This window comes from Chionomys nivalis, chromosome X, assembly GCF_950005125.1.
Source record: "Chionomys nivalis chromosome X, mChiNiv1.1, whole genome shotgun sequence".
Classification (NCBI taxonomy): domain Eukaryota; kingdom Metazoa; phylum Chordata; class Mammalia; order Rodentia; family Cricetidae; genus Chionomys; species Chionomys nivalis.
The window spans coordinates 115,312,841-115,601,198 of record NC_080112.1 but is presented as its reverse complement, the minus strand read 5'-3'; the positions used below and the strand labels follow the sequence as shown (position 1 = coordinate 115,601,198).

General features: G+C 36.7%; 1 pseudogene; it reads right to left on the bottom strand.

The window, feature by feature from the left end:
* Nucleotides 1-79,368: 79,368 nt before the first annotated feature.
* LOC130868575 (peroxisomal biogenesis factor 19-like) lies at nucleotides 79,369-229,497 on the bottom strand (annotated as a pseudogene).
* Between the last annotated feature and the right edge of the window lie 58,861 nt (nucleotides 229,498-288,358).

Here is a 288,358-nt window from a genome sequence, read left to right as displayed (position 1 = left end):
TCCAACACTGTTTTACAGTTTAAAATGTAATCTATATTAATTCCAGGCTATGGTGTATGTAGTTTAAATTCAAATTCAGATTCTAAAATCTATTGTACATATATGGGGACTTTGGTTTCTTCTTTCTTTTTTCTTTCTTTCTTTCTTTCTTCTTCTTCTTCTTCTTCTTCTTCTTCTTCTTCTTCTTCTTCTTCTTCTTCTTCTTCTTCTTCTTCTTCTTCTTCTTCTTCTTCTTCTTCTTCTTCCTCTTCCTCCTCCTCCTCCTCCTCCTCCTCCTCCTCCTCCTTCTTCTTTCTTCTTCTCCTTCTTCTCCTCCTCCTCCTGTTCCTTCTCCTTCCTCTTCTTCTTCCTTCTCTTAATCTTCCTCTTTCTCCTGCTCCTCTTCTTCCTGTTGCTCTTTTATGCTTTTTTCGAGACCATGGTTTCTTTGTGTAACAGCCCTAGCTATCCTGAAACTATCTCTGCAGACCAGGCTAGCCTCGAACTCACAGAGATCCTCCTGTCTCTGCCTCTGGAGTTCAGGGATTAAAGGCGAGAACCACCACCACCTGGCGGGACTTTGGTTTCTTATGGGAATTCTTTCCCTATCCCAAGACCCAGATGATCAAAATTTCAAGTGTTCTCTTCAAAGATGATTGGGGAAGTTGTGGTCAAAAGAGAGTAATATTGCAAGTTTCTCCTTTTAGAACAACCTATTTCCCTAACAGACAGAACTATAAACATCAGGCATTCCCATGGATTGCCAAAACTTCTGATTATGAGTTATTTGGGGTTTTTTTTTTTTTGTTGTTGTTAACTTCTACTTGTTATTCTATGTTTGTGAAGATTTATTTCATGTGCATTGCTATTTTGCCTGCATGTATGTCAGTGTGAGGATGTCATGCCACCTGGAACTGGAGTTACAGACAGTTTTGGGTGCTAAGAATTGAGCCAAGGTACTTTAGAGGAACACCCAGTGATCTTGACCATCGAACCAACTCTCCAGTCCTGACCTTTTATTATTCTTTATAAAAAAAGAATTGAGATTTTTCTTGCTTCCTTTTAATTCTTATATTAGCTCCTTTTTTGTTTCTGTTTCTGCAACTCCGTATTATATTTTCTTCTTATTCAAATATATCTATTCATTCATTCGCTTATATATTTTTCAATTAATACTTCAGGGGTCAACTCTAACAGTTTGAAGACAAATTTTTCTGTATATGAATGACTGTCTGCCATGAATATGTAATTTGTGGGTCTGCTTCTGGTTTAGTTTCTCTACTAAATCTATAGCTCATTATTTATATTCCTATATTTAAATTGATTTAGAACTTTTACTTATGTGCTCAACATCACCAGTATAGTGTACACAAATAGTGTTAGTGCATTTTCTTAGGTTTAAGTGGGTTTAATAGAGAAGATTTCACATGCACATTTTTTTTGATTTTTCTTTTCCATAGTTCTTTGATTTATGAATGAGAAGATACATATGTGTGATTCTAAAATAAAATCCAGTAAAATTCACATGGGTAACACAAATCCCTCTTAAGAAAGAGCTGAATTTTTAATTTTCAAGGGTCTTGAATTCATCCTGCTTTAAGTTACTTGAAATGTCTTTTTGGAGTTGATGGAGTTGCAAATAAAGCTTCCTTTGAAATCGAAATGACCTCATTTCATTGAGACAGTTTTTATGTTAATGTGCATTATTTATAAAAGATTCACTTTGAGAAATTCAATTTACAGCATGAATAGTTCAATTTCCAGGTATGGTATGATTTGGAATATAGTTTAATTACAGTTAAGAAGGTGTCATCGAACCAATGAAGCATTCGGATAGCAAAATCCAAGAAATAAAAACATGTAGAGTCCTCCCGTTAAAGAAGCTGTAAAAATATATTTAATAAATAGCAAGTAAATGTGATATTTCCATACTTCTACATTCTATATTTTAAGTTGAATTGATGCATACTTTCCTGTTGGCTTATTGACTTTGTAGGCACTTCATTATCTTAGCAGGAAAAAGTTATCTAGAAGTTTAATTTTTTATAATAACACACTTAGTTGTACTGTAAGAATAATTTTAAATGTATTTCTTTCTTATAAACCATACATTAAAGAGAATTCTACTAACTGTGGATTCTGTGCTTTGAATCATACAATGTATTAGTCTTTGTTTAGGCTTAGGGTTGCATTTATGATTCCAGATGGTATGGTTATAAGAGGCAATTTGCCAAAAGTGTGCCTAATTAATATTCATTTAATGTGCACAAGTGTCAAATGACTTCAGCTTTCTACTTCCCTTTAATGTTGCCTTTTAGATGCTCCCCATGCATACTTTTTTTGTGCTAATTCATTCTTTTCCTGGCATGCATGCTTTTCTGTTAATTTTTTCCTATTCAGACATCTACGTACACCAATTCCTGGCTCTTAGTATAGGCTGGAAGTGTGTCAATCAGGGTTAAATCACCAAATTGTTCCCTATCCACAAGAGCTGGTGGCTGATTGCAGTTACCTCAGCCTTAGAGGACTTGAGACATTATATGTGGCATTAAATTTGCTTGGCCACACACAGTATTGATTATTAAAGTCTATTATTTGTCCCATTGCATAGGAGGAAAATTTGGATATTTTTTGTGAGGCATATGTTCCAGATTTACAAGATGGCTATTGACAAGTTTTGTCCACTCAAACTATTTTTATAAATAAAGCAATTTAACATATTTGAGTTTATTATTTGTGTGTTTAAAGGTGTTGCTTAGCTTAGTAACATATGAAAAATGTTGCCAAGATAGTAAACTATCATATCATCTTGGTACTATATCAATAACAAAGTAAGTTGTTTATCATACTTTGACAGCATCACTGAACATATTAGAATCTCTGGGTGTGTTATTATGGAACCCATTCTATCGGTGTAGTCGTGTTACTTGAGCCAGGATGAAAATAACAAAAGCATTTCCACAGAGTAGTAATAATATTTTTAGATGACCAAATCATGTAGAATTAAGCTTCCCTATGGGTTTTTTTTTTATAAAGAAGTAACTCATTAAGATGTCTCTTTTTGCTAACAAGGATAGAATTCTCGTATGTTCCTGTTGTAATATGCTCTGGATGGTAGTAGTTATGTACTCTGCAGTGGAGATACCTCACTATGGAAAAAGCAAGTGTACCACTGATTTCTGCAGCCTGTTGGACAACTTCCCTGTGGAATAGTTATTTTAAAGCTTCATCACCTCTCTACTGTAAATTGATTCAGGTTTGGCAACTATGAATATTTCTTACTTTTTTGTCCCAATAAAGCAGATTACTGATTTTAAAGCTCTTTAGATGTTTAAATTTCATTTGCAGAAATATCTTTAAAATTACTGTTTTGTGAAACAATAAACTTTATTAAGAGCCATGGTATTCTCTATGAGTCAGTCAAGATCTCAACAGGCAATAAATGGAACATTTTATAGTACAATAGTTTTATTGGTGTTTATTTACAAAATAATCATTCATAACGATTTTGGGTGTATCCATGGGGACCACAGGATTTAGCATAAGTTCCATCAGATGTTGACATTATTTCCTTTACTATTAAATAGATTAAAAGAAGGAATGAGTTCATGGAATCCACAGTAAGGTATGAGAAGCCAGCTGTTATCCGAGCAGTCCCTTTCTCTTAAGGGAAGCCGAAGCAGTAAATAACTTTACTGTGTTTTCTTTTTTTTTTTTTTTTGACTTTGAGATCCCTTTGTTTTTATTTTTATTCTTTTTTAATTAAAATTTCCACCTGCTCCCCGTTTCCCACTTCCCTCCCCTCCTCCCAAATATTGCCCCCTCCCCCCAGTCCCTTCCCCCTATCCCCACTCCTCTTCTCCTCCCCCCACACCATTCCCCCTCCCTCTTGATACTGGAGAGCAGTCCAAATTCTCTGCCCTGTGGGAAGACGAAGGTCTTCTATCTATGTCCAGGAAGGTGAGCGTCTAAACAGGCTAAGCACCCACAAAGCCAGTTCATGTATTAGGAACGAAACCTAGTGCCATTGTCCTTGGCTTCTCATCAGCCTTCATTGTCCGCCATGCTCAGAGAGTCCAGTTTCAACCCATGCTTATTCAGTCCCAGACCAGCTGGCCTTGGTGGGCTCACAATAAATCAGTTCCACTGTCACAGTGGGTGGGTGCATCCCTCGTGGTCCTGATTTCCTTGCTCATGTTCTCCCTCCTTCTGCTCCTCATTTGGACATTAAGAGCTCAGACCGTTGCTCCAAATTGAGTCTCTGTATCTACCTCGATCCATCGCCAGATGAAGGTTCTAAGGTGATATGTAAGATATTTATCAGTATAGGATAGGGTCATTTCAGGTTCCCTCTCCTCAGTCGCCAAGGTACCAGCTGGGGACATCTCCCTGGACACCTGTGAACCCCTCTAGAGTCAAGTTTCTTGCCAACCCTAAGATGGCTCCCTTGGTTAGGATATATACTTCGCTGCTCCCGTATCCTCCCTTCCTATATCCCAACCATCCCAATCCCCCGAGCTCCTCCCATCCTCCCCTTCTCATGTTTCTCATCCCATTTCCCCTTTGCCCCTTGCCACCTCACCCGCAAGTTCCCAGTTATTGCCCTGCAATCTTGTCTACTTCCCCTCTCCAGGCAGAAGACTATATGATTTTCTTTGGGTTCACTTTCTTATTTAGCTTCTCTAGGATCACAAATTATAAGCTCAATGTCCTTTATTTATTGCTAGAAACCGATTATGAGTGAGTACATCCCATGTTCCTCTTTTTGGGTCTGGGATACCTCACTCAGGATAGTGTTTTCTATTTCCATCCATTTGCACGCAAAATTCGAGAAGTCATTGTTTTTTACCTCTGAGTAGTACTCAGCGGTATATATATATATATATATATATATATATGTTCCACACTTTCTTCATCCATTCCTCCATTGAAGGGCATCTAGGTTGCCTCCAGGTTTTGGCTATTACAAACAATGCTGCTATGAACATAGTTGAACAGATACTTTTGTCATTTGATGGGGCATCTCTTGGGTATATTCCCAATAGTGGTATTACTGGATCTTGGGGTAGGTTGATCCCAAATTTCCTGAGAAATCGCCACACTGATTTCCAAAGTGGTTGCACAAGTTTGCATTCCCACCAGCAATGAATGAGTGTGCCCCTTTATCCACAACCTGTCCAGCAAAGGCTATCATTGGTGTTTCTGATTCTAGCCATTCTGACAGGTGTAAGATGGTATTTCAAAGTTGTTTTAATTTGCATTTCCCTTATCGCTAAGGAGGTTGAGCATGACCTTAAGTGTCTTTTGGCCATTTGAATTTCTTCTGTTGAGAATTCTCTGTTCAGTTCAGTGCCTCATTTTTTATTGGGTTCATTAGCATTTTGAAGTCTAGTTTCTTGAGTTCTTTATATATTTTGGAGATCAGACCTTTGTCTGTTGCAGGGTTGAGGAAGATCTTCTCCCAGTCAGTGGGTTGCCTTTTTGTCTTAGTGACAGTGTCCTTTGCTTTACAGAAGCTACTCAGTTTCAGGAGGTCCCATTTATTCAATGTTGTCCTTAATGTCTGTGCTGCTGGGGATAAACGTAGGAAGTGATCTCCTGTACCCATATGTTGTAGAGTACTTCCCACTTTTTATTCTATCAGGTTCAGTGTGTTCAGACTAATATTGAGATCTTTAATCCATTTAGACTTGAGTTTTGTGCATGGTGATAGATATGGATCTATTTTCATTCTTCTACACGTTGACAACCAGTTCTGCCAGCACCATTTGTTGAAGATGCTCTCTTTTTTCCATTGAATACTTTTAGCTCCTTTATCAAAAATTAGGTGTTCATATGTTTGTGGGTTAAAATCAGGGTCTTCTACTCGGTTCCATTGATCGACTTCTCTGTTTTTATGCCAATACCAAGCTGTTTTCAATACTGAGGCTCTGTAATAGAGTTTGAGGTCAGGGATGGTAATGCCTCCAGACGATCCTTTATTATATAAGATTTTTTTGGCTATCCTGGGTTTTTTGTTTCTCCATATGAAGTTGATTATTGTCCTCTCAAGATCTGTGAAGAATTTTGATGGGATTTTAATGGGGATTGCATTGAATCTATAAATTGCCCTTGGTAGAATTGCCATTTTTACTATGTTGATCCTCCCCATCCAAGAGCAAGGGAGATCCTTCCATTTTCTGGTATCCTCCTCAATTTCTTTCTTCATAGACTTAAAGTTCTTGTCAAATAGATCCTTTACTTCCTTGGTTAGAGTTACCCCAAGATATTTTATGCTATTTGTGGCTATCGTGAAGGGTGATGCTTCTCTGATTTCCATCTCTGCTTCCTTATCCTTTGTGTATAGGAGGGCAACTGATTTTTTGGAATTGATCTTGTATCCTGCAACGCTACTAAAGGTGTCTATCAGCTGAAGGAGTTCTTTGCTGGAGTTTTTGGGGTCGCTTATGTACACTATCGTATCGTCTGCAAATAATGAAAGTTTAACTTCTTCCTTTCCAATTTGAATCCCTTTGATCCCCTTATGTTGTCTTATTGCTATTGCTAGAATTTCAAGCACTATATTAAAGAGGTATGGAAAGAGTGGACAACCTTGTCGTGTTCCTGATTTTAGTAGAATAGCTTTGAGTTTCTCTCCATTTAATTTGATGTTAGCTGATGGCTTGCTATAAATAGCTTTTATTATACTTAGGAATGACCCTTGTATTCCTAATCTCTCTAAGACCTTTATCATAAAGGGATGTTGAATTTTGTCAAATGCTTTTTCCGCATCTAATGAAATGATCATATGGTTTTTTTCTTTCAGATTATTTATATGATGGATTACATTGATAGATTTTCGTATGTTGAACCAGCCCTGCATCTCTGGTATGAAGCCTACTTGATCATAATGGATAATTTTTCTAATGTGTTCTTGGATTCGGTTTGCCAGTATTTTATTGAGTATTTTTTGCGTCGATGTTCATGAGTGAGATTGGCCTGTAGTTCTCTTTCTTGGTTGTGTCTTTGTGTGGTTTTGGTATCAGAGTAACTTCAGCATCATAAAAAGAATTTGGCAATGACTTCTCTGTTTCAATATTGTGAAATACATTAAGGAGTATAGGTATTAGGTCTTCTTGGAAGTTCTGGTAGAATTCTACATTGAAGCCGTCTGGACCTGGGCTTTTTTTGGTGGGGAGGTTTTTTATAACAACTTCTAATTCTTCGTGACTAACAGGTCTATTTAGATTGTTCACCTGGTCCTGGTTTAACTTTGGTATATGGTACTTATCTAAAAAAGTGTCCATTTCTTTTACATTTTCCAATTTTGTGGCATACAGGTTTTTGTAGTAAGATCTAATGATTCTCTGAATTTCCTCTGTGTCTGTGGTTATGTCTCCCTTTTCGTTTCTGATTTTGTTAATTTGCGTATTCTCTCTCCGCCGTTTGGATAGGGGTTTATCAATCTTATTGATTTTCTCCAAGAACCAGCTTTTTGTTTCATTGATTCTTTGGATTGTTTTCTGTGTTTCTATTTTGTTGATTTCAGCCCTCAATTTGATTATTTCCAGTCTTCTACTTCTCCTAGGTGAGTCTGCTTCTTTTTTTTCTAAAGCTTCCAGGTGGGCTATTAAGTCTCCAATGTGTGCTTTCTCCGTTTTCTTTAAGTGGGCACTTAATGCTATGAACTTTCCTCTTAGCACTGCTTTCATAGTGTCCCATAGGTTTGAGTATGTTGAGTCTTCGTTTTCATTGAATTCAAGAAAGACTTTAATTTCTTTCTTTATTTCTTCCTTGATCCAGGTGTGGTTCAGTAGTTGACTGTCCAGTTTCCATGAGTTCGTAGGCTTTCTGGGGATAGCATTGTTGTTGAATTCTAACTTTAATCCCTGGTGATCTGATAAGACACAGATGGTTACCGATATTTTTTTGTAACTGTGTAAGTTTGCTTTGTTACCGAGTATGTGGTCTATTTTCGAGAAGGTTCCATGAGCTGCAGAGAAGAAGGTATATTCTTTCTTATTTGAGTGGAATGTTCTATAGATGTCTGTTAAGTCCATTTGATTCATTACCTCCCTTAATCCTCTTATTTCTCTGTTAGGTTTCTGTCTGATTGACCTGTCCATTGGTGAGAGAGGAGTGTTGAAATCTCCTACTATTAGTGTGTGTGGTTTGATGACTGCCTTGAGTTTTAGTAACGTTTCTTTTACATAAGTGGGTGCTTTTATATTAGGGGCATATATATTCAGGATTGAGACTTCATCCTGGTGAATTGTTCCTGTTATGAGTAAAAAATGTCCCTCTCCATCTCTTTTGATTGATTTTAGTTTGAAGTCAACTTTCTTAGAAATTAGTATGGCCACACCTGCTTGTTTCTTAGGTCCGTTTGCTTGATAAACCTTTTCCCAGCCCTTTACTCTGAGTAGATGTCTGTCTTTGTGGTTGAGGTGTGTTTCTTGTAAGCAGCAGAATGTTGGATCCTGTTTTCGAATCCAATCTCTTAGCCTGTGCCTCTTTATAGGTGAGTTGAGTCCATTGATATTAAGTGATATTAATGACCAGTGGTTGTTAACTCCGGTCATTTTTCCTTTCTCTCTTTCTTTCTTTTGGTAGTAGAGTTTGTGTGTTTCCCTTCTTCAAGTTGTGCTGGTGAAGGGTCATTAGATGTCTGAGTTATTGTGGGCATTGTTGGACTCCTTGGTTTGTGATTTTCCTTCTATTACTTTCTGTAGGGCTGGATTTGTGGCTACGTATTGTTTAAATTTGTTTTTATCCTGGAAAATTTTGTTTTGTCCATTTATAGTGAATGAAAGCGTGGCTGGGTACAGTAGTCTGGGCTTGCATCCATGGTCTCTTAGTTTCTGCAGCACATCTATCCAGGACCTTCTGGCTTTCATGGTTTCCATAGAGAAATCAGGTGTAAGTCTGATAGGTTTACCTTTATAGGTAACTTGACCTTTTTCCTTTGCAGCTCTTAATATTCTTTCTTTATTCTGTATGTTTTGTGTTTTGATTATTATATGACGAGGAGATGTTTTTTTTTTTTTGATCCAGTCGATTCGGTGTTCTGTATGCTTCTTGGACCTTCAAAGGAATATCTTTCTTAAGGTTGGGAAAGTTTTCTTCTATAATTTTATTAAATATATTTTCTGGACCATTGAGCTGTACTTCTCCTTCTTCTATCCCTATTATTCTTAGGTTTGGTCTTTTTATTGTGTCCCAGATTTCCTGAATGTTTTGTGATGAGAATTTGTTGGTTATGCTGTTTTCTTTGATCAGAGAGTTTATTTTCTCTATGGTATCTTCAGTGTCTGAGATTCTTTCTTCTATCTCTTGTAATCTGTTGGTGGTACTTGTCTCTGTAGTTCCTGTTCGTTTATCCAAATTTTCCATCTCCATCCTTCCCTCTGTTTGTGTTTTCTTTATTACTTCCACTTCATTCTTCAAGTCTTGAACTGTTTCCCTTACCTGTTTGATTACTTTTTCTTGTTTCTCTTGGTTTTCTTGGGTATCTTTGAGATATTTATTCATTTCCTCTACCTTTTTGTTTGTAATCTCTAATTGATTATGGCAGTTTTTCACCTCCTGTTTAAGGTCCTCTATTATTTTCATATAATTCACTTTTGAGTCGAATTCTTCTAATTCTTCTGGATTAGCGTGTACACTTCTCATTTCGGGATTCCTGGATTCTGGTGATGTCACGTTGCTTTTCAAGTTGTTGGGGGAATTCTTGCATTGGCGCCTGCCCATCTTTTCCTTCAAATGGAGCCAGGGGAGGCCTGGTGTCTTGGATCAGTCTTTGCTGCGACTAACTCTCTGGGTGTATCTCCTCAGTGTAGGGGCAGGAACCGTTCACTTGCAGATGAACTCCTCAACACCAAAACAGGGATGCCTGGTATTCCAATGACCCGCGGAAAGAAGGCCGAATGCAAGGGGTCGGGCGGGGTCGAGTAGAACACAGGCGACACTGCAGTACAAGCTGGAGGTGCCTGTGCTCCCTTTCGGGGGTTACTGAGGCCTGCCCGCTAGGCAGGCACTCATTGCTCTGGTTGGGTAGCCTTAGTGTAGGGGGTTTGTGCTCTCTACCGGGACAGTCCGCCCCAGGATAGTACACACTCACCAGTCCAGATGGAACTTCTCAGCACCTGCACAGGGACTCCTGGTAGCTCCAATGAGCCAGGGACCAAGGGAAGTAGGGGGCAGGCAGAGCAGGTCCAGAAGAGCACAGCAGACACTGCAGCCCCAGCAGCAGGGGCCCGCGTTCCCTGGTGGGTACCTTGAGGCCTGCCCTCAAGTCAGGCACTCACTGCTCTGGGTTGGTAGCCTTAGTGAAAGGGCAGGAAACTGTCCACAGCAAAGGACCTTGCAGACAAGGCAGGCTTGGGTGTAGGGGTGGGGGCGCGTGTGTAGGAAAGAAAGCCCTGCAGCAGGTGCTGGGGGAAGGGCGTTTGTGCTCTCTAGTGGGACAGTCCACCCCAGGATAGCACACACTCACCCTTCCAGATGGGACTTCTCAGCACCTACAGAGGGACTTCTGGTAGCCCCGATGAGCCAGGGGCCAAGGGAAATGGGTGGCAGGCAGAGCCGGTCCAGGAGAGCACAGCAGACACTGCTGCCCCAGCGGCAGGGGCCCGCGTTCCCTGGCGGGGACTACTGTGTTTTCCATTTTCATCTTCTGAAGATGCTGTCAATCAGCTGAACCCAGAGCCCAGAGAAGTGCAGTGATGAAGTCTATACAGGCCAGTCTACTGAAGAAAAATGTCAGATAGAATAGAGGATTGAGGCAATTCAGTGCTACATACCTTCAGATCACACTTTTTATGTTGTTGCAACCTTGTTCCATAAGTTATTTCTTTGAATTCCTATAAGACCACAGCAGAATATTTTATTTGACAATTTAACCGATGAAAAGTTGCAGATATTATAATGTATTTAATTTGATCATAATCACACAAGTAATCAATCCACCCTAGCATATTTATAAAATGACTTCATATTTATAAAATATTATTATTAGCTAACATTGTTTGAAAGATTTTTAAGTTTAGCCCAATCTTAAGAGGTAGTTGCTGCTATCATTCCCTTTGGACAAGTAAGGAAATGGACAGTGAAGTGAAATCTATGATTACAGAAGTTCAGAATATGTAATTGTGGAGGTAATTTACAGAAGGGGGTTTGGGATGACAGAAGAGGTTTGGGTGCTTCTAGAGCTCCTGCTGTCTGACCTCACACTTGTTTCCTAAATTACTTCATTAGATATTTACTGTTTATTCTTTCTTCTACAGTATCAAGATTTAGCCAGCAGAATGTGTAGACTCTTTCTCTCCCATCTTATCTATACTTTAAATGAAAGAATAAAGGACCTATAAAAACATTGCTCTTGCTCTTCAGACCTTTCTCAAAGATAAAAATAAGTTCTCAAAGAAAAAAGGGAATCTTCAAAGAAAGACACTTTCAAAGAAAAAAGAATTCTTTGGTTCATGTTTGTCATTAGAGCCTTCAGCTCTTGCATCAACCAGAATTTTTTTGGAATCTCTGTAGTTTAGTTGATAAGACTGTCAAATACATGGGGTAATTGAAAAGAAAATACTTAAAACATTCTCTCAGAAATAAACCTCAAATTACCACAGGATAATGTTGAAGTGTGTCCTTCAAATTTGGTTTCATATATTTATACAAGTCTTGGGGTAAGTGACTTCATATTTCAAAATTTGTATTTTGGTTACCCAAATAACATATACTGATTTTAAAAAGTCATAAGTGAATGACAATAAAAACATAAAACAATCCATAATATTACAAGTAGGAACACACTGACTCCAGACTGACAGTTGGGGAACCTGCATATCACTTAACTAATCCCTCTGAATGTGGGTGACAGTTGTATGGCTGGGGCAGGTTTCAGGACCACTGGCAGTGGGACCAGGATTTATCCCTACTGCTTTTTACTGGCTTTTGGGGAACCCATTCTCTTTGGAGGGATACCTTGCTCAGCCTAGATATAGTAGGGAGGGCCTTGGACCTTCCCCCAAAGCAATATGCCTTACTCTCTAGGAGGAGTAGATGGAGGGTGGGGTGATGTGGGTAAGTGGAGGAAAGAGGAAGTGGGGAGGGAGTGGGAACATGGATTGGTATGTAAAACAAAAAAAATAAGTTAAATAAAAATAAAAAAGAAGTAGCATTACAATGTGTGTGTTGTTTTGTGAATTTTATATATACATATATATGTATATATAAGAACATAGTCATTACTCTCCCTCTGCTAGCTGATTTCCCCATTCTAATTTTCCAACAATATCCGAACTTAATTTAACTACACCGAACTTTAAATATATTGATTATTTATTATGTTTTGGATTTTATTCCTACAATGAATCATCACTAGTTTGTAGACTATCAAACAACAGAATCGTATCACTTTTGACAAATAATTAAAAGACAAAATGTGATTGGAAATGTATGTCTTAAAATGATACATACTTTCAGCTAATATTAATTCTTGTGGGTGAATTTAGAATGAGACAAGCTTTATAATTTTCCTAATTTTCTTTCATGTCTAAAATTTAAGCACAGAGTAACTTGTTATCGTGTGCAACTAGATGAAAATGAAGTGAATTTTACTTTATCAATGTTTCTTAACTTTGTGGATATATTTTGAGTTATATGCCAAATCACATGCTGATTTATCACGCTAAACCATTTTGAATGATTTGTTGGCTGGCAGTTCAGTTAGGTTCTTCCTGAAGTTTGTTAAGAGCAACGACTTAAAAACCACTTAAGTTTCAGAAAGACATTATGGAGCTATCACTCACACATTTTTATGTGCTTCATTAATGTAGTTTCAAATTATCTTTTTCTTTGGTACCTCACAGATTTTCCCATCCTAGGACAAGAATTTTACTATAATAAAATTGTTGATGGGTAAGAGATATGCTTTTGTTTGGTGAAGTTACAGAAAGAAATTATGATTGGGGGCTGAGCAAAGAATCTGTGGATTTCAGGTGTGACCTCAGGTATTCATTCGTTAGAAAAGAATGCTTATCAAAGTGGGGAAGTTTAATATATTTGAAGAATTACCTCTACAATAGTTCATTGTCTTCACTGGGAACTATGCATTACTATTCCCTTCTTTCCTCTCAGAAATTTATAAAATCCTTAATAATACAGATTGTGTGCTTAAATTCTCTAACTGACATGATTCTAAGTATATAATAGGAGCACAATAAATATTGCATTAATATTGTGGAATATTTTTAAAGATGTTTTGCATTTGTTTATGCTGTGGAACCTTTGTTTTAGTGATACAAAGATGTGCGGCATTCTTTTATGTTGCATTTGTTTACTCTGTGAAGCTGTGTTACTTTGACTGCCTAAAACACCTGATTGATCTAAAAAAGCGCTGAAGTGCAATAAGAAGTCAGGAGAAAGGATAGGCAGGATTGACAGGCAGATAGAATAAATAGGAAGAGAAATCTGGGAAGGCAGAGAATCGAGGAACAAGAAAAGGAAGGCGTGAGAGTAAGAGAAGGAAAAAGACCAGAAGCAAAAGGTAGACAGGGTAATGTAAGAAAAGCTGGCAAGAAATAAGCCAAGCTAAAGCCGGGCATTCATAAGCAATAATAAGCCTATGTGTATGATTTATTTAGAAGCTCCCCAAGGAGTAAAGATCCAATGAATAAAAAAACCCTTCAAATTAATGTTCTTATTATTTACTTTTTATTTTTTTATTCTTTTTTAATTAATATTTCCACCTGCTCCCCGTTTCCCATTTCCCTCCCTCCTCCCAAATATTGCCCCCTCCCCCTACTCCCCTCCCCCTATCCCCACTCCTCTTCTCCACCCCCCACCCCATTCCTCCTCCCTCTGGATACTGAAGAACAGTCCAAATTCTCTGCCCTGCGGGAAGACGAAGGTCTTCTATCTACGTCCAGGAAGGTGAGCGTCTAAACAGGCTAAGCTCCCACAAAGCCAGTTCATGTATTAGGATCGAAACCTAGTGCCATTGTCCTTGGCTTCTCATCATCCTTCATTGTCTGCCATGCTCAGAGAGTCCAGTTTCAACCCATGCTTATTCAGTCCCAGACCAGCTGGCCTTGCTGGGTTCCCAATAAATCAGATCCACTGTCACAGTGGGTGGGTGCATCCCTCGTGGTCCTGATTTCCTTGCTCATGTTCTCCCTCCTTCTGCTCCTCATTTGGACCTTAAGAGCTCAGACCGTTGCTCCAAATTGAGTCTCTATCTCTACCTCGATCCATCGCCAGATGAAGGTTCTAAGGTGATATGTAAGATATTCATCAGTATAGGATGTTCATAGCAGCATTGTTTGTAATAGCCAAAACCTGGAAACAACCTAGATGCCCTTCAATGGAGGAATGGATGAAGAAAGTGTGGAATATATACATATTAGAGTACTACTCAGCGGTAAAAAACAATGACTTCTCGAATTTTGCATGCAAATGGATGGAAATAGAAAACACTATCCTGAGTGAGGTATCCCAGACCCAAAAAGAGGAACATGGGATGTACTCACTCATAATCGGTTTCTAGCCATAAATAAAGGACATTGAGCATATAATTTGTGATCCTAGAGAAGTTAAATAAGAAAGTGAACCCAAAGAAAATCGTATAGTCATCCGCCTGGAGAGGGGAAGTAGACAAGATTGCAGGGCAAAAACTGGGAACTTGCGGGTGAGGTGGCAAGGGGCAAAGGGGAAATAGGATGAGAAACATGAGAAGGGGAGGATGGGAGGAGCTCGGGGGATTGGGATGGTTGGGATATAGGAAGGGTGGATACGGGAACAGCGAAGTATATATCCTAATTAAGGGAGCCATCTTAAGGTTGGCAAGAGACTTGACTCTAGAGGGGTTCGCAGGTGTCCAGGGAGATGTCCCCAGCTGGTACCTTGGGCAACTGAGGAGAAGGAACCTGAAATGACCCTATCCTATACTTTTTATTTTTTGATAATTTCATACATTATGTAACATTCTTCTATTTTATCTCTCCAATTTCTCTCTTCTGTTTCCTAATTCTCAGATTAATGTCCTGTTGAGATCATTTAGTGTTGCTCTTATTTTTTATGGCTGACTTCTTAATACTGGATAACTTGTAAGGGGCTAACATACTAATGGTCTCATCTTTGAAAAAGATCATTTCTTTATTTCTCATTAACCATAAATTCTCTATAGCTCTTCTTCTTAGGTTTAAGACAATAAATTATTCCTTAATTTACATTGACATACCTGCTGGTATTGTCACTATTTTAGGTCTTCTTTAGATAGCCATATTGTTGTGATTTCCTGGGTGTAGTTCTTTTATCATGTATAGAATGCAGCAGATGTCCCATTCTGGTCCTCTGACACTTACAACCTTTCTAATCCCTCTTCTGTGATATTCCCTGTACACTTATGTGTGGGGCTATATTGTATATTTATCACCTGTGGCTAGGTACCTCATGATCATTTGTTCTTGATTTGACCAGGTGTAGTTATTGAGTTAATCTTAATAATTGCTTGGGGCTCTTCTCTTATTTCTATAAAATAACCAAACTACACAAGGTCATTTATCATCTACTGATGAGGATGCCTTGTGAGGAATGTGTGGTTAATAATTGGCCATTATATTAATAAACCGTCCCAGGGTGTAGATGTCGTGCTTTATACCTTATACCTTAGGCATGTGACTTTCCTAGGCTGAAACCCTGTAGAGCATGTTGCTTCACTGAATAGTATACACAGTTGTGACATGATGGCAGATATTAGCTATCAGAAACAAGGCAAGGTACAACCCAAACACTATATGATAGGAATCTTCAGCTCCACAATAATCTTACAAGACCAGCCTTATCTCTACACTCTGTGATTGACCAAAATATTATCATAGTATAAGCCAGGTGTGGTGGATCACATCTTTAATCTCAGTATTTAGGATACAGACAGACAGATATCTGTGAGTTCAAGTTAAGCCTGGCCTACAAAGGGAGTTCTAGGCTAGACATGGAACACAGCGAGACCCTGTCTCAAAAACTAATGTATCAGTGCAAATGACTGCATAAAATGACTGGAAGAAAAACTTAAAAGAGACCAAGGGCTTTTAGAAAATAAATGTAATGTTGTGGTTGAATGTGAAATATCTGCCATAGGCTAAGGGGTTTGAACACTTGGTCACCAGTTGGTAGCAATGCCTGGAAAGGTTACGCAGTCTTTAGGAAGGGTAGCCTTTTGGAAGGGGTGTGTCACTGATGGCAGGTTTTGAGACTTTATAGCCTAGCTCCACTTCCTCTATATTCCCTGCTTCCTGAGTATGGGTGCAGTGTGGAAGGCTGGCTTCATGCTCTTACCACTGTGCCTTCTGCAACATGATGTCTTGTTTCCCCTGTGAAACTATAAACCCAAATGTACCCTGTCTCTTTATGTTGCTTTTTTTTTTATCAGAAACAGAACTAATGCCAAAAGAAGAGATATAATCAACCAAGAATACATTCTGAATCCAAATTACAGTAAAAATTTCCAATTATTTCAGGGTACTAGGGTTAGAGCCCCCACTCTCAAACATATACTAGCTATACATGAACACTAACACTGGGCTGCAGATCAGTAAACTTATTCCTAGCACCCATGGGTATGGAAGTGTTTATTAGTAACCATAGAGAGGCAGAGACGGGAAAATCCCTATAGCTTCTTAGTCAGCCAGTCAAGTTGAATTGGTAAATTCCAGGTGCACTGCGAGACATTGTCTCAAAACTTAGGTGTAATACATCATTACACACTCATTATTGACCTCTGACCTCTGCATGCAAATGCACATGAAAAGAGGCACACTTGTATGCTTTCCTTGCACACACACACACACACACACACACTGAGCCACATATCCATTTCCCATTTCTTTTTCTTTCTGGCAGTAAAATGAATTCTAACTTGAGGCACTTTAATTTTATTTTGTAAATTACATTTGAATTTGGAGTCTTGAGTCAACCTTCTGTCTCTCACTTAGAGTTTAGCCATTTTTCCTTAAAACTTTCCTAAGTACCTCCAACTTTTTTGATCTCTACTTTTAAAATAGAGTGTTTATAACCTACATAATATAGTATAACATAATACAATATAATATAATGCACATTATTATATACTATTTGAACTTTTGTTGCCAGGTTATTATATACTATATGAACTTTTGTTGCCAGGTTTTCTTTTTCAATTCTTGATTCAAATTGAGGGTGGACATTAGGCTTTATTGAATGTAATAAGTACTGTGTTAATTTTTTTCATTCAATTTAAAGTTCCTCTAATGCTTATTATAGCTTTGAAGGTCAGAAATATGAAGTGTTTAGAAAGGTTAAATCCTAAACTACAAATAACTTGATTGAAAATCTGGCTGATTAGTTCCTCCTCCTCTTTTTTATTTTAGATTGACTTTAATCTTCTGTAAAAATTGTCTAATTTATTACCCATTAGAAGAAAATGTTCTATTGCTTACAAGAAAAGAGATCAACAATGGCCTTGATTGCATAGTCATTTAGCAACTATAAAATTACCAAACACAGATTTGTGTCTGCCACAGATTTTGGTCATTGCAACTAAAGCTCCATTAGATTGCTGTTACTATTAAATTTTTGGCATCCTGAAGACTTCCATCCTAATGTAAAGGCTAATAACATTGAGACAATTTCTTCTCTATTATTTCTACTAAATATAGTAGTTTATTAGTTGGGAAACATTTCTTACCTTATAGCTTCTTCCATAAGGCACAATATCCTCCAGAATTGAAAGTCAAGAAAATGATCTAACTTTTAGGGCATTAAGAATTTCCAGATGTTTATGCTTTGCTATACTTCATTTTATCACTTTTATTAAACAATCAATTATCAAGATATTAGGTTTGAATATTAGAAGTTGCCTTACTTTTAAACTGTTTTGATTGGAAATTTGTATGTATTTGAGACTGACTAAAGGTAAAATATATACTACATAATGACAGGGATCTTAAACTGAATCACAAGAGGAATTATTTTGCTTCTGAACACACCCTTAACAATCATTTCTTGAATTTATATACTTCTTAAGAAAATTTCTGTCCTGTTGGTTTAGCATTGTCTGGAACATATGATGAACATGTCATAACATCTTATAACATATAATAACATATGATAAATGGTTGTTAAATGGTTAGATCAAAAGTGTAATGACTTTGTATTATTAAAGCTCATTATAGGTTTTACATATATATAATGTATATATTATCAGATTTGTTTATGATACTTAGAGCTACCTTTGAAATGATAAAATTGTAATGACATAGTATTTTACATATCATAGTAAGACAAATGGTATTATTAGTAAAATGTATATGTATATTTCTACATGTATATGTTCACATATGTGTGTATTTATGTATCTTTGGTGTTTATATGGTTCAGAATATCAAGGCTATAGCTTAAGATATATTAAATTATTTTATGACTAAATCTAAGATAAGTACCATAATTGAATTTGGATTCTTTGGATATGTTTAGCAGCCATTGTGTTAGTAGTACTTGTAGCGAACTTGTACTTTGATAGGCAGATGGAATTCCATTCTCTGAGAAGAAAAATATCCTTTTCAAAATTTCAAGGTTGTATTTTCTAACTAGGCTGCTTCTTTTTCTAATTTCCTCTCTCCACTAAACCTTCCATCTTGTTCAAATCTTACCATCTAAGGAAGTCCTTGGTCCTCAATGCTTGGCAAGATGTTAATTCAATTTTTTTTTAATTGGGTGTTCCCATAACTTGTTAGCTCTCTCTATCCTATTTCTCCTTTTCCTCTCTTCACCATTTCTCCCCTCTCTCTTTTACCTTCTTCCCCGTTCTCTGTCTCCCCATATCCCCCTCTCCTCTCTTATCTTCTCCTCTCTCTTCTCTCTCTTTTCCCTCTACTCCTTTTTCTCTTTGTCCTCCCCTCCTCTTACCCTCTTTCTATCTCCCCTTTCTGTTTGTTTGTTTGTTTTTCAAGACAGGGTTTCCCTGTGTAACATCCCTGGCTGTCCAGGAACTCTCTCTCTGTAGATCACGCTGGCCTCAAACTCACAGAGATCCACCTGCTTCTGCTTCCCCAGTGTGCCACCACTGCCAAGCCCCCTTTCTTGTATAAGAATATGAGTTATTGAGCATACTTCAGGCTCCCTGGCCTACTCAAGCAGACTGGAAGGAGCCAGACCAGGAAAATCAATCTTGAATTAGTCCTCATGGTAATTTGTGTTGTCTTCTAGACACTAACAGCATTATTCACCTACATTCATATACACTGTTCTTTGTATGTATCATTGAGATTAAACTAAATTTATTTCAATGAATAGAAAGTTTATATTATATCTATTTTAATACATTTTTATATTATTCCTAAGAGTCTGTGATATATACCAATAATGCTATTTCATGTCATGTATTATTTCTTTCCTCTTTAAAACTGTTTTTTTGCTGTATTATTCTCTATAGTTCTTAATTTTATTTTTTTAAAATCTGTCTTTTCCCATTTTACAAACCAATCCCAGTTCCCTCTCCCTTCCCTTCTCCTGCTCCCTTCACCTCCCCCCTACCCCCATTCACTCCTCAGAGAGGGTAAGGTTTCCCATTGGAAGTCACCAAAATTTAGCATATTTCTTTGGGGAGGGTCCGAAGCCCTCCCTACTATATCTAGGCTGAGCAAGGTATCCATTCAAAGCACATGAGTTCCAAAAAGCCTGTACATGCAGTAGGGCCAGTAGCCCCACAGTCTGCCCCAGTCACGCAGCAATCAGTCATCACATTCAGAGGGACTAGTTTGGTCCTATGCTGGTTCCCCCAGCTGTCAGGCCGGTTCTAGGATGCATACAAGATAAGGGGTATATGACAGTTAATACATGTGTATCATTGTACTTTGCTCATATCTACCCCTCAATGATTTTTATCAGGTTCCCTTGTTTTAGGATAACATGTGCTTCTCCTTTGAAAAATAAAACTAACCACATTTCTTTTATTACACCATGCTATGTAGAGAATACATAATTCTGTTCTAACTGAAACCAGTAACATCTTATCTATTCAGACTCATTAATGTGTTGCCTAAACAAGGGCAATCTACTTCCAATAGATGCTTGAAGCTGCCAGATGCTGTTAAATTCCTTCCTTGTTCTTTTTTAATTATCAGTTTCCAAAACTTGAGGATGGCCTAGGACTTTAAAGAAGATGGTGATTAGAAAAAAAGAGAATTTGGTACAATATGTTTTAATTTTAAGGAACATTTCAATGTGATATATATATAAATGGTTTATTTAATTTATTTCCTGTTAACGTTTCTGAATTTCCTCCTTAAGGATAGCTTTAATTTTGTAATATCTTGCCCTCACTCCTACATTATACTTATAGTTGCTGTTGCTTGTGATACAATTTAACAAGAGAAAAGGCAAAAGATGATAAAATATACTTGTTTGTTTAACCTTTGCCTCAGGAACATATGGTTGGATTTACATTTTTTATTTTAAAACTACACTTTTTGGTAAAATAGAACTAGTTAAAAAGGTGACATTTTAAAATCATTTATTGATGAAAGTTAGTTTGTACATAACATAATGAAATCGACCCCACTTCCTTTCGTATTAAGTCAAGGTACCTCCTGTAAGGTGATTTTCAGTTTCTCTCAGTGGGACCCCTGCACACTTAAGGTTTCTAATAGCCAAGGAGCATCTTGACAGAACTGGAATTGGGATCTCTCATTGTTATAATACTAAAAGTATATAATATCCCCCTCCTGTCATAGATATAAAGGGTATCCAGAATAAAATTAATAGTGTGAGGTATATGAATTATTTGATGACTGTATGTCTCTGTCCCTGTCTCTCTCTGTCTCTCTGTCTCTGTCTCTCTCTCTCACACACACACATTTCTTCTCTCATAGATCTGCACCAGTTTCTCTTCTCTCCCCTCCTTGCAACTCACTTCCCACTTCCCCTCTTCCCCAGACTCACTCCTTCTTTCCTCTTCAGAAAATAGCCCTCCAAGAGACAACAGCCAAACATGTCAAAACAAGATATAATAAAACAAACCAAAAACTCTCCTATCAAAGCTGGCAAAGGCAACATCATAGGAAGAAAAGAGTCCCAAGAGCAGGAAATGGGGGGGGCATTAATGCACTTGCTCCCAGTGTTAGGAGTCTCATGAAAACACCAAGCTAACAGATGACTATATTTTAATAGTTAAGCAACCTTGAACTGTTGTCTCCCTGAAACACCGTTACCTCTTTGAACTTTCATTTGTTTGCTTTTTCTTTTATTCTCTACTTATTCCTTTTCTTTCTTATTCTTCTTTTATAAAAAGGTTTAGTTTTTTTGAGAGATTTGAGTTTCGTATAATGTTTTGATTATATTCACCTCATCCCAAACCTATCACCTTTTCTGGTTTCCCAATTTTTTGTGTCTTTTTTTTTTTTTAAATAAAAGGAAAAACCTTCTTTCGTGTTCTAGAATTTTGGGAGTAGCTGCATGAATGACTCTAAATTGATTTCCTCTACAAATTAGTCATTGTCATTACTTTATGTATCTCTTATGAATAGCTCCCAAAATCATGTTCTTGAAATGGAACATTTCTATAGTCAGCAGTTGTAAATCTTATATGATTGCTAATTTTTCTATATATTTTCTCCTTTTTAATACTACTGCACATGAAAAATCTATTTTAATTTTAAGATTTATTTCTAATGCGTCAAAACAAAGCTATTATAGTTTGTTTTGCTTTTGTTCAACTCATTTATTGTTGATTCTAATATTTATAGATTCCCCTGTATAGGATTATGGTGTCTACAAATATTCATTTTACTTCATTGCTAATTTGGGTACTTGAAATTTCTTTACTTATGTTTCTTGCCTAATTACACTGGCAATTAGGATCTCTAGTACAATGATGAATAAACAAGGCAAAACAGACATAGGTTTTTTTGCCCTACTAGGGGAAATTTAACTCTCACACCATTAAGTACAGTCTACTTCTCCATTCAACCAGAACTTTGATATCTTTTTTGGGGGTCTAATTGGATGAGTGCTTTTGATACCCCCTGAAAAAAACCTTCCCAGCCCTCAGATCTATCCCAGGCAGCATATCCAGTGCCTGAACCTAGTTTGAGTACCCTTCCCTACTCCACAACAAACTTCTAGGTTTCTTCCAGGACCCATATTCTCTGCCTCTCACCCACAGACCACTCTCATGCTGCATTTTATCTCTCTACAAAGCCAGATCCTACCCATTCTTGTCCAGTGAATAGCTGGGTGAATATGCCTAAATATTCTCTCCATACACACTCCACAAGTCCCAGGTCTACCCATACAGTAATGCCTTTGACCAGGACTCACATACTACATACCAGCTCAGTCTCCTGTGTCTGTCTGACTTTATTCCACCTAATCCATATCTGACCTCTAGGACCAACATGTTCAGCAAACATTCACTCAAACTGCTCTGTCCACATCAAATTCAAAAACAATGAAAAATTCACATGCCCTGACTTCATCACAAAAATCCAAATAACAAGAAAGGTTGAGTAGTATCTTCCACCCCCAAACTACCATTCTTACAGAAATGTTTGCCAATGAGATTTACCTAAACAAACCCCAGGACACGGAATTTAAAAGAATTATAAACCTTATCAAAGAATTCAGGGAGTCTAAAGAAACGGCTCAAGGAATGAAAGAAAACATGCTGAAGGAGAATAAATGTCTGAGTGATGCTCAAGAAACACAAGCATAAGACTGTTGAAAATGACAAAGACAATCCAGGATTTAAAAGGTAATTTAATAAAGAGATAGAAACATCAAAAAGGACTCAAACTGAAATGAATGTGTAATTGAAAAACCCAAAAGCATAGCTAGAAAACTCAAAGGAAAGCCTTACAAGTAGACTGGATCAAGAAGAAGATAGATTTATCTGCCCTGGAAGTAAAATAGAAACCTTAGATTAAATAAGCAAAGAATGTGAGACATTAAAAATAGAAAATACAAGAAATTTGAGACACCATTAAAAGAAAAACTTCCAAATTATAGCCAGAGATGAGGAATTCCAAGTCAATGGCATATACTGCTAACTATACTCTGAGATCATAGAAGGTAACTTTAACAAACCCAGGAAAGACATACCATAAAAATATAAGAAGCACACAGAATAGCAAAATAAACAACAGGAAAAAAGAAAATACCAATGACATAGCATAGTTAAAATGCTAAGTATACAGAAGAAATAAAGTTTACTGAAAGCTGCAACAATAAGAGGAACCTGAAAAACCCCACCTCCCCCCCAAAAAAAACAAGTCACATATAAAGAAAACCCCATTACAATAATAGCTGCTTTCTCAGTGGAAAATTTAAAAGTCAGAAGATCCTAGAGCAATGCATTCCACATTCTAGAATACTACATTTCCCACCTAGACACATATACAAAGCAAAACTATCTGCCAGGGAAGATAGAGAAAAAAGAATTTGCCTATTTTTTTTATATCCAACAAATCTAAGCTAAATAAAGCATAGAAAGCAATATTTGAGGTTTAAGAGAGTAATGAGCATAGCCAAGAGATGGTAGGAAAAAAATATTAAGCCTTAATTACTTTTTGTAGTTCATAGATTTCACAGCTAGTTAAGTTAGCTGGGTAAGTCAATTTCCTCCTCTGGTAGTGTTCACAGCACCTAGCAGCACTATGGAAACAGACTGCCTTTTTGTTTCCTAGCTACTGAGACCCAAATAATCACACAGAAACTATATTAATTACAATATTGTTTGGCTAATAGTTCAGCCATATTCCTAGATAGCTCTTATATCTTAAATTAATCTATTTCTATTAATCTGTGTATCGCCACAGGCTGTGGCTTACTGGTGAGTTTCTGACCTCTTTCTCCTTTGGCAGCTATACAGCATCTACCTGACTCTGTCTTCTTTCTCCCTGCATTCAGTTTAGTTTTCTCGCCCACCCATATATTGTCCTGTCATAGGCCAAAGCAGCTTCTTTATTAACCAATGGTAATAAAACATATTCACAATATACAGAGGGGAATCTCACATCAAACTATGAAACGTAGTCAGTAATGGTAAAATTTCCAGGTCAGTACCTGACCTCTACTTTTTTTATAACGTTTACTTTGTTCATTATTTTAAAACAATCATATATTTAATTTTACATACCCATTCTCTCCCTCCCTTCCTTCCTCTCTCTCTTTTTTATTATTAATTAAAAAAAAACAATTCGAATTTCCACCTTCTGCCCTCCTCCCATTCCCTCCACACACCCTCCCACCCCACCCAACCCTAACCTAAGAGAGGGTAAGGCACTTTGCCTTGTGGAAAGTCCAAGGCTCTCCCCACTATATCTAGGCTGAGCAAGGAATACATCCAAAGAGAATAGGATCCCAAAAAGCCAGTACATACAGTAGAGACACATCCCAGTGCTACTATCAGTGGCCTGTCAGTCTGTCCCGTCAACCACATTCAGAGGTACTAGTTTAATCCTATGCTTGTTCATTTCCAGTCTAGTTGGAGTTGGTGAGCTCCCATTAGCTCAGGCAAACTGTCTCAGTGGGTGAACCCCTCATGGTCTTGACCTCTTTGCTCATATTCTCACTCCTTCCACTCTTCAACTGGAACTTGGGAGCTCAGTCCAGTGCTCCAATGTGGGTCTCTGCCTCTGTTTCCATCTGTTGTTGGACGAAGGTTCTATGGTGATATTTAAGACAAGGCCAGTTCAGGTACCCTCTCTTCTATTGCTTAGAGTCTTAGTTGGCATCATCCTTGTGGATTCCTGAGAATTTTTTCAAAGTCAGGTTTCTTGCTATTCCCATAATGGCTTCTTCAATCAAGATATCTCTTTCCTTGCTCTCATATCTGTCATTCGTCCATCTTGACTCTTTCATTCCCTCAAGTTCTCATCAACCCTCCTTTTATCCCTTCCTCTTCCCTTTCTCCTCTTTCTTCTACCACCCGCCCCCATGCTTCCAATTTTGTCAAGCTATCTTGCCTATTTTCAATTTCCAGGTGGGTTTTTCTTTGGGTTCACCTTATTACTTAGCTTCTAGGATCATGAATTATAGGCTCGATATCTTTTGTTTATAGCTAGTATACAATTATGAGTGAGTACATACCATATTCGTCTTTTTAGGTCTGGGTTACCTCACTCAGGATAGTGTTTTCTAATACCATCCATTTGCATGCAAATTTCAAGATATTGTTTTTTACTTCTGAGTAGTACTCTAATGTGTAAATGTGCCACAATTTCTTATTCAGCTGAGAGGCATCTAGGTTGTTTCTAGGTTCTGGCTATCCTACAACTGTACCCTTGGCAGGGTACAAGATCAACTCAAAAAAAATCAGTAGCCCTCCTATACACAAAGAATAAAGAAGCCGAGGGGGAAATCAGAGATACATCACCTTTCACATTAGCCACAAATAACTTAAAATATCTTGGTGTAACACTAATCAAGGAAGTGAAAGACCTATTTGACAAGACCTTTAAATCTTTGAAGAATGAAATTGAAGAAGATACCAGAAAATGGCAAGATCTCCCATGCTCTTGGATAGGAACAATCAACAGAGTAAAAATGGCAATCCTACCAAAATAATCTATAGATTAATGCAATCGCCATTAAAATCCCAACAAGATTCTTCACAGAACTTGAAAGGACAATAATCAATTTCATATGGAAAAACAAAAAACCCAGGATGGCCAAAACAATCCTGTACAATAAAGGAACTTCTGGAGGCATTACCCTCCCTGACATCAAGCTCTATTACAGAGCTATAGTAATAAATACAGCTTGGTATTGGCATACAAACAGATGTTGACCAGTGGAATAGAACTGAAGACCCGGATATTAATTCACACACCTATGAACACCTGGTTTTTGACAAAGAAGCTATAATTATACAATGGGAAAAGAAAGCATCTTCAACAAATGGTGCTGGCATAACTGGATGTCAACATGTAGAAAAATGAAAATAGATCCATATCTATTGCCATGCACAAAACTCATGTCCAAATGGATTAAAGAACTCAATATAAATCCAATCACACTGAACCTGATAGAAGAGAAAGTGGGAAGTAGCCTTCAATGCATGGGCATAGGAGACCACTTCCTAAAGATAACCTCTGTAGCACAGACCCTGAGAGCAACCGTCCTCTACCTCTTAAAATATTTCTTCTCCCACTTCTGCAATGGTCCTTGAGAACTGGGTAGAACATCAGATGTCCACTTTGGTACTGATATTTCACAGAAGCTTATTTTCTATCCTTTGGTTATCGTAAGTTTCTACATTAACAGTTAATGACTGAACAAAGAAACTTCCCCAGTAAGGTCTAAGAACATTGCTAATCTAAAGGAGGCCCAATATAGACTTAGAATGCTGTTTGATATTATGTTGATGGAGGAAGGTCATTGGTTAATTAATAAAGAAACTGCTTGGCCCTCATAGGTTAAAACATAGGTGGGTGAAGTAAACAGAACAGAATGCTGGGAGGAAGAGGAAGTGAGGCAGACATCATAGCTCTCCTCTCTGAGGCAGATGTGATGAAGCTCTGACCCAAGATGGTTGTAGGCTAGAATCTCCCTGGTAAGTCACTACCTTATGGTGCTACACACATTAATAGAAATGGGCCAAGCAGTGTTTATATGAATACAGTTTGTGTTTTGTTATTTTGGGGCATAAGCTAGCCAGGCAGCCGGGAGCTGGGTGGCAGGAACGCAGCCCGCAGCTCTCACTACATTATGTCAATTTAGCAAAATAATAGTAATAACTTTTATTCAATTTAAAATAGTTTTTATTTTTATTTTTTGAGATTATAATATAATTTTATCGTTTCTTCCCTTCCTCTTGCTCCTTTCAAATCCTCCCCTGTACTCCCTGGCTCTCTTTCACATTGATGGTCTCTTTCTTGTTCCTATGCATATATTTCTAATAGATAAATACAGCCTATTCAGTTTGTATAATCTTACTTGTGTGTATAAGTTCTTAGAATCAGAGTTAGTAGTTTCATGTTTTGGTAGGCATTCATTTGTTTCATACCGGTTCTCTGACTGATTTACATATGATTTCCCATAATACTCCATTGCTCCTTTAAGTGCATAGGATATGCAGTAGTACCCCAGGTTTATTCATTATCTTTGTAATTTGTGCCTTCTACCTTTTGGAGATTAAGTCTAGTTAAACATGGATGACATTGCTTATATTTTGTCTAGCCAAACTTAGCAACTAATTTTTAAAACACACACACACACACTTTCTTTCTCTTTATATAATACCCCTTTCTAATTTTATTTCACCCCTTTAGTGACCTTTGGGTTTAGTATGATATTGGATTTGTAGTTGTATAAAGTGGATTCGTAGTTATCTAAGGTTTTTAATGTTAGTGACATGGGAATTTTTTATTTTATCTGTTTTGAGGAAGATATTGTTATTTAATTTGGGATGTTCTCAGACTCAATTCTTGTTTTCAGTCTTCCTTAGTAAGAACATTTTATTTTTATAATTAAAAATTGTATTGGTAGTGGGGAGGAGGCAGAAATCTTTAATAAATAAATAAATTTAAAAAAAATTGTATTGGTAAAAATTTATCTTCAACTCTTTTGTTACAATTTATAACATTTTATTTTGTTATCATAATATAATTCCAACATTTCTTTTTTTCCTTTCCTCCATGCAAACCTTCCATATACCCCTCCCTGCTCCCCATTAAATTCATGGCTCCTTTTCATTAATTATTGTTACGGACATGCTTGCATACATATTTAATATATGTATTTAATATATTATATTATATATATTATAATTATATATATTCCTAAATATAACCTGTTCATTTCATATAATGCTATTCGTATCTTTGAAGGGTTGACCATTTGGTTTTGGTCAGCCAGGTCTTCACATGTGAAGATCACCTCTCTTGTTTCCAATGTCCTCAGTTGCCTACAGTTCCCTGTATGCTGAGGCCTTGTGAATCTTGCAGTAAACTCCTTAATTCTTTAGTTCTTTTCATACCTTTTTCTTCAATGTTCCCTCTGCCTTAGGTTCTGGGACTGTTTTGTAGATGCATCCACTGTGCCTGGGCTCTGCAACTCTGCATTTGTATTGATTATGGCTTTCTGCAGTGGTCTCTATTATAAACTAGGATATAATTGATATATAAAATTTGAATATATTGATCATACACAGTATAATATTTTGATTTATGTATATATTATAAAGTGATTTACTGTGATCAAGATAATAGCATATCTGAAACCTCATAGAGTTATTATTTTTCCCATAGTGAGAATATTTAAGATATTCAATAGAAAATATCAAGTATATACAACATAATCTACTCTGGTTACATGAAAGAAATATCCAGAAATTATTTGAATTTTTTAATGAAGATGATCATATTATTGTCCAACATAAATAGATCTTAAGGACAGACTTTTCCTGAAACAAGCAAGAATATGCACCATTGTGTTGCAAATGATTATCCAACGGATATGTGTTATGTATAGTTGACATACAAATTTCTCTGGTTTAAGGACCTATTTTTTTTTGTTGTTGACACAAAATAGTTCAAATTGGCTGATTAAATTGACTATCACATCGTTTTCTTTTTTCTGGTTTTGAGTTATTTCCTTAGTAGTATCTTTGAGGATTATAATTAGCAACTAGATTTATCACAACCAAGTTCAGATTAATAATGATACCATTTCATTTTTATATAAATAACTTAATTCTGTGGCTAGGGATGTACTTTGGTAGAGTACTTGCCTAGCACAGCCAAATCCATGGATTCATTCTACAGCATCAAAATTTCTCTACAATTTGGAAGTGGAGGCAGGAGAATAAAAATAAGTTCAAGCTACTTCTCAGCTACATAGAAAATTCAAGGTCAGTCTGAACTAAGTAAGATTCTGTTACTAAATATGATACAAAACAAAACTGTAACATGACAAACATGAAACAAAACAAAAAACAATTTTGTATAGCTCCATTTTCTTCTCTTTTCATTTATTTTCTTTGTGATTTCATACAAGTGGTCTTTTGTACATTTCATGCATATTCACAGAGCAAAGTATTGTTTTATGCATTATTTATAGTCTTATATAGTTTAATTTTAATTAAAAATTGATTTTTTTTTCATAATGTATTCTGATAGTGGTTCTCCTCCCCCAAATTTTCTTAGATCCTCTCACCTCCTTAAGGATCCAAATTTATATTATTTCTTTCTCTCATTAAAAAACAAACCAGCAGCACATACATGCACATACGCATGCATACACATACACACACACAACCAAAATTAAACAAAAAACCCACAAAAGACTGTTAAAGGAAAAGCACAAGAAACACATACAGATGCAGAGACACACACTCAAAGACACAGAAATCATCAAAATACAAGACTGAAAGCCATACTATATAAGCAAAATACCTATAAAATTTAAATGAAACAATAGCAACACACACACAAAAAACCCATAGTCCAGACAATGTAAGACAAAAAAAATCCTTCATTTGGTGTTAGACATCTTCTTCTGGACATAGCACCTGCCCTTAAGTGTGATTTGATTACCCAGTGAGACTCCACTAATTAATTTTTTCCTTTCCAAGTGGTTACAAATTGAAGATAACTTTGGGGCTTGGGATTAGGACTTGTTTCTACTTTTCCTCTCAGCACTGGTACCCTGACTTATATATGTGCTCTGTACATGCTCACACAGTCTTTGTGAGTTCATGTAGGTGTCAGTCCTGTTGTGTCTAGAAGGCCTTAGTTCCTTGGTGTCTTCCATTCCCACTGTCTCTTACAATCTTTCCACAAACTACTCTAAGCCCTGGGGGGAGGGATTTAATGGAGACATCCAAGTTAGGGCTGTGTGCTCTAAGGTCTCACTCTTTGTACACTGTCTACTTTTGAGTCTTTGTATTTGTTCCCATCATCTGCATGAGGAAGTGTCTGATGATGGCTGAGTGAGACACTGTTCTATAATTACAGTAGAATGTTTTCAGGAGACATTTTATTGCTACACTCCTTCAGAAAAACAATTGTGTTTGCTTTTCCCCTAGGCCTGTGGTCTATATAGTCTCTGGTTGTTGGCCACATGAGCATTGTCAAGCATGGGCTCTATCTCAGGAAGTGCGCCTTAATCCAGCCACTATCCCAAAACATTTTTGCCACTATCGCACTAACCTATTACATAGGCAGGTCATCATTGTAGATCATATATTGCAGCAGCCTATTGTGTAGGCAGGTCATCATTATAGATTGAAAGGTTTATAGCTGGCTTGGTGTTTATCTTTCTTTTCTGGTAGTGTACAAAATACCTTCCAGTACCGTGAACACTAGTCAGGAGAGGTGAAGGCTCTAGGTAGTCACCAGCTTGACTTCTCCATGTTCATTGAGTTGTGTAGGTGCAGGCTTTTAAGTGTCTACAGTCCTTGTGGAACAATAGATTTAGCTATGAAGCATGTCCTAGTATATTTTCTATATATCAAAATTCTACAGATAAATGAAAAAGTCATCTTCCAGACCACTCACAGATATATATGCCCTTAAGATTGAGATGTAACTATGAGATTACATTACACATCACATGAGATTACACACTGCAGTGCAGGTACTAGGGAGACACCAAGCTGCTTTAGGAAAAGTGGGCAACAGTTTTCAGAGTTGATGATCCTGTAGGCTTTACCGGGACAGGATTAACATCCATCAGAGAATCATGCTTTAGGTGGGTTGACATATGAACACTAGTTGTCACCTGCTGTAACTCTCACATCCTCTGACAATTAATTAGATAATTAATTTTGTTGTGTGTATCTTGTTTTAAATTTATTCCAAGGAATAGTTTTGTATAGGACATACAATGCAGTTGTTCACTTTGAGGGCGGATGTTTTTATGAGGTAGAACTAAAATTTGGGGAAGGATACTAACAAGGAGAAAGCATTTATCTGGGCAGAATTAATTTGAATGGTTAGAATTATTTCAATGGAAAGATAAATTACTTTGTCAAATAAGAACATTCCTAGATAATTTGCATGGGATACCACATAATATATCTTTCATGATGAATTGTAAGGCAAGTGGATTGTAGTCTATTGCAATTCTAGATTTTCCTAATACTATATTACTTTAGTGTATTCTAAACACCCACAAAATTCCACTTCTAGTATGTTTTCAGGAATATATTTATAAACATTTGCATTAGTGTATAAGCAAGGAATTTATTTTCAAGGTATTTTGAAGAGGGTATATTTGACAGTTGTGCAAATGAGTGTGCTTTTTCTGTAAAACACATCTTGTTGTCCTTATAGACATAAGGAGTGGAATAGTGGCTACCAGGGACTTGAAAGTGAATGATTCAAAATTGATAGGAAAAAGGTGATAAAAGAGCATAAAGTGACAAAGAAATAGAAGTGATACATTCTGGTACTATATTTTACTATAGGGTTACTATAGTTGACAATGTATTATATAAATTAAAATAATGAGAAGGGATGTTTTGAATCATTTCACCATAAAGAAATGTGGATATAAGAGGTAATCATTATATATTGTATATGTTAGCCAAAATGTATTATATCCCATAAGCAAGTATAACTATCACATATGATTGAAAAGTTATGAAAAGAGATATGCTCTTCAAATAAACCCAATGAATTTAGATTGTTTGTTATTATTTTCTTACTTGTAACATTTGTGTTAAGAATAGGCTAATTCGCATTAGTATGATCAACTTTAATCTTGAGGTTACATATTACCTTAAAGGAGTAGAAATTAAATAGTATCAAAATTAAGGACAATTTGGAAAGTTGAAGCCAATTAGTGTTTTTGAAATAGAAACAAGTAAGAAATAATTGTCTCTCTTTCAGTGAACTAATTATACCTTTCCCCAAGCTGATGTTTTTATTTACAAGGTTATGCTACTTAAGTTCATATTATTTAAAATAATCCATGCATTTCCAATATGTCATTTAAACGTGGAATGTTACCTCAAATATGAAATGAGTTTATTTCATGGTATTGAAATCCAGAAGATGAAGCAGGCTTTCTCTGGGTCATGAAATAAAGACAGAAACTTAGTATTAATTATGAATGCTCAGCGTTAGTTTAGGATTATTTCTGGCTAGCTTTTTAGACTTAAATTAACCTGTTCCTCTTTATCTATGTTTTGCCTCTGGGATTTTTACCTGTATGTCCTACTTTTCTGCCTCCTCCATGTATAACTGGCTGGAGGCTGCTTGGCAGGCTGGTCTCAGGCATCTCCCTGCTTTTCTCCCTCGGTCTCTTCTCCTTTCTGATACTAGATTCCTCCTCATACTTATTCTGTCTGTCAGCCAGCCCTGCCTGTCCCTCTACTGTCTAGCTATTGGTCATTCAGCTTTTTATTACACTAATCGGGTGCCTTTTGCAGGCAAGTTAAACAACAACACATTTTGATATAATTAAACAAATGCAGCATAAACAACATAACACTTTGTTTACATAGTTAAATTATTATTCCAAAACAAGAAGACACAAATATTAATATAATAAAGGTTTGGTCGAATTATGAGCTAATTGAAAGTTTACCCAACTCCCAAGTTATAACTAATGTATTTCAAAGAAAAGAATGAGAAATGGGCAACATATTTACTCAGTTCTGTGACAAAAGATTGAGACTCTAAAACTTTTAGTACACTTTATACCTGTTCCTATCTACCTTGCTAGCCATAAAACAAAAAACAAACAAAAATAGTCCTTGGTCTTTCAAAGACAAATATACAATAAAAATATAATTAGGGCAATTCCTAAAATACTGAAGTCCTTCTGTTCATTTGAGATAACAATTAAACTCAGACTTGAGTGACCTACACAATATAGGTATCTTGGATAAAGGAATGATTCTTGTCTCAGATGGGCCACCAAAGTGGTAAAGTATAAGATTTCATTACACTATTAAGAATGGCATACTATGTAAAACATTGCTTATTTCTTAAATTTTTAATGTAATACTTTGGGGACACAGTTCAACAAAATCAATAACATGGGGCTTAAATTATGACTAACAAGTGGATACTGTATTATGTACAGTAGTGTAGTAAAGAATACTTTTCCTCTGAAACAAGTGTCCTGATTTATAATTCACACACTTAGAACTACCTTTTAAAACTGTTTGTTATATTACTACAGTGTCATTTAAATGGTTATCCTCTGAAATAATATTACCTAGATGCAGTGAATGTATAGCAATCTTAAAAACATCCTTTGTAGGTGTTATTTTCAGAGTTATAATATTTAGCCTTCAGCAGTGAACATAGTCAGTGAAATTACACTGTGATGTTGTAATAAATTACAAAATAAAAACATGTGCCACAGCGTTATGAACATTTTTTAAAAATGAGGTTAAAAGATTTTTTTGGTATTTTTGTTAAGAGAAAGAACATGAAGTTGGTCAGGTATGGAGGTGGGGGAGGACCTGAGAAGAGTTTGGGGAGGGGAAAAATAAGATCAAATGTATCATAGTACATTCTCATAACGTAACAACGTTTAAAATAGGTTTTAAAATAAGATTCAGAAGGGGTGAAAACTGGATCAGTGGAAAAAGTTCCTGCCTTACAAGGACAAAGACTGAAATTTACATCACTGGAATACACAGAAAAACCTAGGCATGCGTGGTGACTGCCTGTAATCCTACCACTTTGTTAATAGAGACATGGATTCCTGGGGCAACCTGGCTAGCTAGACTCGCCAGGATTGTCTTGCTCTGAGTTCAGCGAGAGACTCTGGTCAAAATTAAGTGGAGAGTGATTTGGAAAGGTGCTAGCATCTTTGCACTTTGCCTAGGCATCTTGACAACTTTGTGCCATCACTCACATATGCACACACATGCATGGGCATTCACATACACACATATGCATCTGCATGTGAAAACTATTTAAGAATTACCTTCTTAAAATTCAAAACTTGCACTACAGTGTTGGTAAATGTAAGCACAATCTCATAGAACAAAACTTGAGAACTTGTATACCACATGAAGCTGGTGAAGGACAACTTACCATTTTGACAGTCCCTGGAAACCACCATTCTGCTTTCTGCTTCAGCAAGTTTGGGAATTTAAGTATGTTATGTAAGTGGAATCATGAAATATTTGTTTCTCTGTAACTGGGATAGTTTACTTAGCATAATGACCTCCAGGTTTATTATGTTGTAGCATTTGTCAGGATTTCCTTTTTATGACTGAATAATAACACACTTTGTATGTAACATGTGTTCATTATCTATCCTAGCATTGATGGGTCTTTAGCTTGTCTCCACCTTTTAGCTATTATGAATAGTGCTGCATGAATATGATAATTCAAATATGTTTTTAAAAAGAGAAACTGATTTCAGTTCTTTTGGACGAATGCCTAGGAGTAGAATTGCCAGATCATATAGTAGCTCAACATGGAAATTTTCAAGATGAGCCCCCAATATTTTCCACAGTTTTATCACTGTTTTATAATCATGCCAGGGATACAGAGGCTCTGATTTCTCCACATCCTCATCAACACTTAACTGGTTTATTTTCTGTTTGATAATGGCCTTATTAATATATGTGAGGGCAAGGTCATGGTGCTTTAAAACCTGATGTAGTCCTTATCTAGAGCTGCTTTTGCTCTCTATTCTTTTTGTGTTATTTCCAAGAAATCATTGCCTAATTTAATGTATTAAAATTTCTATTAAAGAAGGGGGCAATAAGAGATGGCTCAGTTGTTAAGAGCATGCAGTGATCTTTCCAAGGACCCACGTTTGCTCCCCAGAATTTTTATCGGGAGGCTGACACCCACATATACCTATGGCTCTATGAGATAAAACACTTTCTGATTTCTGCAAACACTCTCACTTATGTGCACATGCCACCCCCCACATAATTTAAAATAAAAATTATTTCAAGATAAAAAATAAGCTTCTTAGGTTTGCTTTAGAGGTTGCAGAGATATGGGTTCTATGTTTAAGCCTTTAACATTTTGTGATTTGGTTTTGTGGCCATGTAACACACTGACCCAGTTTGATTCTGTTGCATTAGCATATTGATGTTTGCACAGCACCATTTACTGAAGGTATTTTGCTTTCTCTATTTTGTAGTCTACATACTCTTTTCAAAGATTACTACAGTGGGTAGTTGTGGAATATACCTGTGATTGCAGCACACAGATGAAGGCAGTCTGTATAGAGCAGAAGTTTTAGACTTACCTACAGAAAGCCTGTAATAAACAAGAAAACAAGCATAGCTTAGTTGACAGTAATAGTTGACATTATATACACAGTTTTCTTTTTGACCTCTTTGCTATGTATATGTTTTGATGTTAATTTCATATTCCTTTGAATACAGTTGTTTTGTAATAAGTTTTGAAATGAGAAAGTGTGAGATACCAAGCTCTGCCCTTATTACACAAGATTAGTTTTTGGTTTATAGTCTTTTCTCTTCTATGCAAATTTTAGTATTATTTGTATATCTGTAAAGAAAAATGCCATTGAGATGTTGACAGAGTTTGTGTTGCATCTCTAGATCACTTTGTGGAGTACAAGACAATTTTTAAAGAAAACTGAGGATGTGATTTGTGTTTTCTAATTTCAGTAAAAGTTTCCATCATATGTTTTATTTACTTTTCTTTGTTGCTGGGACTTGATAAAAAGCAATTTCTATAAGGAAAGGTTTATTTTGGATCATAGTACTAGTATATAGTTCATCACTGTGGGAAAGTCATAGAGGCAGGAGTGAGAGGAGGCATCTGTTTACATTGCATCTAATCAGGAAGTAGAATGAAATAAATGTGAGTACTTTGATCATATTCTCTCTCTTTAAAAAATTAAGTCGAGAATCTCACCCCATGGAATGAGTGGGAATTCCCTCCAAAATTAACCTAATCTAGATAACGATAACCCCTAAAAGACACATACAATGGTTTGTTTTCATGGTGAGTCTAAATCTCATCAAATGGACAAGTCATCACAAGACCGCTATGTCAGCTTGGTACCCAAGCATATGACTTTGAAGCTGTAACCTTTAATTAATCCCTTGTCCCCACAACCTCCTGGTAATATTACATACAGAATGTATTCAATCCATCTTCAAAAGTCCCTGTAGTCTAACAGTTCCTACACGGTTCAAATGTGTAAATACAAAGTCTGTTCTTAGACTTGGGTAATCTCATCAATGTAAAACCCTTTTAGGACCAAATATATAGGTCCAACAAACAATTGCACAGATTCAACATTTGCATTTCAAAAGGGAATATAAGGACATATCAAAGGATGATCAGACCAAAGTAAGACTGAAGCCAAGCAGGACAACAATCAAATCCTGCCACTCTATGCCTGACATATGGGACTTATGATTGAATTGTACCAACTCTCTAAATCCTCCTTCTGCAGAAAACATATCCTTTTTCTTTGACCACCTCCATTTCATGATTGCAACTTTTTTAGTGGTTCCCAACATCTTGGGATCTCCATTTTAGCTTGTTCTTCACTTCCATAGCTTCATGTGTTGGAATTTCAGAGCCTCTTTGCAGGGGCTTCAATGATGTCATGCATTGCATGGCCTTAGTGATTCTCTGCAGCCAGGATCACTACAAAGTTCTATGATTATGTCATCTTGTATATCTCTTATTCCTGCAAAACTAGCACCATGTGGATGATACTGCCAAGATCTGCTGTTAGCTGGTGATGGAGTCTGAAGTGGTACCACCCCTGTTCTGGTGATCCTAGGACGTCCAGAGGTCCTAGAATATATAAGAAAGCTAGCTGAGTACAAGACAGGAGCGGTGAGTCAGTTATCAGTGTTCCCCCATTGACTTCTGTATTAGTTGTTGCCCTGATTTCCTCAGTGATAAATTTTGACCTGGAAGTGTAAGGCAAACCCTTTCCTCCCCCAGGTTGCTTTTGTTCCAAGTGGTTTATCACAGCAACAGAGATGTGAACTAGAGCAGAGCTCTGTCTGCTGTGGTCTCAGTGTAGGGTCTTTCTCTTCAAATAACCACACTTTCCCATGATATGCAAGCAGCCGGAAGAGAGTGAGAAAGACTGGGCCTTGCTTGAACTTCTGAAACCCCAAAGCCCAAACCTACCCCAACAAGGCCACATTCTTGGAAATAATGCCACTCCCTATGAGCCTATCAGGGCCATTTTCTTTCAAAATACCACAAGAGCCAAAGAAATTTTCTTTCATTTTGTTACCTACTTTAATAAATTACCAACCACTGTTTGCTTAGTACCAATCTTTTCCGAAACTTTAAACTCATTTGAAGGCACAAGTCATAAACAATCCCACACCAGTTTGGAATTGTGATTAATAGGGTGGTATTTATTTAAAGGGGAATAAACTTACAGATCACCGTCCCAGACAACAGCCCTCTGCTCAATTAGGAAGAAGTCTAGTCGCCGAACCGGAGCAGGAAGTAAAGAGAGCGAGGAGGGAAGTAGCCGCTTTTTTAAAGGGAAAGAGACCACGCCCCAATGGGCTGGTATCTTAGCGGCTATTGGCTGGAGGAGCGGAAGGACCTCCCGCAACACTCATTCTTTTCCTGCCCCAGAGCACATTTTTCCTGTCTTTCTCTGACATTTGTTCTTCTCTCACACTGTAGATTCACATAAAAGCAGTGAACACACACAACTTGTTTGGTAGACTTGAACTGGCTTCATTCCATACCTGTCTCTGTCCTTAGTGGTCATTCCCACAGTACTGGTATTTCTAGGGTTTCCACTAAACAGAGACTGCACCTTCACCCATTACCTCTCTTCAGGGACTCCAACCCTGCCACAATGTGTCAACCCTCAGCTTCTTTTCATTAGCCCTTCATGCCTTCAAAACAAGTTTTTTTTTTCTTTTTGAGGGGCGATTCTTAAACATTTTCAACTTTGGCTACAACCTTGAGATGCACCCTTGGTTCTTGGACCAGAGTTTCTGGGGGATCATTCCTAGGAAACACTTTCCAGATTTTGCTTTAATGATAGTGATTATGTTGCTGATTTTTCAGAGCTAGCTAACCAGAAATCACATATTCTTAATCCCAAATAGCACACAAATAGCTCTGATCAAGTCTTAGATGGACTTTCAAACTTCCCTCTGAAACCTCACAAGCCAGGCCTCCATCTTGTGTATTTCTACCAACATTCTTATCTTTTAAGCTCAACAATCTTGGTATTCATCATATTTTCCTGTCTAAAGATCCAGATCCTTCATAATCCTCCCCTAAGCAAACTGGTCAGGTATGTCATAGCAATACTACTTTCCTTGAACAGACTTCTGTGTACTTTGATTTGTGTTGGTGTGAAAACACCAAGACCAAAGCAACTTGGTGAGAGTAGAGCTTATTTGAGCCTACAGGTCACACAATCCATCAGCAAGGGAAATAACAGCAAGAGCATGAGGCAGTAAATGAAGCAGAGATCATGGAGGAACACTGTTTTTTTTTAGCTTACTCAATTTCCTTTCCAATACAGCCCAAGTCTACCTGCTCAGAGACACTAATAATATTACTTGACAGTCAAAATATCCTGCAGACATGCCCATACAATAATCTTTTAGAAGCAGTTCTCAATTGCATATCCCTCTTCCCAGGTATGTCTTGTTTGTGAGAAGTTGATAAAAATTAACCAGTACGTTGTGATCAAGTTCAGACTTGTGAAGCAGTGGACTTTACCTACTGAGCCATTGTGCCAGCCCATAAATAATGACCTCTACTGACTCTTTGTTAATTTGTTTTATTTTAACCTTCTCTGATTTTTATTTAAACTAGTTAGTAAGGTTTTAGTAATTTCAAAATTGTTAAAATTTGTTTGATGATTTTATGTGGTCTTTCCTGAATATAAATCCATATGCTTTGAGAAATGTATATACTGATGCTTTCAGTATCGTTTGATATTTATTATGTTCATTTGGTCTATAGTATATTGAGGCCCTATATGTCATTATTGATCATTGTCTCTGAGGTGGAGCCTTGTTTTATTGTCCAGGATGGTCTTGGATTCTGGGCTTAGGTGATTCTCTTACTTTAGTCTCCTGAGTATCTGAAGCTATAGTTATATATGATTTGACTAATCCTCCTTATTGATCTTCTGTCTTGAAGCTCCACCTATTATTGAAAGTCAGGTATTAAAAATGTCCTATTACTTACCATTGTTTCCCTTTCAGTCATCAACCCTTTCTTCATGTTTATTAATATTATTAGAATACTATGATTAACTCATTCCTTTGTGTTTGTGGGAGTGTTTTTGTATGACTATATGACAGCTGTATTTCTGGTGATCCTATTTTCTCATAATTATATGTCTTTCTCAGTCTCTTGAAATAATTTTTGTTTAAAGACTATTTTGCATATTCTGAGTATGACTACCTCTCTCTTTCTTTGCTTATTTTTGTATTTTTGTTTTCTTTATTCTTCATTTTATGGAAATTTATCTAGTTAGCATATAATATTACTATGTGCATGAATTATATTTTCTTGCTTTTACCTCTAGTCTATGGACATCTTTACAACTAAAATGAATCTTAGATATAAGCCTATATTTTATATATATATATACATTTCAATTTGTTTATCTGTTAAAATGTTTTAGAATTTTAGGACATTTATCTATTTATATTTAAAGTACTTGTTTGACTTGAGGATTTGCTATGTTTATGTATAACCTATCTATCTCTGTCGGTCTATCTATCTATCTATCTATCTATCTATCTATCTATCTATCTATTTATCTATCTATCTATCTCTGTTTATCTATCTGTCTGTCTATCTATATCATCTTTCATTTTTTTCTCCAAGTCTCTGTGTATCCACATCCATAATTTAATTCTTTGATTTCAGTGTTAGCCTAGCCCACTTTCTGTTTCTGTAAAAAAAAAAATACCTGAAACTGAGTACTGTGTAGGTAAAATATGTATTTTAAAAGCATGGTTCATATTTTCAGAGGCTGGAAGTCTAAGGCAATTTGATAGAAAAGATCTCTTTGTCTATAAATGACAGAGTATACAAATAGAAAAGGTCTGGCCATGTAGAAGGGGGCAAGCATGGAGAGTAGTCTCATTTTATAACAACTGTTCTTGCAAGAGCTGATAGAGGTTCAGCAACAAGTACATTAATCTCTTCCAAAGATAATGCCTCTAATGACCAAAGACATTCCAAGAGGCCTAATATCAGAAAAGTTCAGGAACCTCTTATTAATTCCCACACTGGGGAGCAAGCTTCTATCACTTGAACTCTTGAGTGACACACATTAAAGCCTCAACCATTTCTTTATTGCTTTCTTATTCTTTTGAGATTTGGTCTCATTATGTATCTCTGGTTAGCCTTGAATTTGCTATGTAGACTAGGCTGACTGCCAGCTCAAAGATGGCACCTGCTGCTGGGATTAAATAAAAGTGTCTACCACCATGCCTGGTCCTTTCTCATTTTCGTTTGTATGTATTTTCTTTTTATTAGCCACAGGATTTGCATAAAAAATTTACAACAACATAATTTAAGCTAACAGCAACTGAGCCATGATTGTATATAGAAAGACTGTACTTTGAATTCTTCTTACTCATTTCTATTATCAATACTAAAACTCACATAATTTTTTTATTTTATTTATTTTTTATTAATTTTTTTATTTAAAAATTTCCGCCTCCTCCCGGCCTCCCTTTTCCCTCCCCCCCACTCCCCACGTCCCACTCCTCTCCCCCCTCCCTCTCCAGTCCAAAGTGCAGTCAGGGTTTCCTGTCCTGTGGGCAGTCCAAGGTCCTCCCCCCTCCATCCAGATCTAGGAAGGTGAGCATCCAAACCGGCTAGGCTCCCACAAAGCCAGTACATGCAGTAGGGTCAAAACTCAGTGCAATTGTTCTTGGCCTCTCAGCAGCCCTCATTGTCCACCATATTCAGTGAGTCCGGTTTTATCCAATGCATTTTCAGTTCCAGTCCAGCTGGCCTTGGTGATCTCCTAATAGATCAGCCCCACCGTCTCAGTGGGTGGGTGCCCCCCTTGCGGTCTTGACTTCGTTGCTCATGTTCTCCCTCCTTCTGTTCCTCATTTGGACCTTGGGAGCTCAGTCCATTGCTCCAATGTGGGTCTCTGTCTCTATCTCCATCCATCGCCAGATGAAGGTTCTGGAAGTAGTCAAGGTTGCTGGGCAAAAATTTGGGAACTGGGGAATGGGGTGGGATTGGGGAAAGGGGAGATGGGGAGAGAAAAGTGAGAAGGGGAGGATAGGGAGAACTTAGGGGAATGGGATGGTTGGGATAATGGAAGGTTGGATATGGGAGCAGGGAAGTATATATCTTAATTAAGGGAGCCATTTTAGGGTTGGCGAGAGCCTTGACTCTAGAGGGGTTCCCAGGGGTTCAGAGAGATGTACCCAACTAGGTCCTTGGGCAGCTGAGGAGAGAGAGCCTGAAATGGCCCGATCCTATAGCCATACTGATGAATATCTTGCATAAAACTCACAAAATTTTAAGTTGAGTATCTATTAACATATTCTTATAGACATTTTAAACCTTCTTTTTCATGTATTTTGTTACAGGACTGAAATTGCTATATATTCCATCATTATAGTATTCTCTGTTTATATATCTATACCTACACATATATGGTCAGTTATATCTATTACCCATATAAAGCTTTTCCAATTAACTGTCTATTTAATGTTTTCAATTGTGTTTTCCTTTTTTTGTACCACTTGAAAGCCTTCCTCGAGAATTTCTTGTAAGATGGTAGTGATGATAGACTAAGCTTTTAAGTACAAAGTACTGTTCTTTCAAGTTCTGAGGACAGATTTTATAAATACTGTAGTTTTCGTTGTAAGTTTCATTCTCTTGCTACTTTTAATATATCAGTGTCTTCCTTTCCATCTTGCAAAATATCTACTGAGAAGTACACTTAAGAGAGTTATTGGAATTTTCTTGTGCATAGTTTTCAAAATATTCGAAGCTGTGACTTTACTTTTTAAAAAATTTATGTCTTTGTGTGGTCATGTGTGTGCAACAGTTCATGTATAAATAATAAGTTCTTGCCTATCTTGTGGGTCCCAGATATGGATGTAACATGATCACTTTGGCAACAAACACCTTTATTCATTGTACCATCTCACCAGCATTCATTTGTGAATGGATGATGTTTGATAATTTTATTGTGTGCCTGTTTTTTTGTAATCTACTGAGACATCAATCTACTTTTCCAGATTTTTGAAGTCTAATAGCTATTTTAAAAGGAAAATAAATATGTATTTTTGTCTATTTTGCCCCTTCTTCTATGCTGAACAAACTATGGATATTGATAAACTATTTCGTTTCCTATAAAGGCCTTAGACTTTTTTCTCTTTTTCTCATTCTTTTTGTTGTTGTTTTCTGACTAAGTAATTTACAATGACCTACATTGAATTCACTGCTCCTTCTTATTTTGATGTATTCTGTTGTTGCTCCATACTCATGATTAGTTTTTAACTTCATTTAGAAATCATTCCAGCTTAATCTTTGTTTTTCAACATAAATTCCTTTCATTGAAATTCTTTTTCTTTTTACACCTTGGTCATTCGGGGTCATTTTGAGCATCTTCCTTTGGGTATTTTGAGTTCTTTGTGAGGTATTTCATAATTTGCTTTTCCAATATCCATTAATAGAGAGTTTGTTTAGTTGGACCTTGTTTATATATTTCTTTGTAGATCTTGTGAAATGTGCCATTTCCCAACAATCCTATAGTCTAGATTCCATCAATTTTGGGATTCAGGAGCTGTTGAAATCAGTTGTTTGCACAGCTTCTTGAACAGCTAGAAATCTGGATACACAGACAGTTCTTCTCTTTTCCTATGTCCGGAGACAATGCTCAGCTGCACTGGCCTCTGTCTTCTTTAACCATGGATTCGTTGAAGCAATAGTATTGTACACAGAGTATCAGGAGATTTCTACTTGTGCTCTGAGACAGGTGAGAGAGAAAGTCATCATAGAAAAGAGTCAGGATATTAGACATGGGGTCCAGTTTCTTATTTTCATTTCCTTGAAAATTTGGGAACTGGTAGCTTCATTCTAATTGCATGGCACTGTGATGAAGGGTGCATCCACAGTATGAGGAAAACAGGGATTTTCCTTCTAGAATCAATGTGACTAGTTTCATGCTTCTATGCGTAATAGAAGTATAAGTTCTCTATCACAAAGGGAATTTTTATATATTATTGATGAATCAAATGATTATATTGTAAAAAGGAAAGTCTGATTGCAGTCTAATGTTATCAACCAGCTCGTGTTTTACAACTACATGAGTTTTATTTGCTACCTCTTTTTCCTTCCAACTGTTAAAGTGAACCAATTTATTAGTCATGTGATCTATAGGTCTAAAACTAGGGTATTTTCTTTGATGCTTTTGGAGAATATTCTTATCATTTAATATCTAAGACAATTTGAAAATTCAAACCACTTACTAGAGGAAAAAGGAATTTAACAGGGTACCAAATCTAATAACCCCATATTTCCAATTTAGATATTTCCCACTTTATTGTATTGTACCTTTTAATTGTACAAAATTGTCTTATTACAGCATTAAATGTGTATATAACATACTTTGATCATATTCATCCTACAATTAACTCTCTTGTCCTAATTTTTACTCCTGACTTTTCCCTTTATTTTCTAAAATAGTCCCCCATGCCTTTATGACTTTTAATGTTTAGATTTCATATATGAGAGAAAATATGCTATATATATCTTTCTAAATCTGAGTGATTTAATTATCCTGGTGATCTGTTGTTCTAACATATGGAAATGGCATGATTATGTGCTGTTTTATGGCTGACTAAAATGCTATTGTACAAGCAACATATTTGAATGCATTTGTCTGTACAAGAGAACCTAGACTGAGTCCATCTGTTTCTATTATGAATGTGACACAAGGAACACGGTGATGTAAGGAATTATCACGATGTATGATGACTTTGCTTCCCTCAGGCATATATTTTTCAAGAACAAGAAAACTGGACAGAATTTCAAGGAATCTCTGTTCTGATTTCCATGGAGGCTTCAGTAATTTACCCTCATATGACTATATGTAAGACCTCCATTTCTTGCATCCTTCTGAAAGTTGTTTTTTGTTTTGTTTTTGAGGTTTATTTTGTTTTCTTGCTGGTCATCATTCTGACAGGGATGAGGCAGAATCACAAAGCAGTTTCTTTGTTCCTTTTTCCCTGAGATTTAAGCATGCTGTACACCTTTGCAAAATGCCTATCAGACATTTGTAATTCTTATTTCGAGATCTATTTGTTGCATTCATTCCTCTATTTGTTGATAGGACTATTCTTTTGGTATTTAAATTTAGTTATTTGTATATGTTGGCTATTAATAATATTTCAGATGAATAGGTGGGAAAAGAGTTTTCCCCTCTGTGTGCCATCTGCTCTCTCTGGTAATTGCTTCCTTTGCTGTGTAGCTTTCTAATTTCATGCAATCAAATTTGCTAGTGCCTGCTATTATTTCCTGAGCTACTGGAGTTCTGTTCAGAAAGTCCTTGCTTTTGCCTTGATCAGTACTTTCTCCACCTATATTTTCCCTGTAGTAGTTTCAGACTTTCAAGTTTTACATTAAAATTTTTTTTTATCTGGGCCTGGATTCTACCCTTAAGTGCAGTTCATATACCCTGAGAGCCTCCAATAGAGAAAACTAAATTTTACTTTGAAAGTGGATGCCATTTGGAGATCATTTTTTGGTTATGGACGGGATCTCATGCCCACTTTCCTCTCATAGCTCGAAACTGTGCAGGCCTTGTGCTTGCTGCTGCATATGTCAGTATATATGTGAATCAGTCATGATGTGCCTGGAAGACGCTGTTTCCTTTGTGTCATCCCACTCATCTGGCTTTTACAATCTTTCCACCTCTCTGATCCCTGGTAGTGAAGACACCCCATCTAGAACTGAATGTTCCAAAGCCTCTCACTCTTTACACATTGTCCACTTATGGGTCTCTGTTTTAGTTACCATATACTGCAAGAGGATACTTATTGATGATTGCTGAATAAGATGCTGACCTATGACTATAGTGGAGGTAATAGAAGTCATTGCATTCCTGTGTTCCTATCTCAGAACAACAATGTTTGGTTTGCCCCTGGGTACATGGCCTATCTGGCCTCAATTTATTGGCTACTTGCCTAGTTTCAGGCCGAAGTCTCATTGGATATATTTTTTAGAAAATGTTGCTCTCCTCAGTCATTTAGCTAGAAGGTTTTAAGCACTATTGAAGGAAACACTCACTGTGCCTACATTATGGCTTGGTTATATTTTTTATAAGAAACATGAGGATCTTGCAAGTTTTTCTTAAACTATTTGTTCTCTATAAGAACAATGTTGAAAATGCTTTCTTTTTTTCCATTGTATAATTTTTAGCTTCATTGTAAAAAACCAGGTGTTCATAGGTGTGTGGGTTAATATCTGGGTCATTGATTTGATTCGATTTGTCAACCTCCCTGTTTTTATGCTAGTACTAAGTTGTTCACATTTCTGGGGGTTTGTGATAGAACTTGATGTCAGGGATGGTAAGCCCTCCAGAAATTCTAGGATTGTTTTTGCTGTCATGAGATTTTTTGTCCATATGAAGCTGATTTTTGTTCTTTCAAGGTCTGTGAAAAATTGTGTTGGAATGTTGATGGGGATGGCATAAAATCTATAGATTGCTTTTGGTAGGATTGCCATTTCTACTATGTTGATCCTACCTATCCAGGAGCATGAGAGATCTTTCCATTTTCTAGTATCTTCTTCAATATATTTCTTTAAAGACTTAAAGTTCAAATGGTTCTTGCATAATTAGATGTCAACATGTAGAATAATGAAAATAGAACCATATCTATCCTCATGCACAAAACTCAATTCTAAACAGATTAAAGACCTCAATATAAATCTGACCACACTGAACATGATAGAAGAGAAAGTGAGAAGTAGTCTTCAATGCATGGGCACAGGAGACCACTTCCTAAATATAACCCTAGTAGCACAGACACTGAGAGCAACAATAAATAAATGGGACCTCCTGAATTGAGAATTTACAGAAATGTAAAGCAAAGCACACAGTCACTAAGACAAAAAGGCAGCCCACTGAATGGGAAAAGACCTTTACCAAGCCCGCATCAGATAAATTACTGATCTCCAAATTATATAAGGAACACAAGAAATTAGACATCAAAGTTCTAAATAACAAATTAAAAAATTGGTAGAGAACTAAACAGAATTCTTAACAGAAGCATCTCAAATGGCCAAAAGATACTTAAAGGAATGTTCAACATTCTTAGCAATCAGGGAAATACAAATTTAAACAACTCTGAGATACCATCTTACACCAGTCAGGCTAAGATCAGAAACACCAATGATAGTTTATGCTGGAGAGGATGTTGAGTAAGGGGAACACTCATCCATTGCTGGTGGGAATGCAAACTTATACAACCATTTTGGACATTGTATGTCAGTTTCTCAGAAAATTGGGAATCAACCTACCTCAGGATACAGCAATACCACTTTTGGGCATATGTCCAAAAGATGCTCAATCATTCTACAAAGGCATTTGTTCAACTATGTTCATAGAAGCAGTATTTGTAATAGTCAGAAACTGGAAACAACCTAGATGCCCCTCAACCAAAGAATAGATAAAGAAAATGTGGCACATTTACACATTAGAGTACTACTCAGCAGTACAAAAAAGAATGATATCTTGAATTTTGCATGTAAATGGATAGTATTAGAAAACACTATCCTGAGTGAGGTAACTCAGACCCAAAAAGATGAATATAGTATGTACTCACTCACAAGTGGATACTAGCTGTAAACAAAGGATATTGAGCCTATAGTTCATGATCCTAGAGAAGCTAAGTAATAAGGTAAACCCTAAGAAAAACATATATAGATCCAGTTGTAAAGCTGAAATAGACAAGATCACCTGACAACATTGGGAGCATGGGGGTGGGGGAAGATGAGAGGCTAGAAAGGAAAGAGGAGGGGAGAAAGGGGGAGGTGAGGAGAACTTGAGGGAATGGAATAGTTGAGATGGAGGAAGGACAGAGATGAGAGCAAGGAAAGAGATACCTTGATTGAGGGAGACATTATAGGATTAGCAGAAACCTGGCTCTAAAGAAATTCCCAGGAATTCACAAGGTCGACCCCAGATAAGACCCTAAGCAATAGAGGATGGGGGGCCTGATTGATTTGCCCTGATTTTACATATCACCATAGAACCTTCATGTATCAACATACAGAAAGAGAGGCAGAGACCTGCATTGGAGCACTGGACTTGAGCTCCCAAAGTCCAATTGAAGAGTGGGAAGAATGAGAATATGAGCAAAGAGGTGAAGACCATGATGAGTACACCCAATGAAGCAGTATACCTGGTGCAGCAGAATTGTCTGTATTCTGTTAATCATGTTTAAAATAAGCACTGATTGGGCAGGCAGGAAGTATAGGCAGGTCAATCAGGCAGCTAATGGGAGCTCACAAATTCTTGCCAGGCTGGGAAAGAACAAGCATAGGACTAAACTAGTCCCTCTGATTGTGTTGCTCAGCCTAGATATGGTAGAGACGGCCATGGACCTTTTCCAAAGCAATGTGCCTTACCCTCTCTGAGGAGTGAATGGGGGGTCTAGGGTGGGAGTGTATGTAGAGGAATAGGAAGGGGAAGGGAGTAGGAACTGGGTTTCATATGTATAATGAAAAAAAGATAGTTTGTTCTCTTTTTTAAAAAAAATAATTATTTTATTTTATTTTATTTTATTTTATTTATTTATTTATTTATTTTTGGTTTTTCGAGACAGGGTTTCTCTGTGGTTTTGGAGCCTGTCCTGGAACTAGCTCTTGTAGACCAGGCTGGTCTTGAACTCACAGAGATCTGCCTGTCTCTGCCTCCCAAGTGCTGGGATTAAAGGCATGCACCACCACAGCCCGGTTTTTTTTTTTTTTTTTTTTTTTTTTTTAGAATGTTGTTGTTTATCTCCAAGATGCTTCCTCGTAACAGGCACGATGGCATATTCTTATCATCGGGCTTTCCGAGAACAAAGACAGGACAATTGTGAATCAAGACAATCTTGGGATATACAATGAAAATAAGACAATGCCAGGTATGAAAGAAAAAGGGAACATCTGTTTATATGTGTGATACTTAGTGTTGTCAACTTGACAGAATCTATAATTACTTGGAATCAGGGCCTCTGGGGATACCTTCAAGGTATTAACTATATTTTGTCAATTAATGTGAAACTACTCACCTTATTTGGAAGCAAGAAGGGTTCAACCTGAAGGTCAGAAAAGCAAAGAGCCAGCCACTGGTTTTTACCTTGACCTCAGTCTGAAATGGTGATCCTGCTTCCAAGAATCTCAGAATGAGAATGAGAATGAGAGCTGTCTCCTCCCATTTTATAATCCTCTCTAGTTTTGGGATTAAAGGTGTGTACCACTGGGATTAGAGGCATGTACTGCCTGATTTCTATGGCAACTAGTGTGGCTACTGGGATTAAAGTTGTATGTTTTACCACTGCCTGGTCTGTAAGGCTGATTAGTGAGACTGTTTTACTCTCTGATGTTCAGGCAAGCTTTATTTATTAAAATACAAACAAAATGCCACTAAATTCTATATCAGTTATTGCCTCCAGGTTCTTGTTCTGACTTCCTTAAATGATGAACTTATAAACTGTATGGTGAAATAAAGAACACTCCCTCCCCCAAACAGCTTTAGTTACGTGCCTAAGAGAAACCCTTATTAAGACACATAGCAACAGAAAAATAAACTGAGACAGTATGTAACATTTATATCTATTACTTTTTCAAATAATAGAATGCAATACTTTAAAAGGAGAATGTTTTGAGAGTAATATGATATTTGTATTATAAAAAGAAAAATTAAACAAGAAGGAAGAAGGCAAATCTATGGTTAAGAACAGGAAAAAAATAAAAGTGAAAAGAAAAAAAATAGAGAAAAATCAAGTAAACAAGAAACTGGTTCTGGAAAAGACCAATATTATTAAAACTCTTTTTAGCCTAACCAATAAAAAAGGGGCCAACTTGCAAATTGTTTATATCACATATAGCAAGAAAATAATAGGAACGATGGTATGCTCAAAATATTGACAGGTTATATGACATAGTTTGATTCCTTGGAAGATGTAGATCACTAAAAACTCATCTTTTCTGAAGGGAAACAGAGGATCAGGGGATGTGGGGGGAGGGAAAGAAGGCTGTGGTTGGGATATATTATATGAGATAATAATAAAGAAAAAGAAAAGGAAAAACTCATTTATGAAGAAGTAGATAATCACAAGTACTTCTAAATATCTTAATGAAACTAAAATCAATTTTCAGGAAAGATTGCAACAAAGAAAGTTCTATGCCAGAGTAAATAAACTAGTTAATTATGTATAAACAGTGAACCAAAAGAAAATGACACCATTTCTCTACAAACTCATGAAGCTGTAGAAAAGAGAACACATTACAACCTCTTTTATTCAAGTTTATCCTGATGACAAGAAATATGAAAATAAAACACAAGTAAAAATTATAGACTATTATACCTCATGGGCATCAATGTGAATATCTTTAAAGGATATTAACATATCAAATCTAACAATTTCTATGAAGAAAATTATATCTTGATCATATGGGGTTTATCTTAGGAAAACAAAGCTCATTCAGAATTATAAAATCAACCAAATCCATATAATCATAGTCATATATTGCATGAACATAATATTAGCTGCATAAAAAGATTTGACAAGTTTAATTATCCATTAATGTTTAAATTGTCAGCATAGAAGGAATAGCTCTTCAACTTAATAACTGAAAGACTACTAAAACTTCTATTTTACATCACATAATGCCACTAAAATTTTATATTTAGCTGTAAAATACTGAGTACTTTTCCCCCTATCTTCAACAAGGGAGAAATGTCTAATTTAACCACTTTCTAATATTAACCAGTGCAAGGAAGCAAGAAAAAGAAATTAAAGGCGTAGAGACTGGAAAGGATAAAAGAAAAACTCCCCTTTATGCATTTAAGATGTTATTTACAGAGAAAAAATCATGAAATCTACTATAATGCTGACTTAATATTGTAATTAATGACAATAGAATCCAACATTGTTAAAAACAAACAGGAGCTTATCATGTACCTAAGTGATTGAGACTCAAAAAGATGAATATGGTATGCAATCACTCATAAGTGGATACTATCTATAAACAGAGGACATTGAACCTATAGTTTATGATCATAGAGAAGCTAAGTAACAAGGTGAACCCTGAGAAAAATATATATAGATGCACCTGGAAATCCCAGTCAAAGGGAATAAAGTTTCAGTTATGATAGATAACTAAGTTGTATGTAGTGTGACGAATAAATATATAAATGAATCTAATGTTGTAAGCTGATACTGTTTTATGTATTTGAAAAGTGATGCTGGGTGGTGGTGGCACATGCGATTAATCCCAGCACTTGCAAGGCAGAGGTAGGCAGATCTCTGTGAGTTTGAGGCTAGCCTGGTTAACAGAGAAAGTTCCAGGAGTTTCCAAAGCTAAACAGAGAAGCCCTGTCTCAAACAAAACCAAAAAAAAAAAAAAAAAAAAAAAAAGAAAGAAAGAAAGAAAGAAAAAGAAAACAAAAAGGAAGAAAAAATTGCTAATATGACAGATTTTAAGTTTTCTCTTTTATTCTTCTATGCACAAATATAAAGGAAAAACCATTGCATCATGATCCATATATTAATCAGCTTTAGTGCTGTTTCCTTGTTTCCTTTCACAATGTTTGTGTCAGAACGTTATTGTTTTGTGTTTTTTGAGACAGGGTTTCTTTGTGTATTCCTCACTGTTCTGGACCTTGCTTTGCAGACCAGGCCAGTCTCAAACTCACAGATATCAGCCTGCCTCTCAGTGTCCTAAGTAGTGGGATTAAAGGTGTCCACTGCCATGCCCAGCTATGTCAGAACATTTTCAGGACAGTTTTGTATATCTTACATTGACATACTTTAAAAATTATTTTTATTTATTTGTGGTGTATGTGTGCCAGTGTACAACATGAGAGTAAGTGTCTGCAGAGACCCTTCCACCCAAAATGGTGTTAAGTCCTGATACTGGGATTACAGGGGGATTGAAAGTTATACAATATTTGACATGGGTTTTGAGAACCACATTCAAGCCCTCTAGAAAGCTCTTTGCTCAGTAAACACTCCAGAAACTATTTTACCTCTGCCCTAAAAGCTGAAAATTAATTTGTCAATATTAGTTAATTAGTTAAGCAAATAATATAATATCAAAATAAATAAAAAAATCATACAAATAAAAGTAGTATTTAGGTCAAAGGAGGATATTAATACTGCTTTATTCTTTTGGTCACCTTGAAAAATTACCTGAATAAATTAACTAAAAGACAGATAGACTTTGGCTCATAGTTTTAGAAGTATTCATCCATGATTGACTGGCTCCAGTGTGCTTAGGCATGTGATGAAAAAGAACTATAACATCTTGTCATAAGACTGTAGTGATACACACTGTTTAGCTTCTGGCAACCAGGAAGTATAACGTTGGGGAAAGAAAAATGAAACATGAGCTATCCTTAGAAGATTCAGGCGGATCAACCTAATTTTTATCTATTTATTTTAATAAAAAAGAAAACAAACTATCTTTTTAAATTATATGTACCAATCCAAGTTCCTACTCCCTTGCATCCTCCAATTCCTTCCACACACCACGCCACCCCACCCCCACCCAATCCTCAGAAAGAGTAGATCACGTTGCTTTGGGGAAGGTCCAAGGCCCTCTCTACAATATCTAGGCTGAGCAAGGTATCTATCCAAAGATAATAGGTTCCTAAAAAGCTAGTCCAAGTAGTAGGGATAAATCCTGGTGCCACTGCCAGTGGTCCCTCAGTCTGCCCCAGGCATACAACTGTCAACCACAATCAGAGGGACTAATTTGGTCATATGCTTGTTCCTTTCCAGCTTGGCTAGAGTTTGTGAGCTCCCATTATCTCAGGTAAACAGTTTCAGTGGGTGTACGCACAATGGTCTTGACCTCTTTGATCATATTTTCATTCTTCCCACTCTTCAATTGGACTTTGAGAGCTCAGGTCCAGCGCTCCAATGCAGGTCTCTGCCTCTCTTTCTGTATGTTGATACATGAAGGTTCTATAGTGATATGTAAAATATTCATCAGTCTGACTACAGGGCATATCAAGATCAGGCCCCCCATCCTCTACTGCTTAAGGTCTTATCTGGGGTCGTCCTTGTGAATTCCTGGGAATTTCTTTAGAGCCAGGTTTCTGCTAATCCTATAATGTCTCCCTCAATCAAGGTATCTCTTTCCTTGCTCTCATCTCTGTCCTTCCTCCATCTCAAATATCACATTCCTTCAAGTTCTCCTCACCTCTCCCCTTCTCCCCTCCTCTTTCCTTTCTAGCCTCTCGTCTTCCCCCACCCCCATGCTCCCAATGTTGTCAGGTGATCTTGTCTATTTCAGCTTTACAACTGGATCTATATATGTTTTTCTTTTTTTTTCTTGCTGATTTTTTTTATTAATTAATTAATTTAATTATTAAAGATTTCTGCCTCTTCCCCGCCACCACCTCCCATTCCCTCCCCCTCCCCCAATCAAGTCTTCCTTCCTCCTCAGCCCAAAGAGCAAGCAGGTTTCTCTGCCCTGTGGGAGGTCCAAGGACCACCCACCTCCATCCAGGTCTATTAAGGTGAGCATCCAAACTACCTGGGCTCCCACAAAGCCATTACATGCAATAGGATCAAGAACCCATTGCCATTGTTCTTCAGTTCTCAGTAGTCCTCATTGTCCATTATGTTCAGCGAGACCGGTTTTGTCCCATGCTTTTTCAGTCCCCGGCCAGCTGGCCTTGGTGAGTTCCCGATAGATCATCCCCATTGCCTCAGTGTGTGGGTGCACCCCTCGCCGTCCTGAGTTCCTTGCTCGTGCTCACTCTCCTTCTGCTCCTCCTTTGGATCGTGAGACTTCAGTCCAGTGCTCCAATGTTGGTCTCTGTCTCTGTCTTCTTTCATCGCCTGATGAAGGTTAATATTCAGGGGGATGCTTATATGTTTTTCTTTGGGTTCACCTTCTTATTTAGCTTCTCTAGAGTCACGAATTATAGTCTCAATGTCCTTTATTTATGGCTAGAAACCAAATCAACTTCCTTAGCAATCAGGGAAATGCAAATCAAGACAACATTAAGATACCATCTTACACCGGTCAGAATGGCTAAAATCAAAAACACCAATGATAGCCTCTGCTGGAGAGGGTGTGGAGAAAGGGGCACTCTCATCCATTGCTGGTGGGAATGCAAACTTGTGCAACCACTTTGGAAAGCAGTGTGGCGGTTTCTCAGGAAAGTCGGGTTCAACCTACCTCTTGACCCAGCAATACCACTATTGGGAATATACCCAAGAGATGCCCAAACATACAACAAAAGTATATGCTCAACTATGTTCATAGCAGCATTGTTTGTAATTGCCAGAACCTGGAAACAACCTAGATGTCCTTCAATGGAAGAATGGATGAAGAAAGTATGGAATATATACATATTAGAGTACTACTCAGCAGTAAAAAACAATGACTTCTTGAATTTTGCATACAAATGGACGGAAATTGAAAACACTATCCTGAGTGAGGTAAGCCAGACCCAAAAAGAGGAACATGGGATGTACTCACTCATATATATGTTTTTCTTAGGGTTTACCTTATTACTTAGCTTCTCTAGGATCATGAACTATATCCTTTGTTTATAACTAGTATCCACTTATGAGTGAGTACATACTATATTCATCTTTTTGGGTCTGAGTTACCTCACTCAGGATAGTGTTTTCTAATACCATCCATTTACATGCAAAATTCAAGATATCATTGTTTTTTACTGCTGAATAGTACTCTAATGTGTAAATGTGCCACATTTTCTTTATCCATTCTTTGGTTGAGGGGCATCTAGGTTGTTTCTGCTTCTATGAACATAGTTGAATAATTGCCTTTGTAGAATGATTGGGCATCTTTTGGGTATATGCCCAAAAAGTGGTATTGCTGTATCCTGAGGTAGGTTGATTCCCAATTTTCTGAGAAACTGACATACGATTTCCAAAATGGTTGTATAAGTTTGTATTCCCACCAGCAATGGATGAGTGTTCCCCTTACTCAACATCCTCTCCAGCATAAACTATCATTGGTGTTTCTGATCTTAGCCTGACTGGTGTAAGATGGTATCTCAGAGTTGTTTAAATTTGTATTTCCCTGATTGCTAAGAATGTTGAACATTCCTTTAAGTATCTTTTGGCCATTTGAGATGCTCTGTTGAGAATTCTCTATTTAGTTCTGTACCCATTTTTTAATTTGTTATTTAGAACTTTGATGTCTAATTTCTTATGTTCTTTGTATAATTTGGAGATCAGTAATTTGTCTGATGCGGGCTTGGTAAAGGTCTTTTCCCATTCAGTGGGCTGCCTTTTTGTCTTAGTGACTGTGTCCTTTGCTTTACAGAAACTTCTCAGTTCAGGAGGTCCCATTTATTTATTGTTTCTATCAGTGTCTGTGCCACTAGGGTTATATTTAGGAAGTGGTCTCCTGTGCCCATGCATTGAAGACTACTTCTCACTTTCTCTTCTATCATGTTCAGTGTGGTCAGATTTATATTGAGGTCTTTAATCCGTTTAGAATTGAGTTTTGTGCATGGAGATAGATATGGATCAGTTTTCATATTTCTAAATGTTTACATCCAGTTATGTCAACACCAATTGTTGAAGATCCTCTGTTTTTTCCATTGTATAATTTTAGCTTATTCATCCAAAATCATGTGTTCATAGGTGTATGGATTAGTATCTGGGTATTTGATTCGATTCCATTCTTCACCCTCCCTATTTTTATGCCAGTACCAAGACGCTTTCTTCACTGTATCTCTGTTATAGAACTTGATGTTAGGGATGGTGATCCCTACGGAAGTTCCTGTATTGCACAGGATTGTTTGGGCTATCCTGGGTGTTTTGTTTTTCCATATGAAGTTGGTTATTTTTCTTTGATGGTCTGCAAAGAATTGCGTTGGGATTTTTATGTGGATTGCATTGAATCTATAGATTTTTTTTAGTAGGATTGTCATTCTTTGCTATGTTGATCCGACTTATCCAAGAGCATAGGAGATCTTTCCATCTTTTGGTATCTTCTTTAATTTCTTTCTACAAAGCCTTGTATTTATTTCTGAATATGGCTTTCACTTCTTTGGTTAGTGTTACCCCAAGATATTTTAAGTTATTTGTGGATATTGTGAAAGGTGATGTTTCTCTGACTTCTCTTTCTGGTTCTTTATCATTTGTATATAGGATGGCTACTAATTTTTTTGAGTTGATCCTGAACCCTGCCACATCACTGAAGGCATTTATCAGCTGTTGGAGTTCTCTGGTATTGTTTTAGGGTTGCTTATATATACTATCCTATCATCTGCAAATACCAAAAGTTTTACTTCTTACTTTCCAACTTGAATGCCTCGATATCCTTTTGTTGTTTTATTGCTATAGCCAGAAATTCAAGAATTATGTTGAAGAGATATGGAGAGAGTGGACAGCCTTGTCTGGTTCCTGATTTTAGTGGACTCACTTTGAGTTTCTCTCCATTTAAGTTGATGTTGGCTGTAAGCTTGTGTATTGCTTTTATTATACTTAGGTATGTTCCTTGAATTCCTCATCTCTCCAAGACCTTTATCATGAAGGGGGGTTGGATTTTGATGAATTATTTTTCAGCATCTAATGAAATGATCATATGTTTAATTTTACCCCATCAGACTCCATCTTCCACAGTTCCATTATCTTCCATCACTTATTCAGAATTTAAATGTGTCAATATATTAGGTCATTGGTGAAGTCAAAGTCCTCATACTGAATTCACTTTCCTCCACAATCCCCATTTATGGACACTACTTGCATCATGGACCAAGCATTCAATAACTGAGACTTTTGGGGGAAGGCTTTGCTTTGTATCTGAGGCATAACAAATACAATAGAGATGATTAGCATGGCCAAAATTCATCTCTAAAAAGATAAATAAAATAGTTTCACTGATTCACTGGAAATTAGATAATTAAAGGAAAGTAATCAGTATGACTATAAATAAAAATAATATTTTAAAAAGACATATTAGAAACAAGCTTTATTTAATGAAATTGAAGGATTTGAAAGATATCTCAGTGTTTCAGAATACATGCTTTCCTTCCAAGTCATCTTAGTTTAGTTTCATGCACGCACATTGGGCACCTCAAAATGAACTGTCACTCCAGTTCTGGGGGATCCAGTGCCTCTGGCCTCTATGTGCACATGATTTATGAGAAGCAAATTCCAGGAGCAGGGGAAGGAGTAACAGAAACTTGACTGGTTTTATTATGATGTGGCCTTTGTCTCAATGGAGTTGATTATGCCCAAGCCTAATTTGGGTAGGAAGTGGCCTCCACTCTTGCATTGCTCTCTGAGGGATGCCCAGGGTAAGGGCAATTATCTACCATCCCTCATCTGGCTTGGGAACCTGCGATAGATAGATAGATAGATAGATAGATAGATAGATAGATAGATAGATAGATAGAGTGAAGTTGTCTGGACTATTTTAGAAAGATTGTGATGACTCATCCTGTAAAGAAAGCAGTAAAATTGGAATTCTTAAGAATCTTTTTCTATACTCTTCAAATTTTTCCACAAAATAGAAACAGAAAGAACATTGCCAAATTCATTTTGTGAGGTCACAGTCACCCTGATACCTAAAACACAAAGACTCAAAAAAGGAAATTACAGACCAATTTTCCTCATGAACATAGATGCAAAAATACTCAAAATTAATGCAAGAACACATCAAAAATCATCCACCATGATCAAGTAGGCTTCATCCCAGGGATGTAGGGATAATTCAACATACGAAAATCTGTCAATGTCATCCATAATATAAAAAAAAAACAAAAGGAAAATGCCACATGATCATCTCATTAGATGGTGAAAAAGCCTTTGACAAAATCCAGCAGCCCTTCATGATAAAAGTCTTGGAGAGATCAGGGATACAAGGGATATACCTAAGCACAATAAAGGCAATGCATATCAAGTCCATAGCCAGCATCATATTAAATGGAGAGAAACTTAAAGCAATTCCATTAAAATCAAGGACAAGACAAGGCTATTCAATACAATATTTGAAGTTTTAACTAGATCAACAAGACAACTTAAGGAGATCAAAGGGATACAAATTGGAAGGGAAGACATAAAATATTGTTATTTGCAAATGATGTGATAGTATACAGAAATGACCCCAAAAATTCTACCAGGGAATGCCTACAACTGATAAATATCTTTAGCGAATTGATTAGATACAAAAGTAACTAAAAAAATCAGTAGCCCTCCTATATGCAAACAATAAACTGACTAAGAAAGAAATTAGGGAATCACCCTTCACAATAGCCAAAAATAATATAAAATATCTTGGGGGTAACTCTAACCAAGCAAGTGGAACACCTGTATGACAGGAACTTCAAGTTTTTGAAGAAAGAAATTAGAGAAGATATAAGAAGATGCAAAGAGCAATCTGTAGAGTCAATGGAATCCCTATTAAAATCCCATCACAATTTTTTTATTCTTTTTTAATTAAAATTTCCAACTGCTCCCCGTTTCCCATTTCCCTCCCACTACTCCCACACATTGCCCCCTCCCCCCACTCCCCTCCCCCATCCCCACTCCTCTTCTCCTCCCCCCAGTCCATTCCCCCTCCCTCTCGATACTGAAGAGCAGTCCAAATTCCCTGCCCTACAGGAAGACCAAGGTCCTCCCACTTCCATCCAGGCCCAGGAAGGTGAGCATCCAAACAGGCTAAGCTCCCACAAAGCCAGTTCATGTATTAGGATCGAAACCTAGTGCCATTGTCCTTGGCTTCTCATCAGCTTTCATTGTCCGCCATGTTCAGAGAGTCCAGTTTCAACCCATGCTTATTCAGTCCCAGTCCAGCTGGCCTTGGAGAGCTCCCAATAGATCAGTTCCACTGTCACAGTGGGTGGGTGCATGCCTCATGGTCCTGATTTCCTTGCTCATGTTCTCCCTCCTTCTGCTCCTCATTTGGACCTTAAGAGCTCAGACCGTTGCTCCAAATTGGGTCTCTGTCTCTCTCTCGATCTATCGCCAGATGAAAGTTCCTGTGCCATTCTCCTTGGCCTCTCGTCAGCTCTCATTGTCCGCCGCATTCAGAGAGTCCGGTTTTATCCCATGTTTTTTCAGTAGCAGTCCAGCTGGCCTTGGTGAGCTCCCAATAGATCGGCCCCACTGTCTCAGTGGTTGGGTGCACCCCTCATGGTCCTGACTTCCTTGTTCATGTTCTCTCTCCTTCTGCTCCTCATTATAACCTTGGGAGCTCAGTCCGGTGCTCCAGTGTGGGTCTCTGGCTCTATCTCCATCCATCGCTAGATGAAGGTTCTATGGCGATATGCAAGATATTCATCAGTATGATTATAGGATAGGTTCATTTCAGGTTCCCTATCCTCAGGTGCCCCAATGAACTAACTGGGGACATTGCCCTGGGCATCTGGTAGCCATTCCAAGTTCAAGTCTCTTGCCAACCCTTAGGTGGCTCCCTTACCTAAGGTATGAGTTTCCCTGCTCCCCTATCCAACCTTCCTTTATCCCCAATCACCCCGATTCCCCCAGTTCCCCTCATCTTCTCCTTCACACTTTTCTCTCCCCATCACCCCTCATCCCCATCCCACCCCACCCCCAAGATTCCAATTTTTTACCCATCAGTCATGTCTATTTCCCATAGCTGGGAGGTGCTAGTATAACTGGATGTCAGCATGTGGAAGAATGCAAATTGATGCAGATCTATCACCCTGCACAAAATCCAAGTTCAAGGGGAACAAAGATCTCTACATAAAACCAGATGCTCTAAAATTTGTAGCACGAATAATATAAACCAAGAGTCACATATTGGGATTCAAACTGACCATCAGAAAAGCAAAACAGCCAACCACTAGAAAGACCTTTTACAACTCTATCAAATCTTCAAACCAAAATGGTGAGATCTTGTCTCCACAAACTCTCAAACTCCACCCTCCACTGAGTTCCTGTCTCTTCTCATTTTTATTCCTTTCTCCACCCAGTCATATCACTCCTGTCCCCATCTCCCTACTGCTGGGTTTAAAGGTATGAGCCACCATCACCTGGATCTGTTTCTTGATTGATATTGTGTAGCCCAGGGTAGCTTTGGACTCACAGAGATTGGTCTGCTTCCGTCTCCCAGTCCTGGGATTGAAGGTGTGTATCACCACTCCCTGTACTCTAGTGGCTTAGATTTGCATTCTGATTTTCAGGCAAGCTTTATTTATTAAAATACAAGTAAAATATCACTACAGAACCTGATAGAAAAAGAAACTGGGGAATAGCACACTGGCACAGGAGACAACTTCCTTAATAGAACACCAATTGCATAGGCACTAAGATTGACAGTTAACAAGTGGAAGTTCATGAAACTGAAAAGCTTCTGTAAGGCATAGGGTGCTGTCAAAAGGATAAAAAGGCAGCCCACATAATGGTTGATATAAAAATATATAAATAATTTTAAAAAACTAGACAATAGAAAACCAAATAGGTCAGTTAAAAAATGGGGCACAGATCTAAACAGACATTTTTCAATAAAGGAATCTCAAATGCCTGTGAATTAATAAAAGAAATGATCAGAATCCTTATCCATCAGGGAAATGATATTTTAAAAGATTCTGATTCTGAGATTCTATCTTATAGCTATCAGAATGACTAAGAATCAAACCACCAGTGAGAGCTCGCCATGCTGGAGAGGATGGGGAGCCAAGGGATCACTCCTCCATTGCGGGTGGGAATGTACAGTCACTTTGGAAATCGATATGGTGGGTTCTCAAAAAGGAAATCAATCTACCTCAAGACCCACCTATACCACTCCTGGGCATATACCCAAAAGACACTCTACCATACCACAAAGATACTTGCTCAACTATGTTCATAGTAGCTTTATTCATAATAGCCGGTACCTGGATATCCCCCAACTGAAGAATGGATAAAAACAATGTGGTACATTTACACAATAGTGTATTACTCAGCTGTTAATGGCATCAGGAAATTTTCAGGCAAATGGATGGAACAATAAAAATTATCCTGAGTGAGGTAACCTAGAACCAGAAAGACAAACATGGTATGTACTCACTTATAAGTGGACATTAGCTGTAAAGAAAAGGAGAATCATGCTGTAATCCACAGACCTAGAGAAGCTAAGTAAAATGTAGTGTTCGAGGATGGTATGCATGAACCTCACTGTGAAAGGGAAAAGGAATGGACACTGCCAGTGGATGGGGGAGGGACACAGAAGGGGAGACAGGCATGGAAACAGGAAGGATCAGGTGCGGGGAAGATGGAGGGAGAATGTATTGGGAAAAATAACTGGAATATCTGGGATAAACTGGAAACGGAACAATGAAAACTTACAGATAACTATGAGAGAGACCCTGGATAAGACTCCTAGAAATAGGAGATAGGGATGGAGCCTGAACTGACCATCTTCTGTAATCAGTAGAGGGACTAGGATAGCAACCCAGCCACAAACCATTCAACCTACATTCAACCTACAATTTGTCTTGCGTACAAATGTGCTGGGGAAAGGATAGCACAGAAGTTGAGGGAGTGACCAACTAATGACTGACCCAGCTTGAGACCTATACCCTAAGAGGTAGCTCAACTCTGAGGGCCAAGATCCAGAAGTTGGATACCCCAGAGACCTGGGATAGAACCAAACACCACTGGCAAAAGATGTCAGTGAAATGATTCTTAGTGATATCTTGTTACAGTTGTTAATAGTTCTGTAGCTTGGTCTCTCTGTGAGACTCCTAACACTGAGAACAGGGGCTGCCTTTGCCTATGATCCCTGCCCTTGTACCCTTTCTTCCTACCAGATTGTCTTATCCAGCCTTAATAGAAGAGGAGGTACCTAGTCTCATTGCAACTTGATATACCATGGCTAGCTAATATCCGTGGGTGGTTAGCCTGTATATGAAGAGAAACAGTGAAGGATAAGTGGAGGGGAAGGAACTAGGAAGATGGGAAGCAGGGGAAACTTTGATTGGGACTTAAAAAAAATACACACACACACACACACACATGTGCGTGCAAAGAATCTTTTCCTGGGAAGGTCGTTAGTCTTCAGACACCTATAACATACTACTTTAGGCATTTAGTTTAAGCAATAGAAATGCTGTACACACCTCACAGATCAGTAAGCTGAATGAGCCAACTTAAAGGCACCAGAAGATTCTTGGTGACTCCTGCATGTCCTCACAGTGTGAAATGACAAACACAATATCCTCAGTTGTGTTCTTTAAAGGTACTAATTTTAGAAATCCCCAGGACCACTACCATCACCATGAAAGTTGTATTTCAAAATACAAATTTTGGAAAGACACTACCACACAATAGCAGGTAATTAGCAGCAACATTCAGACTATTGCAGTCCACTAATCCCAGGTTTCTTCAACATGAATAGCCAATTACAGATAAAGGTAGTTGTTAGTGCTAATATTCAATTTACACCATCTTTATTTTAAAATCCCCAGTTTTTTGACCTATAGTTTGATGTTAACAAGTTAATTTTGAAGTAAAAATTGCTCAGAATAAACATGATACTGTAAGGCAAGTGGACTAAAAGAGTCTTTGCTGCCAATTATTTTAGTCTATGAGTCAAGTTTGTTTTTAATCCACTGATTTAAAGGAGAATGTTCTAACAAAGGCAAGTGTTTGGCACTTATTTTTGCTTACCATATAACAAGTTCTGGGAACATTAGAGACGTAAAGAGTGATTTTTAAATGTACACTCCAATTCTGTTTCTACCTACACAGAATCTTGAAGAACAGCTCTGTACTTTCATCTGTTGTATAATTTGAGCTTCATCTAAAGCTGTAGTTTAAAGTAAAGTTTATGAAAATAAAAAATAAGCACTTTAAACCAACTACATCATCCCATTTTACTGTTTGCAATTGCCCTATAAAAACTTTGCCTATTTTAGACATGAATAAATTTACTTTGAGCATGAACATCAAATGATGGAATTTGAACTCAAGTCTTCAGATACAACACATGCATTTGTACTACCAAATCATTTTGCCAATCTGAAAGAATGTAGTTCAGAAAACCTTGTAACAGTTGCCTTGGTTGTAAAAGATAGGATGGTGGTGATACTCTCTAGGTTATAAAAGATAGTCTTTGCTTTGAAAGATTATCACATTTTCAAATCTGTCTTTGAGGGAAAGACAAATGCAGGGATTATAATTTATCATTTTTGTTTGTTACCATCCATTTGTTTCTTCATGTGAAGCAATGAGTTCTTAGGTCCCACTTACTAGAGAAGTCAACTACTATACAGAATTCTGGAGATTAGCTTTACAAAGACTAATTCAACCTTGTCACAACATTTCTAAAAATTCATAATGTATGTTTTAAGGTTTTTCCAGATAACTATCAGTTGAATTGTCTGTTAAAAGGAATTTTCTTATCAAAGAGACCCACATTTTAATTATCATCCTTTTTTGTCTTGTGCTTTTCTTTTTGTGCTTTGCGCAACCCACTCTCAGATCATCACACTTAATCCAGTAGTGTGTTTTGACCCATGTTTATTTATTCTTCATAGATGTTTTAGCAATACCAGTTACAAGGGTAATAGACTAGTGATTGAATCTGAAAATTTAGTATTACTAAATTTTTTTTTCTTTTTTTTTTATTCTTTTTTAATTAAAATTTCCAACTGCTTCCCGTTTCCCATTTCCCTCCCCTCCTCCCACACATTGCCCCCTCCCCCCACTCCCCTCCCCCATCCCCACTCCTATTCTCCTCCCCCCAGTCCATTCCCCCTCCCTCTTGATACTGAAGAGCAGTCCAAATTCCCTGCCCTACAGGAAGACCAAGGTCCTCCCACTTCCATCCAGGCCCAGGAAGGTGAGCATCCAAACAGGCTAAGCTCCCACAAAGCCAGTTCATGTATTAGGATCGAAACCTAGTGCCATTGATCATAGAGTGAATTTGTCAGATGGAATGGGGATGAAATTTAGAGATTGAGAGACACAGATGACCCTAGGCTAGTGTTGGCTGGGGTAGTCAATTCATTCCCAGCTGCCCAGACCTGAAATAACCACACAGAAACCATATTATTTGCAAAACTGTTTTGCCAATAGCTAAAGCATATTTCCAGCTAGCTTTTATAATCTAAACTAATCCATCATCATTAATCTGTGCATCACCATGAGGTCGTGGCTTACCAGCGAAGTTCCAGCAGGCTCTTGCCGGGGTGTCTGTGTGTCTGTCTCCTGTGGTGGCTACATGGCTTCTCCCTGACTCTGCCTTTTTTCCTTCTCTATTTGCTTGAAATTCCTGCCTTGCTCTATTCTGCTAAGCCACTGGATGAAAGAGATTTGTTCATTAATCAATAAAAGCAACACATATACAGAAGGACTTCTCACACCAGGCTAGTTGCTTTAGCCATTTAAGCCTCACAGTTCAAATATGTGAAATATAAATATTATGAGCTTGTGATGGTTAATCTTGGCTATCAACTTGGTTGAATCTAGAAACAACTAAGAGACATTCCCCTGGTTCGGACAATAAGGGCATTTCCAGGAGTGATCAACTCCTTGCTGCTGAGTGTAACCTTGTTTTCACTCTTTGCTAACATTAGAACCCAGTTTTTTTCAGCATACCAATGCAGACTGAAGAGCAAAAGCTGCCAGGAATCCCCCAGGCCTTCAGTGCTAGACTGGAAGGGAGCTCTACTCACCACTATATTACCAAAAGGACATTTCTGCCTTGTGGACTGTGAGAAGGTACCAGGTTCTTAGCCTCTCCAGTGTGCACAAATGCCCTGTCCTGTAATCCAACTGAGTAAATCTCTTTTTTACACATCTAACTCCTGGTAGTAAGGAAACAAGTAGTTGTGTTGTTTCATACTGAAAGAAGTATATTTAGTAGAAACAGGTCCCAGTGCCATTATCAATGGCTTCTCAGTCCGCCCCCATTGGCAGCCACATTCAGAGAGTCTGGTTTGATCACATGCTCTTTCAGTCCCAGTCCAGCTGGATTTGGTGAGCTCCCATTAGATCAGTCACATCGTCTCCGTGGGTGGACCAACCCCTCGCGGTCCTGACTTCCTTGCTCATCTTCTCCCTTTTTCTGCTCTTCAACTGGACTTTGGGAGCTCAGTCCATTGCTCTGGTGAGGGTCTCTGTCACGTCACTATCTCCATCTGTCGCCCAAGATTCTATGGTGATATTCGAGATAATTATCAGTGTGATAGTGTGGCAAGGCCAGTTCAAGCACCCTCTCCTCTGCTGTTTCTACTGCCTGTACTGGCTTTTTTGGGACCCTAGTCTATTTGGATGCACACCTTCCTAGGCCTGGATGGAGGAGGGAGGGCCTTAGACTTCCCACAGGCAGAGTACCCTGCCCTCTTTTAAGGAGGGAAGGGGAGGGAGGAAGGTGAGTGGGGGAGCATGAAGGGAATGGGAGAAGGGGAGGAAGTATAAATTTTGAATGGAAAAATAAAAAAAGAAGTATATTTCGTCATTAAGTAGGAGTATTACACAATTTGATGATATGTAGAAGCATCCAAATATCTGACCAGTATAAAGTTTCTTCCTGACTTACTTTCTTTCTAATATTTTCTTAGTTTGTCTTCCTTTGGTGATACCTCTTAGGCCTGGCAAGCCTGGAAATGACTACATATCATTTCAATAAAACAAAAAATATTTTTCATGTTGCTTGATTATTCTAAACGAGTTGAATTTGTAAAATTTTCCTTTGTTGTGGAAACAATTTTTCATTTGTCAGTGATAGTGTAAAAGAAAATCTTACTGTTTCGAATATGATTTAGGAAGACATTTTGCTTTAACCACATGTTCCCCAAAAAATATGAAAGAAAGAAAATCCCTGGATGAATGGAAACACCTGTCTTATTGTACTTCATAAAAAGTCACTTGACATGTTATACCCCTAGTATTAGGATATATAATGTTTGAGTTTCTTTTTTTTGCACCCTTTGTGTATTTGGAATACTAAATTTGCATGTTTATGGAAAAAAAGCAAAATTGTATTTCAAGGATCATGAGAGGAAATTACTGACTGGCTCTTTAATTGAGCAAACACCATCTGAACCACTTACTTCATTTATTTACAGCTTTGACACTAAGTCAGACCTTTGCTTTCATGAAAATGGTGAAATTCTGATTTAGTGTAAATATTACATCATGATACATAAAGGAAGAGGAGGATGTTTTAACACCTGACCCATGGTTGTCTCTCATTTTTTGGTTGATCTCTTTAAGAAGACCCATTAAAGGAGATAAATTTTACTTTAGCATCCCTAATTCTTCAGAATGCTAAGTGCCCTCCTAGACTGTTGGTCACTTATAAGTTGATTCCTAACTACTGGCTCTGTTCTAATTCAATGACTTATCTTTACTCTCATTTCCTATTTCCATGGACAGTATTCTTGTTTTATGTCATCTTCTCTTAGAGTCCAATCGGAAATAGTTGCATTTTCCAGAAAGCCAATATAGAGTAATGAATCAGTAATTGAAAGCCAATATAGAGTAATGAAAACACATGCCTGATTTATAAGGCAAAAAGGGTAATTATCCCATAAGAATGATGACTCTATATTGGTATCCACTCTTCTGTGAAAACCCGGACACATGAATTTTATAAACTACAAAACTCCTGGTTTTTAAATACCTACAATCAATGAGAAAACTTGTTTTAGACCACACTGCATGAGTTAAATAAAGTTAATTGATACAACTTGAAATGTGACCAGTTTACAGCATCTGCTTAGGGATGTTGCAATTTGCTTTAGATTAAAATGACTTTATAATGAAAAGAAATTTCTATCATTAAAATTTGTAATTTATAGCTTCATTGCTTTATTGTTTCTCTGTTCAATTATACATTCATGAAATATTTACTCTACAATGTAGTTGGCTGTAGTCTTATACTAGGTACTGAAAATTCAGTATAATAAAACATTCTCTTTCCCAAAGCATCTGAGAGTCAGAAAATAAATTCTCAAATGTGGAATTATGTGCATCATGAGAGGAAGGGGCATAGTGACAGTACAACAAAAAGTCAGGGCAGTCTCTTAAATGAGTGATAAGATTATATTCTCACCCCCAGCTAGCTGACCTCTGAGAGGAGATGGTAATGACAGGATGCTAAACTTGATATGCAGCTGGGGGAGAGATCTGTGGGCAGACCATGACTTTCAATTCCCCCTAAATAGAATGACTTTGTCATTTGGCAATTGAAAATGATGATGCTTTCATTTTACCCTTTGACATCTATTGAGCGTTGTTTCTAAAGCAAAATGCTCAGAAGAGTCAATAGACTGTTCCTTTTTATATTACTTTGACTAGGTGTCAGCAATTCCAATCATATCAGATCATTTATTACTCTGAGAAATTCCCTTGACAAACCCAGAGATTAATTTGTTGTTGGTAGGCTACTCAGGAGATATTTCTCCTACTTTCTATAATACAGAGAGGTGTTCATAGTTCAGGCCACGTTGGGTATTATTGCTTTGTATGAAATATAAGCATCTCAAAGGAAAGAATCAAAGTAAAATCTTGAGCTGCTTTCAAATCAAAACTAAATCTCCATGTACTGTCAAGATCTTCAGCTTGCTTTATTGAAAGGGCTGTTCATGCAGAGAAAAGATAAGAATGGTCAGCAAACAAGTAGCTTTTAGATAGGGGATAAAACTGCAAAAGGAAAGTACTCCAGTGATGAATGAGCTGGAGTTAGTATTACATTTTATGGGATGCAAGTTAATGCCTGCCCTATAGAGTCTCTCAAGGGAGAACAAACACATTTCCTAAAATTGGCCATTTGGTACAGAGTTTATAGAACTTTAAAGAGGATTAGCATCAGATGCTGAGTCATTTCCAAAGACAAACTCCAGAAATTTCTGAAAGCAGTATTGATTGGTGGTTAGAAACAAGTAGGAGTTAGAAAATGTGCTTTTACATGAACAAAATCATCTGCACCAGCAAATTCCTTAGCAGAGTGTCCTATGTAAAATTCATTTCTAAGGTCCAGAGCACTTCAAAGGGAAATTAACCCTTTTTTCTTTTCGTGTTGGCAATAAAACCCAGCCCTCACAAATGCTAGGCAAGGGCTCTACCACTACTGTGTCTCATGCCCAGCCTGGAAAATTTCTTTAGAACACTAGATATGTACATTTCTGTTTCCCACTCATACCGATGTCAAAACTATTGGAGAATCTACTGTCCCTTCATTTGGACAGAAAGGAAGCAATAACCAGTACATAATACGGAAGTCTCCATATTATCAGCATAGGGTCCAGAACATAATATCTGAATTTGAATTCTATCCCTATCATTTATTAGCCAATTGACCATGGGCTATTTGATAAGCTCCCTTGCACCGCAGTTTACTTGTTCAAAAGACAGAACTATTAAATCTTACACTTCATTGAACATGGAAAATTATTAAGCACATTTCTCTTTTCACTGTCATTTTCTTTGGAGTAATCTAGTGCTCCAGGTCTAGAGAAGCCAGAGAGGGAGATAGGTTTAAGAGAAAAGGTCTAACCAATGATGTTAAAATTAGGCAACATGAATAGTTATCTATTGTGCATGGCTGACTGACAGTCCTCATTTTCTGACCTTTGGCTTTTCTGGAAGTTTGACAACTAACATCTACCCAATGGATGACCTGCAGGAGTGTTTGAAGGGGCTGATCCTGTGGAATCAAAGCTCATGCAGAGAAAGCCAGAGGATCTCCATGATTCAGGACCACAGAAGGATGTCAGAGAGGAATGTCAGTGAGGAGTGAGCATCCAGTATTGATGGTGTACCAAAGCCAGAGACCTTGAACCTGACCAACAACTCACTACACAATGAACATTTGGAAGTAAAGCTTTTTAGACAAAAAAGATCTACTGCATGATACACAGCAGCTCCCAGTGTCACAAAGATGACTGACTAGGCAATGGAGAGGTAGGAAAGATGGAGTATTGAATTGTTTTTTTCTTTTTTATTTATTATTGCTTATTTTTATGTTATTTTCATTCTTCTGTAGCTTTCCATTGGGGGGCACCATAAGAGTAAGGGATGGATATGGAGATACTAGGAGATGTGCTGGATAGGGATTCTTCATATGAAATTCCTAATGAGTAAAAAAAAAAAAGAGCAGGTCAAAGTTCAAATATAAGTTCCAGTTGGACCAAGTTCCACAAGAACATGGGGACTTTTTTTAACCAGTAACTCTTCATTTCTAATTTTAGTTGTGTACTTGTGCTTGAGGATTTTCTTTCAGGAGAGAAGATATTTTGTCCTCAGTCCAAAATCTACTGAGGAAGGAATGCTCATGGAGAGAAAGCTGGAACTTCACTAAAAATGTTTTGAAATAAGGAAAAAATAAGGTTTCTAACCTCTTCATTTTTAATTATTTTATTTCAAGGCTATATGTAATTAAGTCATTTCCCCCTTCAATTTCCTCTATCCAACCCTCCATCCTTGCCCTCTTTCAAATTTATGACCCTTATTTTCATTAAATGTTATTTACATTTATATTTATAAATGTATGTGCTATTATAAATATATCATATATATTATTATATAAATATATATTCCTAGATATAACCTGTGAATTCTGTATAATGTTATTTGTATGTATGTTTTCAGGGTTGACCATATGGCATTGGAGATCAAACTGTTGTTCTCTTCCCTGAAGGCTATTCTGCCACTCTTAGCATTCTTTTGTTTTCTATAGTTCTTTGCATAGGTTTGAAGCCTCTCTGCTTTCCTTCTTCCACATTAGCAATGTCTATTGTTGTTGTCCTTATTTAGCTCATGGGGGCAGTCATGTTGTTGAGACTTTTTTACGTGTAGGTTCTGGAATTACTAGGAGATAAAATATCATAGGACAATTTCTGATCTTATGGCTCTTATAATTTTTCTGCCCTGTCTTCCACAAGTTCCCAAAGCCTCAGGTGCAAAATTTTTTTGTAGATGTATTCATTGAGACCTGAATCTACAACTCTGCATTTTGATTGATTGGGATTTTCTGTAATGCTTTCTGTTGTAAAGAGACGTCCCCTTCATGAAAGGTGAGGACTACACTTATATGTAGGTATAAGGATAAATATTTAGAGTGTAGTTAGGGAATATGATGGTTTAGTAAAATGGTAGTTGTAAGTTTTTCTTTGAGATTCATAAAATCATAAGCTCTGGGTAGTTGGATAGATTTCCAGTACCACACATTGTTTCCCTCTTGTTGAGTGGGCCTTAAGTCCAATTAGAAAGCAATTGGTTACTGCCAGGGTGTGTCAGATACTACAAGACTTTTAGGGTTTATGCTATGCTAGTGTTTTTGTGTTTGATAAGCATCGTAGCTAGGGAGAACTGTTGGATTATTTCTTCCTTTGGAAGCTTACATGGTGCTTTCTAGTACCATGAAAGCTAGTCCTCAGTGGAAAAGACTTTCAGGTCAGTTCTGTCTCAGCAACTCTGGGCCCTGATTCTGAAATACATAATGTCTTCCACAATAGGAATTTATCATCTACCTCTGGGGATCAAACAAAGGCAGTAATAATAGTTTGTAATATTTGAGATTCTCTTAGACAACACTAAAAAGCAATCCAAAAGAGTTCAGTGTTGGAATTTTTGTTAGGTGGCTCTTGGGTCTTATAGAGAGCATTGTCAGCACAGATGAGAAAACTGCATATGTAAAAGACTTGCATGTTATGCTTTCTTAGGTAGTTAAAATGTTATGATTTCTTATGAATTTTTCAGACATTGTCATTGTCGTTTCACCCTTCTCTCCCTTGCGTATCTATTTAGCTCCATTTGTCTAATAAGCATTGCCCTTGTCCTGTTTACCTGGTCAGATCATTTATACCCTCCTATTACTCTCTACTGTTCGCACACACCTACCCATGCAATGGTCCCTTTTTACTTTCCTGATTTCTCTGTTACTCTAGTATATGTTCACACATGTGAAGATTTGAAGCTAGAAGCCTCTGATAAGATAATATAGTCTTTTCAGAACCTGGTTACCTCACTTAATATAACCTTTTAGAATTCCAAACATTTCCTTTAAAGCTCATGATTGCATTTATTTTTTACCACATTTCCTTATTCATTTGTCAGCTTAAATACATTTAGATTGTCTCCATTTCCTAGCTATTGCAAATAGAACAGCAATGATCATGGCTAGTCTAGTATCTACAGAGGAGGATGTTGAGTCTTTTGTTATTTACAAGCTGTCTAGTGTCTCCTGGATTTCTTACATTTCCAGTGCATCTTTTGATCAGCTTTTCAGCAGCCCAAAGGGAAAGATATTTTGATAGATATAATATTAAATCTGAACATAATTAGGAGACTTGTCAGTGTGGTAACAATGCTAATTGTTTTAGTTGATAATCTTGTGGGTTATCATATTTGTTCAAGTTATATTTATTTGCTCTCAGTGATGTCTTTAAGTCTTATACTTCTTTGCATGATGTACACATGGACCTATGCAAAGAAAGGTTTTTTGTTGTAGTACTGACTTTATAGTCTATAAATTTAGTTATCGAACCTGTAACCAAAACAAAGATCGATTTTCTACTTTCCTGTCTTAGTGCCCCTTTTCTTTCCCTAGCTACCATGATAAGATTTCCAGTGCAGCATTGAATAGAAATTATGCATTGAATAGAAGTGATGAACGACAATATCCTTGCATTGTTCCTGAACCTAGGGAGTAAGCCCTGTTCTATAGTATTCATTATGATGTCAGTTATATGCTTTCAAAGATACCCTTTTGTAGCATTAAGAAATTTCTCTTCAGCCGGGCGGTGGTGGCGCACGCCTTTAATCCCAGCACTTGGGAGGCAGAGGCAGGTGGATCTCTGTGAGTTCGAGACCAGCCTGGTCTACAAGAGCTAGTTCCAGGACAGGCTCCAAAACCACAGAGAAACCCTGTCTCGAAAAACCAAAAAAAAAAAAAAAAATTTCTCTTCTATTCCACACTTTTATTTTTAAAAAATTGTGTAAGTATACATTTTTGAGATGCTTTCTTGGTATCTACAGAGATCATGTATGGGGTTCTGTTCTGTATTCTTTTATCCTAGTGTATTGTATTGCTTTTTTTATGCTGTAACAACTTTGCTGGGATAATCTCATTCAGTTTGTGTAATACTTTTTATATATGACAGGAATTGGTTTGTTAATATTTGTTGAGTACTTTGCTGTCAGTATTAATAAGGATTATTAGTATATATCTTGATATCCTTGTTAAGAATCAATAGATTGTTTTTAGACTATAAAATTAATTCCATTGATCCATGTATCTATCATAGGCTGTAAGAGACAGGATGTGCTTCACAGAATGGATTGGGTAGTGTCTCCTTTTCTCCTGTTCTTCCTCATTTTTGGAGGACTTTGATAAGAATTTGTATTAATTTTGTTTTAGTTATTGGGTAGAATGCCTCAGCAAATTATCCAGTTTCAGAATTTTCTTTAGTGAAAGCTTCTGGATTATAGATTCTGCAGCTAATTTTAATAGGTCTATCCATATTGTCTTTATCTTTTTAAAGATCATTTCAGTAGTTAGTTTTTATTATAAGAACTTGTATATTTCCCAAGTTATCTAAATATTGCCAAATAGTTCCTCACAGTATTACCTTATAATCTTTTTAATTTCTGGAAGCTAGATCTTCTCTGTTTTATTCATGGTAATTCTAACTAAAGTTTTGTCAGTTTTTATCTTTTTCAATATCAGCTACTGTTTTAATTGATTCTTTCATTGCTTTTTAATTATATACTGATTTCAATTATATATTTCAGCTTATCTTTAGCTTCTCATTTTTTTCTGTTCACTTTAGATTTAACTTGCTTTTACTTTTGAGTTTCCTGTGGTAGGAGAATTTATTGTTTTTAACTATAGACTTTTATAACTACGAATTTCAAAAAATTATTATTTTATTGTGGTGTGTTTTAGTGTGTGATTATCTCAGGGCACTTTTAATTTTATCTTTAAGTTTAATAGCCCATGAGTACTAAGGAAAGTAGTATTTAAGTTTTACATATGTGTTAATTTAAAATTTTTTGGTTATTAGTTTCTTCTTGCTTTTCATTGTAAGAATATATTTTGCAGTATTTAAATCCTTTGAAACTTACTAATGTTTGTGTTTTGGTCTGCAGAGGCTCATGGTTTATATGGGAGAAAGCCCTTTGGATGCTTGAGAGTGAATATTATGCTGCTATTAGGCATAACATTTTGTAGATTTACACTAGGTCTGGTTGAATTAGATTGCTGGTCAATTCTTTTATTTCTTTGTAGATATTCTTCCCCTTTGATCTATTCATCACAAATCTCTGTTGTATATACTATGACACTTGTATTAAGTACTGTAAGTTATAGCATCATGTGTATTTGAGCACTCTTGTTAGGTATATTTTTAAATATAATTATTATATCTTGTTTATGGATTTGCCGGTTTAACTACAAAATGTAACTTTTGATCTATAATATTTTTAATATAAACTGTTATCATCTATGATTATTAATTAAAGCTATTTATACTTGTTTGTTTCTATGGATATAGAAATTGAAGAACTTTTATTATGCAATCCAGGGCTATGTCTGCCGGTAAAAGTCTTGTTGTATAAACATAAGGACCCAAGTTCAATCTCTAGAATACAAGAATAAAGCCAAGTAAATTGATATATGCTTGTAATCCTGGTCCAGGGTAGGTAGAGACTGGCCAATTATGGGAAAACAATGAGCAGTCAGCTTAGCACAATCAAGGAGCTGCAGACCAATGTTAAACCCTTCTTCAGAGAAATGTCTGTGATTGGCCTCTGGCCTCCACACACATGTGTAGACATGTACATGTGCACCTTCACACATGCACATGTGCACACACATACACATTACTGAGAACACACATGCAGACAACTATATACATGGAATATTTCATCTGCACTATAGACGCTGCTTAATTTAGCTATACATGATTCATAATTGTCTTTCGGAGTATCATGGTGACAATGTAAAAGCCATGATCTTGTTTTGTACTAATTATAGCTGGTAGTGTGCCGTAACGCGTTAAAGTTGTTTTAAATTAATACTCTGAGCACACCTTCTTCAGGTGGTGTAGTTTCGTAACTTGAAATGTTTCACCGTTGGAGTATTTACACCATACAAGTAAACAAAGGCCACAGAAGAAAGACTTTTTCCTTTATAACTATTTTATAAGTACACTCCCAATTCTTAATGATTTGTTTACATTTGTCTTATTATAAGTCTAGTTTCGTTAGTTGACTCAAGGTTTACTCTCCTTTGAGAGTATTATTTTTGCACATGTATTTACATTTTCAAATTCCTAAGTGGTTTTTGTCAAAAGGAGTCACACTTTTTTTTTCTGTTAGATATACAGAATTATTAAATTCTTCAAGTTACAAGCAATCTGTACCTTCACGTCGAGGTCAGAATATCTGCTGGACTAACATCTGATCAACAGTCTCATTTTCCTTTTTTCATTATCTGTGGTGATGAAATTTTAAAATGACAGGACAGAAATTAATGTTCAGACCATCTTAACACATAAGGGTTTTAGCTGAACTAAATGGATGTATAATTATTTGTCTGCTGGCTGTTTGCTTACATTCGTATAGTTACAAATATACAGGAACCATTATATGGAAAGCATAAAGTAAATATTTAAGTTCGATGTCTGGTTCCAAATTACAATCAAGTGAAAAAGTGGCCTGTATTCATACTCCTCAATTCTATTTAAGTTGACTGAAAAAGCAATATTTATTTGAAGGTTGCTCTTGTGTTCTAACCTTTATCGATAACCCTCAGCCCAACATAGACTGATGATGACTGAGTTACAAAATGTCCCTTCAGCATTCAAAATGGAAATGCTGACTGTGTGTGTCTTTAGGACAGCTAGATTAGCAGGTGTGGCCCAGCTGTAGTTCATAAGACAGTGAAGCAAGCTTTTGGATCTGAAAAAAATTGTGAATTTCTTCACATAGATATTTATGTATGGAACATTTCCTCTATACTTGGAACTTAGGAACTTGTTCCAGGAAAGAGGATAGCATCTCTAAGATAATAATGAAAAATAAATTAGAAGAACAATTTAAATATATATATTTCTTACTTTGAGAAAGAAAACATGTGATTTATATTGCATGTCCATATCTATATTATATTGGTATTTGTCTAGCTCCATAAAGCTGTATCTCCCTTTCTTTCATAAATGGTTAAAATAAGTAGTTTCTTCTAAGTGATCAGTAGTATCTATTTTTGTGAAAAGTATCTATGACCATATTGCAATAATTTTTATAATTATAATTCCTTAAAAGTAGGATATTATTGTAGCCTCGTCTCATTTGGAACTCATTCTGTAGCTTATACTTGTCTTTAACTCATGGTAATGTTTGGGCCTCAGGGTCCTAAGTCCTAGGATTCTAGGCCTAGGCTACTACACCTGACTATTTTTCACTTTAATATTAAAGTCAAATTGCTACACTGAAGTTTGTTTTCCTGTGTTCCTTCTTTTCCTTCTGAGAGTCTTGGAAGTCTTTCCCATGCTCATCACCTTTAACCTTTTACATCTTGAAAGTATGTGTCATTATAATCCCCCTCTCAAAGAAGAGAGTTTTAGTTACTTGACTAAAGCTATAATAAATAAGATATAATAAAGCTATAATATATGGTGGAATTGGGATTTTGAACTAATACTTTTTCTTGAGGATATATATCTTAAACATTTTTTTTTTGGAATTTGCTTCCCATGGACCAGAATTATTTGACTTCTTTGTAAACACCATTCGTTTGTCCTACCCTAAACCTACTGAGTCATAATATCCATTTAACAGAATCTCCCGTTCTCAGTACTCATGTGTGCTTTAAAACTTAAGAAGTCATGGACATAAACATGAGAATCCAGTTACACAACACATGTATTTCTCATTTTTAAATTAACAGTATACTATACCACCAGATAAACATGTACTTAAGAAAATTAAGAAAACAAAAGCTTCATATATCTAAACAGCTGTGAACTTGGAGAGCTGGAGAGATGGCTTAGCAGTTAAGAGCACTACTGCCCTTCCACAGAACCTGGGTTCAGTCCCCAGAATCCACATTGCAGTACACAACTGTCCTTAACTCACACATGTTGTGGTACACACACACACACACACACTATATGCAGGTAAAACAGTACAATATATTAAAAATTAATTTATAATAACTGAACTAATGGTGAGGACATCACTATGCTGACAGAAAGCTCTGTGATCTAGCTGGTAAATTCCTTTATAGATATTGAAATGTATTTCCTAGTATAAATAATAGGAAAATTATAGACTGTGTGCACTGTGCTTGGGGAAATAGAAGAAAAAAACATGGTAAAATAAACCAACCTCCTTGTTTTTGTGTCTTATCAGGGACAGGAATTGAAAGAAGAAAGAATATAAAACTGAGATATTATAAAGTCATCCAAATATAAAGAGTTTGGGGATCTTCGTTCTTATAATGTAAGATGTTCTCAGGAAATTACAAATGAGATAATACACAGGTTTTAAACATTTTGTTTATTTCAAAGTAATTCCAAGTAAACTCAAATTAATAGAGGAAGCATTCTTTGCCCATTTGAGATTAGATTATTTTCCATAAAAATAATCCTCTGTGTGCCTGTGAGGAACGGTACAGAGAAATCTGCTTTTTCTCATTCTAGTGGGGAAGCTGAACTTGAAAAAGTACAGTCACCTCTATTGTCTGAAAGAATTAGGGTCTTAATATGCCCCTTCTAGTGATGTCTGTAGATGTGATTCTCTTTTAACACTTAGTGGAAATTGGAACCACTCAAGTTTGATGAAAGGCAGGAAGTAATTAAAGAAGAATTTCCTCCTCTATTGAAGTTGAGTGGTATTTCTCTAGGGAAGGTCATCAAGGGACTGGACTTGAGAACTTGAAAGACAAGGCTTTGTAGAAATGATTGGTTAGTGAGGGAAGAGAAAGCAAAGGGAGTTTGATGGAAGAATGTTCGCAGGCAATTTTTTCCATGTTTAGAAGAGTCTATCTTCCATGATACAGTGATATAATCAAGTATAGTAAGTTCGGTATTTCTGTTTGCCCCACATTGTGTTAGTGTATTTAGTTATATACCCTCTACATAAAGAATATTTTTTTTAAAATAAAGCTTAAGAAGAAGCAAAAAACACAATCAACTAACCTGGGCTCATAGGGGCTCACAGAGACTGAACCAACAAGCAGGGAGCCTGTATGAGACTGATCTAGGCACTCTGCATATATGTTATAGTTGGGTGACTTGGTTCTCTTCTGGGATTCCAAACAGAGGATACAGGGGCTGTCTCCAACTCTTTTACTGGCTTTTGGGAGCCTATTTCTCATACTGGGTCACCTTGTCCAGCCTTAATACATGGGGAGGTGCTCAATCTTACTGCAACTTGATGTGCTGTGTTTTACTGATAACTAATAGGAGATCTGCCCCTTTCCTGGATGAAGATGGATGAGAAGGGGATTGGGAGGTAGGAGGGGGAATAGAAGAAAAGGATTGGGAGGTAAAGATGGGTGTGAGGTTATGGCTGAGATGTAAAATAAATAGATAAATAAAAATATCATTGAATTTTAATATGACTTTGATCTGAAGAAAACTGGAGAAGCAATAGAAACTTTCTCCCAGTTATTTTTCATATACTTGACTGAAATTAGAGATTTAAATGAATCAGGAATTCTAGTCAGTTAGTAACTAGGTTGGGTTGCTATGTATTGAAACCAGTGATAATGTCTACTTCCCAGGAACAAATAAAGTGAGTAGTTTCTATAACTGATTTGCCACATAAATGTTATCAAGAATTTAAGACAGGTGTTATAGTTATTTTTGCTCATATCCAAAAAGTTATTCTATATCACTATAAAACTTCCAGTCACTTAGAAAATATATGTATTAACTCACTGAGAATTTTATACATTCACATAATTATTTTGATTGTATTTATACCCCACTCTTCCCCATACTTTCTCTCATATTAATCCCCATCTCCACACCATCACCCAAATTTATATCTTCTTTATTTTTTAATAACCTACTCATGGGGGTGGAGTCATACCCTGGATCTTGGTGATCAGTCAAGTACCACCGCTTACCAAAAAATGGACTCCCCCTTCTCCAAGAGATACCAACTGTCAATAATTCCTCAGTTTGGGTGGGCACATTTGAGACCCTTCCCACTTCATACTGTGATATTGGCTGCCATGACCTTGTGAAGATCTTGTACTGGTAAGCCCATGTCATAACACTGCTACCCATCTTCCAGCTCTTCCTGTCTGCTACATCTTCCATGATGGTTCCTAAACCTTAATGGGAGTGGGAGTAGTGGTGTAGCGTACATGATATAGATGATATTAGCACTTCACAGACTTTTATTCTCTACACTCTGTGCACTTGTGAGTTTGTGTGTTACCACTTTTCACTATATAAGGAGGCTCCTAATCCTTTATTTTGATTTTGGGTTTTGGAAACATACTTATTCCAAAGTAATATGCATATAGAAAAGTACTCAGTACTGATTGTAAATCATTATCATTTTGTCTGAATTAAACTATTTCATCTAATTATCATTCAGAAAAGAATACATAAACAGTACTCTAGTAATCTTTTAAGGTAGATCGTCCACTCTTGTCATTACTTTTGCTATAATCCATGTCTTAAATTTTAACATCAGTATCATGTGATAAAATGATTGGTTTCCAGCTTCCTTCTGTCGGAAAGATTTCATTATTACTGACATATTAATGTCCATCTTATGGGACACCTCATAAAGAACATGGACAAGCAAGCAGTTAAAGAGTCTAAAATATTAAATGGATATTATATTACACTTGCTTTGTTTATATTATTATTTGTACAGATTTGTCAAGTCTATTGTCTTGCTTTCTGAGCTGGGTTTTATTTGATTTATTCAGTTTTCTTTGCTGAATTTCTTTCAATGCTGCTGACTGTTTTTACTAGTATCACCAATTTTCATACTCAGTTTGCTGATGTGGACTTTCCTCTCTGAGTCTTGGGTTGAATTCATCTACTTTCTTATATCTTCTTTGAGATTTTGATCACTTTAACTGATAAACATCTGAAAACTTTACTAGGCATTTTCTATATTTTGGTATTTTTTAAATTTCAATTATGATATTGGGGTTGTCTTTTTACCTTTCTGTTTCTTGTATTTTTTTTCTTGGTTTTTATTTTTTCTTTGAGAATTTTATGCAACATGTTTTGATCATATTCTTTCCCTTTGTCTTGTTTCTTGTATTTCTGTGTTGTGATTTTTATAGCTTTTTTTTTGTCTTTGTCTTCAATTTTATTTGAGAATCTTCTATTGATATGCCTACTCTTGTAGACTCAATTTGCAGTAGCACTGAAAGAAGAGAAAACAATATGATATAATAACAACAAACTGTTTGATGCAGAAATACATCTGAATTCTGTTTTTTCCCCTTGCTTCTTAATATTTATTAGGTACTGCCTTCTGGGGCTTGCAGAAAAAAATACTCAGGATACACATCTTTCTTGAGAACTTAGAATAGCCAATCATTTACCAGCTCTGACATTACAATTATATTTGCCAGGGATGAAGTAGTGGGTAGGCTGAGAATAGTATAGGACTAGATGAAAGGAAACCATATTGATCTATATCTACCACAGCATGGGCTTAGAAACTGGACTGAATAATAAAAGGGAGGAGATAAGAGGACATTTGGGGGCAAAGGAAGGTCAAGGGCTGGGTTCACTCAAATTCCACAGAATTGTAGAAAGAACCAAGGTAGGAACTTGAGTCTTAAGAGGAAAGTGGAAGTAAGGGTAAAGCACCCATGAATGGGAAATGTCCAAGGCTTCTCTTCCAGCCCAATGGAGGAGGACAAGTGCAAAGTTTCTTCCCCTTTAGAGATTTCAAAATGTTCTCTCTGAGAGCAAGGGAGAATTATTACAAACCTATAGTCCCAGACCAGATTATATTTCTTTTCATTCCTAGATGCTCTGCCCAATAGAAGCAGAGTCCTAGGACTCAGCACCTGCTCTGTAGACCCAAATGAGAGAGTAGAAGCACGAGTACAACTGTATATAACACTGTTTGGAGGAGTGAGAAGCTAAATGTCCCCAAAGGGATGCCTTCCTTCACCTGGCAAATAACTGGGCTGTTTCTAACAGCAGAAACCATGACGGAGTAGTGCTTATAAAACAGCCTTGAATGGGATGTAGAGGGTTTGGGGCAGATATCTCCCAGAGATGATATTCCTGCCTCAGTTCCCAGTGGTACTGCTGAGTCCAGATGTTTCCGATAGCAGAGACTAGGGGAGAAAAACGTGTTGACTTTCACATGATCAGACACTGCTTGCCATTGGCCACCTGGTAGGCGCTGTAGAATGAAGGCATCCAGGTCAAAGTTGAAGCCAAGTCATGTCAATCTAGCTAGCTCTTTGGGAGGATGGCCCAAACCCTGTATCTGTTACATAAGATTTAACACCATCTCAAAAGGAGCCATGTGAGTAGCCTCACTGTCTCTGAACATCTATGCCTCAAACTGCTGACATATTTTTCTCATGACACTGTGCTGTTGCTGCTGCTGCTGCAAACTTTCAAACTGCTATAAAGGAATGCATTCCTGGTGACTCTTCAATGATTCTGAATACTTTTCAGTGATCTCCTTCAGGGATGGGTATAGGGCATTCTTAGTAGTTTCTGCATGATACTCTGCATGATGGGGAGAAGTTTCCTCCTCATCTTCATGCATGTCCAGCCTTGGTCAGTTCCTCTTTTGACATGCCCAAGTTCTGAAGGTCGGTGGCATTTTTGGTTTGCCCACTTAATGTTTCTTTAGGGCAAGCAGAATATCTGCTTGAAGGTTTGCATCATTTCCCACTCTCCCAGCTGCCTCTGAAAGCTTTTGGTACTGTTCCAACAGGCAGGGCCCTTCTTTAAGCAGCTCACTCACTGCCTTCAAAACTCCTCAGTGGCTTATTAAGTCAGCTAGCTGTCAGACAGTTGTTCCTGCAATTTTTTTCTCTTGGGAGATGAAGAGGGAATCTCAGCAGTGTTTCCTGGTGATTTCTTCTGGGGCCCTAAAGCATCAGGAGTTAGGGACTGGGGCAGGAGGAGTTGGCTTTATTGGAATCATGAAGAACACCTGACAGAAGCTCCTCCCATTCCTGGTCTGCTTTGATCCCAACCTTCCACAGTGCCCACCATAACAGACCAATGTAATTATTGCAACTAAATCCAACTTGGTGAACCAGTGAGATTCTGTTGGGGTTACAAACAGGATTATGGGTGAGGAGAGACTTGCAGGAGCAAAGATGACACCAGAGAGCAGCTAAAACCCCCAAATTTGACCTGGACTGAGAAGCAAACTTGAGGTCTATGCAAACTCGAGGCAACTCAGGAGCAGTGGAAGAACCTCTTCTCTGCAGTTGAGCTATTCAGAGCCCCCTTCTTGCAATTGTTTGTTCCTTCTATAACACTGCAGCCACCTTGGGGATTCTTGCCAGTTTCCATTTTCCCAGACAGATGACATGTAGTTTGCCTCCACAGCCTTATGACCTACCCCCCACCATGATGTAGGAAGGTCATCTGTCTATATGTTAATTTCATGGGTTAATAAAGAAACTGCCTTGGTCTTTTGATAGGCCAGCCCTTAGGTGGGTGGAGTAGACAGAACAGAATTCTGGGAGGAAGAAGACAGTGAGGCAGATGCTATAGCTCTCCTCTTCAAGATGGACTCAGGTTAAGATCCTTTCCGGTAAGCCACCACCTCGTGGTGCTACACAGATTATTAGAAATAGGTTAATCAAGATGTAAGAATTAGCCAGTAAGAAGCTAGAGCTAATGAGCCAAGCAGTGTTTAAAAGAATACAATTTGTGTGTTGTTATTTCTGGGGCTAAGCTAGCCGTGTGGGAGCTGGGCTGCAGCCCACCACTCCTGTCACTACACCCCCGGCCCCCTTGCAGGGAATGTTTTCATTTAGAGGAAACTGCTCTACAACTCACCCTTATTCTTTTCTATAGAAAAGAATAACCACTTAGTGCTGCTCCTATGAGCATGGTTAGAGGGCCATTTACTGAAATAGGGGCAACCTATTGAGAATCTCAGTTTAACTAAACTGCCTCTCATTCCCCTAACAGCTGTCAGTTATCACTAACTTCTCAGCTAGGTGTTGGACTTAGTGAGTCCCTCATCCATGCATTAATTTTGACTGCCTCAATATTTGCAAATCCTGCACATGCAGTTACAACACAGTTATATGTGCAATGGCCCTGGACACAGTAAAGAGAATAAAAAATTATAGAATTCTCATAAATTGGGCATTAATATCACATCTCCTGTCCTCAAGTCTTAGAGAGCATCACTTTTAGGAAAAGGGGAAGAAAGATTCTAAGAGCCAAATGTAGTGGTGAACTGCTGTGGAAGTGTTTTCTCACAGGACAGCAATACTATGAAGAAACTATCTGGAAAGTGAGGCAGCTTTCAGTACTGTTTTATTGTGCTAATTAACGCTGTGGTAGAATGAAAGGAAATTTCATTTGAAGCCTAAATCTTTTATTTTATTTTATTCTTAATGATTTCACAAACTAAACCTCTACAAGTTTACTTTTTCTTATCCAATTCTTTGATTCTCTTCTTCATAAACATTTTTTTTATTTTGCCCACATTAGACGACACCTATCACATCCTTCTCATTTTCATTGTGTTTTCTTTATTCAATGTACATTTTACAGTGTTGCCTGGGTCTGTGAAGATATATTTCATATTCATTTCTACTATAGTATGACAGTTCTTGGATGATGGTTTCACATTCCCATGGGAGGAAGGAGTTCTCTGGACTGTTGAGTGATTTACAAAGGTTCATTTGAACTTTGGTAGATGAACAGTTCAGCTAGAGAAAAATCCTTACAAAATTAGAAACATTTGAATCTTACAGCCCAAGTTACAGGCTCATGTAAATATGGAGATATAATCATAGAATTGCAGAACTCTTTTCTAGGCTGTGCTTTACAACCATATCAACAAAGCACTAAAGTTGTTAAAGTATATTCTAGTTGGAAGAGCTATAAAAACAGATATATCTGGTTACACTTCTAGGGAAGAGCAAAAATCAAGGCAAAAATATAAAAAGATATTATACTAATTTGTGAGTACTATAGAAAGTGTGAACATAAAACACAATGCATTTCCTGAACTGTAAAAATTCAGCCCCACTTACCACAATTATTTCTACTAAACTATTTCTAGAGCTTAATAAAAATTTACAGGGAATGTTAGTAACATGAAAAAATCAGTGAACTTACTAAAAAGTGTCAGTTGATTAAACTCTGACACAAATTTTATGGTTCTCAGACATCAAATTTAAAGTGAATATAAATATTTTTAGTTTTAAGAGAAACAGAAGTTATATGCTTTTAAGACAAGAAGGGGGAAGAGGAGTTTCCTCGAGAAGCAGTGCAGTCTACACTTATCTGTGGTTATAAGGACAAATGGTTAAAATTGTTGTTTGGGATTATGCTGTTTTGCTAAATTCTCCATAGTAGATTCTTCTTCAATAGCTATGACTTTATTAATACTGAGTCGTTGGCTAGGTTTCCAGTACCAGGCGTGGGTTCAGTGGGGTTTAAGTCCAATTAGAGGGCTGTTGTTACAACCATGGAATCTGAGCCACTACCACACCTTTAGCATTATCATGGAATGTTGGTCCTTACTGTTGCTCATAAGTGTCAAAACTCTGTAGGACTTTTCATTGTTTTCCTTCTTCAAAGCTTGCATGACACTAGTCCTCAGAGAAGGACATTTGGATCAGGGGTTGTAGCTTAGGTTCTTTCTGAAGTTCATCATTAGGCACTTCCTTTCTACCTCTTGTGAGTAACAAAGGGTCACAACTATAAGCTGTATATTTTAGGGAGTCTTTTAGCCATGACCAATAACTCAAGGGTTTCTCATGTTGTCTGGTACTGATGTTTTTGTTAGCTGAGTTTTGGTTTTTGGAAGGAGCATTGTCAGCTTAGAGGAGAAAATTTCACTTAAACTATATATGTATATTTATACATGGAATTGCATGTATTATAGTTTTTTGTTTGCTTGGATAAATAGTAAATAATATGATTCCTTGTCACATATTCTCTCTCATTGGAAACCTTTATCTACAAATCTTCTAATGTGAGTATATAGTAACTACAGAAACCAAGAAAGTAAAATGGAACCACTGGCAGGACAGGGGGATTGGGGAACAACAGAGGGGGGGATAGTGGGGTAAAAGTGATCTGATCATGGAAATGGGAAACCAGGGAAGGGAAGGGAGGTAGATAAAGGGCTTGGAGGAGAGTAAAGGAGAATAGCAGGGTATGATTTACCTCTCAACTGAAGAATTGATAAAGCAAATGTGGCACATTTACGCAATGGATCTACATAAGAAGGAGAAAAAGACAAGATCTCCTGAGTAAATTGGGAGCACGGGGATCATAGGATAAAGAAGAAGTGAAAGAGGAGGAAGGGAGGAGAGTGGAGAAAAATGTATAGATTAATACAAACAATAAAAAAGAAATTATGAGAAGAATTTCACTTTAATTCTTTCCAATAACACATACAAACAACAAAAGAAAGCTCAGTAGGTTGCATATGCATATATATATGCATATGTATATATAAACATACATACTTATATAACAATAATAAAATAAAGGAGACAATCAACTTTGAGTGGAAAAACATGAAAAGAATTTGAGGAGGTAGATGGGAGAGGTGGATGGATGAAAGGGATTGATGTAATTTGATTTCAATTAAAAATTAACAAAATAAAATCCAACAGAAGTTTAGAGAAATGACTCAGTATTTTTTATAAAATTGAATCATTAACAGCACTTTATTAACTTTTTCGAGCAGAAAAGGACAAATCATTATTAAGCATATATAAAAACACAGACAATATTAAGTTAGTCACAATCCTAGCTTTGACAACACCATACTTTAACCTAACCGAGGTAACTACCTACTCAATAATCACTTCATATGTGGATTTTTATAAATATAACAACTTAAGACAGATATTTCCAGGGTAGAAAAAAAAGATTGTACAAACTTGATAGTTTGCTTGAAATGGGTCAATTGCTTAAAAGAAAAATCAAAATCGTTCATATAAGGCTGCCAACTTTCATAATTTTGAAGTATGTCTTGTGAGGGAGTCCAGTGGAAGTTGGGATGAATATAAACAAAATACAATGTATACTTGTATGTATGAATTTATCAAAGAATGAACAAAGTATTATATAACCCTGAAAATCTCTACACATATAAAAGTAATTAGATTTATTTATTTACAATTTCTAGTCAAGAAAGCACAAAGACCATATGTTTGACTGATTGGCTGCACCAAAGATTTAAAGAAGAAATGGATAACACAAATAACTGCAATACATTCTATGGATAGAAGAAGAATGAGTATTTACTAATTTACTCTTGGAGGTCAGAAATAAGTCATAATGAACCAAGATGTGTTATTTTATAATAGGAATAAAACAGACCATTTTCTCATATATATCACTGTAGAAATCCTCAATAAAACATTAGCAGATAGGTTCTAAAGTTTGTAAAGATTGGTATGGAGTGATTGGGATTTGTTTCCAGTTTATATGGTTGGTTCTACATGCAAAACACAAGTTGTCCACTATATCGTTAGGTTAAAGAGATTAGTTAATATACCAAAGTCATTTTACAAAGCTTAATATCCAATCATGTTGAAATTCTTAGCAAACTAGGAAGAAACAAACATACATTACTTGGAAAAAAATTCATTAAAAATACTAGCCATTAACACTATATTCTATGGTAAGAATAAATATCCTTTTATCCTTAGGATTGGCACAAGGTAACCATATCCTTCACCAATTTTTTTCTGACAATTTTCTTATAAAATTATTTGTAATATATATATATATATGAATAAATGAAAAGAACTTAATTTACATATGTCATTATCATCTACTGTCAAAAGTTACAACATTTAAATATTTAATTAAAAAAACCACCTCTTCAAAATTCCCAGGAATCCACAAGGATGATCCCAGCTAAGACCCTAAGCAATAAAGGACAGGGGGCCCGATCCTGACTTGCTCTGTAGTCAGACTGATGAATATCTCAAATATTACCATAGAACCGTCATCCAGCAACTGATGGAAACAAAGGCAGAGACCCGCATTGGAGCACTGGGTTGAGCTCCCAAAGTCCAGTAGAAGAGTGGGAGGAATGAGAATATGAGCAAAGAGGTCAAGACCTCGATGGGAACACCACTAAACAGTTTACCTGAGCTAATGGGAGCTCACCAAATTCAGCCAGTCAGGGAAGGAACCAGCATAGGACCAAACTAGTCCCTCTGAATGTGGGTGACAGTTGCATGGCTGGGGTAGACTGAGCCACTTTCATATATTCAGTGCAATCTTAAAGAAAATCTCTGAGCCGGGCGTGGTGGCGCACGCCTTTAATCCCAGCACTCGGGAGGCAGAGGCAGGCGGATCTCTGTGAGTTCGAGACCAGCCTGGTCTACAAGAGCTAGTTCCAGGACAGGAACCAAAACCACAGAGAAACCTTGTCTGGAAAAACCAAAAAAAAAAAAAAAAAAAAAAAAAGAAAAGAAAAGAAAATCTCTGCAAAAAAAGAAAATCCCTGCAAGCTACTTTACACATATTGAAAAACAAATATTATAATTTTCGCAGAAAGATAAAAGACTTGGAAACACCAGTACAAGGGTAAATAAAATTTAAAGGAATAAAAGTACTTGATTTTATATAACATTTACTGATTTTTATAATTGTGTTAATTGACAGTTTCATACATGCATATAATGTGTCCTGATTCTTCTTTTATCCACAAAACTTTCTTATCTCTGTGTTCATCTTTGCAGTACATTTTCTAGGATTTGTGAATTTTGGCTTTGTTTTTGATATATCAGTTTAATCAGGGCCATCTGTGTCACCACTGAATTTGACCTATTCATTAGAGTATGTGGGAGGTCACCAGTGGGTTAAAAATTGATGGTAATACTTCACATTTTTCCTAAATGTATTAGGACAAAATAGCTTAGCTATGAATGGCTGAGCCTCCTGAGTCTCTCTACCATCTATGTCTGACTGTTGACAGGCCCATTCTTGTTTAAAGATAAAATTCACATGACCTATTTTGGTTATATTCACACTTCTACTCCAACTCTTTCCATAGCTCTTCCACACACCCATCAAGCTTAATATTCTTTCCTTCTCTTAAAAATATGAAAACAAAAACCAAATTAACACACACAAAAATAAACTAATCAAAACAACGGAGACCATTTTGTGTTGACTAAATATTCCTAAGTGTGCAGCCTGACCTAGAGTGTACTTAATATACTCAGTGTCACTCCATTAAATAAGAGTAAATTTCCTCTTCCAGAAGTTTGCAGTACAAATAGCTTATTGCTTAGGGGTGAGACTTTGTACCCACTTCTTCTTTTCCAAGCTGGGATTTTCTATGGTTTAAACTTACACAGATCTTGTTTATGCCATCATAGATATGTAAGTTTTTGTGTGCCCTATTGTCTCTGGAAAACATTGTTTTCTTTGAGTTGTGTAGTGCCTCTGGCTCTTAAATTTTTCCTGCCTCCTACAGAGATATTTTGTACAGAGATACCTTTTTAAGACTTGAGAGGAGGAATGTGATACAAACATCCCATTTAGGCTTAAGTACTTCAAAGTTCCTTACTTTCTTCATATTTCCCAGTTGTGAATCTTTGCTAATAACCATCTGCTTCAAAAAGAAGCTTCTATAAAGGGTTGAGTGATGCTCTGAGTTTTTTCATTTTTATGTTCATTTAGCAAAATATAGTAGTTTTCCCCCTAAGACTCATGAACAATTTAGTTCTTGATTAAGAAACAAATGTCTTTTTTCATTTTGCATAGCAATCCCAGTTCCCACTCCCCCCCTTCTGTTCCCTCCACCTCCCCCACCTCACAGAGGGTAAGGCTTCCCATGGGGAGTCAACAAAGTCAGTTTCAGGTTCTTGACCTCAATAACAGTATCAGGTGTGAGTTTATCTCATGGAGTAGGCCTTAAATCCACTCACAAGATGATTAGTTACTTCCATAGCATTTGTGCCACTATTGCCTCAACAAAAATACTTTCTGACAGGGTAGGGGTGTGCAAATTTAGAAATATAAGTAAAGAATTAAAGAATATGAGGACACATAAAAATAATAAGACAGAAACCATAGAACAGTTTCAGGAGGGCACCCCAACGATTCTCCTCCTATAGTGTGTACAGTACCTTCTAGAACTATGAATGTCAGTTCATAGGAGTGAAGCTTCTGGTTATTGTTGCACCAGTTCAGCTTTTCCATGTTTGATGATGGAAATATGTGGTGCCTTCAGGTATAGAGTCTATCAAGTTGTTGAAGGTAAATAATAGCATTGGCAGTAGGCTTCAGTATTTGGGAAACTGTCTATTCAGTCTTGGGAAAAATGATCAAAAAGGAGGCAAAACATAAATAGTTAGATATTAGCTGTAAATTGGGTCTCAAATCCAATCAGATTATGGCTGGTTATCTCTATAACAGTTGTGACATTATTGCACAAATGGGCACAAAGACTGACAGGTTAGGTTTAAATGGTACTTTAAAGTAATGAGCAAAGTGTGACATGATACAGGAATAGGCATGTCTGAATTGACCAAAATAGAAAGCCATGAAATAGACTCAAAGAAGTGCAGCCAACTGAGCTTTAACATTTAACATAAATACAAAGGTAATATACATAAGAAATGAAAACTTTTTAAAAAATTTTACTAGAACTGTTGTTCATCAATATAAAAATTAAAATGAAACACAAAGCTCATATGTTCCATAATATTTCAAATTATAAACCTCCTAGAAGATAAGAAAAAATAAAACTGTGTGACTTTGATGATAAAATTTTGATCATTACGTCTATGAAGGGAAAAATTACTGGTTGAACATTCATGAAATTAGAAGTGTCTGGTCTGCAAAGATGCTAGTAAAATGATAAAAGGACAAGACACAAACTGGGAGACAAAATTGGGGAGTTCATAACTAATAGAAGACTTACATCCTACCACTATAAAAATTCAAGTTCATAATAAAAAAACAGTTTAAATTATGAATGAAATGAGCAGAGATCTTATCAAAGAATATCTGCTGACAGCAAATGAGCATATGGAAAGTCAACCATGATATTTCACTAAAAATAAATGTAAATAATACAATTCTAGTACATACCTAATAGTATAATTCAAATCTTAATAACTTAGTTCAGCAAATCTTGACAAAATATTCAACAACAGAAAATCTTATTCATTGCTCATGAGGTTGAAAAATTCTATAGAGAATTTGAAAAACAGTTTGTGAATTTCTTGTTAAGCTCAACATAGTCTTCCCATATAATCTAGTAGTCATACTCCTAGGTATTTATACAATCATTTTGATACCTTAGGGGTTTGCAAAACTTGCATATGAACAGGTATAACAGTTTCATTAATAAATCTGAAATACTACAGCCAGATGAATAAATAAATGGTGTTATACATAAATGATGTGAGATTACACAGTAGTCTATGGGAATTAGCTGTCAAGTTATGAGGAGATCCAGATATATCTAAAATGAATATTGATAGGTGAAAGAAGCCAACTGGAAATTGGTACATACTATATGGTTCTGTTTGTAGTGTTGTAAAATAAAAACTGAGAGATAATAAACATATTAATAGTTATCATAGATTCAAAACGGGATTTGAATGGGAGAAACATGGGAATTTTTCAGAGCAATAGAATGCTTATTTATACTAATCAGTAACTATATGACAGTGTGTGTTCATTAAAACCCATAAAATTGCAACAGAATCAATCTTTAATGTATACAAATTTAAAAAATTATTTAGAGTCAGGGAAATTAAAGATAGAATGAAGAGTACAACAAAATTACATAATTGTATTAAAATAAATTATATTACCTCTTTGATGTACATGTACACACACACAAATATTCTGTGGAGTATTCACTAAAGAAAACTGCTCAGACATGGGTTTAAGCCAATAGAAAATTTTTATTAGACAGGCAGTGACTACACTGGGTGCAAGGTCGGTGTATTTTGAGACTTTCCCAGAACTGTATGGACTTTGATTGCTTAGACCTTTGTTTTAGTTTTTTTAAGATTTCATTTTACATTCCATCCACAGTGATCCCCCCACTCTTCTTCCCACCCACCCCCTGCCACCTCCCCACCAGCCCACTCCCCATCCACTAATCCCAGTGAATAAGGAATCCCATGGGAAATCAACAAAACCTGGCACCTTAAGTTGGGGCAGGACCAAGCTTCTCCTCACTGCATTAAGTCTGAGCATGGCATTCCACCTTAGGGAATGGGCTCCAATAAGTTATCTCATGATCCAGGTTTTAGTTTTGGGCAGGTGGTATTATCTATGTGCTGAGTTTTAAGCCTCAATGGCATTTCTATTATGGAGTCAATTGTACTAAGATCTCAGAGTCTACTAAGAACTGGAACCCTGTTACATATATGTATATACACACATTAATGTATATATGATACATATATATATATTATATACTATATATATGCAATAGATCATGACATTAGAAAGGGGAACATTGAGAGGAACAATTATAACACTATGGTATGATATTTAATCTTGTTTATTAACTTGAAGAGATTTAAAATCAACATGGAAACAAATTCCTAGGCAAGTCTATTTGTGTTACATTAGGTGAGGTGGGCTTACCCACCCTAAACATTGGCGGCACCATTCTATTACCTGTGGTTCTAGAATGGATAAAAAGAAGAAAATATTTTAGTCAATGTTCTCTAGTGAAACAGATCTGATAGAATGAATCTCTCTCTCTCTCTCTCTCTCTCTCTCTCTCTCTCTCTCTCTCTCTCTCTCACACACACACACACACACACACACACATACACAATATCTATTAAAATTTGTTATGTTATGACTATTCCAGCAGTAGATGCCTATGAATGGAAGGTCTAAGAATCAGTAGTTGTTCAGTCCATGAGACTGGATGTCTCAGCTGCTATTCTGTATATGCCAAGATTCTGAAGTAGCCTCTAATACCAGTGAAGGAATGAAATTACCAGTGAGAGTGAAGACTAGCTGGCAAAGGGCAAGCCTTCTCCCATGTTAAGGTAAATATTCCCACCTCAAAAAAATGAATATTTAGCTTATGTCTTCAAAATTCAATGATTCAATGAAGAAAAATCCCTCATAGCTGTATCCAGCCACTTGGGCTTTAGTTAATTCCAGATATAGTCAAGTTGTCAATCAAGAATAGCCATCACAAGTCTACCCTTTATCAAATTGACACATGATCATATCTCCTTATATCATGCTTAATATTCAAATGAAAACAATTATTTCACAATTACACCTAACATGATATATTTGTTCTTAAATTGAACAATTAAGAAATGTGAAGACAGACAATAGGATGTCATCTATGTGATCATAATGGTAAGAGAGAAAAATTGTGAATTTTGCATCTATTGTGATTAGATCTAAGTATTGTTCTCAATTTTCATTTTAAGCTTCTTTTCTTATAGATATCCACGTTTTAGCCACTGTTATAACCCTAATACCTAACCTTAACGTTCTTCAATCAAAAACTGATTGCTAAATATTTTTCTTTTCTGTAATAGAAAGTAAATTCTCATCTCCTAGGAAGCACTTAGAAAGCACAAACAGGACAATTCTGCAAATGTAGTTGTAGTTATTTCCTCAGTACTCTGTAGTAGAATGGCTATACCAAATGAAATAGATTACAGGAAAACTTTAATGGAAGCCCAAGCACTTAGGACATGGAATTCCTTTTAAATAAGGGAGGATGAAAGGGTGCAGCACTAAGGAAATGTTTAGGGATATGGAACTACCCAGTACTATAGTGTCATAGTAGAGCCTTGCAGCTGTCAAAACGTAGAAAATTATATACTGCAAAGATGAACAGTAATGAAAATGTTACATACATGCCTAGTTTAAGACCTAAAATGTAGTACCTGTTTACTAAGTGTGGCAAGTATATAAAATATTACAATACAGAAAAAAAGTGTCTAGTAGGAGATATGAACTCTTCATTACAGGTTTATCTTATACTAAAGATTTTTTTTATTTGACAAGTTTTTTTTTAAAAGAAGATAATTTCTCCTATTGAGGAAAAAAAATACAACCTTTAAATATTTAAAATATGGTAGCCAACCTAGCTGTTTTTAGGCTCTAAAATATATGATATCTTGATCATGTGCTTTGGAATAAAAATACCCTTGCCAAAATATTTGTTTCTATCTACGTTGATATCTGAAATTATGACACAATATTCTTGTCATAACAATCATATGAAAAAAGCAGGTCTTTTTTCCATGATATGGAGAATAATTACATATATGTAAATACAACTTTCTTTGTCTAACTAAATAATGTTACTTTCATGTATATGATCTCACGGATGGCTATTTGGTATTGGGTAACAAATTTATGTGCTCTTCCCTGGGGAAGAATATTTTTCTGCTCTCAGCATTCTTTAGTTGCTTGTTGTCCTTTGTGGAGTGTTGAGACATCCCATGTGGGCTCTCCACTGCCAATCCCTGTCTATGCCCATGTTAGCATGTCTATTGTTTTGTCCATGTTCAGCCAATACTTGGGTAGTCACATTGGTCAGACTTTCTGAGTGTAACTTTTGACATTCCTAGGAGGCACAATTTTACAGCAAACTCCCTGGTTCTTTGCCTCTCACAACCTATCTGGCTTCCTCTTCTACTATTTTTCCTGCTTTAGGTGCAAGAGTTGTTTTGTAGATGTAACCCCTGGAATGGTGCTTTACAACTCTGCATTTTTATTAGTTGGGGTGTTCTCTAATGGTCACCATATGCATTTTGATTAATTTGGGGGTTTTCCTGATGGTCTCCCCATATGTGGCAAAGAGGTGTGAGAACTACAGTTATCTGTGAGCATAAGGAAAAAATTCGGAATGTGTTATAATGGTTTAATAAAAAGATAGTTGTAGATTTTTCTCCAAGTTCCATGACTAAATTAGCCCTTGGTGGTTCACTATGTTTCTAGTAGCAGGAATGATTTCCATTATTGGGTCTTCAGTCTAGTCAGAGAGCTGTTGGTTACCACTGCTATACATGCTGCTACTGTCCCCTTATGGTTATCATGATATGCTGGTCATTATTGTGGTTAATAAGCATCATAGCTGAGTAGGAGTGTTGGTTGCTTCCTTCCTTTAGAAGTTTGCATGGCACCATTGACATCAATAAAACTAGTGTAAATTCTTCTTTTGAAGTTGTTTTTTGGTTATAGGAGAAACTAAGTAACAGGAGAAAGCCCATAGGAGAGCTTTTTATTAGGAAAATTAAAATAATTATAGTGTACTTTCATTTCCACTTTAGAACATTATAGCATCCTCTTAACATATAAAATAAAAGAAATAAGTTTTATAGATAATATAATTTCCCCAATAGCTTGAAATTTCCTCAATAGATTGAAATTTCCTGGATTTAATTTTTTTAACTTTGACACCATTACTTTAATGGCTTTACCAAATTCTAAGTAGGTATTGGCATGAATTTTATTTGCCTCTCTTAATTTCAATTTGAAGGAAAAATACATATGAAAAATCTAAGAGACATAAATTACAGGATCTGGTACCATTTCATGTTCATGTGTAAGTTGATGCAGAGTTGGACTGCTCAATTCTTTTGATAGTGCATATATTTCTATGTGCTGGTATTATATGAGCTGGACAAGTACATTTCAAGGGGTCTTTTATTGCCTCTGCTCAGCCTTTTAAGATAAATTTATTAGTGAACATAATAACAATGTCAAGGATGTTTTATAGTGTCTCCTACTTTCATATTCTAATTCTGCAAGTAGTTTTCATACTGGGTAGCAAGACTGAGTTGAAAAAAGTATATTTATCAAATAATGAAATACAGGTACCTTTAACATACATCTTGCTTGGCCTTGAGTATAATCATATGGAGATGATTTTCTACAGCTCTGTAATTTCACTGTCTTGTCTTTTAGTTCACCCTGATAAGCAGGAAATTCTAAACACTATCAAATTCTGTTGATGTTATGCTGCAAACTGTCCATCTCCTGGGACAGTCATAGGATCAATTTGAGCTTTTTTCTTCAGTTTATGCAAACAAACCATTAATGGTTCATGAGCTAATGTTATTAGGTTTCTTTCAAACACTGGTTGTCATACAAGGGAAAAAAATCTGTTTCCGGTACAACTGCAATTTTTATTTCTAGCACCAGTATTCTTTCAGAGCTAGGAGATGCTAATTGACAAGTAAGTAGACAAGAAAGCCTGGCTTTGAATGAATTGAAACATCTATAGACATGAGACTGATCTGAGAAAAAAGTTGAGATTACATCCCTTTGCTAGTCAATAAGAAACACCAGAATTCTGAAACTGGAATTACCCATTTGAAAGGCCAAAAATAATATGAGTTAAGTGCCTTTGGCACAGATTTTACTGAGATGATCATTCTCAGACTTACACCTTCTTTTTATTTATTTATTTTATTTATTTATTTTTGTTGAAAAAATTTCCACCTCCTCCCCGCCTCCTATTTCCCTCCCCCTCCTCCCACTCCTCTCCCCCTCTCCCTCTCTCCCCACTCCTCTCCCCCTCTCCCCACTCCTCTCCCCCTCCCCATACTCCATTCCCCCTCCCTCTCTAGTCTGAAGAGCAGTCCGGATTCCCTGCCCTGTGGGAAGTAAAAGGTCCTCCCCAGTCCATCCAGGTCCAGGAGGGTGATCATCCAAACAGGCTAGGCTCCCACAAAGCCAGTTCATGCAGTAGGATGGAAACCTAGTGCCACTGTCCTTGGCTTCTCATCAGCCTTCATTGTCCGCCATGTTCAGAGAGTCCGTTTTTATCCCATGCTTATTCAGTCCCAGTCCAGCTGGCCTTGGTGAGCTCCCAATAGATCAGCCCCACTGTCACAGTGAGTGGGTGCACCCCTCGCGGTCCTGACTTCCTTGCTCATGTTCTCCCTCCTTCTGCTCCTCATTTGGACCTTGGGAGCTCAGTCAGGTGCTCCAATGTGGGTCTTTGTCTCTATCTCCACCCATCGCCAGATGAAGGTTCTAAGGTGATTTGTAAGATATTCATCAGTATGGCTATAGGATAGGGTCATTTCAGGTTCCCTCTCTTCAGTTGCCCAAGGTACTAACTGGGGACATCTCCCTGGACACCTGCGAGCTCCTCTAGAGTCAAGTCTCTTGCCAACCCTAAGATGGCTCCCTTAATTAGGATATATACCTCCCTGCTCTCATATCTATCCTTCCTTTATCCCAACCATCCCATTCCCTCAAGCTCCCCCCATCCTCCCCTTCTCACTTTTCTCACCCAATTTCCCCTTACCCCCATCCCCCCCCCCCAAGTTCCCAGTTTTTGCCCGGCAATCTTGTCTCCTTCCCATATCCAGGCAGATGACCATATGTTTTTTTTTTTGGGGGGGGGTTCACCTTCTTATTTAGCTTATCTAGGATCACAAATTATAGCCTCAATGTCCTTTATTTACGGCTAGAAACCAATTATGAGTGAGTACATCTTATACAATAAAGGAACTTCTGGAGACATTATCATCACTGACTTCAAACTCTATTACAGAGCTACAGTATTGAAAACAGCTTGGTATTGGCATAAAAACAGAGAAGTCGACCAATGGAATCGAATAGAAGACCCGGATTTTAATCCTCAATCCTATGAACACCTGATTTTCAATAAAGGAGCTAAAAGTTTATAATGGAAGAAAGAAACCATCTTCAACAAATGGTACTGGCATAACTGGATGTCAACCTGTAGAAAAATGAAAATAGATCCATATCACCATGCACAAAACTCAAGTCCAAATGGATCAAAGACCTCAATATCAATCTGAACACACTGAACCTGATAGAAGAGAAAGTGGGAAGTACTCTACAACTTATGGGCACAGAGATCACTTCCTACATATAACCCCAGCAGCATAGACATTAAGGGCAACATTGAATAAATAGGACCTCCTGAAACTGAGAAGCTTCTGTAAAGCAAAGAACACTGTCACTAAGACAAAAAGGCAACCCACGGACTGGGAGAAGAACTTCACCAACCCTGCAACAGACAAAGTCTGATCTCCAAAATATATAAAGAACTCAAGAAACTAGACTTTTTGTTTGTTTGTTTTATTTATTTATTAAAGATTTCTGCCTCCTCCCCGCCACTGCCTCCCATTTACCTCCCCCTCCCACAATCAAGTCCCCCCTCCCTCATCAGCCCGAAGAGCAGTCAGGGTTCCCTGCCCTTTGGGAAGTCCAAGGACCTCCCACCTCCTTCCAGGTCTAGTAAGGTGAGCATCCAAACTGCCTAGGCTCCCAAAAAGCCAGTACGTGCAGTAGGATCAAAACCCAGTGCCATTGTTCTTGACTTCTCAGCAGTCCTCATTGTCTGCTATGTTCAGCGAGAAGGTGAACCCAAAGAAAAACATATAGTCATTCTCCTGGATATTAACCTTCATCAGGCGATGAAAGGAGACAGAGACAGAGACCCACATTGGAGCACAGGACTGAAATCCCAAGGTCCAAATCAGGAACAGAAGGAGAGAGAACACGAGCAAGGAACTCAGGACCATGAGGGGTGCAACCACATACTGAGACAACGGGGATGATCTTTCGGGAACTCACCAAGGCCAGCTGGACTGGGTCTAAAAAAGCATGGGATAAAACCGGACTCGCTGAACATAGCGGACAAGAAACTAGACTTTAAAATGCTAATTAACCCAATTAAAAAATGGGGCACTGAACTGAACAGAGAATTCTCAACAGAAGAAATTCAAATGGCCAAAAGACACTTAAGGTCCTGCTCAACCTCCTTAGCGATCAGGGAAATGCAAATTAACACAACTTTGAGATACCATCTTACACCTGTCAGAACGGCTAAAATCAAAAAGACCAATGATAACCTTTGCTGGAGAGGTTGTGGAGTAAGGGGTACACTCATCCATTGCTGGTGGGAATGCAAACTTGTGCAACCACTTTGGAAATCAGTGTGGCAGTTTCTCAGGAAATTTGGGATCAACCTACCCCAAGACCCAGTAATACCACTCTTGGGAATATACCCAAGAGATGCCCTATCATATTACAAAAGCATTTGTTCAGCTATGTTCATAGCAGCATTATTTGTAATAGCCAGAACCTGGAAATGACCTAGATGTCCTTCAATGGAAGAATGGATGAAGAAAGTGCGGAATATATACAAATTAGAGTACTACTCAGCGGTAAAAAAAAAATGACATCGTGAATTTTGCATGCAAGTGGATGGAAATAGAAAACACTATCCTGAGTGGGGTAAGCCAGACCCAAAAAGATGAACATGTGATGTACTCACTCATAACTGGTTTCTAGCCTTACACCTTCTTAAATTAATTTTTCCTTAACATCTTATTTCTTAGGTACCTGATAAACTATTGTGTCCAAATCCTGGAGCTCTTCAGTTGCTATGCATAAACACTTAGTATTGATAATATATTATAAATTTGCATAAAGGTCAACTTAAAATTCTAGGTTATATGAAACACAAAAAAAAATCTGTTTAAATACTATCTTAATTTATGGTTCTATAAAAACTTAAACATTGAGAATTAAATAATAAACTAAAGAATCACAATAAGATTAGACATACATATTTTCTAAAACTACTGGAATTATTTTATTGAAATTGTTGTGTTATACCAATTCTCATGCATCAATGTAGATAACTCTGCCTAGTATCAGTAAAATTAAAAACCTATTTAGTAGCCCAGTATCTGGAATTCAGAGCTGAGGGCTACCCTAAAGTTGAAAAGGAATACTCACTGAAACACACACACACACATACACAGTGAGAGAGAGAGAGAGAGAGAGAGAGAGAGAGAGAGAGAGAGAGAGAGAGAAAAGAAGAAGGAGGAGGAGGAAGAGGAGAGAAAAGGAGGATGAGAGGAGAGGGGAGAAGGGAGAGCAGCATTACAAATATTGCATGCATCTACTTTAACTAGATAAGTTTATACTCATTTAGTCTTGTTTTAGTGCTGTATTCCTCATTTGAAAAATGATTATCAGTAACATAAATGTACTTGTGAACTGAGAAGACAAATAAAGCAACTTTAATGTCTGGTTGATATCTTAAGTTTACTGTCATGTCCTCTTTAAAAGTTCTTGTCCAAACAGATGTTTTTCAGGCTGATTTTCACTACTTTCCTTTTATTAGTAAGGGGAGAATTGGCCCTCTAGAAAGGGAAAGATATGTCAACTGCAGGACCAAGGAGAGGTCACTTTTTATTTTGAGCAGCACTCTATTATAGACTGAACTAAGATAGCACAAACACTTATGATAGTTTTCTTTGAAATAAACATGATTCATTAATTTTGATTGGTATTAAACTACATAGAGAATACATTTCCTAACTTTCACTGTCAGGGTAAGAGTTGTCATTATTGATTGGTGCTGCATATTCCCATTATATATCATATACTTTTCCATAAAGACTTCAACGTAAAATTTTGAGTTTGATGATTCCATTGATTTTACACCACTGGCTGGTTTATGGCTCCAATTTTGGTTACCTTTGTGACTTTGTAGAAGTTACAACCTTCTATACACTCTGATTAGAGTGTAATATGTGTTTGCAATGATGGCAAATCACAGCAGTGTATGCTATTGATTTTAGTTAATGAAAAACTTGTTACTCTCTTCTTTTAATGGGCTATTGCCAGGATCTTATAACTGTAGGTCTCTTCTTTATGAAGATTCCTGGTACTCTGAAGGATTCTCAAAGCTTCTAAGTTATAGTGAAAACACTGAAAAAATGTCAATATTATCTGAGGGACTGATTACAAACTAAGCTGGTTGGGCGGCAATAACATTGGGAAAATAGACTCCATTTTTATTAATAAACAGTTTGTTTGCAGCTTGTGTTCTACTCTTTATTTGCTTTTTCAATTTCTAGGTATATGGTAAATGAGTATTGTAAGTAATTTAATTGCAATGTAGTGCTAATCTTGTTTACTGCAATTAAACTGAGGTAGAGGGACAAACTGAAGTGATTCTCCCCTTCATCCATAGCATTGAATTCTGGAGCTCTAGGTTCTCACATTCAACTCTTTCATAGAAATAGTAAGTGAAATTTCCAGAAATAAATAATTTATATATTAAATATATGATCATGCAACATATTGAACGGTATAATTAAATCTCATGTCACCTCATTCTGTCCTCTTTAGGACATTAATTATCACTTTGTCTATCATATCCACACTATATACCTTACCCACCCATTAGTCATTTAGAAACTATTTTAGGTGTCAAATTGACTGTTAATGCCTTTATAGGACTTATGCTGATTAACCGTTATATAACACCCCATAGCTGCATTATAATCACTACATCATTCATCTCTATTATTACATTTGTATTGTCTCATAATAAGAAGCATGTTGCAGTATAATAAGATATATTTATAGAGATCATGTTTAAACTATTTTTATTATAGTGGATATATTAGTAACTTTTCTCATTCTGACCAAATGCCTAAGAAGAACTAATTAAGGAAGGTTGTATTTATTTTGTCTCACAGTTAAAGAGTAGAGTCCTTTATAGTAGAGAAACCAAGAACACAGAAATTTAATTCAACTGATAACTTGGCACCTGCAGATTGGAAGGGAGAAAAGAAGAAATGAATGCAGCTGTTTCATGCACTTTCTCTTTTTATGAAGTCTGGAAGTACTGGTAATGGAATGCTGCGCAGGTTTAGGGTGGGTCATCCCGTCTCATATAACTTAATACAGAGAGAACTATCTAGGGACTTGTTTCTATGTTGATTCCATTGATCATCACACAATGGTGTTATAACTTTCTCTCAATGTTCCCCTTAATACTGTCATGATATACTATATATTATGTGTATGCTTAATATATATATAGCAATATGTATTTAATTATATGAATAAAGGTATATTTTCATGTGTGTGTGTGAAAATTAATGTCTAGAATCCCTATCTGAGAGAAAATATGTTATTTTCTTTCTTAGTCTGGTTTATTTTACTTTAAATTATTTTTTATTGTTTTAATGAGCGATATATTTTTCTCTGCTTCCCTTCCTTTGTCTCCCCTCCCCTTTTACCCTCTCTAATGATCCCCACACTCCCAATTTACTCAGGAGATCTTGTTTTTTCTACTTCCCAAGTAGATTAGATCTATGTATGTCTTTCTTAGGGTTCTTTGTTGTCTAGGTTCTCTGGAGTTGGGAATTGTAGGCTGGGTTTTCTTTGCTTTTCATCCATTTTCCTGCAAATTTTATGATTTATTTCTTTGTCCATTCACCTACTGCTGAACATCTAAGCAGGATATACTATTTAATTTATTATTAATAGTGTAACAAGAAACACAGATATGCAAGTATTTCTGTGACAAGATTTAGAGTCCTCTGGTTATATAGCCAGAAGTGATATAGCTAGAAAGTGTAATAGTTCTATTTCTAGTTTTGTTTGATACATTTACATACAGATACATAATGATACCGTATGTAAATATGACAAATTTGCATAGTTATTTTGATAAGTTTACATTTTGCATATACCAGATTGCACTCCCATCAGTAGTGAATAAGTGTTCCCATTTTCCTATATCATTACAAACATTTGTTTTTAATTTGTTCTTGATTTTAGCCATTGTGAAAGGGATAACATGGACTGTTAAAGTAGTTTAATTTGCCTTCCAATGATTGCTGAATATGTTGATCATTTTTTAAAATATTTATACATTATTGTTTTTCTTCCTTGAGAAGTGGCATATGGAAATCATAAAGTATAATACAGCATGCATATAAATGAAAGTTGGGTAGCACATGCCCATTTCAAAAGATATAGAAAAAACATTTGACAAAGTACAGTACTTCTTCACTGTAAAAGTTATGAGTTAGTAACAGGAAGGAAAAATTTGTTAAATAGTAAAGACTATATACAGGAAGCCTATAGCCAGCATATAAAATTTGGGAAAATCAGTTTTCCAAATAAAATAAAGAATTAGACTTGGGTGATTATTCTTCATACTCTTTTTTAAATATAGTACTCAAAGTCTTAGCTAGAGTAACAAGGAAAGAAAAATAAATAAAAGAGATATAAATAGTAAATGTTTCTATAATTAAAAGACACTGTAAACTCTATAAGAATATTCTTAGATCTCATAAATGTTTTTAGCAAAGTTATAAAAAACTTATTAGCCCTTCTATATATCAATGTCAAGAAAGAAACTATAGAAAAATATCCCTTATCAAGCTCAAAAACCATCTAGGACTTAGTTACTGCAAAAATCAGCCAAATAATAACAACAAAAAAGCTGAAACATCCATGGTAGAGTTAAAACTAGGAAAATGAGCTTTAAAGCCTTTTTAGTTACTCTTGTGTCCTTACCCATATCCCATCTTTCCTCATTACCTAATATTACAGGTACATAAAAGTGTAATTGATAGTGAAAGTGTAAAACTCAAGTAAAGTTCCACAGCTTCAGACTGTCTGTTCTAACAATATAGACATTCGCTGAGGTGGATACTCTTTGGATCTGGGCAAGTGCTAATTTGAGTGTTTATATTAATCTAACTGTGTGATGCTTTTATTTGTCTGTTCTTTGCAATAAAGTGGTTATATTTTTTTCTAAAATCCTCCTAAGAATGAACCTAACCAACAAGTTTTCTTTTTTTTTCTTTCTTTTTTTTATTAAAAATTTCCACCTCTTCCCCTCTTCCCATTTCCCTCCCCTTCCCCACCCCCCTTCCCCTCCCTCTCCAGTCCAAAGAATAGTCAGGGTTCCCTGCCCTGTGGGAAGTCCAAGGTCCTCTCCTCTCCATCCAGGTATAGGAAGGTGAGCATCCAAACAGACTAGGTTCCCACAAAGCCAGTACATGCTGAAGGATCAAAACCCAGTGCCATTGTCCTTGGCTTCTCAGTCAGCCCTCATCGACCACCACATTCAGAGAGTCCGGTTTTATCCCATGCATTTTCAGTCCCAGTCCAGCTGGCCTTGGTGAGCTCCCATTAGATCAGCCCCCACCGTCTCAGTGGGTGGGCGCACCCCTCACAGTCCTGACTTCCCCGTTTATGTTCTCTCTCCTTCTGCTCCTCATTTGGACCTTGGGAGCTCAGTCCAGTGCTCCAATGTGGGTCTCTGTCTCTATCTCCATCCATCACCAGATGAAGGTTCTATGGTGATATTCAAGATATTGGGAGCTCGGGGGTGGGGTAGAGGTAAAGGGAGAGAAAAGTGAGAAGGGGAGGATGGGGAGAGCTTGGGGGAATGGGATGGTTGGGATGGAAGAAGGGTGGATATGGGAGCAAGGAAGTATATATCTTAAATAAGGGAGCCATTTTAGGGTTGGCAAGAGACTTGACTCTAGAGGGGTTCCCAGGTGTCCAAGGAGATGTCCCCAGCTAGTTCCTTGGACAGCTGAGGAGAGGGAGCCAGAAGAACTCAAGAAACTAGACCCTAAAATCCTAATTAACCCAATTAAAAAATGGGGCACTGAACTGAATAGAGAATTCTCAACAGAAAAATTTCAAATGGCCAAAAAACACTTAAGGTCCTGCTCAACCTCCTTAGCAATCAGGGAAATGCAAATTAAAACAACTTTGAGACACCATCTTACATCTGTTAGAATGGCTAAAATCAAAAACACCAATGATAGCCTTTGCTGGAGGGGTTGTGGAGTAAGGGGTACACTCATCCATTGCTGGTGGGAATGCAAACTTGTGCAACCACTTTGGAAATCAGTGTGGCAGTTTCTCAGGAAATTTGGGATCAACCTACCCCAAGACCCAGTAATACCACTCTTGGGAATATACCCAAGAGATGCCCTATCATATTACAAAAGCATTTGTTCAACTATGTTCATAGCAGCATTATTTGTAATAGCCAGAACCTGGAAACAACCTAGATGCCCCTCAATGGAAGAGTGGACAAAGAAAGTGTGGAATATATACACACTAGAGTACTACTCAGCGGTAAAAAACAATGACATCTTGAAGCAAATGGATAGAAATAGAAAACACTATCCTGAGTGGGGTAACCCAGACCCAAAATGATGAATATGGTATGTACCCACTCATAACTGGATTCTAGCCATAAATAAAAGACATTGAGTCCATAATCCGTGATCCTAGAGAAGCTAAATAAGAAGGTGAACCCAAAGAAAAACATATAGTTATCCTCCTGGATAATGGAAGTAGACATGATTGCCAGCCAACAAGTTTTCTTTAATGAAAATTTTTACAATACTGAAAAGAAACAGAAGACACTTGGTGATATAAAATCATTCTCTGTTCATAGATTTGTAGAATTTATGTTTAGAAAAGGGTTTAATGATCAAAAACATTCTACAATCAACAGTTTTCTACAAAATTCAAATGCTATTCTTCCAAGGATTATAAAAGAAATGTTAAGATTTATTTAGAAACAGAAATGACTGAATACCAAAGCAATCCTAAGGAGAAAATACAATGCGGCATGTATCATGGTACCCAATCTCAATTTAAATGACAGAGCTACTGACAAAATAGCCCAGTAGACATGTCAATGAATAGAATACAGTGGAATACCAAGAAATATGCCCATCCAGCTGCAGCTGTATTGCTGTACAGAAACATCATAACCAAGGCTTATAAAAGCATTTAATTGGGTTCTTTCTTACAGTTTCAAACTTTCAGAAAGTAAGACCATTATCATCATGGCAGGAAGCATGTCAGCAGACAGGCAAGCATGGTGCTGGCAACATAGCTGAAAGCTACATCCTGATCTACAGGCAGAGAGAATCTGGGCCTATCATGAACTTTTCAAACTTCAAAGCCCCATGACACACTTCCTCCAACAAGGCCACACTTTTTAATTTTACTAATTCTGTTAAACAGTTCCATTTCCTGGTGACTAAGAGTTCAAATATATGATCCTATGGTGGGCATTCTTATTCCAACTACCACAGTCACCTATATTTTCACAAAGATGTGAAAAGCATTTTATGTTGAAAAGATATTCATATGCAGAAGAATGAAACTAGATTCAAACCTCCCATCCTTTGCAAAATCAGTTTGAAATGCATCAAAGACCTTAATATAAATAAGGATTTCTAAAACTGCTAGAGAAAAATCACAAGAAAACAATCTTGAAACATAGACACTTGCATGAATTTTCTGAAAAGATAACAATAAAACAAAAAATATAGGAAGAATTCAGAAATGATATTGCATGGAATTAAATATCTTTTGTATAGCCAAAGAAACAATTATCAGAGTCAAGAGACAGGCTAGAAAATAGGAGACAATATGTGCCAACTGTATTTCAGACACATAGTTAATATCTAGAAAACACAAAGAACTGCAAAATTAGATACCAAAAAACCTTCCAATCAATGAAACCACTAATGAGCTAAATAGTTCTTAAATTCTTTCATGTCAATTCACATTTGTGTGTGTGTGTGTGTGTGTGTGTGTGTGTGTGTGTGAATTAGCCTTCAATAGAGCTGTTTTTAATAGGTGCTTGATACCTAGATAGGGAAATAAGTAATCAGGCTGAAAAGATGGATGCTATATCACAGATTCTTGTTGCATCTTTAGGATCAGAAATTTCTGGCTTTGAATATTAGGCCTACATTCATTAACTGCAGTATCTTGGTTGGATTACTTAAATTCATTGAATACCGATTCCCTTACTAGTAAATGATGAGGCTAATGTTTCTCATTGCTATTTAAGGATTACATTGATCTAGTGCCATTATTTATTGATGCATCCTTACTTTTATCTTATAAATGTTTTATTACCTTTATTTATTTTATTACCACCATTGTTCTTGGTGGTGGTAATGGTGTGTTTTTGTGTGTGACACCATGAGTGTAGAGGTAAAAGAACAATTTGTGTGAAGCAGTTCTCTCCCCTTCCTTCTTTCTTTCTTTCTTTCTTTCTTTCTTTCTTTCTTTCTTTCTTTCTTTCTTTCTTTCTTTTTTCTTTCCTTCTTTCTTTCTTTCTTTTTTAATTAATTTTTTTAATTAAAAATTTCTGCCTCCTCCCCGCCTCCCTTTTCCCTCCCCTCCCCCAACTCCCCACTCCCCTTCCCCTCCCTTTCCAGTCCAAAGAACTGTCTGGGTTCCCTGCTCTGTGGGCAGTCCAAGGTCCTCCCCCCTCCATCCAGGTCTAGGAAGGTGAGCATCCAAACAGGCTAGGCTCCCACAAAGCCAGTACATGCAATAAGGTCAAAACTCAGTGGCATTGTCCTTGGCTTCTCAGTCAGCCCTCATCGACCACCACATTCAGAGAGTCCGGTTTTATCCCATGCATTTTCAGTCCCAGTCCAGCTGGCCTTGGTGATCTCCTAATAGATCAGCCCCACCGTCTCACTGGGTGGGTGCCCCCCTCGCGGTCTTGACTTCCTTGCTCATGTTCTCCCTCCTTCTGTTCCTCATTTGGACCTTGGGAGCTCAGTCCATTGCTCCAATGTGGGTATTTTTATTTTTTTTATTTGTTTTTACTTAAAAACCTATCCCAGTATCCAGCAATACTACTCTTGGGAATATACCCAAGAGATGCCCTATCATACTACAAAAGCATTTGTTCAAGTATGTTCATAGCAGCATTGTTTGTAATAACCAGAACCTGGAAACAACCTAGATGCCCCTCAATGGAAGAATGGACAAAGAAAGTGTGGAATATGTGTGCATTAGAGTTTTACTCAGCGGTAAAAAGCAACGACATCTTGAATTTTGCAAGTCGTCTGTGTCTGTGGGTTCCTCCATCATGATCTTGACATCCTTGCTTCCTACAATACCTCCTCCCTTTCTTCTGGAGGACTCCTGGAGCTAGGCCCAGTACATGGCTGTGAATCTCTGTATCTGCTGCTATCAGTTACTGGATGAAAACTCTGGCGACAATTAGGGTAGTCACCACTCTGATTACAGAAGACAGCCAGTTAAGATACCCTCTGTACTATTGCCTGGGATTCTTAGCTGGGGTCATAATTGTTGATTTCTGGGAGTTTCCCTGGCACCAGGCTTCTCCCTCACCCAAAAATGCCCAGCCCTATCAAGATCCCTTTTGTTTCTCTCCTTCCTCAGTTCTGGTCTCAACCTGCCTCCTGTGCCCAGCCCACTCAATCTCTCCCCCAAGTTCCCATACCCCTTCTCAACCCCACCCCAATTTACCTAGGAGATCTCTTCCATTTCCCTTTCCCAGGGAAATCAATGCATCCCTGTTTGGGCAACTTTGTTATCTAGCCTCTCTGGGGCTGAGAATTATAAGTTGATTATCCTGTATGTTACTCCTAATATCCACTTATGAATGAGTTCATATGTTGGAGAAGATGTGAAGTAAGAGGAACACTCCTCCAATGCTGGCAGGAGTACAAATGGAGACAACTACCTCTTTAAATCAATACAGTGGTTTCTCAGAAAATTGGGAATCAATCTACCTTGAGACCCAGCTGTACCAATCTTGGGCATATACCCAAAGGAAGTTCAATGATACCACAAAGACTTTTGCTCAACTGTGTTCATAACATCATTATTTGTAATAACCTGATCCTGGAAGCAAACCTAGATGCCCCTCAGTTCAAGAATGGATAAGGAAAATGTAGTACATTTAAACAATGGGTAAAAAACATTGACCTCATGAAATTTGCAGGCAAATGGATGGAACTAGAAAGAAAGTCATTCTGAGTAAGGTAATCCAAATTAACTCATATTTCTTATCTACACCCTATCATGTGGCAGTACCCTTTTTACAGGTGGCATGTTCATCTCCTGCTTCTTCCACGTCTGGCTGGTGACTGCCCTCCTGCTTCCTAGCGTTCTCTCTGATTCTACCACCTAACCTCTTCATTCTGCCTGGCTATTGGCCAGTCAGCTCTTTATTAATAATGGGAGCAACGTATCTTCACAGTGTACAAAAGGATCATTCATTCCACAGCAGGTGCTCGGGGAAAAATTCAAGTGAATTCAGGATATGTTAATCACAAACTTCTATTTTTAGTTGATTTTAATCTATGAAATTATAATAATTGATTAGTGTAGGTGGTATAATGCTTAGTAGAAACTAAAATTTTCAAAAAAAACCCATCTTATTCTGTGCTTTGACTATAGGTAGTACCCAATAAAGGCTGATTTCATTTTTTATTTGTTTTTGAAGAATGATAGGTTATGTTTAATGCAAAATACTGACTTACAGAAAGCTACCAGGTAGAAAAGTAACAAAGCTACTTTCTAAAAACTATTGTTTATTAGAAACTTTGATTTTTATTTTTGCAAATATATTTAGTTTCTATTAAGTGTCAGAACCTGTTAAAAGCTGAAAATAATAATGATAAATAAATACGGGATGTAGTCACCTTTATACAATGCTTCTATTTAATATCTTGGGAATGATTCCTATAAAAGTTGAAATTATTACTACAAAGAAATTACAGTATGGCCAAGAAGTCTAGTAGTGAGTTTTTTAACACAGAAAGAAATGCCTTGAAAAGCTTTTAGAGAGAATATATGGATACCAACAAGAACTCGTATTCCAGTTAGAGGGAAAGGGTATTTGATCTACTGATCCTTTTCTTTGGTCACATGCCAGTGCCTTCTCAGCATTTGAATGCAATCATTTTCCCTGTCCAAAATTTATCCGACATCTACTGCTGGCTTGTGCTTAAAGAATCAGTCATTACGGACTAAACTTTCCTTGGGACTGCTTTGATAGAGACAGAGCCATAAATTGTTTGGAAAATAATATGGATGAAATTGCCTTTGCAGTTTAGGATGCAGTAAAATGAATACTCTTATTTGGGCACTTAGACTGTGCACAATCAGTGTAACTCTCCCAGGAGCCTAATCAATATCTTCTTGTTTTTCATATTGAGTGCTGCAGAAATAAACCTGAAAGGGGAATAAATACATTCTAAAATTACTTTTACTCAATCCAGCTAGAAGAGACAGCCCAGGGGGATGCAGATATTTCTATCTGTGACATATTTCTCTCATATATATCTTGGGAGAGGTGTGGACAGGCAGATAGCCATACCTGTCAGTTTAAATTATTCGAAAATAATCTACAATGAAGTCTATATCAACCTGACAAAATGAATGTGATGAAAATATAGTCAGAGCTATGGAACATGACCCTGCTAAAAGAATGAAAGGATATGGACTGTGGATGTCTTTCTGCTACTTCCTGATTATCTTAAGATTTGTTATAACTATTCCATTATGCAATGCAGGTAAATATGCTTTATTTATTATCAATAGACAAAGTAATATTTGTTGGAGACTATGCTTCAATGACTAGTATATATTTGGACAAAACATCTTTCTAAAACAAAATTACTTATTTGTTTAGTGTTTATGTGTCTGTTTGTATGGAACATGAATGCTGGTGATGATGAAGACCTGAAGAAGGATTCAGGATCTCTCCAGAAGTTAGGATTATAGGCAGTTATGAGCCACTCAGTTTGCATGCTAGGAAACAAACACTTTGCTCTTAAGAGCGCAGTAAATTCTCTTGAGCCCTGAGGCATCTCCCCAGACCCAGATAAAACACCCTTTTAAATATTTATCTCCATTGTGGCTTATTTGTCACAGTTCTTGATTTTTATAATTTCAGTTAAATTAATTCCCCTGTCTCTTCACGTCTTTTACTCTTCCCTTTTCGTGTTCCTTCTTTCCCATCCATCCCCTCATCTTCCCTGTCTGTTTGTTCATTGATATCTCAAATAGAACTGGGCCACAAGGAACTCAGTTGGTGAAACTTCATTAGGTGGTCACGTTGGTATATTTAGTTTTACTTTTTCTGAAAGCTGAACTTTTCAAATACCAGATTGGTATTCAGGTGCTCAATGCATCACACAGCTCTTACTTCAAAAAGAATAGAATAGAGTTTAGTCCTAAGCTAAATATGAGGGACTATGTACTGGGAAAACTGATCCTGGTTTCCCAGAATGGGAAAATTGTTTCAAGGTTTTATGTTTAAAACATAAAAGAACAACAGATAGCAATACATCAAGAAACCTTACAGATATATTCATGAACATACCGGGAAGATCAGTTGCAGCAAAATGGAGAAGTCTGTGATACATTTCAGTTTCAGGTGCTAATTTAAGGGTTCTGTGATGGTTACTTTTATCAATTTGACAAGATTTAGAATCATCATGGAAATAATTCTCTGGCCTTATTAGGTATTGTTTAGATTAAGATAATTGAAGTGGAAAGATCTATCTTAAATGTAGGCAGAACCATTGCACCAGCTGCTCCTGCTGCATTAAAAAGGAGAAAACTAGTTGAACACTGGAATTCCTTGCTCTCTACTTCCTGGACTAGGTGTCTCAAACTCCTGCCATCCCAAGTTCCCTACAAAATCTGTGTATTTTTCTAACTACTAGGAATATTAAAATTGAGCATATTTGTCTTTAAAGTAAGAACAGTAATTGATATAGAAAAGAAAAATATTCAAGTTATAGGAATATTTCACCTTTGTAGTTGAAATAACTTATGTTGCTTTTGATTACACTTTTTATTATTATCACATAGTCAGACTATAAAAATAGTTATTTAAAAATATTACTGTTGACTATAAAGTCTTATTTCCAACTTAAGGTCATATACAATAGATATTCGCTACACTTACAGTGAGCTAAACATTAAATATTTAGCAAGGAAGTAATGAATGACTTTAAAATGTATTAAATAGTAACTTAGGTATGAAAACCACTTTGATGTTGGCAAAAAATTCTTAGAGATTAAGTAATCCTGCATTAAATATGAAATTTGTTTCTTCATCAAGCTATGACTTGTCCATTGATTTTGAAATTCTTTGTGTGGCACATTTTAAATTTCTCTGATGAATTAGGGTATGTTTTACTATCTTGCCTTCTTTCCAGAACACGATTTGCATCTTCTTTTCTTCATTACCTTGTTCCCTACTCTGAACATTGTACTTTTGTTCCCATGATAACTACAATGCAGTTAAGGCTACTAAGTTGTTGATATTACATGGAGATCAGCTTTTAGAATGTTAATTATCCAAAATAGCTGAAATTTATTTTTGAAAAGTAAATGTTACAATATGTTGATAGAAAGTTACTAATTTTGCATAGATTTTAAATGGTTGATTTTTGCAATTTAAAATAGCCTGTGAGTTTAAATTTGTATATTGCTAAAGTAAAACCACTTTCCTTAGATGAAATGCTGCACACTCAATTGTGTCAGAATTTCTCATCTATGACTCTTGAATTCAAACTTTAACATTTGTGCATTTATTGAGTGGGACTGAATGTGCAACAGAAATGTTTTCAGTTTGGAGTAATAAAGGCAGAAGAGGAGAGCTATACACCAACAAAAACATTATAAATGTCTTCAATTTTCCAGAAAATATTGGTGTTAGAATTCAGAGTGTATTGTGATAAACTGACTGTTTTGATTTTAATCAGTGATTTTTGTTTCTTTCTATTCTTGTTTCTTTAACTGGAGCTACAAGTTTGAGTGTGAGTTGGGGAATAAAACATAAATTTGTTGTTATTTATGGTAAACTTAGAGAGAGTGTGGCTTATTTCAAGAGGCTTCAGCAAGGAGAAACATAGTAGTACTGCAGCGTTTTAACCTTAAGAACAAAGGAGGGGCTGTAATCATAATCTGCGATGTCAACAAAAGGCACAACCACAGAACTCTAAGGATACCAGGTTCAAATGGTGCTAATCTCCAGTATTTCTCAAGGACTGTGAGGGCAGATGGCTTTTTATGCCCTACTCAGAGTCATGTACATAGAAGAATCTGGAACTGAAAAAGCTGGTTAGATTATAACTTAGAAAGCAAATTTTCTGTGTCATTTATCATTCCAGAGAGATTCAAATGGTCCAAAGCATTGATATTGTGTTGTAGAATATTATTTTAAGGTCTGTTAGGGCCTAACAATAGATGCTGTCAGAGATCCTGATTGTGCATAGCCAATGAGGGGCAACCATGTGATGTCAATGGATTGGAATGCCTGGGTGCTGGGAGGGTATATAATTTTTCCCCATCATTAAATAAATGAGCCTCCCCTAACCCTTCCACCTGACTCCCAGTGTCTGTGTTTGTTGACTTCTCGCCTTATCAAACCGCTCTCCCGAGGAGGACATTAGGGCCCAGCAACAATATTGAACTTCTTGCAAAGATAAAAATAACAATATCAGAGTCATTTTGATTTGCATTTCCCTGATGGCTAGGGATGTTGAACATTTCTTTAGTTGTTTCTCTGCCATTTGAGATTCTTCAGTCGAGAATTTTCTGTCTAGATCTGTACCCTACTTTTAATTAGATTTTTAAAAGATGTCTAGTTTCTTACATTATTTACATATATTGGAGATCAGCTCTCTCTGTCAGATGTGGGTTTGGTGAAGATCTTTTCCCATTCTATAGGATGCCATTTTGTACTATCGACAGCATCCTTTGCCCTATAAAAGCTTTTCAGTTTCATACGGTACCATTTATTTATTATCGATCTTAGTGTTTATGCTACTGGTGTTCTATTCAGAAAGCTATATCCCGTCCCAATGCATTCCAGGCTATTTCTCAATTTCTTTTTCCACTTGATATTGAGTTTGTCATCAGAAAATCTTCACCCAGTAACTGATGGAAACAGATGCCAAACATTTGGCCAAGCTTGGTGAATCTTGAAGAGAGGGAGGATTAGATGAGCCAGAGGGATCAAAGACATTGCAAAAAACCCACAGAAACAAACTAACATGGGTTCATAAGAGCTCACAGAGTCTGAATCAAGAACCAGGAAGCCTTCATGGAACTGACCTAGACTTTCTACATATATGTGAGTTGTGCAGCTTGGTCTACTTATGGAATTTCTAACAGTGTGAGGCAAGGAGTTGTCCTCAACACTTTGACTGGCTTTGCCAACCTATTCCTCATACTAGATTGCCTTTTCCAGCCTTAATAGAAGGGGAGGAACTCAGACCTATCACAGCTTGATACATTATGCCAATGATAACCATAAGAGACCTGTCTCTTTCTGGACAGAAACACAGGAAGAGTGGATTGGGTGCTGGGGAGGGATGGGTGGAGGTAAAGGAAGGAAAGAAGGGAGGAGGGAGAGGAAATTGCAGCCAGAATATATAATAAATAAATTTAACTAAAAAATAAACAAAAATCTAAGATAGAAATGTCTCTTTTATGAATTTTAAACTATCACTGACAATACTGATAATGTATTTGTATTTTAGAAAATCACTATTTGTGATGGGTGAAGACTTGTTCTTCCAAGGTAAAAAAAACAAAAAAAAAATAAAAAAAAACCTGAGATGCTGCCTGTGGCATTGGATGGCGGGTAGAATAAAAGTATTTGCATTATACTATGAATATAAGAATCTTAAAGGTAGTTGTCACTAATCTCTTAAGTCCCCTCAGTATTGGAGCAAGCTGTGTTTCTTATTTGTATTTTCTTTATTGCCACATTTCAGTTTTCAAGTATTGAGCTGTTTGCTTCATTTGTTTGATTGTTTTTCTATGGTGTTTGTTTGCTTTCTTTGAGATTTATTGGGGCAGACTGCCTCTCTGTTCCTATCCCACCCACCTAGCATCCAGAACCCTTCTTCCTTCTGCCCCCTTCCTTCTTTGGGCACATAATACCACCTAGCTCAGCCTGTCTGGGTGCTGGGGGCAAATCCTCAGGGCAAACAGGCGGGTGGGAGTTCCTTTGTTTCACTGGCCTGCCTGCACCAAGCAAGGTAGGCGCTTTGTTTAGGAACTACCCAACCAGCACGGAGATCTGAGCTCGGTACCAGGAGAGACATCATTGGGGTGAGTTTGTGACGCGGCAGCAGCCCTGGACAGGGAACTCAGAAGTTCCTCACCCACCCCCATCCCTCCTGGGCTCCCTGCAGAGACTCTACTCCCTGCAGACTGCCTCTCTGTTCCTATCCCACCCAGCTTGCATCCAGAACCCTTCTTCCTTCTGCCCCCTTCCTTCTTTGGGCACATAACAACACCTAGCTCAGCCTGTCCGGGTGCTGGGGGCGAATCCTCAGGGCAAACAGGCAGACGGGAGTTCCTTTGTTTCACTGGCCTGCCTGCACCAAGCAAGGTAGGCGCTTTGTTTACGAACTACCCAACCAGCAAGGAGAGCGGATCTTGGCACCAGGAGAGCCATCATTGGGCACGGAGTTCTGATATTGTCACCAGGAGAGACATCACTGGAGCACCAGGAGAACCATCACTGGGGAGTACCATCACTGGGAAGGTACAACAGTAGGCAAGGAGACCTGATCCTGTAAAAGAAGATCCATAGGAGAGCATTCAGAGGAAGAGATGGGCAGGCGCCAATGCAAGAATTCACCCAACAATCTGAAAAATAATATGAAACCACCAGAACCCAGCGACCTCACAACAGGAGGACATGAACACCTTAATCATGAGGAAGTAGAAAAAATTGACTTTATGAAAGTGATTGACGCCCTTAAACAGCATGTAAAAAATGCCCTTATAAAAATGGATGAGAAGTATAACAGAAAGTTTGAAGAATTGAGTAAATCAGTGAATGATACCCTAGGAAACCAAGGAAAAACAATCAAACAGATAATGGAAACAGTTCAAGTCTTGAAAACTGAATTGGAGGCAAAGAAGAAAACACAAACAGAAGGCTGGCTGGACATGGAAAATCTAGGTAAACGAATAGAGTCTACAGAAACAAGCATAACCAACAGAATACAAGAGATAGAAGAAAGAATCTCAGATTCTGAAGATACCATAGAGAAAATAAACACGCTGATCAAAGAAAACAGCAAGGCCAACAAACTCCCATCACAAAACATTCAGGAAATATGGGACACAATAAAAAGACCAAACCTAAAAATAATAGGAGTAGAAGAAGGGGAAGAAGCACAGCTCAACGGTCCAGAAAATATATTTAATAAAATTATAGAATAAAACTTTCCCAACCAAAAGAAAGATATACCTACGAAGGTTCAAGAAGCATACAGAACACCGAATAGGCTGGATCAAAAAAAAACATCCCCTCGCCATATAATAATCAAAACACAAAGCATACAGAACAAAGAAATAATATTAAGAGCTGCAAAGGAAAAAGGCCAAGTTACTTATAAAGGTAAACCTATCAGACTTACACCTGACTTCTCTATGGAAACAATGAAAGCCAGAAGGTCCTGGATAGATGTACTGCAGAAACTAAGAGACTGTGGATGCAAGCCCAGACTACTATACCCAGCCAAACTTTTGTTCACTATAAATGGAGAAAACAAAATTTTCCTGGATAAAAACAAATTTAAACAATACGTAGCCACAAATCCAGCCTTACAGAAAGTAATAGAAGGAAAATCACTAACCAAGGAGTCCAACAATGACCACAATATCTCAGACAACTAGAGACCCTTCACCAGCACAACACAAAGAAGGGAAACACACAAAATTTACTATTAAAAAAAATGACCGGAGTTAACAACCACTGGTCATTAATATCACTTAATGTCAATGGACTCAACTCACCTATAAAAAGGCACAGACTAAGAGATTGGATACGAAAACAGGATCCAACATTCTGCTGTTTACAAGAAACACACCTCAACTACAAAGACAGACACCTACTCAGAGTAAAGGGTTGGGATAAGGCGTATCAAGTTAATGGACCTAGGAAACAAGCAGGTGTGGCCATACTAATTTCTAACAAAGTTGACTTCAAACTTAAATCAATCAGAAGAGATGGAGAGGGACATTTTCTACTCATAACAGGAACAATTCATCAGGATGAAGTCTCAGTCCTGAATATCTATGCCCCTAATACAAAAGCACCCATGTACGTAAAAGAAACATTGCTAAAACTCAAGGCAGCCATCAAACCACACACATTAATAGTAGGAGACTTTAACACTCCTCTCTCACCAATGGACAGGTCAATTAAACAGAAACCTAACAGAGAAATAAGAGAATTATTGGAGGTAATGAATCAAATGGACTTAACAGACATCTATAGAATATTCCACCCAAATAGGAAAGAATATACCTTCTTCTCTGCAGCTCATGGAACCTTCTCGAAAATTGACCACATACTCTGTAACAAAGCAAACATCCACAGTTACAAAAAAATATCTGTAACCACCTGTATCTTATCAGATCACCATGGATTAAAGCTAGAATTCAACAACAATGCTACCTCCAGAAAGCCTACAAACTCATGGAAACTGAACAGTCAACTACTGAACCATACCTGGATTAAGGAAGAAATAAAGAAAGAAATTAAAGTCTTCCTTGAATTCAATAAAAACAAAGAAACAACATACTCAAACCTATGGGACACTATGAAAGCAGTCCTGAGAGGAAAGTTCATAGCACTAAATGCCCACTTAAAGAAAACAGAGAAAGCACACATTGGAGACTTAACAGCCAACCTGAAAGCTCTAGAAAAAAAAGAAGCAGACTCACCTAGAAGGAGTAGAAGACTGGAAATAATCAAACTAAGGGCTGAAATCAACAAAATAGAAACACAGAAAACAATTGAAAGAATCAATGAAACAAAAGGCTGGTTCCTGGAGAAAATCAACAAGATTGATAAACCCCTATCCAAACTAATCAAATGGGAGAGAGAGAATTTGCAAATTAATAAAATCAGAAATGAAAAGGGGGACATAACCACAGACACAGAGGAAATTCAGACAATCATTAGATCTTACTACAAAAGACTGTATGCCACAAAACTGGAAAATGTAAAAGAAATGGACACTTTTTTAGATGAATACCATATACCAAAGTTAAACCAGGACCAGGTAAACAACCTAAATAGACCTGTGAGTAGTGAAGAATTAGAAGCTGTTATCAAAAACCTCCCTTCCAAAAAAAGTCCAGGACCAGATGGTTTCAATGCGGACTTCTACCAGAACTTCCAAGAAGACCTAATACCTATACTCCTAAATGTATTTCACAATATAGAAACAGAAGAGTTATTGCCAAATTCCTTCTATGAAGCTACAGTAACTCTGATACCAAAACCACACAAAGACTCAACCAAGAAAGAGAATTACAGGCCAATCACACTCATGAACATCGACGCAAAAATCCTCAACAAAATACTGGCAAACTGAATCCAAGAACACATTAGAAAAATTATCCATTATGATCAAGTAGGCTTCATCCCAGAGATGCAGGGCTGGTTTAACATACGCAAATCTATCAATGTAATCCATCATATAAATAATCTGAAAGAAAAAAACCATATGATCATTTCATTAGATGTGGAAAAAGCATTTGACAAAATTCAACATCCCTTTATGATAAAGGTCTTAGAGAGATTAGGAATACAAGGGTCATTCCTAAGTATAATAAAAGCTATTTATAGCAAGCCATCAGCTAACATCAAATTAAATGGAGAGAAACTCAAAGCTATTCTACTAAAATCAGGAACACGACAAGGTTGTCCACTCTCTCCATACCTCTTTAATATAGTGCTTGAAATTCTAGCAATAGCAATAAGACAACATAAGGGGATCAAAGGGATTCAAATTGGAAAGGAAGAAGTTAAACTTTCATTATTTGCAGACGATACGATAGTGTACATAAGCGACCCCAAAAACTCCAGCAAAGAACTCCTTCAGCTGATAGACACCTTTAGTAGCGTTGCAGGATACAAGATCAATTCCAAAAAATCAGTTTTTTTCCAACTGCTCCCCGTTTCCCATTTCCCTCCCCCTCCTCCCACACATTGCCCCCTCCCCCCACTCCCCTCCCCCATCCCCACTCCTCTTCTCCTCCCCCCAGTCCATTCCCCCTCCCTCTCGATACTGAAGAGCAGTCCAAATTCCCTGCCCTACAGGAAGACCAAGGTCCTCCCACTTCCATCCAGGCCCAGGAAGGTGAGCATCCAAACAGGCTAAGCTCCCACAAAGCCAGTTCATGTATTAGGATCGAAACCTAGTGCCATTGCCCTTGGCTTCTCATCAGCCTTCATTGTCCGCCATGTTCAGAGAGTCCAGTTTCAACCCATGCTTATTCAGTCCCAGTCCAGCTGGCCTTGGAGAGCTCCCAATAGATCAGTTCCACTGTCACAGTGGGTGGATGCACGCCTCGTGGTCCTGATTTCCTTGCTCATGTTCTCCCTCCTTCTGCTCCTCATTTGGACCTTAAGAGCTCAGACCGTTGCTCCAATTTGGGACTCTGTCTCTCTCTCGATCTATCGCCAGATGAAAGTTCCTGTGCCATTCTCCTTGGCCTCTCGTCAGCTCTCATTGTCTGCCACATTCTGAGAGTCCGGTTTTATCCCATGTTTTTTCAATAGCAGTCCAGCTGGCCTTGGTGAGTTCCCAATAGAACGGCCCCACTGTCTCAGTGGTTGGGTGCACCCCTCATGGTCCTGACTTCCTTGTTCATGTTCTCTCTCCTTCTGCTCCTCATTATAACCTTGGGAGCTCAGTCCGGTGCTCCAGTGTGGGTCTCTGGCTCTATCTCCATCCATCGCTAGATGAAGGTTCTATGGCGATATGAAAGATATTCATCAGTATGATTATAGCATAGGTTCATTTCAGGTTCCCTATCCTCAAGTGCCCCAATGAACTAACTGGGGACATTGCCCTGGGCATCTGGTAGCCATTCCAAGTTCAAGTCTCTTGCCAACCCTTAGGTGGCTCCCTTACCTAAGGTATGAGTTTCCCTGCTCCCCTATCCAACCTTCCTTTATCCCCAATCACCCCGATTCCCCCAGTTCCCCTCATCCTCTCCTTCACACTTTTCTCTCCCCATCACCCCTCATCCCCATCCCACCCTGTAATCCATCATATAAATAAACTGAAAGAAAAAAACCATATGATAGTTTCATTAGATGCTGAAAAAGCATTTGACAAAATTCAACATCCCTTTATGATAAAAGTCTTGGAGAGATTAGGGATACAAGGGCCATACCTAAATATAATTAAAGCTATTTACAGCAAGCCGACAGCTAACATCAAATTAAATGGAGAGAAACTTAAAGCCATCCCACTAAAATCAGGAACACGCCAAGGCTGTCCACTCTCCCCATACCTCTTCAATATAGTTCTTGAAGTTTTAGCAATAGCAATAAGACAACATAAGGGGATCAAGGGGATTCAAATTGGAAAGGAAGAAGTTAAACTTGCGTTATTTGCAGATGATATGATAGTGTACTTAAGCGACCCCAAAAACTCCACCAAAGAACTTCTACAGCTGATAAATACCTTTAGTAATGTGGCAGGATACAAGATCAACTCCAAAAAATCAGTCGCCCTCTTATACACAAAGGATATGGAAGCAGAGAGGGAAATAAGAGAATCATCACCTTTCACGATAGCCACAAACAGCATAAAATATCTTGGGGTAACTCTAACCAAGGAAGTGAAAGATCTATTTGACAAGAACTTTAAGTCTTTGAAGAAAGAAATTGAAGAGGATACCAGAAAATGGAAGGATCTCCCTTGCTCTTGGATTGGGAGGATCAACATAGTAAAAATGGCAATTCTACCAAAGGCAATCTATAGATTCAATGCAACCCCTATCAAGGTCCCATCAAAATTCTTCACAGATCTTGAGAGGACAATAATCAACTTTATATGGAAAAACAAAAAACCCAGGATAGCGAAAACAATCTTATACAATAAAGGAACTTCTGGAGGCATTACCATCCCTGACTTCAAACTCTATTACAGAGCTACAGTAATGAAAACAGCGTGGTACTGGCATGAAAACAGAGAAGTCAACCAATGGAATCGTATAGAAGACCCGGATTTTAACCCACAAACCTATGAACACCACATTTTCGATAAAGGAGCTAAAAGTGTACAATGGAAGAAAGAAACCATCTTCAACAAATGGTGCTGGCACAACTGGATGTCAACCTGTAGAAGAATTAAAATAGACCCATATCTATCACCATGCACAAAACTCAAGTCCAAATGGATCAAAGACCTCAATATCAATCTGAACACACTGAACCTGATAGAAGAGAAAATGGGAAGTACCCTACAAGATATGGGCACAGGAGATCGCTTCCTATGTATAACCCCAGCAGCAAAGACATTAAGGACAACATTGAATAAATGGGACCTCCTGAAACTTAGAAGCTTCTGTAAAGCAAAGGACACTGTCTCTAAGACAAAAAGGCACCCTACTGACTGGGAAAAGATCTTCACCAACCCTGCAACAGACAAAGGTCTGATCTCCAAAATATATAAAGAACTCAAGAAACTAGACGTTAAAATGATAATTAACCCAATTAAAAAATGGGACACTGAACTGAACAGAGAATTCTCAACAGAAGAAGTTCAAATGGCCAAAAGATACTTAAGGTCATGCTCAACCTCCTTAGTGATCAGAGAAATGCAAATCAAAACAACTTTGAGATATCGTCTTACACCTGTCAGAATGGCTAAAATCAAAACCACCAAAGATAGCCTTTGCTGGAGAGGTTGTGGAGAAAGGGGTACTCTCATCCATTGCTGGTGGGACTGCAAACTTGTGCAACCACTTTGGAAATCAGTGTGGCAGTTTCTCAGAAAAATTGGGATCAACCTTCCCCTGGACCCAGCAATACCACTCCTGGGAATATACCCAAGAGATTCCTTATCATATGACAAAAGCATTTGTTCAACTATGTTCATAGCAGCATTATTTGTAATAGCCAGAACCTGGAAGCATCCTAGGTGTCCTTCAATGGAAGAATGGATGAAGAAAGTGTGGAATATATACACATTAGAGTACTACTATGCAGTAAAAAACAATGACTTCTCGAATTTTGCATGCAAATGGATGGAAATAGAAAACACTATCCTGAGTGAGGTAACCCAGACCCAAAAAGAAGATCATGGGATGTACTCACTCATAATTGGTTTCTAGCTATGGATAGGGGGCCTCTGAGTCTATAATATGTGGTCCTAAAGAAGCTAAACAAGAGGGCAAACCCAAGGAAAAACATATAGTTATCCTCCTGGCTATGGGAAGTAGACAAGAGTGCCGGGCAAAAAAATGGAATCTTGGGGGTAGGGTGGGATGGGGGTAAGGGGAGATGGAGAAAGAAAAGTGTGAAGGAGAGGATGAGCGGAACTTGGGGAAACGGGATGATTGGGGATATAGGAAGGTTGGATAGGGGAGCAGGGAAACTCATATCTTAGTTAAGGGAACCACCTAAGGGTTGGCAAGAGACTTGAACTTGGGGTGGCTACCAGATGCCCAGGGCAATGTCCCCAGTTAGTTCCTTGGGCACCTGAGGATAGGGAACCTGAAATGAACCTATCCTATAGCCATACTGATGAATATCTTGCATATCACCATAGAACCTTCATCTAGCGATGGATGGAGATAGAGACAGAGACCCACACTGGAACACCAGACTGAGCTCCCAAGGTCCTAATGAGGAGCAGAAGGAGGGAGAACATGTACAACGAAGTCAGGACCACGAGGGGTGCACCCACCCACTGAGACAGTCGGACCGATCTATTGGGAGCTCACCAAGGCCAGCTGGACTGTGCCTGAAAAAGCATGGGATAAAACCGGACTCTCTCAACATGGCGGACAGTGAGAGCTGACAAGAGGCCAAGGACAATGGCACGGAGTGTTGATCCTACTTCAGGTTCTGGCTTTGTTGGAGTCTAGAGAGTTTGGATGTTCAACTTCCTAGATCTGGATGGAGGGGGGAGGACCTTGGACTTTCCAAAGGGCAGGGAACCCTGACCGCTCCTGGGACTGGAGAGGGAGGAGAAGAGGAGTGGGGGGAGGGGGAGAGGGGCGGGAGGAGGGGGAGGGAAATGGGAGGCGGGGAGGAGGCAGAAAATTTTTTTTTCAATAAAAAAAAAGAATCTTAAAATGAGAGTATTCTTGGTGAGAGTTGGGACTTGAACCCAGTGACAAGGATAAAGAAAATAACAGAAACACAAGAAAAAATAATGGAAAGAACACTTGGAAATTTGTCTCTATGTCTCTAACATATTCCTAATACTATAAGCAACTTCATAGAGCTACATAAGCAGTACAACTTGGGTATGTTCTGTCTTAGTTACTTTCCTATTGCTATGAGAAAATACCCTGACAGAAGCAACTTAAGAGAAAAAGGGTTTATTTTAACCCACAGTACAAGGTATTGTGTACTCATGGCAGCAACTTAAGACAGCTGATGACATACCTTCCAGAGTCAAGAAGATAAACACTTGTGCTCATTTTGTTTTCTTCATTCGATGCAGGGCAGGATCCAATGCCCAGTAAATAGCCACACACAATTAAGATAGGTCTTCCTACATCAATGACTAGAGTTATGCTATTATTCCCCACAAGCATGCCCAGAGCTCCATCTCAGTTGGCTTTATATTTTGTCAAGTAGCCAATACTAACCATCATATATACCCTCCAGACATCCATTAAAAGTATGGAGCTACATGGAAATTCACCTCTAAATATAGTTTATTTGGTTTTCATGATTATCAATTACCATGTAACTAACAATTTCTTCTTTCTTTCTTTCTTTCTTTCTTTCTTTCATTTTAATTTATTTTTAAATTTCATTTCATATTCCATCCACTGTTATCCCCCCTCCTCCCACTCACCCCTGTCCTTCCCCCCTCCCAAGCCCATCCCCTATCCACTCCTCCCAACAGGTAAGGACTGTCATGGAAAGTCAACAAATTCTGTCACATTAAACTGGGGCAGGACGAAGCCGCTCATCCCTGTATTAAGGCTGAGTATAGCATCCTGCCACAGGGAATAGGCTCCAAAAGTCAGGAAGAGATCCTAGTTGCACTGCCAGGGAAGCTTCAGCACAGCTTCAGCACTGTCTCCCACATATGGAAGGCCTAGTTTGGTCTCCTTGAGGCTCTATAGCTGTCAGTCTAGAGTTCATGGGTGGGCTGGAGAGAGGCTTCAGCCATTAAAGGCTAGGCTCAAAACCAAAAATACAACTAACAACTTCTAAGTTTAATCACAAAGCTGCTATTCTAAAATTCCATAGGTGAATTGGTGATCAGAATGGTACTCACTTGAGCTTTTCACATGTGCTTTCAGCAGTCAATTGGAAATCCAGTACAGCTTTGTTGAATTATATGTCTCACAGCTCATGCTAACTGTCCAATTGAGAATTTTGAGAATTTTCTTGGGATGGGTGTGGAGACAGGGTTTCTCTGTGTGATAGAACTAGAAGTCCTGGGATTAGCTTTGTAGACCAGGTTGGCCTTGAACTCACAGAGATCCACCTACCTCTGCTTTCTGAGTGCTGGTATTAAAGGTGTATGTTACCACAGCCTGGATTTTTTTTTCCTTTGTAATGTATAGCCTAGGATGGTTTCAAATTTGTGATCCTCCTGCCTCTACCTCTTTCAGCAAATCCTACTGGACTATACCACCACAACTGGCTCAGTTGAGAATTTTAAACCATGCATATTTTGAGTGGTTTCAATTTCACTGTGGCAGGTTTGACATGGACAATCAGTAAAGTACAGTAAGAAATATAAGTAGAAGCTGTAAGCTTTCTTATCTGTCTTGAGAATCATACAATATAGCTTTGTTATATTCTTAAATGCTTATTTTTATGTTTTTAGAATTTCACATGTGAGCACCGTATTTATTGACTTTTTTATATTCTACTGGTCAAAACCACCACATGCATTTCCAGATTCAAGAACTATGGATCACCCAGGATGCCAATAAAGGGAAACATAATTCTTGGTAAGGAGAAACTTTGAAGATGACCATATATCAACATAAAAATCTGGAAATATTTATCCCATCATTTGCTTTTGTAAAGGCTTGGAAGTCAAAGTCAAATGGGCTTATGGGCTTGCTTAGAATCCCCAATGTACTCAAGGGTGGCTTTGCTTTGAATTATTTTTACTTCTCAATTTCTAGTATTGCATATAATATATAAGATGTGGTCTACCATATATATGTGTGTGTGTGTGTGTGTGTGTGTATGTATATATATGTGTGTGTGTATACACAGGATGAGGATAATAAAAAAGAAAAGGGGGCTAGAATAAGGGGGGACTTACATTCTTACACAGTTGTCAAAAATGTGTCATTGCTCAACTGAAATTGCCTTATTCTCATTTACAGCTAAAATATAATAAAAATTGACTTGGCATTTATCTAATTTAATACATACATTTTGTTCAAAATGGTAGCAAATTGGTGATTACTTGCCCTTTGAGAGATTCAGTGAAAGTAAGAGTTCTGTAGTAGCAGTAGTATTCCCCTTTGGATAGATACAAAGAATAGTGATATAATCAATTCTCAGAGAAGATTTTTCAAAGGTAATTTAGTTGTTTTAACTTTTCTGAATGCACTTATGAAAATAGTTCTTCTTTGAACATATACTGATGTGGAATTTTGTCATTTTTCTTACAACATCCTCAGCAGTGCTATTTTAGAAATATTTCTATTAATATCAAGAATAATAAAATGTATCTCTATTGCACTGTTAGAGCAAAATAAATCCTAGACAAAGTAAATTTAAATAAAATTAAAAACTGTCCTTAGGTATCTATTAAAATCATTTTGTGGCAAGAAGAAAGATTCTAATCATCATTCTCTAGCCAGAAACTGTAAAGAAAAAAAAAACCAGAATTATCTACAATTCAAAAAGACCAAAATGCATCATAAGAATTATAACAGCTGAATCAAAGACCTGGATATTAATTCACACAGCTTTGAACACCTCATTTTTGAAAGAAGCAAAAAATATCAAATGGAAAAAAGAAAGCATATTTAACAAATGGTACTGGCATAACTGGATCAACATGTAGAAGAAATAGATCCATATCTATCACCATGCACAAAACTTAAGTCCAAATGGATGAAAGACCTCAACATAAAGCCAGTCACACTGAACCCTATAGAAGAGAAAGTGCGAAGTACACTTGAACTCATTGGCACAGAAGACCACTTCCTAAATATAACCCCAATAGCACAGACACTGAAAGAAACAATTAATAAATGGGACCCTGAAATTGAAAAGCTTCTACAAAGCAAAGGAAATGGTCAACAAGACAAAACAACAGCCTACAGAATGGGAAAAGATCTTCACTAACCCCACATCAGACAGAGGTCTGGTATTCAAAATATACAAAGAACTGGTCTTCAAAAGAACACATAAGCCAATGGAAGAAAAAATGGAGTACACACCCAAATGGAGATATCAACAGAGGTGTCTAAAATAGTTGAAAGATACTTAAGGAAATGTTCAACATCCTTAGTCATCAGAGAAATGCAAATCAAAACAACTCTGAGATTCCATCTTACACCTGTAAGAATGCCAAGATCAAAAACACGGATGACAACTTATGCTGGAGAGGTTGTAGGGTAAAGGGAACACTCCTGCATTGCTGGTGGGAGTACAAGCTGGTACAAACCCTTTGGATGTCAGTGTGGCAATTTCTCAGAAAATTAAGAAAACAACCTTCCTCAAGACCCAGCAATACCGCTTTTGGGTATATATCCAAAGGATACTCAATCGTACCACAAGGACATGTGTTCAACTATGTTCATAGCAGCATTGTTTGTCACAGTCAGAACTTGAAAACAACCTAAATGCCCCTTGATCAAAGAATGGATAAGGAAAATGTGTTTCATTTACACAATGGAGTACTACACAGCAGAAAAAAAATGACATCTTAAATTTTGCAGGCAAATGGATGGAGCTAGAAGACGTCATTTTGAGTGAGGTAACCCAGACCTAGAAAGACAATTATCACATGTACTCACTCATAAGTGGTTTTCAAACATAAAGCTGATGGAGGAAGGTCATTGGTTAATAAAGAAACTGCCTTGGCCCATTTGATAGGCTATCCCTTAGGTGGGTGGAGTAAACAGAACAGAATACTGGGAGGAAGAGGAAGTGATGTAAGATGCCTCAGATGGACGCCATTTCCTCTCCTCTCTGGGGCAGACGCCATGAAGCAAGCCGCCAGGTCAGACATGCTGAATCTTTCCCGGTAAGATTGGTGCTACACAGATTACTAAATATTGGTTAGGCAAGATAAGTCACCATCTCGTGGTGCTACACACATTAATAGAAATGGGCCAAGCAGTGTTTATATGAATACAGTTTGTGTGTTGTTATTTCAGGGCATAAGCTAGCCGGTGGCTGGGAGCTGGGTGCTGAAGGAATGCAGCCCGCAGCTCCTTCAACATAAAGCAAAGAAAACCAGCCCACAAATCACAATCTCAGACCACCTAGACAACAATGAGGACCCTAAGAGAGACATACATGGATCTAATCTACATGGGAAGTAGAAAAAGATAAGATCTTCTGAGTAAATTGGAAGCATGGGGAACCTGGGAGAGCGTTGAAGGGGAGGGGAGAGCCATGAAAGGGAACAGAGAAAAATGTAGAGCTCAATAAAAATCAATAAAAATTATTTAAAAAATAATTTAAAAAATGTTTAAAAGTTTTATTTATTATATCAATGCATCTTAAATACAAATTAACTATTCTGAAAACCAAAGCTTAAAGTAGTATAATTAGCAAAACATTTTTTATAGACATTAAATTAATTTTCTGGAAAGAAAAAAATTGTGCATATACTTTTTTATTTTCCAAAAGATCATTTCTACCATTTCTTATGCTTTTGTTTTAATAATTTACTCAAAAATATTTTGGTATATATTTCAAATCTACTTTATTTCTGCTCTTATTCTTTCAAACCACTTTGTATGAAAAGTCTGAAAACAAGAAGTTCTTAAATGTATTTCAACTTCACTTTAGAATAATTGCTAAACTTTTACCCGCACTTCCAACCTGAACTTGGCTCACTTCTTTTTTCTCTACTGACTAGCCAAACTGTACTGCATGGTGTTCCTTGAAAACTTATGCAATCACCTCCTGTGTAGCAAGACTCAAATCCAATCAGAAAGCAGTTAGTTATCCCGTAACAGTCATGCCAGTATTGCACCAGTGGGAACATCTTGCTTGGGAGTCTGTTATAATGTAGTCATTTATAAAGCTCATCCAGATGTTGTAAGATTTTCCCAATAGCCTCAAGAGGTAAAAACAGAGCAAAGAAAATGTAATAAAAGTGATTGAATCAGTAATATAATAAAAATTAATTTCACTAAAAAGATACATCTTCATATTAAAGAGATTTGTTACAAGAAGAAATTGAACATAAATATATATATTAAACATTTTACCTGTAATAATGAAAAGAATCTAAATGTTCAAAAATTATGTTATACAAGAAAAACATTCTCACAGTACAGTACAAGTATTTAAAGACAGAGAAATATAAATATTTCAAACATGTCAGGATCAGAAACTTTTCACTCACATTATCTCTTCTGTAAAAAAATAATTTAAAAAGAATAGCAACCAAATGGAAACAAATACATTAAAATGGAATAAATTACAGGAGATATAAATGACCAGTAACACTAGTGTGGATTTATTGCTATGTCTCAGTAGTTAGAGCACGATACTCTTTCCATTCTCTCTGAGGGCTTGGGTTTGGTTTCTGGCACACATGCCAAGCAACTCACAAAAGATGATAACTCTAACTGCCTGAAATGAAGTGCTTTCTTCTAGTCTCTACTGGTACCAACATGCCTAAACCCATACAAACACATACAGATAAAAGTAATAATAGTATTAGTGATGTGTCACTTAATATAATTGTGAGTTAATTCATAAACTAAAATCCCAGACTTTTAGGATCTTATTCCTAATAGCCAGAATATTTTGTGGCACACTGTTTATGTTCCTATCTATTTGGTAAGTGAATTGAAAGTAAGGCAGAAGAAAATGATGGCCAGATTGTTTTTCTCAATTTACTAGAAATGTGAGCAGTTATTTGCTCCAGGCCAATGTCCACCAATCATATTATTTAGAGCAAGCAGATTGTAAATATTTGGAATTGTAGAGGGAATTGTTCAAATTTAGATATTCTGTAATTATTTACATAAAATGGCTGTATAGTAACATTTTAATTTTTTTGCAAATATAGCATAATGGTAGCAAAAATATAGTAGATTTCAAAAGAATGAGTCACAGTTTGTTTCCTACAAAATAGTAGCATCTACAAATTTGAAAATATTAAGGAAATGGTAATACAAAAAAATGGAAGAATGAACTATTGACACAAGAAAAGACAGATATTCAATCTATTATTTCATTCATATATGCTGGGTTTAATAGACCTATAAAACTGTGTGTTTGAGTTTCTGTTTGATATAGACAGAGGGGGAATGGAGAAAGGAAAGAGACTAGCAATAAGGAGGATATGGGGTAAACAAAGGGTATAGCATGGGAGATGTGGTCATAATATTTGATATACTTGAAATAAATTTTCTTCATGGAAGCAACACAATTCTCGGTGAATATAAAATAAAAGAAAGAAAGGAAGAATGAAAAATAAAGAGGAAGGAGGAAGGAAGAAAGGAAAAAAGGAAGAGGAAGAGGAGAGGGGGAGTAAGAAAGAAGGAAGGAGGGAGGGAAGGGAAATGTTGATGTGTGAGTGGGTAATATATCCTTGCATTCCCTATATTTGGAATGTTGATACAAGGACTAGCAGTTCAAGATCAGCTCCAATGACATAGGAAGTTCCAGGGAACTTTGGATTACATCAGACTATGACTCAAAAATATAATGCCACGCATTAAAGAATATTTATAAAGAAAATGTTGATCTTGATGTTGCTTTTGTTGGGTTTGTTTTGTTTTATAAAGAGAAAGTCAGGTAAATCTGGGATGAGTTGTAGTGGGGTAAATATATCAAATATGTTGCACAAAATTCACAAAGAACTAACAGTTTCTTTTCTTTTTCTCTTTCTTTCTTTCTTTCTTTCTTTCTTTCTTTCTTTTTTTTTTTTTTTGGTTTTTCGAGACAGTGTTTCTCTGTGGCTTTGGAGCTTTGGAGCCTGTCCTGGAACTAGTTCTGTAGACCAGGCTGGTCTCGAACTCACAGAGATCCGCTTGCCTCTGCCTCCCGAGTGCTGGGATTAAAGGTGTGCGCCACCATTGCCTGGCTCAAACTAACAGTTTCAAAAAGAAAATTTTGTTATTAATAAACATCAGCACCACTAATATTAGTGTAAGAAACTATATTAAGTAGATATGATGCTACAATAAAGAAATGAATGGTATAAGTATAAATCTTGTATTTATCTTTATTGTAGCTACTTTTCTATCACTCTAATGAGACACCACGACAAAGGTGTACTTGGGGGCTTCCTTATAGTTCAGAGGATTAGTATATAACCATCACAGTGGGGACCATAGTATCAGGCAGGATGTCACGGTGCTGAAACAGTAGCTGAGAGATTACATTGTATCTGCAAATTGGAGGTGTGGTGGAGGTGAGAAGAGAGACAGAGCAACAGACATGCAGGCTGCCATAGGCTTTTGAAACCTCAAAACCAGTGATATACCTCTCCTCAAATAATCATACTTCCCAATTCTTCCCAGAACATTTCCAACAACCAGGGACCAAGTGTTCAAATATGTGATCCTATAGGGGCCATTTTCACTCAAACAACTGCAATCATAAAGAATATGATAGAGTTAAACTGCTTCATATAATTACTCATCCTGCTTCTTGTGGGAGGAAAAGCCAGTTTAACAAGGGAAAAGTCTAATTGGAAATGACACTGAAAGTTTAAATAAAAGACTATAATAAGTTATACCTGACAATTGAAATCAAGTATAAAAATGTTAATTTGAAATAAATTTCAGTGGGGAAATGCACTGACTGCAACAACGAGATGTTTTAAATTGCTAAAAGGCGTAATCAGCCAAAGAACATATGGCAGCAGCTATGAACTTTAGAGACTAACAAGATACAATTGAAATCTATAGAGGAAAAAAAGTAGAAACAAAGAAAGAAAACAATTCCATAGTCAAACTGTGAAAAATGTATCAATTAAAGACCTTAGTGGACAGAAATAGACTTAGGTTTGGATAATTCAACAAGATCGTGTTTCTTTAATTCAAAGTATTAGGTAGTATACGGAATCACTGGGAGAGGTAAAGAGACAGGTTTGAATCTAAAGATCTTACAATATTTACAGAATCAAGTTGCAAAACTCACCTGATAAGACACTAAATGGAGATGCACCAGAAGTGTTTTTCATACAGTGTTAATTTACAAATTTCTACTTGGTAAAATTTAGCTTATACTCCTGCATTCTAGCTGCAAATTAGACTAAGGAAAAATGTTCCCAGTATATTATCTTGGGAAGTTTAGACTTCCACAAGGGTCAATGTTTGTATAAGCAGAATGTTAGGCAGCCAAGCATCTTACCACTTACTATATGCTCCATCTTCCTCAGCTGTTTGCGAAAACAGGATACACCATTACACACACACCTCAAGCACCAAAATACAGTCACATTTAATTGCACACAAACATTCCACAAATAAGCTAACATACATTCAACCTCTCTATAAAGATGGAGACTGAATAGCTTATTTGAAGTAGCAGATCTCTGGATGCTGGCAATTTTTAGTCAATTCACTCATATTTAAGTAAGTTCTGAAACATGAAAAGTAAATAACAAACTTATAAAGATTATAAAGATTGTTATTAAGCTATTATTCTCTTTTTATTATATTTATTATTCAGAAGTTGGTTTCCTTTTCCACATGGTCCCAGAGGTAGAACTCAGGTAGCCAGAATTGGCAGAAAATACTTTTATTTCCTGAGTGTTCTCATCAGTCATAATGCTTACGTTTTTACTTGGTCAGAGGCCATTTCTAAACTAAAAATAGTTTTTCCCATATAATTATCCTGATTAGAGTTTTATCTTCCTCTTGTCCCTCTAGATTTTCCCCACCTCCCCTTCCATACAAATACACTCCCTTTCTTTCTCTCATCATAAAACAAACTTCTAAGGGATAATATATTAAGGGATAATATATAAAATATGATATATAATATGATAAAACAAAAACTAGTACATTGGAATTAGATAAAACACATTCAAGAATCTCCTAAAAGCACTAAACTGTAAGCCATAATATGCATGCAGAGGACCTGGTACAGGCCTGTGCAGTCCCTGTGCATGTTGCTTCAGTTTCTCTGAGTTCATATGAGCTTGGTTCACGTTGAATTAGGGATACTTGTCCTCTTGGTGTCCTCTCTGGTTTCTACACCCTTTCTTCCTCCTCTTCTGCAGGATTCTCTGAGCATTGAAGAGAGGGACTTAATGGAGAGATCCCATTTTTGGCTAAGGTCTCTCCTCTGCATGTCTGGCTGTAAGGCTTTGTATTTGTTCCTATCTGCTACATCGGGAAGCTTCTCTGATGATAGCTGAGCAAGGCACTGATCTATGAGTATAACAGAATGTCATTAAGACTCATTTTATCACCCCTTTTTTTTCTGGGTAGTATGATTTGTTTCTACCCTAGGTTCCTGAGCTACCTAGTCTTGGGTTCTTAGTCATTCAGACTGTGTCAGGTATGGGTTCCATCTCATGAATAGTGTCTAAGTCAAATCAGATATTGATTAGTGACTTCCTCCCACAGTCTCTGTGCCACCATTCTCATATCATATCTTGCATGTAGGACACCATTGTAAATTAAAGGGATTATGGCTAGGTTGATGTCTTCATTTCTCTCTCAGTGGTATATAGAGTACTTTCCTGTACCAAAGACACTAGAATGTAAAAGTGAAGGTTCTATGTAGACACCAAGTCTACTGTAGTAATATGGTGCTGCAGGCTGCGGCCCGGCTCCCAGCTAACTTTACCCAAAATAATTACACGGAAACTGTATTCTTTTAAACACCACCTGGCCCATTAGCTCTAGTCTCTTACTGGCTAATTCTCACATCTTGCTTAACCCATTTCTAATAATCTGTGTAGCACAACAAGGTGGTGGCTTACTGGGAAGGAGTCTAGCCTACGTCTATCTCAGGTCGGAGAATCATGGCGACTGCCTCATTGCTTTCTTCCCAGCATTCTGTTCTGTCTACTTCACCCACCTAATTTTCTGCCCTATCAAAAGGCCAAGGCAGTCTCTTTATTAACCAATGAAAATAACACATAGACAGAAGGCCTACCTACATCAGTCTACTTCTATCTACACATTCAAAGAATTGTGTAGGTGTTGTCCTCAGCAGTGAGACCTTGCTGTCTATTTGTGAAGAGGAACCTTAAGCTGACAACAGCTTGGGTTGTTTGGGGATTTCCATAGGAACCCTCTGGCCAGAAACTTGATTAGATGTAGCCCAATCCAGGTACTGCAAACTTCATTTGATGACAAGAGATGTTCAGTTGGGGGCTCAGTCTCCCCCAGCAATTGGTAGTTTCTTTTAGATTGTCTTCATACATGTACACATTTTCGAGAGCTTCTACACTAGTAGGTTTCCATATTACCCCTCAAATTGTCCTTAATTTTCACTGTATTACCTCTGTTTTATAAGTGATGTTATTTTTTAAAAAAAATTCCATGCTTTCTTTACATGGGAAGACCAAATTTTGTGTCTAAGGTATCTATTATTAGTATGCCTATCTATATGGATTTTATGATTTGCTTGAAACATCTTTCTGTCTTCCAGCACTTTATGACAGAAATCATACATTTCTATGCTAAGTCAGATGATAAATATTTATGGGATGTTTTATACATGCCAGGTACTGTGGTTGGCACTAGGAATGTATCAGTGAACAAGACAGAAAATATTATAGTATGATGTCTCATAGAATAAAACGAATAATCATTTGCATAGTAAGGTGATAAAATACTGCGAAGAAAGGTAGAAGAAAGATGAGGTATGGGAATATAAGGGTACTGAATGTGAATAGGAGAGCTGTCAATATTCAGTAAAATTTTAAAGAAAGACTGCTATGAAGATAGTATTTTTAGATGTTTGCAGATTTCTCAAAAATATAAATCTAGATCATTTGCAATGAATGTTTGGTTACTAGGTGAAATAACTGTTCTCCTATGCATGGGTACACATCCTTATTTAAGGTCTTTGTTTTATGAGTCATGGAATTAGTCAATGCACAAATTTAAAGGACTGACCATGGTAACATGCCACTGAGGTCAAAGCAAATGTGACTATGAGACAAATGCCCATCGTTCATCTCACTTTCTCCACTCTTGTATAGTTCAGGATTCCTTGCTCTGGGATGGAGTCGCTGGTTTTCTGGGTGGATCTTCCCACTAATTATGACAACCCACTCACAGAGGCCCACAGACCTACTGAATCTAGATAATCCTTCCTTGAGATTCCCTTCCTAGGCCATTTGAGGTCATTTCAGATTGACAGCTAAAACTAACAACTGTAGTCACAGAAATGTTTCTGGAGAGGCTGTCTTCTGGAACCAAATGTTCATGCTAGGAGGAAGCCAAGGAATTTGTGAAAATGCTCCCACAGAAAGAAATTGAACTGTCTACTATTCATCTGCTCCTGAGTTCCTGAGAAATGGTCAGCAGCAATGGCAAGTCAGAAAAGTAAGTCACACTAGAGAGGTGACTCTTCCTACCCAGTTTGAACTGTGCTGTCTGATACTGCTTGAAACAGGTGACTTCGCTACTCAAACCCATTCTGTATTGCAGATTTGTAGGCTAACATTTGGTTACCATAAACCACTGGGTTTTGCTGTTAAGTGTTATTTAATAATGATAACTCTAGTTGTCACTGAGTAGGAATAGTATCTAGTGGCAGGGTAAGTACCCTGTTGATGAAACGGTGCTGACTCATCATTGTTGCTATCATGATAACCATATGCATGGGATTATTGAGGAGGACTGTAGAATCTGGAGGTGTATCCTCTAATCCACTGTATCACTTGTGCCTTCTGTCTAAATAATGGTGTCTAAGTGATTATTCAGAAAAGAACAAAGCTATTTTCATATTCTTAGCTAATTATAACACACCAATTCACATACATCTTTTCTAAAATTATTGTCACTGATCCTTCAAGATCTAAAAATATGTATAAGATATAATGTGGCCAATATATTGCTTGCTAGCCAAGAAATCGCATATATGCAGATTATATTTTTTTCCAATTAGTGGAAATACATCCTATTCTTATAGTTCTGCTTTTTTCCATAGGTAAGCACTTTGTCACTATTATTTGTGGTCAGTATTAATGGTCAATATTAATGTTAATGGAATATTGAGAATGTGTACTCTAGTAGTAAGACAGAATATTGAGTCAATTTACTTTCATATGCTACTTTTCTTCTAGTCTCAATTAATTACCCATAGAGTCTATGTATAAGGAAAGTGAGTAGTAGGGAATGATGGCAGCATGACAGATGTAAGCACACTGTCATTATAAACCATTGTCCGTGAGTCATGTAACTTGCATGTGTCTTCAAGACAATCCTCAATATTATTTTTATTTGGAATGTTTTAACCCTTTGGCATACATAATTTGAGTTGACCATAAAGTTTAAGGAACATTGTCTTTCTTTTATATTTATTTTTTAAATTTTTTTAAATTTGTAAAATAATTTTTATTTTACATACCATACCCAGTTCCCTCTTCCTACTCCCTTCACCTATGCCCCACCCTACCTCCATTCATTTCTCAGAGAGGGTGAGGCCTCCCATGGGGAGTCAACAAAGTCTGTCACATCACTTGAGGCAGGACCAAAGACCTACCCTCTATATCTAAGATGAGCAAGGTATCTATTCATAGGGAATGGGTTCAAAAAAGCCAGTTCATGCACTAAGAATAAATACTGGTTCCACTGGTTGAATGGTTAGTCTACTGTATTTCTCCTGAGATATCACTCCATAAGTCATGGAGTCAAAGATGGGAATGAGGTCATTAGTGAGCATGTCTGCTGATAATGTTTAGCAGTAACTTGTTTAATAATTTCAGGGCGGTTTGGGGATCGACTGAACACCAAAACTGTATTAACTAAGTTTACCAATATGCTTGGAAGGAAAACTTCTGAAGCATTCTGAATTTTCAAGTATTGAATTTATAATATTTCAAGTATTGGTTTTATGTTAGAGATAGCATCCAGTAATCTTTGAAAAGTCTAATTTGCTTTCCATGGGGTAAAGGCTTCTTAATATTATCATAATTCCTAGGGATTTTGTAATAGGTTACTTCCCTGTTCAATCAAAGGTGCTGGATTTGATAATTGTATTTAGTTTGTGATCTTAATGAATGACAGAGACTTGTGATTTTTGTGGTTGCAGTTAAAAAAATCTCTAAAATGGAATTGCAATTATTTTGAAACTTAGAAGTCAAGATATTAGTGTGAAGCTTATGTGTTTCATTGCTAGGTACTCAATAATTAGTTTTTCTGTCAAGAATTTGCTAGTTTCAGATCTTGGAGTAGTCCTTTCTTGGGTCTACTCCAAAAGAGATTGATGCCTGCCTGATAACATAAATGATACAAATAACACAAATAAACCAAAAATATATAATATATTTACATATGCTGTGTTTTTTATCCTAAATATACATATAAGTATGGATATGTGGGAATACATATCAGGAATTATAATTACAAGGTCTTTTATCATTCTTAGGCCAATACCACACATTATTTTAATTACTGTTGATTTGTAGTGACTTTTTAAGCCAGGAAGTACAGCTCCTCATACTTTGTTCTTTGTCAAGATAGTTTGGATCCTTGCAGTCACATGTACATCTTAGGACCAGCTTGCTAATTTTTGCAAAAAAAAAAAAAAAAAAGCAATCTGTGATTCTGGTTACAGATTGAGCCAATCAAGATTTCAATCTCAATTCAAAGTTTATCTCTATCATTTATGAATATAAATATACTGTGTCTTTCTATTTTTTAGATTTTCTTTTTAATGTTTCACAGCTTTTAGTGTACAACTTTTATAACCAAATCAGCTTATTTTTAATTATTTTCCCTTGATGCATTTATAAATGAAATTACTTCATTAATTTTATTTTCAGATTTTTCAGTTCTGGTATATGGGTATGTAAGTGAGATTTGTATATATAATTATTAGGCCTAAGAAGATTTTTGTGGATTACTTAGTCTTCTCTGTATGATGATATTATGCTGTCTGAAAATATTGCTCTTTCCAATATGGATGCTTTTTTTTCTCTAGCTTCTTTACCAAAAACTTTCAAAGCAGGGTTAAATAAGTGAAAATAATGATTTTTGTCTTTTATTAACTTCAAGGGGAAAGCATGCAGTATTTTTTTAAGCATGCAGTCTTTGTATGATATTGACTGGAGAGTTTCAGTAGACTCTATTTTTCAGATTAAGGACATTTTTAACTTTTCTATTTGGTTGAATGTTTTATCATAAGATAATTATTTTTTTTGCCTATTAGGAGATAACAATGGACTGTCCTCCCACAGGGGATACTAAATAGTCTCACACTGTGCCAAAACTTTGTAAGTCAGCCATTGAAAATAATTCGTAAGAAATTTCCCAAGTCGATAATTTATCATTACCTGGATGACATTTTGTTATCTGATCCAAATAAAGATACTTTAGAAAGGATGTTTGAAGAAGTAAAGAAAGTCTTGCTGTAAATAGCTTTTATTATATTTAGGTATGACCCTTGTATCCCTAATCTCTTCAAGACTTTTATCATAAAGGGATGTTTAATTTTGTCAAATGCTTTTTCAGCATCTAATGAAACGATCATATGGTTTTTTTCATTCAGTTTATTATATGATGGATTACATTGATAGATTTGCGTATGTTGAACCAGCCCTGCATCTCTGGGATGAAGCCTACTTGATCATAATGGATAATTTTTCTAATGTGTTCTTGGATTCGGTTTGCCAGTATTTTATTGAGGATTTTTGCGTCGATGTTCATGAGTGAGATTGGCCTGTAATTCTCTTTCTTGGTTGAGTCTCTGTGTGGTTTTGGTATCAGAGTAACTGTAGCTTCATAAAAGGAATTTGGCAATGACTCTTCTGTTTCTATATTGTGAATTACATTAAGGAGTATAGGTATTAGGTCTTCTTGGAAGTTCAGGTAGAATTCAGCATTGAAACCATCTGGTCCTGGGCTTTATTTGGTAGGGAGGTTTTTGATAAGAGCTTCTAATTCTTCGCGACTAACAGGTCTATTTAGATTGTTCACCTGGTTCTGGTTTAACTTTGTTATATGGTATTTATCTAAAACAGTGTCCATTTCTTTTACATTTTCCAGTTTTGTGGCAGGTAGGCCTTTGTAGTAAGATCTTATGATTCTCTGAATTTTCTCTGTGTCTGTGGTTATGTCCCCCTTTTCATTTCTGATCTTATTAATTTGCATATTCTCTCTCTGCCGTTTTATTAGTTTGGCTAGGGGTTTATCAATCTTGTTGATTTTCTCCAGGAACCAGATTTTTGTTTCATTGATTCTTTGGATTGTTTTCTGTGTTTCTATCCTCCTGGATATGGGAAGTAGACAAGATTGCCAGGCAAAAAATTGGGATCTTGGGGGTGGGGTGGGATGGGCGTAAGGAGAGATGGGGAGAGAAAAGTGAGAAGGGGAGGATGGGGGGAACTTGGGGAATTGGGATGGTTCGGATAAAGAAAGGATGGTTATGGGAGCAGGGAAGCATACATCTTAATTAAGGGAGCCATCTTAGGGTTGGCAAGAGACTGGAACCTAGAGGGGCTTCCAGGTGCCCAGGGGGATGTCCCCAGTTAGTTCCTTAGGCACCTGAGTATAGGGAACCTGAAATGGTCCTATCTTATAGCCATACAGATGAATATCTTGCATATCACCATAGAATCTTCATCTGGCGATGGATGGAGATAGAGACAGAGTCCCACATTGGAGCACCCGAACGAGCTCCCAAGGTCCCAATAAGGAACAGAAGGAAGGAGAACATGAGCAAGGAAGTCAGGACTGTGAGGGGCACACCCACCCACTGAGACAGTGGAGCTGATCTATTGGGAGCTCACCAAGACCAGCTGGCTTGTGACTGAAAAAGCATGAGATAAAACCAGACTCTCTGAACATGGCGGACAATGAGGGCTGATGAGAAGCCAAGGACAATGGCACTGGGTTTTGATCCTACTTCATGTTCTGGCTTTGTGGGAGCTTAGCCAATTTGGATGCTCACCTTCCTAGACCAGGATGGAGGGGGGAGGACCTTGGACTTTCCACAGGGCAGGGAACCCTGACTGCACTTTGGACTGGAGAAGGAGGGGGAGAAGAGGGGGGGAGGGAGAGAGAAGGGGGACGAGGGGAAGGGAAATGGGAGGCTGGGAGGCAGTGGAAATTTTTTTTTCAATACAAAAAAAGAGAAAAAAAGATAATACCAATCTAAAACTAATAAATAAATAAATAAATAAATAAATAAAAGTCCTGCCTAAATGAGGATTACAAATTGCTCCTGAAAAGATTCAAAGAGATTCTGTTAATTACCTAGGTTACAGAATAGGTTTACAGAAAATTAGGACACAAAAGGCACAAATTAGGAGAGACTGGTTATGGACTCTTAATGACTCTCAAAGATTGTTGGGGAACATCTCCAGTCTACGACCAGCTGTTGGGATAACAAAATCTTAGATGGTGATAAAGATTTGAATAGTTTTAGGAAATTCAAGAGCTGTAGAAAATGCCCTTTAATCTAACTTAGAATTCCGTGCTAATGAGACACAATCACTCCTGGCAACATTGCTCTACTCCGGAGAGAACGTTGAGCACCAAAGACACTCTACTGGGAGTTTGTCTTCTTCTTGACAGAACTAGCCTCTGGGCAAAGAAAAGTCCATACCTCGACTACTGACAAAGATACAGAGTATCTGTAAATGGATAAAAAACAGGATTGGCCTATCTTGCCAAGACAGGGTAAGATAATTCTAAAAAGTTCCTTGCCTTTGAAAGTGGTATATCAGTTATGTTAGGCCTCAACATTGCAAATGAGACTTTGTGTGATTGTCCAGGTAGTCAGTTGTCTCTGTCATTTGTTGCAAATTTTGGAAGTTTCTCCTTTGTACTTCCTGGTTGCTCAAGTAATATTACTTCCCTTCTCAGATCTTTGATGGAGTTGAAGATTAATTGTAGTTACTCTACATTATTTAGACTCCTTGAAATAGAATGCTTAACAAAACTTTTGTTATATGTTTCTTGCTTAATATTGTTTGCTTGTAATTTCATATTTGGTATCTGTTCCTACTGTATATAGTATTATTGAGTTTAGTTCGATCTTGTTTAGAAAAAGGGGGAGATGATGGGGGATTTTAGCCAATCACCTTCTGTTTATGGTGTGTCCCCCTGGGGCCACAGAAAAACAGATAAAATACCCATGTGCACTTGTTTCTTCCTCTTTGTGTTCCTCTCTCCTGAATCACTGGAACCCTGGTTTTGTAAGTTTCCTTTCTTCTGTTTATTAAAGCTGAATATTATTTTAAGTTGGTTTGGTTAATTACAACTTCCAATCGCCTCACCCATCAATTTTTCTTTCACAGGATCTCCCAGAAAGAACATAGCCCTCTTGACAACTGGAAGTAATTCTAGAGGGCGATGTCCCCTCTCCCAGTAAGTTTGTCCTTGGGTTTAGGGACATCCTTTAGGGGTTGATTATAATTAGTATACAGTTGAGGGTTGGGGGAGGAATTTTATAAGCTCAGGGATTTTTTTTTAAAAAAGAGTTATAATTGGATAATTAGATGATGGGATAATAGATTGGTACTTGTGAGTTATTGTTTTTAGACAATTATATTGGTATCGATTCTTGTATATTGGTACAAAGTTAAATTATATTGACTATTGTATGCATGCATGCTTCTACCTCTGTTTAAAATATTTTTTATGTATTTATATATATTGTATTGATATATGTATATTTATCATATTGCAGTGTACATTTCTACCTCTGATTAAGATACTTATATATTGTTTATGTATTGATATATTTACCATATTGCAATGTATACTTGTACATTGTTTACATTTGGAGGTCATTGTCCTCATTTATTGCACAGTTGTTTATTGTCTTAATCTTTAAGTTAGAGAGGTTTTGAAAATTATATAGATCAATAGTCATCTATGTTCATCATTTATAATTAGGCTAATCAGGTTCTTTAGATACATAGAGATTATATTCAGTATAGATAGATAATCTTCAACCTCTTCAAAGAGCTGTAGAAAATGGCCTTTAATCTAACTGAGAATTCTGTGGTAGTGAGAAACAACCACTCCTGGCAACACTGATCTATTCCTGAGAGAATGTTGAGCACCAAAGACACCCCACCTGGAGCCTTTTTTCTTGGCAGAACTGGTCTTTGGGCAAAGAAATGCCCATACCTCAACCACTGACAGAGATACAGAGTATCCTTAAATGGATAAAACAGGACTCTCATACCCTGCCAAGACAGGGTAATATAGTTTTGAAAAGTTTCTTGCCTTTGAAAATGGTATGTCATTACATTAGGCCTTAGCCAAAGTTGATTGCTTCAACGCTGTGACTTTGGGTGAATGCCCAGGTAGCCAGTTGTCTCTGTGATTTGTTGCATGTTTTGGAAGTTGTTTGATTGCACTTCCTAATTTCTCAGGTAACATTATTTCCCTTCTCGGATCTTCCGTAGGGTTGAAGACTGTATAAACGTAGTTACTTTCCTCTCATGATTTGGCCAAGTTATTTATTATACAAGATTTAAGCTAGTTAGAATAGGATATTTGTACTTATTGTATATAATTTCATAGTAGGTTTAGAACTCTCTTACTTAAACAAAAGGGGGAGGTGTTGCGGGAGCTCCTTCTGCTCCTTCAGCCAATAGCCGCTGAGAAACCAGCCCATTGGGGCATGGTCTCTCTCGCTTTACATCAGTTCTCTCCTTCCATTATGGGTTCCAGGGATTTAACTAGAGTTGTTTCCTTGTAGAAAAACTGCTTTTATCCACATAGCCACCTCATGGACCTTTATAAATTTTACATCTATCTTTTCATTACATCATCTCTTCTGAGAAGAATATTAGCACCTTGATTACAGATACTAGTTTTTTTTTTCCCTGAACCATCAAGAACTTAGCCTACTGGCTAGCATGAAGTAAGCCATTAGTAAAAAAATGTCCTGATGTATGAATGAAAATAGGAAAAGATAGAAAGATGAATGATTAAAGAAAAAGTTTTAATTGAAAATAAGTTCAGTAGAAAACATTAATCTTATATGAATGACAAGCCAATAATTAGATGGCTGATATGGAATTACTCCTAATGATCTTGAAGGGCTTGAATTAGGACCAACAAATAAGATAAAAAGACCCACAAATGAGATGAAAAGAAATACTAACTCAAAAATGCAAATGGTCAGCAAACTTGGGAAAAAATCAGTTCAGCCTCATTAGCAGTTCGTGAAGTATACATCAAAACTGTTGAGATTCCACTTAACCTAATCAGAATGGAATCTTTAAATAAACAAACAGAATCAAATACTAGTGAGTATATGGACAAAGGAAACACTTATTCATTACTGCTGTGAAAATAAACTATTCTAGCAAGATATAAATAAGTCTGAAAGTTTCTCACAAAAAGAAAAACCTACAAATAAATCTTCCAGATGATTCAGTTTCAGCTCTTAGTCCTGGGTATTTACCAAAAAGACAGAAGTCTACATGTCACAGAGACAATTCCATATCAATGTTTATTTTAATAAACAATTAATAATAAATATTCTTTATATCGAAGTTATGGAACTAACATGGATGTCCAATGACAGTATAATGAATAAGGAAAATGTGATATATGGGTTAGAGAGATTCCTCAGTGGTTAAGATCACAGAATTCTCTTCCAGATGATCTGAATTTATCTCCCACACCCATGTGGTAGCTCACTACAGTCTGTAACACCAGTTCTAGAGGAAAACCTTTTCTTTCCTCTGCAGACACATGGCACACGCACGGTAAACATGCATACATGACAGCCAAGCACTAAGCATCAAATAATAAAAGGAGTATGTGATGTGTATATATTTCATTTGTGGTTCCTAGATTTAAATAGATATATAAAAGTGAAAGTGTCTAGAAAACCAAGGGTGAAATGGCAAGAAAATGGAGAATACATACATCTATCATAAGATCCGGCAGTCCCACTTAAGTGGGACTTATATCCAGAGGAAATAAAATAAAGTCACCCTGTATAAAAGGTATCCACATTCTTGTATTCAGTACAGCACTATTTACAAAAGGCGAGACATAGAAGCCACCTAAGTGTCAATAGAAGAATAGAATAGGCAAAATATGTTCAACGTGTAATATGTACTCCTATGAAACCTTACAAATAAAAATTAATAATTAAGATTTTATGTACAAGGCAAGGATGCACACTATTATAATGTGTAACTAACCAAATATTGTAAGCCATAAGCAGAGCAACTAGGTCAAAAAAATAAATAATACTTTAAATTTGGAAAAAAGGTAGCATGTGTCTGCACATGACATATTTGTGTATAAAGAAAAATTCCTGAATACCTACACAAATTCCTGTATTTTTATAGAAAAAGCAACACTAAAATCTTATGAAATCTCGAAAAGATCCAGTAACCAAAGTAATCTTGAGAAAGAATGCAATTGGAAGAAGTGATTTTAAGTTTCATTGCAAGCCATAATAATGAAAATATTAATATCCTTTCAGAAAAAAAAAACACAAGGGCCATTATACTACGATAGAAAGTCCACAAATAAGCACAATATGTTTAGTTCAATTATCCAGAAAATAACATTCTCTTTCATAAATGTGTTGTGAAATCTGGATATCTACAATAAACAATTAATATCAGCTATTGCATTATAATAGCTACAAAATACAACTCAGAATCAATTAAAGACTTAAATATATAACCTGAAGTCAAAAAAATTCTTGGAGAAAGGCTATTGAACACAGTTCTTGGCATTGATTCTTCGAAGTCCGCCATCAACAAGGCTAAAATAAACAAATTAAACTATAAAGATTTTGTACAGCAAAGGCAATAATGTACAAGATTAAAAGACAACTACAGAATGGTAGAAAACAAGTGGGAATCATACAATCAATAAGAGATTAATGCCCAAAATGTGTAAGAATTTCTTACAACTTATAGCACCTCAACCAAATAATGCAATTTAAAAATGAACAAATGCTGTGTGTTTGAACACACACACAGACATCAGGTACATGAAAATGTGTCCAATTGCTACCATCAGGGAGATTACAAAATTGCAAATTGAAACCACAATGAGATATTTCTTTACCTGTGTTAAGATACTTTTTATGAATATGTCAAAAGGTAACAAGTATTGTGAATGTATAGAAAATGTGTCCCTTAAATACCATACTTGGAAAAGTAAGTTGGTAGAAGAATTATGGAAAAAAGGATTAAAGCTACTAGAAAAACAAATCACATACAGTTCTCATAAAATCCAGCAATCCCACTATGTGTTTATTTCTAGAGGAAACAAAACCACTATTTACAAGAGAGATCCTCAATATTTATTATTCACAAAAGTCAGTACATAAATGTCACCTAAGTCAAAATAAAGGAAATATTAATAAAATGTATGTGGACTCACACACACACACACACACTTGGATGTTTGACAATAAGGATTATTGTGTAAAGTGTTAGGCTAAATGAAACAAGCAAAAATCCCAATGCTGAATCAACTCATTTTTGTGTGAAAATCAAAGAGGAAGATGAGGAAAATGGGGAGATGCTAGACAGGAAAACAAAAAGTCACATTTATTGATGAGCATATAGTGGAAAAGAAACTCTAATGCACCATTAGTTAAAATATGAATGATCTTAGTCACCCTGGAAATCAGTATGAAGATTCATCCAAACACTAGAAAGGGAGGTAACATATGTTTCGTCTATGTGACTCTAACTTATTAATATAGCCCTAATGGGCCTATTCTTATCAAGTCTCCAAAGTAGCTAAGCTATGGAGCAGCCTAAGTGCCCATCAACAGAGGAGTGAACACAAAAATGTGAACTGCATGCACAATGGAGTTCTTTTTTTAACTACAAAAGAAAAAGGAAATTATTTCATTTGCAGAAAAAATATATGAAACTAGAGAATTATGTTAATCCAAGTAAGCAAAACAGAGAAATGCAAATGTCACAGTATCTTCCATGCACAGAGTCTAGGTTAAAAAAAAAAAAGGCAAGAACGTGGTAGAAGGCTTTCATAATATGTTATCAAAAGCCCAATAAACAACAACAAAAATTTAAAGACATGAAAGTAGAAGAGAGAATATTTGTAAAGAAGAACCAGATATTTGTAAAGAGAACAAAACGGGTATTGAGGGTGAATATTATCAGTGTATTAAAGACATATGTAAAATGACATAACACAACTTATTATTTTGTATAATCAACATGATAAGCAAAGCAAAAACTTTTGATTGCAAGAATACTATGTTCTAGAGCCCTACTATATTTTATGGTCAATGCCTTTGATAACATACTATATACTTAAAATGTTTGGAAGGGTACTTTTTAAAATATTTATTTATTTATTTTTAAAACAATATTTTCTCATTTTACATTCCGATTCCAGTTCCTTCTCCCTCCCCTGAAAAGTACTTCTTAAATAGTTTCATTATAAATAAAATAATTACTGTGAGATGATGGGTATTTTAATCAGCTTGACTATAATAATATTCCAAAACACTGCACATTTTATATGCACATAATTTTGTTCGTGCATTGTATCTCAATAGTGCTTGAAAACTGAAATATAAAGTGAATGTTTTCAGTACTCCTCGAGGAAGTCTGAAATTTTAGTGAGCATTAAATTCTTCAAAATATTTTTTTTTTAAAAACTGGACATGAAATTGTAGCAAATAAGAATTACGAGTGGATAGATACGTTGTTTGGGCAGCATTTAAATGAAAAGTGAGAAACCTTAGTTGTGACTTGCTAAACATACAAGCAAATTTGTTTTTGATACTATATTTTTGAAAACATAGATCACTCCATTCAGTATTCATAGTATTTTATGAAATACATGCTCTTGTTTTTCCCATTTGGTAGAACTATGGTGAGGTTTAAATAGGTTGTATAAATTGCCCAAGGTGACAATGTAGTAAGGAACAAAGCTCGAATGTAACCTCTGGTTTCTCTAACTGTCAAGATTATCTCTTACCATTTCCTATATGACCACACTTCCTACAAACTAGGCATTGTTCTAAGTACCATTTCTGCTCTCTTATTTAATGATCATGAATACCCTATGAGGCTAATGCTATTCTTAGTCAAATTTTCCAGTTGAGAAAATGCAGCTCCAAAAATTTATTTTGCCATTTCATGTGATCCGGAAATTAGTCAAGAGTCAAAATTCTCACACAATTGTATCTGATTATGAAGCACATGTTCCTTTTATTCAGCAATTTATTCACGTTTAATGCTTGGGCTATCAATGTTAATCAAGTGAGCATTTACTTTTATGATACAATTTGAAAGGATTTGAAGAATCATCTCCTTTGCTAGTTTGTCACAAGATCAAGAATACCCCAAATTAGCAGTACTGCATAAAATCTATCTCAAGGATTTTTGTGGTATTTAACTTTTGTTTGTTGGTAGTGATATTTAGTTTAAAACATGTTTTAATTAAATATCTCATTCAACTAGGAGTATAGCCTTGTCCATACACTCCCCAAACTTGGGAGATGGATGTAGAAGGACTGAACATTGCAGGCTATTCTGGGCTATGTAACTAATTATAAGCCAATTTCAGTGGTATTGTGACACCATATCTAGTCAAGCAAAATTAAAAATTAAATTTTGTGATTCCTTTTTAGTGTAATAGAGCTACACTATTTTACCAGTCTTCCCCTCTGGGATGAAGGGGTAATTATTTTTTAGTTAATAGGAAGAAAGAAATATGCTTTACTCAAGGGGACTCTTATATTAATCATATTGATAGACAAAGCATATAAATCCTATTGTCACACATTGAGATATTGGGGTATTATATTATTTTCCTTTACACTTCTTTATCTCTGAGGACACGTGGTGTGAAACCTGATTTGCAAATGAAAGCACAAACTTGGACTTCCGAAGACAGAAAGGTCATAGGAGATGGGAAGGAAGTTCCTAGGAAAGTTCAAATGCTGGACACAAAGTACAAGTTAATTATGCACCATAAAATTGATGATGTCATGGTTTATAACTTTTTGAGATTCAGCCAAAATAGGGTTATTTATGTAAGACACAGAAGCAAGATTTTTTTTTACATATATATTTGGTGTATAATGCTGTTGTTATGTGGCTTCCTCTGGGCCAACATAAAAATATATTTATTTTGTCCATGTAGGGCAGCATTATACAAAAGAAATAATTCTACCCAAGTCTGTCTTAGTGAATCTGTGAGTGAAGGATTGTTTATAGAATCATGAATGATTCAAAGGCAATTGCTTGATTACCAAAAGGCCCACCCTAACATAGGTGAGAACTCATGAGAGCTGCCTCCCTAGACCTCCCTGAATGATTTCAGGAACCTCACCTGGCCAGACAATCTTCTTTCTCTAGCAGGTTTCACTCCTATAACCATGGTGAGGATCCTTATAAGTCTTGTGAGTTTTAGGAGCTTTTTTCGAATTCTGTTTGTTTACTTCATGAAACTTGTAAACTTCATTTGCCTCCCAAATTGCAACAAGTCAGTCAATAAGAGGGAATGTTTCCCTTTGGAGGAAAGAGGTCAAGAACAAATGGGATGATGCAATACATGTGCACGTTATGTACCTACTAATCTCTCAGTGTAATTGCTCTATCACAGTCTTTATCATTTCTATATGTTAGGGATTTACAAGTTCTTCTAGTTCTTCATAATATTCTCCTCTTTCTCTTTCCCTCATATATATATAAATATATATATATATATGAGTGTATATGTACACTAATACGTGTTTGTAATGAGTTATTGTGAATTGCAATTATGTCCTTTGTACCTTTATTTTCCCTATTGACTTTCCCTATTTGTCCTTTAGCTATGTACCACAGTTTCTTTATCATCAAGACATGGAGCCTATTTCAATTTTAAATGTATATAAAGTAGCAAGGAGGAAATAATCCAACTGATCCTTGAGAGCTGCTGCAACTGAAGGCATGGTGGTATAGTACAAGCAAACAACCAGCTGTTCTGCAGAACATGGCACTATCCCTTCCCCCAAATTTTGCCTTTCCTCTTTAGGCTTGAGATGCATGTTCATTTAAGAAAAGGTCAGGAAATAAAGCGTCAAAATTCTGGTCAGCCAACTCCAATTAACTTGCGAGAAGCAGATGTCCCATTCCGCATTACGCTGAGCAGTCATTGGACTTGTCTGAGGTGAGGGCACGCGCACGTACTTGACAGGATTCTCTGCGGCAATTTGGGCTTGCAATTGAAAGATAAGGGCAGCAGAAACAAGTTGAATTAATTTTAGCCATGGGGAATGAAGGGATATACATAAACCCAAAGAATGAACCCCATTATTCAAAGAGGCTGTTATGATATGATGGTCTAAGCTATTGACGTTTTATTTAGAATACATTTATGCATTATAAGACATGAACCAATTCATGGGCAATAAAGAAAACAGAGCTCCAGAGAAAGAGAGAGAGAGAGAGAGAGAGAGAGAGAGAGAGAGGGAGAGAGAGAGAGAGAGAGAACAGTATTTACAAAGAGAAATAGACAGAAAGCAGGTTTCTTTTTATTGTTTGAGAATTTCATAAATGAATATAGGGTATTTTCATCAATCCATCCCACATTTCCTCCCTTCAAATCCTTCCATTGATTCCCACCTCTTCTCTCTCTAAAACTCATCTATCCTTTTGAAAAGAAAATCTGAGTTCACATAGTGCTGCCAGTATGTGCATGGGTTTAGCATCATCTACTGTAACCTGGGCAGCCTCTTATGAGCTGCATCCCTGAAGATTACAGCCATTCCCTCTCCGGAAGCCATCAGTTGCCAATAGCTCCTCAGCTAGGATGGGACATCCTGACCACATCTCCCATGAATATTGGTATTTTGGTTGCCTTGGTACTATGCAGCACATGTACATATAGTCATAGCTATCATAGTCTGTATGTGCATTCTGATTCCACTTATCTCTCTGTCCCCTCAAATCTTCCCTTTGCCCTTGCAAAGCCCCCCCCACCAAACAAAATCAAATTTTTTTAAAAAATCAAGAAAACAAACAAAACAGAGAAACAGAAAGAAGAGAGAGAGAGAGAGAGAGAGAGAGAGAGAGAGAGAGAGAGAGAGAGAGAGAGAAGCTGTTCTGCAAGTCATAGTGTGGCCTCAGGAGACACACAGTTCACCCTTTAGTCCATTCATCTTTACTTGCAAGTGTTCATTGCCATGAGACCTTGATCTGGCTCAAGGACTCTGGCTTCTGCTTCACCACTGATAATGGTCTCTCATTGGGACTTCTTTTGGATATCCTATTGTTGTCCTGTGCCATGGGAATCCTGCTGATTTGGATCTGTAGGTTCATGCTGAACCATGATTAATAAAAACTCAGAGACTGATATTGGAGTTCAGCCTGAAGGTCAGAAACACTAACTCAGTCTGAAATGGCAATCCTGCTTCCAAGAATCTCAGAATGAGACTGTGTCTGAGACCTGTCTTCTCCCATTTTATGATCCTCTCTAGTTCTGGGTAAAAAAAGCATGCATCACTACAGCCTGGTTTCTATGGTAAACTAGTGTGTCTTACTGGGATTAAAGGTGTGTGTTATTGCTGCCTGGTTTATAATGATGGCCTGTGTGGCTGTTTTACTTTTCTGATTCTCAGGCAAGTTTTATTTATTAAAACACATAATTGGTTTCTAGCCATGAATAAAGGACATTGAGCCTTTAATTCGTGATCCTAGAGAAGTTAAATAAGAAGGTTAACCCAAAGAAAGACATATAGTCATCCTCCTGGATATTAACCTTCATCAGGCAATGAAAGGAGACAGAGACAGAGACCCACATTGGAGCACTGGACTGAAATCCCAAGGTCCAAATCAGGAGCAGAAGGAGAGAGAACAAGAGCAAGGAACTCAGGACCACGAGGGGTGCACCCACATACTGAGACAATGGGGATGTTCTATCGGAAACTCACCAAGGCCAACTGGACTGGGTCTAAAAAAGCATGGGATAAAACCGGACTCGCTGAACATAGCGGACAATGAGGACTGCTGAGAAGTCAAGAACAATGGCACTGGGTTTTGATCCTACTGCACGTACTGGCTTTGTGGGAGCCTAGGCAGTATGGATGCTCACCTTACTAGACCTGGAAGGAGGTGGGAGGTCCTTGGACTTCCCACAGGGCAGGGAACCCTGACTGCTTTTTGGACTGGAGAGGGAGGGGGACTTGATTGGGGGAGGGAGAGGGAAATGGGAGGCGGTGGCGGGGAGGAGGCAGAAATCTTTAATAAATAAAAAAAAAAAACACAACTGAAATGCCACTACATCATCCCCTTCACGAGCTCCAATAGTTCACAGATGAGGTGGATGTTGAGGTGGACCAACTCATAGTCCTGGTTCTAGGCCTGGCCTATAGTGTGTTCAGTGACAGCAGAAAGATAATTGCTTCCATAAGACTTCAGTGAAAGTCATGAACTCAGGTTTCCTTGATTAAACTTGCTCATTCCCAGATATCTCACTCACTGAGAATAAGAAATTGCTTTCATTAGCCCTGCTTGTGTCAAATGTTCATCTGAAAGAAACGTGTAAATCTCTATTATATTAAACCATTTAGTTTGAGACTGATGAGATGAGATCTTTCTGAGAGATGTTGGGGAGAGAATATTCTTCTTCATCAAAATCTAAAGATGGAGAGAAAAGTAAAGAGCCAGAGATGGCAGCTATTTTGCAGCCAGTTTTAGTGTCTGCCTTGATGTGTTTCAATCTTGCTTTTTTACTCACTTTTCCTGGCATGGCTGTATTTCTCCTTTTTTTTTAGAATGGAGATGTTTAATTTGTATAATTGTGTATTGAAAGTAGACAATTTTCTTACTGATTTTATATGGGCTCAAAGTTAAGAGATTGCTATGAAACTCAGCAGAGACCCTGGACTTCAAACTTTTGGACAGTGCTATACCTGTTACCATATATGGAGATGTATTTTTGGTAGACTGGCTTCCCTTTTCACTGAGAGATTGATGGAGGTGGGTCATCTTTCTATCTGTTGTTTTATTGGTTAATTAATAAAGAAACTGCCTAGGCCCATTTGATAGACCAACCCTTAGGTGGGTGGAGTAAACAGAACAGAATTTGGGAGAAAGAAGCTGAGTCAGGGAGTCACCATGATTTTCCCACTCCAGACAGACGCAGGTTAAGATCTTTCCTGGTAAGCCAGCTTGTGGTGCTACACAGAATATTAAAAATGGGTTAGATCAATGTGTAAGAGCTAGCCAATAAGAGGTTATAACTAATTGGTCAGGCAGTCTTTAAAAGAATACAGTTTCTGTGTAATTATTTCGGGTATAAAGCTAGCCGTGCGGGCGGCCAGGTGTCAGAAACATAGCCCCGCCGCTCATATTACAACAAGAGATGAAAACAAAACTCTCGGGGTCCAACAGTGGCACGTTTTGAATTGATGTGTTTGGGTGCCAAGAATTGAGCTTGTGGTTAATAATCTTCAGTGTCACTATGACTGAATTGAGGTGTCGCACACCCTTAATCTCAGCACTTGGGAGGCAGAGGCAGGCGGGTCTCTGGGAGTTCGAGGCCAGCCTGGTCTACAAGAGCTAGTTCCAAAAGCTACAGAGAAACCCTATCTCGAAAAACCAAAATAAATAAATAAATAAATAAATGAATGAATGAATGAATGAATGAAAGAAAGAAAGAAAGAATCACTTCTGGTTGTTTGTGAGATTGTTTTCAGAAGACGTTAACTGAAGGGGTGAGAGACACCCTGAATGTGGGTGACCCTAACTCATGTGACGCTGGGGTTCAGAACTGTATAAGAAGGGAGTTAATGAGCTGAATGCTTACATTGTCTGAATCTGCTTTCCAGCTGTGTGTGCCACGTGACTAGTGACCTACCACTCCTTTCTTGTTTCCTCCACAACCATGATGGGCTGCATTTTAAAAATGTGAGAACAAATAAATGCTAACTTTCCTAAGTTCATTTCTGTCAGGGGTTTTGTCGGTAATGAAACAGTAACTAACACAGGACACACTTTAGCACCACCACACTGACAGCAAGCATTTCCTTCCTTATGGGGTGGGATGAGGGCCAAAAGGGGTTCATCGTGATATCCGAAGCACTTTTGGTTTTCAAACGATAACCTACTCAAACATAAGAATGCTGTTAAATACAACAAGAATAAGGTCAGGTAATGATGAAGCCCATCATTTTATTTCCATATTTTCCCTATGTTTTGAATTCTCTATTGTTATTTAAAGGGATCCGTGTATTCCTAGTCACATTTGAATGTCAGTCATATTAATTCATCCTTTTCTGCATCTGATTCCTAGTAAAATATCCAATGGGTCTGACTCTGTTCTCCAGTCACTTCAGAATGTCATTTCACTCTCAATCTTCTCATTTCCAATCTGCTCTGTATTTTATTATCAAATCAATTACTATACCACTTTGATGCCTAATAACCAATTCCACATCTCAGTTCACTGTAAGTTCCATACTTCTGGGTCTTGCACTTTGGTCTCACCTCAGTGAGATTTCAACTTACAATTTCAGCTATGGAAGTATTCACCTTTAGGAATGTGTGTCAAGGCAATTGCAAGCAATCCTTTGGTGTCCACTTTCATTCTACTGCTTTCCCTCACGTAAATACATATATCAATGAAAAAATAAACTATTTCCCTTTGCAAATTCTGTTTCAGCAAAGCAAAACTATTCACATCTTCATCAATTTTTCTAGACTCTTCTTTACCTTTGGAAAGTCCTTATTTCCTACCATGATATTCTGTCCATTCATAAATTACCTGGTAAATTGTCACCATTTCTCCATGGAAACATTCTTAATTTTCTCAACTTGAAGTAATATTCTCTTTTTCAAATTGCAATTACATACCCCTATTTTATATATTATCTGCTTTTCCATAGTTAGTATGTATGTCTATCTATCTATCTATCTATCTATCTATCTATCTATCTATCTATCTATCATCTATCTATCTATCTATCTATCTATCTATCTATCTATCTATCTATCTATCTATCTATCTATCTGTGTGTGTATGGTTTTATTTATTCTCATCATTTCCTTAAAATTAACTTTCCTTTGTTATTAATGCTCTCTTCTGGTTTAAATTCTTCTCTCAAAGTCCATGTGTTGGAACCTTTAGAATGGTAATTATGCCATGAGTTTTCTGTTCTCATGACTGATTGATGCTGATTCCAAAAGGTCTTGAGGCTGTGAGGTTAGTATCTGGCTTTCTTTCATGTATGGCTTCTCTTTGCCCTTCTGCCATGCAACATACACAAAGAAAACCTCCACCAAAAATAACACCCTGATCTTGGACTTTAGAAACATAAGCTATATCCACTTCTATTGTTTATCTCTCACTGTGGTATACTGTTAGAACACCATGATATAGACTGAGACAGTCTTCATTGCTGAACTCATAGTTGCAATTCATGTTATGTATATGAATAAGTAAAATGTAAGTGTAACAAAGCTCAGCAACAAAATCTAATTTCTTCTGGTACAATATTAAGTAATCATAAATTCATGAATGTTTCTTACTATTTATTAAACACTGATAGTCTTCAATAATCTTGACTAAACTACTAGGCAAATAGCTAAGGACCTAATACCTTTGTTGTCAATTAATGACAAATTCACATGCCTTATATAACGTATATGTGATAATAAAATTGCCATGTGTTTATGGAAAAGAAAAAGTCTTATTTATATTCAAGCTTAAAGGACCATTCTGCCCTTTATGGAGGGAAGCTAAAAGGGACCTCCAGGCAAGCCAAAATATTTGAATCAAAAAGGCTTTGAATTCACATAAGCTGTTTAACAAATAATAGACAAAATCATCTATGCACTGCACTATGGATCATGGAAGTAATGCCATGGAATTGATATGTGGGTTTCTTTTTACAAATTATGTCTCTTAAGCCACAGAAAAATATCAAATGTGATTTGTACATAATATCTGATGAACTAAAACTGCCTCTGGATATAGTTAGCAAGTATGACTTTTGATGTGAACACAGAATTCATATATCCAGGCAGTTTTTTATCACTAGAACAGATAGTTTAAGGAATAGAGGATTAGCTCAGTGGTGGGTCCCTTGTTAGCAGTGCTTAAACCTGATGGTTTACTAAATTAGTTGTATTTAAAATTTTTCATAGTTTATTAAGTTAGTACTATTAATCAGATTCTGATTTAGTGATATTGATCAGTTGAAAAATGAATGATCACTGGTTCCTCTATCAGATCTACTAAAAAGAAAAGTGGATATATATGTGTATATATATATATATATATATATATATGAATAACAGGATCCTTTTGATAATATTTTTATTAAGCATAGATCCTTTTGAATATGATATAATCTGAATATAGCTCTCCCTTCCTCTACTCCTCTCAGTTCCTCCCTACCTCCTCACCTATCCGGATCTACTCCCTTTCAGTCTCTCATTAGAAAATAACAGACTTCTAAGAGATAACAACAAAATATAGCAAAAAAGTAAGGTAAAACAAACATCATCACAGCAAAATTGGATAAGGCAAACAAATAGAAAAAAAGAGCCCCAAGAGAAGGAAACAAGAATCCACTCATTCACACATGCAGATAAAATTACTAAAGTGAAAGATGCAGTATACATCCAGAGAACTTGGTACAGACCTCTGTGTTCCCTGTGGTTGCTGATTCCTTCTCTGTAAGTTCATATGACCTTTGCTCAGAATTTGCAACAATTACAGTTACAATATTTGTATCTACTTTATCTTTTATCATAACTTAGGAAAACTATCAGTTTTGTCATAACTAAGGAAAACTATAGTTGTAACTTTCGTCAACTCCTATTTATATTTATTTATATCTACTTTATCTTTTATCATAAGTAAGGAAAACTATAATTATAACTATCAATTCATCAAAGACTCCAGAAGGATATAATATTTCCTAAGTTAACAGGAAGCGCATTGTAACCAACTTCCAAAACTCTAGAATTGACAGAGATATCTCACTGCCCAGATGGTCACCCAAAGTTCTGTAACATTGGGGTACCCATCTTCAGCCTATAAGCCCATCGAATTCATCAGACTTTTCCATGAACTAGGAAATTTTAAAGACCGTTTCACCTATATTGGCAGTTTGTCAGTCACTTTCTTCTGTGTCCTGTAGAATGTTTAGCAGATTTTTTTGTTCTCTTATGAAGCAGGAACCCTGAAGGACCATCTCACCTTCTTTTGGCAAGTTTAGCAGTCATTTTTCTGCAGGTCCTGCATGTCCAGTTCATACAGCATAACATCAAGCAGTTCAGGCAAGAGCAGTTTCTTGAGCAAATGGGAAAAAAAAAAAAAAACTCCACAAGGAGCTTCTTCGATGCCCATTGTCCTCTTGAAGTAGATTGGTGGTGCCAGGAGCAGGTGTGTCTCATTGTCATGAAAAGTCCTAAATTTTTAAAACATTTTAAATGCCATTTTCTGAACGTCTCTGAAAGATTTAAAGAATACTTATCTAACTGGAATATATCTCTATGTATACATATGCACATATACAGAAGAGCTTTCCACGTCACTGGGTTATTTTGGGTTTCATATGAAGTTGAGAATTCTCCTTTCAAGGTCTGTGAAAAATAGTGTTAAAATTTTGTTGGGGGATTTTACTGAGTCTGTAGATAGCTTTTGGTAAAGATAGACAATTTTACTGTTAATCCTCTCTATCCATGAGCATGGGGGAAGGTCTTTCCATCTTCTGGTGTCTTCTTTAATTTCTTTTCTGAAAGACTTGAAGTTTTTATCATACAAGTCTTTCATTTGCAAGGTTAGAGTTAGCCCAAGATATTTTATATTACTTGAGGCTATTATAAAAGGTATTTCCCTGATTTCTTTAGAAGTCTGTTATTTGTATATAGGAAGTCTAAAGATTTCTGTGAGTTAATTATGTATCCCACTACTGTCCTGAAAGTGTTTACATGTTGTAGGACTTTCCTGGTGGAAACTTTATATATATATATATATATATATATATATATATATATATATATATATATGTATATGTATATGTGTGTGTGTGTATAATCAGCATATAGCGATACTTCGACTTCTTCTTTTCCAATTGTATCTTCTTGATCTTTAGTTGTCTTACTGCTCTAGCTAAAACCTCAAGTACTGCAATGAATAGATATACAGAAAGTAGACAACCTTGTCTTTTCCTTAATGTTGGTGGATTTTGCTTTGAAATTTACTCCATTTAAATTGATGTTGGCTATACACTTGCTGTAAATTGCCTTTAATATGTTTAGACATGTTCTTTGTATTCCTAATCTCCCCAGTACTTTTTTAAAAGATCATGAATGGATATTGGATTCTGTCACAGGCCTTTTCTAGACTATCTGAGATGATCAGGTGAATTTTTTTCTTCCAGTTTGTTTTCATAGTGAATTAAATTTAATTTTCATTTATTTATTTTGTTGTTGTTGGTGGTGGTTTTGGATAGGATTTCTCTGTGTAGCTCTGGCTGTCCTGGAAATCCTTCTGCACACCAGGATGACACTGAACTCTGAGAACAGCCTGTCTCTGCCTTCCACATTCTGGGATTAAAGTGTCTACCTTTCACATTCTAGGATTAAGGGCATGTGCCACCACCGCCTGGTTTACATTTATCGATTTTCATATATTGAACCATTCTTGCATCTCTGGGATGAATTCAACCTTATTATGGTAACTAAACTTTTTGATAGGTTTTTGAATTTAGTTTGTAAGTATTCTATTAATTATTTTTGCATCTCATCAGGGATTTTGTTCTACAGTTTTCTTTCTTTATTGAGTCTTTGTATGGTTTAAGTATCAGAGTAACTGTGGCTTCATTGAATGAGTTGGGCAGTGTTCTTTCTGTTTCTATTTTGTGGAAAAATTTGAGGAGTGTTGGCTCTAACTCTACTTCTAAAATCTGTTGGAACGGTGAGCTAAAACCGTCTGTCTCTTCTCTTGCTATGTGCCTGAGTATGCGGTCAAATGTGAAGAAAGTTCTATGAAAGGCAGAGAAGTAGATATATTCTTTTGTTTTGGGCTGACGAACTGTTCTGTAAATATCTGTTGCATCCATTAGAATAATCATACTGACTGCTTTCCTACTATTTTTATAGCTTTAAATGAACATGCATGTAAGCGTTTAGAAGTAAATAGCATATAGTAAACACTCAATGAATATTACTGATGATGGATAGAAGATACAAATAATATCCTCAAATCCAAAAAATAAAACACTACAAAATTATTCTATTTTACAGATGAAGAACTTCATTCTGAAAGATTAAATATATTCCTTTTGTATTACAGGAGGCATGTTTTAGTTCTCAGTCTCAATATTTTTTATTGTTTATCTTTACGTTTTTTAATCTTTTAAACTTTTTCATAGTTTATCTTATAGCATAATATGGTTGTACTCTCACTTAAAACCAATAAAAAATATCAGACATAATGAAAACAGTCATTTACATGATGAAAATTCCATTCAACAACAATTATAAGTATCATCACCAAACTCTGATAAAAAGTTATTATGCTGGGACTGAAGAGACTACTTAGTGATTAAGAGCACTTGTTGCTCTTGCAGAGGACCTGGGTTCTGTTCCCAGCACCTACATGGTGTTTTACAACTGTCTGTAAGTTCATTTTCAGGGAATCTGATACCCCAATTCCCTCTACTGACCTCCATGCGAATCAGGCAATTCACAAGCTAAGGCCGGGCATTCATAAGTAAGAATAATATATATATATATATATATATATATATATTGTATACATAAATATATTGTAAAATAAATACTATGATAATGGACTATGAAATACCAGGCACACATATATTTATGACTACAAAACAATCATGCACATAAAATAAAAAAATTGAATAATAAATACCATGATAGTGAACTATGAAATATATAAGGTGCAGACATGTAGTAAATAAGAGGCATGCTAAGCTTAAATCCAGTTCTACAGATTCTTCAACTGTCTAGTTTTTGCCAAATAACTTATTCTCCATTTTCACATACTTACTCATCTTTAAAATATATGACCTACAGTATTGTGAGGATTTAAAAGAATCATTTCATATAAAACACTTAGAATGTTATCTGAAATAATTTAAGGGCTCAGAACAGATTAAAATCATAAGTGTTATAAATTTTATAAATGAATCTAATAAAAACATACATCTCAGTTTATGAGTTCAGAATTAGAATAAACAGTGATATATCCCAAATTACACAATAAATTTTATATGTTACAAATTAGATAAGTTTTACAAACCCATAGGTCTTTTAAATTTAAACACCTATAGCTAGCCAAATGGGTTCATATATGTATTTATTTTGGGAATCTATGATTACACTTTGTTCTACAATGTAAGAGATTATAGATACAATTAATTCATAAATGTTAAAATAGACAGATTATCCTGGACTATTGAGATTGTTTCATTCTCATTAACTTTAAAAATCAAAGAGTTATGTTACTGGCCTTAGTGAGAGATGTTACAGATGAGTCAGAAATTGGCAGAACTTAGAATTAAACTATAAGGAGAACTTTACAGATCCAAGACTGGTTAGGTGAGAGAGAAACTCATGTGGCAAGGCTAACAGTCAATAGAGTAACAGAGACCTGAACTCAATCTAACAATCACAAAGACTTAAGTGCTATAAAAAACCCTAAATGAACATGAAAGCATATCTCTCATAAAGGACTAATAGCTTGATTTGGAGACTATAACCTTTGATGTAAAATTGAGATATGTTGAGATTTTACCCTATGAGAATTATGAAATAATAAATTGATGTTTTAGTCGAACCAGTATTTATAACAATTTTATACTGCATTGAAAACTAATACAGTAAAGTGTTATTTCATCACATTTAAATAGATCATGAGGTAAATCTCAATGAGTTCCTCAGAGTATAAACATTATAAATCAGTTTCTAAACCGCAGAGCAACAAAACTGGCAATAAATATAAATGCAGATATAAAAATATCACTTGATTAAATGTTACTATTAAAGTTAATTTTTTAAATAAAGACAGTCAAATATAAAAGCAAACCTTCATTTACAGAATATTGGAGGCAGAGGTCTTAAGGGGAATAAAAATATTACAGTGTAAATTACTTGGAAGTGACAAAAGTAGTAGTAGAAGACTAAAATCCCCAAATTTCTCCAGGAGAGAAGAAAATTCAGTGTTATAAAAATATAAAGGGGGGGAAGACCAAGGTCCTTCTATCTACGTCCAGAAAGGTGAGCGTCCAAACAGGCTAAGCTCCCACAAAGCCAGTTCATGTATTAGGATCGAAACCTAGTGCCATTGTCCTTGGCTTCTCATCAGTCTTCATTGACCGCCATGCTCAGAGAGTCCGGAATCAACCCATGCTTATTCAGTCCCAGACCAGCTGGCCTTGGTGGGCTCCAGGGAATTTGGACTGCTCTTCAGTATCGAGAGGGAGGGGGAATGGAGTGGGGGGAGGAGAAGAGGAGTGGGGATAGGGGGAGGGAAGTGGGGGAGGGCAATATTTGGGAGGAGGGGAGGGAAATGGGAAATGGGGAGCAGGTGGAAATTTTAATTAAAAAAGAATAAAAATAAATAAATAAGTAAAAAAAAAATATAAAGGGGGAACTAGAATAGGAAGATTAAATAAGCATGTCATGGAAGGGGTAGGTGAATTAGAGAATGTGAGAGAAAGATAGAAGGATATATACTGCTCTAGAAGCTTCCTGAAATATAAAAATTATGAATGTTATTGAAATGGTGTTACCATAAAATGTAAAAGACAGTGCCATAGCTAGACAGCATGCACTATCAAGTAAAAACATCAGTATGAGGAATGACTGCATCTTGTTGAGTCATTGGCCAAAATAGTTTCATAGACCCTCCCCAAAACTTTGTAGGTTATTTCCAATGCTATTGGATTGAAAATAAGACCTATTTGCTTAAGACAGCCCTTACTGTCATTGTCATCAAACATGGAGAAATTGAGCTGGTGCTCAACAAGAAAGTTCATTCCTACTAGCTAGCTTTCACGCTGCTGGGATGTCATTTATTGGCCTCTGAAGGAGAAAAGTAATGACCAATTTCACCTGGCTGCAAATTTTGTAACCCATAAGGGACAGACCTGCCTGCATTATATACTGGTTTAATGACAACACAGATATTATGGTAACCACCAAGAACTTTTTTATTGTAGTTAAGGCCCACTCCATGAGATGGAAACAATAAATGACAATGCTAAAGTGTCCAAGAAACTAAGACTAAATAGGTTATGAAACTAGGAAAAAACTAATAGTATTATTATGCTAAAGCAACGCAGTGGGAAATAACTACTAATGATATAACACTATGTCCATAGATCAGTGCATGGCTCAGTCCTCATCAGAGAAGTTTCTTCTTGCAATAGATGGCAATTAATGCAAAGCCCAACAACTGGACAACATGTAGACAATAAGATACCTTGTAACTCTCAGCCTAAATTGGATGTATTTATCAAAACCCTCCTCTCAAGGTGCAGCCATCTATATGGATGACTTCAAGGAACAGTGTCTTCCTGACACAAGACTGCTGCACATACAAACTCACAGAGACTATGGCAGCAAGTGCAAGACTTTCACAAATTCAAGCAAGGGAAAATCCCAGCATGGGGAAGGGGAAGTGGGTACCAATTCTCACCCCTAACCCAGAAGCTACTTCAAGTGGCATTGGCTGGGAGATGAAAAGTCGTTTTCTCCAAAGAGGAGACAGAGAATAAATAATGTAAATTCTCATGCTCAGGAGTAACTGGCCAAACAAAAAAAGGGGGGAGGGGGCACTCCATAGTTCTTTGTGTTTTTCATTTTCTTTTCTCTTTTTGGGGAACTTTTGTTTTGTTTCTAGAGAAAAACATAGGAATATGGAGTTGAATGGGTAAGGCGGCAAGGAACATCTGAGAGGACATTGAGGAGGGAAAATAATTAATATGATCAAAATATATTCTTTGAGAATTTAAACAATAAGGAATAAAATGGAAAAATGTAAACAGTAAGTATAAGCTAAAGTTCATGAGGTCTCAGCCCACACAAAGAATTTCGGGCAAATGAATAAAGCTGGGAGCAGAAGAGGTGGTGGCCCTCTCAGAGAATAGCAGACCAATTAGCATTCCATTTCCAAATGATCATCTCTGAAAACATACCTACAAGGGGCATTATATGTACTGAGTAGGTTATGTATAGGAATGCATATATGGATGTATATATGTATATAAATATGTGTGTATAAATTTATATGTGTATAGATATATAAATAAATATAAATGCTCGCAGTATCAATTAATAAAAAGAGGCCATTTTTATTTGGAAGGTTTGGAGGAAGAAAAGAGAATGGAGATTGTTATGATTATAATCACAAAAAGAGTATCAAAATATGTTGATAAATGAAGGCAAAGTCTCAACAGTAAGTGTGGATAAGTTGATTTAAAGAACTAAATTATTTATTTTATTTTGTGTGTATGAGTTTTTGTGCACTGCATGCATGCTTGGTGCCTCAGGATGTCAGAACAGGGTGTCAGATGCCCTGGAATTGGAGTTTTGTGTGAATGTGAGCTTCCATGTGGTGTCAGATACTGAACGTAGGTCTCTGCAAGAGTAAAATGTGGTCTTAAATGTCTAGCTATCTTTCTAGTCCAAGTTCTTTAATATTTTAATAAATAAAAAGAAAGATGAAACATAAGTTCTGATCATGAATAAGTTAGGAAGGCTAAAGAATCCAAATATACATTCAGAATGAAAAACTACACAAATAAGTTAGAGAATTCACTGAACATTATTTCACTAATGACTATGAAAAGATAGGTGAAAACTGTTTTCTAGTCAGATGATGATTTGTTGAGATAATTTAACAAGGGATAAATCTAAGGAAAACACTAGTCACAAGGATAATGGATTAAAATGCTGAATCTATTACATATTTATTTATTCATTCACTTATTTTAATTATATAATTATTTATTTATATAGTCTTTTCTCATATAATACATCCCAATCACAATTGCCCTTCCCTCCACTCCTCCAAGTTCCTCACCTTCTTCTTCTCTCCCCTAAGTTCCTCATCCTCCTCCCCTCTCCCCCAGATCCACTCCTCCTTCAGAAAAGAACAGATTTCCCAGTTATATCAGCCAAACAGTATAACAGGAAGCAATATTGGAAAAATTCTTTTATACCTCCAATTAGAAAATAGTTCTGATGTTATTTATATAGTATCTCATCTCATAGTAGACTACTAACAAATCTGTAAGTTATTTGAAAAATAAAATCAGTGATTTTTTACATTAGATACATTTGTGAATATCAGAAATTTATTATTAACAAATATATAGCAGTAAAAGAAATAAAAATTGAATGCAAACAAACTGTTTAGTTCTAGGATTCCAAGAGAGTCTAGTAGTAATAAATCTAATGACATTTGCAATAATAAAAGCAAATCCAAAAATACCCAAAACTAAAATATAAAGCATGCTTTCATAGTGACAGATGCTAATAAATGATAAATGTTTGTATTTTTACTGATCGAAGTATGAAAATTCTAAATTGTTTCATTAGATTATTTATCAAAATTATATTATTATTCAAACACTCTAAGTATCTCTATTCTGAGTAGAAAGAAGACAATGAGACCAGAAATCAGAGATATTACATGAATCATTATTATTTAACATCTTGCTGGAATTTCTACTTGCATCAACAACAAAGATAATAAAATTATATATATGTATATATATATACATATGCATATATATAAACATAGTAATAATAAAATTTTATTTGTTGGTGGTGTGTAACTAGAGAATTTAATAAGAGTTGTTTCAGAGCATAAATAAAAAGCAGTAAGGGACTCAAAAATATCTGTAATTTAGCAGGGTACTGTTATTCACTGAGTTGTGTTACCACAAAATTTGAATGTTGAAGCTTTACTAACTAGTATTTTGATTCCATTTAGAGAGAGGACCTTTGAAAAGGAAATTAAGGCTAAATGAATTATCTAAAAGTTCCAAGATAGAAATTGTGTGATTAAAAGAAGACACACCTAAGACCTCACTCCTGTCTGTGCACACGTAAAGATTAGACAGTTGCAAAATATTAAAAGTAGACTCAGAATGAAATCTACTTTGTCAGCTCCCTAATCTTAAATTTTCCAGGTCTTAGTCCTGTGATATGTGATTTTCTGGCAAGTCATGAAGGCTATAGTGTTTGTTTCTGCAGCGTGATCAAGCTAATCCAAATTATAGTAAACAAAACTGGTATTCCTTTGACTATACCTACTCTCTCCTCCTCTATCTACTTGGAAGTCCTACCTTGCCCTATTCTGCAATAAGCCCAAAACAGCTTCTTTGTTAAACAATGGCATTCACAGCATATAAATGAGAATTTCACATCACCTGCCTTTTTCGATCTAAATAAAAAGGAAAGTTTTAACTTCAACATAGCAAGATTACATTCAACAAAACAGTTATCAAGTAAAAAAAAAAACTCTTATGTAATATGTACAAGTTTGTTGTATTTTCCTTTACTATGTATGTGTATATATACCTTTATGTGAAATGTTTTATTATAATGTTTCCCCTCTCCTTATTATATATTTTTGTTTGTTTTTATTTTTTGCTTTTTGTTTTTTGTAGTCCTGGCTGTTTAGAACTCACTATGTAGGGCAGGTCAGTCTTGAGTTCACAGTGATCAGCCTCCTAGGTGCTGGTATTAAAGAACTGAACTACCCTGTTTAGCAACACATTTTTATATATATTTTATTTTATTTTTTCAAAAAGAAAATCTTTTTTCATTTTACATACTAACCCCAGTTCTACTCCGTCCCCTATTCCCATTTTTTCCACTTACCTCCCCACCCCACCCCCACCACTCCTCAGAGATGGGAAGGCACATTGCTTTGGGGAAGGTCCAATGGCCCTGCAATCTGTCCTGGCCAACTGTCACCCATATACAGAGGGTCTATCTTGGTTTTATGTTGGTTCTTTGTCTGTTTGGAATTGGTGAACTCCCATTAGCCCAGGTAAACTGTTTCAGTGGGTGTCCCCATGATGGTCTTGACCTCTTTTCTCATATTCTCACTCCTCCCATTCTTCAAGTGAACTTTGGGAGCTCAGTCCAGTGCTCCAATGTGGGTATCTGCCTCTGTTCTCATCAGTTGCTAGATGAAGGTTCTATGGTGACATGTAAGATATTCATCAATCTGACAAAAGGGCAAGGCCAGTCCTGGTACTCTCTCCTCTATTGCTTAGGGTCTTATCTGGGGTCATCCTTGTGGATTCCTGGGAAATTCTCTAGTGTCAGGTTTCTTGCTAACCCCATAATGGCTCCCTCAATCAAAATATCTCTTTCCTTGCTCTTATCTCTGTCCTTCCTCCATCTCCTCTATCCCATTCCCTCAAGTTTTCCTCCTCCCTTCCCTTCTCCCCTCCTCTTCCTCTTCTGCCCTCCCTTCTCCCCCAACTCCCATGCTCCCAATTTTGTCAGGCAGTCTTATCTATTTCTCCTTTCCAGGTGTATCTATGTATGTTTTTCTTAGGGTTCACCTTGTTACTTAGCTTCTTTAGGGTCATGGACTATAGGCTCATTATCCTTTGCTTTACAACTAGTATCCACTTATGAGTGAGTACATACCATGTTCATATTTCTGGATCTGGGTTACCTCACTCAGGGTGGATTTTTCTAATTCCATTCATTTGCCTGCAAATTTCAATATGTCATTGTTTTTTATTTATTGTTGTTTTTGTTTTTGTTTTTCTGCTGAGTAGTTATCCATTGTATAAATGTACCACATTTTCTTTATCCATTCTTGGGTTGAAGGGCATCTAGGTTGTTTCCAGGTTCTGGATATTACAATAATGCTGCTGTGAGCATAGTTAAACAAATGTCCTTGAAGCATGATTGAGCATCCTTTTGAGTATATGCCCAAGAGTGGTATTGTTGGGTCCTGAGGTAGGTTGATTCCCAATCTTCTGAGAAATTTCCATACTGATTGCCAGAGTGGTTGTACAAGTTTGCATTCCCACCAGCAATGGATGAATGTTCCCCTTAGTCCATATCCTGTCCAGCGTAAGCTATCATTGACGTCTTTAATCATTCTGACTGGTGTAAGATGCTCAGAATATCATAATTTGCATTTTCCTGATTGCTACAGATGTTGAACATTTCCTTAAGTGTCTTTCAGCCATTTGAGACTCTTTTGTTGAGAATTCTCTGTTTTCTTCTATACCCCATTTTTTAATTGGATTATTTGATATTTTGATGTCTAATTTCTTGAGTTCTTTATATATTTTGAAGATTAGTCCTCTGTCTGATGTGGGGTTGGTGAAGATCTTTTCTTATTCAGTTGGCTGCCTTTTTGTCTTATTGGCTGTGTCCTTTGCTTTACAGAAGCTTTCCAATTACAGGAGGTCCCATTTATTTATTGTCTAACAATACAATGGTTGTGGATGTTGGGCAAATGCTTAAGAAACATTTAGATATAACTCGAGAAAGGAGCTTATTGTCTTATTATCTTAAAAAAATAAAGTTTTTTTACACCCACAGAAATTAAAAAGCAAAGTTTATCAAAAATTATATCCAAATTATTGCTTTACAGACTGTTACTAACAGTTTACAAATTGTTGTGTTTTATAAAATATTTTCATTGAAAATGATTAAAATGAAGTGATAGTGCTATCTCCAAAAAAATGTGACATTTACATAAAATCATGTTATAGAATGCATCCAACTTGAAAACAAAACAAAATTAAATGGATTATATGCATGTCCACACAAGTCATATCCCATTCATAATAGAAACAAAAACATTTAGAAACAAAAGTGAAAACAAATAAGTTTAATATGTAAGAAATAACCTATTAAAATTAGCTGGGTTGGAAATGTAAAAGATTTAAATACATGCAAATATTTATTCTTTTACTTTGTACATTATTACAATTGTTTTAAATCAAGTAATACCTAAATATAATTTCAATCAGCATTCTAGTGCAGTGCTTATTGACTTGAGAAATGATTTAATGATGATGTGAAATCTGACAAAAATCTTCAACAAAGCAGAGGGAAGAACAGAATTGATCCAATTTTGAAACTCATGATAGTGTTAAACAGAAGTTAAAACTGCATTGTTGGCCAAGAAATTAAAAGAATAGAAACTGCATATATGATATGATGTGTATGGAGAAAATTCCAGATCCAGTGAGGTTTATTATCACAACACACATAATTAAGCATGGAAGTTAGAGTCAGAAACTGTGAGTTAAAACTATTATCTATGATCTACTAGCTATTTGAGATTCATCAAGTTTACCAACTTCTCTGAGTAAAGTTTTCATCTTCTGTAGAAAGATTAATAATATTTCTCTTACAATGGCATCGCATATGCTTATGGCATGTAGCAAATTCTTTTAAAAATGATAGTTTAGATGCCTACTTTATTTCCTATTGCTAAATAAATTGCATTTGCATACAAATATTATATAAGTAAAATAGAAATAAAATATAAATGAATATAAATACTTTGGAAGAAGAAACATAAGAAGTTTATGAATTTAGTGAAGAAAGTGTAGAGCAAAGATGATCGATTTGTTATTTAAAATTAAGTTCTATTCAGGAAAATTTAAATGACTGCAATTAAAGTTGAATGATAACAATACCATGGAAAGGATATGCAACATTGTGTGCTAATATAATGACTGCATAATACACAGTATTCAAAAACATAAAATTAGGGTACAACCCAAGCTTCTAAGCAAACAGATGTTCATGATTGAAGACTGGCAAAGAGAATTTTAGTTGATGATGGTATAGGAGTTGAGGAACCAAAAGTTCTGGTTAAGGCTAATTTAGAATATGATATGCCTATTAAATGTGCAAAGAAGTTGTTGGGCAGGCCTTAATTAGCCTGAGTTTCTGTCTGTGATTCTTTCCCCTTTCTCATTCCTTTCAACACCAGAGTTTATTTGAAATGCCTCTCTTTCAGGGAACCTCTCCCTGGCATTGCTACTCTAAGTCAAGTTCACTATCTCTGCATGATTTCTTCCTTCAAATTATTCTTCCCAACATCATTAAATGTTTGTCCATGCAAGTCAGGTAAGAAATATTGAGACGATTTCAACCTTTGCATCTGGGCTTGATTCCAAATGTCTTACTCTAGGCCTTGGAAGATGGTTAAGGGGAAGGATGCCTTATTCTCTGTCATAGTGAAATTAGAGTACTCAGAAGATTCAGCAATGTATAAATAATGTTGTGGTAATTTAAAAAAAAGCAGTGCGTGAGAAAAATACAACATGCAACAGAATGTACATGGAGGAGAGAAGGTTTTCATTAGGTAAAAGGGAATGTAAAAAGGGAGAAGATCAACAACGGGAAGACTGGCCTGTGGGGACAGAAGCAGCATAAGAGAAGATAAAGGCAGAGTGAGGGTGAGAGAGAGAGAGAGACAGACAGACAGACAGACAGACAGACAGAGAAAGAAAGTAAAAGAAAGGAAAGAGAGGTGGGCAGGGTCCTTTTAATAAAGGGAACATAGTGAATATGTACAGGAGGTGTTCTTAGTGGCTGCAGCTGAGGACTTCCCTTGTCAGAACTCCAAGGGCAGGCCAGTGCAGAAGCCTGAATACTAACAAATACTGTTGCAGAATGCTATACTTTGAGCAGAAGACCCATTTCCATCTTCATCAGAAGCAGCTGTGAGCACTTGCATGAACACTGAAGATGATGCTTGTTAACATTCTCTAGTAGATAAAAGCGGTGGAGATAGAAGACCCTTGCCCAAGGGTCCTGCCACTTCTTCCTATACCTCCCTGCCAGCTCTATGTAATTTTGTCCTATCAGTGTGTAGATGATGCATTATATAGGATGTGAAAATTAAATGTAAGGGAGACTATCTTTCTAGATAGAGGGAAGTTGTCATTCTTGCTGAAGGAAGATATTTAGGTGGTGTATTTACTTTGGAGTTATCCATACTTGTGTAAGTAAACCCTCACCTGTACTCTGTAAATAAGTCCAATAAACTGGCTTGTCAAGTTGAACTTTGGTAGAATCACACTTTCATCTGTTGTAGTTTTCCTACCACAGATAGATGCATATTTACTTATATATTTTCAGAGAGGGTACAGACATCACTGGGAGCCTGAACACTACAAAAACAAAGATGAATTTGGGAGGAAAATATTGTATGACCCTTACTCTGGGTAGTAAAGCATGCTACTATGAACAGTTTGAGGATGGAGCATCTTCATAGGGAAATCTCAACATGCTGCTCCTTCCCCATGTGGGATGTGATGGTATCACTTCATACTATGTTGCTGTTTGTAAGAACCTTGTTGTTGATGGTAAGATGTGCAATTAAAGCCAAGCCATCCGGAGGTGCAGTGTCCATTTGGAGACTCTCAGGATGGTCGTCTTCTTCTGTGTGGTACAGAGTATCCTGCTAGTTTGTTTAGTGGAGTCTGATGTGAGTATGGAGGTGCCCTAAAATGGTTGAAGGAATAGGAAAAAAAATGGAATAGCACAAATAGGTTCAGTATGTCTGCCTGCTGCTATGTAACTGAGGCCAAGAAGGCGCCTGGGGGAAACTTGCCTATGTAAAGGAGGAATTGCAGTAGGAAAGGGATGTGTGGCTTCTTACATATAGGATAAATTGGACTAAAAAGATGATGTGCTACAGACATTGGTTTGCTGTTTTTTAGGGCTGGGGCAGAAAGAAGAAGAATACACATTGTAACTGTGTTAAATAGGCCCTGATGGGATCAAAAACCATGGAATCTGTGGGTAGAATCAGACTGTGAGGAGGAAGAGAGCAAATTAAATGTGATGGAAGATATTGCTCAGATCTGGCCTTCAATGCTGAAGAAGGCAAAATGAATGATTTAGCATGCAGACAGGGGCTTAAGAATGGCCCAGTGTAAGAAGTTATGTCAATAGGAACTACTCACCATTTGAATTGCTTGAGTTAGGAAAAATTGTAAACAAGGAATGAATGCCTATTTATAGCCTGGTTTAACAGCTTTTAGGGCACGGAGAAAAATGGTTTCAGTCTGAACACTGTGGAATATGAATAATATAACTACTTATCCTCCCTTATGATAAAAGCTTCATAATGTTCCTGGGACAGAAATCAATCGCTGATGGCCATTAAGAAAAATACCAATTATCACTGGCTAACACCCTAACAAATATCAAGGACTGGCAGAAAATAGAAGAGGGACAAGCAAAACTGAGGAGCTGACATGTGAGTGGTGCAACATGGGAAGTTTACATCACTGAAGGAAAAGTTCATGAAACAATTGACAATTAAAATTCTTATCCATGGAGAAAAAGAGATAATCATCTATGCTACATGATTTTGGTAGGGTCTGAGCATGTCTAACAAGGACAACTTGATGCCAAAAGCTCTGGCTAAAATATGTCTCTATAATTAACTAGGAATTCGGTTTTTTTCAGAGCCAAGAGAAGACAAGTGCTATGTTGCCATGAGAATAGAGAATTTGACCATCCCTAAATTATGAGAATTAGCAGATACAGTTGAAGAAAACTTGTGATGCTAAACAAAAGTTAACTACTTTTTGTAGCAGTCATTTGGGTGGATTTTGACATCTGATTATGAGTTCTCTGTTCCCCAAGTATGCAGTCTTGACTTTTGGGCACATTTTCTGTAAATATATGTTGTTAGTCATTGACCCTGTGTTCATGGAAGCATTGAGATAGAGCTAAAACATCTGAAACATGAAACGTAATAATGCTGTTATACGGCATTATTCCTTGATTTAAAGAGTAGGTGTTATGTCTGTGTCTGGCTAATGTCTTCATTAAAGACTTTTAAAAAAATTAAATGACATGTTAATTATGTTTGAAGTAATGATAAAGGAGAAAGCATTGTGAACATTGTCGAGATTCCAAACAGTAACCTCTCTGGAGAGGTTAAGGATATAAGCATACATGAACACCAGATTTAACCTATCAAGTAGAAGCAATCATGCAGGGAAAATTATCAAAAATAAGATATTTTAGTCTAAGAAGAGTACCGACTGGAAATCAGCCATGCTGCGAGCATTTGGCAGTCACTAGAATAGAATTAGTCTAAATAAAATTCTGAAGCAAGGAATGAAAAGATTCACACTGAATTTCTAACTTCTGTCTAAAAAAGAATAACATTTTTACTTTGACATGTTGTTCTAAGTGTCGGTAGCCTGCAGACAAAGTGACTAGAGACTTTAGTGATAGACTGTGTTCACAAAGACTTCAATTTCAGTTATCAAAGAGATGGGAAATCTCTACAGCAAGGAGGAAATTAGGTACACAAAAATTTTAAGGAGCATAACTTCATCTTACAGAATACTTTGGAAAACAGTATGATAAATAAAAATAAATAATGTGAAAAATAATCTGAATGTTCAGACAATGTCTCTGTCGAGGTCCACTTGCTTCAGCACAATCTGCATGCTCTTCAGAATGTGAATTTCTGGACTGTAGTCTATACCTTCAAAAGAGACTCATTGGGTACATGTACTTTTGATGGATGTGGGTCTTGTATCTATCTGTTGCTTTCATTGGTTAACTAATAAAAAAACTGCCTAGGCCCATTTGATAGGCCAACCCTTAGGTGGGTGGAGTAAACAAAACAAAATGCTGGAAAAAAGAAGCCAAGTCACTGAGTCGCCATGATTCGCCCACCAGACACAGACGCAGGTTAAGATCTCCCTGGTAAGCTACACAGATTATTAAAAATGGGTTAATCTAGATATGAGAGCTAGCCAGTAAGAGGCTAGAGCTAATGGGCCAAGCAGTGTTTAAAAAAATACAGTTTCCTTGTAATTATTTCTGGTAAAGCCATGTGGGCGGCCTGGTGCCGGGACGCAGCCCCGCCGCTATTATTACAACATACTTTGACTCTGCATTCTTTTCTTTAAATATATATGTATTTTGTTATTGTCTCTGTGTGTACGTGTGAATTTGCTGCTGCACAGGCACAACGCATGTGTGGACATCAGAGGACAATGTGGAACAATCAGTCTTCTCCTTCCACCATGTGGGTACCATGGCTTGAACTCAGAATTCTTCAGCTTGACTGAAAGCACTGTCACGTGTTGAACTAGGTCACTTCCCTAGAATCTTCATTCTTGACTTGTACTGTTTTGGTTTTTTACTTTTTCTGCAATAATTTTTCGAAATTATTGATTCATGTTATCAAGACATCACTAGCAATGTGATTGTTCAAAAATGTATAAAGCTAAAACAGTATCATACTATGGAAATTTTGTTGTAAGGACATTCACATCAAACATGAACTAAAACTAGAACTGTATCATAGTATGGAAGTCTTGTTGTAATGACTTTGCGAGCTAAAACACGTCTTGTAAGTGGATAGCTAATCCTATACATAGTGGTACAGTGTCTTCTGGGTTACTGTGTACAGTCCAACACACTGGGCTGTTACAACTCCACAGTATTTCATTTACATATTATTCTGTGAAGAATACTCTAGAGTAATGCAGCACAAGTCCTTAATAAGTGTTCCCAGTTTCATTATTATATTGTGGAGAAAGGTAGTTCCTTCGTTTCTATCATACTCCAAATAAAAAGCTGTGTGTTTTTATTTGTCTAAACTCACCAAACCTTTTGTTTTTAATATCCAACATGCCTTGATGCTGAGAAGAAATCAACACAAGCACATACTGCTCAAATACAGTTAGAACTTCATTTAGAATCCAGTTCCCTGTTATTTGGACTTCTATGAACTGTAGTTTTGTAACATACAGAATTGTTGACCATAGTCTGAACAAAGAAAGATTCCACTAAAGTATATTGGTCTAACAGAATCATTCTGCAATTGTCAGCCAGCTTTGGCTATGTGGTGATTGCAGATGTCTTATGGTCATAATACATATTTTCTGTTGTAAAGAAAAGCCAATATTTAAATAAGCAAAAAAGTCAACTATAACTTGATGAGCCATAGATTCCATTTAGAATATTTTCCCTCATATTCATTTTTTTGCACCTGCAACCAGATTGTAACCTTGACAAGAATCTCACTCACAAAATTAGAGGCCACAGTGGAAATTTTCCTTCTGAGAGTAGGTCATCAAAAAGAGCATGCTGAGTCCAGATGCAGAAGAAATTAGAACCTTTGTTTGTTCTCTCTTTGAGGACAATTGTGCCCTCTGTGAAAATTACATACTTTCTTCTTGTACTGCTGGGGTGGAATGGGGAGAAGCCCATTAAGAGAATAAAGAAGGAAGATATGGGAACTCAAAATAAGGAAGAGGAGTTGGAAAAATAATTGAGCTTGAAAAACCGCTGAGTCATTAGGACCATTGTATAAGTGGAGAAAGAAGGAGGAGAGGAAAATATGTGTTACCTGAGCTCAGAGAACAGCTTGGACATGCTGAAGTAGTGACTAGCACTCGCAGGTCATGGTTTCTCCCATAGGTTCCTTTCTCCTTCATATCATCTTGACCCTGATGCCCGTTCTATACTTCTGCTCATTTTCTTTCCTTTTTCTAGTTATACATATTTTTGTGGGGTAACTCTTACTTTCTCCACCTAGCATCTTCTATACCTTTTAACTCTTCGCAAAAATAGATTTCTTCTAAATTTCTTTCCACCATTTTAAATTCTTACTCTTAAAATTCATCAGTGCCATATAAAAACTTGACTTGCAAGTCCAAATATTATTCTCAATCTGTTTCTGCACTTATAAATACCTGGTAACATTTGTTCCTAAACATAATAATATTGTAATGGCCTGGTTGTTCAGCTGCTATATATCAGGTAAAGGATTACTAGGCTAGAAATACATTCACCCTTTACACCAAAATAAGACAAATAGTTTATTACGTACATGGCAGTAAGTAGAAGATAGTCTGCAGTGTAGGACAATGTGCTTGCCATGGGAGGATATTCTCCATTTGGGGGAAATCCTTTAACTGGTAGGATGAATTTCTTTTTGTACAACTTCATGGCATGCAAATCATGCCATGCACAGAAAGACAGTTCTAATTAGCAAGGGCCAATTCTGGGAGGGCAGTGTGATCCATTGTACACAGAGTATCTAGTTAGGTAGTGTCTCCTGATGCAACTAGGGATGAAATGACAGTCCTGGCCTCAGGGGTAGGTTAAAAGGTACTAAAGTTACAGTTCTATAGTATCAGGTTATAAAATTTTGATATTTGGGAATTCTGGATCATGCTTGTGAAAATTCTTAATGGGGGAAAGGCTGTTGATGATTTCCTGCTGAAAGACTAAATCCTCCAACTTTCCTTGCAGACCATGGAAGTCTTTTCTGCCCCCATAAGGGGCCACATCCCACCTTCTTGTGTAGTCATTTTGGCCATTAGTACACTTGGGTGACAAAGATGGCCCCTCACCACGAATGAACTTGGTTCCACCTAAGATCAGGTCAAGCTTCTCTTTGTGATTTCTGTCTCTTTCTGCTTTCTGCTAGCTGCCTTAAAAAAAAAATCTAAGAGCTGCTGTTTCACTACAAATTCAACACATCTTTCCCACCTAGTGGGTTGCCTTGTCCAGACTCTACAGGAGGCCTTTTGCTTTGTCTTGTATATTGTTTTGTCTTGTTTGGCTGTCTTCTCTTGAAGGCTTGCTCTTTTCTGAAGAGGAAACTGATGGGGGAGAGGAGAGGTGGGGGCTAGCAGGGAGGCGGAGAAAATGTGGTTGGGATGTATTGTATGAGAGAAGAATCTATTTTCAATTGAAATATAAAAATCAAAAAATTAAAAATAAAATAAAATTTCCTATTTGTAAGCCTAATCTAGGCTCTTTACTTTCTTTATTTCTTAATGACTTCCTTCTCCTCATTTGCCAATATTACCATCTTTAAGCATAAATAATCAAAACTAGGGGGTTTTTAATGTTCTGATTTACATATTCATGGTAGTAGATATAAAAACCCACACAGCTTTTAATGTAGAATGCACTGACTTTCTTTTAGCATGTGCAGAGGTTTGTTGACAAAATGATAATTCTTTACATTGAAAACTGATTTTTTCATACATTCCATTTTGATTATGTATTTCCCTCTCCCAACTCCTGCCAGATCTCCCACACTTCTCCACCCCCCCAACCACACTCTCTCTTTCTCTCTGTCATTAGAATACAAACAGACATCTAAAAATAATAAAATAAGATTAAAAACAAATAAACTGAAAGAGGAGAGAACAACAAACAGAAAAACAAACTCCTCCTCCCAAAGAAACCCAAGAAACACCTGCAGACACCAAGAAATATAGATGAACACACAGAAAAACCCCATAACAAAAAACTGGAAACCATAGTATATAAGAAAAATATCTGTAAGGTTAAAAAACAAAAGCCTAGATGCATGCCTTTAATCCCAGAACTCAAGAGACAGAGGCAGGTGGATTTCTATGAGTTTGAGGCCAGCCTGAGCAACAGAGCAAGTACCAGGACAGCCCCCAAAGCTACACTGAGAAACACACTCTTGAAAAACAAAAACAAAAGCAAATAAACAAAGAAAGCCTAGATAAAGCATTGTGAGACAAAATTACTATTGATTTCATTTTGGTCACCTATCCTTAAATGTGGTTTGTATACCCAGTGAGATTCTGTTAAAGAAAACAATTGTAAGAGACAGTAGGGATGAAAGATACCGTGGAAACAAAGCTTTCTAGGCACAACAGAATTGATTCACATATGAATTCATAGAGACAGTAGCAGCATGGACAAGACCTGTGCACTGTGACAACTCTCTCTGGATTGTCACTAATTGTGTGTTGAGAAACGTCTTTCTCTTACTGCTTTTTGTAATAATTTTGTTCATCTATGTCAGGGAAATGGGTTTAATTTTGTAAACACATGTTTATAATATAACATACACCATGCAGTCTAGTCTGCCTTTTTGAACTACCTGTTAGTGTCTGATGCTTAAATACAACTGACAATGATTTTTAATGCAATCTTTTTATTCTCTTTGAACATCATGACTTTACAAAAGGACAAATTTATCAGAATGACAAAATTGAAAAATTCAAGGGTACCTAAAATAGTTGGTTTATAGTGTTCTGTTTTGCACCTTGTTTATCTGAAAGTCTATGTGGAAATATGAAGCCTTGGTAGCTCATAATATTCTTCTCATAATGTTAATTTAAATTTTTCTAAGAGCTACTTCATATTTACACAATGAAGCAAGTATATCAAATATGGACTAATTCTGTCTTTCACACACATACAGTATATTGGGAATGGTTTTTGAAAGTGTCTAAAAATGGATTTTTGGAAAGAAGCTTGTTTTCTATAATTATACTTAAGAAACTTCTTGGCTGAAAGGGATAAATCATGGGAAACATTTTACATTCTCTTGATACTAAATACTTTATTTAGTCTTTGTCTATATGATAAACTTGAAATTTATTTTCAGATAAGAGGGATCCTGACAGTAGTTTTCATGAGAAAATACATTATCTATGCATTGAATACTGTGATTTTGCAATTAGCTAGGGAAAAATCTAGATATTTTCTAAAAGTAAAACATTTATTATTCATTAAGTTGCAATAAATGAAATTTACAATGTATAGAGACTAAGCAGCAAGAACAATTCAGTATGTTTGTTGAGTAGTGATTCTGTGATTTTCTCAAAGCTAAGAGGTTCACAGCAGTGGGTCATGGATTTCACTACAGCACCTTCTTTGTTTCATTACCATTGTAATGAGCTACAAAATGGTGTCTTAGTCTCAACTGGTTAGAAAACTCCTGTTCTTAGTTTTGAAAAATGTGAATGTGAGGCAGGGAAAGCGTAGGAACAGTGTCATTGATGGCAAGAACAACACAAGTGCTATTCTTTTCTTGCCTCATGTAAACTGCTTTATTGACATATCGTTTTTGATTGTCTTGTGTTTTTGCCAAGTGTTACTGATCAATACTGCCTAACAGCACAGATTCATAGCAATCACTCTGCTTCGAGGCATATAATTGGAATGTGTAATTCTCTGGGCTGCTTAATATAAACGACAACCAATACCATCATATCTTTGTTTAAAGTTTATTAAGTGGGATGTAAATCACAAGTATCTAAGATCTTCGCGGCTTCAATGACTAGGCTGAGTACTTATTTTTTTTCTCCTCACCCTACTTCCATAATTCCCCAAAGGCAGCTTTATTGTATTATCAAATTCTGGCTAGCTTGCTTCATTGGAGTTTATGATTTTGAAGCAATAGCAATTTTAGGTAAATTTGATGGTTTTGAAAACTGTAGCAAGAACTCTTCTTTTTATTTCTTTGTAACAAAGCCAAGAAACTTTATTCAATGCAAACCTTTGTTGTTTTAGTTTATAGAATTACCAAAAGGAGAATGTTTAATGACAGAAGCTATATTTCTGCATGTTTTATAAGTTGGCACTCACAGAATAGCAACAGTATAGTAAACTCTAATGATATTCAGAAACTTTCCTTGCAAGCAAACCTGCCTGAGGCACTGGCATAGTTGAGGAGTCTAGATTCAAATCTAGAAATGTTTAAGTCAGAGATTTCAAGATTTAAAATATCCCTAAGAACTGAGCTAATAACTTAAGTCTGCAGAGTGATTAGAAATGGGATGTTAATTGTGATGAGACTGTTCTATTTTGAACAAATGCCTATGAACATGTAACACTGTTTTTACCCTATACCTATACTCATGTGGTTCCCAACCTGTGAGTCTTGACCCCTTTGAGGGTCAAATGACCTTTTCACAGGGTTTGCCTTGGACCATTGGGGAAAAAACAGCTATTTACATATGATTCATAACAGTAGCAAAATTGCAGTTATGAAGTAGCAATGAACATAACTTTATGATTGGGGGTTATCGCAACATGAGGAGCTATATTAAAGGGTCACAGCATTGAAAAGGTTGAGAATCACTGTCATATGGCATCTTGTTAGACTATGGTGAAAATACTAAGCTTGTGAAATATTAAAGCACACTAAATTCCCCAAGAAATTCTATGACAAACAAAGCTGTTTAGCCATGATTTACTAATGTGGTATAGGAACTCTAGTCTCTGTCATTCTTCTACCCCTTTCACAAATGTGCACCCAAACATGTGTTTGGTTTTTTTTCTTCAAGCAGGAACACAGCATTAATTACCTTCTTATGGATCTTTAGTTATCTGTGGGAAGCCATTTAGCAAGTGCTATTTTTAGGGAAATCTCCTTAAAACACTCATACAAAGCCAGGGAGCTAATCACCTAATAGAGTGCACCTCTTAGAGTCTATGTAATAGACTCTCAATCTCTGAATATACATATCCCCAAATACTAAATATTTGGGTGTCAATCCTTATATATCTCAAAGCCTACTCAAAATAACAGGTTTCAAATTTAATTAGTCCCCAGACAAGATGACACTTTTTGAATTTGAAATATTTCTCATCAGCTGAAGTGATATACTCCACTGATTAGGAAATGGGCTACACGGTTATAAAAAAATGTGTTTATCTAAATACAAGAGAAGTAATTTTATGTTCCAGAGACCATTCCAAACCAGTCTAGGGGAGACATTTTTGTTCTTAAGGGGAACTGAAGGGCTACTCACTGAACCAGTCCCATTGTATTGTACAGAATCTAGTAAGGTGGGCATGTCAAAGGGCAAGGAATTTATAGAATATGGCTTTTAGTTGAGTAGCATCATTCCAACTAAAACTGAAAAGAAGTGAAGCAGTGGCTATTAGAGGTCATTTAGCAATCTCTTTGATACCTAATAAATATTTGTGAATATTGTTAAATGAAGTCAAATGTAGAAAAGCAAACTATTTAAAATGCAATGAATGCCTATAACGAATAGAAATCGGGTAGTCATTTGTTAAGTGCAATAACAATGATAGTGGAAATACATTACCTAAAAGGCATGGTAGTATTATTCATCTTTCTTTTTTTGTACTGAGAGCCACTTGATCTGAAAAAATTGCTGGAAAATCTTTATATTCATTCAACACATATACATCAAGGAATTTTGTCATGTTATTTATTTCAAGGCATTAGAGATGCCATATATAAAGCCTGAGTATGTTTCCTAGAGAATATCATAATAAATTGAAAATATGCAGTGTTGGACAATTCCTAAATTTTAGAAATAGTATTTCTTTTAATTTCAAAAAGCTGAAATATAACAGAAAAACATTGAAGGAAAAAATTGTATACAAGAAGTCCAACTTTTTATTTATTTATTTATTTATTTATTTATTTATTTATTATGTATACAATATTCTGTCTGTGTGTATGCCTGAAGGCCAGAAGAGGGCGCCAGACCTCTTTACAGATGGTTGTGAGCCACCATGTGGTTTCTGGGAATTGAACTCAGGACCTTTGGAAGAGCAGGCAATGCTCTTAACCACTGAGCCATCTCTCCAGCCCCAAGAAGTCCAACTTTTGTATATAATTCTGGTTAAAATTTTCATTTTCTCTGACAAGTACCTATAGCAATGGAAATGTTATGGACAACAGAATATGTGATTTTCTAAAAGAAGATATGGTTAAATAAAATGATACATGAGAATACCATATTTCAAAATTTTCATCAGCCTCTTTCACATGAAGTATGTGACTCTACTGAAAGGTAAAATTTGCTACTTTTACCATTGTCTTTGTTTTCTCAGTTTTATAATTGATAAACTGAGAACGATAACATATTCTACCTGTTCAAAACATGTTAACATATATGAAGATACTTGAGAATACTTTAAGTAATGTCTGTGTACTGTTATCAATACTTTTGGCTTTGGGCATCTTACCAGGGTATTTGATATACTCATCCAAGGAAGCACTTTGGTTATCATTTCTAAACAAATAGAATGCTGTCTCCTTTCACATGTCCATTTAGGAAAAGGAAAGCAAAGAGAATACATGAAGTGTTAGCATAGATGTCTTGACTATATTCTGTGTACAGTTATAAGTCAATGAAAGATCCAAAGTAGAGAAATCATATGATTTATTCTGGTTGCTTTTTAGAGATTAGACTTTAGGAAGAAAAAAAATCAAAAGTTAAAAAATAAGTAATTCAGATACTTTTACAGTAGCTTAGCATAGAAATTATCTTGTCTTTTTACAAGGGCAGTGGCTATATGGATATAGTGAATGGAATGTACTTGTAAAATATTGGAGGTGCTAGAGTTGAGATAATTAGTTATGAGTGTATAAGCCAAATATGTGTCATCACAGTAGTTTGAATATATGAATTGAATTTTGTACTAAGTGTTTTTGATGTGTATGGTGTTATATTTTATTCAAAAATATTTAACTTTTCTGATGTGATGTATATCATGGATTAGTGGAATACTATGGCGCATTTTGTGCAAAGACCACATATTTGAGTAAATGAAAAGGATTCTTAATTAATTGATAATATTTCATGAAAGTATGCTTAACCAGAATTAGAAACTGGCTCATTTAGCAAGCTTATTTATTTATTATTTTTTTGTGTGTGATTCATTTTTTATTAAATTGTTTTCATTTATTTTATATACCAAGAAGAGTTTCTCCTCCCTGCTCTTCTCTCATCCCTCCTCCCACCTCCCATCTACCCTCCTCATCCACTCCTCCTCCATCTCCATTCTGAAAGGGGCAGGCCTGCCATGGGAGTCAACAAAGCATGGCATATCAAGTTGAGGCAGGGCCAAACCCTTCCCCTCACATCAAGGCTGGATGAAGTAATCCAGTGAGGGGAACAGGTTCCCAAAAGCCAGCTAAGCTCCAGGAACAGGTCCTGATCTCACTGCCAGGAGCCTTACAAACAGACCAGCCTACACAACAGTCATACATATGCAAAGGGCCTAGGTCAATCCTAAACAGGCTTTCTAGTTGTTGGTCCAGAGTCCATGTGCTCCCATGAACTAGTTCAATTCAGCTGTCTCCATGGTTTCCTCTGTCATGACCTTGACCTCCCTGGCTCCTACAATCCCTCCTTCCTTTCTTCAGCAGTACTCCTGAAGCTCGGCCCAGTGCTTGGCTGTGGATCTCTGCATCTGCTTTCATCACTAACTGGATGAAGGCTCTCTGATGACAATTAGGGTAGTCACCAATCTGATTACAGGAGATGGCCAGTTCAGATATTCTCCCACTATTCCTAGGGGTCTTATCTTGGGTCATCCTTGTGGATTCCTGAGAGTTTCCCTGGCACCAGGTTTCTCCCTAATCCCGAAATGTCCCACATGAAGAATCTCTTTCATTACTCTTGCCCCTCTATCCCATGCCAACCCTCAACCTGATCCCTCATGTTCCGATCCTCCAACCCCCGGTTTACCCAGGAGATCTCACCTATTTCCCCTTCCCGGGCATTTCCCTGATGATTGAGAATGTTGAGCAATTCTTTAAGTATCTTTCAGCCATTTGAGATTTTTTTTGTTGATAATTCCCTATTTAGAGTTGTACCTCCAGTTTTTTAACTGAGTTATTTGGTATTTTGTTGTTTAGCTTTTGAGTTATTTATGTATTTTGTAGATCAGTCCTCTGTCAAATGTGGGATTGGTGAAAGTTTCCCATTCTGTAGGCTGCTGTTTTGTCTTATTGGCAGTGTTCTTTGCCTTATGGAAACTTTTCAGTTTCTGGAGGTCCCATTTATTAATTGTTGATCTCAGTGTATGTGCTACTGGTGTTATGGTAAGCATTTTATTTTAGGAATATAGAATGGTAGAAGATGTAACTCAGTGGCAGTGGGTTTGTATACCATACACAAGGCCTCAAAACCACCCACACTAACCACAAAATAATAAACTATAATTTTAAATATTTGACACAATACTTTTACTATTAAACCACCTCCATACAAACTTGCAGGAAAGTAATGCCTTACACTTGAAAGTGGGTTAGCCTACTGAGGTAGTTGGGATATTCTTTAAAGTTATGTTCAGCTCATAGAAGGGCAGGCTTAAGGGAAATATTGAAAAGTTTTTCTTTAAATATGCTGAATTTTGACATGTCTTTTGGATATTCTAACCTGTAGAAATTATAAGAAATTAATGTAAAACTGCAGTGAGTTCAGGAATGAAATTTTGACAAGTGTAAAAATATAAGGCAAGGATTCTGGAAATGCCATGTTTTAGATGCCTGTTGTACACCCAAATAGTAATGTCTCTTAGGAAACTGAGTGTACTTGCTTAAATCTAAGGAAAGAAGACTTAGAAAAAAAAAGAATTTGGATTCTTTCACATATCCATGACAACCAGAATCATGTGAGTGGACAAGATTTCTCATTATCTGAAAATATAATGGAAAGGGGGAAAAGGAGAAAGAAAAAGGAATGTAGTGCAGCATCTTGAAAATAGCAGGAGTTTAAAGAAACTTAAAGAAGCTTAAAGAAGAGAATTCCTGATATAAAGAGTGGAAAAACCTGAAAGAAGACCATATTTTTAGAAACAGGGATTTGTCAGCAATATCAAATGCTTCTTCTGGGTCTGACTTGGCAAAAACTTAGAAATGTCCATTAAATTTACTATATGTAGCTCCTTATTTTGATAGATACATAAGTAGGACAGAAACCTAATATATTGAGATTGGCTATGTGTTTAGAGTAGATATAATGATAGCAACTGTAAATATTCTCTACAAATGTTTGATTGTAGCCTGATAAAGAAATATAGGAATAAGTTAGCATGTCAAAAGGATTATGGAATTCTCTTTGTTATGGTAGGACAATTTCATCTTATTTAAATGGTGATAGAAAGTACTTGGTAGACAGAGCAAGAAAAAAGAAAGTTCAATTTAATAAGTTTCCCGAGTAATTGAGAGTTGGTGGATAACAAATAAAGATATTGATTTAAGCGGAAGAAGTACTTCCTTCTTTGAAATTGAAGCATAGAAAGATTGACATGAATGTGAAGAAATTTCTATAGAAATATTGCTCAAGAAATAACATATCTCATGCTTTCCTTACTAATTTTATTTCCCATAGTGTTGGAAGCATTTTTATTAAGTGAAAGTAGATAGTGATGGAGTAGATTATATATTTGTTTTAGAATGCTAGACTTGAAGGATAATAGCCACCATCTTCATTTTTTAAATTATTAATTTATTTTTTATTGAAAATTTCCACCTCCTCTTCTCCTCCCACTTCCCTCCCCTCTCTCCCTCCCTCTCCAGTCCAAGGAGCAGTCAGGGTTCCCTACCCTATGGGAAGTCCAAGGTCCTCCCTGCACCCCCCAGGTCCAAGGAGGTGAGCATCCAAATAGACTAGGCTCCCACACAGCCCTTCCATGCAGTAGAATCAAAACCCAGCGCCATTGTCCTTGGCTTCTCCATCAGCCTCCACTGTCAGCCACATTCAGAGAGTCCGGTTTGATCAATGCTCCATCAGTTCCAGTTCAACTGGCCTTGTTGATCTCCCATTAGATCAGTCCCATCGTCTCAGTGGATGGATGCACCCCTCGCAGTCCTGACTTCCTTGCTCATGTTCTCCCTCCTTCTGCTCATCATATGGACCTTGGGAGCTCAGTCCAGTGCTCCAATGTGGGTCTCTGTCTCTATCTCCATCCATAGCCATCTTCATAAAAGAAGTTGTGACTACGTGAAAATAAAATGATTCATTAAGAGCAGGCATGATTGCTGTTGAGTTCTTTCATAGCACAGGAGGGTGTACCTTATCAGACCCTAGCCTGATATGAAAATTGCTCTTTCCTTAATTTTCTGGCCAGTTGTATGTAATTTTGTTCTAAATGCCCTAGGATCTTTGGAGATATTAGCACAAATATACATATATATGTTCAGTAGCATTGATCACTCACAGTCCTAGAAATAATCCCTTTTCTGTTCGTCACAAGTTGCATAAGTACTCAATGTTTGTCTAAATTGGACTTTGGTCTAATCAGACTTTAGTTTCTCATTATAGCCATATAAAAAGAAAATAAATATCTGTGTACATTTCCCTAGGGAAAGAGTTCTGAAAAGAGTATGGGGGTGATGGGGTAAAGTGATCTTTTTCTTTGTCCTATGTAAACCCATGTTTAGAAAGCAAAAGCTCCAAAAATATAGTAATAAGTCCATATCCTTATGTTATATGACCTTATCCTTTTTCTTTTGTTGCTCATCTGTGAGAGCCTGGGTTTGGAGCTACTGACCAGGTGACATTTTGAGAGCCTTTCTGAAGACTTTTCTTCTTAGTGAATTAACTAATGGGGTTCTTAGGTACTAGGAACTCAGCAAGCCTGGGAGTGGACAGTAAGTGCACTATTCATTCTGTGCCTTTTTGTAGGTCACATGTTACCAACTCCTACTTGCTTCTCTTTCCCTTGATGCACTTTTTAAAGACAGAATTTAAGATGGTTCATTTCTTCTTCATCTAACTTAATTGGGTATTTTATTTATTTTATTTTTTTAGCCATAAACATTTATTAAGGGAGAGAGAGAGAGAAACGGAGAGAGAGAGAGAGAGAGAGGGGGAGAGAGAGAGAGAGAGAGAGAGAGAGAGAGAGGAAGAAGGAGGAGGAGGAGGAGGAGAGAGGAATTGGGTATTTTAGATTTTTAGATGTTCATAAATATTGTTTAGCTATTTTTTGTATATAGTGTAGGTGCCATGTAGTAATGAAGCCTCAACCATTCTCAACTTCATTTTCATTTTAATTCCAGCAAATCATTGAGGGATTGATCAAGTCTTAAGTAACTTTTACTTTTAATTCATTGTAATTGTGTATAAACCTGTCCTTTATTCTTTTCAACAATTCCTAATACAAGATTATCTCCATAAATTGCTGCCAAATTTCATTTACGATTCCAACTTCATTTTTTTTTTTCTGTCTGGACAGCTCTTTCCTATTAAGAGATTTATCTAGGTTTTCTGAAAGAATATTTTGAATGATTGTCCTATTATGATGTTTTCCTTCCCTGTATGTCATAGATGTCTGTCATATGAACACTTATGCTTCTTAATTAAAGTTAGCAAATCTTTTAAGGAAGCCTCCTGAACATTTGCCTCAAGTATATTACACTAATCAGGACACTGTGGTTTAAAAAAACAGTAAATATAATTCAAGTTAGTTTAATAAAAAATAATTGGCTCATATAATTGGGAAGCCTAAAGGAAGATGATTCCAGTTATTGCTACAGCTGAAGTATAATTTCACTCTCTGCATCAAGAGAATTTTCATAGAGACACTTCCCATGTACCAGAAAGTTTGTTATAGCTAAGCCTAAGTCTATACTTTTAGAGGTTGTGACTCATAAAGAATTTGCGTCACCCCCACTGTGCACAAAACAGTTTAACAGAAGACTTCTGATTAGTCATATTGAAGTCATCAGAATCTTTTAGGGGAGGAAATAGGATGTCATGATTGGTAGGACCTGTGTTGCATGCCTAGTCATGCATCTAAGGAAGGATTTGATACTGATTAAATGGCTGATTGCAACCATTTGTTTGTATATTTACTGGCTCTTCCAAGAATATTGGCTGTTAAAATGAACTTCTGTACTATATGTATGAATTACTTTGTGGAATATTTTCTATATTTCTGCTTCTGAGGTATTGTGGACATTTGAGTGGTTGAAACCAATGGGAAATTCTTGGTTCATCTGACATATGGCCTTGAAGATGACTGTAAGCTCTTACCTATCTTGCTTTCTCTACTTCTCTCTTTCCATTAGTTTTTTTTGTCCCTTCTCAACATGTGCCTCCCACCTATAGTCACCTTATGATTTTCGACCATCTCTGGCTTTACTGGAACTGAGCAGATGTGGATAACATATTACTAAACTTTTAAAACTGTAAGCTACTGAAAAATTTTGCCATTTATGATGGAAATCTGGCTAATACATAACTCTTTAAGAAGACAGCATCTAGGAACCGGTAAATGAAAGGGCCTCTGATAGTCATTCAATACAGAAATCTGGTAGTCTTTTTAAAATTTTATTGAACTATTATATATCAGATACAGGCTTTAAGATCTTGTAAAATTTAATCCATTAGATATTTTTAAAAGTGAGATAGCGCTATACTGGTTCCTTCCTCTTGAGTTTCTTTAAAGTGAAATTTGCTATGCATCTTAACTGATCTTTCTTCTAGTTTAATTTTCTGCAGCAGGTTTTTCTGCTTCCCCCTAAGAAATTTTATTTTAAAAGCTATATTAATACGATCGTGTTGTTTCCTTGATTAAATAATTAATTCCTCAATATTTTATATTAAATTGTAAATTTAATTAAGAAATACAACTATAAATCAGCCCAACAAAGCCTTGTATGATCTAGCCTTCTCTGATTTTTCATATACTTTCACATTCCCCCAAATTTACTTTATATCTATTTCCTCCTTCTCATTTTTGTTTTATATATAGATATATGTAGTATGAATGGTGGGCTGCGTTACTGCCACCCAGCTCCCGGTCGCCTGGCTAGCTTATGCCCTGAAATAACAGCACACAAATTGTATTCTTTTAAACACTGCTTGGCCCAATAGCTCTAGCCTCTTCTTGCCTAACCCATATTTAGTAATCTGTGTAGCACCAGTCTTACCAGGAAAGATTCAGTATGTTTGACCTGGCGGCTTGCATCATCGCATCTGCCCTGGAGAGAAGCAGCATGGCGTCTGCCTCACTTCTTCTTCCTCCCAGCATTCTGTTCTGTTTACTCCACCCACCTTTGTTCTAACCTATCAGGCCAAGCACTTTCTTTTTTAATTAACCAATGAAAGCAACAAATTGATATATGACACTCCCACATCAGATATAGATATTCAATATATAAAATTTGGGGGAAAACGAGTAGTCAGATTATATATATGGTGAGGCTGTTGGAATTTGATTAGGCCATAAGAGCTGAACTCACGTATAGATTTAGTATCCTTATAAAAGAGGACCTTGAGAGGAGTTCTGCCTTTTACACCATGTAAGTGGACCATGTATGAATTAGTAAGCAGACCCTAATCAGACACTGAATCTCATAGTACCTAAAGATCTTATTTTTCTCTGGCTTCAGAATTATAGTAAGCAAAATTTTGTTGTATGAGATGATCTTTACAGTTTATGGTCTTTTATTATGGTACCTGAAATGAACAAAGACCAGTAACTGAAAACAATGCACAGGAATGCTACTAGCATATGACAAAAATTATGGAATTGGGTAATGAGTAAATACTGGAAGAGTTGCTAGGTATGTCTGAGGAAGTCTTTCTTTTAATATAATATTTGTATACATTCTCTGAAAATTTGGCACATGTATGTATGCATTTTTATCATATTCACTCACACTTATCTGTGGAGTCCTCACATATTCACATCCAACCCTCCCAATATAATGCCCATTTTTATTTTTTAAAATAGCCTACTGAGTTGAATTTATGCTGACTGCATAAACATGGGTATGATGTAATGTATGTGGTAGAATAGTCTTCGTTTCTAGGAACAGATTGTTGAGGGAAATTCTAGTGAAGGTTCAGAGGGGAATTAGGGAGCAGTAGATGAATCCTTTATTTTTTTGTGTGTGGCTAAATAATCATGTGATAGGCTTATTCAACCATCTAAGAAGTAAGGAATTTATTATCTGTGATCATGAAAGAGTGAGTGAATTTGGTTGTATCAGTTGTCTCTCCCTTTACAGGTCCGTAATGTCAGGGTCTTAGAATACGACTTCAAAGCAAGAAACTTGTACTCATTTTCCATGACTATCCAGGGATACCCCATATTAGAATCCAAAGGATTCATTTAGGGCATGGGACATGGTAGACACACACTCAGAAGGCAAATAGGACAAGATTTGGCAGTGTATATAGATGTTATCTGTAATGCTCATATATAACAAGATTATCTTCACCTAGGTCCTAGAGGATGAAGCTACTTAGAACCTTGGAAGTATGACCTAGTCAAAGAGCCATGACTAATTACTTTGGGCCCTAATTCAACTTTCCAATATTTTAATACAAATTGCAATCCCCACACTTGAAAGGCTGAAGCAGGTGGATCATGAATTCAAAGTCAGTATAGGCTGCAAAGTCAGACGCTGTCTCAAAGCAGTCACAGAACTACAAGCAAATAAATGATAACATGAAACAGAAATTGGTAAAGATAATTGATTTGTTTACAGTTTGGCCAACAAAGAAGGGAGTACTTTCAGAATTTGACCTCAGAGTGCCTCCATTGTCTATTACAGATACAATTTTTCTTTATGTTCCATGCCTGAGAAACATAATATTACCATTGCCTTGTCTGTATTTTTTAAAAGAAAAACATTTTAGAAACATAATGGGTTGGTGAATATAATATCTACAACTGTCTTTTCATGGTTTTTCAGAGCTCCTTTGGACTAGGTACATTTCTTTGATAGGTAGAAACCTTTTGTATGTTTTCTTTGGAAATTAGCTTTAATATGGGAGCCCTGGATGTCTGGCAATGAGAGTTTGATAGCTGAGCAGAGGGGCCACAAGTGACTCTCTTTAAAATTTGGATTATTCTTTTTATGTGTCTGCTCATTTTCTCAGAATTTTGTCACACTTGACAGGGACACTTCTAGAATGGGATAAATCAGAGAATTCTCCCTAGACCAGAGCCTGGTAAAGCTGTGGAAAGAAGCCCAGGCCAGTAGAAGCAATAGTGTGTGATTCCTTCCTAGGAAAGACAAAAGGCACACAACCAAAATCCATACAAAAAATTCATTGTAGGCTATGCCCAGAAGGGCATATTAGTATTAGTATTTCGTCCCTATACTAAATCAATTAAATTGTGAGAATTAAAGGAAATAGCACAAACATTATTTCAACTTCCCTTTATTTTTACATTTTTCAATAAAACAAAATTACATCATCCCCCCTCCAGTACCTCTAGTCCTCTCATTGTGTCACAACCCCCTCACACTCCTGACCTCATTTTCTTTAATTATTGTTAAATATATAGATACACAGATGTATAAATGAAGCATGCTGATTATATTAGTGTTCCTTGTATACATGTATTTTCAGATGGCCCACTTGGCATTGGATAACCAATTAGAGGGGTTAGCTGGATGTAAGACTATTTGTTCCAGTTTCAGTATTACATAGTTGCCTGTAGTTCTTTGTCTAGGAGCTAAGCCTCATGTGTCCTCCCTGCTTCTATGTTGGCATGTCTATTGGTTTTGTACTTTTTCACATTTATTTATACAGCCATAATTTTGAGATATATGGGTATCAATCATTTCTGTGTCATTTTTAGAAGCCAAATTCTCCCAACAGTCTTCCTGGTCTTCTGGTTCTTTCTGTTCTATCTTCTGAGATGCTTCCTGACTCTTAGGCACAGGGGATGTGTTATAGATGGATCTGTTGCTGGGTGCCTTATAATCAACTGCTCTGTACATTTTAACAAATTGTGGCTTTCTGTAATGATCTCTGTTACAGTTAACAACTTCTTAAATGGGAGGCAAGAGCTACATTTGTCTGTGGATATAAGGACATGTAGTTAGATTGTAGTTAGGAATTATACTGGTTTAGCAAAGTAGCAAGAGTGAATTTTCCTCTAAGATCCATGACATAACTAGTACACGATTGTTGGAAAGGAATTGTTAGTAACAGGAATGTGATTTCCTTTCCGTTGAGTGGGCCATAAGTCCAATTAGACAGCTACTTGTTACCACTAATATAGGAGTGTAAGTGGAGACTGCTTGTTCATTTCCTGGAGTCCCAGAACAGAATAATCACAGAGAAACTTTATTAATTACACACTGGACAATGGTTTAGGCTTCTTATTAACTAACTCTTACATCTTAAATTAACCCATTTCTATTTATCTGTGTGTCACACAAGGCTGTGGCCTGCCAGAAAGGTTTCAGGGCATCTGCCTCCTTTGGCAGCTACATGGCATCTCCTTGACTCTGCCAACTCTATCTCTATATCTCTGTTTAGATTTCTCACCTAGCTTTGCTCTGGCCCAAACAGGTTTATTCATCAACCAATGGCAATAAACCATTCCCAGCATACAGAGGGGACTCCCACATCATAGGAGTGTCATTATTGTATACTTAAGAATATTTTGCCATTAGGGTTACTGTGCAGTTCAGAGGTATCACAACTCATTAGGACTGTGGATTGTTTCTTTCTCTTGGTAGATTGCATATTACCTTCAATTCAAGCTAGTCAAACCCAAGTATTTGGTGGATATTGTACTGTTTTAAACTTGAGACTTAGTAACTCTACTTTATTGCTCCTGCTTTTTTTTAAACTAAGAATGGCTATCCCTTGCCTGACTTACCATTGTATTATATATGCACATAAATTGTTAGTTTCATAGGTGTATAGATAGAGAGCACTTTGCCTCAGAAGAAATCATAGCTTGAGATTCACATATATCTGATTTAGATTATACTTACATAATACATGGTACTTAGAATTTAAGTAGGCACTATGAGTTAATGTTCTAGGAGATATTAAGATAGAATAAGTATACCTTGCATGTGACTGGAGATGATTTGGGGGTTGGAGTAAAATGCTGTGCTTTAAATGTGTGTGTCATTGCATTAGTTTATGAAAACCTAATCACAACATGGTGGAGTTGGGAAGGGAGGCACATAAAAGGTAATGGCAAAGCTCTCAGGACTGTGATTTGTACCCTTGTCAAAGAGGATTCTGAAAAGTGCCTTGCTTTTCCTACCACGTGAGTATAAGGAAAAGACATTTATGAATGAGGAAATATATCCATACCAGAAATCAACTTTGCCATGTCCTTGGTATTAGACAAGTTAGTCCCCACAACTATGAAAAAATAATTTTGTTCTTTATTAACTATCTATGGTATGTTATACAGTAACCTGAATGGACTAATAAACAAAATCTTCTTGATCTCACATTAGGTTTTTATAACTGGAAAATGATTATATTAAACGTGAGTAGGACTGTGCGCCTATGATCCTAATTATTTCATTATCAACTCTTCTGCTGTATTATGTTATTTTGCTGGATTTTTATGTATAAATGTCTATACTGCATGTTCCTGTGTATTAGTTTAAGCTATATCTTAGAGGAGGCAATTTCTTATAATTTTAAATGTAAAAAGCAAACTAACAAAGAATTTCTAGAACAAGTACACCATTATTTTGTGAACATATTAAGTGATCTTAATATATTCCTAACAAATTTTATAATCTTTAAAAAATCGAAGTCATTTTCAAAGCGTCAATAAGCCCAAACTCAAGAATTCAATATAAAGATCTGGATTCCCAAGTTTGAATGGCTTTTTTTTTTTAAATAAATGATTTCCCAAATCATTTTAAATCCCTACAATTAAAGTATGTTCTTTCTCTTTTTTCCTATTCATAGTGATCCCTTTCTGTTAGCTAACTTAAAAGTCAGGTTGCTCTGACATATGCAAATACTAATTAGCTTTGAAGGGCTTGAGATTTTTGTTCTCTTTTTCAGTTACTGTTGTTTAGATCATTGCTGCAGAGGCAATATGATCTCAAAAGTAAATCCAATGCAAATAAATTCTGAATATGACTTGTACGATGGTATTTTGAGACAGTTTAGTTTTCCGTTATTTATAATTTTCCTTCAAGGGAATACACTTATTTGTTTTTAGAGTTTTCACATGAATAAAGATTGAGATGAGGAGCCCCAACCAAACTTTTCAGAAATGGGCTTGCTTGCTTTTTGTTGAATGCAACACAAATCCATATGGAGTTCAATGCAGTATGCGATTTTCCTCAATAGAAGTAGAAACTCTGGGGAAACAGGAAAAACAGAAAAGGAGTGGTTTCCTGTTCCACCTTGCTGCTTTCTGTTCCTTCTTGAGTTTTCTTTCTTTGCTAGTGTGTGTTTCAGACAAAGGCAGATTAGAGGGTGTACTTTTAGTCAGAAACTTTCTAGCTGTGACTTTGAGGAAAATTATTTAAGCATTTTACATTTCATTGTCAACTGAGGATAACAGATGTGTTCTTCATGTAAGATTTTAATACAGATCAATTGATGTAATGCAATGAAGAAGTAGATGTAAGCAACCAACACAGCAGCTACTGTTATTGTTATCAAGTACTATCAATGTTTTCCCACAGATTGATGGAGAACAGAATATATATATTTTTTTTTTATCACAGAGTAAGTTGAAGAGAAAATTCCTCGTGTGATTTTTTTCTTTTTCACTCTTTAAGTATTCTGCTTGGTACTTCTTGCTTTATTTCACTTGTTTGTCTTCTTTCCTCAGCTGGATTCTTAAACCTTTCTAATTACACAAGTAATTAAATTCTTCCTACATTTGCCTTTCTAGTTAGCAAAGGAAAGTCCTCAAAATTTGAGTAGTCTGACCTTCTAGAAAGCACCTCAGCAAACATTTAATAATACTTCAAGCATGACCCTTGTGGGGGTCTTGCCCTTTTAACTTAATTTTGTTTACTTAGCCATCCAGTACCTCTCCCCATGGCTATCTCTACCCTACTGCATCTTCTATCCTCGGAGTAGGTCTCCTGCTTAAAAAGTTGTTTTTCTTGCTACTAAAAACAATATGATTTTCTTCAGTTCTAAAACTATTTTTATCTTTAACAGGCAGAAGGTTCAAATTTAGCTTATATATTCTAAGCAAATGTACAATTTAATGGTACCTTTAAGTATCTAATCATAGGAGGAGAAAGGCTTTTAGCTGTTTTGAAGGAATACGCCTACAGAAGGTTGGTTGATGACTTTTTAAGGTAATATATTTAACTTTTATTAAACTTGTTCTTTGGCAATTTCATATATATATGAATATATATTTTTAATTCTGATTATTATAAGCTCTCTCTAACCTTCTTCATATGTTCTGTACCCACTCTCTAAGTTCCCTATAGTTAGACTTAGTTTGAATTTATTTTATTTTAACTCACCGAGTTTAACCTGGATTATCTATGTGACCAAGGGTTAGAACTATCTGCTAAAGACTGGTATACATCTCACAAGGTACACAACTGTACTAATTATATATACATATATATATATATATATATATACATATATATGTGTGTGTGTTCTCTCTTTCTTTCTACCCCCTTCCAGATCTGAGAGCCCCAAATTCACAGTCTCCTATTTTTTGGCCATTTTAATTACATGTACATATAAATACAACCTTCTGAGCCCATTCAGTGTTACCTGCATGTATATGTTTCTACTGCGGGCCACTTTGTATTAGATAACCAATCAGGGGTCTCATCCCTGGGGAGCACTAACTTTTGAATATATGAATCTCCACACCACAAAACTTTATATAAATTTCCTTGACGTGGTTCCAGCTGGGAAAATTCTTACCTGTAGCTACATTCTTACTGGCTATGAGATATTGAGCAATTTTAATAACTTCTCTGAACCTCTGTGGAATGAAACAAAATTATCTACCTCATTAAGTTATTAGAAAGAATACGAAGCTAAAGTTTTGGTACAAAATATTCATTAAGAGTTAAAATTTTGATTGAAATGTAATTATATCTTTTCCCCCAATTCTTTTCCTCTCTCCACTCCTCTCATGTCCACTCCCTCTCACCCTGTGTATACCCTTTGCTCCTTCTCAGATTGATAATGTCTTTTCCCTTTATTGTTGTTACTCATGTATATTTGTACAAATATATAAATGCAACCAATTTTGTCCATTTTTCTTGTTTGTGGGTATGTGATTTCAGGGTTGACCACATTGTGATGGATAAACAATAATGGTTCATCCCTGAGATATGCTAATTGTCCCTCTCCCAGCACTCATTAGCTGCCTGTAGTCCTTTGATGGTGGATGGAACTCTGTGAGATTTCACCTTACCATGTTCACATGTCTATTGATATTGTCATTGTTCAGGTCACACTTAAAGCTGTTAATTTAGGACCTGAGCAGAAACTTTGCCCAAATTTACATACAATGCAAATTCATATTTAATCTGCTGCTGGAAGTTTTATCTTCCAAAAACTTAAATCTGGCCATCCTCCCACCCTTACCCCTGATTCTGCCCTGGTTTTGTGTCTAGAACCCAGGGGTATCATGCATGCTAGGCAAATATTCCACCACTGAATCCATCCTTGGTTGTTGTGTAGAAACTGAGGCAAGCAGATATGTTGAGTAATGACTTCTTCCCCTATATACCAGTGTGTATCACCATTAGTAGCAGGGGGGCGTCACATAAAGATCCACTATAGAACTCCATTATGATGAGTACTGATTTGTAGGCAGGTCTTTTGGTATTTTCCTTCCTTTCCAAATATTTTCTGTGGCACCTAACTTGATCTATTAGATAAAATATTAATTCTTCCCTTTATCAAGCAAAGTGATTCACTTTATTTATTTATTAAAAATAAATCTGTTTGCCTAAGACAACATGAAAGAAAAAACAATGAATCACACTATTCTTAATAGGAAATCAACAGTTCTTTCTTGTGAAAATGAAGCCCCTTCACACATTCTTAAACAAGCATTTGGCACAGAAGGTTTGACAATTAAGTGTTTCCCCTTTCTTTAGTGGTAGATATTCAGTACAAAACAGCCTGTCAAGATGATAAATGAATCTAATGTGAGATAAAACAAAATCCCACAAACAGAGCAAAACAAGCTATGTGCTACAGACTCCTCATAAGAACATGATTGTGAATATGTGATTAGTTAGAATTCAGTCAGGTTGTTTTATATAAACTTCTGCATTGAATAAGAGGTAACAGCCATTGGATTGACCTAAAAATTTATCTTTTACTGTGACCAGATGATCCCAGCAATATTTGATGCTTCAGCTTATCTATGCATATGACTATTCCTAACTATTTTTCATGGTTTGGTATTTGCCTTGAACGTCCCTGAGGCCTGCAGTCTGACTTGTTTTTCTATATCCTACTAAGAAGCCTTGACTTAATCAGTTTGTAGGTAAGCTTGAATTATCGGTCTTTTTAGGAACCACCTACATTCCAGAACCTGGTGTCCTGCTCCCCTCTGCCTTCAGTGACTCAGCTCCAGCAGTCACTTTACCACCAGCCATCAAATGTGATAGGCATACTCTTTAAAAAGAAAAAAAAAAGACCCTGCAATTGTGGCCCTGCTCTCTAATTCTCTGTGTCTCTGTCTTTCTTTTTCTTGTCCCAGCTCAGAGGTGGCCTTTTGTTCCCAGCACCAATAAATCTCTCGCATGATTTTTGTGTGATGGTGTGCTCTTAGGGCGTTTCTTCTCCTCCCCCCACCCTTGTCCCCCACTCCCATCTGCCAAGGTACTTTCCTGCTGCGAAACCCTAACAACTCTTATCTAACAGAAAAAGGAGCAGGCCTTGAGAATTAAGTGAATGAATTTTTTAAGATACTGAGTTCTGTGAATAATCTAGCTTGTAAAACGCATCCCTGTATAATATCAAAAGAGTCTAACTGTATATTTTACAATGTTTTCAACATCCTGTGGTTGGAAGAGGGGAGGAGCTTATAATAGTCATTGCCTCATACCTCCGCATCTGGGGGAAGAGAACTGCTTTCTATATATAACTATAGTGACTTTTAGTTTTTCAAGTATGGGTGATGGAGTTGCAAAAACTGGTTTAAGGATGCATTTTAGACCACGGGATTTAGTGAGTGAAGATAAAATGACAAGTTTTCCTCTAAAATCTATCCTACATTCTTTAACTAGAAGGAGATAGGAGGCAGGGCAGATCCTCTATTCACCCAAAGAGATTCATTTAGTTGGAAGACAGTCCCATTTATCTTTTGTAGTTATGATATTTATCAGAGACAATTTAGATACCTCAAAGAGCAATCATGATACCTTGTCTCTTCAAAAAAAAAAAATAGCAGTTCTTAAGTAATGATCATAACCTTTACTTTCATTACATATATACAGTGCATTACAAATAGTCAACAGCAAATATTTTACCAAACAACAGCAATTAGTATCTGAAAGAGTCCTTATGTATCATTTGGACTGACTTACTTGTTTTGTAATTCATGCATTGAACATATATTTATTAATGTCTACTCCATACAATATATATTGCTCACAGAAAACTTAAAGAACAGTCAATTATGTAGGTTTACTCTGTAACTTGAGATCTTAGACACATAATTGACTGTTCTTTAAAACCTAATGCCTCATTGAGTTTATAGTGGTCTGTCCTACCTCAGCCTGGATACTGGTAATTGCTTCTCTATATACTACAAAATAATCATCCTTTGCTCTTTTCAAAAAAGGGAATGAAATTATTAGATTTCATTGGTCGTCATTATGTGATGATTTGTGAATTAGTTCTTATTTTATGATTTATCTTCTTATTTATTACTTTTATTTTCTTGCATTTGGCTGAATACAGAAAGATAGCAAGATTTATCAATAGAAAGGAAACTTTAGCATTATATTTTGCTCTCTCTTTCAAAAAACTCACCTATCTTCTCTCATACAGTGTTTTTCTGAATAATAACCCATGTAAATGATACCTCTTTGTCTGAACTTTAGAGGTACTTTACCCTTTAATATAGTAATATAATATATACTTATGTTAATAGATTCTCAAGTAGACTTCCTTATGTATTATGGATTAAAACCTCCCACCCCCATAAAATAACTTTGTTTAATTAAAAATCTGATATAATGAGCTGGGGTATATAGATTGGTCTGGAAGCCTTGATACGGAAACAGAATATCTGTCTGATATTTAAATATGTATAAGAATAATGTGTATCAGAAGAAATGTTTGCTATATTTTTCCTTCCTGAAGATATAGTTTAAAATCAGTTTTAAATTAAAATGGAATTGTAGCAACTGAGAACTGACATGTAAAGGCAAGTAAGACAAGGACTAACTGGAGTGGGGATATGAGAAGGAACAGGTCACGATAAGAAGAAAAATTTAAGTAATTAATAAGATAGAAAGTAGTGGAGATAATTTTCTTCGAAGATGTGCTGACATAGGCATATTGAATATACTTTAAAGGAGGGTTTCCCAACTTTAACATGATTGTAATTCCAAGGGATTTTTTTTTAATTATGGATGGCTCACATGTATATTGTCTTTAGCCAAACAACCCTATGAACTCAGGCTATCTCCAACCATTATCAGTTCTGTCTTTTCAGAGGGACATGAAATAATCTACTTGATAACCACTGATTTAGGGAATAGACAGAGAAAAAAATGGTTGAGAAAGATAAAATTCTCTATTTAGCTTTATTTCTCAGAGGCAAGCCAACTTAAAATATTATCATCAGTTATTTTCCCTAATATTTCCTAAGTTTTACCATGTGCTCTTTCCCTTTTGTGAAAATGAAGATTGTTGCTTACAACTTCCCTGTGGTATTAAGTGTTCAGACAATAAATGACATAGTTCACATGCACCTTAGGTCAGAATGTGTAAACAGGTACCACCCTCAATGAAGAATGATATTTTCTATTGAGACAACCTTCTTATTGTCTATATTTACACACTGTCAGATAGGTCTACGCAAGTTCAAAACAGATATAAAGGAACTTGCAATTTTGATGTCCTTTTATGGATTTTATGCTTATATGGTACATATCCTTAACTATCTATTGTGCCCTCTGTGCATATATGCTAATTTTTGTTGTAATTTGTTTTATGCTTCTTAGAGTAAAAATGAAATACAAAATATGATGCCTGCCCCCAGGTGTCACTACTATCACTATATTGTTTTTCTGCTGAATCTGTTTAGTTCTTTGCATATACTGTTCTTTAACATTTCAAATATTTCACCTAAGAAAGCTGAAATGTTGCAGAAATGTCTTCCTAATTTGTTTAAAAGATGGAATTTTAGAATTCAAACAATGATGGCAAGCTTTCCACTTCCATTGATTTCTAAAATTATTCATGATAATAAGTTCTTTGGGGCACCAGGAGATCATCTCTAGTATTAAAAAAACAATACTACTATCCTCAGCTGCCCAGGGAACTAACTGGGGAAATCTCCCTGGGCACCTGGGAGCCCCTCTAGGTTCAAGTCTCTTTCCAACCCTAAGATGGCTCCCTTAATTAAGATATATACTTCCGAAGCAGAAGGAGGGAGAACATGAGCAAGGAAGTCAGGACCGCGAGGGGTGCACCCACCCACTGAGACAGAGGGGCTGATCTGTTGGGAGCGCACCAAGGCCAGCTGGACTGGGACTGAAAAAGCATGGGATAAAACCGACTTTCTGAACATGGTGGACAATGAGGGCTGATGAGAAGCCAAGGACAATGGCACTGGGTTTTGATCCTACTTCATGTTCTGGCTTTGTGGGAGCCTAGCCAATTTGGATGCTCACCTTCCTAGACCAGGATGGAGGGGGGAGGACCTTGGACTTTCCACAGGGCAGGGAACCCTGACTGCTCTTCGGACTGGAGAGGGAAGGGGAGAGGAGTAAGGGGAGGGGGAGAGGAGTGGGAGGAGGGGGAGGGAAATGGGAGGCTGGGAGGAGGCGAAATTTTTTTTTAATAAAAAATAAATAAATAAATAGATAAAACTACTTTTTATAATCTTAAAACACTTTTACTGGTATGAAGATTTTTTTGGATGAAACTATTTTTAAGCTTTATTCATTAGTCAAGCTACACACTGAAATTCTTATTTCAAAACATGTATGTTAATATTAGCTCATTATCTCTGTTAGAACAAATCAAAACCTCTTTTAAAACTCAATATTGTTAAGTTTCATAATATTTTGCCTCCTACATGGAAAAATTTGAAGAACTTGAAGATATTTCTTATACCTAGAGATATGGTTCAGTAGTGAAGAAGATGTCCTGGTTTTCCAGAGGGTTTGGGTATCATTTCTAGATTCCATGTCGGCAGCTCACAGCCTCTCGGTGTTCTAGATCCAGGGTATCAAATACCCTTTCTTGGCTTCTGTGGGCACATGCACATGTATGGCATTTACACACTTAACACACAGTCACACACACACAAACACAAAAGGGGGATAGAAATTAAATATTTTTTTAAAAAGCAGTTATTTTGATGCAGGAAACCAGGCACTATTTGAACTCTGGAGGCACAACTGAGAGCCAAACAGTCTTGTAAATCCAAACACTTTCCTTCAAGATGAATCAGCTTGTTAAAGAGAAATGCTCTCAGTCATTTTAACAAGAGCCCCAATGGTGAAGAAACACACAAAGTGTTTCAAGTGCTTATCATCCTGTGTAATCAGGTGGTGGCCCTCCTGGCAAGGGCAAGCACATGCTGAGAGACTGAAGCCATTGCCCATGTGAACTCTCACTTACCTGCGGCTCTGAAAGGAAACTGCTGTGGCCAGAGAAATTATTCCCTTGTTGACCATTCCACTAATCTTCTTCCAAAGCCCGGCCAGATTCTGCGGGAATGGGTATTGTTGCTCAAATAAAGTTGTAGTGTGGGAAGAGAGAAGCAGGTAGTATGCATAGCCTTCTGGAATGTATGGAGGCAAAGGAGCCTGCAAAGGATACTGAGACGTACTCAAACAAGTGTCTGTGTTGAGGTGGGAGAACAAAACCAAATAACTCGCCAGAACAAAGCAACAGAAGACAGAGAAGCCAGGGTAGAATGAGCAGAATATGAGGCCATTTTCCGAGTAGAAATGAGGCCCTGTGCATTCATCATTCTGACAGAAGTACACATCCTGACATCAGTTTTCCCCAATCCTGAATTCTTTTATTAAAATATAGTTAAGACCATGGAGATGGCTCAGAGGGTAAGGGCCTTTGCCACAGAACCTGACAACCTATGTTCAATCCCTGGAACCCAAGATGGAAGGAGAGAACTGACTCCCACAAGTTGTCCTATGACCTCCACATGCATGCCATGATGCTATGGCAGACACACACACCCAACCCCAGGCAAACATATAACAATAACAATTGAAATAATTTTAATTAAAAGACAATTAATAAAAAGTACATTTTCTTTAGAAAATTTTGAGTTTTGAAGTAATTTTTCATACTAAAGAAGTATATTAAACAAACCCATTTAAAAATATATGTAAAAATAATAAGTTAAACATAAAATTATAAAGCTGTACACACACATATTGACATTTAGCATTCCTTATGCTCTTTTCTATATTATTTCCTGGCATACCATTTGAAATCTCGTAAACACATGACAAGTTTTCTCTCTTTCCTATCTTCTGAAAGTATTTATTCAAAGTTTTTATAGTAGGATGATGATGTCCCTTCTCTACCTGTAAATTATGCTAGCTATATGTGTTTTGAATAAAAAATAAATGCTTGCTGGACTTACATAATTTTAATTTTTAAAATTCATGGAAAATTAAAAGTTATTTCTAGTATTTTCTCTATTTAAGAAGTATTATAATCATGTTATAATACTTTTGTTTTTGAAGTTAGAATATAATTACACCATTTCCCTCATTCCATTTCTCCTTCCAACCCAATCTATCCATCCCATAATTTTCTTCCAAATTCTTGGTCGCCTTTTTTATTCTCTCTCTCTCTCTCTCTCTCTCTCTCTCTCTCTCTCTCTCTCTCTCTCTCTGTGTGTGTCTTTCACACACACACACACACACACACACACACACACACACACACACACACACTGTAGTTCCTTATAGCATCCATTTATCATTATTGAAAGCTATCTTTGGATTCTAATCTTGTCTTTTAATATTTTCCCAAGTAAATTAACCTCTCTGAATCTCTATATGCTATAAAGAAATATCATGAATATGAAACAAATTTTCTTAATCTAAATCAATTAGTACATGCAGAGAAAAGATTCAGTTCCACCAAGTAACATTTGTTCACTCAGATGAAGTGAACAGAAGCAGGTAGCTAGTGAGGATTCATTTGGCACTATGGTTAATAATAATAACTACCATATTTTAAACATGATATGTTACAGACACTGTGAAAGGCATTATAATAATATAATATAATTATTCTTCTTTATTTAGAATTCCTATAGGATAGGTATTGCCATCTCAGTTTCTGAAGGCATGAGGTATGTATACTGAGAAACAGTATTCATTTTTAGCTTGTCTAACAAAACAAATGGGACAGTAATAAAAGATTCAAATCAAGACCCATCTGCCAATAAACCAAAAGTAATCCTTTTCCTCTACATGACTGCATAATTTATGAACTTTCACATTTTGGTGAAGGATGTATAAAAGATAACTTAAGGTTGACTTGGGAACATACATCTGCAATCTCTAGCACTTGAGAGATAGAAGCAGGACTATCATGATTTCAAGGCCATGCCAAGCTACACTGCAAGTTTTGAAAGTGGCATGAGATCCAGGAGACCCTGATTCCAAAAGGAGAAAGGTAGAAAAGCGAGAGGGACAGAGGAGAACAAGCAAGGAGGAATAGAAAGAAAGGAAAAAAGAAAGAAGAAAAGAAAGGAAAAAATGAAAGAAAAAGACCCAATTAACAACAAAGACAATTATTTGTTAATTGTTTATTAAGGATAGTTCTTTATCTATAGACATATCATGTCCAAGTTTAACAAAATTTTTCTTTGACATTGTTTAGCTGATCAACATACAATCTTTGCCATATTCAATAATAAACAGATTCTAAAAATATATTAGTACAGCTTACTAGATAACATAAACATGTTTGACCTCATATCTCTAGTGTGGAGTTTTTAAAAATAATTTCTCAAACAATTAGGAGCCTCTCTTTGCCCGCCAACCTGATTTCTTCTTAGTAGTAATAGTTGTTTACATTTTTGGAGATTGTTCTATAGACTGCTTATATGGGAATAACATACTTTCAAAATATTACAAAACCTGTAAAGGTAGAAGACCTTGGACATGACTGTGAGTGATATAGATGAAAAGAAAAGAAACAAAATAGGCAGACTATCATGTTGATAATCAAGTTCTTTATGTACTCTTTTGTTCTGCCCAAGACATTTTTCTCTCTGTAATCAGAGATGTAGCTTAATGGCAAAACACATATGCAATCCATTAGCTTCCATCCCTAGTACTTCAGTAAAACAAATAGAAATCCCAACTAGATATATATTAAAGAAAGAAACAGAGACCAAAGCACAAAATAAAGTTATTTTGCTTCTTTTGCTTGTTTGTTTATTTTTTCATCGTTTCCTTTCAATTCTGACCTGGTTTACTTAGACTTATGCATATCATTGGAGTGCATTTTCTTTATAAAGGAAATTCTGTCTATGCACCAATCTATTATTTTTACACAAATAAAGTCTTATTTTGAATTTTCAACTCTTAAATCATTTTTGACACCTTTCACTGGTGGCACATATAAACTTACCTCATTTTGTTGTGACTTTGTAATGGAAATTATAATGGATCAACTTAAACGCGTATGTGTGCTTAGATTGCTTACAGCTCTCTTTCATTACAATAGCCATCAATCTTTTAAACTTGGGTTCTTATTTCTAGCCATAAATCACTATTTAGCATAATGAATCATTCTATATTGTAGTACACTAGAAGACAGTGTCCCAATATTAGTATGATATGCCTTTTCTACAATTCTCAAAGCAGCCGTTAGAGTGTACTTTCATATGAATCAGTCTAAGCAAATGGATAGTGATGATTGAGTGATAAAGTGGCCCAAAGACTATGCTGCTTAGAAATGTGTACTATATTTACCTGATAGTTTTGATAATACTTGTGTGTCATGGAAAATAGAACTTTCTGACACTCGTTATGTTATATATTGATTTACTGATGATGATGATGATGATGGTAGTGGTGGTGTTGGTGTTGCTGCTGCTGGTGGTAATGTCTGGGACTGGTTTGGCAGGTAAAGACCCTGAGGATTCAAGTTCAATCCTCAAAACACATGTGAAGTTGAAAGATGTAGGCAGAGGCTGCTTGTTTATTTCCCAGCTGCCCAGACCAGAAATAATTACATAGAAACTCTATTATTGCAACACTGCTTCTCCAATGACTCTAGCACATTCCTAGATAGTTCTGTCATCTTAAATAAATCTATTTCTTTTTTTTTTTTTTTTTTTTTTTTTGGTTTTTCGAGACAGGGTTTCTCTGTGGTTTTGGAGCCTGTCCTGGAACTAGCTCTTGTAGACCAGGCTGGTCTCGAACTCACAGAGATCCGCCTGCCTCTGCCTCCCAAGTGCTGGGATTAAAGGCTTGTGCCACCACCGCCCGGCAATCTATTTCTATTTATCTGTATATCATCACATGTTTGTGGCCTACCGGTAAGATTCTGTCTGGCATCTGGTGTCTATCTCCTGTGGCAGCTACATGGTGTCTCCCTGACTCTGCCTACTCTCTCCTGCTCTATCAGCTTGGAATTCCGTCTTTGACCTGTTCTGCACTACAATAGGCTTAAGACAGCTTCCTTATTAACAAATGGTATTCACAGCATACAGAGGGGATCCCACATTACCTCCCCTTTTTCATCTGAATAAAAAGGAAGATTTTAACTTTAACAGTAAAATTATATATAACAAAATAGGTATCAAGCAAGAATTACACTTACAATATTTCTTTATGAGTCTAAAGTTTCACATCTAATTTATCTCTGATCATAACTAAAAAACTATAACTATCTGTTCTCAACTCCATAAAAGACCCCAGAAGGATATATTACTTAAGTAAACAGGAAGTGCATTGTAAGCAAATTCCAAAACTCTAGAATTGAGAGAGACATCTTGCTGCCTGGACAGTCATCCAAAGTTCTTCTGTAACATTGGGGTATCCATCTTGAGCCTACAGGCCCATAGTATCTGGCAGACTTTTCAATGAAGCAGTGCTGCGGGAGGACCTTCCACTCCTTCAGCCAATAGTTGCTGAAGTATGAGCCTATTGTGTTGCAGGAGCGTCTTCCTCTTCTTCAGCCAATAGCTGTTGAAATACCAGCCCACTGGGGCGTAAGTTTATTTATCTTTAAAAAAGAGTAGCAAGCCTTGGCCCACTCTCTTGGTTCCTGCTCCTGCTCTGGGTGACTAGGCTCCTTTCCTGATGGTTGGTGTTTCGTGAGTTTTACTCCCCTAAATAAATATCCCCTTAAATCATAACTGGTATGGGATTGATTTGCATATAAAGCAGGAACTTTCATAGACAGTTCCACCTATATTGGCAGTTTGTCAGTCATTTTCTTCTGTGTCCTGCAGAATGTCTGGCAGTTTTCTCATGAAGCAGGAACCACAAAGGACCATCTCCCCTTCTTTTGGCAAGTTTAGCAGTATTTTTCTGCAGGTCCTGTATGTCCAGTTCATAAAGAATGACATCAAGCAGTCCAGGCAAGAGACAGCTTTTTGCTCAAATGGCTAACTAACTCCATAAGAGTCTTTTTGATGCCCATCATCCTCTTCAAGTAATCAGTGTTGTCAGGAGCAGATGTGTCTCATTGTCATGAAAAGTTCTAAGTTTTTAAAAAATTTTAAGTGCCATATTCTCTTAGTCTTTGAAAGGTTTGAAGAATACCTATATAAAGAATGAAATATATTTCTATATATCTAGAAAACCTAACTAACATGACTACAAACTTGACTATTATAGATGATTATCTATTAATATATATTTCTTAATTTCACATTACATTTTTAAATAGGGTTTTATACATTACATTTAAAAAAATTATTTATTATGTATACAATATTCTGTCTGTGTTTAGGCCTGCAGGCCAGAAGACGGCACCTGACCCCATTACAGATGGTTGTGAGCCACCATGTGGTTGCTGGAAATTGAACTCAGGACCTTTGGAAGGCAGGCAATGCTCTCAACCACTGAGCCATCTCTCCAGCCCCTACATTATATTTTTAAATGAGCGGCACAAAAGCAATACCTTAATAATAGAAATATATGTGTGTGCATATATTTATATAAATATAAGGTCAATTTTGTTTATATACGATCAAGATCCATACCAATGCAAAGTATTCATCCCTATAGCATATCCCCTTTAAATGTAAACAAACATTTATAAACAGCATTTGGGAATTTGGGCATAGTTTGCTCCAAACTGCTTCCTGCTTTTTGTTGGGTGAAGTAATTTTAGGGGTTTGTGGAGACCTTTCAGTGGGTTTTGTTCCATCGGACCAAATTAGTTGGGAAGGAATCTACCGGTTCCTATCTTCTGTGGAAACAAAAGCAGAACCTCTTTTCCAAAGCAACATATTCTTACACCCAAATTTTGAAGTCAAGGTACCTTTAAAATATGTTTGTTTAGCTTAGCAGCTTGTACAATGAAATGTCTCTCTATACTTAGCTCATTCATAGTCAAAACTTCAAAGAAAATACAATAATATACACAATCCTAACTCTCTGTGTATACTCCATCTCTATATGGCTTATTTTTCTTTACTCATTTAATCTTTGATTGTCTGCAATCTGTCTCTTTAAAGATTTTTTTAAAAAATAATTTACTTCTTTTTATAAATCTCTATACTCTTTTTCTTCTCTCTCCCAAACCTACATAAATTTTTTAAAAACACACCGTGTCTCCTTTAGAGGTCTTTTATGTCTGAATATGTCTTATTGTGTATCTGAAGTCCTTTTCTGATAACATGCATTTTAAAATGGTAAGCAGTGTGATCACTGCAGTCTTGGATTCTGGCTCCAGCTTCTTCAACCTTTTAATATGGTGGAGGTAATTCACTGCCAGCTATGGGACTGCCCAGAGGGAGCCTCACTCACCACCTCAACTCTGGTAAGCAGTTGGCCATGCTGCCACCAAGTAACTTGCAGCAAGCTGCTCAAAAACCCCATTCAAGTGCTCAGTTTCCTGAAAGAGACAGAGTTCATGCTGGTAGCCAGGAAGCTGCTGCCTGATTTTTTGCTGCTAATGCTGAATCAAGATCTCTCTTAAAGGGGCTGTGTGGCGCCTCTGCTCGAGGTTGCTTGTTCATTCCCTGCTGCCCAGACCCAAAATAATCATACAGAAGCTATATTAATTAAAACACTACTTTGCCTATTAGCTTGGGTTTCTTATTAACTAACTGTTACATCTTAAATTAACCCATTTCTATTATTTTATATTTTACCACAAGGCTCATGGTTTACTGGTAAGGTTCCAAGGCACATCTATCTCCTCCAGAGGCTGCATGGTGTTTTTTTTTTGAATCCACCTACTGTCTCTATATATCTTTTACAGACTGACTATAATCTGTTAAGCCATTGGCTGAGAGCAGCTTCTTTATTAACCAATGGCAATAAAATGTATTTACAGCATATAGAGGGTAATCCCACATCAGGAAGGGAACTAACTTAACAGAGTGATTATGCTGGCTCATTTTAGGTATCTTGACACAAGCTAGAGTCATATAAAAAGGAGGAAAATGTTCTCACCAGATAGGCTCATAGACTAACATGGTGATAAATTAGTGATCAATGTGGAAGGGCACAGTCCATTATGAATTATGCCCCCTCAGAGAAGATGGTCCTGGGGTATATAAGAAATTAGGGTAAGCAAACTTTGAGGAGTAAACCAGTAAGCAACACTGTTCCATGACCTTTGTGTCAGTTCCTGCTTTGACTTCACTAGATGACAGACTACAGTTTCTGAGATGAAATTAACTCTTTTTCTTCCCAAGTTGATTTTGGTTATGTTTTATCACAGCAATAGAAACCCTAACTAAGAAAGTTGCCCTCTGACCTCTGTACACAATATTTAGCATGTGTGACTACACACATTTACACAATAACATTTTTTGTAGAAGAAAGTACATTTATTTAGAGTATGGGTAAGGATAGGGAGTCTACATTTCCCCTCCCCTCCATGTCTGTGCTTATCTGACGGTTCATAGAAAGCTGGGAGACAAAGACTAGAGCACACGTAACTATAGCTGAGAGACAGCTCCTTTCTTGAGGGCAATGGGCCCAAGATCCCAGATTGACACCCTTGTCTCTGTTGCAGAGACATTTTAAAGCTCAATTGGGATTTATTTATTTTAATGAAAATAGATTTTTTTCATAAAATATAGTCTGACCACAATTTTCTTTCCTGCAGCATCTCCCAGTACCTCCTCACCTCTCCACCCTCTCAAATATACACCCTTTCTTTCTCTCCCTCATTAGGAAACAAACAGGCAATTAAAAACAAACCTGCCCAGAATAGGACAAAAATTTGATAAATAGAAGGAAAAGAACCAGAGGAAAAAAACATAAGAAATACAGAGAGACACAGAGACACAGTCATTCATGCATCCAGAAAAATCCTAAAAGCAAAAATTAGAAACTGTCATATATGAACATGGTGAGACAAAGAACATCAAAAACCCAATATTTTTTAATATTATAGTTCTCAGACATTCTAGAAATCATACTCAGTACTACAATGATCTCATTGTATTGAAATATAATCACTATGTGGAAAAGATAATGAATCCAATTATTTTTATTGCATTTTGACAATCAGTTGCTACCCACTGGGTGGATGGCCCTTTGATGAAATTTTATTTATCTTTTAATTATAAGAGTATGGCTATTATATACACTTGAATACATAAGTAAATGAAGGTATTCTTTTCAAAACTTTTGTAACTCCTCCTCCTCCCAATGCCCCTTCTCAAGATCACTGCTAGTGACAGTTTCATGTATTGCATTCAGAATGCTGACTCACCAAGATAACCAGTCATGTGACATCATGTAAAGATAGATATTTACCTACCATATACATATATTTTAAAAGATTGCTTCAGTATTTCATTGTACAGATATAGCATAGTTATAAAAGTCTGTTCCTAAACTACTGGAATTTATCTTTGATATTTTGTAACTTTAAATATGGTACATCTAGAATATATATGCATATATACATATATGTATGTGCATATATATATATACACATATATATTATAATTTTGTGAACAGAAACCACCTTCAGTTTTTCTTTATTCATTTCTGTACTAGAATGCTAAATGTCCCTGCATCAGTATTGCCAAAGTAAGTTTATACATTCATTTGCCTTTGCAAAGCTGTCACTAATTGACCCAGGTGGGTCCAAGGTAGAGCAGGATTGGAATAAAAGAGCAGAACATTTGTTTCCTAATTGGTTTGAAGATTGGGCCGTGATATAGGAACAACAGCAAGATGCACGATAGAAAAAACAATTCTGTAGAAGCCAAAAATCAGAGCCAGAAAGGATTAGGAAAATCTTAAATTTCAAAGATCTGCAGAAATACCACAGGAATGCATTAGATTCCCATGGCAACTGGCCTTTCAAGTTAAATTTGCCTGGGCCATAAGTGGAGGTTAATTCCTCTTGGTGTCTAGACAGCAAGGAGAATTAAATAACATGTTTCAAAATGTGAAAGTGACCTAGTTAAGATAAATATAAACAATAAGCATGGAGCCTAGTTTGCAGATTTGCATGAGGATACGAGCCTTGTTTATTTTATCTACCACTTTAACTTGCATATATTAAGCAGTATGGCAAATATTTGTGAAAGGAAGGAAGATAGAAAAGTGGTGGTAAGATAGTAATTTATGGAAAACATCATTCTGAATAGTGCTTCAGTTTAACACAGTAAAATAAAGGTCCAAATAGAAAATTTTTTTTAAGGATTTTGAGAAAGCTATGAAGCATTGGGTACAACTTTAAATTATGAATGTAAAATTACGTTCTTTAATAACATAGCCCTCAGCAGGCCTGTAAAAATTTGAACATTGACCTGATTTCATGCATTTAATAAGCATTTATTGAACAGCCATTCTTCACATAGCATTCTCTAAATGTGGAAGATACATAGTCTTTGCCTTTAAAGAATTTGTAATCTAGGGCTAACCACACTTACAAATAATTTAAATGCTTTAAGAGAGCAAAGTGATGAGCCACTGTAAAACTAAAATTAAGATTTCAAACAAGATAAACTTAAGTTCAAATCCTGTCTCCCTATGTAGCCTTGGCATGATAATACTTTGTATCTCAATTCTTCATTAATAACAAAGAATTATCTACCTCAGAGAACTGCAATGACAGGAAAACAATGTATTTAAATTGCTAACATAGTTTCTGTTGTTATTAGCCTATACTAATGACAATGTGATTACAAACTGTTGTTCCTTTCTAATGACAATGAAAACAGGATGTTTGTAGACACTGGGATTACATGCTAGGACCACCTAGTAGAGATCAGCATTTTTTTTTCTGTGAAGAAACTGTAGGGAATAGTTTTGCTTTTGCACATTGTATATAGTGTTTGTCAAGTATTATTTATTTGTATTTGCAATTCTTCATAAATATAACAACCACTCCTGTTTCACAGGCTGCGTTAGCTTTCTAACATGATACCACATGTAAAGTTAATTTAGGAAAATGAAAAGGTTGCTTGGCCTCACAGATTTAGAGATCCATTTCCTGATTGGTTGGCTGTGTTACATTTTGGTGTGTGGTGAGGCAGATAGGAAAGTGGAGTAGAATCCCTCAACTTCATAAATGCAGTCATGATTTAGCCCACCATAGAAGAAAATGAAGAAAGGAAGAGACTGCAGTGTTACAATGCCCTTTGATCGTCATCAAGAATTTCTGCCTGACAGGCCTTAATGATCTTTTCACATTTTTGCTTCCTTCTCAATATCACCAAGCTTTTAGTACTTGGTTCTTTGTTAGCCACTCCAAATCTATACATAGGCCATGCAAATTCTGGCTTGTAAATTTGGACAAGACTCTTCCACTCACCAACCCTGCATTTCCTGTTTACTTAGGTAATATTGTTTCTTTCTGAAGTCTTTGATGGATTTGAAGAATTTATAATTATAGTTTTCCTTAAGTATGATAAAAGATAAAGTAGACATAAATATTGTAACTGTAATTCTTTCTTGATACCTGTTTTGTATATGTAATTTTACTATGTTGAAGATAAACTCTTCTTTTTCATTTAAACAGAAAATGGGAGGTGATGTGGGATTCCCCTCTGTATGCTGTGAATGTCATTGTTAACAAAGCAACTGCTTTGGGCATATAGCAGAGCCATAGGGGAACAGAACTAGGTGGGGAAAACTAAACTGAATGCTAGGAGAATAGGAGGAGTCAGAGAAGCCATGTAACCCCATGGATGTGGATGGAACTTTACCTGGTAAGCCACAGCCACATGGTGATACACAGATTACTAGAAATGGGTTAAATTAAGATGTAAGAGTTAGCAAATAAGAAGCTAGAGCTAATGGGCCAAGCAGTGATTTAATAGTTTCTGTGTGATTATTTTGGGGCTAACTAGCCTGGAACCAACAAGCAGCCTTCTCCAACAATCTATGCTGGAACTTTCACTGGCTTGATTTTTGTGCAGGACTTATGCTTGCTGTTACATCCACTGTGAATTCATATGTATCATGGCCTTCTCATGTACAGAAAGAATTGTTTTCCAGCAATGCTCCATTACCTATGGGTTTGAAAAATCTTTGCTCATCCTTTTCCTTGGTGATTCCCATGCTTTTGGGAGAGGAAGTATGATAATGATGCTTTTACAAATGGAGTGTGTGATGTTTCTAGTTGTGCAGTTACTTATTCAAGTTCACATAGAAAGTCAAGTGGAAAGGCCAGGGTTTGATCTCAAATTTGTCTAATGTTGGAGTCTAAGTTTACCTAGTATATACTTGTGTTGCTATTTGTACAATATGTATCTGTGTTACATATTGCCTATAAATAATTTATTCTCTAGTTGGAAAAGCATGTGGAGTATTCCTAAGGAATTATAGATAATAGTAGAAATTGACACTCATTAAATGCATAGCATAGACATTAAGTGAAAACTCCTGCTAAGAAGACATTTGAATCTAAGTTGGACATAAAGGAGGTGGTAACAAAAACAGTACATAATTAACATGGCATAAGATTTTAGAAATAGTGATATGGGAATAGTAAAACATACCAGAAGAATGCTGGATTATAAAAAAGATGATGGTTGATTTGAGACAATGACACATCAAAAGTTGTTTTTCTAGTTGATTGTTGCAGAAACAATATATACTAACAGAAAATGTTCAGAAAATAAAAATTGATATCTGAAATATGAGTCCAAAATCATATTAAGTATTGGGAAACTTAAATACATCACTCTGCAGCAATGCCAACCTTTCATATAATAACAAATATATTATAATTAGAAATGATATATTTTTAAAGGAATACTTGCTGCATGAATGACATCAATGTGTAACAATATTTTTCTAATTCAAATGTTTTGATGTTATGAAAATTTGTGATAATTTTCTTCAACATTTAAACTGTTACTACATTTTAAACTTAATTCATATAACCATCTATTATATGTTATATTATATATTTGTAGCTATGTTTATAATTTATTAATGTCTCAAAATATGTCATTAACACCTATCAAGAAATGTGATATTATCTTGTTCCTTTTCTGTCTCTGTCACACTGTTGAAAACTATGTTTGATTTCTTTTGAAATTCTTGATAAGATAGATGTTTTTCTTTGTACTCTAAGGTCATTGATGAGACTGTTAATTTGCCTGTCAAGAGAGGACCATGAATGTATCTTAAAGGGGTGTCCAAATGACATGGCACTAATATAATTTCACAAATGACTTAATGGGCACATAAAGCATATTTCCACTATTAAATACACATAGCTATAGCATGGAGTTATGTCTTGCTTTACAGGCTGTGAAAATAATTTTAATCAGCTAACGGATGAAGTGACTCTTCAAGGTTATGCAGATTATGTTATAAAAAGCCCTTAAATGCATAATCCTCAATGAGTGTTCAGGAAGGAAAATTTCAATCAAGGATATTTGTTTAGATTGACAACATTTGTGAGTTTCATGAGATTCCAGGAGAACTTTACAAGGGAAAATTAGGATGTAAGTATGATTTTTTTTCAAACGAAAATGAGGAAAATGCAAAGTCATTCAGGGCTTATGCTCATTAAAAATAAAAACACTGAATTTGTTTTTCTGATGGTTAAAAAAGAAGCCTCAATGGTTCATAAGAATTCCGTCATCTTAGATGATCTTCTTTTCTAGCCTGGGTCAGAGCACAATTACAGTCATAGTTGTGACTTTTTAAAAATTCCAGGACTACTTATAAATATTTCTCAATGTGGAAGTGTGGCCACAATCTTTGGTCTCCATAGCAATAAATAATTGTCAAAATATATTCAAGTTCAAACTTTCTGCCCCAGAGAAAACTGACTTTGTATACATCATTGATTCATTCATTAATTTACTCAACAGGCATATTTAACTTTTTTCTATATGCCCTCTCTAATCTAATAGGTGCTATAGATAAAATGAAGTTCAGAATACTTATAATCATATACTATCTCAAAGCTTTGTGAGACACTGATCTTATAAATAACGGCACATCACTTTAACTGACAATGAAGCAGGCAGGTGATACTGGACCCCTAATAAATAATTGAGGGGCAAGTTTGTTATAATTTGAATATGCCCCTCAAAAGTGTGTGTTAGATGTTTAATATCCAATGAAATGGCATTAGCATATGGTACCAAATTTGGTCTTGGGAGGGCTGTTTACATCTTGAAGTTATATAAATGGATTAATGTTCATTACAAAAATGTTAATACTCTCTCATCTCAGTTGTCTGCAGTATTCTATCAGTATAGAATTGATTAATTAAGATAATACTAACATATATCTTGAAAACATGGACATGGTTTTTGAACTGTTTAATTGGTAGAATATAGAAAAGCTTAGAGGAGAAAGATTTTAAAGGCCCAGATTGTCATAAAAGGAGCATTATAATAGTGGAATTCAGTGAGACTGTAGAAGAAAATAAACATGTAGGAAGTTTAAATCTTCATAGATATTTCTCACATAGTCTCAGAACACTTTTAGAAATATAAGTGATAAAAGTCATTTTGATAAACTCTCAGATAGAAATGAAGGATAAGGTATTTGAAGCAGGAGTAAAGGCCATATTTGTTGTAAAATGGGTAAAGTCTTTTCTGAATTGTGTCTATACCAGAATTCTAGTGGAGGAAACTGTTAAGCAAAATAATGAAAGAGGTATACATCTTAATTGAACACAGTAAATTGACGAGAAGTAAATTATGAAAACATGAAATTGATAGACAAAAGAGAAAATGGACTTAGGTATTTAAAGGATGTATCAGCTGGCCATGTCGTATATGTGTAGAGGGGCTTTCAAAAGAGGAAACCAAGATGAAGCAATCATTTTATTAGGAGTTTAAAATATGAAGAAGTAAATCAGGTGTTATTTATCAGATCAATAATAGATTGATTCTGCAGATTTGGAGACACGTTGATGTTATCCCTTTCATTCTAGGTCCACAGTGGTCTGGAAGAAAGATATATATCAAAAGGGACACATAGTCAACTCTTGGAATATTGGATCACATGGCTCAGGCCACCGCTAGTGTCTCTTCCTTGAATTCTGGCGCAGTCTTCTCTTGGCCCCAGTATATGGCTCAAAGAGGTTCAAGATCAGTTTGGAATTTGGAGGACGCAAGTGGAAATTCTTGCCATTATGTGATTTTCCATCTGCAGCTAGAGAAATTGCAAGTGATTAAAGGCCACTGATTCCTCTGCCTTGATGTCAAAAAAAATGTCAAGAATGTTCTGGAGTGCGAGGCAGTGATTTGTTGCAGTGATGAAATTACTACTGTACAACAACACTAAATTGGTCCTAAGCACGAATGTGGGGCTTAAGCTAGCTGGCTAAAGGTGTCCACATTTGGATGAGTGGAGTCATGGTGACAAGACTCGTGCCAAAACCCTGAACTTATAAGCCAGCAGCAAACTCCTATAAGAAAAATGCAGGCATAAAACTCTTTTCCAGATGCTACAAAGGCCGTCTCCTTCCTTAAGAGCATTGGCTTCTCTTGTAGCAGACCAGGTTTAGATTCCAGCATATGGTAGCTCACAACCGTCAATGACCCCAGTTCCACGGATCTGATGGGCTATGTGGGAACCAGGCACCTATGATGTACACAGATACACATGCTGCAAACATCCATACACATAAAATTTAAAGAAATTTAAAAGGCCCTCCCCAGTCATAAGAAATTCAGCATGGATTAAAGCTGACGAAACCACTGAGGTAAAGGTGTATAAGACCTTTGGAACCCATCCCTTCTCCCAGTGTTATCAGAAGTCAAGTTTTAAGGTCAAATTTTGTTCACCTTGTCGCCTTTGGGCTTATTTGGAACCAGTTACCTATAATTTCCAGCATTTCTTCCTCTTTTGTGATGGGAACATCTATGAAACACTTGTTTTCTATCATGCAATTAGGTGTCACTTAAATATTTTCTGTTCGATGATGGGGTGCATAAATAGCAATAGTCTCATTTGATTATATTGCCTAGTAATATAGCAACTATTTTAATTGGTGCGAATACAGTCTATGATAAAATCATTTCACGACTCATTTCTCCAAACATACAGTCATCATAAAGACTACCCACATATATTACCAGAATAGGGAAGTTGCTCTTATTTCATGTGCTCAGAGCTGGAGAGAATTATTCACTTTACTATGATTTACTCTTTTTGACTTAGATGAAACTTTGGAATTTTTAATTGGTGCTGGAATAAGTTAAGATTTAGGGGAATTTGTAATAGGATGAATGTATTTTACCTTTGAGAACATGAATTTTAGAGGTTCAGGAGGAGAATGCTCTAGTTGGAAGGCATCTTATAAATAGTATGTATTGAAAGCATCCTTATAAATCAAATTGTATTGGCTCGTGGGTTATAATAATGAAGGTGATTCAGCCATCAAATCTTTATTTTCATGAATTGACTAATAATAGTAAAAGTCTTGAGAGTGTGAGTCAGTTTCTCTCTCTCTCTCTCTCTCTCTCTCTCTCTCTCTCTCTCTCTCTCTCCCCTCTGTCTCCCTTTATCTTTTTTATGTTGCTCTGCCCTTTTCTTCCTCACTCCTCCTCTACTTCTATCCCCATCTTCTGCACTTCTAATATGGGATTATGCAGTGATAAATTCCTCTCTAGATGCTGATCCATCACTCTCAGACTTTCCAGCCTCTAGAATTTTAATAAATAAATCTCTGTTTTTATGAATTACACAGTCTATGATATTGTTATGGAAATACAGAACGGACAAGAATGTAGATTTCTGCCTTAGGAAGATATTATTATTTGTAAGTTGTGGCAGAGTCCAAGGCTTAAAGGCTAGAATTAAGCAAAGGTCATTTACATGAAGAAGTTGAGATAATGTTCATGGAGTCCAGTCGACCATTCTTAGGGGAAAGCTAAGACTTCTTCAGCCAGGCAATCAATCTTGTTGGGATCTGCCTTAACAAACATACTTCTAAATACTGATTTTACCCCCTCATATAAAAAGCATATATATATATATATATATATATATATATATATATATATATATATACAAGCATCTTAATGGCAGTTGATAATTCTGTAAATGAAGACCCGGAATGAAGCATTCTAAGGATTACATATCTTTCAGTGTAGAAATAAACCAGAAGAAATAAGCCCTGAAGATCAGGTGAAACCAAATAATTTTGTGCTTCTTATTTAAACATTGTGAGAACTGTAGGAAGATTAGAAGATTGGAATGTTCTTTCCAGCTGTGTTCCTTCTGAACCATGCACTCTTCCGCATACAGTTGCACTTTCCATCTGTGAAAGGAGGATACTAAAACTGGCCCTGTCTCATCTAGGCTTTTCTTTGGCTTGTATGATGATGCTAAATATAAGGGCATGTTAACATTCGTTCAGTAGTACAAGTCTAAGTAATTATTGGGGGAGATTACCGCTCGTAAAAAGCCTGCCTTAGAACATGAACAACCAGCTTCTCAAAAGTCTCAGTTGAAAGCCACTGCAACAGGGAAAATGATTTTAGAAATTATAATAAAAATGGAAAAGACACATACTCTCATCTTATTACATGGAAGATGTTAGTGCCAATTGTCAGGTGAGTTTTTGACTCTTTTCTTTGTTCTCAAGAATAAACAATGTCCTAAACTCCATATAATAGGTTGCCCACAATGAGTTGGAAGTAGTTAGAGCTGTGATGAACAACTGTGCTCTTCTTTGAAGAAGGTGTTTTGTCTGACACGTAGAACTGAAGACATTTAATACTATAAAAACAGGGAAACACACTATCTCCTCAGTAGCCAGAAAGCTAGTTGAAGATTTCCAAGTAAACAATCAATGCCACTAAGTTTTGCAGCTTGAGAAGTATAGTAAATTATCTAAAAATAAAAGAAATAAATCAAAACACACAATTTTATATTTTATATGACTCAAAGATGCCAAACATATTCTTTCATAGCATTAAATATAGATATTATTACAATTACCTCTATTGCTCTGCCCATTTGGAAAAATAATCTCTGTAAGAAATTTATTTGTTCTCTTTTTGTTGAGCAGTTATGGCAATTTTGAGAAATACATAGAGTTGTGCAACTGTCACCAAGATCAACATAGAGAATAATTCCTAAACTCCAAGAAAATCCTCCATGCTGTCCTCTTCATCCTCTTGTAGTCATACCCCTCTCCTATTCTTGCCCAAGTCAATCAGTAAAATACTATATATATATATATATATGTATACATATATATATATATATGTATATATAATCTCACCTGATAAATTATCTTTTGTAGTTGGCTTCTTTAATTTACTGTCTACATTTCTGGTATTTGTCTATGATGTTACATTATCAGTATCTTTGTCATTAATCTCTTTTTAATCAAAAAGTAGTATCCCACTGAACACCTATAGTATAATATGTTTATCAATTTATCTGTTCTTAGACATTTGATTGTTTCTAGTTTGGGATCATATTTTGCAGAAGTTTTATAAACATGCTTATACTATACGTGAAAATATATTTTTATTTTTCTTGGGTCAATATGTTAGAGAAAGAATGATGGGTCCAGTGGAAAATAGTCATTTTATTTAATTAGAAGGAGTTAGAAAGTTTTCTAGTGGCTTACTTGTATTCTTTTCCATTTCAGTAGTAATGGTGGAGAGTTCTAATATTTTTGAGTCATCACAAGCATTTAACCTTGTCTTTTCAATAGCTGATATTTTATCATGACCTTAATCTGTATGCCCTTAATAACTAATGATATTTACCAGCTATTCATATGCTTATGTCATATTAAGTCAAATGCTTGTATGCTTTGCCTATTTTATGCTAATTTCTCAGATAATTACCAATCAGCCTACCTCAAGATACTACTTTTGGGCTTATACCCAAAGGAGGCATACTCACACCACAAGGACATTTGCTCAACTTTGTTCATAGCAGCATTATTCGTAATGACCAGAACCTGAAAACAATCTAGATGCCTCTTAAGTGAATAATTGATAAAGAAAATGTGGTATATTTACACAATGGAGTACTACTCAATGGTAAAAACAAACAATCAAACCAAAAAAGAAAGAAGCAATGGCCTCTTGAAATTTGCAGGCAAATGAATGGAACTAGAAAAAAAACACCCTGAGTAAAATAACCCATATTCAGAAAGAAATACAGTATGAGTACATACAAACATAGTATGTACTCATTCATAAGTGAATATGAACATAAAGCAAAAGATAACCAGGCTACAATCCACAACCCCAGAGAAGCTAAAACCCTCATCCAGAAACAAATGGAAGCAGATGTCGATATCCGGAACTCACCACTGGCCTGAGCTCCCTGAGTTCAAACAATTGAAGAGAGGGAAGAATGATAATATGAAAAAAGGGGTCAAGACCATGATGGGGAAACCCACAAAATCAGGTGACCCCCAGCGAATGGGAGCTCACTGACTCCAGACTGACAACTGAGGAACCTGCATAAGACTGAACTAGACCCTCTGAATGCAGATGACAATGGTGTGACTTGGGCAGTATGATCCTTGGGCAGTGAGGCCAGGATCTAACTCTAATGCATAAACTGACTTTGTGTAATCCATTCTCTATAAAGAGATGTCTTGCTCAGCCTAGGTTGAGGGCATTGAGGACCTTGGTTCTGCCTCAACAAGGTGATGGCATAGACTTAGTTGACTTCCTAGGGGAGACCTTACCATCTCTGAGGAGCAAATGGGGCCTGAAGTAGGGAAAGGTGGGATGAGCAGAAGGAGAGGACAGAGGGGGAAATGGGATTGGTATGTAAAAAATATAAATAAATAATTAGATAAATAAAATTGATGTTTTGTTTATTTATTTCTAAATTTTGAGAGTCCTTCATGCTTCTGGAAAATTGAAACAAACAAAAAAGAAACAAGAAAAATAAAATGAAAATGATATATCATAGAAATGTATTTTGGGGGGAATTCTGATTAACTTAAATATAACTCATTTCACTGTCTCTTTGTATTGAATAGGGGCATTATGTGTAACTGTGTATACATATAAATGTTTTCTTTACATTATAAATTGCTCATATAATATGCATATACAGAGGTGTTTATTGTATACTCAAAGAACAGAAAAGGCTACACATCCACTTATCCATATAATATATAACCAGTGTTCAGGGCCTACATGAAAGATTTTATGAAATTTATATAGATAGTGTGATACCTATATAGGCATGTTTTATTTTGTAAACAGTCATGAAGTTTAGATTAAATCATATGAAAATGAAGGAGCCTTTGTTTTGATGAGAGAGGACGGATTTGCAAGGAATCTTCAATTTGTATTCATTTGCATTTGCTTTGTTGGAGTGTTTCACTAAGTGCTATTTTACTTTTGCACCAAAAAAAGTCAAAGAAATTTTAAAAGACAGTTGTCAAGATACTTTTGACCCTAGTAGAACTATTAAAGCATTAAACCCATTATATATTAAAATATCATGTAGATAATGACAGTTTTGCTAAGACTTTTTTGAGATGTAATGAAATTAATTTCCATTTGTCTCTGCATTTTATAGTAAGTGAATATCATGCATATATTCAAATTTATGAAAATGGAAATTAGAAAGACCACAATTTCAGAATTAAATATATGAATAATAATAATAACAGTTGAGTTCCTGCTGGTTGTATATATGCAAATTTTCATTGAAATATACAAACCTCTCTATACATAAAAAGAGGAAAACTGAAAAACTGAAATTATACTTATCCAATTTAATGTGTGAATTCTTGACTTCCCCTGTATGTTGTGTTGTCTGCTTCTTGTTTTTTCATACTTCTTGCCACAAAAACCAAATAAATAAAAAATTCCAAACTATGATTGCCCATGACATAAAGACTTTAAAAAGGAGAATTGATAATTTATTAGATATTATTGCAAACTAATGAGTTATTATGACATTTCATACATGTATATGTAGTAACATTTCATTTGTATTTTAATAAATAAGCTGGCCTGAAGATCTGAGTGTAAAACAACCCCACTAGTCAATCTAACAGACCAGGTAGTGGTAACACACAACTTTAATCCTAGTAGCCACACTAGTTGCCATAGAGATGGGGTGGTACTTGTCTTTAATCCCAGTGGCACACGCCATTAATCCATTAATAAAACAGGAGGAAACAGTTCTCAAACACAGTCTCATTTCAAGATTCCTGGAGGCAGGATTGCTATTTTTGGACAGAGTTCAAGGTAAGAGCCAGTGGCTGGCTGCTTTGCTTTTAAGATCTTGAGGTTGAACCCCAATATCAGTCTCTGAGTTTTTTAAAATCATGCTTCATTTTTATAATATACTTTGATCATCTACAATCTATTATTCAAGTAGTGGCTTTTGGAATCTGTCTATGAACAATTGTGATCTAATTCATGAAATTGTACACTGATGACAGAAAATACTTTTGCAGAATTATTGAGGTGACATTGACAAAATGGGCTTACTCATATACCGAAGGACAAAAGTAAGAACAATATGATAATGACTTCACTGGAACACTTGAAGCAGTGTATCTAAATGCTGTAGTGGTCTCTCAGAGATATTAAGTAGCATGAGGTTTTACAATGAATAACCTTATAAAGAAGGGAACAAACCATATAGCACCTATGCCTCTACTTCTATGAACAGCCCTCAACTAAGAGAGAATTCATTTAGTTTTAAAAGGACAACAGGAGACCCTTGTCATTCACCATTTAGACTACAGATACTGTAACATTAACTATTGGAGAATCCTGTAGGTTACAGATGCAGGCCTAGTGGTTACCATACCATTCCATTGTTCTGGAAAAAACACATCCATACTATATCTCACTAATGCTGGCTCTTTCTGTTCACAGTCATTTTCAAATCCCACCAATTTGATTTTGCAAAGCAGTCAAGCAGCTCCATCTGGGTACTCTGTAGACCTAACCCCACAAACCAGCCAGGCAGCTGTATTCTCCCTCCCATCAGCTGCAGGAAGAGCCTGGACAACCCAACATAGGAATAATACAAGGAATAATAACGTGTGACTAAATTCATTATGACAAGTGAGTTTTAATGAAGGAAGCTGGTAGATTTGAGACAATAAGCAAATTCCTGCACATCCATGAAGTTTAAAGAGAAAGGCCTGTGACTGCTGAAATGCACCAAAGGGAAAAAGTAGTAGAGAGAGTCTATATGAGATACAGACATTCGGACTTGGAATTTGTAAAAGAAAAAAAAAAGACCCTTAAAATTAAGGTCTTAGCAACACCATAGTTTAAAGTGAGTCTCTTCCTCAGTGAGACTCTAAATACCATGGAAAGCATACTTAACAAGTGGTGCTGGCATAACTGGATATCAACATGTAGAAGAATGAAAATAGACCCATATCTATCACCATGTACAAAACTCAAATCCAAATGGACAAAAGGCCTCAACATAAAGACAGCAATACTGAACTTTATAGAAGAGAAAGTGGGAAGTACACTTGAAGGCATAGGCACAGAAAACTACTTCCTAAATAGAACCCCAGTAGCACAGACACTGAGAGAAACAATTCATAAATGGGACCTCCTGAAACTGAAAAGCTTCTGTAAAGCAAAGGACACCATCAACAAGACAAAACAACAGCCTACAGAATGGAAAGATATCTTCACCAACACCACATCAGACAGAGGTCTGATCTCCAAAATATACAAAGAATCCAAGAAATTGGTCATCAAAAGAACAAATAATCCAATTAAAAAATGGAGTGCAGATGTAAACAGAGAACTCTCAACAGAGGAATCTAAAATGGTTGAAAGACACTTAAGGAAACGTTCAACATCCTTCGTCATCAGAGAAATGCAAATCAAAACAACTCTGAGATTCTATCTTACACCTGTAAGAATGACCAAGATCAAAAATACGGATGACAACTTATACTGGAGAGGTTGTAGGGTAAAAGGAACACTCCTGAATTGCTGGTGGGAGTACAAGCTGGTACAGCCCCTTTGAATGTCAGTGTGGTAATTTCTCAGAAAATTAGGAAACAACCTTCCTCAGGACCCAGTAATACCACTTTTGGTATATATACAAGGGATGCTCAATCGTGCCACAAAAACGTGTGCTCAACTATGTTCATAGCAGCTTTGTTTGTCATAGCCAGAACCTGGAAACAACCTAAATGCTCCTCGACCGACGAATGGATAAGGAAAATGTGGTACATTTACACAATGGAGAAAGAAATACAGCAGAAATAACGACACCTTGAATTTTTCAGGAAAATGGATGGAGCTAGAAAAAACTATTTTGAGTGAGGTAACCCAGACCCAGAAAGACAATTATCACATGTACTCACTCATATGTGGGTTTTAAACATAGATCAAAGAAAACTAACCCACAAATCACAATCCCAGAGAACTTAGACAACAATGAGGACCCTAAGAGAGACATACATGGATCTAATCTACATGGGAAGTAGAAAAAGACAAGATTTCCTGAATAAATTGGAAGTATGGGACCTTGGGGGAGGGGAGAGGCAGGGAGGGGAGCAGAGAAAAAATGTAGAGCTCAATAAGAATTAATAAAAAAAGAAAAAAAATACATGGAAAAGAAGTCCAGGATGAGCACCATGAGGCCAGTCATGTATGCATACAAGTAGTGCCTGGAATTGAGATTGATTTGGCCAGTTACATGTCTCTACTGATGCTCTTCTAATTATTAATTTTCTACCTCATAGATTACACTACTTGCAATGCTTAGAAATGCAGGAGAACCTGGAGGCCAATGTCTACTTGTATATATTAAATAGGCATATGAGTTAGACATTTCTCCTAGGATTCTTTGAGACCTGACAATTTGGTAATTAAAAATATATATATATAATGAACTTTCATATAATAACCAATAGCTAAGTACAATTATTTTATCTCAGTTAAAAAGATAATTATGTATTAAGTGCTAATGACCAAATAAATATCAAATCCTCATAATTATTTATAAAAATACTTATTAACAATAAATGATAACATTAAAATTAATTTTTATATTTTGAGCACTTAGCTTGATAGAAAGAATGATCAGTCTTCAGTGTTATTTAATATTTCTGAAATAAAATATATTCAGATAGGGAGACTTTGAGCATACCTCTAATATATTAGCTTTTGTGAAATTGCTTAAAAATAATATTCACATAATATTTCTATGAAAATGTCTAAAATTTCTTTATTAATAAAACAGATTTAATGTCTTTGCAGTGAGAAAAAAATTTTAAATTTGTTCAAGGTTAATATAAGTAGTCTATGTGTATAAAGTATTTCTAAAAGGCCGTATTTTCTCATTTCATATTAGTTCTTTGAGAATTTTGTACAATGCATATTGCTCATATTCACAACTTATTCTTCCCAGATCAACCATCTCCAATTTTGTATTTTCTTTTTTAACCCATGTTAAAAGCTTTGTTACTGTCCAGGTAGACTTGGGTATGTGGTCTTCCGATGAATAATGGTCGATCCAACAGTGGTGGCACCTTAAAAATTCTAACTCTGTGTTATTCAGAAGCTATCAGAGGAATGTCTTAATAGCTGGTATTTGTTGTAGCTCTTAGAATTCATCGATAAATAGGATTAGTGGTTACTTTTCTTTTCCAGTAGCATGCATAGTAGTACCTTCTTGCATTACAAAAACTAGGCATTAGAGATGAAATTGGTATTAATGTGAATACAGATTTGATTTCTCCATGATATGTGACTCAATGTGTGGTTCTTCAGCAATAGACTTTAATGTGAAATTCTGAAGGTTAGTCAGCATCATTGGGAATTGCTTTAATGTTTGAAGTCTGTGGGCCCTCACTGGTCAACCTGCCCCAAAAAAGCACCCCGCTTCTGGTTACTGAGCTTACTATTAGCCTGCTGTGTCTACTAGAAGTATTAGTCTAAATAAAGCATTTTAATGAATTAGAAGTATATGTCCCTGAAATCCGTTTCAGTAAGACATATGAAAGACTCTAAGCATTTTAACCAGGACATTGTAATTTTAAGGATGACATATTCAAGCTGAAATCATAGCATTTTGCCTGAGATAGAAAATGTTTCAATTGAAAATGAGGTCAAATCCCTTGTACCCTTGATGCATTTGCTCAATTATCTAGTGAACAGATGAGACCCATTACTTCCTGATTTTCCAGAGATTTATTGTATCCTATCATTAATTAGGTACAGTTTTCTGCCTCCCATTTCATTAAATTTATCTGCTCATAAAAGTAAGACTTTATAAAATGATAAATAAATGTTGAATTGTTCGGTTTATATTAACCCAATATTTACTTCTAGGCCAGCATCTATTTGAAACATTTTTATGATTTTCTGCACAAGTGCTTACCTCTATTGATGAAAATAATATTTTGAATGACCAGTGAGTATATTCATCCTCTCCTATCATTTTATGATAATTTTGACTTCTAAACAGCTTTGAAAATGATATCATTATTCTTAGAATGATAATAATTCTTTGCTCTATTCAAGTATGCCATCAAATGAAGTGCTAGGATTTCAGAATGTGGTCGTCTGGGAAAAAACAAAACCAAAACAAACAAACAAAAAACAAAAAGTCTTTTTTCCTTTGCCAAGTAGGAAATGCTAGTTTCTGCCAGCCAAACCTCTCTCCTTGCTGAGTGCTGAAATCTCAAATTCATTAAACAATTTGTTACTGCAGCCCAGAATCCAGGCTGAAGAAATGTTGGTCATCTTATATGATGGAACCCACGGATAGGACCTCCCTTAATGAGAGTTTAGCTGGAGGGAAGCTGGCAGGTATTGAGAATTTGATTAGTGTTACTCCATCCTTTCTTAACAACTGGATTCATAGTACAAAGCTCATGGGAAAAGAAAATGCCTGCCTATAGGGATATGAGTTACCTAAGAATTGTCTTAGGAAAGATGGCTAGATGGACAATCTTGTTAAGATTTCTGAAAATGTTGAAGTCATGAGTGGTGCACCTTAATAAAATATTAAGATATTAGAAATATGCCATCAGAGTGAAAATTCTATAATGGAAAGTCTTCATAACTTTAATATTTTATTGCATTTGATTTTTAAAGAAATTAGATTTTACAGACAATTTTCCTACTTTGACTCTCCAAGAGCAACTAATACTACTAAATAAGGGTGTAGCTCATTATTTCAGGTTATATAGCCCTTATTATCTGTTTTTATTGCATGTAATTGTAGGAAAATTGGGCCTGTGCAGGTCTAATTCATATGTGGTCCCAGTGCATAAAGGAAAGTTGGTCACAATTCTGCATCCTTAACCAGAAGCAATTTCCAATGCATAACATTCACACACACAAAAAATAGTTTTCTCCAATGGAATGTTCCTGGGTACAGAAACCCCACTTAAGGGCAGACTCCATACCCAGCAATAGATGCGCAACACAAAGTAGACTCAATGGCATTTTGAAGGTTTTGCTTGTTTGTTTTCCTTATAGATAGATTTGTTTTTGCTTATATATTACAGTTTCCAGTTTTTTGTTTTTTTTTCTTTCTGTATTTAACATTTTTATTTATTTATTTATTTTTTTATTGAAAAAATTTTCCCACTTCCTCCTCGCCTCCCATTTCCCTCCCCCTCCTCCCGCCCCTCTCCCCCTCCCCCCACTCCTCTTCTCCTCCCTCTCCAGTCCCAAGAGCAGTCAGGGTTCCCTGCCCTGTGGAAAGTCCAAGGTCCTCCCACTTCCATCCAGGTCTAGGAAGGTGACCATCCAAACTGTCTAGACTCCCACAAAGCCAGAACATGAAGTAGGATCAAAACCCCATGCCATTCTCCTTGGCCTCTCGTCAGCTCTCATTGTCAGCCATGTTCGGAGAGTCTGGTTTTATCCCATGCTTTTTCAGTAGCAGTCCAGCTGGCCTTGGTGAGCTCCCAATAGATCGGCCCCACTGTCTCAGTGGTTGGGTGCACCCCTCATGGTCCTGACTTCCTTGTTCATGTTCTCCCTCCTTCTGCTCCTCATTAGAACCTTGGGAGCTCAGTCCGGTGCTCCAGTGTGGGTCTCTGTCTCTATCTCCATCCATCGTTAGATGAAGGTTCTATGATGATATGCAAGATATTCATTAGTATGGTTATAGGATAGCTTCATTTCAGGTTCCCTATCCTCAGGTGCCCCAAGGAACTAACTGGGGACATTGCCCTGGGCACCTGGTAGCCATTCCAAGTTCAAGTCTCTTGCCAACCCTTAGGTGGCTCCCTTAACTAAGATATGAGTTTCCCTGCTCCCCTATCCAACCTTCCTTTATCCCCAATCACCCCGATTCCCCCAGTTCCCCTCATCCTCTCCTTTACACTTTTCTCTCCTCATCTCCCCTCACCCCTCCCACCCCACCCCCAAGATTCCAATTTTTTGCCCGGCAATCTTGTCTATTTCCCATAGCTGGCAGGATATCTATATGTTTTTCCTTGGGTTTATGGTCTTGTTTAGCTTCTTTAGGATCACAAATTATAGACTCAGTGTCCCATATACATGGCTAGAAACCAATTATGAGTGAGTACATCCCATGATCTTCTTTTTGGGTCTGAGTTACCTCACTCAGGATAGTATTTTCTATTAACATCCATTTGCATGCAAAATTCGAGAAGTCATTGTTTTTTACCGCAGAGTAGTACTCTAATGTGTATATATTCCACACTTTCTTCATCCATTCATCCATTGAAGGACATCTAGGTTGCTTCCAGGTTCTGGCTATTACAAATAATGCTGTTATGAACATAGTTGAACAAATGCTTTTGTCATATGATAGGGCATCTCTTGGGTATATTCCCAAGAGTGGTATTGCTGGGTCCAGGGGTAGGTTGATCCCAATTTTTCTGAGAAACCACCACACTGATTTCCAAAGTGGTTGCACAAGTTTGCAGTCCCACCAGCAATGGATGAGGGTACCCCTTTCTCCACAACCTCTCCAGCAAAGGCTATCCTTGGTGTTTTTGATTTTAGCCATTCTGACAGGTGTAAGATGGTATCTCAAAGTTGTTTTGATTTGCATTTCTCTGATCGCTAAGGAGGTTGAGCATGACGTTAAGTATCTTTTGGCCATTTGAACTTCTTCTGTTGAGAATTCTCTGTTCAGTTCAGTGCCCCATTTTTTAATTGGGTTAATTATCATTTTAAAGTCTAGTTTCTTGAGTTCTTTATATATTTTGGAGATCAGACCTTTGTCTGTTGCGGGGTTGGTGAAGATCTTCTCCCAGTCAGTAGGTTGCCTTTTTGTCTTAATGACAGTGTCCTTTGCTTTACAGAAGCTTCTCAGTTTCAGGAGGTCCCATTTATTCAATGTTGCCCTTAATGTCTGTGCTGCTGGGGTTATACATAGGAAGCGATCTCCTGTGCCCATATGATGTAGGGTACTTCCCATTTTCTCTTCTATCAGGTTGAGTGTGTTCAGATTGATATTGAGGTCTTTGATCCATTTGGACTTGAGTTTTGTGCATGGTGATAGATATGGGTCTATTTTCATTCTTCTACAGGTTGACATCCAATTGTGCCAGCACCATTTGTTGAAGATGCTTTCTTTCTTACATTGTATACTTTTAGCTCCTTTATCAGAAATAAGGTGTTCATAGGTTTGTGGGTTAACATCCGGGTCTTCTATACGATTTCATGGGTTGACTTCTCTGTTTTTATGCCAGTACCACGCTGTTTTCATTAATGTAGCTCTGTAATAGGATTTGAAGTCAGGAATGGTAATTCCTCCAGAAGTTCCTTTATTGTATAAGATTGTTTTGGCTATCCTGGGTTTTTTGTTTTTCCATATAAAGTTGATTATTGTCCTCTCAAGATCTGTGAAGAATTTTGATGGGACCTTGATGGGGATTGCATTGAATCTATAAATTGCCTTTGGTAGGATTGCCATTTTTACTATGTTGATCCTCCCAATCCAAGAGCAAGGGAGATCCTTCCATTTTCTGGTATCCTCTTCAATTTCTTTCTTCAATGCCTTAAAGTTCTTGTCAAATAGATCTTTCACTTCCTTGGTTAGAGTTACCCCCAAGATATTTTATGCTGTTTGTGGCTATCGTGAAAGGTGATGATTCTCTTCTTTCCCTCTCTGCTTCCATATCCTTTGTGTATAAGAGGGCGACTGATTTTTTGGAGTTGATCTTGTATCCTGCCACATTACTAAAGGTGTTTATCAGCTGTAGAAGTTCTTTGGTGGAGTTGTTGGGGTCACTTAAGTACACTATCATATCATCTGCAAATAACGCAAGTTTAACTTCTTCCTTTCCAATTCGAATCCCCTTTATTCCCTTATGTTGTTTATTGCTATTGCTAAGACTTCAAGAACTATATTGAAGAGGTATGGGGTGAGTGGACATCCTTGGCATGTTCCTTATTTTAGTGGGATGGCTTTAAGTTTCTCTCCATTTAATTTGATATTAGCTGTCGGCTTGCTGTAGATAGCTTTAATTATATTTAGGAATGACTCTTGTATCCCTAATCTCTCCAAGACTTTTATCATAAAGGGATGTTGAATTTTGTCAAATGCTTTTTCAGCATCTAATGAAACGATCATACGGTTTTCTTTCAGTTTATTTATATGATGGATTACATTGATGGATTTGCATATGTTAACAAGCCCTGCATCTCTGGGATGAAGCCTACTTGATCATAATGGATAATTTTTCTAATGTGTTCTTGGATTCGGTTTGCCAGTATTTTGTTGAGGATATTTGTGTCGATGTTCATGAGTGAGATTGGCCTGTAATTGTCTTTCTTGGTTGAGTCTTTGTGTGGTTTGGGTATCAGGGTAACTGTAGCTTCATAAAAGGAATTTGGCAATGACTCTTCTGTTTCTATATTGTGAAATACATTAAGGAGTATAGGCATTAGTTCTTCTTGGTAGTTCTGGTAGAATTCCGCATTGAAACCATCTGGTCCTGCACTTTTTTTGGAAGGGAGGTTTTTGATAACAGCTTCTAATTCTTCACGACTAACAGGTCTATTTAGGTTGTTCACCTGGTCCTGGTTTAACTTTGGTATATGGTATTTATCTAAAAAAGTGTCCATTTCTTTTACAGTTTCCAGTTTTGTGGCATACAGGCTTTTGTAGTAAGATCTAATGATTCTCTGAATTTCCTCTGTATCTGTGGTTATGTCCCCCTTTTCATTTCTGATCTTATTAATTTGCAAATTCTCTCTCTGCCGTTTGATTAGTTTGGATAGGGGTTTATCAATTTTGTTGATTTTCTCCAGGAACCAGCTTTTTGTTTCATTGATTCTTTCAATTGTTTTCTGTGTTTCTTTTTTTTTGATTTCAGACCTCAGTTTGATTATTTCCAGTCTTCTACTCCTTCTAGGTGAGTCTGCTTCTTTTTTTTCTAAAGCTTTCAGGTGGGCTGTTAAGTCTCCAATGTGTGCTTTCTCTGTTTTCTTTAAGTGGGCAGTTAGTGCTATGAACTGTCCTCTCAGGACTGCTTTCATAGCGTCCCATAGGTTTGAGTATGTTGTTTCTTTATTTTTATTGACTTCAAGGAAGACTTTAATTTCTTTCTTTATTTCTTCCTTAATCCAGGTAAGGTTCACTAATTGAGTGTTCAGTTTCCATGAGTTTGTAGGCTTTCTGAGGGTAGCATTGTTGTTGAATTCTAGCTTTAATCCATGGTGATCTGATAAGATACAGGTGGTTACTAATATTTTTTTGTAACTGTGGATGTTTGCTTTGTTACCGAGTATGTGGTCAGTTTTTGAGAAGGTTCCATGAGCTGAGAGAAGAAGGTATATTCTTTCCTATTTGGGTGGAATATTCTATAGATGTCTGTTAAGTCCATTTGATTCATTACCTCCATTAATTCTCTTATTTCTCTGTTAGGTTTCTGTCTAATTGACCTGTCCATTGTCAGAGAGGAGTATTAAAGTCTCCTACTATTAATGTGTGTGGTTTGATGGCTGCCTTGAGTTTTAGCAATGTTTCTTTTACGTACGTGGTTGCTTTTATATTAGGGGCATAGATATTCAGGATTGAGACTTCATCCTGATGAACTGTTCCTGTTATGAGTAGAAAATGTCCCTCTCCATCTCTTCTGATTGATTTAAGTTTGAAGTCAACTTTGTTAGAAATTAGTATGGCCACACCTGCTTGTTTCTTAGGTCCATTTACTTGATAAGCCTTAGCCCAACCCTTTACTCTGAGTAGGTGCCTGTCTTTGTGGTTGAGGTGTGTTTCTTGTAAACAACAGAATGTTGGGTCCTGTTTTCATATCCAATCTCTTAGTCTGTGCCTTTTTATAGGTGAGTTGAGTCCATTGACATTAAGTGATATTAATGACCAGTGGTTGTTAACTCCGGTCACTTTTTTAGTAGTAGATTTTGTGTATTTCCCTTCTTTGAGTTGCGCTGGTGAAGGGTCTCTAGATGTCTGAGTTATTGTGGTCATTGTTGGACTTCTTGATTAGTGATTTTCCTTCTATTACTTTTTGTAAGGCTGGATTTGTGGCTACGTATTGTTTAAATTTGTTTTTATCCTGGAAAATTTTGTTTTCTCTATTTATAATGAATGAAAGCTTGGCTGGATATGTAGTCTGGGCTTGCATCCACGGTCTCTAAGTTTCTGCAGTACATCTATCCAAGACCTTCTGGCTTTCATGGTTTCCACAGAGAAGTCAGGTGTAAGTCTGATAGGTTTACCTTTATAAGTAACTTGGCCTTTTTCCTTTGCTGCTCTTAATATTCTTTCTTTATTCTGTATGCTTTGTGTTTTGATTATTATATGGTGAGGGGATTTTTTTTTTATCCAGCCTATTCGGTGTTCTGTATGCTTCTTGAACCTTCATAGGTATATATTTCTTTAGCTTGAGAAAGTTTTCTTCTATAATTTTATTAAATATATTTTCTGGTCCATTGAGCTGCGGTTCTTCTCCTTCTTCTATTCCTATTATTCTTAGGTTTGGTCTTTTATTGTGTCCCATATTTCCTGAATGTTTTGTGATGAGAGTTTGTTGGCCTTGCTGTTTTCTTTGATCAGCGTGTTTATTTTCTCTACGGTATCTTCAGAATGAGATTCTTTCTTCTATCTCTTGTATTCTATTGGTTATGCTTGCTTCTGTAGTCTCTATTCGTTTACCTAGATTTTCCCTGCCCAGCCAGCCTTCTATTTGTGTTGTCTTCTTTGCCTCCATTTCAGTTTTCAGGTCTTGAACTGTTTCCATTATCTGTTTGATTGTTTTTCCTTGGTTTCCTAGGGTATCATTCACTGATTTACTCAATTCTTCAAACTTTCTGTTATACTTCTCATCCATTTCTATAAGGGCATTTTTTACATGCTGTTTAAGGGCGTCAATCACTTTCATAATGTCAATTTTTTCTACTTCTTCATGATTAAGGTGTTCATGTCCTCCTGTTGTGAGGTCGCTGGGTTCTGGTGGTTTCATATTGTTTTTCAGATTGTTGGGTGAATTCTTACATTGGCGCCTGCCCATCTCTTTCTCCGAATGCTCCCCTATGGATCTTCTTTTACCGGATCATGTCTCCTTGCCTACTGATGTACCTTCCCAGTGATGGCACTCCCCAGTGACGGCTCCCCTGGTGCTCCAGTGATGTCTCTCCTGGTACCAATATCAGATCTCCGTGCCCAATGATGGCTCTCCTGGTGCCGAGATTAGCTCTCCCACTGATGGCTCTCCTGGTGCTGAGATCTGATCTCCGTGCAGGTTGTGTAGTTCGTAAACAAAGCGCCTACCTTGCTTGGTGCAGGCAGGCCAGTGAAACAAAGGAAGTCTCGCCTGCCTACTTGCCCTGAGGATTTGCCCCCAGCGTCAGACAGACTGAGCTGGATGGTGTTATGTGCGCAAAGAGGAAAGGGGGCAGAAGGAAGAAGGGTTATGGATGCAAGCTGGGTGGGACAAGAAGAGAGAGGCAGTAGGTGGGGAGTAGAGCCCCTGCAGGGAGTCCAGGAAGTATAGGGTGGGGGATGAGGAACTTCAGTGTTCCCTGTCCCGGGCTGCTGCCGCGGGACACAAACTCACCCCAGTGATGGCTCTACTGGTGCCAAGATCAGATCTCCGTGCAGGTTGGGTAGTTCATAAACAAAGCACCTACCTTGCTTGGTGCAGTCAGGCCAGTGAAACAAAGGAAGTCTCGCCTGCCTACTTGCCCTGAGGATTTGCCCCCAGCGTCAGACAGACTGAGCTGTATGGTGTTATGTGCACAAAGAGGAAAGGGGGCAGAAGGAAGAAGGGTTATGGATGCAAGCTGGGTGGGACTGAAAGACCCCGGTAGGGACCTTCCCTCAGGTGGAGATCCCCGGACCCAGAGACCAGGCTGAGACCACGGGTCGGATGCAAACTGCAAGAGGTTTATTAGGTAGACACAGGTACCTGCGGGCGGCAAAGTCTTTCGGAGGACTTGTGCACCTGCAGACTGGGAGGAGGACTTTTTATAGGAAAGAGGGCAGCAAAAAGCAATTTACAGAAGCAGAAGCGTGGTTATCGGAATGAGGTGGGGGGCATGAATGGTTTTCCTCTCCCAGCATGGATGTCTGGCAGCAGAGATCCTGCTCTTATCTTATAGATATCCTGTTTTCTTCTCACGAGAGCAGGCTAGCTGCTGATCCTGAGAATCTTTCAAGCAAACAGGACGTTTTCCCGAGGAGCCTGCTAGCTGAGGGTTCTGATGAGGGGGTCTGTAGGGTCTTTCATTCCCCCCTTTTCTTTTCTCATAGAGTTAAATCTTTTACTCTAAGCAGTTATGGAACTTCGGTTTCTTGTTGTTGTACCATATGATACTGATGGGTCAGTACTAGGGCCTGAATAACTGACAGCCTTTCTTTCATAAACTGGACCAAGCAGTTTAAGATGCAGGGCCCAAACAGGATTATCAGAAGGAGGATAATCAAGGGACCCATCGGAGAAGACAATAGAGTCGTAAACCAGGGAGACTTATTAAACCATCCTTCGAACCATCCTTGCTGTGATTCGAGCAGCTTTTGTGTCTGTCTTAACCTCTCTCTAAGCTTTGTCATAGTGTGGTTCGCATAGAAACAACATTCCTCTTTGAGTGCCGCGCATAACCCTCCCTCTTGTAAAAACAACATGTCTAGTCCCCTCCTGTTTTGTAGGACTACCTCTGAGAGGGAGGTTAATGACACTTCAAGTGCGCTAACCCATTCTTCCAGCGCCTTGATATCAGTATGCATGGCTGCCTGAAGTTGTCTAAATTGGCTGGTCTCTATAATCTAGGACTAAGGGGTTGCATCTACCTCCTGGGGTGGTGCCCTGGACATTGGTAGCAGTAGTGATAGCATAGCAGGGGCCACAAGCTTTTCCCCCCCGCAAGTCCAGGGTCCCCTTCCTGAGTACCCAGGTATGGTTCCTCGTCTGAGCATGATTAGATCCCAGGTGGAGGAGGGTTTCCAGTAAGCCTCCCCCATCGTTTCGCAACCCCATTGGGCACAGTAACCGTCCCCCGGCCCTCCACGTCCCTTTTGTGTGTTTTGTCCTGGACAAACATCGAAGTCTTTGTTCCTGGTCCCATGTCGCCCCCCCCCCTCCCCCGGGTGATGGCAGCCATATCCCGGGAATGTCGCCATCCCCAGTCTTAGTAAGGCCCATATAATGATCCAAGGGCCCCACGGGTAAGCCTTATCTTTAAGGGGTTTTGAGTGTGTTGGGCTCTTCATGCTGGGGTCGTGGCGGGCTCCACTTTTTCAGTCATATGGGCAGCCTTAACGTGTGAGGCGTGGATCCAGGCTGCGATGCCATCAACCTTTAGTGCCGTTGGGGGTCAGAAGGACAGTGTAAGGGCCTTTCCACTGAGGTTCCAAGTTTTTGGTCTGGTGTCTGTGGACCCAAACAGTATCTCCTATCTGGAAGGAATGCGGTACCACCGGCTGGTTCAGTTGGTCTTGGTAAGCAGCGGCGAGTGGCTTCCAAACCTCTCTCTGCACAATCTGTAACACCTGTAAATGAGCTTCCAGAGAAGGACTGTTAGCAATGTTTGAATCAAAGAAATTTATAATTGGGGGAGGAGCCCCATATAGGATTTCAAAAGGAGTCAGTCCATGAGACCCCGGAGTGTTGCAGGCCCTGTACAGGGCCAGTGGTAAGAGGAGCACCCAGTCTCTAGTGCCAGTTGCAAGCGTTAATTTGGATAAGGTTCTATTCATGCGTTCTACCTGTCCTGAACTTTGGGGTCTATACACACAATGTAATTTCCATTCGACCCCTAGGAGTTTGGCCACCAACTGACTTACCTGGGAGACGAAGGCGGGCCCGTTATCGGTGCCAGGACTTGAGGCATTCCGTACCTGGGAAATATTTCTTCCAAGAGCTTTTTGGTCACCACCTTTGCGGTTTCGTGTTTGGTGGGAAAGGCTTCTACCCATCCTGAAAAAGTGTCTATGAACACCAAGAGGTATCTGTACCCCTAGAGACCTGGCTTAACCTCCGTAAAGTCGATCTCCCAATGTACTCCGGGACGATGTCTCCGTGCCCGAACTCCTGGACCAAGCTTGGTTCTGCCTGCATTTACCTGAGCGCAGGCTTGGCATTCATCAGTCACTTTTTGCTGGGCTCCGTCCCTGTTCAGGAGGTATTGGCCTGACTCCTCAGACCCAGAGACCAGGCTGAGACCACGGGTCGGATGCAAACTGCAGGAGGTTTATTAGGTAGACACAGGTACCTGCGGGCGGCAAAGTCTTTCGGAGGACTTGTGCACCTGCAGACTGGGAGGAGGACTTTTTATAGGAAAGAGAGCAGCAAAAAGCAATTTATAGAAGCAGAAGCGTGGTTATCGGAATGAGGCGGGGGGCATGAATGGTTTTCCTCTCCCAGCATGGATGTCTGGCAGCAGACATCCTGCTCTTATCTTATAGATATCCTGTTTTCCTCTCACGAGAGCAGGCTAGCTGCTGATCCTGAGAATCTTTCAAGCAAATAGGACGTTTTCCCGGGGAGCCTGCTAGCTGCGGGTTCTGAGGAGGGGGTCTGTAGGGTCTTTCAGGACAGGAAGCCAGTTTTTTGTTTTTAAGTTTTTAAGTATATCTGTGTCTACGTGTGTTTGTTGTACTTTTTGACTCATTATTTTCTGTTTGTTTTGTTCTATTCTGGTTTTATTGCTTTTATTTAATATTATTGTTATTATTAATCTTTTAAGATTCTTTTTTATTTTCTAATGCAAGAAAACAAGAAAGAGTGTGTATTTGAGTTGGTTAAGAGTTGGGGAGGATCTGGGAAGAGTTGAAAGAGAGGCAACCATAATTAGAATGTATTGTATGAAGAGAATATATTTTTAATTAAAAATCAGTGATGAAGTAATGTTACCATTGTTCTAAAAAAATTATATTTCTTTATCATCATTGAAGTTACCACTAACCAAAAGAAAAGATCAGCAAGCACATGTTAAAAGGAAAACATTCATAAGGAAAGAGAAAGGGAAAATTAATATTTTAGGGTGAATGCCCAAGTGTGTATGTGTGCCTGTGGCTGTCTAGACTCAATGGCACAGTTTATTTTTGGCAAACTGAATCTCAGAGAAACAAGAAGCAAGCTTCATTTGTTGAATGAGAATACCTTCAATAGGCACATATATTTGAATACCTGGTTCCCTGTTGGTAGAACTGCTTGTGAAGAGTTAGAAGGAGTGTTACTGGGAGCAGGCTTTGAGTTTTCAGAAGACTCCTGTGATTCTCAGTCCTTCTCCCACCTCACTACCCACTTTGTCGTTTATAGATCAAGATATGAGCTCTCAAACATCTGTTGTTCTACCATTTTGGACTCTAACCCTCTGAAACTATAAGCCTAATTAATCACTTTTATAAATTCCAATGGTCTTAGTATTTTATCAGTTATAGAAAAGTAACTAAGTCAGAAGTTGGTACCACAAGGTAGACACTGTAGTGATGGGTCTAACTATGCTGTTTGGGGAGGAATTCGAAAGACCGTGGGTCCGTGGATTAGGAGAGCAGTTGAATACTGTAAGTGGGAATTAGTGAGGCTATCACAAATAGAAGCTTGGAAGATAGTAGTGCTAAGAGTTTTCAGAGGGGAGCAATATTAGCAACTGTGATATGCCCATTCTTATATTTTGCCTTTTGTCCTTTTCCCAAATAATTATACAAAATTAAAAAGTAATGCTTTGACAAAGGGTCTTTCAAGACTGCCTAATGTTGATTCCTTACATTTTCTATTAGTTTTTGCTCTACATTTGTCTAGCATGTTTTTTTTAATGATAAACCTGCATAAGACTGATTAATAATACAAAACATACACTTTAAAGAGGAAAAACCAGTATTGGGAAATTTAATATTGGAACTGGGACTTATACTAGCAGAATGGAGAAGCCTAAAGATAGGCATGACAATAGCCACAAATAGCATAAAATATCTTGGAGTAACTCTGACCAAACAAGTGGAAGACTTGTATGATAAGAACTTTAAATCTTTGAAGAAAGAAATTGAGGAAGATACAAGAAAGTGGAAAGACCTCCCATGCTCTTGGGCAGGCAGAATTAAAATAGTAAAAATGGAAATCTTACCAAAAGCAATCTACAGATTCAACGTAATGCCCATCAAAATCCCAGAAAAATTCTTCAAAGACTTCGAAAGAACAGCACTCAACTTCATTTGGAAAAGCAAAAAACCCAGGGTAGCCAAAACAATCCTATGTAATAAAAGAAGTTCTGAAGGCATCACAATCCCTGACTTCGAACTCTACTACAGAGCTACAGTACTGAAAATATCCTGGTATTGGCATAAGAACAGACAGGAAGAGCAATGGAACCGAATAGAAGATCTGGATATCAATCTACACATCTTCGAACACCTGATCTTTGATAAAGAAGCAAAAAATATCAAATGGAAAAAGAAAGCATATTTAACAAGTGGTGCTGGCATAACTGTATATCAACATGTAGAAAAATGAAAATAGACCCATAATTATCACCATGCACAAAACTCAAATTCAGATGGATAAAAGACCTCAACATAAAGCCAGCCACACTGAACCTTATAGAAGAGAAAGTGGGAAGTACACTTGAAGGCATAGGCACAGGGAACTACTTCCTAAATAGAACCCCAGTAGCACAGACACTGAGAGAAACAATTCATAAATGGGACCTCCTGAAACTGAAAAGCTTCTGTAAAGCAAAGGACATGGTCAACAAGACAAAACAACAGCCTACAAAATGGAAAAAGATCTTCATCAACACTGCATCAGACAGGGGTCTGATCTCCAAAATATACAAAGAACTCAAGAAATTGAACACCAAAAGATCACATAATCCAATAAAAATGGAGTACAGACCTAAACAGAGAACTCTCAACAGAGGAATCTAAAATGGCTGAAAGACACTTAAGGAAATATTCAACATCCTTCGTCATCAGAGAAATGCAAATCAAAACAGCTCTGAGATTCCATCTTATACCTGTAAGAATGGCCAAGATCAAAAACATTGATGACAACTTATGCTGGAGAGGATGTGGGGTAAAGGGAAGACTTCTGCATTGCTGGTGGGAATGCAAGCTTGTACAAACCCTTTGGATGTCAGTGTGGCAATTTCTCAGAAAATTAGGAAACAACCTTCCTCAGGACCCAACAATACCACTTTTGGGAATATATCCAAGGGATGCTCAATCGTGCTACAAGAACATGTGGTCAACTATGTTCATAGCAGCTTTGTTTGTCATAGCCAGAACCTGGAAACAACCTAAGTGCCCCTTGACCAAAGAATGGATAAGAAAAATGTGGTACATTTACACATTGGAGTACTACATGGCAGAAAAAAATAATGACAGCCTGAATTTTGCAGGAAAATGGACGGAGCTAGAAAAAATATTTTGAGTGAGGTAACCCAGACCCAGAAAGACAATTATCACATGTACTAACTCATAGGTGTTTTTTAAACATAAAGCAAAGAAAGTCAGCCTACAAACTACAATCCCAGAGAACTTAGACAACAATGCAGACACTAAGGAAGACTTACATAGATATAATCATCATGGGAAGTAGAAAGTAGAAAAAGACAAAATCTCCTGAGTAAATTGGGATCATGGGGACCTTGGGGGAAGATTGAAGCACGGATGGGAAAGGCAGCGAGGGGATCAGAGAAAAATGTAGAGCTCAATAAATATAAAAAAAAAACAACAAGAAAAAAAAAGTGGAATAAATGAAGGTTTGCCTTTAGCTCAAGACCCTGCCCACCCACATAAGTTTCCAACTTGCAAGAAGAAAAGGTCTATGGAATTTTCTGCTCTTAAACAACAATAACAAATCAAAGTGTTTACTAATGTGATTCAAGAATTCCAGGGTTCACTCTGATTTGGTAATCAGACTTGGTCGTATTGCCCAGGCGGTCCTGGCTTTAGAGACATGAAGGAGATACATGAGTAAAGGGAATCTTCCTCAAAAAATAAGGAGAGTCACTTAAATCAGATTTGAAGATAAGCAATCACTGCATGGAGGCCATAACAGGTCATTAGGTAAAGCTATGAGAAGGAAGCCAAGATTATTTTGGAGATGGGAAGATATTAGAGGTACCAGAGCCATGGTATATCAGCAAAGGATGTATTCATATAAGGAACGGAAATAGCTCAACAGAGAGAAATATATTATGAAAAGAAAAGAAGAAGGCTGAAGCCATCTAAGTTCTTTGAGGTCTGACATAGAGCTACAAGATTTAGAGTTTGTTGTACTGGGTTTCAGTCTTGCTGTGGTCAAGTATTTCCTCAATTTGCCCCAATTTCTAGATTTTTAAATGGTGATGTATATTCTGTGCCACTGCATGTATTAAGTATGTGTTTTTTATTTCTAAGATACTTACAATTAAGATATCTTCTATCTGAAGAGAGCCTTTGTAGTTTGAACTTTTTAACAGTGTTGATACTGAAAGACAGTGGAGAACTTTTAAAGACTAAATGCCCCTTGCTTTATGATATAGCCACAGCCTATGGTGGCCTATGTAGTTATTTGAATGAGAATGGATCCTGTAGGCTCATATATTTGAATACCTGATTTTCAGTTTGTGGAACTTTTTAGCAATGATTAGCTGCTATGTTTTGTTCAAGGAGGCATACTACTGGGGGCAGGTTTTGACGTTTCAAAGGTCTTATGCAATTAATTTCCTGTTATACTTTTTGCTTCATAGATGTGAGCTCTCACCTCTTCTTTCCCTCAGCCATTATGAACGCAAATGGTCTGAAACCATAAGCTAAATTAAACACTTTCTTTTATAAATTGCCTTGGTGATTTTTCAATGAAACAGCAAAGTATTGGAGACACTAAGAAAATGAACAAAATGTGAGGAAGATGAAAGAGAAAATTTCAGAGATGAAAAGAAATAAGGTACTTTTAGTAAATTGAAAGACTATATGTATGTTTATATGTATGTGTGTATATATGTATATGTATGTGTGTATATATATATATATATATATATATATATATATAGTGTCATGCATGTGTAAGTAGATATCTGATCAAGCTGGTGAGAGAGGTATTTGAAGGCATTTGGTGATTTGGTATGTTACTCAAAGAGTAATGAGAAACCTTGGAAAGTTTGAGCAGGAAAGGGGTATGTTTTATAAAATCCATTTTGACTCTAGTGTGGTTGATAAATTTGATGCTCCTAAAATGAGAGTATGGAGAATATTTCAGAAGCTATTATTGTCTTTAAATAATAGATTAACAATGAACAACTTTTTAAAATCCAGTAGCACATTTTCTTACTCAGCAGCTCTGGAGGAATGAGCAATAGATCAAGGAAAAAGTGAAAATAAAATGCTTTAAATAGTAGATAAAATGATATTGCAATGGTGCTTATTATTTTATGTAATATTTTAAGTTTATAAATAACTTTCAAAACTTAATATCTTATTCTTTCAAAAAATAGAATCATGAGTTACTCATATAAGAATAGGTACTGAATTTTGTAGAAATTTTATAAATGTTCAGTAATATAAGTAATACCTGTGAGGTGTAAGCAGAAGTTTCTGTTCTGCAAGGTACTCCCAAGTAACTAACATGGGAACTTAATGTTAACTGCAAATGCTCAGCCAATAGCTCAGGCTTATTACTAACTAGCTCTTATAAAATAAATTAACACATTCCTAGTCATCTATGTATTGCTATCTGGCTCATGGCTTTACCTGTTCTCCAGAATCTCTTGTTCCTTTTGTGTTTCCTGGTGACTCTTCTGACTCCACCCTTCTTCTTCCCAGAATTCTCCTAGTCTGGCTTTCCTGCCTAACCTTATCCTGTTCAGCTATTGACCAGCCAGCTTTTTAATTAAACTAATCACAGTCGAATATATTTACACAGTGCATAGGAATATTCAACAGTGAAGTGTCTGAGATTTAATACTGCTTTCAGGTGTACATATTCCTTGACTACAGTTTCATGGAAGCTGAAAGAAAGCATGAGATTTGTGGGCCAGGAACAAAGAACTTCATTCCTGAGGGTTCTGAAGTAAGCATGATTGTATTTGGATTTCCTCTTTGGGTGCAATGGGAGTCATGCTACATGAGGGAGCATCTGCTGTACATGTAGTAGTGTACTTCATAGATAAAACCTCTATATTTAGAAAACTCCAATTTGTTAACTTCCCTAACACTTTGCACCAGAGGAAGTAATTTTCCTTATTATTCTGTGCAGCGAATGAATGTGTTTTATGTCCTGGAATAAGACAGCATCTTTACCTTCCAAAATTGTTTAATACCATCCTTGACAAAGATATCCTGGACAAATTTTCAATTATTCTAATAGGATATACATAAGAGAAGAAAAGCCATCACAACAATAATGCTCCTTATGTTGTAAGTTAAATCTTATTTTTGCATGAATTCACCCAGATTTCCATTTATCCAGCTGAGAATGTAGTTTGGGGCTCTCAAAGGCACAGACCGAAGGTTTTTATAGTACTGCATTGAGAAGTCATAGGAACTTGAAATGCATAAGTAGCAAGATTTTTACTTTATTTTCTAAGATAGGTGTAGTGGTACACATTGAGAATTCCAGCACTTGGGAGGTAGAGGAAGAAGTGAATTCAAGGCTAGTCTCAGCTAGGCAGCCAGTTGCAGGGCAACCTAGACTACAGGAGACTCTATGCCAAATAAGCAAAGGGGAAAATGTTTTCTTTAAAATTTATTTCTATAAATTAGTAGGCTCAAATTTAAAATGTCAAGTGTTGAAACAGACAAAATGAATACAAAACCATGTTGGTCCTTAAGGAAAAACATTGGCTCATGGAAGGAGCATTATCCCCCCCCTCTGTAAGGTAACCACTTTTAAATGGTGGGTTTTTTAAAATCTACTGGGGATCAGGAAACTGGGACAATGCCCTAGTAGTTAAGAGTACATGATGCCTTTGTAAAGAACTTGAATTCAGCTTTTAGAACCTATGTCAGGTGACTCAGGATAGAGAATCTGATACCCTCTTCTGGCTTCTACAGGCACCACACACATGTGTGCATATATACACACATGTATACAAACATGAATAAAAATAAAATAAATTTTAAAATATATTTTTAGGAATCTTTTAAAAAATCTTATTCTTATTCCATGTTCTTTTTCTTTTATGGCTATGTGATTTTCTGAAGATATCCCAAACATTCAAGAAAGTGCAATTTTTATACAGAGATTAATCTATGAGATATAAAGAGTTTGCTCATGACTCTGCAGTTGTAGACTTAACTTGGCACCAAAATATTCCTGCATTTTCTCCTTCCTCTGTCATTAGATTTCAACTACACTTACTGTCTGAATTTACAGAACTGAAAACTAAAGAAGCATGGATGAATGGTTGTTTATTTATTAGCCTTTCTAAGTTGCTCCTTCATGGTGATTGGACTTTTAGGAGAACATCATTTCTGCCAGAACAATTCAATGTAAAAGGAGATGGCAGGAACCATAAGTAACAAGAGCAGTGCTTCAAAAGTAGAATCTCAGCAAATAATAAAGTTGTTCTGGACATATGTTTCAATGTTGTAGAGTTTGGTATCAAATGTAGGTAGTGTATTGTTCATAGCCAATTATAAAATATTAATTTCTGTTACCCAAAGGCGATGAGGTGCATTATTTTTTATAGTGCTTAAAATTCACATTACTTTAAAAAATAGTTAGAAACTTTACATATATAAACCTCTTTTGTAAAATTATACAAAACACAAAATAGCAAGAGATAGAATCATGAATTACTGACCACTTCTTTTATGCCATGTACTGTCACTTAAGTGTCACAGCAACAAGCCTAGGATGCCATTGTCATTCAATCCCAATTTTAAAGATGGATGTCTGAATTTTGAGAAAATTAAACAGATTACTCAAAAAGTCAATAGAATATACTTTATATTTTGAACACTTTTGTATATGCAAGTAGTGTATTCTGATCATATTTTCCTCATGCTAACCATCCTCAACATATCCCACTTCCTTTTTGCTGTCTTATCTTTTTTTGCTTTTGTAATACACTGAATCCAATTAATGTTGTGATTGTTGGAAACTTAACTGAGTTTGTTAGATTTATTTGGGGCTTGTCTAGTGAAGGTAACTGTAGCTACAGTGAATTTATGAGTGCAATGACAACATCGTGTACAGAAGACAATATTTTATAACACTACATTCAGTTATCTATATTTTACATTTTTTCTGTCCCCTCTTTCACAGTGTTCTCTATCCCTGATTGGGATTGATATTGATGCACCATTTAGTCACCTGAGCACTCAATAGTCACCTAGTCTCAGGACATTAACCATTTATGAATCTCTGAATTTAGTGCTGACTATTACAGAGAGAAGCTTCTCTGGCCGAGGCTTCAACTAATCTATGTACATAGACATATACATTTAGAATACAATTTCACGATGTGTCTATATAGCATACAGCCTATGATGTTCTGAGCTTTGTATTTTTACCAGATTTACAGGACCAGACATAAATTCCTGTAGACTAGTCTGACCTCCTCAAATCATTCTAAAAGCAATTGGTTACCAGCAAAATCTTTGTACCACTATTTATTCAATAGGCAAATCTCAACTGACAGATAAATATTATAGCATGTAGGGTTCACAATTGGGAATGTCATTGATGTTTTTTGCCTCCAGTAGCCTGCACAGCACCTTCTTGGGAGAAGTTTTCAGTTGTGAAATTATCAGTCTTACTTTTGAGTTTTGTTTAACATCTAAGGCATATGTGTCTACTGTATACTGTAGTTGACTTTTTTCTTTACTCTTTTGGGGCCTGTCACCCAGTTTCCAAATAAATACGTGGAGACATTTTTCCTTATGAGTGCCCAGACTTAGTTTGACTTATTTCTAGCCAACTTTCCTTAACTTAAATTACCCTGTCTACCTTGTGCCTCTGTGCTTTTACCTTTCTCTGTTCTATATACCCTTCTTTACTTCTTACTTCATAACTGGCTGTGTAGGTGATTGGCTGGCCACTGGTGTCCTCTCTCCTCCTTTTCTTGCTCCTCCTTCTTCACTGAAGCCTGTATTTCTCCTTCTACTTATTCTCTTTGAATGCAAGCCCCAGCTATTCCTCTCCCGCCTAGGTATTGGCCATTCAGCTCTTAACTAGACCAATCAGGTATTTTAGCCAGGCAAAGCAGCAAAGCTTCACAGAATTAAACAGGTGTAACATAAAAGATGCAACACATCTTTACATGATTAAACAAACATTCCATAGATAAATGAATGTAGCACATCCCAAGCCTGTATTTCATAACATTATACCACCATGCTACTTATCTATAAATTATTACCATTTAAAAAGTTACTTAGAACTTTTTTCCCTGGAAGACTGAGGATATCTTTTGAAAATTTAATATTATGTGTAGAGGAATTTGACATATGTTTCTCTATGTTACATGAGTGTCTGATGCCCACAGAATTCAGAATAAGGTGTTGGATCTCCTGGAACTAGAATTACAGGAGGTGTGAACATACATGTGAGTACTGGGAAGTAGAACCGAGGTGTCATGTGAGTGTATAACAACCAGTACATGTAACTGCTGAGAAACCTCACCAGCCACTGAATAAGAATTCAAATTTATTTATTTATTTATTTATTTATTTATTTATTTATTTATTTTTGGTTTTTCGAGACAGGGTTTCTCTGTAGTTTTTGGAGCCTGTCCTGGAACTAGCTCTTGTAGACCAGGCTGGTCTCGAACTCACAGAGATCCGCCTGCCTCTGCCTCCCAAGTGCTGGGATTAAAGGCGTGCGCCACCACCGCCCGGCTTGAATAAGAATTCAAAAAAAAAAATCTGTTGTCATGGCTACAGAGTATCTTATGGTATCTGAGCATGTTTCGAAGTATAAACATATACAAGAAAATAGGTAGGTCAGAATAGAGGGGATACAACATGTTGAAATTCATAAGGACAAAACAGTTATTATTAGTTTAGACTGAAAAACCTACTCATCATGTATGGGTCTTGATATTACATAATTTTAAATAAGGGACTATATAAATCCTGTCTTCTGAATTCTGCGTCAAAGAATGTGCTCACAAAAGCTATGGTTGGATTGTCGAGACTATTAAATCAGGTCAGTTACTAGAGTCTGCTTCATTACTCAGAAAGAATTTATTGCAGTAGTTGGAGAACAATCTTGTGGTTATGCTGTGGTCACTTTCAGTAAGAAATTGGTCAATTCTGTAGTACAGTTTAATTAAATTGATTAATTTCTCTGGACAAATTAACAAATCAAGTCATAGTTTAACAGAATCTCTTCTTTTAAAGTTCTTAAATATGACTTTTTATGCTGAGAACTTTAGTCTTATTATCCCAAAGTAGTAAATATTGTTTTTGCATTATTTTAGCAAATTTTCAGTAGGACTAGTAGGAGTTATGAGACAATATGTTAATCATCAGGAATGAGTCTGGTTTTGGACATTTTCAAGACATTTTGGAGTTTAAGTATGCTTTATACACTTACAAAATGAATTTATGTCATAACAACCCCTCATTCCCACAATCCAACTCTTCCTAGACCCCTGGTACACACCTCTCCAAACTTCATATTTACTTTGTTTTCAATAAAATTCAACCTGTTTTTTTAATTTCTCATGTTCCCTCGTAGTTCTCAAATTTCTGACCTCTTTTTCTTTTGTTTTAATATTTTAAAACTTAAAATATAATTACATGGCTTTCCCCTTCCATACACTCCTTCCAACACTTCCCATGTTCCTTTTCACTTTTTCAGACATCTTTGCAGTATTGACTTCCTTCCCCTTCCTAATTAAAGCACCTTTTCCCATTTTTCCAATGTTCTCAGTCAAATCACTTATATACTACTATTGTCCTCTCTATTGCTCCACATTCTTAAATCTAAAGATTTGGAGCTAAGACCAGCAGATGAAAGCGATCATATGATATTTGTCTTTTGGTGATCATGTTAACTCACTCCATATGATCTTTTCTACCTATTTATCGGCAATTTTTATGATTTCATTTTTTTCTTTACAGATGAATTTCTACTGGGCATATGTATCACACTTTCATTAAGCATTCATCAGTTGAAGGGCATTTACCTTATGTTATCAGAGGCTGTTCTTTTGTTCCCTGCAGCCCATACCCAAATAATCACACAGAAACTATATTAATTAAGCTGATGAGAAGCCAAGGACAATGGCACTAAGTTTCAATCCTACTGCATGAACTGGCTTTGTGGGAGCCTAGCCTGTTTGGATGTTCACCTTCCTGGACCTGGATGGAGGGGGTAGGACCTTGGACTTCCCACAGGGCAGGGAATCCATCTGGACTGCTCTTCAGACTCTAGAGGGAGGGGGAATGAAGTAGGGGGAGGGGGAGAGGAGTGGGGGGAGGGGGAGAGGAGTGGGGAGAGGGGGAGAGGAGTGGAAGGAGGGGGAGGGAAATGGGAGGTGGGGAGGAGTCAGAATTTTTTTTAACAAAATAAATAAATAAATAAAAATAAAAAAAGACTGACCAATAGCTTAGATGTATTTGTAGCTAGCTCTTACATCGTAAATTAACCCATTTCTATTAATCTGTGTATAACTACGAGGCTGTGGCTTATTGAAAAAGTTCAGGTGTGTCTCTTCTTCAGTAGCTACATGGCATCTCTTTGACTATGGCTACTCTCTCTATGTGTGTTCATATTTCCAACCTGGCTTTATTCTTCCCTGCTATAGGCCAAAGTAGCTTCTTTATTAACCAATGGTAATAAAACATATTCACCGCATAAAGAGGGAAATCCCATATCAAATTTATTTATATTTCCTAACAATTGTGAATAGAGTTACAATGAACACAGCTGAACTAATATCTATAGAGGAGTATGCCAAGTTCTTTGGGCCTGTGCTAAGGTATATTTATATTATATGGTAGATTTAGGTTTAGTGTTTTGAGGGTTATCTGCATTAATTTTCAGAAGGTCTGGTCCAATTTGTAATCAACCAACAATTAAAAAGAGTTTTCTTTCTCCTGCATACTTCATGGCATCTTTGTAGTCAGATGCCCTGTTTATGTCTGCCATTCTGACTGAGATAAGATGAAATCTCAAAGATATTTTGATCTACATTTTCCTAGGTGATAGGGATGCTGAACATTTTTGAGATATAGCAAATTTTATTTCTTCTTTTGAGACTCTCTGGTCAGATTCCAGTTTTGAATGGGTCATTTGCTTTTATAACCTTTTGTGATTTTTTTGTCGTTTTGTTTTGTTTTAGTTAGTTATATATTGCAGAACTTGATCCTCTCTCAAAATTATAGTTGACAAAGTTTCTAACCTATTCTTTGTATTTTGTCTTATAGGTATAAGTTTTGTAGGCTGTTTGCATCATGGGATGTTTCTCCTTCTCTTCCAACTGTGGCAGATAGGTTTGTTGGGTACAATAGTCTAGATAGGCAGTCATGTTATTTTAGGACTTGGAATACATACACACAAGCTGTCCCGGCTTTCCAAGTTTCAAATCAGAAACCATCAAATATTCTGATGGGCTTTCCTTAATATCTTACATGTACTTTTTATTATACAATTATCTGTATGTCTTCTTTTATGTGTGTAGTATTTTAACTATGATATTGTATGGGAAATTTCTTTTCTAATCTTTTATTTGTGTGTTTGTGTGTTGTGGGGGAGGGGGCATACCTTTCCTTAGTTTAGGGATGTTTTCTTCTATGATCATGTTGAATATCTGGTCTATGCCACTAACCCAGGATTCTTCTCCCTCATCTATTCCTATAATTTGAAAGCTTTGTCTTTTTATGGTGTCCCACGTTTTCTGAATATTCATTTCCTATGTTTTTTTTTAAATTGTTTTCTTATTTTTTATTTGGTCTAGGCCATCTACAGATTCAGATAGTCTGTCTTCTGCTTGATCCTTTCTACTTGCAGGACTTAGAATTTTTTAGTTGGGCTATTGGATTTTTCAATTACATCTTAATTTCAGCTTGAGTACTTTTCAGTGTTTCAATCTCTTCATTGAGTTCTATTTCAAAACTTTGGTTGTCTTCATTGTTTCCACCAGCCTTATGTTTATGCTTTCTTAAAAATAACTCAAGCATGTATTTTATCTCTCTATCTTTTTTAAATTTTATTGAGGTGTGTGTGTGTGTGTGTGTGTGTATCTTTTTTAAACTCCCTGAATTCTTTACTGGAACTTATGATTGTTCTTTAAAAAGAAGTTTGAATTTTGGAGTTCATCATGGTAATTCTTATTGGCGAACATTTCTATAGGACTCCTTGATCTTTCACATTGTTTGGATTTCACAATTAGATCAGGATACATGGAATTCGTCAGGTGATTCTGTGTCTGATATGGACATAAAAGGTTGGAGAAGAGCACCTGATATGTGGACTGGGTTGAGCCTAGAGGTTGGAAATGACTTTGATAGAAACAGGTTTGGTGAACATAGTATGCTGAGCTAGTGTATAGGATGTACCTCCTGTTCCAACCTGGAGTGTGGGGGTATATCAGAGGGTTGAGCATGGTGCCTGGGGGGGGACCAGATGATCTGACCTGAATAGATTCTGGTGAAGGATTTTCAGGATCAGTTGGGTTGGGAAATTGGATCACCTCTTTTTCTATAGTTATTGTTGTGCACTTACACATATACATATGAATAAAGCAAACCTGTTGTAGTATTGTATTCATTTTCAGGCTTGACCACTTGGTATTGGACAACCAATTCTGGGACTCATCCCTGGGGAATAAAAATAACTTCTCAACAAATTTCCAAGAAAATGAAAAATGTTAGTGGGAATGGAAGTCAAGGTCATAAATAAACTGGCTTAAATGGTTGACTGGAGACTGTACAGAATCAATTACAACAACAAAAGCAAAAAGCCTTCATAAGATATACTGGAAAATGATCTTGAGAAGAGTAAAATTTTGATTATTTGTTTATGGATTTGGGTAAACATATTTTCCACTTAGTGCCTTTAATGAGAATGTTTGAAATGGAATTAACAGTACTACATTTATAAAATGAACTAGCCTCTCCTAAGGATGAACCCTCTTATTGGTTGTACAATGAAAAGTGCTCAGCCTAGAAACCATATACACATAAATAATAAAAAAGACTCAGAATGTTGTGTTTATATATATATATTTCTACAAAGACATATATATGTGTATATATATATATTCATTCACTCACATAAACACATATGTAACAAACAATTGAATAAATTAAGCTATCAACATGAGAGTGTGGGGGTCATATGAACAAGTTTGAGGGGTAGCAGCTGGAAAGGGCATTGGAAGGAGGAAAGTTAGAGGGAAGAGAGTTGTAACTCTATTTTAATTAAAAACATTTAACACGACTTGAATTAACTTGAGAGCATCATAAATGTTATATTTAAGATAAATGTGATTCTTAAAGTGAAGTGTGATAAATTTTTGAAGACTAAGTAGAAATTATGCTTTAAACATGTCTCCAGTATAGTAGGAGGTCTGAAAACAGTATCATTTCTGGAAACACCCATGTAACTGACTTATATAAGATTACTTACACTGCTAGTAATCAGAATAATAATAATATTAATATTAATAGTTAATATCAAGGTTTCTGAGATATACTTTCTTGGAAAAACTTGTCAAACGTTTTATTACTATCAGAATTTGTTTTTATTTTTTTTACTTTTTTTGCTTTTATTTTTAAGAGCATAATTCCAATACTTTTCTCCTCCCTTTCTTCCCTTCAAATCCTCCTATATATTTCTCCTTGCTCTCTTTCAAGTCAATATCCTCCTTTTTTATTGTTGTCACTGCATGCATATATATGAATATGTATGTGTTTAAACATATAGGTACATATATATAAATGTATAAGCATGAATATTGAGATGCATACATATAGGTATAAGCATATATGTATACATATATATGTATAATCATAAATATTTGGAAGACAATTTGACAGCATGGCTAACAAAATAATAGGTATAAACATATGGGTATAGTATATGTGTATATATATATGCATAAATATTTAGATGACAATTTGACAGAATGACTATTTAGCAAAATAATAATAGGTGGTTTTATACTAGGGTCAATGACCTTCTAAAATCCCGGGCTTTTGATAAGGATTACAGTGCAGATGAAATTTCATCTTGAGGAATTGGCCTCAAAGCTAACTGGAAAGGGGTTAGTTACTCCAAAATAACTGTGCTGCTGTCGCACTGGGAGACGCATCTTGCCTTTTAGGTCAGTACATCACTATGCAGGGTTCAGTACTGGGTAGGGAGGATGATGGTATCTTTTCTCTTATTACCTTCTAGAATTATGAACTATAACCAGCAGGAAGGGAGTTTCCTGGTTATTTTGAGATTTCTTTATGTCCGAGAGCCAAAGTTGTGGTATCTTCAGAAATAGAGTCTTATAGTGTTGTTATGTTAAGGACAAAAGCAGTAGTCTATGTTGTTTTGAAGACCCCTGGGGCCTCCATTAACAACAAACAATAGAAACTTGTCCCATGCCTTCCAGTGCAGTTTTCATTTAATAACTCATGTCTTCTGGGAGTGTCATTATCCATCTGTGTAAGAAAATTCTGTTTGAACTTTTTTAAAAGTTGTGTTTTGAAGTCATTTTACTCACTGTTATGTTTCCCTAAAGCTTTTTCAAAGATCATTAATTTTCACTAACCTCTCCACTGTCTCTTCACCCCACACCTTATTACACCCACACGTGATTATCTAACACTCAGCATTCCCGTTCTTTCAGTTCACATGTGTTTTACTAATACTGCATATATTTTCCAGGTTGGGTTGACTTCTATATGGAATTTCATGCCCCCTCTCTTTGAGTTTGCCCTTTCCTTCTCCCCCTGACTTCACCCACATTCTCATATCCCTCTCTGCTGAAGCCTTTTCACTCCAGTGTCCACCTCAATACTTTCCTTTGACCTGTAATCTACAATCCCCTGTCTTTTAATATGTCTCCTCCCAGAAGGACCCTTTCTAGATTCTGTTCTCCAAGTTAAACACAAACATATTTAGGCCTAAGATCTGAATATAAGAGAGACTATACCGCATTTGTTATTTTGGGCCTGAGTTATCAGTATAATTGATTCCAGTTACTTTAATGGGCTTGCAAATTCCATGACTTTACATTTTTCAGTTTAGTAATATTCCATTATGTACATATACCACATTTTCTTATCTTTTCATCTGTTGGTGACATCATGGTTTATTTTATGTTCTAGCTACTTTAGCTTTGATACTTCTTATGGCTTAATAATTTCACTTTAGTTCAATTTTGGATCTTGTATGCATCTAGGAATTTGATCATTTCTTGGGGATTTTCAATTTACACGGAATATAATAAAGTATTCCTTATTATTCAATACATTTTACTGGTATCTGTTACAATGTCTCTCCATTTTCATTTCTACTTTAATTAATTTTGCTCTCTTTCTGTTACTTAATTTGGCTAAGGTATTGTAAATCTTGTTTGTTTTTCAAACTCTTCATCTCATTAATGCATTGTATTACATTGTTTGTGTCTATTTCATTAGTTGCAGCTCTGATTTTGACAACTTCTTTCCATTTACTGTTTTGGGGATTAGACTTGTTTCTGTTTCTTCAAGACTTTTAGATTTATCATCAAAATTACTAACTTGAGATCTCTCCATTATTTATGTAGGCACTTTGCAATAGAAAATTTGCTCTTAAAAGTGACTTTTTCATGTCTTATAGATTTTATTTTCATTTTATTTTAATTCTAGGATTTTTAAAAATTTTTTTCTTGGTTTGCTTTGTGATCCAATTATCATTAAGTAGTATGTTGTCTTATTTAGTCGTTGTCCACACCGGGAGTTCACAAAGGATGGAAATTTTCTTTTTTCTTCATTTCTTTACATGTGCACATGAGAAGATCAGAAGACAACTTTTGGGAGTGGCTTCTCACCTTCCTCCTTGTGGATGTATATTCTCTCTTGTTTCTCCTGCTGCAATTCTGTCTTCACCTTCCATCTTTCGCGAGGCGTGCTGGGATTACAGATGTATGCCACTACATTTGACTTTTGATGTGGGATCTGTGTATCAAATTCAGGGTTTCAGGCTTGGATGGGAAATGCTTTTTCCTACTGAATCATTTCCCTGGTCTGTTCTTTATTTCAATCATTTGTGTATATGAATTTTATTTGTTCAGGAAAATTATATTAACCATTAAAACATGGGATAAAGTGTACATGTTGTATCTTCTGTAGTATTTAACATAAAATGATTATGTTTCCTATTATTCTTTATATTTTATATTCAAATCTCTAATGTAACTTTTTATATCCTCCACACACTACTTCTATCCAACACTCTCTAGGATCTAACATTGTGTTTTCTTTTATCATCATCATCATCATTTTAATATGTTCCTAATTAAATATAATTGCATAACTTCCCCAAATTCCTTTTAATTCTTTAGCCCCTTTCAGCTGACTTTCAACCTTATCTTTGTCCCCATTAAATTTATATCTTCATTATTATTATGATTATCATTATTCACCACCTGAATCTAATTAGTACTGACCATGTGCAAATGGATGTTTAGCCATCCACTGGGACATAAGCAACCTACTGATGGAGACAACACTAAAGAAAACTGACCACTTCCTCCCCCACCCAGAATCTACCAATAGTTTCACTACAGGTGGGGCCAAGGCATTCTCTTCCCTTCCCATGCTGCTTGTTTTACCGGCTTGATCTAGGTCTTGTGTGGGCAACAGCTATTGCTCTGAGTTAGTATGTACAACAACGTCAAGTCCAGAATACAGCATTTCACAGCTTTCCTCCACATCCTATGGATCTTACATTCTTCCTCTCTCCCAAACTCCCATTCTGTGATGTTCCTCAAGCCTTAGATGGAGATGATACAGATGATGCATTGATAATTATACGCTTACAGTCATTTATGTTCAATATGTTGACCAGCAGTTATGATTCTCTATGTTAATCCCTACATACCATAAAAAGAAGCTTTACTGATAAAAGTTGAAAGCAACACAACCTGTGTTGATATATTGTTTGTACAAATAAAGCTTGCTTAAAGATCAGAGGGTGGAGTTAGTTTATTAGCCTACCATAGGGGTCTGGAGGTCTGTACAGACAGATAGGATGTAATATGACTGGGTGGAGAGAAGAAGTGATAAGGCAAGAGGAAACAGGAACTGGTCTCTTTTGGCTGGGAAGCTGAGTGGTAAGGTGGCTATGATTTTGCTCCTGTATCTCTCTGATATCTCAGCATTTTTCCCTAATATCTGACTCTGGGCTTTTATTATTAAGACCTGTTAGAACTCAAGCTACACAAGTTTATGAGTATGCACATAAATATTTAGAAGGCAGTTTGACAGTATAGTCATTTAGTGAAAATACACATTGGTTGATGTATGTATGTGTCAGTGTGCATGAGTGTGTGTCTGTGTGTGTGTGTGTGTGTGTGTGTGTGTATGAGAGAGAGAGAGAGAGAGAGAGAGAGAGAGAGAGAGAGAGAGAGAGAGAGAGAGAGAGAGATTTATTATTGTATAGAGACCAGATGTCAACCTCAGGTTTCATTCTTCAGATGCTCCATGGATCCACCTGTCTCAAATGCCCCAGTGATGGATTTACAGATGCATGTAGGAAAGCCCAGCATGTTTATGTGGAAGCTGTGGCTGTGGCTCTTTGGAAGCCTCAGATCTTCACACTGGTTTGGCAATTACTTATTGACTGACGTGTCCCTCTAGGCCCTTCAACACTACTTCTTTCTGTTGTATGATGGCTCTAGCCAGAAGTTGAAATACTTTAATTTAAGTAGTGTCTTTGGTCCTCTTACAGTCTCACTTTCCTCTTATTTAGTATCATATTGTATCAATTGTTGATTTACTATAAATGATCTTTATTATGTTAAGATAGATTAATCCAATACCTAATATGATCAGCATTTTTATCTTGAAGTGATATTAAATTTTATCAAATGTCTTTTACATAATTTTACAAAATATCATGTGGTTTTTTACTTAATTCAGTTGATTCAGTATACAGTGTTTATGTATTTATGTATATAAAACTGCCTTTGTATTCCTAAATTCAATCTAATTTTATTAAATTAAATGACCTTTGAATGTGTAGTTGGATTCAGTTTATGTGGTGTGGGAGAATTGTCTGTATTTTGTCAATCATGTTTTAAATAAATGCTGATTTGCCAGACAGGAAGTATAGGCGGGTCAACTAGACAGGAAGTAAAGGTGGGGTGATGAGAACAGGAGAATTCTGGAAAGACGAAAGCTCCCTCCCCAGTCCTACCCAGACCACTGAAGAAGCAGGGTGTGACCTACCCCACTGAAAAAGGTACTGAGCCATGTGGCTAACATAGATAAGAATAATGGGTTAATATAAGCTACAAGAGCTAATAAGAAGCCTGAGCTAATGGGCCAGTTTGTAATCTTATGTAGACCTCTGTGTGATTTTCTTTGGGGCTAAACAGCTGCAGGAACTGGGCAGGACAGAAACCCTGACAAGCAGGCCCTTGTGTTACACTTATGTTTTGAATTTTTTACATAAATGTTCAAGGCTGTAGTTTTCTCTTTTTTGTTGTGACCATATCTATATTTGGTATTAGAATAATTCTGGGTTTGTAGAATAAGCTTGAAAAAACTTTGCTGTTCTATATTTTGGAACATTTTAATTGAAATTGGTGACAATATTTTAAGTATTTGGTAGAACTCTATAGTGAAGTAGTGAAGACATAGAGAAATGACATGTTGTTTTGTGGAAGATTATTTTGTTTTTGTTTTTTAAAATGGTCATATTATATAGCCTATGATGACCTTAAGTTTACTATGTAATACAGATTTATCACAAAATGATGGCAATCTTGCCTAATCCATTCAAGTACTTAAACTATGAGCCTATTACAGTAGAGTTTTTCTATTTCTAATGTGGTTATGCCTTGAATGTGAAATATCCCACATAGGCTCATATCTTTGAACACTTGGTCCCTAGATGGAAGGACTATATTGGAATATTGAAAAATCTTTGGAGCATGTGCTCCAGTTGGCAAAAAAAATGGATAACTGGGAGTAGGCCTCTGCAGATTGTACCCCTAGCCTTCTGTACTAGTTAGTTTTTTCAACTTGACACAAGCTAGAGTCATATGGTAAGAGAAAACCTCAACTGAGAAAATTCATCCATCAGATTCACCTGAAGTCAAGTCTGTGGGGGATATTCATAATTAATGACTAATGTAAGAAGGCCTAACCAACCATGCAAAATGCTATCCTTGGGTTGCATAGTTGTAAGCTGAGGAATCCAGTGGGGAGCAAGCCAGTAAGCAGCATTCTTCCATGGCCTTTCTTTCAGTTCCTGCCCCAACATTCCTTCTTTGATTTCCTGCCCTGACTTCCTTCATAATAGATTATAAGATACAAAAGAAAACATACCCTTTCCTCCCATAGTTGCTTTTTATAATGGTGTTTATCACATCAATAGAAAATAAACTAGGAAAACCTTCTTTTCCTCTTTTGTACTTTAGCCTTCCATGCTTTGAACAGCAATATATTACAAGATTAAAGAAATTATACACCTTGTTTATAAATAAAATCTTTAGATTTTTCTCTTTCTTTTAACCTATTTGACTATATACATAGTCTTACTCAAGCAAAAGGTCTTTGTATATATGCCAAAATGGACTCAAGGATTTGCTGGTGTGTACAACATTCTCCATTATTGAGGCTGTAACTAATACACAGTGTCATGACTGGTATCTTGCTATAAATTCACCTAGTTCAAGACAAAAACTTTCTTTCCTACATAAGTAGTATATTTTGCTGAACATCAGACAGGCAATTAAGTTCAATAAACCATGGTTTTGAATTTATTGTAAGTCACCATACCTTTCATTAACTCAATTGTGACCATTCACATATAATTTTGAGATGGATGGCTAAAACGTATGGGAGAATGGAGCATTTGTATCACTGCATGGATAAATTCCTCCCTGTTGTGAGGTAGAAACTACTGCAGCATATGCCGCTCTAAATCCCTGAACAGAACACATTATGTGTTTGACCTATGCTCATTTTAGAGAGCAGTCATAACACTAACACGCCTGCTGTTTTTAGCAGCTGTTCTTTATAGTTAACTGGGAAGAATTATCCTTACCCAGTCCTGCTCTTAATTTTTTCATCTTAATTAAAATAAACAGAACCTAATTTTAGGGATTTTTAACCTTCAAAAAATAACTCATTCCAAGCAGCTCATAAGTCAACTCCCATATTAAAGCAATCATCACTGTTCCTTTATCTAAGCACAAAACTTGTAGCACTCCTGGCCTCAAAAGAAAAAAGCATAACAAAAATGTACACTAGAGCCAAATACAAAACAATATATTTGAATTTTTGAGTTATTACTCTAAACTATGTTATGTTTTTTTAATGTGCTTGGGAGTCATGGGAATCTAGTTTTATCCTTGCCTGAAAAAGGATATCTCTCCAGCTCACAATCTATCTTGGTTCTTCTTAGACTTCCTATTGTTAGGAATTTAATACAAAGAAAGATTTCTGCTCCGGGGTTCTGGGTACACTAGCATTTGAAAGAATTGTCATTTAGAACATTCTTTAAGGTGACATCCCAGGATCAGAGCTTCATGCTACTTAGGCACTGGATATTTGAAATATAAATCTTCATGACATTGTTGTGTTTTCTTTAGTGCTTGCCTAAAACCATCTAAACTATTGTCTTAGCACTGTACTTCATTGCTTATTAAAATTCATCTCACAAAGTATAGTGTATAGGTATTATGAGGTAAAAATACATATATGGAATAGAATTGAAAAACAAAAACAAAACTATCCTATATTAAATGGAGATTTTTGTTTTATTCCTATAGAAATTTCTATCTGAGAACTGAAACACATCATTCTGAAGCAGAGTAAACTTCTCTTCTGTAAAAAAGACCATGGGAAGAATATAAATTTTTTCCGAACAATGGAAGGAAGATTTAGTAGACATCATCAAATGTCAGCTAGTATTATAGTAAACAGATTATCAAGTTCTTCCAACATGCTACTCTATGCCAGCCTTAACAAGTATATTTCTATTCTTCTTGTATAGAATAATTTCTTCTTTCAATTAAGTGCACAGCATATCTAATTGAGCTATGCTCTCTTTATGTTCTAATTGGTACTCACTCATAATTCTGAAATAAATCAGACATTATTCTTATCTAATAGACACTCTAATATTATTTTGCCTATAGTATCTGATAAACCAATTCTGTCAATATAGTTAAGACTTGATTTTATATTGTCACTTAATGAAAGTGGCAATACTTTTTACAGAAAATAATACAATAATACTATCACCAGTATAAAACGTTCATCAGCTTCTTTTCTTTTGCCTCTTACCTTAATATCGTATGGCCCCGGGTATATATGGAAGTCTAAGTATCATGATTCTAATCTTCTCTGAAGTGAAGTGACTGATTAGACTTTATAATGTGTGTTTGCACATGTGTGTAAATATGTGAATATTCATACATAATGAATTGTCAAGTGTATAAAGTCAAGTAGTGTTGTTGGAGGCCACATGTTTGTTCCCAGCTGCCCAGAAATAAGTACTCAGAAACCATATTATCTGCAATACTGTTTGCCAATAGCTTAAGCGTATTTCTGGCTAATTCTTATACCTTAAATTAACCCATTTTTTTTTAATAATCTGTGTATTGCCATGTGGCTGTGGCTTACCCACAGGGTTCCATCTGGTGTATCTCTCCGGTGGGGCTACATGGCTTCTCTTGACTCCGCCTATGTTCTCTCAACATTCAGTTTAGTTTTTCCACTTAGCTCTATTCGGCTAAGTCACTGGCCAAAACATTTATTCATTAACCAATAATATGTAGTTATACCCTTGCCAAGACAGGGTAAGATGGTTCTAAAAATTTTTCTGCCTCTAAATATGGACTGTCGGTTTTGCTAGGTCTTAGCCAAAGTTGGTTGCTTCAACAATGCAAATAAGACTTTGGGTGATTGCTCAGGGAGCTAGTTGTTCCTGTCATATACTGCACATTTTGGAAGCTGCTAGATTGCACTTTCTGTCTACTCAAGTAATATTATCTCCCTTCTCAGGCCTTTAATGGGTTAAAGATTAGATAGTTGTATCCTCTTATAATTTAGCCTATCCATTTCCAGTGTAAAACTTTGACTCTTTAGGATAAAATGTTCATTAAAACATTTAGCATGTGTTCCTTGCTTAATATTGTTTATGCTGGATATAATTTTAATTTTATTCTTGATATCTGTTTCTAGTGTATATAGTTTTATATCAGATTTAGAACACTTCTAATTAGACAAAAGGGAGGGGGTGATGGGGAATCTCTGTCAGTCAATGACCAGGTTAGGGTAACTTTTGGGTACCTTGAGAAAACCTCCAGCACATCAGGGGCTCTCTCTCCTGGTTCCTGCATTACACGTCTGAGGTTTGACTTCTTGTTCCTGTTCCGTGAATTTGCCCATTATAATAAAAAATATATAAGTGAAATCTTTTGGCATTAGCTTGGGTTGACCCACATCCTCACCCCCGACACAGTAGTTAACTTCACAAATAGAATAATATTGCCAAATAATATATCATTCTGTCTTTAACTCAAACATAATCCTTCTTACTAATCAAAGAAAAAGATTAGTTTCAGTCAATATCATATAAAAATACCTCCACACCTATGATATTATGTCACTATTTACAATTGTCATGACATTTGGCCTAAGAACCCATCAACAAATACATAAAGAAAATGAGTTGCAATTATACATTAAAATATTTCAATAAAAAGAATGATGACATTATAAGAAAATATGTTTAACTAGTAATAGTCATATCAAGTAAAATAAAATTGACTAAGAAAAATAAATATCTTAAGTTTTCTGTAACATGTGGAATATATAACATGTATTTGTAACATATATGTATATATATATATCTACACATATAAACATGGCATAAATTAGAAGTGGGACTGTTTGGGAAGAAGAAGGAGAAGAATGAGAAGGAAGAGGCAGCCGGGACAAGAGATGGTCATTGGGGTGAAGATGGTCAAAAGTGCTTGATACACTTGAAAGAAAGTCATTATGAAACTTATTTCTCTAGAGGAATTAATATACATATAATGAAGGAAAAATTTCAAAGTAATTAGTGTTTGATGAAATAAATTCCTTTAAATAAATACCTATCACTAAAATTGGATAGCAGTAGAGTGACCTTCTCCTCCTTCATTGCACTTGGAGCTGACCGACAGCATGAAGTTTGCTTTAAGTTGAAGTTCCTTTCCATAAAACATTTAAATTGTACTTTCTGGAACAATTGTTATGCTGTATTAATATTTGTGATTTCTTTTATTTCTATTCTGCTAGTGAAAGTCTCCTAGACTTTTACTAGACGTATATTATGAGATATAAAGTTATAAATACATTGTCCCTTTATTGGGAGTATTATGGAAGATTTTCTGGCAAGTATCGCTAGAGGAAAAACATAGAAGACACTACCTTGACCCAATTGTCTTTCTTTGTGTTTAGATTTCCATAGTATCTCTACTGTTTCACAGCTTCTATCACTTTTCAAATTGTAATACAACTATTGGTGGTAATTGAATCAAGTTTTATAGAATTAAGAGCATTTTACAAGGCAAAGAGGATAATAGTACACGTATTCAACTGAAATAAACTGAATTCAAGAAAGCTTCAAAAGTGTATGTGTTTCATAGGGTAACAGTGTTTTATTACTTATATAGTTTTATTTGTTTTAGCTCTATGTTTTGTTATTGTGAAGGTATTAGGCCACTTCATGAACTTTCAAGGTAATAGAAGAAATTATCATCAAGCAGAGCAGTACATGTTTTTGTGTTCTTTGATTTGTTACATAAACAGGAGAATCCATGGTATTGTTCGAAGATCAAGGTATGTCCTTATCAGGATTAAAGCTATAAAATTTCCCCATTCTCCTCCCCACAGGGCACTTGTACTATTCAAAATATCAGAATTGTGTTGAAGACTAGAAATTTTGACATTTAACTTATCTTTGTTTTATTATAGCTATTTTATATGAGAAATGAGGAAATAATTTTCTTTTTTATTATTTTTTAAAACAAAACAAACTATATTTTATAATTTTCATACCAATCCTAGTTCCCATATCCTTCCCTCCTGCCATTTCCTCCACCTACCCCCCCAGCCCCACACCATCCACTCCTCTGAGAGGGTAAGGCACATTGCTTTGTGAAAGGTCCAAGGCCCTCCCTACTATATCTAGGCTGAGCAAGGTATCCATCCAAAGAGAATAGGTTTCCAAAAAGCCAGTACAAGCAGTAGGGATAAATTCTGATGCCAAAACCAGTGGCCCAGCAATCTGCTCCAGGCATACAAATGTAAAGCACAATAAGAGAGACTAAGTTGGACCAATGCTATTTCCTACCTTATCTGGCTAGAGTTGGTGTGCTCCCATTATCTCAGGTGAACTGTTTCAATCAGTATCCCCATCAAGGTCTTGACCTCTTTGGTTATATTCTCTCTTTTACCACTCTTCAACTGGACTTTTGGGAGCTCAGTCCAGTTCTCTGATGCAGGTCTCTGCCTCCCTTTCCATCTGTTGCTGGATGAAGGTTTTATGGTAATATTTAAGATATTCATCAGTCTGACTACAGAGCAAGTCAAGATATTCCTCTGTCGTTTGGGGTCTTATCTGGGGTCATTCATGTGGATTCCTGGGACTTTATCTAGTGCTAGGTTTCCTGCTAGCCCCATAATGGATACCTCAAACAAAATAACACTTTCCTTGCTCTCACCTCTGTTCTTCTTCCAACTCCTCTACCCCATTCCCTCAAGTTCTCCCTCTCTCATTCTCCCCTAGTCTTCCCCTTCCATCCTCCCTACTCTTCCCATTCCCATGCTCCCAATTTTGACAGGAGATCTTGTCTATTTCCCCTTTCCAGGTGGGTCTATGTATGTTTTTCTTATGGTTCACCTTGTTACTTATCTTCTTTAGGATCATAAACTATAGGCCCAATATCCTTTGCTTTACAGCTAGTATCCATTTATGAGTGAGTACATACCATGTTCATCTTTCTCGATCTGGGTTGCCTCACTCAGGATGTATTTTTCTAGTTCCATCCATTTGCATGCAAATTTCAAGATGTCATTTTTTTTTCCCACCGAGTAGTACTCTAACGTGTAAATGTGCCACTTTTTCTTTGCCAATTTTTGGGTTGAAGGGCATCTAGGTTCTTTCCAGGTTCTGGCTATTACAAATAATGCTGCTATGAACATAGTTGAACAAATGTCCTTGTAACAAGACTGAGCATCTTTTGGATATACACCCAACAGTGGTATTGCTAGGTCCTGAGATACGTTGATTCCCAGTTTTCTGAGAAACCACCATACTTATTTCCAAAGTGGTTGTGCAAGTTTGCATTCACACCAACAATGGATGAGTCTTCTCCTTACTCCACAGCCTATCCAGCACAAGCTATCATTTGTGTTTTTGATCTTAGGCATTCCGATTGGTGCATGATGGTATCTCAGAGTTGTTTTGATTTGTATTTCCCAGATTGCTAAGGATGTTGAACATTTCCTTAAGTGTCTTTCAGACATTTGAGATTCTTCTGTTGAGAATTCTCTGTTTAATTCTTTTTTTGTTTCACAAAAGCTTTATTTTGATTAAAAATAATTTTACTAATTGTATAGTTTTCTCAGATATGAACACTCATATCCTTTATTATAACTAGCATAAATTGATATTCTAAGTCTGTCTTGATTAATTAACACAAGGCATTTCATAATTAATTAATTTTTGATTATTATTTTTCTATGTGTTTAATTTTGAGTTAAAGCCTCTCTTGTGCTTAAGGATCCCACTTGAATATGATCCTTCAGGCCTATTTAACCTAGGTGAGAAAAAAAACATGGTGCTGGTAATTGTCAAGAGATTGATGTAAGATTGGATCAATACTTAATGTGCATAATTTTAGTATGTATAGATTCTGAGCTGTATTTTTTTTAAAAAAATGTTCAACTTAAAAAATCCCACTCCAGAGCATGGCACCATATTTAATTTTCATGTATTCTTAGACCTCTGCTGTAAACATTTATCAGATTTTTTTTTGTTTTACTGACTTTGATAAGCTTGATAATTATTGATCAGGTGCTTCTAGAGTCTTTAATTAGAGATTTATCCATTGTTCTTATTATGATTGGCTAGGATTATGAGCATTGGATGGATTCATGGAAAAAAATAAAAGATATAACTTACATTATAGTATTAGCAAGAACTTCCTTTGTGTGCAAAGACCTTAATTAATTTGGTTTGATTTGATTTATTACATTGGTGGAGTAACCCAATAATTGCACATCCAATACTTATCAACTGTTGCGTTGGGCCAGGGTGAGTCAAGTTTAATTCTGTACCCTATCTTTAATTGGGTTATTTAGAATTTTGATGTCTCATTTCTTGAATTCTTTATATATTTTGAAGATTAGTCCTTTGTTTGATGTGAGGTTGGTGAAGCTCTTTTCCCATTCAATAGGCTGTCTTTTTGTCTTATTGACTGTGCCCTTTGCTTTATAGAAGTTTCTCAGTTTCAAGAGGTCACATTTATTTATTGTTACTCTCAGTGTCTGTGCTGCTGGTATATATTTAGGAACTGGTCTCCTGTGCCCATCCATTGATGGCTGCTTATCACTTTCTCTTCTATCAGGTTCAGTGTGGTAGGATTTATATTGAGGTTTTTGATCTATTAGGATTTGAGTTTTGTGCATGGGGATAGATATAGATCTCCTTTCATTCTTCTACATGTTGACATCCAGTTATGCCAGCACCATTTGTTGAAGATGCTTTCTTTTCTCCAGTGTTTTCATTACTGTAGCTATATTATAGAACTTGGTGTCAGGATGGTGAGAAACATAATTTTCTTATGATACATTGTTTTTTGAATAGATATCTTAGGAGAAATAGCAATGAATTAGGATTGGGAAAACAAAATTCAGAAGGTGATGGTATTGCCTTTGGGTTGAAATTTTTCAGTTATCTCTGAAACTGTCAAGTTTATGACTTGCTAATAACATAACATTATAAATTTAAAATAATGAAATTTAAATAGTTTAGGACTCCACAGTCAATGTTGATTCCATCCTATAAAAATTAAGCTGGCCTGGTCATGCTGTCTTGTAATGACTCTGGCAGCTGTTGACCGTGCTTATTATAAAATCACTTGTTCTAATTCAATTCCTCTCTATTTGATAATCTAACTTTCTTCTGGAAATTTAAAACTCCATTTAAAATTTTAATATAGAAACTCCTGTTTTTACTTGAAGAATCTGTTAAGAGTTGTCTAATTATTTTATGCATTTACCAAAAACTACTGTTAGACCAGTTTAGACAATTTGCACAAATAGTGTTAAATACATGAAATGAATGCTGGGATATTTAGGGTTTCTTTATTTGGGTTATATGTCTCCCTAATGGGTGATGCAAAACCTTATGAGATGTTTCTGCTACCTTTATTTGCTATCAAGCCTGACGTTCATAAAATCAGAAAATGATCAGCTGTGTGTGTTAGTAGGCTTATATATAAAATAGAGAAATAATCAAGTCTAAGACAGAAGCGTGGCAAACATTAGCTAACTGTGATTTATATTCATTCCCTCCTTTCCAGTTTTCATCATAATAATTATTTTCAGTTTTCTAGGTGCTACTGTATATTTTAATATAGCAACTTCCTAGGTAATGACATATAGAAATAAAGTAGTTATAATTTATTGTTGTGTAAGCCTTTCTATTACAGGCATAGCAAAGGGAAAATGTCAATGACTTGGATTGCTTGGTTGTCATTTTCTAGAGGTTCCCCTGTATAGCGCTTGGCACATAGTGCTCTTTAGTAACAGCTGAGATATAGTGAATGCTTATGAGGGGCATGACATAGAACTGAAGGTATCCAAAAGCATAAAATTTATTAATTCTCATAATTTCCTAATGAACAAGGTACTATTACCATCTTCATTGTATAAAAACTGGGACACACAGGAGTTAAAAAAACTTGGACAAGGCCACAGAGCTAGTAAGCAGTTTAATGACTATCTGAGCCCATATAGTGTGGTGTCTTAATTACTATGCTCTACTGCTTCTCATTAAATATTAATATAATTGCTATAATAAATATTTGAAATTCTTTATTTAAAATGTTAATTTCAATTGATGTCACTGGACATCAAAGATTATATGATTTTCTTTATTTTATGTAAGGATGGAAAAATTTTAATTCCTATGATATTCTAAAACAACAAAAACAGAAAATGAAGAGTTGTTTTATGTTTAAAATGATACTGGTAATAATAAAGATGATGATAATGTTTAATGTATAGATGCCAAATACTGTCATCAGGGCTTAGAACTGCTTAGTGCATATGTCTTTCAAACAACTCTGAGATAGACATAACCTCACTTTCCATTTTATACAAGAGAAAAATAGAGGAAACAAAATAACTTGAGTAAGTTAGGATCAAAGCAGAAATCAACAGAGTAGGGATCCAGATCTTGGCATTTTACTTTCATCACTCATGTGTTTAGCCTCAACATAATCCCTTGAATGTAATTTTGAAAATTTCGTCACAGTTTATTTTCCTCATCTAGTAAGGGATATTGTTGACATCCTTCTCTCAAACATTGTCCATGATTTTCTCTTCTGCTTTTAAGAAAACACAATTTCTAGGAGATAGTATGCCCGGAGGCATTCCATATATACAAAATTTCTAATTCTGCTTGTATGGAAGGTAGATGGGCAATACCTTCTCCCTAAGATAGGAATTTTATATGTGTATACAGGGGACAGAAAGGATCATGAAAACATAGGAAGTATCATTACATATACAATGTGCACTTGCTCTTATCTGGCTCTTTTGTGGTATCTATCACCAAATCAGACAAGAGTAAAAGAACTTGCACTTAAACTCTACACTTAAAAGAATGTTCCCTTCAACAGTAATGGACACTGCCTTGAGTAATGTTTTATGGAAGGCAAACACAGAGTCTCTAAGAGTCTTGATATAACAGAAGCCTCTCAGAATATTCTAGACATTGTTGAGCATACCAGTCTGTCTTCAGAATGGATGTCGTATTGAACTATGCTATAAGGAAACAAAATATTGTGGAAAAATTAGTCCCTGAAGTCTAGATTTGATAGTTTTGTTTTCAGAGGTATGTTGAAGAATATTATATTAAGGCGTGTTACTTTTGTTTATGTTGCATTTGTTTAACTCTGTGAAGCTGTGTTACTGTGCCTGTCTAACACACCTGATGGACCTAATAAAGAACTGGATGGTCAATAGTGAAGCAGGAGCAAAGATAGGTGAGGCTGTCAGACTGAGAGTATAAATAAATAAGAGAAATAAGGAAGAGCAAGAGCAAGAGAGAACAAGGAGAGGAGGATGCTAGGGGCCAACCACCCTGTCACACAGTCAGCCATGGATTAAGAGTGAAAATAAGATATACAGAAGTAAGAAAGATAAAAACAGGGCGATTGTAAGTAAACCTAAGCCTCCATGTGTGATTTATTTGGGAGCTGGGCGGCAGGTCTCCCAAAAGAGCCAAAAGAGTAAAAAACAGCACACCAGCACACAACAGAGCTATGTTCATAAGTATGGTTTACTGCCCTATGAGGATCAGACAGAAAATCTACTGTTGTAGGGATTTAGCTAACTCCATTCTGAATATGAGGTTCACAGAACTAAGAAATGGGTGAAAATACTACATTCACACATTTATTAAAACATTTCCAGAAGGCAAAGGTGTAGTAAAAAATGCTTTCTGCTATGACATTTACATATAATTTCTGTAGGATAATCTTTTTCACCATATATACCATTGACATTACCAGTTATAGTGTCATCTATACTAATAGGGTCACCCCATTAAAATGTAAAATTCAATGTTACAATCTATTACCCGATAGATAAGCAAATGCCTAAATAAAATTACTAATGAAAATATTGAAATACCACACAATCTATGACAACATAAATGAGCCCTTGAAATATGCTAAGTGAACAAAAACACCCAAACATGCTACATATTGAGAAATTCTAAATTTATGCGGTGACTGTAATAGGAAAATCCACATGCTAATGGTGACTAGTTTCCAAGGGAAGAGGGTGGGATGAGGGAACAGAATGCTCAGTGTCTCCATTATTACCTTTGAAGGAACTAAAATCATCTTAAATTTGGAAGTGGTAAGTTTTATATAAATGACATGAATCACATAAAGAACACATAATTATATTTTCTATATTGTAAATATAATGTATAAATAATGTCTTGATAAAATATTTTAGAATACTTCTTAAAAAGAACAAAGTGAAAGTTTATTATGTTGGTGATTAAGGTAAGATTTGGAGACATGGAAAAGAGATAGCTCATGACTTTGGCTTACATTCTGTTGAAATGGAAATCATGGAAGGCTAAATAGCAGAGAAATAAGATCTGACTTACAGATTTAGAATAATTTGACCCTGCTCTGATGAGTCCATGGGAAAAACAAATTGGACTTTTCTTGGGAGGTGCAAGTGTGGGAGGGTGGACTTATGAAATTCTCAAAGAATTAATAAAAATATTATATTATGGAAAAGATTTGATTTTTTATTTTTTTACTTTAAAAAATACCAATCCAAATTCCCACTCCCTCCCTTCCTCCCACTCCTTCTACATACCTTCTCACCCCTCCCCCTCCAATCCTAAGACAGGACAAGGCACCCTGCCCTGTGGCAAGTCCAAGGCCCTCCCTACTGCATCTAGGTTGAGCAAGGTGTACATCCAAAGAGAATAGGATCCCCAAAAGCCAGTACATGAAATAGAGATAAATCTCGGTGCCACTGTCATTGGCCCCTCACTCTGCCCCAACTGTCACTCACATTCAGAGGGACTAGTTTGATTCCATGTTCACTCACTCCCAGTCCATTTGGGAGTTGGTGAGCTCCCATTAGCTCAGGCAAACTGTCTCAGTGGGTGAATCCCTCATGGTCTTGACATCCTTGCTTATATTCTCACTCCTTCCACTCTTCAACTGGACCTTGGGAGCTCAGTCTAGTGCTCTGATGTGGGTCTCTGCCTCTGTTTTCCTCTGTTGTTGAACAAAGGTTCTATAGTGATATTTAAGATAATCATCACTCTGACTATAGGGCAAGGCCAGTTCAGGTACCTTCTCCTCTATTGTTTAGGGTCTTATCTGGGGTCATCCTCATGGATTCCTGGGAATTTTCTAGAGGCAGGTTTCTTGCTAACCCCATGATGGCTTCCTTAATCAAGATATCTCGTTCTTTGCTCTCATATCTGTCCTTCCTCCATCTCGACTATCCCATTCCCTCAAGTTCTCATTAACCTTTTCCTTCTCCCCTCCTTTCCACTCCTCGCCCCCATGCTGCCAATTTTTTCAGGCGATCTTGCCTGTTTCCAATTTTTAGGTGGGTCTATATATGTTTTCCTTTGGGTTCACCTTGCTACTTAGTTTCTCTAGGATCATGAGCTATAGGCTTAATGTCCTTTGTTTATGGCCAGTATCCACTTATGAGTGAGTACATAAGATATTCATGTTTTTGGGTCTGGGTTACCACACTCAGGTTAGTGTTTCCTAATTCCATCTATTTGCATACAAAATTAAAAATGTCATTTTTTTTTACAGCTGAGTAGTACTCTACTGTGTAAATGTGGCAGACTTTCTCTATTCATTCTAAAGTTGAGGGTCATCTAGGTTGTTTCCAGGTTCTGGTTATTACAAATAATGCTGCTATGAACATAGTTGAACAAATGTTTTTGTAGTATGATTGAGTATCTTTTGTGTATATTCTCAAGAGTGGTGTTGCTGGATCCTAGAGAGATGACTAGGAGGTTAAGAGTACTGACCCCTAAGATTTGATTTTTTAAGAATTAATTTGGCTATTGAATGGTGAGAAGAGTGTAGAACACAAGATGTGAATGAGGGAGACCAATGGTCTTTTGAGAGAACGCAGGCTGCTGTTGGAGGAAGCTGCTTAGAGCATCAGACTTTTAATCTGAGGTTCCAGGGTTCAAGGCCCACTTTGGAAGCCAATTATTGGAGGAAGCCACTTGTTGGTTCCTGGCTGCTCAGCCCCAAAATAATCACATAGAAACTGTATTAATTAAATCACTGCTTGACCCATTAGCTCTAACTTCTTATTGGCTAACTCTTACATCTTTCTTCTTCTTCTTCTTCTTCTTCTTCTTCTTCTTCTTCTTCTTCTTCTTCTTCTTCTTCTTCTTATTATTATTATTATTATTATTATTATTATTATTATTATTATTACAAATTTTTACTTCCTCCCCTCCTCCCACTTCCCTCCCACTCCCCCTATCCTCCCTTCCCCCCCCTTCCAGTCCAAAGAGCAGTCAGGGTTCCCTGCCCTGTGGGAAGTCCAAGGTCCTCCCCGCTCCATAGTTAAACCCATTTCTAGTAATTTGTGTATTACCACAAGGCTGTAGCTTATTGGCTAAAGTTTCAGCATGTCTGTCTCTGGCGATGGATCTATGGCATCTTCCTGACTCCTCCCTCCTCCTCCCATGCTATAGGCCAAGCCAGGTCTTTATTCATTAACCATAAAAGCAACACATAGACACAAGGACCTCCCACACCAGATTACAAATGATAGTACCAGGTGGTATTTTCTAGATTAACAAAACCAATAGAACGAATGTATCTATGTATATTACATAAGAGGATTTATTAGTTTGTCTCATACAATATGAGCTGGTTAGTTCAACAATGTCTATTTCCATGCTGAATAGCCAGAAAGCCCCATAGTAATTAAGTCCATAAGTCTAGAAGCCTCAGCATTCCCAATCTGTAACTAAACAGCTGAAGGATTCCTAAAGAGCCACTGGACTTTAGTCTACGGGGAAAAGCCAAAGAAGCTGGAGTCTCATATGAGGAAAAATGGGAAAAATACAATAATACTCATTAGGGAGAAGAAGTATAATCAGAAAGGAGCATTTTTTCCTAAATCCTTTTCCTATCTGGCTGACATATTGAAAAATACTGGTCACTTTGGAGGATAGTATTTCCCATTTTAGTTCATTCTTTCTGGAAATTTCTCAACAAATTATTTAAAAAAATGTTTTACCAAGGATATCAGTATCTGCAGGGAGAACAAAACCGTACCTATTTGGACTGACTGCTATAATCATATATACACTTTAAAAATTTGGGTCCTTTACCACAGCTAAAAGGAAAATAAATACTTAAGCATATTTCTGTGAGAAATCTGTGGGATTTTTGTTTAGTTTTGTTTTATTTCTTTATTTTTATTTAAAAAATCGTATATTTTACACACCAATTCCAGTTTCCCCTTTCTCCTCTCTTACCTCTCCTCACAACTTCTCTCCACCCCATCACCTATCCACTCTTCAGAAAGGGTGAGGCCTCCCATGGGGAGTCAATGGAGTCTGTCATACCACATTGAGGTAGGACCAAGGATCTTCCCTATGTATCTAGGCTGAGCAAGGTAACCCTCCACAGAAAATGGTCTCCAAAAAACCAATTCATGAAATAGAGGTAAATTCTGATCTCATTGCCAATGTCTGCGCAAATCGCCCAAGCCACACAACTGTCATCCACATCAGAGGACTAGTTCACTCCTATGCAGATTCCCCCAACTGTCAGTCTGGAGTCAGTGAGCCCAGACTACCTTGGAGCAACTGTTTCTGTAGGTTTCCCAATCATGGTCTTGAGCCCCTCACTCATATAATCACATCTCACTCTCTTCTATTGGTCTCCCGGAGCTCAGCCCAGTGCTTAGCTGTGGATCTCTGCATCTACTTCTATCAGTTACTAGATGAAGGAAGGTTCTATGCTGACAATTAAGGTAGTAATCATCAAGATGATTACAAGGGAAGACCAATTCAAGAACCCTCTCCAATATTGCTTAGATTCTTTGCTGGGGTCATCTTTGTGGAATCCTGTGAATTTTCCTAGTGCCAGGTTTCTCACTATCTCCATAATGGCTCCCTTTTGCAAGATATCTCTTTCCTTGTTCTCCCTTTCTGTCCTCCCCCCAACTCAACCATACTATTACCTTGTGTTGTCTTACCCCCCTTCAACCTTCCTTTTTTCCTTTCATGCTCCCAATTTATTCAGAAGATCCTTCCCGGGGGATCAATGTATGTATCTCTTAGGTTCTTCCTTGTTACCTAGCTTCTCTGCGGTTGTGGACTATAGGCTGGTTATCCTTTGCTTTATGTCTGAAAGCCACTTATGAGTAAGTACACACCATGGTTGTCTTTCTGGGTCTGGGTTACCTGACTCAGGATGTTTTTTTCTAGTTCTGTCCATTAGCCTGCAAAATTTCAAATGTCATTGTTTTTTACCGTTGAGTAGTACTCCATTGTGTAAATGCACCACTTTTTTATCCTTTTTTCAGTTGAATGATATCTAGATTATTTCCAGGTTCTGGCTATTATTAGTAATGCTGCTATGAAAATAGTTGAACAAATATCTTTGTAGTATGCGTGTGCATCCTTTGGGAATATATTCAAGAGTGGTATTGCTGGGTCTTGAGGTATATTGACTCCCAGTTTGCTAAGAAACCACTATACTGATTTCCAAAGAGGCTGAAATATGTTTTAAATTTTTCCTCTGTCCTTTTGATACTGGTGTAGCTATTTTCCATTTAATTAACAATTGATACTTAAATATGTTTGTAGGATGCAGTATGATAATTAAACACACACTGAGGCAATACCACATTAAAGAAGAAAGATTACCTGATGTCCTTTACCTAAGTTTATGCCTGATTTATTGAGAGGACTTTGGTCTCTCCTGTTTTTATCTTTAAGAAAATTTAATCTGAGAAATAGTAGTAGACCTGAACAATGGCTATCTTTTTATATAATGAACAACACAACAAATATTGTATCAAAAGGAACTGACAACTTTTTGTGTATTCAACTGAACTTGTAGGTGTTAATTATATTGGCTGTCCAAAGTATAGTGAGATTGATTACAGTGTTTTTCTTAGAAGTAAATTAATTCTAAATAGAGTATGAAAGCAGAATGAATATATAGTCACAACTGATTTTAATGCACACTATTAAGTATGTTGCAGATTGAGTGAAAATTTGACTTATAAAGGCAAACTTTAAACAGCATTTTTAAGAAAAAACATTACCACAATATGCAACTTATATTTATCAATTTAGCATTCCTGTATCACCTCAAAGGTTTTCTGTTTCTGTGTGTTGAGAGTCTTTTGGCTCTTTTCATATTTATTTACAAAACTTTCTAAGTTGTTATTTATTTCTCTTTGAGCTGAGAAACACTGGAATTCCTCCTCCCTATGCTTTGGTTCATGTCATCTATAGGTTGTACTGAAATTTAAGTAAACCTCCCACCATTCTTATAATTCAAGAATGTTTTACGTGAGGGTATGGAATCCATCTCTTTGGAATGCAAACATGAAGGAGTATTAATACTATATTTTCACAGGAATGACTTTTTCTGAGCTGTAATAAAGTGCTTTTCTTTCAGTAGAAGTTTTATTGTTCCTTCACACAAAGACAATTAGTTATCTCAATAGGATACCTTAATTGGCAGGTAAGTTTGCAATGAAGTATGAAATAATACTTAACTGACCTTGTACTGTTTTCTTATAAGAAAACAAGTTTCCACTAATGTTGACTATATATAGACACACATACATCTCTCTCTCTCTCTATATATATATATATATATATATATATACATATTTCTTCTCTTTCTATATATTATATATAAATGATATATGTAGGTAAATTATATATATATATATAATTTAAACTGCTTGATGTTATATAAAGTATAATTTCATTCTGCATTCTTAATTTGTTATGAGATTGACTGTGATGTTGTCTTAGTTAATGTTCTATTGCTCTGAAGACATACCATGCCCAAAGGCAACTTATGAAAGAAAGCGTTTAATCTGGGGCTCATAGTTCCAAAGGGGAGTAGCATCCATGACCATCCTGTAGAAGAACATGACAGCATGGTATTAGGGAGGTAGCTGTGCTTACATCTGATCTACAGGCATAAGGCAGGGAGAGAGAGAGACAGAGACAGAGACAGAGAGACAGAGAGAGACAGAGAGACAGAGAGAGAGACAGAGAGAGAGACAGAGAGATAGAGACAGAGAATTAATTAGAATGCTTTGGGATTTTGAAATCACAAGGTCCAAAACCAGTGAGATACCTCCTTTAGCAAGACCATGCCTCATAATTCCATCTGCTTAGAAGCAAGCATTCTAGGATCTGAGATTATGGGAGCTGTGGTGGTTTGAAAAAAAAATGTTCTACAAAGGGAGTGGTGTTATTAGGATATGTGGCCTTGTTAGAGTAGGTATAGCTTTGTAGGAGGAAGTGTGTCAATATGGAGGTGGGCTTTGGGGCCTCATCTATGCTAAAGCCATACTAGTGTCTCAGACCACTTCCTGTTGCCGCAGGTCAAAATGCAAGAACTCTCTGTTCCCTTTTCAGCACCATGTTTGCCTGCATGCTGCCTTGCTTCCAGTTATGATGATAATGGGCTAAACCTCTGAACTGCAAGCAAACCACCCCAGTTAAATGTTTTCCTTTATAGGAGCTGCTGCACATGAGCAGGGGAGCTGACCCTGCCCATCCTCATCTGCCATTTGGTGGAGTGAGTGAAAAAAACATGCCCTCCCCACTCACTAATTAGCACCTACAGTATGTGAGAGATCTGGCCCCAGGGAGAGCTGGGAGAGTGGGAGAGCTAGTCCTAATCCTCACCAACTGCAGAACAAAGGAGAGCGGGTTCTGTACCCATTCTGGGCAGCACACTTGAGCTGATTCTGTTGTCAGAAATGCAGGTGAACTGGCTCTGAGAGTGTGATTGCAGCAGAGCTGACCCTGCCCCCCCCCCATTTTATGCCATGTGGTGGCATGGGTGAGGAAAAGATGCCCTCTCCCCTCTGACTCCTGCTACCAGTGGCAGATGAGAGAGCTGTCCCTGGGGTCATGAGATTGCCAGAACTATCCTTGTCTCTCACCAGTTGCAGCACATAGGAGAGCAGAACCTGAACCCTGCCTGGGAAGCACATTAGAGATGATCATGTTGTCAGGGGCACAGGAAAGCCCTCCAGTAGTGCATGAGAGCAGGGGAACTGACTCCCCGCCATCATATGCTACATCAATCTGGAGAGATCCAAAACAGCAGGATCTCCTTGACACAGGACAACAACAGGATATCCAAGAGGAACCCCTGTGAGAGCCCATTATTGGTGCATGGTGTAGCAGAAGCCAGAGGCCTAAAGCCAGATCAATGACTCCAATGAATCAAGTCAATGAACACTTGCAAATAAAGATGAATAGATTAAAAGTAAAGTATGTGGCTCAGCGGGCCACTGCTACAGCTTCCATGAAGCTTCCATGATGAGATTCTTTTCCTTTTTTTTTTTTTTTTTTTGTTTTGTTTTGTTTGTTTGTTATATTTGGTCTTTGGTTTTCCTCTTAAATTTTGTTTTGTTTGATTAGGGAGGTTGCCAGTGCAGAAGTACGATGTAAGGAGATGGGGAGATGTGTGGGATATCGGAATGTATGATGTGAAATCCATGAAGAATCAATAAAAATTAAAAGAATTTAAAAAAACAATGTTCCACCATTAACAGAAGCCAAAATTTGGAGAAGCATCTCAAGTGTCCATCAAGAGAATAATGGATAAAACATGTGATACGATTGTTTAAAAAAGGGGGGTTACTGAGGTCTTGGAGACTCTTCACAGAATTAGAAACACCAAGTAAGATAGGGGCTGTTCTTATTAACACTATCACATTCTGCTCCCTGGCCCCCATAGACTCTTGGATATATATTAATCCAAAATGCATTTAGTTCAGCTTCAAAAGTCCCTATAGTCTTTCACAGTCTCAATGCCATGTAAATCGAAGCCCTTTGAAAGTTAAAAAGCAAGTTGCATACTTTCTACATATAATGGCATAGAATATATATTAAAATTCCAAAATGGAGGAAAAGGAGCATAGTGAGGAAATATTGGACCAAAGTAAGATAAAAACATCAGGGCAAACTCCAAATCCTATAACTACATCTCTAATGTCTAATGGCTCTTCCCTTCTAGATTTCTGACTTGTAACAACCTCCCCTCTTTCAGGCTGCTTTCACTCCCTGTATGTAGTAGTCCCTTTGAGACATACTATAGCTCTGCCATTTCCAACATTTTGGGATATCCAGTGCAATCCAGGATTCATCTTTACAGTCTCATGCAATGTCCCCATGCATGGATTCTCCTGCAGTGCCTGGATTCAGAGGGTTCCCTTACCCTGGAGGAAGATTCCACAACCTCTTCACTCCAGTACCCTTCACAACTCTAAAGCCACAACCAAGTTGCTGATGGTGCCAAGTTTTACTACCGGATTGGGCTGGACTTGAATTATATTTGCCTAAGTTTTCACTTGTTGATGTTTTTCTTCGTTGAATAAGCTTCCTTTGTCATATGATGAGAAGATTCCTTAGGCATTTCCTTTCTATGAATTGGAAGGTTATCTGTGGGTGAAGGGAGTTGCTCTGTGGGTACCACTCCATTTATTCTATTTAGAATCAGACCTTTCCTTAAACGTCTTATCTCTTTGCACACAAGATTTGGCTCTGACATTAAATTTCCTGGTCTTCTTTTACGCCTCAAATTGTACATTTTATATTTCTCTTTGCCCTGCTTATTCATTTGCACTTTAGACCTGCATAAGAATAATCACTAAGTGCTCCAATGTTGGTCTCTGTCTCTGTCTTCTTTCATCGCCTGATGAAGGTTAATATTCAGGGGGATGCTTATATGTTTTTCTTTGGGTTCACCTTCTTATTTAGCTTCTCTAGAATCACGAATTATAGTCTCAATGTCCTTTATTTATGGCTAGAAATCAAATATGAGTGAGTACATCCCATGTTCCTCTTTTTGGGTCTGGCTTACCTCACTCAGGATAGTGTTTTCAATTTCCGTCCATTTGTATGCAAAATTCAAGAAGTCATTGTTTTTTACTGCTGAGTAGTACTCTAATATGTATATATTCCATACTTTCTTCATCCATTCTTCCATTGAAGGACATCTAGGTTGTTTCCAGGTTCTGGCTATTACAAACAATGCTGCTATGAACATAGTTGAGCATATACTTTTGTTGTATGTTTGGGCATCTCTTGGGTATATTCCCAATAGTGGTATTGCTGGGTCGAGAGGCAGGTTGAACCCGACTTTCCTGAGAAACCGCCACACTGCTTTCCAAAGTGGTTGTACAAGTTTGCATTCCCACCAGCAATGGATGAGTGTGCCCCTTTCTCCACAACCTCTCCAGCAGAGGCTATCATTGGTGTTTTTGATTTTAGCCATTCTGACCGGTGTAAGATGAAGTTTCACGATCCAAAGGAGGAGCAGAAGGAGAGTGAGCACGAGCAAGGAACTCAGGACTGCGAGGGGTGCACCCACACACTGAGGCAATGGGGATGTTCTATCAGGAACTCACCAAGGCCAGCTGGCCGGGGACTGAAAAAGCATGGGACAAAACCGGTCTCGCTGAACATAATGGACAATGAGGACTACTGAGAAATGAAGAACAATGGCAATGGGTTCTTGATCCTATTGCACGTAATGGCTTTGTGGGAGCCCAGGTAGTTTGGATGCTCACCTTAATAGACCTGGATGGAGGTGGGTGGTCCTTGGACCTCCCACAGGGCAGAGAAACCTGCTTGCTCTTTGGGCTGAGGAGGAAGGAAGACTTGATTGGGGGAGGGGGAGGGAATGGGAGGTGGTGACGGGGAAGAGGCAGAAATCTTTAATAATTAAATAAATTAATTAATAAAAAAAAGAATAATCACTAAGAACCACATGACACAGTCAATACCAGGCTGTCTTGAAATCTCCTCTCCTGATGAACTAATCAAAAACACTTCAGTTGAGCCTCAGGCAGACTCTTGGGTTGAGAGCAAAGAAATGTTAAACTCTTTGGCAACATATCACAAGAATGGCTCTAACTCAGTTATTAATTTACTAATATTTTCCCTTTGATACCTCTTGAGCAAGGCCTCCATAGTCCACATTGCTCTCAGAATTACTGTCTTCTAAACAGCTACTTAGAGGATGGTGCATTAAGCCCTGCTGATAGAAAGTGTTCTATCACTTTTCTAGTTCAAATTTCCAAAGTCCACATTCCTACAACAAGCAAGTAAGCAAACAAACAAAAAAGCAAAACTACTGTTGTCAGATGTGTCACATCAATACCGTCTTCTGCTACTAGCTTCTCTGTTAGTTACCATTCCATTGCTGTGGGGAGGCACCATGATCAGGGAAAATTACAGAAAAAAGAATTTAACTTGAGGCTCATGAGTCCAAAGGGTAGTAGAGTCCATGGCTATCATTACAGGGAGCATGACTTCAGGCAGGGGCATGGCACTGGAGAAATAGCTAGCATATAACTATAGGAATGAGACAGAGACAGAGAGAAATCCAGTTGGAATGATATGAGGTTTTGAAACCTAACCTCAAAGCTTACTTCCAGTGACATATTTCTTTCAACAATTCCTCATTTTCTTAATCTTCCTTAGCAGTTCTACCAGCTGGGTACCTAGCATTCAAACATAGGAGTTTAGGGAGGCCATTCTCATTCAAACCACCACAGATATACATGATCACACATTTTCTATCCCCTTCAACACTGTTGAATTAACAGGAACATGATTTTTTTTCTTTTTCATATCTTCTGGAGAACATCCTCTGTCTCAACAGGATGTTTTTAATTTTTCCTACATTAGTTGTAAAGGGAGAACCCCCTACTACTTTTAATTTTCTGCAAATGCTTTATATAGATAATACAAGAATAAAATAAGAATTCTTTGCATGTAACTTTAATGTTATTTTATATAATATCTGTTATATAATGCACTTAATATAACCACGTATAACTTCACTACCACTTTATTATGTCGAGTTTCTGGGTCTCTAGAAGAATCGAAGCATTATTCCTTTGGCGAACTTGAAAGTATGTATATTTCAGGGCACACATTTAGTTATTGAGTCTCTGAAGTAAAAATTTTGAATTTAGAGTAAGAAGCCATTCTATTATGGTAAGAAAATTATTTGAAATCATTTTGTCTTCCTCAGGGATATAATTATTAATAAAATAAAGCGAATTTCACTGGGAATGCAGTCTGGTGAAAAATAAACTACAACAATAGGCAACTAAAATAGAGTGCTATTGGTGATATGCTAAAAGAATTGCAAAGAGCCATGGTAAAATTAAGGTGGTGGAGATAACTGGTCTTTGGGAGTCAGAGGAGCTTTCTTGGAGAAAGTCAACCTTGGACAAGATCTAAAGAATGGGTTTATATCTGAAAGGTAAAATTGAGTTCTCAAAGCCATATAGCAGGCAGGGACTACTATTTTCAAAACTGTGTGATAAAAGTGGAAATGAGTATGTGATGGGATGTAAGTAGCTTAATGTGAATAGAACGCAGACTATTCATACAAAGGCATGTCAGGAATTAGCATCCTGTATGTAGATTCTCCTTTAAAAAAAAAACAATGAAATTTCATCATGCAAACAGTTGTGAATGGGAAAAGTCTAGATACATGGAAAGTATTTACTAGGAGGTGACTAAAATGCCCTCCCGGGAATGAGGGAATGTGATTATAAATTTAAAGAGACTGGAATTTTTGGTGGGCCTTACAACTGAATTAATAATACAACTTAGTTACTTAAGACAGGACTGCTATCCTACTTAACCAGTTTGTTTAATCTGTCTTTAAGAAAATAGTGCGACAGCCAACCTTTCTTGCTTTGAATTTTGTACATAATCAGCTTTTACAATGTAAGCAAATGCATATCTTTAATCTTAGTAGATATGTTTCTTCATGTCCCTTTGCATGTATATGTATGGGTGAACAGAAAGTTTTAAGAGACAGCATTCCGGTAGGCACATATTCAGACCAATACCATAAACAGAAATTGGAAAAAGACACAGGAAAGAGAAATAGAAAATTAAAACCTGGGCTTGCCATTGGTTAAATCTCTAAGGGTGGATGCCTCTTATTTATTTTCCTTGATCGGACGCTGGTACATCATTAGTAATTCTGAATGCATTACTAGTGTGTTCAAATGAATGCAAAGATGATTTCTTCCTAGGTAAGTGACATGGACATAAAAAGCAATGATCTTTTTTATTCCTGGTATAATCTTTGACCACAGCCCTAAACATTATTATTGGTAATATATGGACACGTTATATCAAGTTATTGCTTCTGCTAAGGTATCCCTAATGCCACAGGCACATATTTGAATTTGAGAGGTAGAAAAGTGTGTTTAAATGCCCACTTTGTAGTTAAATAGTTTCAAGTGAATGTGGGCTATTCACCTCCAGAACTCTAGATGCTACCCATATTTTTTCAAAGTACACAATAGGAGTTGTGACAAGGATGGCTTTGGTATTCTACCAAGGCCCCACCTTTGTCATACAATATACATAAAAATGATATTTTGTGCTTGTGCTAATAGGCTTCAAACAGGTATGTACGATGCTTTTTGCATAGGGTACACAGGTTATCATATCTATACCAAATTACAGAATAAGCAACATGTCATTGAGGCCCTGTGCTTAGATCCTAGATGATAGCCTTTAAAATACCAGTGTACTTGGGTATTTTAAAGTCTCTTATACTATAAATGCAGATGTAAAGCTTGCATGCTCTCTCTCTCTCTCTCTCTCTCTCTCTCTCTCTCTCTCTCTCTTCTGCTGTTGCTGCTGGATTTTGTTGCTGTTCCCTGCCTGGTTGTGCACAGGACTGTGTTCTCAGAGTCTACCCCTAAGTAAAGAGCCCTTTATTATTCCCAGCTTTGAGCTAGTTTGTAACTACTTTATAGTGTTCATTTACATTCACAAAGTTTAGTAACGATGAGATTGAAGACATGAAAGTCATCTTCAATGACTATGAAGTCAAATAAATCCCCAGTTGTGGTACCTTGAACAGTTGGTAGTTCCCGCATTCCTGAGAACTTCACTGTGCTTATCCCCATAATCCAGGAATCATGTTCTCTAGCAGCTCTTATATATAGTTAAAATATGATCAATGGAATATTTTAGGGATACTTAGGAAGTACAAGTTACAAAACACTAGTCTTACTTAGAAGTAGACAATGAGATACATGAATGATGATACCTAGTAATATTCTATTTCTAAAATAGCATGATTGAAAATTTGGTTTTAGTAAAAATGAGCTCATTTTTTTACTTACCCCTTCATTATTTATATGTGGCTGGAAGCACAATGGTATGTGATTATAGGCTGGAATAGTTTCGATAAAAGCTTTAACTTCAAATTACTTTCATCTCAAAGACTACAAATAAATGAATCCTACTTGGCATTATATTTTAAAGCAGTTCATTCTTTACCTATTCTCAAGTTGATTTTAATGCATCATCTTTGACAGAGATGGATGGACTTATCACTATCACAAACAGCTCAAGGCAAATTATATTATTGACTAAACAGTAAGAAATAGAACTGTTCAGAGAGTCCAGTTTCAAGCCATGCTTATTCAGTCCCAGTCCAGCTGGCCTTGGTGGGCTCCCAATAGATTAGTTCCACTGTCACAGTAGGTGGGTGCACCCCTCGTGGTCCTGACTTCCTTGTTCATGTTCTCCCTCTTTCTTTTTTTTTTTTTTTTTTTTTTTTTTTTTTGGTTTTTTACTTTCAGTTTATTTATATGATGGATTACATTGATAGATTTTCGTATGTTGAACCAGCCCTGCATCTCTGGGATGAAGCCTACCTGATCATAATGGATAATTTTTCTAATGTGTTCTTTTTTTTGTTTCCTTTTTTTATTTTTTTATTAATTAATTAATTTAATTATTAAAGATTTCTGCCTCTTCCCCGCCACCACCTCCCATTCCCTCCCCCTCCCCCAATCAAGTCTTCCTTCCTCCTCAGCCCAAAGAGCAAGCAGGTTTCTCTGCCCTGTGGGAGGTCCAAGGACCACCCACCTCCATCCAGGTCTATTAAGGTGAGCATCCAAACTACCTGGGCTCCCACAAAGCCATTACGTGCAATAGGATCAAGAACCCATTGCCGTTGTTCTTCAGTTCTCAGTAGTCCTCATTGTCCATTATGTTCAGCGAGACCGGTTTTGTCCCATGCTTTTTCAGTCTCCAGCCAGCTGTTCTCCCTCTTTCTGCTCCTCATTTGGACCTTAAGAGCTCAGTCCGTTGCTCCAAATTGGGTCTCTGTCTCTATCTCGATCCATCGCCAGATGAAGGTTCTAAGGTGACATGCAATATATTCATCAGTATAGGATAGGGTCATTTCAGGTTCCCTCTCCTCAGTTGCCCAACATGGCAGACAATGAAGGCTGATGAGAAGACAAGGACAATGGCACTAGGTTTCGATCCTAATACATGAACTGGCTTTGTGGAAGCTTAGCCTGTTTGGATGTTCACCTTCCTGGACCTAGATAGAAGTGGGAGGACATTGCTCTTCCCGCAGGGCAGGGAATTTGGACTGCTCTTTGAAAGACCCTACAGACCCCCTCCTCAAAACCCGCAGCTAGCAGGCTCCCCGGGAGAACGTCCTGTTTGCTTGAAAGATTCTCAGGATCAGCAGCTAGCCTGCTCTTGTGAGAGGAAAACAGGATATCTGTAAGATAGGACATCCACAAAGCAGGGTGACTGCAAAGTAGGATATCTATAAGATAAGAACAGGATGTCTGCTGCCAGACATCCATGCTGGGAGAGGAAAACCATTCATGCCCCCCCGCCTCATTCTGATAACCACGCTTCTGCTTCTGTAAATTGCTTTTTGCTGCCCTCTTTCCTATAAAAATTCCTCCTCCCAGTCTGCAGGTGCGCAAGTCCTCCGAAAGACTTTGCCGCCTGCAGGTACCTGTGTCTACCTAATAAACCTCTTGCAGTTTGCATCCGACTCGTGGTCTCGGCCTGGTCTGTGGGTCCGGGGTCTCCACCTGAGGGAAGGTCCCTACCGGGGGTCTTTCACTCTTCAGTATGGAGAGGGAGGGGGAATGGAGTGGGGGGAGGAGAAGAGGAGTGGGGATGGGGGAGGGGAGTGGGGGGAGGGGGCAATATGTGGGAGGAGGGGGAGGGAAATGGGAAACGGGGAGGAGGCGGAAATTTTAATTAAAAAAGAATAAAATAATAATAATAAAAGAAGATAAAAAAAGAAATAGAACTGTTACTAAAGCAATCCTACCTATCACTGAATGGATAACAGCAACAACAAAAACAACAAGGAAAGCTCTAAAGTTAAATATTTAAGAAATAGAAAATTAAGTAAGAATAACAATATAAACTATAAGCATGAGAGTGTATATCTTTAATCCCAGTATTTAAATCAGGCAGATCTCTGAGTTCAAGAACAACCTGGTCTATAAGTTGGGTTCCAGGCTAGCCAGCGCTACAGGGTGGGAGACTATATAAAAATAACAAAAATATATGATGACATTATGAAATTTGTCAAATGGATGTAATTAGAAAAAAATCACTTTGAATGAGGTGACCCAGACCCAGAAAGAGAAATATGGCATGTATTCACTCATAATTGGATATTTGGTGTAAAGTAAGGAATAAAAAGGCTGTAGTCCACAGCCCCAGAGAGCCAAGGTAACACAGAGGGTCCAAAGAATGGTGCGTGGACTTCCCTAGGAAGGGGAAATAGAAGAGATCTCCTGGGTAAACTGGTGCTGGGGTGAGTTGGGGGGGGGGGCAGACAGGGAGAATATCCAAAGAGATGTCTTGATGGGGTTAGGGAGAAACCTGGTGCCAGAAAAACTCCCAAGATTGTTGAATTTGGGGAGGGATGGAGAGGGAGAAAAATGAAAGCGATATCTTGATAGAGCCATTATGGGGTTAGAAAGAAACCTGGTCCTAGGGAAATTCTCAGGAATACACAAGGATGACCTTAACTAAGACTCCTAGCAATAGTCGAGAGGGTATCTGTACTGGCCTTGCCCTGTAATCAGATTGGTGACTACCCTAACTGTCATCAGAGAGCTTTCATCCAGTAACTGATGGAAGTAGATGTAGGAAAACACGAATAAAGTAATCCGACACTAACTCAGAATTTAGTATAATAAGAGGTTCTTTATTTAGGGGAGACTTGCAGATCACAGTCCTCTGCGTGAACGAGGAACAGGAACTGAATCCAGCATCCAGGCAAGAGAGGAGAGAGAGAGCAGGTGCATGAGCATATCTTATTGGCACCCAAGGCTACACACCCAACCTGGTCCAGCTTCTCAAAGGCCATTGGCTGAAGGAGGTTCCCCAGCAAGTAGATGCAGAGATCCACAGCCAAGCACTGGGCCAAACTCCAGGAGTCCTGTTGAAATGAAGGAGGAAGCCAGGGGGGTCAAGGTCGTAACAGGGGAACCCACTGACAGAGCTGATCTGAGGTCGTGGTAGCTCACTGACTGGAGTGACAGCAAGAGAGCCTACTTGGAACTGACCTAGTCTCTCTGCATGTGTGTGACAGTTGTGTGGCTTGGTCTGTTTGTGGGGCTCCTAGCAATGGGATCAGGACATGTTCCTAGCACTTGAGCTGACTTTTGGGAACCTAGCCCTCTGCTGGGTTGCCTTGCCCAATCTTGATGCAGGGGGAGGACTTTGGTCCTGTCTAACTTGGTATGCTATGCTTTGTTGATGCCTATGTGAGGTCTGCCCCTTTCTAAATAGAGATGGAGAAGGAGTGGATAGGGATGGGTAGAGAGGAGGTAGGGGGAGAATGGGAGGAAAAGAAGGGGGACAACCACTCAGGATGTAAAATAAATGAAATTTTTAATTAATAAAAAGTAATAAAAATATAAAGTGATAATTTTGAATTTTATTGAATCCATTTAGCCATGGAGGGCAAATTCATTCTATTCAGCAATATAAGAAATGGAGATATATTTTATATGACTATATTGTATCCTGTTTAAAACTAGTTAGGATTATTTAACATTTTTATATTCATTCTCAGAACCATCGTTTATGACTTTTTAAATGTATAGCATAATATTATCATATATAGTCACCATACTATCAATAACAGTACTTCCTGCTCTTATGTCACTGGAACCAGCAACCATTTATTCAAAACCATTTCTCAATAAATTTTACAGCATATATGCATGGACATATAACACAGTCTTTATATAAATTGAAAACATTTGTAGCATATCTTTATTTCTTTAAAAAGTCAATTGTCATATTAAAATAATTATGGAATTTACAGTCATCATTAACTTTGATATCAATAATTATTAACTACTATTTTTATTCAAAATAAAATGTTAAGTAATCCTGATCTTGATATGGAATAGGCCCAAGAGAACTAAACTTTTCTTAAATCTTTGTCATCATAGTGCTTAGTTGTCCCTGTCTTTCATATTTTCTCAAAGCCTGAAATAATTCTTACTTTTTTATTTTAATAGACTGGCCTCGATAAAATAAAGAAATGATATTCTCAAGACACACAAGATTTTACTAAGTACTCCCAACACTTAATGTGATATTCACTATCTAACCACAAGTGGGTCCATAGCTTTGCTACAGAAGTGTTAATGTCTAACGGAGTAGTGTCATTTAAGGTTTTCCTCAATTAAGCTTGTCTTTCATGGCAGAATAGATGGCATTAACATATCAGATATTTGTGTATTTGTCTTTGCAAATCATAGCATCTATAAATGTTAAATATTGTATATTTCATCAAATTGGCTTTGTATACTATTTAGAATGTTTATTGTTTAAAAACATAGCAATATGAAAGTTTTGAAATAATGAGAAGACTGTAGTGGTTTTTGCATTAGTTGATTACCAGGAGATTGAATGTAACTCAATGTTTCAATAGACTATTTAGAAAGGGATAGTCTGTGCTAAGAGACCCTCAGCCATTAAAGCAAGTGAATTAGGGATAGTACTAGCACTAAATTTTAGAGAGAGTTAGAAACTGTGGAAGTGAATCATTATATAAATTTTATGACTACATAAGAACCACACTGAGAGAGAGGAAATATAGAGGAGACTCCATATAGGAATCTCTTTTCATGGATATCTCTTATTCCCTTTCTCTTCCAGCCCACAAATATCCTGCTGGTATCACCTAATTTGAATCAAGAGCTTAACTAGAAGTGAGGCAGTAAAAGAATTTGAGTAATGCAGTTAGTATACATTAGCTTTCTTCCAGCAGCACAAACACATCAGGAAAGATCAGGGGAATATTTACAGAAATGTGCATAGGAAAGAACAGAATTAGCCTCACAACCTCTTTTTGCCTTGAATATATCTGAATTTCAAATAATTTTAGAAAGTGCAATTAGACTCACTTTGTTTTTAATGCACTGTTCCAGTATTTTGGGATCTTTTGAAAGCTTGAAACTATGAGACTGAAAATTGTCAGTTTGAAATACAAAATGTGAGAAGAAAATACTGAAATGGGTGAACTTTTACGTAAGTTAGCACTTTCTAACATGGCTTTACCTTACTTAGTATACTTAGGTAGATTTTTGTTTTTTATTTTGTTTCCCTATTTTTATCTTTTTGAAGATAGATTATATTTCATGGAATATAGTCACATTATGGTTTCCCATTTCTCAACTCCTGAGATATCCTCTCCAAATCCACTACCATCATACTCTATGACCTTCCAATATCTTTTAGAAAAAAACACAAGCATCTAAAGAATAATAATAAAATAAGAAAAATGCTGTAGGAATTCCTACAGCCAGTAGTTACCTACCCATGGGGGTGTGAACTCTTATGCTATTTATGCTGATGTAAAGCATACATCCAGCCTCTTTTTTTGGCTCCAGGATTCTCTTTTTGTTCTCCATTCCAGCAGAGGATTCTGATTTTTGAGTCTACCCCTAGATAAATAACCATCTATTATTCTCAATTCTGAGCTTGTGTGGGATTTCTTTTAAGTGTCCATCTTCAGAAAAATAAAATAAAACAAAAACAAACACATTGGAATAGGACGAGACACAAAGGAGAAAAATAGCTGAAGATAAAACACAAGATACATCTAGATGCAGAGACACACACTTTGGCACACACAGGAATCCCCAAAAAAGCATAAAACTGGAACCATAATATATATACGGAGGACCTGTAAGGTAAAAAGAAAACAAAATAAAAATAAATTAAAAAAAAATTAAAATTTTTTATATAGGCCAAGCAGTGATTTAATTAATACAGTTCTTTGTGATTATTTCAGTTCTGGGCAACTGGGACAAAAAAGCACCTCCTTCTTGCAACACCCCCAATTAAACATTATAAGTTAAAGAACGTCCAAAGATGCTATTGAGTTTTTGTTATTGAAGGCTATCGACTGCTGGGCATTGGGGCCTACCCTTAAGAGTGATTGTATCCTCAGAGATACTCAGTTGAAGTGTTTTATTTTTCATTTGTGAGTAGTTATCAATTGAAGGTAGCTTTTGGCTTATTGATGGGTCCGGTGTCCACTTTTCCTCTCAGCACTGGGACTTCATAAGGTGCAGATCCACACAGGCCTCACACATGCTTCTGTAGTCTCTGTGAGTTCCTTTGTGCATCTGTCCTACTGTTTTTAGGAAGCTTATTTCCTTAGTGTCCTCCATCACCTCTGGCTCTTAAAATCTTTCTAGTTCCTCTTCTGCAAGGTTCACTGAGCCCTGACAGAAGGGATTTGATGGAGACATGCAACTTAGGACTGGCTGTTTCAAGGTCTCTCATGCTCTGTAAATTGTCTCACTATGGGTCCTGGTTGAGTAAGACACTGATCTATGAGTATAGTAGAAGGTCATTTAGAGCCATTTTTTTCTATACTGCTTTAGCAGGACTGCAGAATTTGGTTTCTCCTAGGTTCTTAGCTTATCTAGTCTCAGGTTCTTGTCCAATTGAGTAGGTGTCAGGGATGGTTTACATCTCATGCAGTGAGCCTTAAAGCCAATCAGATATTGGTTGGTTACTCCCACAGGTTTGTGCCACTATTTTACTAGTTTATTTTGCAAGCAGATCACCATTGTAGATCTAAGAGTTTGTAGTTAGATTGGTACATCTACAAAGGAGTTAGATTTCTCCTTTGGTAGTGTAGAGTAGCTTCTAGTACCATAAACACTATCCTCAGGGCTGAAGGCTCTAGGTAGACACCAACTAGACTCCTCCATGTTCAATGAGTTGTACACATGTTGTCTTAAACAATAAGGCCTTACAATCAGTTTGAGAAGAGCATCAAATAGCCTTGACAGTACCCTGGGTTGTTTGGGAGATCCCAGGAGGCACCTTTGGCCAACAACTGAATTAGATGTAATTCCTGATACTGGAAGCTCTGAGATTTGGTGATGAGATATGTCTCATTGGGGCTCTGCTTTCCTCATTATTTGGTGATATCTTTTAGATTGTCCTCATATATGTGTATGTTTTAGGAAGCTTATACTGTGTTAAGTTTCCATATGACCCATCAAATGGCTCTTAGTTTGAGCTCTCCTTTACATTTTCCTTTTCTTGCCCCATTCTTCCCTTTCTGTCTTGTGTAATGATCTGTTCTGTCTTTTTAAGAGACAAGTCATGCCCACTCCCTCCCCCATCTGCTGAGACAGGCTGATCTTCAGCTTCTAGTCTGTTCCCTCTCTTTTCCATCACCCTCTTGAAGAGGCACCTTCTGCCTCTCCCAACTTCTCCCCTTCCCCATTCTCTCTCTTTTTCTCTCCCCTTCTCTCCCTTCTCCTCTCTCTCTCCTCTCTCCTCTCTCTCCTTTCCCTCTCTCTCTGTTCTTCTCCCCTTCTCCCTTCCCCGTCCATAACCCACTGAATAAATATCCAAACTCACTCTGCATGGTCTGCCTACCCATGTCTCAGTCTCTTGCCTGTCTCCATGTGTTTCCCTGCCCTGGACCAGCCACGACTTGGGGACCTGCAGCCATCCCTGCCTGGGACTGACTGCTCTCAGGGCCTGCTGCTTGCTGCCATATGGCCCACTGCCACTACTTGGGGACCTGCAGCATTTCTGCTGCCTGCCACCGCTGGGGATCCTGCAGCATTTTTATTTTTTTCCATTTAATTGGTGTCATGACTAGGATAGGCTCTCCCGCCCTGAGTTCCTCTCCATGGTTCGGGATCCTGAACCAGGTATTTTTTTCCATAACAACCATGTGTTCCATATGCCTGAGCATGATTTCTACAGCATGATTTCTACTCACACCATGGGCTTCAATTAGTGAGTTTCCCCCATTCTGGTCAGTTTAACCATTTCTCTGGACCCAAGGAATTAACCATTGAGCCCTGGCAATCCTCTGGTGTTCCTAGAAATGGGGGGACTGCCCCCAACCATGGTCTTCAAGGCTACAGTTGCTGACATTAATCTCTGGATTGCTTCCTTTAGCTGAAATTGTGTTTGGAATGGCCCAGGGCCAACCCACCCATGACTGGGGGCCCAGGGTCCCTCAGATTCTTCTTCTTTTTTTTTTACATTTCTTTTCTTTTTTTCCCTTGCCATGAAAGGCTGCTCGGAGTAGCCTCTGGCCTCTCTGGGTTCTGAGTTGTCCCAACCAGATCCAGAAAGGCCTTACCTTCCCACTTGTGGCCTGAGGGGAAGTCCTCCCATGGGTCTTGTGAAGGTTGCTTGCTGATTCACACCCTGCTCACAGTCGAAAGACGTTTTTTTAATGTGCACCCTGCAGTGTCGTTGTTTTGCACATTTTCATGGTTTCAGTTGTGGGTAGCAAGCCATCCTTGTTCATCCACCCCCTAGTATGGATGCCTTTTAGAGGCACTAAAACCACAAGACTTAATGCCCTACTTCTCATCTCTTACCCTCACTTTGCCGGTGTCCCACCAGCTCTACTTTTATGGGATGTTTCTAACTACTGTCAGGAGGAGCTTTCTAACTACTGTCAGTGCACAAGCAAATGGAAAGAGATTTCTCAAACTGTTCCTGCCACTACTGTCAACAAGATTGGTCTGATCCACGAGGTGGCTTTGTTTTTTTTTTCAATTCCAGCCTTTTGCTCCCCTCTGCAGCTTGTGGCATGGTGGCTTAGCTACAGGGCGGATCACACCTCTAGGTCTCTCTTATTAAGCTTAAAATCCCTGCAGCTCAAAAATTGTGGCTTTTCCATACAACACGTGACTGCTGCCATTTTGACTGGGGTCAGTTGACTCCGCCACCATCTTGGCTGAGAGCCAGGTCAGGTGATCAAGTTCCACCACCTTTACTGAGGTATTCCCTGCCTTGTTTCCCAGTGTTAACTCTGTTACATGGGTGACCTTACCACCATCTTAACTGAGAGCCAGGTCAGATAATCAAGTTCTCCCATTTTTACTGAAGTATACTCTGCCTTGTCCCCTGGTTTACTTATTGTTCTTTTTTTTTTTCACTAAATTACTCTCCCTCCACTTCATTACTCTATACCTAACAACTGTGGTTCCGTAGATTTTGGGTTGGTTATAATTGACTGACTAGCTAATATTCACATATAAGGGAATACATAACATACATGAGTTTCTGGAATGGAGTTACTTTACTCATGATGATTTTTTTCTACCCCATCCATTTACCTGCAAATTCATAATTTAATGTTTTTAACAGCTGAATAATATCCATTAATTTTAAATTTATCACAGTTTCTTTATCAATTCATCTACCAATGGATAGCTAGGCTGTTTCCAATTTCTGTATATTGTGAATAGAACAACAGTGAACATGGTTGAGTTAGTGTCTCTGGGGTAGGATGAAATATCCTTTGGGTATATTTTGAAGGATGGTATATCTGTATCTATTCCCAGCTTCCTGAAGAACTGCCACATTGATGTCCATGGTGGCTGCATAAGTTGCCACTCCCACGAGCAATGGATGAGTATTCTTCTTACTGCTTATCCTTGCCAGCATGAAGTGCCATTTTTCTGAGTGATGTAAAATGAATTATCAAAGTAGTTTTGAATTGCATTTCCCTGGTGACTAAGATTGTTGGACATTTCTTTAAGTGCTCCTCAGCTGTTTGAGTGTCCTCTTTTGAGAATTCTGTACCCCATTTTCAATTGGGTTATTTGTTTTTGTAGCATCCAGGTTTTTTGATATATATATAAATCTTTATCAGATATATAGTTTGTAAAAAATATTTTCTAATTCTGTAAGCTGCCACTTCATCTGAATGATAGTGTCCTATGCCATATGAAAGATTTTTAATTCATGATGTCCCATTTATTAATTGATGAACTTAGTGCCCATGCTTTTGGTGTTCTATTCAGAAAATATTTTACTGTGCTAATGAGTTCTTTCTTTTCTCTCTTCTCTTTTCTCTCTCTTCTATCAGATTTAGTGTATCTGGCCTTATAATGATGTGTTTGATCTATTTGGAGTAACATTTTGTATAGGATGATAAGTACAGATCTATTTGCCATCTCATTTGACCAGCATCATTTGTTGATGATGCCATTTTGTTCATATTTGTATATTATCGTCATTTTCTTTGAGGCAGGGCCTCACTATGTAGCATTGGCTGATCTTGAAGTCACTATGTAGACCATACTTTGTACTAATAACAATCAGCCTTTCTCTGTTTCCAAAGTGCTGGGATTAAAGGTATATGCTACCATGCCCAGCCTTATTATTCTTAGTTTTTAATTACCATTTTTATTTATTTTTTGAAAATTCATGCATATATAATGTACCTTGATAGAGCTTTGTTGCTTATTATGATATTTATTTGAAATATTCTTCAAAGGCTTATGTTTGGAATGTTGATCCTCCAACTAGTTTTGGTATTTTAGGAGGCTAGAAAGCCTTTGGGAACTGAATGGATATAGATCTCCTGTTAATGGGCTTTTGGATTTTACAGCTCAGCCTCTAGTTAAATGCTTTCTAGCTACCTTGTGTGCTATCATATGAAAAGTCTACAGTACCCCATCACTCTGAACTGAACATCGTCTGAAACTGTGGATCAAAATAAACCTCCCACCTCTTAATTTGTTTCTGTCAGACAGTTTAATCATAATGACTAGAAAGTACATAATTCTTTGCTGCAAAGAAATGATGACACAAATTATTTAAGGGAGTGCAATTAGCTCAAAATTTCAAGGTTAAAAGTTCAAGATTGGAGGTACCATTGCCTCAGTCACTAAGAAATTTAGAAGATGGTGCAACTTCACAGTAGGAGCAAGTGGTTATATGCCTAATGAGGGTAGAGAGAAAGAATGGTTAGGGTTAGGCTTTCTTGGCTTATAGTAACATTCTGGGACAGTAGTTCCTAACCTTCCTAATGCTATGACCCTTTAATACAGATCTTTACATTGTTGTGGTGGCCCACAAATCTAAAATTATTTTTGTTGCTACTTCATTATTGTAAATTTTATTATCATTATGAATTGTAATGTAAATTTTTGGAGATAAAGATTTGCAAAGCAGTCATGACTCACAGGTTCAGAACCATTGCTCTAGGTGACAGAAGTCACATAGGAGGAGACAAAGGAATTTCACAACAAAAATCTTATACTCCAAACTGAGGTAGCATATGAACGTTCCCTCAAAGATTTCTCTATCTTCCAAATTGCCATCATGGTACCACATCTTCCATCGTTGTAGGCCTTTTGTGAATATTGACACTCAGCAATAACCACAGCACTTAAAAATGGTTAATTTTTAAAGATTTATTTTATTTTCATTATGTGTATATTTATCTACATGTGGATATGTGCACATGAGTATAATATATGTGCCTGCATGTTCTATGTACTATTGCCTAATATTAGTTCTGGTAAATTAAATTGTGTCCTCTGCAAGAGAAGCACACACTTTTAACTAGTGAGTCAACTCCCCATCCGGGGACATTATTTTGAGTAAATGGAGATGATTTCCTACTTTCATGTTCTTTCCTACTTAATATTTTCTAGGTTGCTCTGTGTATAATATCTCATTTTAGCCCAATAATTATGTGACTTAGGTATTATCATTTACCATTCTCATATAAAGACACTAATTCTCAGGAATGAAGCGATGTGGTCAAAGTCACTGCTTTCTGTGAAGGAACACAAATTTAGTTTTGCTGGATTTCACAAGTTTTCAACGCATTTATGTGAATGTTCTTCATGTTTAAAGATAGGTTACATCTTAAAATTACTTCTTGGTTAAAGAAAGCATAGCTGTAAATATTGCAGTTTTAGGCTGTTGTGCTTGGGTTGTGTTACTTAGCTATAATCATATGAGCAATAGAGTATAAAATCTATCCAGTAACACGAGCAGTGCAAAGATGTTGAGTTCTGTGCCAGAACTATGGGAATCAAATATTTAGAGCAGTAGAGCCTAGTACTCTCTATGAAATAATAAATATACAACTTATCATTTGTAGTTTCCAGGTACCTCGGGGACAGGAATTCTTTGAAGAAAGTTCCTGGAAATATTTTTGCACTTATAGCGCCTTTCCTCCTAGTACCCCAGGATTTAGAACACACCACTCCATTTTATTCAAGACAACACTGTAACAATATATATTTCCATGTTTCACAACAGCCTAACCACTTACATAGTTCTCTGCACAACTACATTATTATATGAACAAAAGCTGAAAGAAAGTCCTTGCTAATCCACATTAATTTTTCCTTTTTTTTGTCTTCCCCACTGATGCTGTAATCACTTGAAATAATTTTGACATACACTAAAGAGTTTCAGGAAACCAGAATTGAGAATCATATTGGTAGTCAGTACTTCTTCCCCTATAATTTATTCTTTTCATTAGATTTTCTGTAAGTATATAGTTTAAAGCCATAATCTACAGTCCTGATTCTGAATTTACTGTAAGAGGGGTAAATTCATACAAGAATAGAGCACACACATACAATTGTGAGCTATGAGACTTTAGAATCCAATGTAATAGTTGTGAGGGATGAATAAAAGAAAACAGTGGCTTGTTTTGAATATCTAAATATAGTGAGTTTAAAACGGTGGCAATGTTAATTTAGATGAAAGACAGATCTAAGTACAGGTTTTTTGGTTCATGAAAATTATTTTATGTCCACTGCTATAACAAAGAGACAAGTAAATGTATAATTGAAACTATGGATAAATGTGCATTCTTCCTCCATTACATAATGGCACATACTTTTTTTTTTTTTTTTTTTTTTTTTTTTTTTTTTTTTTTTTTTTTTTTTTTGGTTTTTCGAGACAGGGTTTCTCTGTGGTTTTGGAGCCTGTCCTGGAACTAGCTCTTTTTTTTTTTTTTTTTTTTTTTTTTTTTTTTGGTTTTTTGAGACAGGGTTTCTCTGTGGTTTTGGAGTCTGTCCTGGAACTAGCTCTTGTAGACCAGGCTGGTCTCGAACTCACAGAGATCCGCCTGCCTCTGCCTCCCGAGTGCTGGGATTAAAGGCGTGAGCCACCACCGCCCGGCGGAATGGCACGTACTTTTATTTTTAATGAGAAATACTTCTATTATATACATGAAAATTGTCACTGCATTTAAAAAAATATTGCTTAATAAGATTTGACATTTATTCATCAAGCAACATAATTCTGGGAAAAATTTCGTGACACAGAAAAGCCCAATTAACTGAAAATAACAAGAAGGGATTATGGGCTAGCCAAATGATAAGGATAATTGAAATCCATATATAATCCTCATTTAAATCCTTGGCTTTAACTTGTTCTCCTTTCAAATCATTTACCAAAACAACTCACCCATATAAGAGAACTGATTTGGAATTAAACCCTCTCCCATCTAATATGCATAAGAATTCCTCTGTAGTAATACATTTTAATTTGACAGATGCTTAATATGTAGTATGATATATACACTTGTTAACTAGACATTACTGCTACAAAATTGGCATGTCATAAACTAAATGAATTAAGCAAGGGTATAGGTAAAGCATGTTTACTGGCTTGCAAAACAATGTAATTAGCAAATTATACTGAATATTAAGAAAATATGGAGGGAGTATTGATAATTCAGAAACTAAACACATAGACTGTGAATGGAAGGTTATCAGTATTATAACACTTTTCTATTATATCAATATGTTTTCATTTATTGCCCTCTTTACAGGGGTTTTGCACTGTGACTTAACAATCACTTCATACTATTTAAGGAGATATACCTTATCAAAGGAATGTTATCATGGCATAATTAGACTACAAATGCCTTTATGCAAATTATTGAGCCATATTAGAAGATATCTTTAAGGATCCTGCTACATGATAATATTTATTTAAAATATGCTTAGAAACTAGATGAATAGTTTAGTGGTAGTTGCGTATGTAGTGTTCCAGTTTCAATCTCTCTTACCCCAACGGCTTCACAAAACAGGAAAGTATATGAGATAACTGAGAATTAAATTCCATTAGCCTTGTGATTGTGACATTCCTAATACTGTGACCATAAAATTATTATTATTATTTTTTTTTTTTTGGTTTTTCGAGACAGGGTTTCTCTGTGGTTTTGGAGCCTGTCCTGGAACTAGCTCTTGTAGACCAGGCTGGTCTCGAACTCACAGAGATCCGCCTGCCTCTGCCTCCCAAGTGCTGGGATTAAAGGCGTGCGCCACCACCGCCCGGCTAAAATTATTTTCATTGCTACTTCAAAACTGGCATTTTATCCATGTATTGTAAATATATGTGGTTTCCAATGGTTTTAGGCAACCCTTATGAAAGGGTCTTTTGAGTCCAAAGGAATCACAACCCACAGACCCACATTTAAGACACATCTATGATATATTTGGTCCTCTGTTGTGAAAAGTGTGTCTAAGAAGGCAAGTCCCTGACTTTCAGGAT